Genomic DNA, 280580 nt, shown 5'->3' on the forward strand with positions numbered 1-280580 from the left:
GAATTCTAGGCCTTGTAAATGTTAACTATGCCCCCAGCAGTTCATTGCTTTCTTAAATTTAGACCTATGCTGTCCAATCTGGAACTACTGGACTCTGCCTTCTGAGCACTTGAAATGTGGCTAGTTTCAATTGAGATATGCTTTATACACACCAGAAACTGAAGTTAGTATGAAAAAAGAATGTAAAATATATAATTGATAACTTTATATTGATTACATGTTGAAATACTATTTTGGACATACTGAGTTGAATAAAATACATTATTTAAATTAATTTCACCTGTTTTGAGTTCTTTAAAGAAGTTGTTTTTAGTTGTGCATGTCTAGTGAGGGTTTATGCACATGGGTGCAGGTGCCTAAGGAGGCCAGAAGAGGTAGTTAGAGCCCCTGGGGCTGTTCTGAGAACCATCCAGGCCCTGGTTTCTGTTTTTAGTTTTTTTTTTTAAATATGTATTTATTTACTTATTATGTATACAATATTCTGTTTGTGTGTATGCCTGCAGGCCAGAAGAGGGCACCAGACCTCATTACAGATGGTTGTGAGCCACCATGTGGTTGCTGGGAATTGAACTCAGGACCTTTGGAAGAGCAGGCAATGCTCTTAACCACTGAGCCATCTCTCCAGCCCTAACCAGGCTGTTTGAGTTACTTGTTTGCTGGGTATTACAGAGAAATGGATAGATTGCTAACCTAGCATGTGTTCAATCCCCAACACTGTACACAGACCAAAAAAAAAAAAGAAAAAGGAGATTTTAGAGAACACTGGTGCAGCTAGTGTTCACGTATAATCCCAGCACTCAGAAGCTGAAGCAGGGGGATCATGGGTTCCAGGGGGAAAGAATAGTAAATGTGAATGGAAAATCTTTACTTTTGAATATTAATATCTTAGTTTTTAACATAATTTCAATTTTCTCAATTTTTAAAAGACTTAAGTATATGAATGCTCTATTTGCATGTATGCCTTTATTCCAGAAGAGGGCATCAGATCCCACTATAGATGGTTGTGAGCCACCATTGTGGTTGCTGGGAACTGAACTCAGGATCTCTGGAAGAGCAGCCAGTGTTCTCAACTGATGTGGGTTTTCCCTCTGTATGTTGTGATTACCATTGATAAATAAAGGAACTGCTTTGGGCCTATAGCAGAGCTATAGGGGAACAGAGCTAGGTGGGGAAAACTAAGCTGAATGCTGGGAGAAAGGAAGGTGGAATTAAGGAGAAGCCATGGAGCCGCCGCCCAAGAAAGACATGCTAAAACCTTGCTGGTAGGCCACAACCTCATGGTGATGCACAGATTAATGGAGATGGGTTAATATGTAAGAGTTAGCCAATAAGAAACTAGAACTAATGGGCCCAGCAGTGGTTTAAATAATACAGTTTCTGAGTGATTATTTCAGTTCTGGGCTACAGCTCCCTCCTTATGACACTCAACCACTGAGCCATCACTCCAGCTTTGTAACTTCAATTTTATACAATTTTTTCTTCCATCCTCCCTCAGTGCTGGGGACCAAACCTAGAAAGGGGAATATGCTAGGAAAAAAACAGTAAAACTGAGTCTCAGTCCCCAGTTTTCTTTTGCTGTTTTAACTGGCGCAGGGAGCCTGTGAGAATAAATCTGGCTTATATACACATACTTTACTTATTGGTGCTAGGAATTGAACCAAAGACTTGATATGTACTCGGCAAGTACTCTGTCACTGAGCTACATTCTCTAAAACATGATACTTTGCCAGTTGAGTTTTGCAGTTACTTCCAGATCATAGCAGGGTTCCCATTTGGAGGCTTTTGACGGAATGTGGACTGACTGAGGATTCTATGACTGTTGTGAAGACAATCAAAATTAGTAGGAGCCGGGCGATGGTGGCGCACGCCTTTAATCCCAGCACTTGGGAGGCAGAGGCAGGCGGATCTCTGTGAGTTCGAGACCAGCCTGGTCTACAGAGCTAGTTCAGGACAGGCTCCAAAGCCACAGAGAAACCCTGTCTCGAAAAACCAAAAAAAAAAAAAAAATTAGTAGGAAAGCCACTGCACTGGCAAGCACCGAAGAAGTGTAAAGCCAGCAATCTGAGGACCCCAGATGTGTGGGTGGGTGCTGGAGCCCTGGAACCCTATCGGGTTTGAAGTCTACCAGCCCCACACCAGACATTTCAGACATTTATTGCTGCAGTTCTCCCTATGCCCTTAGTGTGGCAGCAGAGCCCAAGTGATGGTGTTTTACAGCCAGTCCTCCCTCATCTAAACCCAGGTCTAGCTACTCCTCCGGCACCAAGGAATACCAAGTACCCAGAGGTCATATAAACTGTCTGGGCTTGACTATTGCTTCTGTTCTACACAGCCAGAGGCCTTGTGGCTAGTGCTTGTATTATGGTATACAAACCTGGGGACAAGCAGATGTCCCATGAGTTGTGGACAGAACTGTCAAGAATGCTTCCAACATGGGTCCCCCTATCCTAGGGAAGCTGTGTACCTACCGCATCTCTGCTTCAGGAAGCACCGCTCCGGCTCTTTCTCTGGCAGGACCCAGGCTCCTTGGTTACTGGGGAGTGCCTCTTAGTACTGGCTTCCCAGAGTGTGCTGTGCAGCTCCCACGTTCTACCCTTTCCTCTTTTTCACTGTGAGTGAGGTTCCCTCCTTAACTTGTTGTCCCATTCAATTCTCACCACAACTTCTAATATCACACTTAGAGTCAAATCTACAGCTGGGTGGTGGGCAAGTGGCAGCCTCTCTGGCTGCAATGAGTATAGCCTTAGGCAGAGTGGTGGTGGCACATGCCTTTAATTGCAACACTACACAGAAACCCTGTCTCGAAAAAAATAAAAATAAAAATAAAAAAATAAATAATAAACATGAGTATAACCTCAAAGGAATAGTTGCCTGCAGAGAGTAAGTGGTAAGTGTGAAATGGGGGAAATACTGCCCCTCTCCCTCCGTTCTGCAGTGAGAAAATGAAAGTGTGAGGGGGAGACGGCAGGGGTAGTACCTGATTAGAACCTGGATCACAGACAGGAGTGAAGCGTACAGCCCCACTTCCCAGCAGCCCTGTGATAGTACCCAACACCCAGCCCCTGCAGCCTCAAAGCTGCCCTCCCAAGCGATGCATCCCAGTCCGAGGCCTTAGGGCTTGCTCACAGCGTAAGTCAAATAAAGCTCAACTCAGAAGCTAAGAGCACTGATCTGAGTTCGAGCTCCAGAACTCACATACAAAGTAGGAAAGAGCTGACTCCACACAGCTGTCTTTTGGTACCCGAGTCCTGCATTGTAAATATACGCACGCATACACGTGTGCCTACAGGTGCATGCACTAATGATAATAAATGGTCACTAGCCGGTTGTGGTGGCGCATGCCGGTAGGATTTGCTGAAGGAGGCAGAGGCAGGAGGATCACGAGTTCGAGGCGAGCCTGGGCTACACATTTTAGCCGGGCGGTGGTGGCGCACGCCTTTAATCCCAGCACTTGGGAGGCAGAGGCAGGCGGATCTCTCTGAGTTCGAGACCAGCCTGGTCTACAAGAGCTAGTTCCAGGACAGGCTCCAAAACCACAGAGAAACCCTGTCTCGAAAAACCAATAAATAAATAAATAAATAAATAAATAAATAAATAAATAAATAGTCACTATCCAGGCAGTGCCTACGTCAAGCTGAATCCTACCCGAGGAGGATGACTGAATTATCTACCTTTGACCTTTTCTTTGTAGGGGAGTGTGAAATTCAAGACAGAGGCTCAGGATCTATTCCAGTCTGGCCTGGAACTCACCATCCTCCTCGGGAAGGTCCTTCTGAGAACCCGTTTCCCCACCCTGTAAAGTGAGGACAGAAAGGGCGCCCCACCCCAGCCTTTCTTTCCCATACTTCCTCCAGCTGGAGTACGTCATTGTATCAGGCATGCCCTCCTATCTGCATGCCTGGGAGAATGGGGTACTCAACTGCTGCCTTCTGGCTGGCCAGCTGACCCAGTCTGGTGTCCCCCTTGTCCTCTCACACGCAGCCCACCCCACCCTTCCTGGATCGCTTGCAGGAATTCTAGTCCTGCCAGGCCTCCAGACGCCACCTGGAAGAAGCTGCCGGTGTGGGTTAGCCAGCCCCTGTAAGGTTGAGCCAAATAACTGTTAAACATTTTCCCTGTCCCTCTCTGCTCCTTGGAACCTTCTCCTTGCCACTTAGAAATCACCCTCTCCTCTTCCCTTTGCAGGGAAGTAGATCAAGGTAACCTTGGACCAAGTTGTTTCTCTATCCTAGGTCTCCCCCTCTTTGTTTTGTTTTTGTTTTATTTTGTTGTTTTTTGTTTCTTTTGTTTTTGAAGACAGGGTTTCCATGTGTATCTCTGGATATCATGGAATTCACTCTGTAGCCCAGGCTGGTCTTGAACTCAGAGATCCACCTGCCTCTGCCTCCTGAGTGCTGGGATTAAAGTCATGTGCCACCACTACCAGTTCCATTTACTCTCTTTAGAGTGGAGGGGATATTGTTCCTACAAGGACTAAAGTTGAAGTATATGCATTTCCTAAGGTGCCTATCCCTGAGAACTCCATTAGAGTGTGCAAGCTTAGCTGAGGGACATCCCTAGTCACCAGACCCTGGCAGCCCTCACTTCAGTGGGATCAGTTCCTGAGCAGTAGATGGTGATTACGTTTATTATTTTGCAACGTGTGGTCCCAGAGATGACACCCAGCACTTCATGTACAGTAGGCATGTATTTTTACCTTAAACCTGCTCTGTAGGCTTGAATTTTTAAACTTCTAGAGTGCTGAGATTACGAGCATTTATTAGCTCGTACATTTAGCGTTGGGAATTAAATCTAGACCCTCCTGCATACCAGGAAAGTATTCTATCAATTGAGCTGTGAACTGTGCACCCAGCCCTTCTCCTTTCTCTCTCTCTCTCTCTCTCTCTCTCTCTCTCTCTCTCTCTCTCTCTCTCTCTCTCTCTTTCTTTCTTTCTTTTGACTGAGTGTCACTCTGTAGTCCAAACTGACCTGGAACTTATTAAGCAGCTCAGTCTGGCCTTGAACTTGCAGTAATCCTCTTGCCTCGGCTTCCAGGTACCCCCAAACTACCTCACCTGGTTTGTATGTTTTGTCATTTGTTTGATTTAGTTTAGCTGTTATTAAAGAGGGCTGGCGAGATGACACATGGGGAAAGAATACTTCATGCCTGGTGTGGGAACTCACACCTTTTATTCCAGCACTCAGGAGGCAGAAGCTGACAGAATTCTGTTTGAGGCCAGCCAAAGCTGCATAATGAAAATCTATCTCAAAAAATAAAATCAAAAGAAACACAACACAGATAGATGTGAGGCATTGCTCACGTCTATAATCCCAGCACTTAGGAGGAGGCAGAGGCAAGAGAATTACTGCAAGTTCTAAGGTTGTCAGCTTATGTGGCAAGAACCTATCTTAACAAGAAAATATAGGCTGGTTCAGAACATGCAGAAATCCACCTGCCTCAGGGATAGAGATACAGTACAGCAGTTAAGAGCACTGCCTACTCCTCCGGAGGACCGGGGTTCAATTCCCAGCACCCACATTGGCAATCTTGTAGCTATCTGCAACTCTAGTTCTAGGAGATCTGAAGACTCTGGGTTCTGCCAATACCTGCCATCATGTGCACATACCCACCCTGACACACACGCGCACACACACGCACATGCACACATGCACACATGTACACGCACACACGCACATGCACACACACACGCACGCACACACGCACACGCGCACACACATGCACACGTACACACAACTTTAAAGATAAATCTTTAAAAAACTATTAAAGTATGTTGGAGGTTGTGGTGGCTAGTTTTATGCCAACTTGACACGAGCTAAAGTTTATTTATTTATTTATTTTGGTTTTTCGAGACAGGGTTTCTCTGTGGTTTTGGAGCCTGTCCTGGAACTAGCTCTTGTAGACCAGGCTGGTCTCGAACTCAGAGAGATCCGCCTGCCTCTACCTCCCAAGTGCTGGGATTAAAGGCGTGCGCCACCACCGCCCGGCTGACACGAGCTAAAGTTATCTGAAAGGAGGGAAACTCAGTTGAGGAAATGCCTCCCTAAAATCTGACTGTAGGGCATTTTCTTATTAGTAATTGATGAGAGAGGTCTGGTCCATTGTGAATGGTTCCATCCATGGATTGGTGGTCCTGGGTCCTATAAGAAAGCAGATTGAGCAAGCCATGCAGGAGTGAGTAAGCAGCTCTCCTCCATGGCCTCTGCGTCAGCTCCTGCCTCCAGGTTCCTGCCCTCGCAGCTTTGGATGACAAACTGTTCCACGGAACTGTGAGTGAAATAAACCCCTTCCTTTTTAGTCATGGTGTTTCATCACAGCAGCAGTAACCCTGACTAAGACAGGGATGTGGTTCAGATGGTAGGGTGCTTGCTTACCTGGCAGGCACTGAGCTCTGCGTTTGACACGGGGCTCCCGGCTCAGCAGCACACACTGACAACTCTAGCCATAGGGAGGTAGTAGAGAGCAGATCAAGAGGTTACACAGAGAAGCATGTGTTAAAAGACAGTGTTAACACAAAGAAAAGCACGACAAATGCTTTCTGTGAAATGGGTGCACTCTGATGGCCTCTCTGGCTTTCATTCCTAAAGCGAGGGGGAATACAGTCCTTCCTAACAGTCTGCTCTTGAGGGACTAGTCTGGAAAGCTGTGGGAAGGAAATGAAGGGAGTTGGGAAGGGGGTTGACCTCTCAGGCTACCTGACTGTGGGGTGCAGTACACCCGTTGTATAAACAAGAGTTCTTGTGTTCTTGATTGTTGTTGGGTTTTTGTCCCTTCCTAATTTATACAGGATTTCTAGAAAAAACAGCCTGCCTCTGCCTCCCAAGTGCTGGGATTAAAGGCGTGTGCCACCACTGCCCAGCATGGATATTTTTTCTTCTTAATTTTTATGTGCATAGGTATTTTGTCTGTATGCTTATCTATGTACCACATTGTGCCCATGGAGACCAAAAGAGGATGTCAGTCAGATCCCCTGGAATTGGAGTGACACATGGTTATGAGCCTCCGCGTGAGTGCTGGGAATCCAATCCCATCTCTCCAGCCCCAGGAATCAGAATCTTTTCATTGCCTCCACCTGGTAAAATTTTGTTTACACATGAGCTGGAGAGATGGTCCAGTGGTTAAGAGCATTGGTTACTTGCTCGTCCTGAGGACCTGAGTTCAGTTCCCAGCACCCACTTCGGGTGGCAGACACCTGTAACTCCAGTTCCGAAGGATCCCAGGCTGTCTTCTGGCTTTAATGGGCACCCACATATATGTGACAAGCAAATGCACATTCCTGCAAGCAGCTCACAAACATACACAAACATACACATAAATAAAAATAAATCTTAAGCCAGGCAGTGGTAATGCATACCTTTATTTGCAGCACTCAGGAGGTTGAGGCAGGCAGGTCTCTGTGAGTTCGAGGCCAGCCTGGTCTACAGAGGGAGTTCCCAGACAGCCAGGACTACATACAGAGAGAAAAACCCTGGCTCAAAAAGCCCCAAAATATAATTAATTAAATCTTTAAAAAGTTGAATTTCTTTGCATAAAAGTTTTAAAATATGGGGGAGATTTAAGGTATATTAGTCTTGGTAGGCTAGCCAACTTTTTAAAATAATTATTTTTATTCATGTGTCTTTGTGTTTGTGTTTACATGAGATGCTGTCTCATTTTAAAAAGAAAAAGAGAGAGAGTGAAAAAGAAAAAGGAAAGAAAAATGGTGCAAGCCCAGCACTTGGGAGGCAGAAGCAAACTGATCTCAGAGTTCAAGGCCAGCCTGGTCTACAAAGGGAGTTAGTTACAGGATAGCCAGGGCTACACAGAAACCCTGCCTGGAACAACAAGAAAAAAGAAAGGAAGGAAGGAAGAAAGAGAAAGGGAATGGCAGATGGCTCGTGTGTAAACCACCCAAGTTTGAGCCCTGGGACCCAACAGTGGGAGGAGACGACTACCTGCTCCTCCTCCACAGTATCCACCCTGGCACTCGTGAGCTTGCACACAAACCTATCACACACACATTAATAAATACATTTTAAGTTAAAAAGAAAGAACGTTGATGCTGGGCCTGGTGGTAAACCCTGTAACAGCAGAATGTGAGGAGGCTGAGGAAGGAAGTCCATGAGATCAAGGACACATGGGCTATATAATGGGACTAGTCTCAATAACAAAACCGTAGTCAGCTGTGGTGGCATGCGTCTCTGATCCCAGCACTCCAGGGGCCTCTCTGAGTTTAAGGCCAGGCTGGTCTGGGTAGTAAATTCCAGGCCAGTCAGGGCTACCCAATGAGATCCTATCACAAACAAGTAATGAATAGATAAATGGAATTTTTTTTAAATATTTATTTATTATGTATACAATATTCTGTCTGTATGCCTGAAGGCCAGAAGAGGGCACCAGACCTCCTTACAGATGGTTGTGAGCCACCATGTGGTTGCCGGGAATTGAACTCAGGACCTTTGGAAGAGCAGGCAATGCTCTTAACCACTGAGCCATCTCTCCAGCCCCCGATAAATGGAATATTTAAAAAATTCTTATTGGCCATCAAACAACAGGAGTTACTAGTTGTTTTTGTTGTTGCTGGGTTTTTTTTTTTGTTTGTTTGTTTTTTTGTGACTGCGTGTCAAATTCCTGGCTTTTGGTTACTCGGGGAACCTGCTAAACTTTTACCTCAGCATGGAGGGTAGAGGATGCTGCAAGCTGGAAACCTAGCCTGCGGCAGGACAAGGACTAACAGCCATGGCCTCTGAGTTGCTTCTAGTGATGGCTGGTGACCAGTGGGGTCTCGTTTTGATCTGTGCCGGTTGTTCCAGTTTCATTCTCTGTGAATCTAGGGTGATATCGCTGTAAAACGGTGTGATATCTGTGCCTCTCTCAGGGAGCTCTTAAAACCATTAAACCTGTTGAGACCGAGAGAGGCCCTTTGCTGTCAAGACAACCACTTTACCTACAGCAGCAGAAAGATCTGCATGGAGTGAGTCTCACCTCACAGGACTGGCTGAGCAAATCTTGTCGTGGGCAGCTTGGGGGTAGCCAAGTCCTTGCTGCTGAGCAGCTACCGCAGTGTTAGAGGTCAACTCCTCCTCTCTTGACACAGCTGGGGCGGCGGGAGGAGGGAGGGAGGAGGGTGAGCGAAGGTGGGAGAGGTGGGGGGGGCGGGGAGGAGGAAAGGGGAACGGGAGAGGCGGTGATGGATCTCTCTCAGTATTGAGCCCCTCAGCTTGCAGGAAAAGGTTCAGTATAGAGGCCATTGTCCAGATGAGAAAAGTCTTGGGAGGTGGGTGGAACAGGAAGAAAGTGGGGGCGAGCGCAGCTTTGTTCTCGGTGTTTCTCGTTGGGATGGAACGGGGGCAGGAGGGAAAGCCCAGTATCCAGCTCTTGTTGAGCCCCATATGCCACCTCCTGCCGCCCTCCGCCTCTTTTCTTTGCCTCAAGTCCCTCTCAAGGATCTTCTGAGCCTGTGTTAACCGAACCCTTTGTGTTGGGTCATGACGAATGTATAAGAGTTCCTCAAGGGATGAGAGAACTTTTTTTTTTTGACATAGTTTTACTATGTAGCTCTGGTATGTAACTCAGAGATCTGCCTGCTTCTGCCTGCCTCCCAAGTGCTGGAATTAAAGGTGTGCAGCACCACACCCGGTTCCTAGACAGGAGTCTTTACTAATCCATAGTTGAGACAAAAAGCATGGCGTGGGAGACACACTGGAAGAATAGACAAAGTAGTGATCCGTGAAAACTGGCCACACAGACTTGGTAACCTCTGGACAACGGAAAACATAGTGGATGTGGGGCCCGGAGAGGACAGAGAATTGTCCCTGGCATTATGAGAATGTGCACGTAGCTTAGTCGCGAGTGGAAAACAGCCTTCTCCAAACCACAGCCCAGCTTCCCACGCTGGAGACCCACCTCCGGACTACAAGTCCCAGCAGGCCCGCAGAGCTGCGCATGCGTGACTGGGGCCCCCTGGCGAGCCCGGCGAGCCCGGGGGCCCGGTCCTTGCCCATTGTCTGGCGAGCAAGGGGCGGCGCGGTACCGCGGGCACGCTCACGTCGTGGGTCGGGCGGGCGTCCGTGGCGTCCCGCGCCTCCGTGCAGGCCCCGCCCCGCGCCTCAGGACCGGCGGGGCCGGGCGCATCCCGCGGCGGTGGCGGCGGCGGGCACAAGATGATGAAGTTTCGGTTCCGGCGGCAGGGTGCCGACCCGCAACGTGAGAAGCTCAAGCAGGAGCTCTTCGCTTTCCACAAGGTGCGGCGGCGGGGGTGGCGGCGGCCCGGGCGGGCCACGTCGGGCCGCCTCTGCCCTGTGAGCGCCGCGCTGCTCGGGCGTGCCTGGTCGGGGTCTCAGGCTGTGCCCCGCGCTACGCCGTGCGCTTTCTGGCTCCTCTTGTTCCTCTACCTCTAGGTCTCTGAACTCCTGGTGTCTCTCCCGGGTGTCCCTTGGGCTCAGTGGGGTCCCCCAACCTATCTGCCTTTTACTCTTGGCCTTTTTCAGTTTTTGGTGTGTGGCCCGACTCGGCCGAGGGGCATCCAGGGCCAGGTTTTGTTTTTCTTTAACTCCTGGGCGGGCGAGAGTGGGAGAAGTGGGGGGTGGGGCTGGGAAATCTCAGCGCGGAGCCTCCACCCCCTCCCCAGGCTCCTTGCCTTGGGGTCCCTAGTCCAGGGGGTGTGCATGTTTGTGTGCCCAGCTGCATTTCAAACCGTAGTTCCTCAGTTTCCCCCGCCATGAAATGAGGCCAGTTTCCTCCTTGTGGATTCTGGACCTCCCTGCAACCGGGCAGGCCTGACCTTACTAAAGTTGGAAAGACGTGAGGCAGAAGGGGCCCCGGGAAAGGCCTCAGTTCCCACCTTCCTGGCACTGACAGTATAGAGCCCTGCAAGGCTAACTCCGATCTGGAGTGATGGGAGTAAGGGTGGATGTTACTTTTTTCCCAGAGCCCGTGTGTGCTTTTGCCATTGAGGATCCGATTTCTCATTTCCATTATACACATGAAAAAAAATTGAGGTTTAGTAAGGAGCAGACTGCTAATCTTTCTTACCTTGGTGTGTGATGGCAGTGGAGTAGGGGCCCGGAGACTTGAAGCAGCTACTTCCATCCTGAGCAGAGCTTAGGGACCTTGGACTTCACTTAGGAGATGCTTCAGGAGAGGTGCTGCCACTGCTTAACTTTTGCTGTTGAGGTCCCAGGCAGCAATGATGGGGCTGCCAGGACTCACAAACACAGTGACCTGCCAAAGACCTGAGAGGAGAGGTCCCCCATATGTGAGCCTCTGCTTTTGCTGGTGAGCCCCCTGAAGTAGGAAGGAGGACGGGGTCTTAGCCAGTGTGTAGGGGACCTGCAGAGATGGGGTGAGCCTCTGAATCAGCTTGCCTCACCCTGGCTGGTACTACAGTGGCAGGAGTTGAGGGTGAGGCACAATTTGAGTGGGCAGCAGTGATAGGAGCTAAGTCATCTCTGGGCAAAGGGTTTGATTGCCAAAGGGGGTGTTAGGAGATCCCTAGGAAGTAGGCCCCGGATTCTTGAGTTTGGAGTTCTGATCAAGAGTGAACAAGAACTTTTACCGTGGGTGTCGGGTTCAACTCCAGCCTAGACTACAGTTGCCTGTAGGATGTGCATCTCATGCTAGTTCCCCCTTCCTTGGTGCTAGGGACACAGTGGAACCCAAAAGAGACAGCTCTTCGTTGAAGCATGGTTTATTCATTGGGAGGAGAATGGGAACACAAAGCCAAGACAGAGAATTAAAATACATATTAGTTCACAGGGCGGCTAGTGCTGTGGATAAAACACGGTGTGATGAGGATGCACGAGGGTGGCAGGACCCGCTCCAGAGGCCTTTTGGAGCTGGCCATTTGGGAGTTCCAGGTAGAGCAGTGTGGTGGGGGAGGGGGCAAAAAGAGTGTAGTGTCGAAGCCCTGCAAGCGAAGAGCTTTGGGGTAGCAGTCAGGGGAACTGAGATGCCCAGAGGGGCCTACATGGTGAGAACCTGGCTTTGGCTGTGGATCAGCATGGAGCTGCTGGAGGGCCCCAAGAGAAGGAGGTAGGAATGGCTGGCTGGTTTTCCTAGGGATGTAGGGAGCACTGGTCCAGGCAGGCAGTGGGTAGGCCTGGAGCAGGGTGTGAGCAGGGTAACTTCTTTGTGTCTTGAAGGTAAGACAGTAGGGCTCAGGAATTGATCGGACATGAGATGCAAAGGACAGACACTAGATAAGGGATCTAGCCTCTCTTCCATACAGCAAGCCTGATGGTGCCTGCCCAGGGCTTGTGGGGCATTGCCATGGTGACATGCTGCCATGCTAAAGGAGGTCAGACCCAGAGAGGGCATGGCAGTGCTTGTGGGAATGGGAATTCCCTGACCAGCTGGGCTGGTTGGTGGCCCTGCTTTCTTGGATGGGCTCATGCCAAGTGGAAACAGGGTGGATGGAGTACCATGATCAGCCCAAGACGGCATAGTTATGTATTTATTTTGGAGATAGCATCTTGCTGTGTGGCCCATGCTGTCTTCTAGCTCAGGATCTTCCTGCCTTAGTCTTGCAAATACTAAGATAATTGCTATGTGCTACTAGGCCGTATTTGACATCTCTTGAGGGTATTCATGTCCCAGCCATAATTGGGCATGGGTGGGAGCTGCTTGGTTGGTGGGCCAGTGGGAGGAAGGAATAAGTACTGAAGCTTAGTGTGTGAGAAAGGGCACTGGACCTGGCCTCACAGAGAGCGGGGAAGCAGGTCGGGAGCATCAGTAGCGACGCCAACAGTGCTCAGGACCCCAGATGCTGTCACCACTTCCGGTGGCACTGGGATTCTTGTTCTCTGACTCTCTCCATGTGGGGAGGTGGACAGTACCTCCAGGGCCGGTAGAAGCACAAGTCCCAGGGTGTTTTGCCCATGTTGCCCTTTCCTCCTTCACAGACTGTGGAGCATGGCTTCCCCAACCAGCCCAGCGCCTTGGCCTTCGACCCCGAGCTTCGCATCATGGCCATTGGCACCAGGTCTGGGGCTGTCAAGATGTATCCTTTGCTACTGTGGTGCCCAGGGGTCATGAGGACCTCTCATGTCCCACCCACTTCCTGCTGGCATCCTAGCATGGCAGGTGCTTCATGGAGTCATGGATCGTCTGATGAGGTTGACTGTGCATGTGTGCCTGTGATAACTCCTTTCAGAAATGAAAGAGATGGGTGATTAGAGGGGTCAGTTTGCCGTGACCACTGGTGTGCCTTGTTGTCTTTCAGTTTGCCAATCCTTAGGTGACTCTGCTGTCACCTTGGCTACCGTGACTGGGGTAGTTAGGGTGACCGATGGGCCCAGATGCAAGGGTGAGCATGTGCACACACACACACAGATACACACACACACAAATACGAAGATCCATGTGTTCACCCAGGGGGTGAAGGCAGTGCCAGGCTCAGCATGGTGAGTGCAACAGTGCCCCCATCTGGACCCTGATCCTGTACAATAGATTGAGTTAGTGGTACAAAGCATGCATTTTCCTGCATTCTGGGCTGGGGGTGGGGCAGCACTGTGACAGACTGCTTACCCACCCTGGAAATGCCACCCTAACCTGCCTTCAAGAAAACCGAGGGTAGAATCTTACTAAAAAGTTGTTTATTAAAGGTGCCTGCCCTCCCTCTCCTTTCCCGAAGCTTGGGACTCTAGTCAGGTTGGGGTGGGAATGTGGCCCATGGCTTATGAGCTGATAGCCTGTGTTAGGGAATGGGGCTGGACGGGGATGGCCTTCCCTCTATTGTGGGCCACTGGGTGTGTGTTGGGACAGTGACCAGGCCTCTACCCAGCTGACCGCTCCAAGCCCTGTGGGTGCTGTGCTGCCACTACCCTCACATGCTGCCGCTTTGCACCATATTGAACATGTCCACTTCTGAGTCGCCCACGGTCCTCACTGCCTGGTGCTGGAGCTGTCCTTGTGGGAACTGGTTCCTCATGCTAGCGCAGGTGAGGAGGCCAGATCCTAGTTCCCCTTCTCTTCCCTCAGGTTGGGAAACTGAGGCTGGAAAGCGCCACTCTTGGTGTCTGAAGCCTCCCCTCCCCCTGCAGGGCAGGCCCCATCTCCTGGGAGACCCTGCTTCCCGCCAGCTGCCCCTGCCCTCTTTGTCATCCTGGCCAGGCTCTGCACGGAGTCCCAGCTCAATATCCAGGCAACAGCTCTTGGCTTGTCACTAGGACAACATCACTGACCCATCTCGTAGCCCTCTTGGGCCCCTTCAGGCTTTGTTGGCCACCATCAATCCTGGAGTTGCTGGCTCTCAGGGCACTTGTTCAAGCAGGTCACCTGTCTTCTAGTCTGTGGAAGTGTCTGGGCAGTGGAAGCTGTTGGCTGCCTGCTCTGGAGGGAGGTTGGGGTTCTTGCCCACAGCTAGAGTTGGCTTGGTCTGTTGCTGCTGTGTTCTGGCTAGGCCTGTTTAACTTCTACCGCCGGGCACTTGGTCCATGCAGCTGCATCAGAGGCCCTGTGTGCACCATGCTGGAGCCACAGTGCTGAGCAGGTTTTTATTCTCACTCCATCTGCACCAGCGTTTTGCATTTGAGTCGTTAGCCTGCTGTATAGACGAGGGCTAGAATATCTACAACAGCCCCTACTGGGGGGCTGCCTGGAGTCTGGGCAGCCTTGAGGGGACAGGAGCAGAGCTGCTTCAGGAAAGAGCCTCATCCTGAGATGGCTGGACCGGTGGAGAGGTGTTGGGAAAGGCCTGTCGGAGTGTCCTGGCTTAGCCTGCATGTGCATGTCCTTGACAAGTTACCTCAGCTACGGTGCACCTGGAGTGGAGTTTACAGGTCTGCATCGGGATGCAGCCACCATCACCCAGATGCATTTCCTGCCTGGTCAGGTAAACATTTGCCCTCCACCAGGAGCAAGTGGTCCCCATCCCCATGTCCTCCTCCTCTCCAGGCCAATCCCATTTTGGTCTCTGCTCCTCCCCAATCAGGGCCGCCTCCTGACCCTGCTAGATGACAGCAGCCTGCATCTGTGGGAGATCATCCATCATAATGGCTGTGCCCACCTGGAGGAAGGGCTCAGCTTCCAGCCACCCAGCCGGCCGAGTTTTGACAATGCCAGGTACTAGAGGAGCAGCCCGGGGCTAGCCACTGGGCAGGAGTATTGGGAGGGCCTATGAGCCTGCTCTGCTCAGGTTCAGGGTGGGGTGTGTGGAGCCCTGCCTGGGCAGAGCCCTGCTTGACAGTGGTGTCATTGAGTCTGAGGCCTGCCGGTAGGGTCTGTGCTTCCTGCTATGGGAGCCTTTAGTTTGGGGGTCCCAGTGAATAAATATGTTATAACCTATCTCCTTACACCTGCAACCTAGCACTGCTCTCTAGGGGTTTGGGACAGTTTTGTGCCAAGGTGACATGTTGACAGACGTTTCTGTCCCACCAGGTCCCACAGTCGTTCAGTCCCAAAGAAATACACAGAGGTCTATATTAATTATAAACTGATTGGCCCATTAGCTCAGGCTTCTTATTAACTCTTATAACTGATATTAGCCCATAATTCTTGTCTGTGTTAGCCATGTGGCTTGCTACCTTTTTCAGCAAGGCAGTCACATCTCGCTTCCTCTGTGTCTGGGTGACAACTGCAGACTAAAACTTTCCTCTTCCCAGAATTCTTGTTGCCCTGCCTCTACTTCCTGCCTGGTTGTCCCACTTATGCTTCCTGCCTGGCTTCTGGCCAATCAGCGTTTATTTAAAATACAAGTGACAGGGTACAGACCATTGTTCCACAGCAGTGACATTAGCAAAGTCTCAGGCTAGCCCTGAATTTTCAGTGGTCTTCCAACCTCAGTCTCCCAAGTATGGTATTTCAGGTATGCACCACCATGTCTGGCCTTCCTCCTGGCTTCCTGAGTTGGGAGGGGAGATGGGCTACTGGTCCATTGTCGCACGGAGGGTTCCCCAGAATGGACTTGGTGAGGCAGTAGGAGGATGCTCTAGGTATATGCAGCAGGCCGGGCTTCCCAGGTAAAGGGCTTTGCCTACAGGTCAGCTCCTGGGCTGTCCCAGACACTGTAGGCAGGTCCCTGAAGTCTGAGATGCCTGGAAGGCTGGTGTTGGGTACCCTGGCTGGGGCAGGGCTCTGACTCTGCCTGAGAGAGCAGAGCAGTGAGAGGACCTGTGAGTCCTTTGGAACCTGGGGAACGTATTTTTATCCCTTTCTTTGCTGGCATGCTGGGGAATAATTGAGTGGGCTGATTACACTGTACGTTTCCCTCCCAGGGTGCCAGCCTGTGCTATGAACAGGCCCTGTGAGTGCAGAGGGGTACAAGAGAGGCCACAGCAAGGGCTCAGCCATCCTGCCTTCCCCAGCAGGTAGATGGGCTTGGCCTCACTTTCTCCCTCTTTCCTGCAGTGCCCCTGCCAATCTTACCCGTGTCACTGTGGTTCTGCTGGTAGCTGGCAACATAGCAGCCCTGGGAACCGAGAGTGGCAGCGTTTTTTTCCTGGACCTGGCCACCTTGACTCTGCTTGAGGGGCAGACTCTCAGCCCAGATGTGGTTCTGCGCAGGTGAGCAGCAGGCGAGCAGCAGGCAGGGGGAGCTTCCCAGTTCTGGGGCGTTCTCCTGACTCTCTGGGGCACTCTCTGCAGTGTGCCAGATGACTACCGCTGTGGGAAGGCTCTGGGCCCTGTGGAGTCACTCCAGGGACTTCTGCAAGACCCCACCAAAATTCTCATAGGCTACAGTCGGGGCTTACTGGTCATCTGGAGCCAGGCCACACACTGTGTGGACCACATTTTCCTAGGTAACCAGGTAAGCAAGAGAGGCCTGCATGCTCCTCATTCTGGGCCCTTGTACACACCCGTTGGCTCATGCCATCCTATCCTCATCCGTAGCAGCTGGAGAGCCTGTGTTGGGGGCGTGGTGGCAGCACCGTTATCAGCTCACACAGTGATGGCAGCTATGCCATCTGGTCCACAGACACTGACAGCCCCCCAGCGCTGCAACCCACTATAGTGACCACACCCTATGGTGAGCACTGGGGAGACTTGAGCCAAGAGTGGGGACTGAAGGACTGTCTGGTTTTGATGAGGGTACTGGCTAGCCAAACCTACAGGAGACTGGGGGGTATTGCTGGGTCTGGGCCATACCTTGGGGAGAGGCACATGGAAGAGGAATGGGAGGTCTGACACTCTCCCCACCCCCAGGCCCCTTCCCCTGCAAGGCCATCAACAAGATTCTGTGGCGGAGCTGTGAGTCAGGGTAGGTAGAGGGGGCAGTGTGGGAGGGGGCTTGTCTGGCTGGGGCCTAGAGGATTAGGCTCTGGGTATATAGGGGTGAAGCCCTTACTGGGTTATCCAGCGTGCGCCTGGTTCTGTAGGGGCTCCTGGTTCACATGGCATCTCTCCCTTTGCAGAGACCACTTTATCATCTTCAGCGGTGGCATGCCCCGAGCCAGCTATGGTGATCGCCACTGTGTGAGTGTACTGCGAGCAGAGACACTGGTGACCCTGGACTTCACCTCCCGTGTCATTGATTTCTTCACAGTGCACAGCACACAGCCAGAGGATGGTGTGTATTCCATCTCCTCATCCCAGCTGGCCCAGTGTGGCTTCAAGCTGAGCTCACTAGCCCAATTCCACAGAATTTGACAACCCTCAGGCCCTCGCTGTGCTTCTGGAGGAGGAGCTGGTGGTGCTGGACCTGCAGACACCAGGCTGGCCAGCTGTGCCCGCCCCTTACCTGGCCCCACTGCATTCATCGGCTATCACTTGCTCTGCCCATGTTGCCAATGTCCCCAGCAAGCTGTGGGCCCGCATTGTAAGTGCTGGTGAGCGGCAGAGCCCGCAGCCTGCCTCCAGTGCCTTGGTGAGTGTGGATGTTTTATGACCCAGGGGTGGTGGGGTGGGGGCTGTTCCTGGTGGGGGGCAGTGTCTAGCCCAGACTGGAGATGGAAATGTGGTAGGCGTGTGCCAGATTGAGATGGAGACCTTCATCTTAACTTGGAGCTCTCTCATCTTCGTTGTCTTTCTTAGAGCTGGCCCATTACTGGGGGCCGGAACTTGGCCCAGGAACCCTCGCAGCGCGGGCTGCTACTGACTGGGTAGGTGTGGGTGTGGGTGGCAGACAAGGTCCTGCAGCCATGAGGCCTTATTTGCTGTTTGAATGTCCCAGGTTCTTTGGGTGCTGAAGTGCGTGGTGGCTCAGGCCTAGTCCTAGCAGACCCAGGTTGTTCCTGTAAGGAAGCCTCCCTCGATTCTGGCTCAAAGCCTTAGTCCGCACTTCCTCTTTGCCTGGGACTGAATTCCAGCACAGCCCAGGCTCCACCCACCTGACTTGCCTGCCATGGACTGGAAAATCTGGGTTGGCTTATGGTGACTCCTCTAGTCAGGTGCTGGAGAGCCAGGCTAGGTCTGGGCACTGGTGACTCAGGCCTTACTAACTGCCCTGCCCTGCCCTCTTGCCTGTGTTGGGACCCTTAGGCCTCTCAAGACAACTTGCCCCTTCCTGTTGAGAGCCTGTTTTGGCCTCAGGGATGATGGGGAGCCTGAACCACCTCCCTCTCTAGCTCCTTCTCAACTGCCTGGCACCCCACTGGGGCTCTGCAGCTGTGTCCTCTCCCCACCCAGCTTCCCCCTTTTTTGCCACTCAGCCTTCCTGCTTCTTTACCTGGAAGGCCCCCTTGGGCCTCTTGCTCTTCAGGGGTTTCTGCACCTGCTGTGATTCCTGGGTACCCATTTCTCCCCTCTGTCATCTCCTAGTTATTAAGGTGGTCGTTCCTTTACCCTCCAACCTGTTCAGAGGGTTCGGGCATGTGTGAATGTAGCCCTGATGTGCTGTAGGCACTGAGTACCCATTTGTCCTGTGCAGCAGGTGCTTGCTGCTGTATTTAGTACAATTCCAGCTAGTGTTGGACATATGCAGTAGGTCCCTATAGTGACCACTGGAAAAATAACTGAGGGGGTGTGGGTTTCCCAGGGGGGCTCTGACACCCACCCTCTCCACAGCCACGAGGATGGCACTGTGCGGTTCTGGGACGCCTCTGGTGTGGCACTAAGGCCACTCTACAAACTGAGCACAGCTGGCCTCTTCCAGACGGACTGTGAACATGCTGACAGCTTGGCCCAGGCTGTGGAGGATGACTGGCCGCCCTTCCGCAAGGTACCTCTTCCCTCTTCCCCCTGGCTTGGCCTTTGAACTTGACCTAGTTCTGCCTAGTATCATCATTCCATCTTGTCCCCTCAGGTGGGCTGCTTTGACCCCTACAGTGATGATCCCCGGCTAGGAATACAGAAGGTTGCACTTTGCAAGTACACAGCCCAGATGGTGGTGGCTGGCACCGCGGGCCAGGTGGGGTTGGTGTCCCCAGGCGTGGCTATTGGGGTGGCCTTCTGCAGGAGGTGGCCCTTCAGGGTGTGGTGGTGAAGTAGAGAACCCAACACGGGCTGTAGGTCAGAGGGGGAATGGAGCATCAGGTAAGGTTGGCCAGGGCAAGGACAAATGGAAAGCGGGGGCTACCACTTGAGTAAGGGTAGGGGAGCCCACAGAGGCTTGAAAATGGGAGCAGGACTCTGGGCGCAAGATAGGCCCAGCAACAGCAGAGCACAGTGGGTCTTAGTCACAGACCACCGTTAGCACTGAACTGTATGGAGGGCTCAGTGTGCGGAAGACAGAGACTCAGGAAAGAGTCACGAGCTTCAGGAGGGCAGGGGCCAGCATGTTAGGTCACCCGTCTCTTGGCACTCAGGGAAAGCTTTTGTATGTAGTAGGTATTCGAAGGGTACTGGCTGGGTAGGTGAATTCCGGAGCTGCTCTGGCAGTGTCTGGAGAGAGTCCAGAGTGCCCCTCACCTGAGTCCTCTGCCTGTGGTGGTCCAGGTGCTGGTGCTGGAGCTCAGTGATGTGCCGACAGAACAGGCTGTCAGTGTGGCCAGTGTGGATCTCCTCCAGGATCGTGAGGGCTTCACATGGAAGGGCCATGAGCGGCTGAGCCCACACACGGGGCTGTTGTCTTGGCCTGCCGGGTTCCAGCCTCGCATGCTGGTGCAGTGCCTCCCACCCGCTGCCGTCACTGCTGTCACTCTCCATGCCGAGTGGAGCCTTGTGGCCTTTGGTACCAGTCATGGCTTTGGCCTGTTTGACTACCAGCGCAAGAGCCCCGTGCTGGCCAGGTATGTGGTATGAGGTGAGCAACTGGCGGCTGAGCACTAATGAGACAGTCTGGGATTCAGTTTACTTCCAGAGGTTGCTGTGGCCAAGGCAGGCTGATTGGTCTTATTCTTTTTTTTTTAAATATTTATTTATTTATTATGTATACAATATTCTATCTGTGTGTATGTCTGCAGACCAGAAGAGGGCAGCAGACCTTATTACAGATGGTTGTGAGCCACCATGTGGTTGCCGGGAATTGAACTCATGACCTTTGGAAGAGCAGGCAATAAACCACTGAGCCATCTCTCCAGCCCCCTGGCAGGCTGATTGGGAAAGCCTTTATAATCTCTCTCCATCTGTGAGAAAACTGGTCACCCCGTCCAGCTGCTGGGGTCGTAGGTACTAGGACCAAATTGCTCTGCTTCCCTGACCTGGGCTCTGATACCTAGCTTCAGGCTAGCAGGAGTACAAGGTAGTTCCATAGCACAGCTGGCCCTGTCATTCCTAGGTGCACCCTTCACCCCAATGACTCTTTGGCTATGGAGGGGCCACTGTCACGTGTGAAGTCCCTCAAGAAGTCACTGCGACAGTCATTCCGGCGTATCCGCAAGAGCCGTGTCTCAGGCAAAAAACGGGCTACTACTGCCAGTAGCAAGGTGAGCAGGGACTGGCTGCCATGTCTGTGCCCAGCCCAGAGCCCTCAGATTGGCTCGGTTGCCATGCTCCTCCTAGTGAACTGGGAAGCAGGTGCTCAGATGGCGATGCATGCTGGGTACTGGCCAGAAAGGAAGAGCACTTCTAAGATCCTCTGGCCTTCCAGTTGCAGGAGGCCAATGCACAGCTGGCGGAGCAGACCTGCCCCCACGATGTGGAGATAACACCTGTACAGCGCCGCATCGAGCCTCGGTCTGCTGATGACTCCCTTTCTGGTGTTGTACGCTGCCTCTACTTTGCTGACACATTCCTTCGAGATGGTGAGGCCAGGGTAGGGACGGGTTGGAGAGGCTTGAAGGCCTTTGTACTGGTAGGGGAGGTGGTTTTCTGAGCACCTGCTATGCTGAGCTATACTTTGGAACACTTTGGCCACCTGTATAGCCCAAAGGGACATATTTTGAGGGTTTGCTAAGTGGGCTGCACAAGCCTTGTAGAGCTGAACAAGAAGCAAGGGTGCCATGGTGAGGTGGACAGTGAGGGCAGGATGGCCAAGGCCCTGTGGTGGACAGGTCAGTCAGGGACTTGTCACCTCTGGTAGAACGACCCCTCTGTGCCTTAGGTATGTTGTGGCTCTTTTTCTTCATTGTATTATGGTAGCATGAAACACAGAAATAGTGTGCTGTCACCTACAAACTTCAGCTGCCACCCCTGGGGAGCTGCTGCCGTCGTATGCCCTCTCCACACTTCACTTTACTCTTTTAGTTTTTTTTTTTTTTTTTTTTTTGGTTTTTCGAGACAGGGTTTCTCTGTGGTTTTGGAGCTTGTCCTGGAACTAGCTCTTGTAGACCAGGCTGGTCTCGAACTCACAGAGATCCGCCTGCCTCTGCCTCCTGAGTGCTGGGATTAAAGGCGTGCGCCACCACCGCCCGGCTCTTTTAGTTTTTTAAGGCAGAGTTTTTTCTTTTTCTTTTTTAAATATTTATTTATTTATTATGCATACAATATTCTGTCTGTGTGTATGTCTGCAGGCCAGAAGAGGGCACCAGACTTCATTACAGATGGTTGTAAGCCATCATGTGGTTGCTGGGGATTGAACTCATGACCTTAGGAAGAGCAGGCAATGCTCTTAACCACTGAGCCATCTCTCCAGCCCTTTCTTTTCTTTTCTTTTTTTTTTTTTTGAGATAGGACTTCTCTGTGAAACAGTTCTGGCTGTCCTGAAACTCGCTTTGTGGACTAGACTGGCCTTGTGGATTGAGATCCGCCTGCCTCGGCCTCCCGAGTGCTGGGATTAAAGGCGTGCGCCACTCCTGCCCAGCCACTAGACAGGGTTCCCTTGTGTCCTTGCTATCCTTGAGCTTGCTCTGTAGACCCGGATGTGAGCTATCACTGTCCGGCTCATGCATTGCTTGTTTTTTTTTTTTTTTTTGGTTTTTCGAGACAGGGTTTCTCTGTAGCTTTGGGGTCTGTCCTGGAACTCCCTTTGTAGACCAGGCTGGCCTCGAACTCACAGAGATCCGCCTGCCTCTGCCTCCCGAGTGCTGGAACTAAAGGCATGCGCCACCACCGCCCGGCACGTTGCTTGTTTTTTTAGATAGGGTCTCACCACATAGTCCTGGCTGCCTGGAACATGCTATGTAGATCAGGCTAGCCTCAACTCGCAGAGATCTGTTTCTGCTTCCTGAGTGCTGGGATTAATGGAGTGTGCTACCATGCCCAGTCTTGCAGGAGGGAGCTGTGTTTGCTGGAATGAGTTGAGGGTACAGCTTGATGGCTTGATGGTATCAGAGACCAGTTTGTGGCCTGATACCCACCTTGCAGGTGTCTTCAAGGTGGCTTTTGCCTCTGGATCAGAGATGCTCTGGTGTCTCAGACTAGTGGGTTGAAGCCACAGAGCAGGTGCGAGATAGAGGGAGCACGGATTCCTGAGATCTGGGTAGAGGTGAGGGGAAGGCTTTGTGAGGAATGGGGTCCCCAGCCCTTCTCACTTGGCCTGTCCCCCCACAGCAACCCACCATGGACCCACCATGTGGGCGGGGACCAACTCCGGCTCCGTGTTCGCCTATGCGCTGGAGGTTCCAGCAGTCACAGCAGGTGGTGAAAAGCGGCCTGAGCAGGCAGTGGAGGCTGTGCTGGGCAAGGAGGTACAGCTGATGCACCGGGCACCTGTGGTGGCCATTGCTGTGTTGGATGGTCGTGGCCGTCCACTGCCTGAGCCCTATGAGGCTTCCCGGGATCTGGCACAGGCCCCTGACATGCAGGGTGGGCACGCTGTGCTCATTGCATCTGAGGAGCAGTTCAAGGTAAGTGTCCATGGGTGATGGAGATCCATCCAGGTCCCCATCTTGGACCCTTAGAACCTCTGCCCATTTCCCTACCTGCTGAGAGTTAAATCCCTCCTATTCCACCAAAGAGTCTTCAGCCGGTAGAGGTCCTTGAAGGACCTGGGTACACCCTAGGTCTGCCAGGTTCCCCTAAGGCCTTCTACCTCACAGCCATCTCCAAGAGCCCCCAGGGACTTGTGGTTCGGGTGCAGGCATAGAACATATGAATATGTCTAGTTAGTCTGGCTGTGGGTGGAGATGAGGAATACCGTGAAGCCTGGACTGAGCCCATGGGGGGGTGGCTGGTGCAGTGGGTGTCATTTCTACATCACGGGTGGGTTGGGGCATACAGGGCCAGTCGGGGGTCTGTAGCTGAGTGAGGAGTGGGTAGGACAAGGCTGGGCCTAACTCATAGGCTGTCTGTCACCAGGTGTTCACACTACCCAAGGTGAGTGCTAAGACCAAATTCAAGCTGACAGCCCACGAAGGCTGTCGTGTGCGGAAGGTCGCCCTGGCTACATTTGCCAGTGTGATATCTGAGGACTATGCCGAGACCTGCCTTGCCTGCCTCACCAACTTGGGCGATGTCCACGTCTTCTCTGTGCCTGGCCTGAGGCCTCAGGTGCACTACTCCTGTATCCGGAAGGAAGACATCAGTGGCATCGCTTCCTGTGTCTTCACACGCCATGGCCAGGGTGAGGTGGGGCAGGCGCTTGGGAACAGATGCTGGTACAGAAAGCTCAGGCTCAGCCTTCCTTATATGCTCCTTTTCTCTTGGTCACCAGGTTTTTACTTGATTTCTCCATCCGAATTCGAGCGCTTTTCCCTGAGTGCTCGCAACATCACAGAACCACTCTGTTCTCTAGATATCAGCTGGCCTCGAAATGCCACCCAGTCCAGGTGTGTGAGGAGTGGGCCCCTTCACCTCGGGTTCTGCACTCCCTGGGGTTAATGCCCCTTCCTGGTGTGAGGATGGGAGGTAGCACCTGTAATAGCTCCCATCACATTCCCATCTATTTCTGTAGCCACAGGCTTCAAGAGTCACCCAAGCTGAGCCAGGCTAATGGGACCCGAAACATCACCCCGGCCCCAGAGAGCTGTGAAGGAAGCCCTAACTCTGCCCATGGCAAGAGATCTGGTGAGAGGGCACAGGGTTGGAGCAGGCATTGGCTTTGAGGGTACCTGTGTGTGCACGTGCATGTCCGGCTGTGGGTTGGTCTCTAGATGCAGAGAGTAGATACTGAGGAGCACTTGTTCCAACAGACACCACAGAGCCAGCGGAGGCCACACTCTCACCTGTGTCCATTGACTCAGCGACTAGTGGAGATACCACGCTGGACACGACAGGGGATGTCACAGTGGAATATGTGAAGGATTTCTTGGGGTGAGGCCAGCTGCTCTTTCCCAAGCCTCCATCCCCAGGGCAACTAGGGGTCTTCCTACCCCAGCCCCTCTGATTACTGCCCCTCCCCAGCTCTCCTGAGGACTCTGAGAAGAACCTTCGGAACCTGGAAGCAGATGAGGCCCGGGCCTACGCCCTTCTGATTAAATGAGGTGCTGTGAGGCAGCCGAGCCTTACCACGCAGCAGCTGCCATGCCTTGCCCCGGCTGGGACTCTGGCAGGTCTCTATAGTGGTGACACTCCTGGAAGCCTAGCTGCCTTTCCCTAGCGGTCAGAGGCTTAGGGGACCCACAGTCATGATCATCACAGTTCAGTGCTAGAAAGGGGCTGCCCTGTCAGCCTTGAGATCCTGGACATGTAGAAGGCCACCTCTGACTGGGTGTAGGATTCAGGCTCATCTGTTTAGTGAGCCCATTTCACAGGACAGTCACTGAGGCTGATAGGTCCTGCCTGTTGAGCCAGCACATGGAGCTTATGTGCCTACCATATCCTGCTATGGACCCAACCTAGCTGGAGCTATTTGGACCTCGGGAGCTAGTGCCTCTGCATTAGTGCCTACATTGGGCATAGATACTACCCATACCCTCTTCTACTTGGTACCCTCCTAGATCCCTAGCAAGCCCGTCTCAGGCTGCCACTGAAAGGGCCAGGGTTTGCTCCCCCGTGCCATCACCATCTGCTTATCCCAACCCACTGTCTGCCTTGCCTGGCTCCTTAACATTGAAGCCACACCTGTTAACCTGTGGGATCCAGTCTTACTGATGCTGGGCCCTGAAGCCACCCCCAGCTTGAAGGTCAGTTGGATGGAGTGTGCTAGAATTCTCTGTCTTGCACTCCATACTGTCCTTTATTTCTCCCCAAGCAGAGTATTTTTCTAACGCCTGGACTGTGCTGGCCAGTCATTTCTAAAGCAGTTTTAGTACTTGCTCCGGGCCTGTGTGTATGCTCATGTGACTGGAAACTGCTAGGCACCATAACTGGAGTCAGTCGGGTATGCGCATGTGTGTGGGGCCGTGAGGATGGGCTTCCCTGTAGACTCCACCTTGGGCTTTTCTGCCTTTTTTTAAAAACTAGTTTTTAATATTAAAAGTACTGATTTTTAATATTGAAAATAAAAGCATTTAATATCTTTAAAACTACATCTGCTGCACACAAGTGGACACACTGGTGGGGCTTTCGAGATGTGAGCAACACTGCTGGGGAGCTGAAGCAGATGCTTGCTGGGAGGCCTCTTCTTCCTCACTGGAGTCTCAAGTCTAGGCACTGTCTAGGCTGGGGCTTGGCGGAAGGTGCTCCAGGCATGGAAGCAGCGGGTAAAAGCCCGCTGCTCATTGCCTTTGCGGACCAGGCGCAGGCGGCGTGGCCGCTCATTTTCTTTAGAACGTGTGTGCTGGATATATACCTGGTAAGGAAAACAATGGGCCTGAGTAGTCTTCTGCTGGACTACCTACAGTGCCCCTTTCCAGACTTCTGCCCAGGATGATGGAGGGGGCAGGTAGTTCCTGAAGTCATCAGGCTGGCCTTACTATCGTCCCTTTCTTACCTGGCAGGCCTTCAGACTCAGTTTGATCTCCACTTGACTTGTCTGGGTCCCAACCCACATGTAGACCTGAGGACGTAGTGGAGGAAACAGTCACATGGGTGTTTTGTAGTGCTGAAGACTGAACCCAAGTGCATCCCATGGGGCTGGTGGGAATGCTTCCCTTCTGGCCCCACTGTCCATCTACAACAGGCAGGGGCTGAGGTGGGGAATGTCTTACTTCCTGGCCATTGTCTAGCAACATGATGTCATCATCTGCCAGGTCATCTTGGCAAAAGTCAGAGCATTTCTCAGTCACTGCGAAGTAGCCCTTTTCATTGGAACACCTGAAGGGCAATGGTCAAGATGAAGGTAAGGTACTTTGTGTCATTGTCACAGGGCTTGTGTACCCCGATGCCTACACAAGCTAGAGGAGGGGATAGGGCACTCACCGGAAGAGCCTTGTGTGTTTCATGTACTCTGCGTCATCATCATAGGGTTTCTGTGCACCAATGCCTACCCAGAAGAAGTTCTCTGGCTCCTCCCCTTCATTGATGACCTGTGGGAAGGGCCGGTCAGCCAGGGCCCTCATCTGCTCTCACCTCCAGGCCTACCCCCACCTCTGTCACCTGTTTGCTGTAGGAGGCATCAAACATGGTGTTGAGGATGTCTTCTGCCAGCTTGGCTTCATCAGGGTCTGATGCCCGGCCCACCCAGGCATACACAATGCCTTGGTTGTCCTCACTTTCAAAGGGGACCTGTGGTGTGCACAGGGGGCTTGGGTCAGGCCTAGATTCTTGCCCACCACCCTCCTCTGCCATCTTGCCCACAGCCTCACTTTGAGGATGAAGCAGAACTCAGAGTTGAGAAGGCTGGAGTCAGTGTTGATCTGGATGCACCTAGGGGATGGGGAGTGGTCAGCAGTGTGATCCCCACCATGGAATCCTGCCCTTTCCCCAAGCCAGGTACCCACCGGGTGCAGAGGGCACTGCCATTGGTACGGATCTGATAGAGGCTTGGCTGAAGAGTACCCTGGGCCACTTTCCTCTTGCCTCGGTGAATGATGAACTTTCTTTTGAAATGGGACAGGAACTTGGGGTTCTCCTGCTGCTGTGTCATGCGTACTACCTGAGGATCAGAAGTACTGGGTAGTTCCCTAGGTCCTACCTGCCCTTCAAGGGTTAAGCATTCTCAGGTCAGGTGTGATCACCCTATCATCCCAACCCTAGGCTAGAGGGGCAGCTTAGGCTTGTCTGAGGGCACACCTCCAGCTTGCCAGGGAACAGGCTCTCGAATTTCTTCTGAAGGCTGAAGGTGAAGGTGAGCCAGCCCATGTTGGAGGCCTCCCGGCCCTGCCAGAAGTAAACGATGCACTGAAAATCCTCCTCTGGCTGCTTCTCCTCTGCCTCAGCTACTGCTTCCTCTCCTTCAGTGCCCTCTGCCGAGGCCTTCCCCTCCTTGTCTTCCGCCTTCTCTTCCTCTTCATACTCCACAGGTACCCAGTACCTGTGATTTAGACAGTGGTGAGCAGGGGTTGCATAGGGGAGAGGACAAGAGGGTGAAGTATTACTGTAGCACCTGCAGAGGAAGACATAGCAGTCCTGTGTGTAGAAGTGGCCAAATTCCTCCTCCGGCAGCCGCGTGAACTTCCTGCCCTCCAGCACGAACCCTTCCATGCCATCCAGGTCCTCATTCCATTCCTCCATCAGCTGCTCTGCCTGCCATCCCATCGCCAAGTGAGGTCTGAGCACCATGCTGTGCAGAGCCCCACCTCTCACATTCCTCCCCTCACAGGCTTCACCCCACCTCAGCCAGTGCCATGGGTGGCTGCCGTGGCAGGAAGAGTGCAGTGAGGTCAGCCTTCATCTGGTCTTTCTTCTCGGTGTCACGCTTCACCTTCCCAGAGAGCCCTTGGCCCTGCAGCACGGCCTCGGCATTTCGAGTGTAGTCTACTGTCAACACGTCGTCCCAGTTTTTGAACTTGGCCTTGAACACCTGTGGAGAACAGTGCAATGCCATAGCTGGAGAGGTACTGCACAGTTAAGGTTGGGGCTGAGGGATTCAAGCAAGGTTTGGAAAAGCTGGTCAGAGCTCAAGGAGTGGGGTCGAAACAGGAGCTGGAGACAGGGCTTGGGAAGGTGGAGCTTAGCAAACAAGTGGGGACAGGCTACAGAGTGGATGGTTCTGCAAAGGTGGATTTGGGCCCATCCCTGTGGCACAGTAGTGCCAGCACGCCAGAAGAGGGGTTAGGGCACAGTGGGCAGTGGAAAGCAAGTCACTGGGTGTTGGGACATACCTGAGCCTCGGTGCCCTCCAGGCTGCGGCTGACCACTGCATGGCGCGGCCGGTGCAGCATCCCACACAGCTCCTGGCCCAGTTTGAGTGCAGCGGCACGCACTAGTCGTGGGGACTTGCGGCCGAGCCAGATGAATACATCAGACCAGCAGTCCAGGATGTACACGCACCGTGTGTCCAGCAGGCTCTGCAGCTGTCGGACGAGAGGCTGGAGGTCAACACCTGGCCAACATAATGAGACAGGTCCCGTGCCCACCTGCTGCCACCTCACCAGTCTCATTCCTGGCATCAGTTCCACCTTGGGCCGTTTTTTATGTTCCACTGAGAGCTTGTAGTTGATCTGAGGAAGTTCCAAGTAGCCCAGGCCCAGGCCCACCTGGCAGGAGGAAGAGAAGAGTATGGCAGACCCCATCACAGTTGCCCTGATCTGGGGTCAGGCTCCCCAGCTTGCTATTTGGACCTGCTTCCCTTCAAACTAAAGCGCTCCTACCAGTGGAAGGGCCTAGTGTTTGCTGGGCTTTTTTTCTAGTGCAGGGAGTAGCACCAGGGTTTTGTCCGCACCAGATAAGTGCTCTACTACAGAGTCCCGCTCCAAGCCAGGGGAAGACATTCAACGTTTTTACTATTTTTAAGTAGGCATATTTTGCCTGTGTGTGTGCATCACTTATATCCTTGGTGCTTATGGAGGGAAGCCAGAAGGCGGTGTTGGGATCTCCTGTAACCAGAGCTGCCATGTGGGTCCTGGCACTTGGATTCAGGAAGAACAAGGGCTTCTCCCCACCTTTTCTTTTTTTTTCTTTTTCTTTTGTTTGGTTTTTGAGATAGGGTTTCTCTGTGTACCGCCACCACCACATGGCAGAGCAAGTCCTTTTAACCACTTGGCCATCTCTGCAGCCCTGGAAGGACTTACTGGTTTTTTTTTTTTCGAGACAGGGTTTCTCCGTAGTCCTAGCTGTCCTGGAACTTGATTTGTAGACCAGGTTGGCCTTGAACTCACAGAGATCCACTAGGCCTCTGCTTCCCCGAGAACTGTGATTAAAGGTGTGTGCCATCACTGCCCAGCTGGAAAGGCTTTTTTTTTTTTTTTTTTTTTGGTTTTTCGAGACAGGGTTTCTCTGTAGTTTTGGAGCCTGTCCTGGAACTAGCTCTTGTAGACCAGGCTGGTCTCGAACTCACAGAGATCCGCCTGCCTCTGCCTCCTGAGTGCTGGGATTAAAGGCGTGTGCCATCACCGCCCGGCTTGGAAAGGCTTTTAAATACATGTTTTCCTTGCTTTGTACAATCTAGGTCCTTACTGTTGTTTCTGATTTCGTATCTTGTCTCTTTCCTGCTCATAAGAACAATAGTCTCACAAAACTAAGGCTACCTTCTCAGCTCTAGTATCCAGGAGCTCTGGCACCTTTGAGAAGAGCATGCCAGCTCCATCCTCAAACTGGCTTCCAGACTGAGCTCCTTGTCTGGAAGAATGCCCTGTTCTCCCAAAGCCCACAGCACACCCAGTCGACTGAAGTCAGGCTTACTCTGTGCCCTAGCACCATGACTTACCTTGTATAGCTTGGGCTGGGGTGGCCAAAAGTCATCTGGCACATGTTTCTTGATCTCAGAGGGCTCCCCACCCAGCACCTCCCAGAACTCTGGGGGCTCTTGGCCCTGCACCAGGAGTGTGATTTCTGCCTTCCCTTTCCGTTCATTCTTGTTAATTTTCTCTGCAAAGAGCCTGAGGACAGATGCAAAGTTCTCAGCAAGGCCATGTTGTTCTCAGGAACACCTTCCTTTGCCCAGAACATTCCAAAAGACCCACCTACCTGGCCTTGGTGGTATTGCTCAGTGTGGCCTGGACCCCACGCCACACATAGATATCCAGTCCTCGGTCCAGGAGGAACACAAATCTGGATAGGACGTAAAAGCTGTAATGTAACTCCCTGTCCCTGACCCAAAAGGTGGGGCTCTGGCCCTTTTTGAGTAGACCTCAGGCTTTTCTTCCAGGCTCTGAGGAGACAGTTAAGATTGCTTCCTCATAGGTGGGAAGGCAACTAAGGGCAAGCACCGCTACTTCCTCTCTTCTCAGGGTGCTCACCTGGGATCCAGTGAGGCCCCCTTGAGGGGCACAGGCTCCAACTTGATGTTCTTCTTCCCATATACACGGTACATCCTGGGGGCAGGACAAGATTTGATTTGGATACCAAGGGCAACCTGACCTTACCACCCTTGCCTCCACCCATTCCCAATCCAGGCCAATGCCACCCATCCCTATGTGCTTACCTGGTGACATAGTGTGTATCTTCCACAGTATAGAAGCCACTGGCTGTGCCGCCTTCAATGTAGGAGATGTCGTTGTCAAACACCTATTGTGCAAGTATGGTTCTTCATCACTGAGTTGTTCCTTGCCCCCATCAGCTGCCAGACTTGGTAGAGTTTACACAGCTCGAGTGGGTACAAACCCATAGTGACTCTGAGCAGCCTGGGGCACATGCACTGGAGCCCAGGGCAGATGGGACACATTCTGAGAGGGATTTATGGAAGCTCGCAAACCTGGGTAGTGTGGGGTAAACTCCCCAGCTGCATACCATCTCTAAAAGTAATCCAGTTGGCAGTAGGGGGAAGGCCAGTTTGTCAACTGGCTTTGCGTTTTTTCTTTTTTTTTTTTTTTTTGGTTTTTCGAGACAGGGTTTCCCTGTGGTTTTTGGAGCCTGTCCTGGAACTACCTCTTGTAGACCAGGCTGGTCTCGAACTCACAGAGATCCGCCTGCCTCTGCCTCCCAAGTGCTGGGATTAAAGGCGTGCGCCACCACCACCCGGCTTTGCGTTTTTTCTTAAGCTTGGCCCTGCCCTTAGCCCCAGCAGTTAGAGGTGCCACCCCGTCTCTCAGCTACTCTCCTTATCCTGTACCAGTTCCTATGCTGACCTACTGACCCCACTCCCTCAACCATGGATTTCAGGCTCTGACCACAAGGCCTCCTCAGACCTCACCTTGCTGTCTCTCAGCTCCCTGCCCCACCTCTGTACATAACGCCTGCCCAAGTTCCCAGTCTGCTGGCTGCACCTGCAGGAACTCCTCGCTTTCGTCGCCCATCTCCTCTCGAACCGTACGGCACTCAGCACCCAGGTAGTTGCGCAGGTTGACTGCATGAATGGCAGAACAGGCTTTCTTGTCCAGTGTGGCCTCCCCACCAATCCAGTAGTAGATCTCCCAGTTCAGGGAGCCGCTGTCATCCAGGAAGGTCTGAGGAGACCAAGGCATCAGCCACGAGGGCCTTCATGGGCTATTCATGGTTTCCCAGCCCCAGGAAATGTATGTGGCTTTCCAGGCTACATGCATGCTGACCACTGACTGACTACCACACGCAGCCTGCCGACCTGCCCCTGACCTCACTGAGCCACCCATGCAGAACACTAGGGGCTCCAGGAGCCAGCCCACCTTGAGCACAATGTAGCAGTCAGCCTCGTAGAACTTGCCATGGAAGGCTTCCTCCACCAGCACAGGTACAAAGTTCTCAATTTGCCAGATGGTCAAACCAGGCAGCTGGCCCACATCCTCCGTGAAGAACTCTGAGTAGTCAAGGCGTGGCTTCTCTAGGCCTTGGTCCCAGCGCTTCACCTTCCCCCCGGGTGCCCGGGCATCTGTGCTTTCCTGGGGACACAGGAGCAGTACTTGACTACTGAGACACTAGGACTGACCTTTGCTTGCCACCGCCACTCTCTGCTCAGGGTTCCTCTTGCTGACTTACCTCTTGTTTCTTGTTTTTCTCCTGGGCAACATCTGACATGCCCTTTAGTACTTGCTTGGCCTGGTCATCCTGGGCTGAGTCCTTGCGCCTCCGTAACCGCATCTTGCGAGCCAAGGGGTCCTTGGACCCGCTCCCTACTTGTGGGAGGTGCAAGCATATGAGCCCTTGCAAATGGGAAAGCAAAAGTCCAGAGAAGTGCCCTGCTCCCAGGCTAGACCATTCTACTTACCAGCCGCAGCTGCAGCCACTGTGGCAGGGGAGGCGCCGGCCAGTCTCAGCTGGTTCTGTAGTGAGAAGTCAATGTTGTACCACTCAGCAGTTCGGTCAGCAGGCTTGGGTGGCATGACCAGACTGGGGTTCTCTCGCACATCCAGGACCTGTTAGGTGAGCGGAGACGGTGCTGGGCTGGACGCTCATCTTCAAGTCACTCATGCCTGGTCTCCAACTGTGGTCCACAGCTGGAACCAGGAACTAAATCCTTACCCTGGGCAGCTACAGCCGCTGTGGGGCTTCAATGACACTACAGTGTGCTGAGAGAGGGTGCTTTCCCCAGTGGTTCCTGGGCACTGTCCCTACAAGGCTACTACTAGGTCTCACTCCAAGACATAGGCACACCCTCTGCTCCATCTCTTTTGATACCCTGTCCCCACTGCCTGACCTCAATCTCTGTCAGGAAGTGGATGGCCTCTGGGAGGGTCACCAGGCGGTTCTTGTTCAGGACGAGTTTCTTCAACTTAGGGCACCTGTAAAGACAGGACCAGCCAGAGCCTTAGGGGATATGGTGTTGCAATTAGGGTCTTCCCAGTTCTTGTCTCAGAGCAAGGGATCCACAGGATCCACACAAGGGTCAGTGACTTTCAGAAGAGGACAGAAGCCACAAACTTACATGGTGCTGGACCCCTTCTTATCTTGACCCTAATATTAGACTCTAGGAAACCCAAGCTGGGTATGGGATGGGATGGGGCTTCATCCCTGAAGGCTAATCAGTCATTAGCAGGATGCTGGCAGATCACCAAGCTGCAGCATCGGCTCCATCTTGAGCTCCCTCCCTGGCCCAGCCTGCCCAGTACCTGCAGAGGCTCTCAGGAATCAGCTCCAGGTTGTTGTTAGCAGCCATGAATTCCTCCAGGCTGCTGAGTTTGCCAATGCCAGAAGGTAGTCCGTCAAAGTCCAGCTTGTTGGAGTTCAGGTACAGCTTCTTCAGCTTGGTCAGCTTGCAAATGGCTGACTGGAGGGGCAGAGCATCAGTTAGGGTAGAGCCCAGCACTCATGCCCAGCCCACCCTATGTCCCAGGCACAGGCTCACAGGCAGGGAGGTGAGCTGGTTGCGGGACAGATTCAAGGTCTCCAGGTGCACCCACTGGTCGATGCACAGGGACAGCTCTGTAATCTGGTTGCTACTGAGGTTGAGGCGGCGCAGGTTAGGGAGGGTGTACAGGCACTCCGGCACCCTTGTCAAGTCGTTGCATGAGAGGTCCACATCTGGGCATTGGAGGGGACATCAGTTAGGACCACATCTGGGGCATTGGAAGGGACATCAGTTAGGACCACATCTGGGGCATTGGAGGGGACATCAGTTAGGACCACACCTGGGGCATTGGAGGGGATATCAGTTAGGACCACATCTGGGGCATTGGAGGGGACATCAGTTAGGACCACATCTGGGCATTGGAGGGGACATCAGTTAGGACCACATCTGGGGCATTGGAAGGGACATCAGTTAGGACCACATCTGGGGCATTGGAAGGGACATCAGTTAGGACCACATCTGGGGCATTGGAGGGGATATCAGTTAGGACCACATCTGGGGCATTGGAGGGCACATCAATTAGGACCCACACAACAGCCACCAGAAGAAGCAAGCCTCATTGTGAATTCCTATTATTTATTTTACCACCAGGTTGTGTGGCCTTGGGCAAACCTCTGTGACTAAAGGTGTGTTATCTGAGAACCTCAGAGCAGGTTGTGGTCTGGGAGCAGAAACCCAGTGTAAATTGATCATGGTGTGCAAAACTGTAATCCCAGCACATGGAAAGCCAGGGAAGGGGGACTGCTATGATTCAAGGGCAACCTGTCTACACAGTGAGTACTAACCAGGCCAGGCAGCCAGTCACACAGCAAGGCCCTATCTAAAAAGCTTTTAAATAGTAACCTAATGTATCTGTGAGATGTGACTGTAGAGGCAGGACTCCGCCCCTTCATTCCCAAGGAAGCAGACAAGCTCAAAGGAGTGAAAACTTAGGGGCACCCCAGACAGTCCAGACCTGAAAGGTTGCTCAGGCCCTCCAGGCTGGTGGGGAGGTTGCTTTGGGTGCGCTGTGTGTTCCGCAGGTGCAGGGTCTGTAGGGCCGTCATGGCTGGGAGCTGCCTGTGAGGAAAGGACTGGTCACCCTAAGGCAAGTCCATTCAAGGTGTAGCTGGGGACGGGGTGGACAGGCGGGCATGATGTTCAGCAAGCACAAGCCAGAGCTAAGGCCCGAGGCTTGGGAAGAGCCAGGACCTCTGGGATGCAAGGGAAAGCAAGGCACCTACCGGAGCTGTGCGTGCAGCAGTGGGTTTCCACTCAGCACCAGGGTCTGAAGGTGCACAAGGCGGCGCATCTGAGGTGGAAGGCTCTCTAGGCGGTTCTCACTGAGGTCCAAGTACAGCAAGTCCGTAAGATTGATGAAGAGCTGGTTGGGGATGGAGTCGATGCTGCAGAGCAGAGGGGAAAGGCTGAAGTCAGCACTCCATCCCACCTGCTTCGTGCTGCCCACCTGCTGCGCCCGGGGTCTCCCCAGCACCTGTTATGGCTCAGGTTGAGCACCAGCATGTTCTTGGCATTCTCCAGCTCCCGTGGGCATTCTGTCAACTGGTTATGGCTTAAGTCCTAGGGAGCAGGGGCAAGGTCAGGCCAAGGTGGCCCCACCTCATGCCTCTGCCCTACTCAGGAATCTAGCAGAACACTGTACAGGGAGTGATGAGCATTCAGAACAGGGAAACAGAGATCCTGAGCGGAAGGGCATGGTTAGGGAACGGATGCCATGAGTGATGCTGGCCCAGCACTGGCTATTTAAGGGATGATGAGGTCCCAGAGGCTGCTATCATGAGTGAGCACCAAATGCCTGGGCATCCTAGGGGCCAGATGGGCAGGGAACCACTGACCAAAACTGAGAGATCATCCAGTTTGAAGATATCATCAGGGACTCCAGAGTTCTTCAGGCTGTTGGCCCGAGCTACAATGGCCTAAGGGTATAAGGAAAGAATTTATGATTATTACTTTCTGCCCGCAGGGAGAAACGCAGGCCAGGTGGAGAGGTCTTCAGAAATTGGAGGTCATACCTGAGGACTCTCCCACCTCTGACCTTTGCTCACAAAATCCATCTGAGAGCTTCATCCTACCTTCCTGTGAATGCCTATTTAAACTTTAACACCTAATGTGTCCCAGAGCCCAACAGGGGCCCCCAGAACTGTGGTACTGGGATGGAAGCTCAGGGCTTGGCAGGTGACACTGAAGTGCATTCCACCGACTCTTTTTCTTTTTCCCAGAGACAAGGTTTCACTGTCCTGGAACTTGCTATGTAGACCAGGCTGGCTTCAGACTCAGAGATCTACCTGCCTCTACCTCCTGAGTGCTGGGATTAAAGGCGTGAGTCACTACCTTCATCTCCACTTTCTACTTTTTATCCTGAGTCAGTTTCCCTAGCTTGTCCAGTGGAGCTTGAGCTCACTCTGTAGCCCAGGAGAACCCTGAACTTTCCGTTTATCTACTTTAGCCTCTCGTAGCTGGCATTATAGTTTCTATGTCACTGGCTCAGAAAAATACGTGTTCTTTTTTCCTTTTATGTGTATGTATGGATGCCTGCATGTATGTACGTGCACATGTGCAGCTGAATGCAGGCACAGCAGACTAGTCATGGCCTTGACAGACTGAGGCAAGCCAGCTAACTCCCCAGCTACGTGATGGTGATACTAGATAAGACACTTCATCACTGTGTACCCCTGAAACCTCTCTCACCGAGGTGTAGAAATTTGAGCGAAGACTGGGGCTAGGGAACAGTGCTGCTTCACCTGAGTCTGGGTGTCTAATGCAGCAAGAGCCACATCTGCTGTCTCCCTACACACACCCTACCTGCTGGAGGAAAAGGATGACTTGCCGAGAGCTCTTTAGCCAATGTGGAAGTGTGAACGAGAAAGGCCCCCACGGGCTCATATACGGAATGCTTGGTCCCTAGTTGGTGGACTCTGTGGGAAGGGTTAGGAGGTGTAGCCTTGTTGGAGGGGGCGTGTCATTGGGGCAGGCTTTGGGGTTTCAAAAGCCCACACCATTCCAGTTAGCTTTCTCTGCTTTGTGGTTGTTGTCTCAACATGAGCTTTCAGGTATTGCTCAGCACCATGCCTGCCTGCCTGTTGTGCTCCTGGAACCATGAGCTCACGAATAAAACATTTTCTTTTATAAGTTGCCTCAGTCCTATGTCTTTTCACTGTAACAGAAAAGTAACTAAGACAGCTAGGAGGGGGCAAAGCCCTGGTTTACAGTCAGGAAGCCAGGTCCAGAGCCCGGTTCCCAACATCTAGAGGTTGTGGCTCCGCAAGGACAGCGCTGGCTGAAGCCTGTAAAGCTGGCAGGGGTCTATTTCCAGGCAGTCATCCCAGCTACACTGCTGTCTGAGAAGTCACCTGCCTGTGTGGCACACGACAAACACGGACCGGTACCGTGCTCCACCTACCCACAGCCTGGCCGAAGTCCACTCACCCGAAGTGAAGGCAGGCTGGACAGCTCCCCGTGCAGCGTAGTCAGGTTGTTGTGGCTCACAGACAGGTGCTCCTGGACGAGACAAGAGCCAGAGGCTCAGGTGGGTACCTAAGATGTGCAGCTTCTCTGTCCCTGTAACTCTGCCTCATGCCAATAGGTCCCTCTCCTTTACACACCCTCAGTTTCCCTGTTTACCTCCTAGGCCGGGTGTCCACTCCCACTCCAGATCTTTCTGTGTTCTCTCCATGTGACTAAAAGCAGGGTATGCCCACGGGGCCCAGCTGCAGTGACTGGGACCCTCCCTGCTGCCCACTATCCTTACCAGCTTCTGCAGAGCCGCCAGTTCTTCAGGCAGGTAGCAGAGGCCTGTGCGGTTAAGCTTTAGCCATCGCAGGCTGGTCATGGCCTTAACATTCTCAGGGAAGTAGCCACCCTGGTGGGAGCAGGCATGGTGAGGACAGTGAGGGAGAAGGGGAGAGGGATGACCCGTTCCCAACACCTGCTGTGGTTCCCATAGAGTCTAGAGGCCAGAACTGTTTCTTACTCACAAGATTGGAGGAATGTCTCTTCTGCTGCTAGAGTCTGTGTCCCAAGCAGGCCAGAAGAGCCTGCTGTGTTTCAAGGAATACCCAGCAGTCCACTCACTTCCACACAGTTTGGGGCTATCTGGGTAAGATTCCCCCTGACACGACCCAGATTGCACTAAGAGCCCAGCTCCCCACCATTCCTGGTACAATCTCTTCATTCATTCCTTATATGGAATGCTCACTTCATCCCCCCCCCCCCCCGCCATTTTTTTCTTTTTTCTTTTCTTTAAGATTTATTCATTTATATGCCTGCAGGCCAGAAGAGGGCACCAGACGTCATTACAGATGGCTGTGAGCCACCATGTGGTTGTGGGAATTGAACTCAGGACCTCTGGAGGAACAGCCAGTGCTCTTAGCTGCTGAGCTATCTTTTGGTTTTTTTGGGACAAGATTTCTCCCTGGCTGTCCTTGAAGCCAGAGATCCGCCTGCCTCAGCCTCCTGAGTGCTGGAATTGAAGGCATGCACCACCACCGCCCAGAGGCTAACCCTGATCATTTTGCATCTGAGCAGCATGAAGCCTAATTGCCTTCTGTTACTGTCTCCTCCTCCAGCCACATTCCCCAAGGTGACTCAGACATTCCCAGCCCAGAGAGGACACACAGAGACCCCAGGTGGAGATGGTGGGGATGTGGACAGGGCAAAGCAGTGACAACGGTGTGCAGAGTCAAACAAATGTGCATGTCCATGTGCAGGCGAACTCAGGAGGAGCCCACCTCCTCCCCCTTAGCCCCCCAATCTGACATCTAAAGGGATGCCAGGCCTCTGAGCTGCCCCTCCAGTCCAGCTTTCCTCTCCCCTGTGCCCACAATCAGTCTGCCTCATTATTATTATTGTTGTTATTATTTTCAAAGCAGGGTTTCTCCGTGTAGCTATGGCTGTCCTGGAACTCTTTTTGTAGACCAGGCTGGCCTCAACTCAGAGCCACTTGCCTCTGCCTCCCAAGTGCTGGGACTATAAGCGTTTGCCACCACGCCCATAGTCTGCCTCTTTCTTGACTATCAAGAACTTGGGTTGCCGGTGACTAGTGCCCTGGCCCATCAGTCTAGCAGCTGCGCAGACACACAGCGGAGGACCTCGCACACCTGTCAGACACCTACATACTAACAGATCCCTTTCCATTCCATGACTCCAAACAAGCTGGTCCAAAGGGGCAGGTGAGAACCCCGGAGCTGCCAGAGGAGAAGCGACTGGCTCGAAAACACAGGGTGGGGCGGTAGCCTGCTAGGGCGTGCGCCCTCGGTGTCACGGGCTCGGGCGCGAGACCCGCGGGCCCCTCTCCTGGGCCACCCCGGTCCCCCGAGCCCCGGCTCCGGTCTTCCGCCGCGGGCGGGGCAGGCCCGGGAAAACTCGCCGAGGCCCGCCCGCCCGCCCCGCCCGCCGGTCCCGGAAGCGCAGAGGGCGCGGCCCAGAGGGACGGCCTCGGGGTCACCCTCCTACTACCCCCCGCCCCACGCGAACCTTGAAGTCGTTGCCGCTGAGGTCCACGCCGCGCACGAACGGCAGCACCCCGGTGGCCTCCATGGTGGCGCAGCTCTCAGGCGGGCAGGGAGGACGCTGGGCGGCCGGCAGCCGCGGGCTGGGTCAGCGCCGGCCCCGCCCCTTTAACCCGCGCGCGCCTCCTCCCGGCCGCGGCCTCTGCGGGAAGGGCGGCGCGGCGGCTCCGGGAGCTCTAGGCCTCACCCGGCCCAGACTTCTCGCGAGCTCGGGCACCGGAGAGGCCTGCGGGGGTCCGGGACTCCCGCCGGAGGTGTCCGCCACCTCCGCTGTGTCTTGTCGCGGCGTCGAGGGTGGGCTCCAGGCACCGTCGCTTGGGCGGCTGTAGCCTGGGAAGCGGGCCGTGACCCCGGAGAGATCACGGTGCCGACGTCAGGGGCGCAGGCGGCTTGTGGGTGACAGATCGGCGGTAGTGAGACTTCCGGGTCTTTGGGGCTTAGCCCTTGTGTTTCTGGCCTCAACTTTGCTCCTGGGTAACATGCTTCCCAGAGCTGTCAGGAGCAAATGGGCTCTCAACGTGTGGCAGTTTAAAGACCACGGTGCACAAACACTTCAAAATAATAGCGAAGCCACTGCTCTTTAGTGGCTTGTTTCAGGCGCTAGAAGATCCGGCGTCTCTCTGGGGCCAGGCTGTCAGTGCCTGGCTGGCACACGGTAGGTTTCCCATAGGCAGACATGGCTGTCCTATGGCGTTCAAGGGTCTGGCCACCGCTGTTACAGCAGGGGACACGGGGCTGGTAGGGTTCGCACGACAGATGGCACAGCTCTTTAGCCACAGCGTGTCAGGCAAGCCCAGAGGAAATGAGACCACCGGGCCGTGTCGCAGGGGCAAACTTGAGAGAGAGAATGTGGCCCTTTGGGTTAAGAGCGGTTCTGTCTGCCTGGCTCACCAGAGGAGCCTGGGCCCGGACAGCGCTCTCCACACCGAGGCTCCCAGCACAAATACACACAAGGTCAGACCAGAGGCTTAGGCGGAACTGCCGAGAATTCGTGGTCAGCCTTGGCTTCAGTAGGAGGCCCTTTGGCAACAACAACAAAAAGTAAATGAATTCGATCAGGCCCTGAAACTGTCACTCCCTCACACACACCACCCCTCCATTTTGCGCAGACAACTTAACCTTGTCCCTTTAAATCCGGAGAGCGCCCGTGGTTTCCGCCCCCGACGGTCAAGGGGCGTTCCTGGCGATCATTGGCTGAGCTGCGCAGTTTTGAGCACGTGTGCGCACGAGTTGTGCTCTCGGATTGGAGCGAAGGCTTGCTTATCCAGCGTGCCTTTCGGGTCACCTGCCGCCCCGGGGCTCGGCGTTCGGTTCCCGGGCCTTGCACGTTCCATTCTCAGGCAGGTCCTGGGGCTCCAGGATCCTACTCGCTGCGTCCTCGGGTCGGTGTGTTCAGGCCGGGACGCAGGTACGGCTGCCCCGCGCGGGGAGGCCCGGGGTCTCCCAGCCCTGGGCGTGACACGCGTCCCTAGGCAGGTGGAGGCGTGGCTTGTGGTCGCACCGCGGTGGGAGGGAGGATTTAGGGACTTAAGACCTGAGTTCGAATCTTAACGTTGTCCCTTCCCAACTTGGGTATAGCACATGATTTCCATGGCCTCAGTGATGTCCCCCTTGAATAGAGTTTAAGAGCCGTTTATATGTGGTTACACGTTTCTGCTCAGCCCTGATTCATCCAGGACAGTCAGTTTTGGCCCGAGAGGAAGGACAGATAACCAGGCTATTTTGTTATTTTTGTTTGTTTTGAGCAGGTTCTTTATTATGTAGCAGCTCTGGCTGTCCTCCAACTCACGAGGTAGATCAGGCTTGCCTCGAACTCACAGAGATCTGACTGCTTCTGCCTCCTGAGTCCTGTGATTAAGGTCTACACCACCACCCTGGGCCTGAGTTGGTTATTTTTAACCACCTATTTTATTCCCTCCTGCCCGGAGTTCCAATACAAGACCTTTCCACATGCAGGGCTGAGGCCCACTTTAGACAGGTGATGGAACGGAAGCCCCTTTCAGTTCTCAGAGTGGGTTCCTGGTCCGAGGGCAGTGGTAGACAGTAATGGAGGAGGAGAAACGGCTTCTGAGATTCCCATAGCCCCCTGGCTGGCCTTTGACCTTGCCAGGGCCCAGGACAGGGTCTTATTTTTAGTCTGGGAGAGCAGACAGGTGTCCATCCCAGCTGAGTCACAAAGTGCCTCAGGGTTCAGCTACTCCCGGCATCTTGTCACTTGGCAGCTGGGTTCCAAGGCACTCATGGCCCCGAAGGGAGGGCTGAGGTCTTTGGTGTCCCAGCAGGCAATGACCTTCTGGCTTAGTGGACTGGGCCCTGGGAATTTGTTTCCTTTCCCAGGTTCCTGAGCCCGTCCAGCTTTCCTTACTGGTGCTCTCGTGCAGAGAAAACAGAAACCCTGGCCTATAGGCCTCCCTCTCACCTCCCATCCCCAACATTGTTCTGAGTGTGAGGGCCTGGCCAGCTTCTCCTCATTCAGTGGGCTGTTTTGGGTTACTTTGCTCACCACTAGACCATGGGGCCTTTATCCTTGACTTGTACATGCCCTCAGCTTGGCATCTGATGGGGTCGCCCTGCCTCTGGAAGTTTTTCTGTCAAGATTTGGGGGAGGGGCCAGTAACTGGATCCCTAAATTTGCTGAGGATCTATCAAAGGTCCGACAGGTCCCACCCAAATAGGCTTTCTGGAAACTCACAATGCAAATCTTTCTGGGGGCTTTCGGCTCCTCCTGACAGGCTGTCACACAGAGTGGCTGTTCTGGGTGGGTCTGGATTCGGAGTCTAGAGCATGACTAGGAGCCATGGGGAAGTAGAAATACTCAGGCTTTGCAAGTAGATGAGGCTAGAGGTTGTGTTTTGAGCCCCAAGCTGTAACACTCACTCTGTTGGCTTGGCAACTTGTGTCTGTGTAGAGTAAGGGTAGCGATGGGGAGACCTTTTCTCAAGGTCTTGGCAGATGTCAGAGACCTTGGAGGGTGAAGCCAGGAAAGAGGCTTGAAGCCTTCCTGTGTGAGCCCCCTTCCAGAGGTGGGAAGCATGCGGGTTTGAAGTAGGGGCCTGGCAGTTCCCTTATTTCCGTCTAAGGAACCCTTTGAGCAGCCCCTTTCTCGTGAGGCCCCAGGAAACACCGTCTTGATTATTGCTAAGCATTTATGCCTGTTGGCCCTACCGGTCCGGCTGTCCTCTCCCTCAGCTACACACCCCTGCCTCTCTTGCAGGTGACCATGGCAGAGTTCTCACAGAAGCAGAGGAAGCAGCATGGCGACGAAGGCCTGGGCAGTGTGGTGGACTTCCTCCTGGCTAATGCTCGTTTGGTGCTAGGTGTGGGCGGGGCTGCAGTGCTAGGCATTGCCACTCTGGCTGTAAAGCGGGTAAGGCCAGGCTGGCAAAGCCTGCCTGAAACCTCCACAGGAGGAGGTGGGACTGGGGAGCTGGGGGATGGCAGGACTTTTTTGTTGTTTTGTTTTATTTTTCAAGACAGTTTCTCTTTATAGCCCTGGCTGTCCTGGAATTCACTCCAAAGACCAGGCTGGTCTGAAACTCACAGAGATCCGCCTGCCTCTGCCTCCTAAGTGCTGGGATTAAAGGCGTGCGCCACCACCGCCCAGCAGTGGTGGGACTTTTTGAGGCTGGACTAGAACAACACGGCCTCCTTTGTTACTCTAGCTTCCTGGTGTGCTCCCCCCCAGCTTTGCCACCGCCCCCGATGCTCTGATCTGTGTCACTTTGCCTATAGCTCATCGACAGGGCCACTAGCCCTCGGGATGAGGATGACACCAAGGGGGACAGCTGGAAGGAACTGAACCTGCTGAGAGCCACATCACACCAACAGCCCCAACCCCCCCCTGCTGCCCTCAGCCAGCCCATACCTCTTGTATCCCCCTCACCCTCTGTCCCAGGTGAGCGGCACTTCTTCCTAGCCAACGTGGTGAGTCCTGTGCAGGAGATGCAATCTTCACAAGGTTTTGCTCCTCTTTGGGTTGGGTGCTCCTCAGGTGGTCCATAGATATCATAGGTCTCTGTTTCTCTGTTGTGCTAAGGATAAAACCCAGAGCCTCCCAGATGCCAGGCCAGTACTCCACCACTGAGTCGCTCCACAGCCCCGGGGTCCTTGATTTATCTGTCTGCTTTCGACCATAGCAAGCTTGTACCATGTAATGGTGGAGAGCCTCAGATGGGGAAACTGAGGCCTGGAGAGATCAGGATCTGTCTTCCCCATTCTCCGTGAAGTTGTTTTAGTTGTAGGAGCCAAAGTGTTGGGACTCTGGGCCAGTGGGACTTTGTCCTCATGTCCTCACTGTCCTAAGGACCTGAGCTCAGGGCTTTCTCAGGGACTGTCACAGGTGAGGAGGAAGCCCAGTGCGGCCATACAGCTAGTGACCAGGTAGTTTTCCTAACCTTCTGATCTGTCCTGGATGCTTCCCTCTGCAGTGGAGCCCACACCCGCTCATTCTCAGACCACACCGACGCCTCAACCCAGCTCCCTAGCACCCTTGTGCCTGACGTTGCAGGAGAAGCTGCTGGCATTTGAGCGCAACCGCGTGACTATCCCAGAAGCCCATGTGGCTTTGGTGAAACAGCTGGCTGGAGACATTGCCTTGGAGCTGCAGGCCTACTTGAGGAGCAAGTTCCCAGAACTGCCCTTTGGTGCGCTCGTGCCAGGCGGGCCTCTCTACGATGGGCTACAGGCAGGGGCTGCTGAGCGTGTGCGCCTGCTAGCACCCCTGGAGTTAGAACCAGGGCTGTGGAGCTTGGTACCTGGCATGGACACTGTGGCCAGGGAACCTCGATGCTGGGCTGTGCGCAGGACCCAGCTTGAGTTTCATCCCCGTGGGCGCAGCCCATGGGACCGCTTCCTGGTTGGGGGTTATCTTTCCTCCCGTGTCTTGTTGGAGCTGCTACGGAAGGCCCTGGCAGCCTCTGTCAATTGGCCAGCCATTGGTAGCCTACTTGGATGTCTGATCCGGCCCAGTGTGGCTTCTGAGGAGCTGCTGCTGGACGTGCAACATGAGTGTCTGGAGTTCACTTTAGCTGTGCTCGTGGTGGTCCCTGGGGCCAGCGCTGATGGTCGCCTTCTGCTGGCTTGGCCCCTGGAGGGGCTGGCTGCCAATCTCTGGCTGCAGGATCTATATCCTGTAGAGGCTGCCTGTTTGCGGGCCCTGGATGACCAGGATGCTGGCGCTCGCCGGAGGCTGTTGCTGCTGCTATGTGGTGTGTGTCGTGGCCATCCGGCTCTGGTGCGACTGGGCTGGAGCCACCTGACCCAGGTGGTTCTGCATCTGGGTAAAGAGGAAGTAGCCTGGACCGAGGAGGCCTTGGGGGATCGCTTTCTGCAAGCCCTGGAGTTTCTGGTGGGCAGCTTGGAGCAGGCTAACCTGCCCTGTCACTTCAACCCCAGCGTGAACCTCTTGGACAGTTTTCGGGAAGAGGAGATCGATGACATTGGCTATGTACTGTACAGTGGTCTGCAGGTCCCTGAGAGCCTACTCTAGGTAGATGAGGCCCATCATTGACTTGTTCTTCTGATGCTGGAGAGCAGCAGCTACCTCCCTCCAGGGACACTGCAGAGTGTGGTTTGCTTAATTTTAGCCAGAATGGAGGGGAGGATGCATTACCTAAGCCTGTGGGTAGGCATGTGCCTGGGTGATGATGACCAGGATTCCCAAATCCAGAGAGTCTGGGTTCATGTCACCTAATGTGACTAGTCTGTCCTGGCTTTTAGTGCCAGCTGCACTGATGCCCCTTGGCCCTCTGGGGTTATCTTAGGATCTTGGGCTTAGTCTATCATCACCAGCAATGAACTTCCTAAGAATGAGACATGGCTTTTGATTTCCTAGGCTTCACCTACATTTTGCCAAGAAGGACACTTAATGTTCTTGGTTGGGTAACAGCCCCAGGTATCCTGGAGGCACACACAGTTGGTCACTGAGTCTCGTGTTTGTTACTCTCTGGGGCAGGAATCATCTGGCGCCCTGGAAGGTAGCTTCTTAGCTGTTGAAGGATGGCGTTCTCCTGCCGGCCATGCATTTGTTTTTCTGGTTGAGTCCTTGGGCATTGAAAAGGAAGTAGTCTTCCTTGCTGCCTGCCTGCCTTATGCCCTAGGGAAGAAAGGTCCTGTTTCCTCTTGCTAGGTGGGTTTTTCTGTAGGTCACACATTACCTCTGGGAGAGCCCCTTCCTGTTTGGGGGCTGAGCTCTGTGCTGCCTGTGCAAGGCTATCTCATAGTGGCTGCTCCTGGGCCTCACTGCAGGGTAGAGGACATGCCCCTCCCAGAGGCCTGCGTGCAGCCATGGCCTATGCAGCGTGCCAAAATATTCATGATAAATGTGTGTCCTCACCTGGAACCCTGATTAAGGTGGCATAGCTGGAGGAGGGATATTACTTCCCCTGCCAGGGGCCCTTTCTATTTTTAGGTATCCCCCAACCACACACACACACACACACACACACACACACACACACACAGACACACACACAGACACAGACACTGAAACAATGCTATGCCTTGAAGAGTGAATAAAAGAAGGATCATTTTTATACCTGTGTGATTCTTGCTGGCAGAAAATGGTCTTAATACCTTTACAGGTGGCTGCTTGGAGCTTCACAAGTCTTGTAGCTGGCTTGATGTGGAGGCTTGAGGTCATCATGGAGATGGTCAGATTCCATTTTAAAAAGTCCTTTCAGGAGCCGGGCAGTGGTGGCACACACCTTTAATGCCAGCACTCAGGAGGCAGAGGCAGGTGCATCTCTGAGTTTGAGGCCAGCCTGGTCTACAGAGCTAGTTCCAGAACAGCCAAGGCTACACTGAGAAACCCTGTCTCAAAAAACCCCAACAACAAAAAAGTCTTCAGGCTGAAGAGATGGCTCAGCAAGTACACTTTTATCCCCTACTCACCAGGGCTGAGACTTGCTGTCTGCACTATGGGAAAAGAGCTGTTGGGTCCCAGTCTGAGAGACCCTTATGTGTGTGGCCTCAGTAACAACTGAGCATCTGCTTGATATACAGCTGCCTTGCTCAAGTACCAACCATTCAAGGGACACTGTTCAGTCTTTGGTTCAGACCATCCCTGCTTCAACTTAGCCTTCAGTCATGGTTTTATCTGGCCTTGAACTCATGCTATATCCAGTTGCAGATTTCCAGGTCTGAGAGAGATCTGGGGCATAAGTATGCCCCAGTGTCCCATTCTTTTTTTTTTTTTTTTTTTTTGGTTTTTTGAGACAGGGTTTCTCTGTAGCTTTGGTGCCCGTCCCAGAACTAGCTCTTGTAGACCAGGCTGGCCTCGAACTCACAGAGATCCACCTGCCTCTGCCTCCCAAGTGCTGGGATTAAAGGCGTGCGCCACCACCGCCCAGCCCCAGTGTCCCATTCTTTGGAGACAGTGTGGACAAAGGGTGGAAGCCAAAGAGGGGGAAGAGAGCTACTTCACTCCTCAAGTCTCTAAAATAAGCCTTCAATTCCATGCATGACCTTTGACACTTGTACTTCTGTTTGTTTTTCAATTCAGGGACCTCCCTGCCTCTGCCTCCCAGATCCATAAGGCGTGTGTCACCACTGCTCAGCAACATTTGCACTTTGAATGCTACAGTTTTCCTTTATAATCATGTACATGTCTTTAAGAACAGCCTTTATCTGATGAGTCAGCCAGTTGCAGCAGAAAATGCCTGGCAACACCAGTGACTCTGGTGACAAACTCCAGGGCAAGTCTTTTTATTTCACTAAGGCTGGGCCTTCGTGGGTGGATGCCCAATGCCCAGGCCTTTTCCTCATTCGGAGTGCAGGCTCTGAACAAGGATAGCATGAACATTCACTTTTTTGTTTTTGTCTCTTGGGTTACACTCATGTCTGTAAACTCATCTGTGATAGTTTTAGGGAAGGTTTCTGAGGGTGCTGCTGGGGTTTAGAGAACAGGTTGTGCCCGAGACTCAATGGGATACATGACCCTAAGCGAAGGCAAGCCTGCTTACTGCCCTGAGTGTCTTCGGAGTACACACCTTGCCTTCACGAGCAATTTTGGTTTTACCAGTGCTGTCTGAAATAGTTCAGCTGCATTAGCAGGGCCCGCAAGCCTGAAGCGCCTCCCTTCCCACCTCAAGGTGATGGTAGCAGCACCCCAGACCCTGTGGCCAGTAGAGCAGGTATAGTGGTGCATGCCTGAGGCAGGAGGATCAGGGTTCAGGATCATGTTACTGCATACATACTAGCATGGCTGTAAGATCATGAAAAGGGTGGGAGAACAGTAACTTCATGTTGTTCATGTGCAGACACTATAAACCTTTAAAGTTAGCTAAAGGTTTTAACATTTCATTGCTATATATACATCCAAAATGACTGAGATGGCCACCCAGATAGCAGTGATGAATCTCAGGGCAGCATGGCTCACAAGCATGTGACACAGCAGTTCCTCTCATTCGATTTGGTGCCCCGCAATCTACTGTGGGCACAAAACATCTGAGGGAAGGCAAGGGAGCCACCACTTTCCATTTCATCACCATCAGCTTCTCATCTTCACTATGCTTCCATTGTATGCTACTGTGAAAAACATACATAGTTTGGTACCAGCTGGGGCTTCCTGCTCCTTCAGGATGTGGGAGGAGATGGCCCTACATATGAGCAGGACTACTGCCATACCAATTGGAGCTTACTCAGACATAAAGATGAAGTATGGGGACTGGAGAGATGAAGTGTCAGTTCGGAGCGCTTGTCCTAGAGGGCTAGAGTTTGGTTCTGAGCACGACATTGTGAGCTTAACAACTGCTTGTAACTCCAGCTTTAGGGACTCGAGGCCCTCCTCTGGCCTTGGTCGGTACCTGCACACATGTGGCATACATTCCAACACACATAATAAAAATAAATCTTTAAATAAAAATGAAGCAATGCTGGGCAGTGGTGGCACACACCTTTAATCCCAGCAATCGGGAGGCAGAGGTACAGTCTCAACAAATCCTGTGAACGTTATTCTAAAGGAAAGAAGCCAGGCACAGAAGGCACATGAGGTTCTTATGTGAAGTGATCAAACAGGTCAGCCCGGCAGGGACAGATCCTAAATGCAGGCTGCAAACTGTCCTCACTGAGCAAGTCCCTCACTGTTGAAAGCCTGCTGTTGGTCAGGCTGAGAGCTACTGGTCTAAGTGAAGGCTACTGTTCAGACCTGAAATCTCCACTTGCTTCATGAACTAGCAACTTGAGCAATCCACATTTCATTTCTCAACTGTAGGAGATAGCTAGCACAGCTCTTCTAGAAGTTCATGAGGGGGGAAAAGTACACAGCCTCCTCTGGAAAATATGAAGGAAGAAAGTCAGTGTCTCAATCTGCCATCTTCAAGGGACCTGGGACAAGAGGGTGTCGAGGTGGGTGGAGTCCCAGGAAGAAGACCCCGTGGCTTTCAATGGCTCTTGCTGGCATCCCTAGACAGCACACCATCAGAAAAAGTGGATGAAGTATTTTATTAAGGCACATGAGCAATGAGTGTCCTAGATGGAGCAGGAATGGTAGCTTCTGCAGATACATTAGGAGAGCTCCTTCTCAGACAGCTGCACAGAGCCTGTGTTGGCTGGAAGCACTACCCGCTTCTCACTTGGCAGACAGCAGCCACAGTCAGGGCTCGGATGTCAACAAGGTCAGTTTCTGCTTACACAATGACTGGCCATCTTCTCGCGTTTCAGCAGCGCAGCAGCTGGAGTCACTCCTGAGCAGAGCTGGATGGACTCCTCAACCAAGGTCAGCCCCCAAACCCAGCACATCCCTAGGTTTTCAGACACTGGATGGTCACCTGATCCCAGTTAGCTCATTTCCTGGTCTAGGCAACGTCCTCCACCTTGCCTGCCCTCATCTGTTCTGAGGACAAAAAGGGCGGGTGTGTCCAGGCTGGTGGCAAAGGCTACATTTCCGGGGCTTTTTTGCTGTAGATCCTGCATCTGAGGATCCAGCTCTTAGTCTTTTGCTTGCAGCCTCTGGTCTCTGGGCTTTTCCTCTGCCTCCTGGCCATGGTGGGGCTGTAAAGTTCCCTGTGGGAGGAGACAGGAAAAAGCTGAATTCACAACTGATACCCTTAGGTAGCAAGAACAGACGTGCTCCAAGTTGTGGTGGTGTAGACCTGTAATCCTAGTACTTGAGAGGCAGAGGCAGCTCAAGGGCGGCTTGGCCTACATAAGCCCGTCTCTGAAACAAAACCCAAACCAAGGGACAGTGCTGGGTAGAGGTGGCGTCCCTCTAACAAGTCAGCCGAACCCATGTGTTAGACCCCCTTTGCTCTGTGAAGGTCAGCTCCATGTCAAGAATATGGTATATCCTACCCTGTTACCTCCTTTTTAATTTTTAATTATTTTACTTTACCCATCTTTAATCCAAGCATTCAGGAGGCAGAGGTAGAAGGATCTCTGTGCTATGAGTTCAAGACCAGCCTGGTCTACAAAGCGAGTTCCAGGACAGCCAAGGCTGTTACATCAAGAAACCCTGTCTCAAAGAAAAAAATAAAACAAAAACCAAACACAAAAAAAGATCCCCCCAGTTTTTTTTTTAAGCCTATGTGTGTGCGTGTGTGTGTGTATATATAACTTATATGAGTACAGGTGCCTGCAGAAGGGGACTCTGGATTCCCTGGAGCTGGAGTTCCAGGTGGTTGGTTGCGAGCCACTGGATATGGGTGCTAGAACTGAACTCGGGTCTCCTGGAAGAACAGCAAGTGTTTCTAACCACCGAACCATCTTTCTAGCCCGGCTTTCTTATTCTAAAGAAACAGAAGCTCTCAGAAACACTGTCCCGATGAGGAGGCAGTGGTGTAACTTTCTATACACCCTTACGATGTCAGGAGCAGATGGGGAGCCTGCGGTCACCAGACAGCTCCCCACTCCCTGAGCACCTCGCCTGCAAGGAACCTTCTAGCCTATAAATAAGCCTCAGTGCTGGCTGCTCTGTCACTGGAGACATCTGGTTGTCTGGCTTGGAGGTCATATGTCACTTCTGGTGGCTCCAGAAAGGCTCAAGTGTGTACAAGGCTAAGGGCTCTGTAGTTATTTAAAATATTGGCACAGCAGAGGATGCACTGAGTGGGGGCCTGAAGTCCGGTGCTCTTCACCAGACCTTCTGAGCACTTCTTGCATCTGGTGGCCAACATTCATGAATCATCTGAAGTCAGGCATGGTGGCACATGCCTGCTATTCTGGTACTGAGGAGGCTAGGTCAGGTTTGCAAGATTGAGGCCAGCATGGGCTACATATATAACCTGCCTCAAAATGTGTACCCCAGCCACAAATAAATGAAAAAAATGAAAGATCATAGTCTGAGACTAACAGGAGTCCTATGGAAATTAGTGATACCATCTTATTGCTGAAGGGACTAAGGCTGACAGTCAGCTATGTGGAGGTAAACACCTGGGATCGGAAAGATCTGCTTAACTGCAAAGTTGCTGCTTAGCCTTGGTTTACTGCTATGCATTGCAGTGGCAAGGACACATCTGATCCAATGTCTGGATGTCGGTCCTTTAGCAATCATTCCTGAAACACTAGTCAGGCTGCGTAGCTCTGGACAGGTTTCTACAAACTACCACAGTCAGGGTGCCATCAGGGTGCGGCTGACATCAATGACCTAGCAAGGATGACAGTCTGCAGGGGAGGAAGACGCTTATCTTACCTTGGGCCTTGTCACTGTGACACCAAATACAGTCCTTCACTGACCTGCACCTCACCTCATTTGGAAAGCTGTGATCTAATACAGATGAAAGATGCCTGCCTTAGAAGGGGTATTTATCACAGCGCTGGGCACAGAAGCTACTCTTTAATGTGAACACAAGATCCTATGGTTCCTACCTCGCTGACAATGAGAAAACTGAGTCAAAGTAATGGCCCTGCTGATTCTGCACTAGACTCATTTGCCTTCCTTCCTTCTCTGGTCTCTGCAGTGGTAGCTACTGTGAGAACCTACATAGAGACCTGCTGCCCTGCTCCCTCACCTGGGGCCACGTTCTCATCTACCCACTGAAAGAAGCCACACTGCTGCTCTCGTGGCTTGGCACAGGTGTGGAACTGGCGTCCTTTGTTGGGTCCGTCCTTCTGCACAGTCCGTGTGACAACAGGCTGCCCGCACAGGCAGGACGTACTTCCGTCACTGTCACTGCCAAGGCTGCCAAACCCATCCACGTTGCTGTCTGAGGCTGACGGCCATCCCACAGAGTTGCCGGGGAGTCTGGATGCAGAGGTGGGGGGCCCTCCTCCAGTGGGATGGCTGCTGTCAGCCCACAGGAAGAAGTTGCAACCACCACCACTGCACTTATAGAACTGCCGGCCCTGGTTGGGGCCCTGCTTGCGGACAGTGAGCAGCACAGCCTCCTGGCCACAATTGCAGGTCACAGAGTTGCTTTCACCAGCAGCAGTGGGTGGTAGGAAGGTTTGAGCCATTGCCTTTGAAGGTCCAGTATGTCTGTTGACCAGAGGTTGAGAGAGATTATGCTGACTGCTGTCCATCCTGTTGGTGACCTGGCTGGTCTGCAGGTGGCCAGAGGGCTGGGTAGCTCTTGTTGGGGCCTGTGAAAATCGCAGGCTGAAGATTTCCTTCAATGTCTCATCACATCCACCTATGCAGCCAACAAACTCCAGGGGCATGGTTGGGGGAAGGCTACCACGCTTAAACTTCAACTTCAACCTAGTGAGGCCAAGATGAGAAAAGATGTGAATTTTTGCCATGGTGCATGGTCAATCACAGCCTCCCTGCATACCCAGGAAGCCCATTCAGAGTACAAACTCTCAGATGTAACACACCACCCAAATATAGGCACCTCCACAAAGTTCGACTTCTCTACACCACTGGCCCCTCAGGGATCTGGGCTCTTTCAAGGTCAGGAATTCAAGACAGGAAGAACGCATTTAGTCTACTTTCATGCTTTCATGTGTGCACAATACAGGCTTTTCTGGAAATAATGAACCATGATGGTTCAGTGGAGTACAGGGACAGAGATGGACACAAATCCAGTCTTGCCTAAATGAAAAGCAGTATCATCCCTTCAGTAGTGCTGTGTGTCTGCCTTGGAAGGCAAGTATTTTATCCTATACGTCATTTTCAAATGTCAGTAAGAAATGCATGTGTGACTGGGCAGTGGTGGCGCACGCCTTTAATCTCAGCACTTGGGAGGCAGAGGCAGGCGGATCTCTGTGAGTTTCAGGTCAGCCTGGTCTACAAGAGTTAATTCCAGGACAGGCTCTAAAGCTACAGAGAAACCCTGTCTCAAAAACCCCCAAAACAAAACAAAACAAATGCATGTGTGAAGCTGGGCATGGTGGCACATGTCTTTAATCCCAGCACTTGGCAGGCAAAGGCAGGTGGGTCTTGTGACTTCCCCAGAGCACAGCTGAACTAAACCAGTCAGCTGCTGGGGCTGCTGCTCAGACTGCAAGCTGAGAACAGTATTCCCTAGGGCAGTGGTTCTCAACCTTCCTATGCTGAGGCCCTTAACACAGTTCCTCAAGTTGTGGTGACCCCCAACCATAAAATTATTTTCATTGCTACATTATATATTTAATTTTGCTACTGTTATGAATTGTAATGTATTTTTGGAGACAGCGGTGTGTCAAGGGGGTTGTGACCCACAGGTGGAAAACCACTGCCCTAGACACTCCTGCCTGGGTTCCAGTGACAGGACAGGAAAGAGTCCTGCAGCACCCGCCCCAAAGACACCCAGCTCACCTGTACACAGGGGGTGGCTGACAAATGGGACACACACTGCTGTCCCTGCTGGCCTCCAGCACCGAGTCAGGAAACCACACAGCTGACCGACATTCTGGGAACCCTGTGCAGCTAAGGTAGAACCTGGAGAGCAGAGCGGACAGGTCAGATCCAGGAATTCGGAAGGCACACTGCTTACACCCATCTGCCAGGAAGATCCTTCTTTCATTTTCTTGGTTTTCTGAGACAGGATTTCACTGTGTAGCCCTGGCTGGCCTACAACTTGCAATGTAGATCAAGTTAGACTGATCATAGAGATATACACGTCTCTGCCTCCTGAGTGCTGGTGTGTTCCATCATATCCTACCCTAAGAAAACACCTCTTGTATGCTTCTCATGTCCCTAAAAGAATGCAGCTATTGCCAGGCAGTGGTGGCACACACCTTTAATCCCAGCACTTGGGAGGCAGAGGCAAGTTGATCTCTGTGAATTAGAGGCCAGCCTGGTTGTGGTGGTATGAAAGAAAATGGCCCCCAAAGGGAATGGTCCTATTAGGAGGTGTGACCTTGTTGGAGGAAGTGTGTCACTGTGGGGGTGGGCTTTGAGGTCTCTTCTGTTCAAGCGTCCCTCAGTGTGACTGTCAGTCAACTTCCTGTTGCCTGCAAGATGTAGGTCTCTCAGCTATTCCTCCAGCACCATGTCTGGCTGCATGCAGCAGTGCTCCCTGACATAATAATGGACTGGAGCTCTGGAACTGTAAGTGAGCCCCCTCAAGTAAATGTTCCATTTATAAGAGTTGCCATGGTCATGGTGTCTCTTCACAGCAAAAGAAAACTCTAAGACACTGGTCAACAGAGCAAGTTCCAGGACAGCCAAGGCTATACAAAGAAACCCTCGGGAAGTGGGGAGATATGCAGCTATTGCTGAATCTACTTAGACCTACACCACCAGTGACTAGGTTGGTATTTTCTCTAGTAAATAACCCTAGCACCTGGGAAGCCGATGAAGATTTAGCAAATGTGAGGCAGGCCTAGGCTACATACTGAGTTTCAGGTTACCCATGCTACCTAGTGAATGAGACCCTGTTTGAAAAACAAAACAAAACAAAACACTACTGACTAAGGTAAAGCCATGTCAAAGTGCCCTGTGCAAACTTCCATAGTACTGTTTTGTCTTACCTCTTTAAAAATTGCCACTCTTGGGGCTGGAGAGATGGCTCAGTGGTTAAGAGCACTGACTGCTCATCCAGAGGACCTGGGTTTAATTCCAAGCACCCACATGACAGCTAACGACTGTCTGTAACTCCAAGATCTGACACTCTCACAGACAAACATACAGGTAAAACACCAATGCACATAAAATAAAAATAAATAATTTTTAAAAATTAAAAAAAAAATGCCACTCTTAGGTGGATCTCTGTGAGTTTGAGGCCGGCCTGGTCTACAAAGCGAGGTCCAGGACAGCTAGGGCTACACAGAGAAACCCTGTATCAAAAAACAAAACAAAAAAAACAACCAAAAAATTTTGCCACTCTTAGCCCAGTGTGGTAATATATGCACATATTCCAGGCACTTGGTGCGGGGCGGGGGGGGGGGATTTAGAGATCAAGTTTAGCTTAGGCTACATAACAAGACCCTGGCTGAAAGAACCCATTTTGGGTTGGGGTAGGTAGTAGGAAGCTGCCAAATATGAGACCCTGGGTTCTACTCCTACACTTCAAATAACAAAAATGAAAACAGACAAAACAACAACAAAAATCTCTGGGGCTAGAGAGATGGAGCCATGGTTAAGAATACTACCCATTCTTGCAGAGGGCCCAGGCTTGGCTCCCAGCACTCAAACTCTCTTCTGGATCCTTGTGGTGCACATACATAAAAACAACAGCTAAAAAACAAAAACCCACCCTTAAGGCAGCATTGTAAAGTAGACACGACCCTCGTGCAGGGGTGTAGGTGGTGAGAGGTGTTGGCAGCAGGGGTGGATTATCTTATTTCATGTGCCCGTTGCCCACAGAGGTTAGAAGAGGGCATTAGATTCCTTGGAACTAGAGCTATGGATGTTGTAAGATGCCTGTAGGGGCTAGAAACCAAACCTGGGTCCTTTGCAAGAGCATCCAGTGGTTGTAACTGCTGAGCCATCACTCCACCTGCCTCCTTTTAATGGAATATAAATTCCTAAAGCACTCGGCGCCACAATGGTTCCTTGCTACCCTCACAGTTCTATCATCTGGCCCAGTGTCTGCCAACAACAGGCCTGCCTCTAAAGAATGATGGACTGACAGGACCTTTGAGAGCTAGTGGTTAGCCCAGCGAACACTGGGTGAAGAGAGGTAAGAGGGAGCCAGGTACTAACCCACCACTCTTCTTGGTCTTCAGGACCATATCCTTGTTGCACTGAGGACACTTTCGAACAGGCTCTGGCATGGCTGGGTAGAGCTCTTCTTGCTGGGCCACCTCTGTCCCTTCTCCTAAGTATTGAGATAAGGCTTCATCCAATCTGGAGAAAAAGCAGATACACAAACCAGTTTCCCAAAAAAGGCCTTTATTGCACTCTTAGGCATCCATAATACACAGGAGACTAGAACCAGTTGGTCAGGGAGCCATAGGCCAATGCAGAAAACAGAGAGCAGAGAGGAGATGAAGCTCTCCATCCTACTGCCCCTGGATCCAGGCTCCTAGCATGACGCCAGCTCTAGGCAGATACAAATCGTACAAAGTTAGCAATGTCCATCTATATTCCTGCCACAGGGTAGTCTCAAGGATTAAAAACTGGGAGCTGGGCAATGGTGGTGCATACCTTTAACCCCAGCACTCGGGAGGTAGAGACAGGCGGATCTCAGTGAATTCGAGGCCAGCCTGGTCTACAGAGTGAGTTTCAGGACAGGCAGGACTACACAGAGAAACCCTGTCTCAAAACAAGCACACAAACAAACAACAACAACAAAAACACATCTGGGGCTTGCACAAACGATCAGTGAGTAAACACGCAAGCCTGACACTGACAACCCGAATGTGATCCCTGTAACACCCACAGTATAAGAAGAGAACTGTCTTCTTAGAATTGTCCTCTGACCTGCTTACACTTGCCTTGGCATGTATACAGTCGCACAGCACACACACACATACACGCACATGTGCACACATGCACACTCACACTTACATGCAGAAACATACGGAGATTTAAGAAAAAAAGAAAGAAAGAAAAAAAAAAGGTGGTGGTGGTGCACACTTTTAATCCCAGCACATTGGAGGGAGAGGCAAGTGGATCCCTGTGAGTTCAAGACCAGCCTGGTCTACAAAAGCTAGTTCCAGGACAGCTGAAACTGTTACACAGAAAAATCCTGTCTTGAAAAACCAAAAAAGAAAAAAGAAAAAGCCCCAAACTGCCATTCATATAACAGCCATATAGAATATCGTCCCTACACACCAAGCAGTTGTCCAGTGGATACTGGCTGGGTATCCTAATCCAAATCAGTCCTGCACTACCTGGGGTGAGTCAGACCCCAAAGGATGAGAGCTCAGTGACCAACACTGCTCCTCTTTCAGACACTAACTACAAATTTCAGGGTGTGACCATAAAGGGGGCTTCCCATGGTCTGAGTCACTGGGTGGCTAACATAACTCGGGACAGCCGGACAGCTGAGATGCAAAGGATGAAGTACACAAGCAAGACTATTGCTGTGCTTCTCCTGGGTGCATCATTTTCACGTACAGCATGTACTGAGCTACCTGAAAGCACAGGACACACTCGTTATGATGTCGCCAACACTCAAACGCCTCTGGTGAACCATGGCCACTGGTGACCAACCTTCAGTCTCACCCTGGAGCTGCTGGAAGAATTAGCCTCCTAGCCTTATGGAAACTGCCCTGGGAACTAATCCTAGCTTGTGACTCAACAGGTGTTTTCCATCAGCCAGGTGACTGGCAAACAAAGACATTATCACTCTAGAGTCCAAATGTGCCAGAAGATTAAACTAAAAATGTTTCATGCTGGTGAATCATAGCATCGGAGCTAGAAAAAATATTACTTTTCCTTTTTTTTTTGAGACTGCATATTATTTTGTATTCCTGGATCTCCTCGAACTCAGAACAATCTTCCTGCCTCAACCACTCAAGTGATAAGATGACACACAGAAGTCACCATGCTTGACTCGAAAACATCCTTTCTAACAAAACACATACTCTGTTCACTAGCTAGCCACCTCCAAATGCTCCGGAGAAAGGGTGATTTCCACACTAGAACCTGGTTAACTGGTTTAAAGGACTGCTGCCTAACTCAAGCTAAAATAAATAGCAGAGAATGGCACTGCTGAAGCTCAGCACTATTAGAGACAGTTTCCTTAGAAAGACATGAACTGAGCTCAGAGTGTTGTAGCTAGCCCCTCCCACAGGGCAACTGGTAGATATGAGCCAGGAGGGCCTGTATCACCCCACTCTGTTGAACCTCCTCAGGGCTCCCAGTCCTCTCTGGGAAGTGCTATGGCATGGCTGGGAGCTCAGGACCACTTGGACAGGGGAGCAGGGTCTGACACTCACTTCTTTGCCTTAGCCACTGCTTCAATGAAAACCTGCTTGTATTTCTGCACTTGCTGCCTTAGAACCTGAAACTTATCCTTCTTGCCCTCGCAGATCAGCTTAAGATCAGCTTCTAGCTCGGCACGGAGGTCAGGCTTGGACATCTCATAGCCCATGGAATCGTAACCTGCAGAGAAAGAGCAAAGCTGTGAGGTTCTAAATGACACCACCAGGGACTTGGACACCTTGCCCTCTCCCTTGTCCACTGCAACCTCCCTCCTGCTTTACCTTCCACAAGTCCCATGCCCAGGTGCCCAGGAAGGAACCGCTTGTCTGAGGTGAGTCCCACATACATCCGGGCTTTGATGGTTTCAATGTGTTCTGCATGAGTTGCATCAGTACCTAGAAACCATTTCCTTATCATCATCATCATCATCATCATCATCATCATCATCATCATCATCATCGTCCTCACTGACAGGGTCTAGTATCATCCCAGCCGGCCTGAAACTTGCTGTGCAGTCAAGGCTGGCCTTCAACTATGAATCCTCCTCTGCATCCCAACCGCTGGAACTGCAGATGTTTGCCACCATGTCCATCTCATATCTCCATTATTCTGAGGTGACATAGCAGCACCAGCACAGCCTGTGAGTTCCTCATTTATCTCTTTTGCCTGGGCAGCTTTTGCAGATAAGATCTCTTATTCACGTCTGACTTATGCTAGCAACCTCAGAGACCACCTTGACTCTCCTCCCTCCTAACACTTGAAGGCCCATCAGAATTGTCAATCCCATTCTCACAACTTCTCACTTAAATTCTCCTCCTCTGCGGTGTCAGACTGTGGCTGAGTGGCCTCATTTACGTGTGTGACACCCGCCCTTCTCTAAAATCGCTCATTGTCCCCCTCTAGCCAAGCTATTTAAACTGTGCGCTGACGGACCTTTTAAATGGAACCGTGCTGACAGGAGATACAAACTAAAATCTCAGTGAAACCAGCCTGGTCTACAAGAGCTAGTTCCAGGACAGGCTCCAAAACCACAGAGAAACCCTGTCTTGAAAAACCAAAAAAAAAGAAAAAATTAAAAAAAAAATAAAATCTCAGTGAAATGTAAAACCACACTTGGCTTATTTTAACTTTAAGTCTCTGACTGAGTACACACAATGTGGGTGCAGGTGCCCATGAAGGGATATCAGATCCCCTGGAGCTGGAGTTATGGGCAGTTGTGAGCCACCTGAGAATTAGGAAGAGAACTTAAATCCTTTGCAAGAGCAGGACACTCTTCACTGCTGAGCCCTCCCTCCAGCCCCGTATTGTACTTTCACACAAGGATAACCTTGAATTCCTGATCTTCCCCCACCCTCCCGAGTGCTGGGATTCTAGGCCTATGCTACTCCTTTTTAATTTTGAAACAGGGACTTTCGAAATTGTCTAGCCCTGGAACGGGCAATCTTCCTGTCTCAGTTCTTGTCTTAGTTCAAGTTATTTGTTTGTTTGTTTTGTTTTGTTTTCCGAGACAGGGTTTCTCTACGTAGCCCTGGTTAACCTGGAACTCACTTTGTAGACCAGGGTGGCCTTGAACTCAGAGATCCACTGGCCTCTGCCTCCCAAATACTGGGGTTAAAAGCATGTGCCACTGCCACCCAGCTGAGTTATTTGTTTTTAATCAAAATGAACAACCAATCCAAAGGACATGAGGTACCCTCAACTGACTCTTGAGTCATAATAAACACCTGTATCATCCATCACACACATGGTACAGTGTAGAGTTCTGGAACACTGGAAAGACTGGGGTCTCCTGGGCTCAATGTTAGAGTACTTGCCTAGTGTGCACAAGACTCTGCATTCTACGCCTAGCACTATAAAAACAAATTTAAAAAGCACATTAACCCTGGACTTATTTGTAGCAGACTAACAATATACAGATTGCTGAGGTTAGCTAAGTTCTTAACCTTTGCCGGTTTGACTTCACTGGTTTTTCTTTTTGAGTTGGGGTTTGGGGTGGAATCAGGGCTTCATGTATGGTAGGTAAATGGTCTGCCACTTAACTACACTCCAGCCCTTCATTTAACCTATAGAATAGGATAGGAATATAATGCCGTCCCTGAGAGGAGGTCATGCCTAGCCTACAAATAGGCAAGAGCCTTGAGCTCCCCACACAGGATACTGACCGATACCATGCTTCTCCATGAGGGCAATGAGGTCAGCCTCGGTAAGCAGCTGGGGTGGGCTGGTCTCTCCATCCACCATTTCCACAGTGCTGGGCTGAAAGCGGAAGCCTTGCTCATAGACAGGGAGGAGCTACAGGAGGAGCAGGTGTGGAGTTCAGACCATTTTGTCATCACGCCCAGGTTAGCCCTGCTCCATCAGGCAGCACAGCTGGAGCACACCTGCTGCCCTCTCCCTGGGTGGGCCCACCTCCTTATCACCTTGTCACTCCAGTGATCGTATGGATACACATCCAGGTAGTTACGGGCCAGAATTACTAGGCCGTGGGCTACAAAGCGTTCCTGGGCAATGTCAATCTCTACAGTAGTCTCTTGCCCCTGAGCATCCTGGGAGCAGCAAGCCAGGAAATGGCGAACGATGAATTCATATAGTCGCCGTTCATCTCCCTGAAGAAAAGAAAGAATGTGAGACTCCTTTCAGAACAGACTCAAGGAGCACAGTGCTACTGAGTTTCTGCTTGGTTTATGTCACTGCGATCTAGAAGTGTGCACAAAATAGAACACAAGGCTCCTCAAGCCTGCAATATTGTGAGTCCTTGGGAAGCTAAACTCTTGTACTTTTTTTTTTTTTTTTTGGCGATAGTGTCTCTTTATGGAGCTTTTCTTGGCCTAGAACTCACAGAAATCTGCTTGCCTCTGCCTCATGGGTGTCAGGATCAAAGGTGTAAGCCACAAGGAAAAATTCACAAACATAACCAGGCAAAGATAAGCAACTCTCATTCTTTTTTTTTTTTTTTCTTCGAGACAAGGGTTTCTCTGTAGCTTTGGGGCCTATTCTGTATCCTGGAATTAGCTTTGTAGACCAGGCTGGTCTCAAACTTACAGAGATCCGCCTGTCTCTGCCTACTGAGTGCTGGGATTAAAGGCATGTGCCACCACTGCCTGATGCAACACATTCTTTGATATGAGCCGCACAGGAGGTGAAAGTACAGGCAGCACTGGACACGACAGCTACCTGCATGTGTGCACTCAAGCAGTGATTTGTTGGGGGTAACATTTCATCAGTCAGGTAAGCAGGATTTAGTAAGGCTCCCCATACTAAAAAAGCCCAGGAGACACTCATACACATATCTAACAATCCCAACCCATCTTCCCCCTCCTTTTTTTTTTGAGACAGGGTTTCTCTGTGTAGCCCTAGGTATCCTGGAAGTCATACTCTGCAGAGATCCATTGCCTTTGCCTCCCAAGAGCTGGGATTAAAAGTGAGCACCATCATCACCCAGTCACAATTCCCCTCTTAAGGATTCATTTACCCCTTTCATCTCCCCAGCCAAAATGTTATTGTTTATAAACAGTAAACACATAATGTACATATAAATACATAGCTATTTGTGTAGATCTCCAGTTACTTCCTCTGAGTGAATTCTGACCTCCACACGTGCTGTGGCATGTGTGCCCTTCCCGACAACACATAAAATGTAATGAAAACTAAGGCCAGGCATGGTGGCACACACTTTTAATCCCAGCATTTGGGTAGTAGAGATAGACAGATCTCTGAGTTTGAGGTCAGCCTGGTCTACAAAGTGAGACCTTATCTTAACACAAAGGTTGAGAAAATTTAAAACAAAAACAGAGTCACTGACGGCTTCCTTCACCCCTCTCTTGAAATGAGAGACATTTTGGTATCACTGTTCCAGAGCCCAGAGCCAAAGTCCAGTCTTACTCCTCACCCTGTAACTGTGCTGTGCTCCAGCGGAACTCACACTCAGAAACTCACCTGCAGGCCGCTGGTGTATTTGGTGGGGTGAATGGGGGGATGAGCTTGATCAGATTTGTTCCCATTTCGTGGAGTGGGGCCACCTCGCTCTAGAATGTTCTGAGCAAACGCCCCCCAGTGTGGATCCTGGGTCTGCTGTTCCACCAACACAGCCAGGTTTAAGTCTTTAGGGAAGATGTTTGTTTCTGTTCGTGGGTAGCTGATATACCTAAGAGGAAGGTACACCAAAGGACACTGTCAGGCCTTTCCATTGGTCCATAACCACTGGGAGTTGTAGTCTTCTGACACTGCCGATGTGACTGTGAACTACCTAAGCTGTAGCTGGAGATAGGGCCCCTTACTGGGTGAAAAGCAACAGGTTTTCCTGTTAGGTCATTCTGGAAACCTACAGACAAGAAAGCAGAAGTATAATGTAGGATAAAGGTCTTTGACTCTCAGTTCCTTGAGGCCAGGGACACACGACTGGCCCCTCTTAACAGTCTGACAGAGGGCGCTGTGTGCTGTGAACCTCAATGGATTTGACTGTTCTGACAGCATTTTCTTCTAAAACTGTTTGTTTGTTTTTTGAGACAGGGTTTCTCTGTAGCTTTAGAGCCTGTCCTGGAACTAGCTCTTATAGACCAGGCTGGCCTCAAACTCACAGAGATCCGCCTGCCTCTGCCTCCCGAGTGCTGGGATTAAAGGCGTGCGCCATCACTGCCCGGCCTTCTATAACTTTTTTAATTTATTTATTTGTTATATATACAACATTCCTTCCATGTGTGCTTGCAGGTCAGAAGACGGCATCAGATCTCATTTCAGATGGCTGTGAGCCACCATGTGGTTGCTGGGAATTGAACTCTGGAAGAGCAGCCAGTGCTCTTAACCACTGAGCCATCTCTCCAGCCCCTTCTATAACTTTTTAAAAATTAACTTTATTAGTTTACTTATGTGTTTTATTTATATATACACCTATGCACCATCACTGTGCCTGGGCTTCCAGAGGCCAGCATTGGATCCCTGGACTTGGAGTAAGAGATGGTTGGAAGCTACCATGTGGGAGCTGGGAATTGAACCTAGGCCCTCTGTAAGAGCAGCAAGTGCTCTTAACCACTAAGGCATCTCTCCAGCTCCTGAATAGCTTTTCTTTTTTAAAAGTTTTTTTTTAAGGTTTATTTATTTTATGTTTTGTCTGCCAGTATGTATATGTAACAGATGCATGTCTGGGGCCCTTGGAGGTCAGATGAGGGAGTCAGATCCTCTAGAACTGGAGTTACAGATAGTTTGAGCCACCAAGTGGGTGCTGGGAATTGAACCTGAGTTTTCTGTAAGAGCAGTCAGTGTTCTTAACCACCAAGCCACCTCTCCAGCCCTCTATTGCTTTTCTTATAGCATATAAAGAATAGCTGCTCAGGTGCTGGAAAGATGTCTCCAGGCACTTCTTCCAGAAGACCTGGGTTCAATTCCCAGCACCCACAAGGAAGCTCACATCTGTCTGTAATTCCAATTCCAGGGAATCCAACTCCTATTTCTGGCCTCTTCTGGCACCAAGCACACATGGTGCACAGACAAAATATCCTTATGCATAAAATGAAAACAAACAAACAAACAACAACAAAAGAGCAGTACAAGCCAACAGAACTGCTAACGTGGCTCAGTGGTAGTGTCTAGCATTCTAGCATGCATGAGGGATGACCCAGACTTAGTCCTTAGTGCTAAAAAAGGAAAGAAATCCAAATGTTTTATTTCCATAAACATCTTTAAAATATACAATGTGTTTTATCCTTACAGCACTCAATTTGGACAACCCACCCCTCATTTCTCAAGCAGTGGTAAGTGGACAGTAAGGGCACTTAACTGCTAGGGCACTCACTGATCTCAGAGATAGGAGGATTCTAACAGGATCCTAAAGGTGCTGCCTGCTGGCTGACACTTTCCAGGACTCAGGACAATTGCTGAGGGGTCAACAGTGGGATTGGGCGTAATGATAGTATGCTTACCTACTGTGTGCAAGCCCTGGGTTAAATCCCGAGCATGAAGGCAGGGGCGGGGCTGGTTTCAGATTGCTCTGTGAGCTTATACCTACCCTTGTGTGTAGAGTTTTTCTGCAATCCTCATGGTTTCTTTAGCATTTATTCTCAATTTCCGAGAAGCCAGCTTCTCCAGCTCCTGTCAACAGAGACAGGATGAAGTTTGTGAGTCAGAGCACAACACAAGCACCTAATTCATCTTCGGGCACGTCTGACCCTGTCACTTCAGCTACAACCATCATGCCAAGAGGGGAAGACTGTCCAAGGGAAGATTTCTGGATTCAGTCGGCCAGGCAGATCACAACTAGTTGGGGTTTTGTTTGTTTAAAATGTACTTTTAACAAGAACAACAACAAAACCAACCAACTAAACACCAAAGAAGAAAACCCAAATAAGAGCATGGTGATTCTTGGGAAGCAGAGATGGGCAGATCTGTGTGAAATCTAAGTTAGCCTAGTCTATGTGAGTTCCAGACCAACCAGGGCTACATAGTAAAATTTGTTTAAAATAACTACAAAACATAAATAAAAATATTTTTCTTTTTGGCTTGAAACAGTAAACCATAAAGTCCAGGCTGTCCTTGAACTTGTGAGTCTCCTGCCTCTACCTCATAACGCTACAATCACTGATCACTGGTATCCATCATATCTTCCTAAGGAAGCTATCGAGTGATTCTTCAAGATAATGTGCAGCTGACACTTGCCCAAGGAGTTGGCAAGTTTATAGCACCATGCCCAGATAGTGTGTATGTGTGGATTTTTTTTTCTTCCTTCCTTCCTCTTTTTTGGAGACAGGGTTTCTCTGTTTAGCCCAGGCTGTCCTGAAACTCACTCTGTAGACCAGGCTGGCTTAGAACTCACAGAAATCTGCCTGCCTCTGCCTCTCAAGTGCTAGGATTAAAGGCATAGGCCTAGCCCCAATTGGGATTTTTCTTTTTTTAATACAAGAGCTTGGTATGTAGTGCAGGCTAGCCTTAGCTATCATCAGCTTCCTTGATAGCTAGGATCACAGACAAGTGCTACCACTTCTAGCAGAAATCTGTACTTTTATTAAGTAGTCTGACAAGAGAATTAAGCTGATGAAGGCAATATAAGAGCCACACTTAAGAGACCATGACTCAAGTCTCAAAAATTCCCCCTAGACACTGAAAACATCCTCTGAGGCTTTCTAATACTGCAAGCTCTTCTTTTCTATTGACAGTCCGACAAAGGCTGGGCATGGTGGTACAGGATTTGAGCCTCATACTCAGGAGACAGAGGAAGGCAGAGCTCTCAGTTTGAGGCCAGCCTGGTCTACAGAGCTCCAGGACAGTTAGGACCCCGTTAGAGATCCCATCTCAAAAAATCAAAACAAATAAAAACTTTAAAAAGGACCAAAAAGACATCAAAATTATTTGACTATATAAATATTCATATATAAACATGAATGGCTTGCATTTCTCTTTTGGTTTTAAAACCTTATAATTGTATTAAGAGGCTAAGCTAACTCAGGTCTTCTGCGTGCTTTTCTGTATGGTCTTGAGATTTGAATGACATTCTTTCCTTCCACTGGACCACAGTCATGCAGAACGATAGCCCCAACAACAGGAAGTAACTGTTCCTTAGTATCTGGAACATACATACCACAGTGTCCAAAGCTTGAGGCCTCCACTTGCTTTTTGGCTTAGACCTGACCTCTACCACGGTTGCCATGGGATCCTAGAAAATCAAGCACACAAAGCCCACATTAGCCTGGAGTATACCACCTCAAGTCCCCATGATGCAGCCTTTATCAAGGAGCATCCCACATAACATCACGCATTGAAACTGTGGGATGTTATCACTCCTTCCTACTCAAGCCAAGACTTGGAAAGACATTTTCACAAGTTGTTAAGTGGTCTAGATCTCATGAAATTCTCAAGTCTTTGATCTGAGACTTGACTTACATGCTCCCTGTTATTTTTTTTTTCTTTTTCTTTTTTTTTACTTTTTAAATTAAGGATAATGGGGCTGCAGTGTAAGTCAGGGCACTTGCCTAGCATTCATGAGGCCTGGAGTTCCAACCTTAGCATTAAATACCTTCATACTCGAGATATAAACAGTAGAAGTTATACAATAAAAACTGCAAAACTTTCAAAGACACTGTAAATGGACATGAATTTAAATGGTTCACTAAGGAGGAGTTTGTATATCACAATTCAAATTTTTCTTTACAAGAGAGTGGAGACCAGCTGCTCTTTCCAAGAAGCTCAAAATCTGTCACTTGTTCCTGAGTAGCCATTACAGCCTAACAGAAGTACAATAGGTGTTTATGATATGTCTGTGTGTATTGAGGTAACCTGTGCCATAACCTGTGTGCCAAAGCATATGTGACGGTCAGAGGACAACTTGCAGGAGGTGGTTTCTTCCTTCCACTATGTGGGTCCTAGGGATAGAACTCAGTTGCTCAAATGTTACTCTCTTATCATCTGGAATAAACAGTCCCCACGCCACCCCCAGGCCACCTTCTATTACTTTCTCTTGTATTTTTGTCCTGGCATTATCGTTTTCCAAAATTACCTATTTCATTTGTGACCTTTACTTCCTTGTGTGACCAAAGGAAGGAGGTTAGAGCAAATGCTTAAATTCCTTCCCAGATCCTGAGGTCCAGCTCTAAATGGGCTTAGATGACTCATCCTAATCTCGATTCAAAGTATATATTTCAGAGGGGGATTTCAGTGAGCTACTTCTAAAATTTTTGTCTTGATCTAAAAATTCTACTTAAAAAATTTTGAAACTTGGTTTCATGTAGCCCAGGTTAAACTCAAACTCACCAGGGGCTGAGCTGATCCTCCTGCTTCTGCCATCCAAGGGCATACACCGTTATACCCAGCTCTCCTTGCTGTCAGATCAGGACCTACTGCTGCCTCACAAACTTAGGGCAAAGATCTTCCAAGTTCCTGCTGTGACTGTTAGCACACAGGCCTCAGGCTGGGTGTCTATAGGGAAGAAATCCCAGACTCCCCAGGGACCACCTGTGAATTACGACCCCACTTGTGTTACAGACCAGAAAAAACAAAACAAAAAAACAGAACAAAATTTCTGATTCTGTAAGAAATCAGAAATTCCCCTTTGTCTCCAGAATTGAAGGCGTTCCTTTAAGACTCTGTCATGCTACCATGGTATGTTCTTAAATCTCTTCTAATGGTCTCCTGTTTTAAGAGCATCATTATGGCTGGCCATGGTCATAGCCTATAACTTTAATAAAGTTCATTTTAAGGTAATTTCATGTCAGCATCCATCTATGAAGTACCATCAGTTTCTTTATTATTTTTGTTTTGTATTTCGAGACAGGGTTTCTCTGTGTAGCTTTGGAGCCTGTCCTAGAACACACTCTGTAGACCAGGCTGACCTCAAACTCAGAGATCTGCCTGCCTCTGCCTCCTGAGTGCTGGGATTAAAGGAATGCGCCACCATCCTTTAATGCCTGGTACATCATCAATTTCTAACACTTGCACAACCCAGGGTCTCACTACACAGACAATGCTGGCCCTGAACCTGCCTCAGCCTCCTAAAGGCTAGCATTACAAGCATGTCCCATCATGACTGGCCACTTCACACACTTTTAGTGCTGGTTTTCTAATCATGCTGGTTTCCAAAAAAGTGATGTGTGTATGTGTATACATGTAAACACACACACACACACACACACGCACGCTCACATGTAGAACACACAGCAGCCTTCAGGAGTTGGTTTTTTCCTTCCACCATCTGATTCCCAAGGATTTATTCGGGTTTTCAGGACTGGCACAGGCACCATCCTGCAGGCTCTGGGGGTATAAACTCTAAGCCAACAAGCAAGCCTAGTTCCGTGGGAACTAGAGCAGGCAAGAGTTGCTGAGAGCGCATACAATGCTTCTGGAGCCCTAAGATCTCAAAGAACTCCTTACCTCCATACACAACTGATAAAGGACAAGACAAGCTGTGTGGTTAAAGAGACGGTATCTTTTCCAGTTGAACTCTACAGTCCCATCTTTGTGGTCATGAGTTACTGTATCAGAGAGAGACAAACAGAGCTTCCTCAGAGGAGCCACCATATGACAGACAGAAAATGATACATTACAGTGAAAAATCAAAGCTTTTGATACAGGGAGGGGCCCTGGACACATAAGACCCTTTCAGTAGAGTCTGGATGATGACGGGGCAGGGTGAAGGGCAGTAAGGCTGAATGATAACCATACTTTCACTAAGCTCTACAGCCCCCTGTCTTCCCGGAGCCTGCAGATCCCAGAGCAAAGAACCTTGGGGCTTTACCTTTAATTCTGTGGAAGACTTCTGGCACAAAAGCCTGAATGGCTTTGAACCTTTCCACCACAAACCCCAGTGTTGGGAACTGGCAACTGCCATAGCTGATGAGCTGCTCTGCCAGAACCTCAGGGAAAATCCGCTGGAGCCGCAGGGTCTGGAACCTTGTGAAGGCAGCTCCTGCAAGAGGAGGCCGGAGGAGGGGAACCAGATAGCAACGGACCATAAAGTTATTGTTGGCCCCATGAGCCAACACAAGGACCCACTTAGGCAGCGGCAGTCCCTCCGGCTCCTCACCAATCCGCAGATCCAGCTCCTGCCTCACATCCACTGCATCGCTTACTCTCTGGTCAGGCTCAGTCAGGTTTTCACAGGCTGCCCTGACGGCACGTGGTGTGATCTCAGAGAAACGGGCCCGTAAGACCTGTAGATTGGGCTTTACTGAGAGGAGAAGGAAGCACAGATCCAAACTCAATCAGAAGCGCATCAGCACAAAAGCAGGTGCTCTTTTTTTTTATTCTTTTTTAATTAAAATTTCCAACTGCTCCCCGTTTTCCATTCCCCTCCCCCTCCTCCCACACATTGCCCCCTCCCCCCACTCCCCTCCCCCATCCCCACTCCTCTTCCCCTCCCCCCAGTCCATTCCCCCTCCCTCTCGATACTGAAGAGCAGTCCAAATTCCCTGCCCTACAGGAAGACCAAGGTCCTCCCACTTCCATCCAGGCCCAGGAAGGTGAGCATCCAAACAGGCTAAGCTCCCACAAAGCCAGTTCATGTATTAGGATCGAAACCTAGTGCCATTGTCCTTGGCTTCTCATCAGCCTTCATTGTCCGCCATGTTCAGAGAGTCCAGTTTCAACCCATGCTTATTCAGTCCCAGTCCAGCTGGCCTTGAAGAGCTCCCAATAGATCAGTTCCACTGTCACAGTGGGTGGGCGCACGCCTCGTGGTCCTGATTTCCTTGCTCATGTTCTCCCTCCTTCTGCTCCTCATTTGGACCTTAAGAGCTCAGACCGTTGCTCCAAATTGGGTTTTTTTTTTTTTTTAAATATTTCCAAGATAAGGTTACTCTGTGTAGCTCAAGCTGTGCTGGAACTCACAGAGATTCACCTGCCTCTGCTTTCTAAATGCTGGGATAAAGGCACGTGCCATCACTGCCAGGCTTTGTCATTGCTCTTAAACTATCATGACATCCAGGCAAACGAAAACAAGAAGCTGGTTTGCCTTTCACCTCTTAGTTTAAATTAATGGAAAAAAAAAAACAGCAAAGAGGGAAAGGATTTTATAATCCTTTATAACAATTTATTTATTTTACATCTCGACTACAACCACCTCTCCCTGCTCACTCTCCTCCCACCCCCTCCCCACTTCACTTCTCCACCCCCTCCATCTATCCCTCCTCCAAAATCACTCAGAAAGAGACAGGCCTTTCCTAGGCTTCAAGCTGCCATAAGACCAAGCAGCTTCCCCTGTATTCAGGCTGGGCAAGGTATTATAATCTTTAGGTCTTGTCAGAAATAACAGTGGAATCCATTTCAGCTAAGATACTTTAGGTGAACCTTTTTTTTTTTTTTTTTCCGAGACAGGGTTTCTCTGTGGTTTTGGTGCCTGTCCTGGAACTAGTTCTTGTAGACCAGGCTGGTCTCGAACTCACAGAGATCCGCCTGCCTCTGCCTCCCGAGTGCTGGGATTTAAGGCGTGTGCCACCACCGCCCGGCCTAAAATAAAACTTTAAGAGATCTTTTAACTGTTCAAGTTGTTCTTTTTCCTAAATTTAATCCAAAAGATCCAAGTAAGATTTAAATCTCAAAAGGTTCACCTAGGCCGGGCGGTGGTGGCGCAAGCCTTTAATCCCAGCACTCGGGAGGCAGAGGCAGGCGGATCTCTGTGAGTTCGAGGCCAGCCTGGTCTACAAAGGGAGTTCCAGGACAGGCTCCAAAGCTACAGAGAAACCCTGTCTCGAAAAACCAAAAAAAAAAAAAAAAGTTTTATTTTAGGAGGCCAATCAATGGTGATGCACGCTTCTAGGCCAGCCTGGCCTATAAAGTGAGTTTCAGGACTGTGACCCAGAGAATCCCTGTCTAGGGGGAAAAGAAAATTGTAATGATGTGCATGTATATGTGCGTGGTTCTGTGTATGAGTCAGGAGGAACTTGACCACGCCCACTTAACGCCCCCCAAGCAGAGACACTCAGCAGGAGACTCACCAGCCTTGCAGACGTGGATAATCTCAAACCCGATGTTTTCACCTTCTCTGTCACAGTCAGTCCAGATCACCAGTGCCTGACAATGCTGTGCCTCTCGCTCCAGAGTCTTCTAAAATTACAAGGGAGAGTGCAGTGAGCAGGGAAATTACTTGGCTCCTTTATGCTACAGAATCTGATTTAGGAGGCTGCAGAGATGGCTCAGTAGCTGTTCTTTGGAGGGCTACATGGCAGTTCACAACCATCTGTTCCACGGGATCTGACACCCTCTTCTGGCCTATGGGGGCACCAGACATGTATGTGGTACACTGACATGCATGGAGGCAAAATACCTATACACATTAAAAAAATTAAGTTAAATTTAAAAGAAAGAAAGAAATCTAACCTCGCTAGGCAACATAGCTCATGTCTATAACCCCAGCACTGGGGAAACTGAGGGAGATTGCTGTAAGTTCAGGTCAGCCTGGGTCACAGACTGAAACCCTGTTTCAGTAATAAAACAAAAACCCAACCAACCAACCAAACAAACAAACAAAAGCAAAACAATGTCAGAGTCCACTGAGAAATGTGACTGAGGATCAGTGCTGGCTGTGGAGTATTCAGACTTTGGGGGAGGTATGGAAGGACAGAGCAGAGAAAATTGCTCATGGTACGGTGTCTGCTACAATCCTCCAGATCTGTGTTTATAGAAACTGAGGGTTTCACACAGCTCCATCAATATGACGAAACCCAAAACTCAGCTCTAAAACACTTTTGCCATCAGTTCTGATCAAATGTCAGTCACTGAGTAAGTTCCTCCCTATTCCCCTCCCCAGACAGGGTCTCAGGTAGCTTAGACTGGCCCTGAGATTGCTATATAGTTGAGGATGATCCCCAACTCTGGCTCCTTCTGTCTCCATGTCCCCAGTGCTGGGATTGCAGCTGGTTTACGGAGAACGAAGATGAACTGAGGGCTTCATACATACTAGGGAAGCACTCTACAAAGTGTTCAATCCCAGGGCTGTTCCCGGGGGTTCATTCTAACAAACTTTCCCAGGTAAAACTAAGTGCCTTGAACTGGTCATTTACCAGTATTATTATTCTTATTATTGTGTGGGAGGACATGTGGATGCCACAGAACAACTTTGAGGAGTAAGTTCTGTCCTTTCACCTTAAAAAAATATTTAAAAATTTTTATTATTGTTAATTATGTGTATAGTGTGTGTTGGTGTGAGGGTTATGTGTATTTGAAAGCAGGTACCAGAAGGGGCCGGAGGTATTGGATTCCCCAGAGCTGGAGTTCAGGTGGCTGTGTGCTGCCTGGTGCAGAAACACTTTTCAGCACTGAGTTCACTGCTCTTTCCACCTCCACACTGGTCCCGAGCAGTGAACACAGTCACCAGGTCAGGCTGGCCTAACAATTTTCTTTTCTTTTCTTTAAGACATGGTTTCTCTGTGTTCCTTGGCTGTCCTGGAACTAGCTCTGTAGACCAGGCTGGCCTTGAACTCACAGAGATCCACCTGCCTCTGCCTCCCAAGTGCTGGAATTAAAGGTGTGAGCCACCACTGACAGTTTACCTTTTTGAGACAGGGTCTCAGTATGCAGTCCTGGTTGACATGGTACTTGCTATGTAGACCAGGCTGGTCACAAAGTGAGAGATCTACTTCATAATAATTTACCTTTTAAACAACCAATTAAAGTTTGTAATTTTTTTCAAGACAAGATCTTGCTAAGTAGTCCTCACTGGTTTTGAACTTGCAACGATCCTCCTGCCTCTCCCTTGGAAGTAAGAGATATGGGTCCATATTACTCCATCTTACTTTAAAGCTTCTAGAGTTTACCTGAGGGTGAGATGGGGGCTAGAATTAATTATTTAGTAACATTTATTCCTTGAATTTCATTTGAAAAGTTCCTTGGGTACTTACTTAGGTGGCTCATGCCTCTCATCCTAGCAATTTGAGAGGAAGAGACAGGAGTATTTATGCAAGGTGAAATCAACCTGGGCTATATGGCAAGACCATTTCTTCCAAACAAAACAAACACTTCATTTACAATATTCAATATTCATATACAATAGGTGGAAGAAACATTTTAAAGTCATGATACTGGTTGGGCATGGTGATGTACACCTTTAATCCCAGCAGAGGCAGGTGAATCTCTATGAGTTTGGGGCTAGTCTGGTCTACATACTGTATTCAAGGCCAGCCAAGGTTACATAGTAAGATTCTGTCTCAAATAAACAATCAATCAATTATGATACTGAGGTTGGTAGGAAATTCCAGTGCAGTAAAAATACAGGAATCACTCCGTTCAATGACTTCTGGTTGTTTAAGCTCTATGCCTTCCAAAGATCTTACCTTGATGTCTATAAAATTTTCTGGGCAGTACTTTTCAATTTCCGCTTCAAAGAGAACTAGGGGATTGCAGCTCTGCCTAGAATAGAAACAGAAACCAAAGGCCTTTACCTGCATGGACAGAGAGCCCCTCTCCATTAAGAATGTCTAACTACAGCAGACGCACAGGAGACCCTCCCATGGGAAATGGCCTAGAGAGCTGGGGACAGATGCTACTCAGAAGGCCGAAGCAGAAGAATCACTAGATCCCAGGACTTCAGAGCCAGGCTGAGCAACATAGCAGGCCATGGCTCAAAAAAACAAAACCAACCAAAACAAAACAACAACAACAAAAGGCTGGGCAAGGTAGCATGTGCCAAACATCCCGCACTCGGGACTATTAGTTAGTCAGAAAGACTGGAGAGAGACCACCTCTCAAAAGAGAGAAAGGAAAATTGACCAGATGATTATAAGCAAAGCTATGAGTTTGTACATAACACATTGTCCACTCTCCCAAGCAGATGGAAAGATGCAGAGAAGAAATCCAGAAGTCTTTTATGCACATCTGTAATGGAATAAAGACTGCACTGAAGAAAATTTATTTAGGGGAACACCTCAAAGTGGGTATTTATTCTAAAGGGATGATAAAAACTTATAGCGGGGCATATAGCCCTAGGTAATTTTAGTATTATAAATTAGTATTTACGAATTATTATAAATGACATGGTAACAAAAGCATGCTTCAAAATCCCTGTAAGATTTGTCACGGCTTACTTCCCATACTAATTGTACTGACCATTTCCGAAACCTCATCTGGAAATCATGAGCCAGCAAATGTCCAGAGACTGAAGTCATTATCATAGTAACATTCTGAGAAAAAACAAAAGTTAGTCTTTCTGTAGTTATACACTCTGACAAATCATTCAATGAAAGGAAAACAGACATTGAACAGAACAAATGTAACTCATTCACTCATATTCTCTCTCTCCTCTCCTCTCCCCTCCCCTTCCTCCCTCCCCCCCTCAGGGTCTCTCTATTGTCTTCACTGTCCTGGACCTCCCTATGTAGTAAAACAGGCTAGCCTCAAACTTACAGAGATCCACCTGCCTCTGTCTCCTGATTGCTGAGATGAAAGGTGCATGTCACCATACCCCACTACCGTTCTTTATTTTTAAAAAATGTATTTACTTTACTTTATGTGTATTGATTATTTTGCCTGTATGTATGTGACCATGTGCCTGTCTAGTACTCTTGGAGGTTAGAAGAGGGCATCAGGTCCCCTAGAACTAGCGTTTAGGATGGTTGTGAGCCCTGTATTGGTGCTGGGAACAGAACCTGGATTCTCAGCAAGAGCACCAAGTGCTCTTAAGTGCTGAGACATCTCTCCAGCCCCAATAATCACCATTCTAACACCAGTTCCATGATGCCTTTTGGATCATTTAAGATTTGCTCAGGAGGCCAGACATGGTGGCACATGTTTTTGATCTCAGCATTTGGGAGGTAGAGGTAGAGGAAGATATATCTCTGTGTGTTCTAGGCCACTCAGGACTACATAGTAAGACCCTATTTAAGAAAAAAGTCCACAGGGATGAGAGTTATAATAGTTATCGAGTGACTCAGTACTTGGTTTGAGGTCCTATGTTCCTTCCCCAACACAATATTTTGGAATGTGTGTAGTAGAAAGATGAGGGTTTTTGTTTTTGTTTTTTGTTTGTTTGATTTTTTGAAACAGGGTTTCTCTATAGCTTTGGAACCTGTCCTGGAGACCAGGCTGGCCTTGAACTCACAGAAATCAGCCTGCCTCTGCCTCCCGAGTGCTGGGATTAAAGGTGTGTGCACCACCACCAGCTGGACCTTTATAACTTAGGTAAAACACAAGCAATTTAGAGAGGATCTGGGTATCTTTTTCATTTTTATTTATTTTAATTAACTTGTTCATTTACTATGTGGAGATCAAGACAAGTGTCAGCAGTTGGTTTTCTCCTTCCACTAAGTGGGTTCCAGAAGTTAAATTCAGGTCATCAAGCTTGAAAGCAAGAGTCTTTACCTGCTGAGTCATCTTACCTGTCCCTTTTAATTTTTGCAACAATGTCTTATTACACAGCTTTGGTGTCCTGGCTAGTTTTATGTCAATTTGGCACAAGCTAGAGTCATCTGAAAGAAGGGAACCTCAACTGATAGATGCCTTCATAAGATCCGGCTATGACCAGGCTGTGGTAGCAAACACCTTTAATTCTAGCACTTGGGAGGCAGAGGCAGGCAGATCTTTGAGTTGAGGCCAGTCTGGTTCTAGAGTGAGTTCTAGAACAGCCAGAGCTACAAAGAGAAACCCTGTCTTGAAAAACCAGAAGGGAAAAAAAATGATGAGGGAGGGCCAAGTCCATTGTGAGTGGGGACACCCCTGGACTAATGGTCCTAGGTTGTGTAAGAAAGCAGGCTGAGCAAGTCACAGCATCCCTCAGTGGCCTCTGCATCAGCTCCTGCTTCCAGGATCCCGCTCTTACTTCCTTTCACAATAAATCCACAGGGATGTGGATCCTGGAGGTGGTGGCATGCGTCTTTAATCAGATCCCTGTGAGTTTGAGGCCAGCCTGGTTTACAAAGACAGTTAGTTCCTCGACAGTCAAAACTGTTACACCGACAACAACAACAATAAAAACAAACCCAAACAACAACGAAAAACTGTGATGTAGAAACATAACCTGAATAAACCCTTTATCCCCTAGTTGTTTGGTTATGGCGTTTCATTACAGAAATAGTTACCCTAGCTAGGCTGCATCTTAAAAATAACCTTCCTGCCTCAGCTTCCCAAATGCTAGGATTAAACTATGGGCTAGCCACCATGCCTGTCTTATATGTCAGCTTTATGATGGAAACACTTTAGTACCTACTTGCCCATACAGATGATAGTCAAATTCATAAATCTTGTTGAATTTTGAAAGGCCTTCTTTCTGTAAAACAAAAGAAAAATATGTAAAAATTTCAAATCATATTTTAAAAAATGACTCCCCAACAAAAAGAATGAGCAATACCCAGAGGATGGGAGAAAAGGATATGAAAAAAGCAAATGCAACTTAACACTCCAGCATTCGAGAGGCTATGAATATTATAAGCTTGAAGCCTGCCTGGGCTACAGAGAACAAGATCAAACAAACAATTTCCTAAGATACAATTTCCTAAATATAAAGACTAAGCAGGATGGGCTGTAGCTCAATAAAACACAGTTTGCCTAGCGTGCACAAAGCCATAGGTTCGATCTCCAGTTGTGTGTGGTGGCAATGACTTCAATTCCAGCACTTGGGAAACAGAGGTAGGTGGATCTCTGTGAGTTTGAGGCCAGCTAGGCTAAATAATTAGGATCACTTATTAATATTGCTACCAAGCATTAAACCTATGGAGTTTGTATCCAGAAGGTAAATTTTGAATCCAGCTAACAGAATGCAGATGAGGAAGTAGACTTGTCCAAGGTCACATGACAAGTCAACGGGGCACTATCTTGACCACCTGTTCTTTCCTCTCTTCACAGTTTTGCTATTTCAGACATACAACCAATAAACTAATAAACTTCCAATTCATGTCAGTGACTCTTCTGAGCCTCAATTTATGTCTAAATAAAGTCGTTTTTGAGGCTCCTTCTGATTCTCAAACCCATTCTTCACCTATAGTTGGGAAGGAATAAGACCCTCTCAGTACCCACGTTCCCCTCCTCAGCCATTAGGACAGTCTTAGCAGCTCCAACCTGCTACATGTCCATGCAGAATACAACAGTGAGGCTGCCTGGAGACTGAAACACTCAGGGGCCTGAAAGGAATACAACAGAAGATTGTCTCTCAGCCTCAAAAATACAAAATTTCTGCGTGGAACACTAGGTAAATTGGCCTTTATGGCAAAATGGTTTGTATATTTCTTCTTGTTGGTGTGCTGGGAATGGCGCCAGGGCTTGAAGCATACTTGGCTATACTCTAAAACCTGTAAGGGCAAATTTTGAAAGGGAAATTATCAATATCTGATAATTACAAGTACAGTGTTGACTAACTCTAGGAAAAGGCTGGGTAACAGAGGCTTATAATCCCAGATACTTATAAAGCTTAGGTAAAAGGATTGAAAGTTTAAGGCTATCCTGGGCAACCTAGTGAGCCCTGTCTCAAGGTAAAAAGTTTAAAAATGACTGAGCATAGTTCAGTCAGTAAAATATTTGCCACACCAACCATGAGGAACTGTTTGGATCCCCAGCACTAGTGTCCTCAGCCGGGTGCTGGGTGCAGTGGCCCCTGTAATCCTGACCCTGCGGGGGGGGGGGGGAAGCAGAGACAGGAAGATTCCTAGAATTTCTGGCCAGCTAGCCTAATCAAGTGGGTGAGTTCCAGATTCAATGAGAGACATGTCAAAAAAAAAAAAAACAAAGTGGCCGGGCGGTGGTAATCCCAGCACTCGGGAGGCAGAGGCAGGCGGATCTCTGTGAGTTCGAGGCCAGCCTGGTCTTCAAGAGCTAGTTCCAGGACAGGCACCAAAGCTACAGAGAAACCCTGTCTCGAAAAAAAAAAAAAAAAAAAGTGAAGGGTAATACGTGAAAACATCAGACATTATCCTCCAGTCTCCATGAGCACACACATTTGCATATGCAAAATGTAATGGTTTGAGTGAGAATGCCCCCATAGGCACATATATTTTAAGGCATAGTCACCAGGGAGTAAAACGTTTTGAAAAGATTAGAGGGTGTGGCCTTGTCGGAGGAAGTGTGTCACTGGGGGCTTAGAGGGTTTCTGAGACCCAATCTCTTTCTGTCAGCTGCCTATAGAAAAGGATGTAAAGCTCTCGTTCCTGCATTAACATCATACATGCCTGCCTGTGCGCCATCATGCTCCCAATCATAATAATGGACTAACCCTCTGAAACTGTAAGCCGCCCCTGATTAAATGTTCTCTTTTATAAGAGTTACCTTTGTCATGGTGTCTCTTCACAGCAATAGGACAGTGACTATGACATAAATTCACACACACACACACACACAAACGCATGCACATAATGCTCAAATGCAGGCACTCGAACCCCAAACACACACACACACACACACACACACACACACAAATGCTAAGTGCGATGATACACATCTTTAAACCTAAAACTTGAGATGTGGAACTAGAAGAACCATGAATTCAAAGTTATCTTTAACTATTTAATGAGTTCAATGCCAACCTGGTTACATGAAACCTGGGCTTAAAAAAACAAAAAGGGAAACCATGTAATATAACAGCTTCTGATGTAGGAAGGTCATCTGTCTATGTGTTACTTTCATTGGTTAATAAAGAAACTGCCTTGGCCCTTTGATAGGCTAGCCCTTAGGTGGGTGGAATAGACAGAACAGAATGCTGGGAGAAAGAAAGCAGAGTCAGGCAGATGCCATGAAGCTCTGGCCTGAGACGGATGTAAGTTAGAATCTTCCCGGTAAGCCACCACCTTGTAGTGCTACACAGATTATTAGAAATGGGTTAATCAAGATGTGAGAATTAGCCAATAAGAGGCTGGAACTAATGGGCCAGGCAGTGTTTTAAATGAATACAGGCCGGGCGGTGGTGGCGCACGCCTTTAATCCCAGCACTTGGGAGGCAGAGGCAGGCGGATCTCTGCGAGTTCGAGACCAACCTGGTCTACAAGAGCTAGTTCCAGGATAGGCTCCAAAACCACAGAGAAACCCTGTTTCGAAAAACCAAAAAAAAAAAAAAAAAAAAAAAAAGAATACAGTTTCTGTGTAATTATTTTGGGTGTAAACTAGCCAGGGAGCCGGGAGGCAGAAAGTGGCCCGCCACTCCTTCTACAAGCTTCTGACTCCTTTTTATTGTTTTTTTTTTTTAAATATAATAATTTGGTCTCATTCATTTGTGCTTTTTTTCTTTTATGTATGTGAATGAAGAAGGAAGAGGAGGGCTGGGCGGTGGTGGCACACACCTTTAATCCCAGCACTTGGGAGACAGAAGTAGGTAAATCTCTGAGTTCGAGGCCAGCCTGGTCTACAGAGTGAGTTCAAGGACAGTTAGAGATACACAGAGAAACCCACTCCAAAAGCCAAAAACCAAAGAAGAAGAAGAAGAGGAGGAGGAGGAGGAGGAGGAGGAGGAGGAGGAGGAGGAGGAAGAAGAAGAAGAAGAAGGAAGAAGAAGAAGAAGAAGAAGAAGAAGAAGAAGAAGAAGAAGAAGAAGAAGAAGAAGAAGAAGAAGAAGAAGAAGAAGAAGAAGAAGAAGAAATAGTAGTAGTCAGGAGGGCTGGAGAGATGGCTCAATTCCCAGCACCTACACAGCGGTTCACACTGTCTGTAACTTCAGAAACAGGGGATTTGGTGCCCTCTTCTGACCTCCACAGGCACTAGGCACACACATGGTACACTTACATGCAGGCAGAACACCCACCTACACACATCAAAAATTTAAATTAAAACCAAAAAGATGAAAAGCAAAGCCAGGCATGGTGATGACTTTAACCCCATTATTCAGGAGGCAGAGGCAGATGGATCTCTGTGGGGTTGAAGTCAGTCTAGTCATTCAGCCAGAGCTACACAGATAAACCCGCCCTGTCTCAAAAAGAAAAGAAAAGAAAAGAAAAGATCAGTAACACCACTAGTATACCCATTCTTGGTCCTGCTCTTCAACACTATCCTAGAAGTTCCAGCGAGAACACTGGCAAGAAAAAGAAAAAGAGGACAACAAGATTAGAAAAGAAAAATTTACAGACACCATGACTGTTTCGCTATATAGCCCTAGCTAGCCTGGAACTCACAGAGATCCCCTTCCCTCTGCTTCTGAGTGCTAGCATTAAAGACATGCACCACTATGCCCAGCTTAACATGATCCTCTCCGTGAAGGCCTGGCCATCCTAGAACTTGCTCTGCAGACCAGACTGGCCACTAACTCACAGAGTTCCACCTGTCTCTGCCTCCTGAGTGCTGGGTTTAAAGGTGTGTGCCATCACCACCCAGCAACATGATCTTTTTCTTATTTATTTGTTTATTATGTATACAATGTTCTGCCTGCATGTATGCCTGCATGCCAGAAGAGGGTACCAGATCTCATTATAGATGGTTGTGAGGGACCATGTGTTGCTTGCTGAAAATTGAACTCAGGACCTCTGGAAGAATGGCCAGTGCTCTTAACCTCTGAGCCATCTCTCCAGCCCACAATATAATCTTTTTCAAGATTTCAGGGGCTGTCCTCAAACTCATAGATATCTGTTTGTCTCTGCCTCTGAGTACTGGGATTAAAGGCATGAACCACCACATCTGGCTCAACATGATCTTTTTTTTTTTTTTTTGAGACAGGGTTTCTCTGTGGTTTTGGAGCCTGTCCTGGAACTAGCTCTTGTAGACCAGGCTGGTCTCGAACTCACAGAGATCCGCCTGCCTCTGCCTCCCGAGTGCTGGGATTAAAGGCGTGCGCCACCACCGCCCGGCAACATGATCTTTTATAAGTGAAAACTCCAAAGGAAATAACAAAAAACCTGAACAGTGGTAATAAACAAACCCAGCAAAGATGCAGGATACATGTTCAACACAAAAACCATGACTGTGAACTGGCCATGGTACATATTCTCAGCATTCAGAAGACTGAGGCAGGAAGATTGCCACAATTCAAATTCACAGCCAGGCCCAACCCCCTACCCCGCATCAAACTACAGGACCTCACCTATTTTTAGGCTACATATCTCAGGTCACCTCAGTGGAAGGTAGAGACAGGTGGATCTCTGAGAGTTTGAAGTCAGCCTAGTCTATAAAGTGAGTTTCAGGACAGCCAGGGCTGTTATACAGAGAAATATTGCCTCAAAACACAAAACAAAAACAAACAAATAAAAAAAGAGAGAGTAGGGTGGCTGACTGTTGTCCATGCATGCATTTTGGATGCCCCCACTGCCTTGTGGTAAGGCCAATACATTTCCTATATCAGACTAAGGAGGTATACCAGACTTCCATAATGGGCTCTTGGTTTTGGAACACTGTTTTATCTAATGTACTGTTGGGGATTGTGGACCCCCAGACCCTGAATTTCCTGTAAACAACTTGTTTTCCTGTGTTTGCAGCTGCTTTGAGCATGAGACAAGGGAGTGGTTTCTGGTGGGCTTGCAGCTCACTCCCCCCCCACCCAGAGCTAGGGTGTGGCCATTAGTCAGGGAAAGCACTATATAAGCTGCCCTGGAACACAATAAAGTTGGCATTCTTGGGAAATTCAAGGATGACTTGTATCTCTGTCTATGTGTGTTTCAATCTCCAGCCCCTAAATCATACGCTAGGTGTAGAGTGCAGAACAGGCTTAGTGTGTTACAATGTACCAACTGGGTTCTAAAGGAAATTTAAAACAGTTTCCCCTGCACCTCCAAAAGGTTGTGCCACAATAGGCAGCTTTCCCTGCCCCCTGGTTGCTTCTTCATAATATTAACTTGGCAAAATAAAGGTTGCAGGGTATTAAAGTCAGGGAGAATATGTTGGTGGAATGGCTAGTTGGACATAGGCTTCCCTTCCGCATGGCCGCTAGGAAGGGTGGATAGGATTCAGGGAACCCAGGTATCACTGTTGAGTGTGGCCTTTTTGCTTTCCTTGTGGTTGCTCATGGAAGGGGAAGAGAAAGAGGAAAGACACAGGGAAATCTGCAGAGGATGTTCTGGAGAAGAAGACAAAGGAGATATGGAGGATGTTTCAGTGTATCTTCTTTTGTAGAGGGCAATGAGACACTCCTAAACTGTAGTAGTTTAATCTAGACCTTCAAAGGAAGAAAGGCCTGGTACTTTTCTGCACTGATCTTGACCTAAATTTTGACTGGAGGATAATAAAAATGACTTCTAGAGAAAAGTATCTATCCTAGTATTTCCTTATCCTACAAAAACAGCTTTGTAGAAGGAAGGACACTTAGTTTCTTAGATGGCCGGTTCAAAGATACAACCTTTCAAGGTCTGCAAAGGGTATCTGAAAGCCAACACAGATAAAGGCTTCTGTCAGCTTGATCCACCTTGACCAGGAGTGCTGGCTGCCACATGTCCATGACCTTACAAAATCTAAAAGTTCCTTTCTATTGCTGTGATAGACTGCCACGACCAAGACAACTAAGAGAAGAAAGTAAGTTTGGCTTATGGTTCCAGAGGGTTAGGGATCATAATGGTGAGGACAACATGGCAGCAGCAGGCCTGATGGCTGAGGCAGCAAGCAGAGAGCACACATCTGGAACAGCAAACACAAAGCAGAGATGGAGTGTGGCTTTTAAAACCTCAAAATCTGGGCATGGTGGTCCAAGACTTTAATCCCAGTACTTGGGAGGCAGACACAAGCCTACTCTACACAGGGAACTCCAGGACAGCATAAAGAAATCCTGTCTCAAAAAAAAAAAAAACCAAAAACACCCACAATAAAGAAAGAAAAAACCCTACAATAAAAAACCCAACCAATCCCCCAAACCGAAAAGCAAATAAACAAAACCCCAAAACTGATCCCCCAGTGACATATTTCCTCTAAACCTACCTAAATAGCACCACCAACTGGAGACCAAGTATTCAAATATCTGAGCTCAAAGGGGACATTTTCATTCAAACCACCATTTTTTTTTTCTCTTCAAGACAGGGTTTCTCTGTAGCTTTGGAGCCTGTTTAGGAACTAGCTCTTGTAGACCAGGCTGGCCTCAAACTCACAGAGATCCGCCTGCCTCTGCCTCCCGTGAGGCATGCACCACCACCTGACTCAGCCTGCTTTTAAATTTAAGACACAAAGTTTATTAAAGATTTATTTTTATGTGTATGGGTATTTTGCTTGCAAGCATGTCTGTGCATCACATGCATGCAATGTGAGGCCAAAAGAGGGCGTTAGAAGTCCTGGAACTGAAGTTACACGTGGTTGTTAGCTACCATGTGGGTACTGAGAATTAAACACAAGTCCTCCAGAAGAGCAGCCAGTGCTCTATTTTTTATCCCATAATATAAATATGCTTGTAGTAAAAATGGATAACAGGAAGCTTATCAATGGAAAGAGCGGAGAGGACCCTGCCTGTAATCCCCTACCTAACATGTTTCTCCAGGAAGAGTTTAACAGGGCTTCCTCAGCTGACTTCTGCTGAGTGCATAAACATCAGATTTGGTGATGTTTTGCTATAACTGCTGCTTCTCTATTTGCTACTTGCTGCTCATTCAAAAGCAAACCATTATAGATGTATTCTGAACTGTACAAAATACAAAAGGCTTTTGGCTGGTATGTGCTTTCTTTCTTTTCTTCTCCTCCCTCCTGACTTAGGAAAATCTGTTTATTGAGCATACTGAAAAGGGTTACAGGCTAGGAACTGTCTAGAATCCCACTGTAGGCTGGCTTGCGTTTTTTATGAGCTTTGCCTGAGTGCTTACAGAGCCTCATAGTTTAACAATATTTGTACAGGTGATCTTAATCTATTACATGCCTTATATATAGTTTGAACTTAATTGTTCTTTAATAAGACGGCACATTTTCTTAATTGTTCTTTAATAAGAGGGCTAATGTAATATGACTCATGATATTAAGAAAATAAATAAAAGGGGGAAGTAAATAGAAAAAGCAAATGTTCGGAGGATGTAAGAAAAAGACATTTTTAGCAGAAAAGGATTTCTGTATGACGTATGATAAGACTTTGCCCTGGGTTAAGATAAAAACATATTTATAGAATGAGAAAGCTTGCCTGTTGGTGGTGGCGCACATCTTTAATCCCAGCACTCAGGGAGGCATAGGTAAGTGAATCTATGTGAGTTTGAGGCCAGCCTGATCTACAGAGTTCCAGAACAGCCAGGGCTATACAGAGAAATCCTGACTTGAAAAAAACAAAACAAAACAAAAAACTGAGACAAAGCTTGGAAGCCTTAGCAAGTCAGGAAAGTCTGAGTAAGTGACAGAAAATATACAGAAGATGAAACTTAGAAATAATACACAAAATTAAAATTTCTAAAGTCAAAGTTCAATCAACCTCTACTAAAACCAATAGAGCTCTCTTAAGTTATTGTTCTTTGAAGCATTCACAAAGACTGGCTTTTAGAACAAAAATGTATGTTTAATCAGGATTTATGTAAAAGTGTTTGGTTTTTTCCCACTTTTTAATCTAAATGTTACACAAAAGTTAAATGTACCAGACTGGTGTAACTGACCTCAGTATTCAATAGTGCCTAAAGGCCTATATTAATGTCAATAGAGGGACCATTCTCAAAGTCAGCTAGGTTCCAGGAGACTATGGGACATCTCTTAAAGGGTCCTGCAGCCCTTGGTCTCCTGTCCTCTTCATCAGAGAGACCATGGGAACGTCACAGGGCCTCTAAAGAAGGGAACCAGAGAGGAAAGCACCTTCAAGGCGTCCACAGAGAAGCTACCCATCTTTACACAGATGCACCAATACAAAGAAATAAATCATAAAAACTACAATAACTAAAAATATCAGATTTAATTTTACAACAAAAAACCTATAGTAATCATGAGAGCTCAGAATATAACTCAATGGTGAAACTTGCCTCGTTGGCTGAAACCCTCCAGACTATGTGTAAAGGGCAGAGGTCAATGTCAGGCATCCTCCTCTTTGCTCTTCACCTTGATTGAGACAGGGTCTCTCACTGAACTTGGAGCTTCTCCATTTAGCCAGACTGGGTGGCTGGCAAGCTCCAAGGATCATTCTGTCTCTGCCTTCCCAGCCCTAGGGCTACAGGTGCACGTCTGTCATCACACCCAGCTTTTTATGTGGGTGCTTGTGATTGAACTCTTGTTCTCACACTTGTGTAGCATGTGCTTACTGACAATCTCCCTAGCCCATTTTATGTTTTTCCCCCTTAAATTCAAATTTGAAAGAGCATGTGTGCTACATGTACCTGGGTACCTGGAGGCTAGAGGAGAATGCTGGGTCCCCTGGAGCTGGAGTTTCAGATGGTGGTGAGCCATCTGACGTGGGTTCTGTGAAGAGAACTCAGGTCCATACAGGAACAGCCAGTGCTCTTAACCTCTGAGTCAGCTCTCAAAACTCTCATTTTGTGTTTTTTGAAAGAGTCTCACTATATAGCCCAAGTTGACCTCAAACTTGCTTTCCTGATTTGTTTTCTGAATCCTGGGATTAAGGCTTTTCCTTGCTAATTGATCTTTGACAAGGGTACCGAGTCTGTTCAAAGGACAGACTTCATCAAATGATGCTGGGACAATATAGATCTCCATATACCAAAAGAATGAGGTGGGACACATATACAGAAATATGAGCTTAAAAAGTGGGTCAAAGACAACTAAAACAGCAAGATGGTTCAGAGGGTAAGGGTGATTACTGCCAAACTTGATGATCTGAGTTCGATTCCTGAAAACCACATAGTAAAAGAGAGAACTGACTCCCACAAGAGTTCCTCTGACCACTATACACATGCTGTGGAACACGTGCACGACACAGTACATCAATGGATAAAAGTTTAAACTGTGAGGCTCTGAAGGAAAAAGATATGTACATACATTTTTCTGACAATGGATTTGACAATGACATTAAAAGTGAGCTAGGCTACAGTTCAGGATAGAACAGTTGCTATGCAAGGTTTTGAGTTTGTTGCACAGCCAAAGTTCTCCAAAAAACATAACCAAATGGCCAACAAATACATGAAAAGTAACTCAGTATCATTGGTCAATAAGTCATTATGAAAATGTAAATTGAAAACACAGTATCTTTCACACCTGTAAGGATGGTGACAAAGTAAAAACAAGAAAAGCAAGGTTTTTTTTCTTTTGTTTTGTTTTTTTGTTTTCTTGAGGCAGGGTTTCTCTGTGTAACAGTCCTGGCTGTTCTAAATTCACTTTGTAGACCAGGCTTGCCTCAACCTCACTAAGATCCGCCTGCCTCTTCCTTCTGAGTGCTGGGATTAAAGGCGTGCACCACCACCATCTAGCAAAGCAAGTGGAAAAGTTTGGTGGTTTCTGAACAAACTAAAGGTAGCTCCACACACCCCAACAATTCCGCTCTAGGACTCCCAGAGTTCAAGAGAAGAGCATTACCTGCTTTAGGCTGAGGGAGCAGTAAAGACAGAGATCTATTTGGGGCAGAATGAGGAAGTTAGCTGTTTCCCTTAGAGAAGCTGTTTGTCTGTTGCCTCTTTTTTGCCACTACTGGGTGTCTGGAATTGGGCGAGCTGCCTTCTGCAATCCTTAAATACCTGCTTCCTGGAACTTTGAGGTAAGTTTCAAGGCCTTGGCTCTGCCGGGGTGAGGGTGGGGAGGTGGGTGTTGGGGGGTGGAATTCATGTTCAGTTTGGAGGAAATATCTCACAACAAAGCTTAAGTGTGTCAAGTATAAGCAAGTGTAAGTATAAACTCTCTAGTTCCAGAAGGTAAGTTTGTCTCTTTAAAGGTGTGCCGTTGTTTGCTCTGTCATGCTCCCCACCATTAACCTGCTCTGTTGTTACTGAAAGGAGAAGTATTGGCTCAGGACCCCCAAGAGCCATGCTGGCCATGCTCGAGCTGGCCAGAGTCCCTTCAGTTCTGTTTTTGTTAGTGGGGGGTTGAATTTTCTTCTTCTTCCTTTTACCTGACCGCCTTTCTTTCTCTACTCCCTCCACATAATCTGCCAGCTGGAGATGAGATGGAAGACTGTCTTCGCAGATTGCCAGCTTCTGGAATAAAGCACTGATTTAAAGATTCAGTGCCTGGGGAGAGATGGCTCAGCGGTTAAGAGCACCGACTCTTCTTCCGGAGGTCCTGAGTTCAATTCCCAGCAACCACATGGTGGCTCACAACCATCAATAATGAGATCTGGTGCCCTCTTCTGAGGTGCAGGTACACATGCAGGCAGAATACTGTATACATAATAAATAAATTAAAAAAAAAAAAAAGATTCAGTGCCTGTGTACTCATGGGTATCTGCAAGGCAGCAGCATGCTCTGCTATTCCAGATTCAGCCCTGCCCTCTTCTGGCATGCAGGCAGAACACTATATAATAAATAAATAAACAAACAAACAAATAAATAAATGTTAATTTAAAAAGGAGGAGGAGGAGGAAGAGGAGGAGGAGGGGAAGCAACAGCAGCAGCTTGGCCTACATAGTTAGTTCCAGAACAGGGCTACACTACCTGTCTGGAAAAACAAAACAAAACAAAGAAAGGAAAGAGACAAAGACAGAGAGAGACAGAGAGAAAAGTATCCCAGGCCTGGGAGAACAATGTGGGGGGGAAGACATCTTAAAATAAACATTTAAGGGGCTGGAGAGATTGCTCAATGGTTCAGGGCACTTGTTGCTCTTCCAGAGTTACCTATGTTTGATTCCTAGTGGCTCACAACCATTTGTACTTTCAGTTCTAGGGGATCTGATGCCCACTTCTGGCCTCCATGGCATACATATGAAACACATGTATGGCTCCATGGGCATACATGTAGGCAACCCTCCTTCCCCCCCCCCCGCAAAAAAAAAAAAGAAAAAAGAAAAGAAAGAAATAAAAAAGACATTTAGACGTCAACTGTAACCCAGTGCTTGGAAGACAGAGGCAAACAGATCTGTTTGTTCAAGGCCAGACTGGTCTACTTAGCCAGGGCCACACAGTGAGACCCTGTCTCAAAAAAGGAGAAGAAATTACTACTCAGCATTTTTTTTTTTTTTTTTTAACTATTCGACACTTTGAAGAGGTGAAGTTGGGGACCAGCGTCCACTCAACCTTGGCTTCCCTCCCACTGTTTCAGAACTGGAGGAAGAAGTCTAGAGATCCCGCTATTTACAAAGAGAAGGAACGGCTCGTAGAAGGCCCTCCCACTGAGACATAATGCAACAGTTCTTGGGGTTCTGTCTTTCATCTTCCGAGACAGTCCTAGCTCTGTGTATCTTGGAATCAATCTAGGAGTAGTAAATGACTTCCCCTCTAGCTCCCAAACCTTAATATTATCACTGCCACCGAGACCTAAAGTCACCGGGACCGTAGAATGCATAGGAACGATAAATAAAGTTGGGACGCTAAGTAAAAGGAGTTTGGTACGGGTTTCCAACTCAATTGAACTTCAGTCTCACCAAGCGAGAACGCGAAAATACCTGTTTGCTCACAATCGCTTCAGACCCACAGAAGACCCATCGTCCATATGTATTTGAGACGATCAGACAGAGACAACGGGCAAAGATCTATTAAACACCGTTAAAGGGCTACATTTAAAGCGGCCTGAAGTCCGAGGGGAGCCCGAGGCGTGAGGACGGGTGGGAGGGGGAGTCGCTTTCGTCTTCCCTTCGGGTACCCGGAGCCGCTTTGTGGGCGTTCCTCAAGGAAGTCGAACCGAAAAGCTCCTTACCCGCCGCATGCGACCATTGGACAGCAAGTCGGCGATTCCCTTGGCTGCGTCGTTTTTCTCAGCCACACAGAGAACTTTTCGTACTCCTCGGAAGGCCACTTCCATGGCAGCGCGGGACAAGGCACGGCCTCCAGGCCGTCGCTGCCACCGGAACGCTAAGAGGGTGATTGGGAAGATCATTCCCTAGGCCCTGCGCCAGCAGCAACTCCACGGTGCCCCGTACATGTTGGGGAACCCAGAGGAGATGCCACGAGGCACACCTCCGAGAGTCACTTTAACAGTGCACCTTTTCCAGGCCACTGGCTGCCTCAGCGTGGAACCCACGCCTCAGAGATCCGCTTAAACTCGCGCTCACTGACAACTTCCGCTAACCGAGCAGCCTCGAACTACAACTCCCAGAATGCTTCATGCCCCGGCACGCTCACCCTACACCGTTTCTCCTCCTCCCTCCGACCTCACTGTATTCTGTTTTCCCTTTCTTTAGGATAGTAGTTGCTTAATGGGACTTGGCCTCAGGAGGGACTGATTGACAGTGCCTCTTAAAAGGCGCCACTTATTCGGAAGTTAGTGTGAGCGTTTCCGGGTCACGCGACGCTGATGCTTGGGAGTCATGTGATACCAAGATGGTGGTGCCGCGGTAGCTTCCCTGGGACAGTGCAGTCCTAGGAGCCGCCAACAGTTTCTGCCCTTAGGTTTTGGAGAGGCCCATTTAGCTGACCCTGCGGCCGTCCGTGACCAGTATTAAGGACCTGATCAGAGCTGGGGCTGTTGATGTCACTGGTAGGTTCCGGGGAGTGCTAGTGATTTCGGTTCCAGAAGCCTTGTGACAGCCGGGGGGAAAGCGAGAGAGTGGCTAGCCTCCTCCGTCATCTGCGCTTGCAGCTTTGGAGTTCATGAGGCTTCCCAGGGTTTCCCAGGTCCCAAACCTTGATAATCTTCGGGAATTTGAATTCTTGGGTGTGTGAGAGGCATCTTAGGACCCCTGAAAGTCCAAAGAAGGCCGTAAGAGCTTCGCTTCCTCATCCAGAGGCCGGACTTCCCCGCCGATTAACCCCACATTATTTTCCATTTCCTCTCAATGTTCTATCCGTATTTCAGGAAATATGATCAGCGCCCCTGATGTGGTGGCCTTCACCAAGGAAGACGAGTACGAGGAAGAACCTTACAATGAGCCCGCCTTGCCGGAGGAGTACTCAGTACCTCTCTTCCCCTATGCCAGCCAGGGGGCTAACCCCTGGTCTAAACTGTCCGGGGCCAAGTTCTCCAGGGACTTCATCCTTATTTCCGAGTTCTCTGAACAGGTGGGACCTCAGCCCTTGCTGACCATCCCCAATGACGCCAAAGTTTTTGGCACTTTTGATCTCAATTACTTCTCCTTGCGGATCATGTCAGTGGATTACCAGGCTTCATTCGTTGGTCATCCTCCTGGTTCTGCCTACCCCAAGTTGAACTTTGTGGAGGACTCCAAAGTGGTGCTGGGAGACTCTAAGGAAGGGGCCTTTGCATATGTGCACCACCTCACCTTGTATGACCTGGAGGCCCGTGGCTTTGTGAGGCCCTTTTGTATGGCTTATATCTCTGCGGACCAGCATAAAATCATGCAGCAATTCCAGGAGCTTTCGGCTGAATTTTCCAAAGCATCCGAGTGCTTGAAGATGGGTAACAGGAAGGCATTTGCTGGGGAACTTGAAAAAAAGCTGAAAGACTTGGATTATACGAGGACTGTGCTGCACACAGAAACTGAGATCCAAAAGAAAGCCAATGACAAAGGTTTTTATACATCTCAGGCAATTGAGAAAGCCAATGAACTGGCCAATGTGGAGAAGTCCATCATTGAGCATCAAGATTTGCTGAGGCAGATCCGCTCGTACCCTCGCCAGAAGATGAAGATACCTGCTTTGCATCCTGGCGATACGGAGCACACCCACAACCAGGCTGCCCAGGTCTCCACTACCTCTAACCCCGAGGAGTCAGCTAATGCAGACCTCTATACATGCAGACCGGCTTACACTCCGAAACTCATCAAAGCAAAGTCCACCAAGTGTTTTGACAAGAAGTTGAAGACCTTGGAGGAACTCTGTGACACTGAATATTTCACTCAGACCTTGGCCCAGCTTAGCCACATTGAACACATGTTCCGGGGAGACTTATGCTACCTCCTGACCAGTCAGATTGACAGAGCCCTTCGAAAACAACAGCACATAACAAATTTCCTCTTTGAAGACTTTATGGAGGTTGATGACAGGATGGAGAAACAAGAGAATGTGCCCTCTCGGCCCAGTCAGGACAAGCTGCCTTCCAGGCCTGTGGAAGAATGTCCCATTCCTAAAGTGTTAATTAGTGTTGGTTCGTACAAGTCCAGTGTGGAGTCTGTTTTGATCAAGATGGAGCAGGAACTTGGAGATGAAGAATACAAGGAAGTGGAAGCAGCAGAGTCAAGCAATTTTGACCCCCAAGAAAACCTGGACTACCTGGATATGGATATGAAAGGGAGCATCAGCAGTGGGGAAAGCATCGAGGTTCTGGGCACCGAGAAGTCATCCTCTGTGCTGTCTAAATCTGACAGCCAGGCCAGCCTCACGGTGCCATTGAGCCCCCATGTAGTCCGTAGCAAGGCAGTCAGCCACAGGACAATCAGTGAGGACAGTATTGAAGTCTTAAGCACCTGCCCATCTGAGGCCCTCATTCCTGATGACTTTAAGGCCAGCTACCCAAGTGCCATTAATGAGGAAGAAACCTATGCAGATAGTGAGGGGGCCATCCATTTTGAGGCAAGTGTCTGCCCACCAGAACTGGGTGAGACTCAGGAGGGCAGCTTGGAAAATACCCCATCCCAAATAGACTCCAGCTGCTCTATTGGAAAGGCGAGTGAAGGTCAGCTGGTTCCTCTTCCCACCCCGGCTGACACTCTTTCTGATGAGGATGGTGTGGTGAGCATCCCCCCACAGAGCTCCAGGCAGAAGGACCAGGGGTTCCATGTGGACGTCGAGATGGAAAACACTGACCCTTCTCCCCGAGACAACAGCTGTGAAATGTTCCCAGCTTATGAGCTGGATCCAGGCTGCCTTCTGGCTAGCCGAGATGTTAGTAAGACAAGCCTGGATAACTACTCGGACACCGCAAGCTACATGAGCAGTGTGGCCTCTACCAGCTCAGACAGAACCCTCTCTGCTCACTCTGCTGGCCTATCCTCTGAGAGACACAAAAAGAGAGCTGGCCAGAATGCCTTAAAATTCATCCGCCAGTACCCCTTCGCCCACCCAGCCATCTACTCCCTGCTTAGTGGGAGGACGCTTGTGGTCCTGGGCGAAGACGAAACCATAGTCAGGAAGCTTGTCACCGCACTGTCTATCTTTGTTCCCAGCTATGGCTACTATGCCAAGCCAGTGAAGCACTGGATTTCTTCCCCTTTGCATATTATGGATTTTCAGAAGTGGAAGCTTATTGGCCTACAGAGGTAACTGGTTCCAGGTGGTGGGGAAGAACACTAGACATTAGGAGATGAAGCAGGTTGTTCTGTGGACCCCAGGAAAGGGAAGCTTGCTTTTTGGACAATGGATAACCAACGCACTGTTCTTACCTTTGGCAAATTACTCTTGATTTTGTTGCCTTATCTGTCATGGAGAGGGGGTTCACAGTTGCTAAGTGATTGCCAGTGCTGGGGGCTCCTTCCCACTTTCATGTCAGACCGTTTGGTAGAATTATTCTTTGTGTATGTTTGGTGCTAGCGATAGAACCAGGGCCTGTGTATGCTAGGCAGGTATACTACTTCTTGAATTATATTCCCATCTCCTGGGAGAGTTTTTTAAATTGTGAAATCCCGATCAGATTCTGAATCAGTTGGTCTGTCTGAAATAAGAGCTGGAGTCTTGCTTCAGTGAAATCAGAGAGTGGACTTGAAGATGCTATGTTCGTTCTGACTGCAGCTCACATTGGTGTAAAGAATCGTGGCTGTCACTGTGGGAGATGGAGAGCTCCAGTAGCTTGTACTCTGCTGCTGTATCTGCTCCGGAAGTGAGCAGTCACAAGAGCTTGTCTTTTCCCTGTTTGAAGTTATGATGTTACCTTGCTATGGCTCATTCATACAAGTGTTTGGGCAGGTCACTCCTGTGTTCCAAGAAAATTGAATGGTCATTTGCTAAGTATTATGAGGCTAGTGAAGAGCCAGCCTCTGCCCAGTGCCTGAATTCCAAGGTAATCCAGCCATGTTGACTCTAGCTCCCATCCTGCCACCATGCCACCATCTTAACTTCTCCAAGGCTTTTGCCTTCACTGTAGTCAGCCGGTAAAGCCTGTCTTAGGATATAGGTGCCTATCATTGACTCGTCTCTACAAGTGTGCACTCTAAAATGAAGGCAACAGGCAGGGCCCATGCTGTAGCATATGAGATACAGTGTATCCTACTGAGGGGGCACAGATGTTGGGACGCTCCTATAGGAGTGTCAGTGCCTACACAGTGCTCCAAGGGATGATTTCCACGGACAGGAGCCAGAAGTGGCATGGCGATGGGAGGGTCTCAGCTAAGCCAGAGAGGCTCTGGGAAGTGGCCTCTTCTCCTGGCAGAGACAATGCATTTCTTTTAAGCATACTCACTATTGCAGTTGAAAGGGAACTGGCATCTTCCAGAAACCATGAGGCTGGGACACCTGAGGTGAGAGCTGCCAGAGAAGGGCGGTAATGGCAGCGGGAGCGGCAGGGTCTAGGTCAGTGCTGGCGCTGCCCCCCACCGTGGTGGATCTGGACTGCTCGAGTTACATTGTGTGCCTCTGCTCCCAGTGCCACCTTCCAGAGCTGGAAAGGGGCCCGGATTGGGGGATGTCATTTTAGAACAGTTCCTGGCCTTAGTAACTGGTTAGCTACGTGGAGGCCAATATAGACTGTAGTAACAAGACATTGGCTTTAAGAACAAAAGGGATGCAGAGTGAGAGCTTTTGTGAAATGGCGCTCTTGTCCACAGAGCCGTGAGCTACCGCAGAGCTATTTCTGTGAGCAGGGTTTGTCTGAATTCTCCAGTCTTGGCTTCACCTGGAAGTGCTCAAGTAGTTTTCAAAGAATGTCACCTTGAACCACCAGCTCCCCTGGCTGATTCTTTCTCCACACAGGCCTTCTGCCAGACAACAGAAGGTTGGGTCAGCCACTGATGAGCCTCCCATCATTTTAAATGAGCACCAGGGAGAAGTGTGGGACTTGCTGAACAGCAGTGACGAGATCAGGAATGATGGATAAACAGGACCCAGTTCTGGCAGGAGAGTCAGGGGAGTTGGAGGCTTAGGCGGAGTCCTGGCTGGGTGACCTCGCACTCCTCAATCCTGGTGGCTTCCCTAGTTTGGGTGGTGACAGTGACTTGGGGGAATAGGCTGTGTTCACTGTAACGGAGCACAAGGCCTGGGGCCTGACTGTGTATTTGGCTTCCTGAGGAAGAGTTTTATGGGGAACAGAAATGGGAGATGTTGGAAGGAGCCAATGTCTGGGAGGGAGTGCCAAGGCTGAATCTCAGGAAAGGGTCTAGGCTGGGCATTACCACAGAGATGGATGGAGGGTCAGACAGGGAGAGCTGCGCCGAGCCTAATGGAAAGCCAGAGGAGCTGTATGTGCAGAGCTCAGGTGTGCCTGTCCCGTGATAGAGAAGCTGGTGTGGGGTGAGGCACTGGGATTGGCAGAGGGTGAGAATGCTCTCTTCAGATCTTTTACTGTCCTCATAGACTGCTTCTCACCTGTAGGCCCCAGTTCTCCCTTGTGCATGGGGTGTGCTGTCCACACACTGGTTTAGGGCCTGCCGTTTGAATTCTGAGCTGACCTTGTCGTGGTCTTCAGGCCTTCCACAAGCCCCAGGTCCCATTCTCTTTCAAGTCCAACACTCCCATGAAGAGGAACAAGTCAAGACTCTAAGATATCCTTCATTGCAGTCTCAGCTCCCAGGTCAATGCCTGGCTAGGTAATAGATGCTTAGTAAATAATTATGAGATGCACCAAGAAGGAAAAAATAGCTGTGGTCCCAATGGTGTCTCTTTTCATATAGTTAGAGGAGGGTCGTCTGTAAAATCTTGTCTGCTCTGTTTGCTAGGCCTGTGGGGAATGCCTACACTCGTGGTTAGACTGCTTTAAAGGAGAGCTTTTGTTTTCTTGTGCTGGAATGAAAACCCTGACCTGTGCATGGCAGGCAAATCTTCCATCTACTCTACCCCTACCCCACCCCCCTTGAGGAAGACCATTTTTGTTTTGTTTTACTTTTAGAAGTTTATTACAGACTCAAAGGTGGGAGTTTAAAGAGGAGAGACTCAGAGCACCGTGCTGTCTGAGCTAGGCATGGAGGTCAGCCACATGGTGGACAAGAAGCCAGCTGGCAGGGAGGGGAGCCTTGGAGAGTGAAGCTCAGTATTAGGGAAAGCATGCTTATAACAGAGATGGGAAGAAAAGGAACTTATGCCTTTCTGAGAAACTTGAGGATTTTAGGGAACAGCCTCAGAAGGCTGAGCACTTGGCCTGTTCACTTCACCCTGGAACACATGCTGCTGGGCACTGGGGACAGCACTGAGGGAGATGCAGCCCCAAGGGCTCTAGAATGGAGAATTCCCTATCAGCCACCACACTGGGTGGATGTGGGCACAGAGTAGTAACAGTGATAGCAGCACCCACTGAAGGCCAGGTCCCATCCTAGGTGACTTAGTTTGTCACACTGGTGACCCAGATCTCAGAGACGAGACTTGGAAAAGGTAACGGAGATTGCCTAAGCTAATAGCCCAGAGAAGAGGGAGACGTGAAGGTGCTTCCATCTCTGTGAGGGACTCCAGGGACAGCAAATGGCCAGGTGCTCCTGGAGCACCACTGAAAGTTTGGCTCACTCTGTGGAGCAACCATTTAGTCAAGTAATAGATGTTTCAGAGGCCATCAGGGCCTTGGGAACCAAAGCATTTGAACTTCCTCTAGTTGGGTGGGAGTTAGTTTGGGGACAGTAAGCCCTCTTAAATATCTGCCTCCACTTTTCTGACCTTGGCCTATCTTTTTCAGAGTGGCCTCCCCTGCCAGTATGGGTACCCTCCATACCCTGAGCCGTTACAGCCGCTATACGAGCATCCTGGACCTGGACAGCAAGACCCTACGCTGCCCCCTGTACAGGGGAACACTGGTGCCCCGCCTGGCCGACCATCGCACCCAGATCAAGCGAGGCAGCACGTACTACCTGCACGTCCAGAGCATGCTCACCCAGCTCTGCTCCAAGGTATTCCTCTACACCTTCTGCCACCACCTGCATCTGCCTGCCCACAGTGAGGAGACACAAGAAGCCGTGGCCAGCAGACAAACCAGCTTCCTAAAGCTCAACCTGGGACTTGTGAATGAGGACATCAGAGTGGTGCAGTACCTGGCTGAGCTGTTGAAACTACACTACATGCAGGAGTCACCTGAGACCACCCAACCCCTGCTCAGGTTTGACTATGTCCCCAGCTTTTTGTACAAAATCTAAGGGTTCCAGCCACCGTGACCAAGACCTGTGACTTAGTATGGGAAGGGGAAAGGTCGGTGTTACTAAATGGTTGCCTGAGCTGGAGTGTTGAGCTTTCTGGTGTCAGTAGGAAGGAAACAGGTGGCAGCCGTGGTTCCCATCTAGCCCTGGGCAGTGCGTGAAGTGGGCTGAGCAGAGGTGGGGCCTGGCTCTCCAGAGGTGGCTGCTCTTGGTTCCCTGGGGAAGTAGCTATCAAATAGGGGTTGTCCTTAATTTTCCAAGGATCAACAGTCTGGGCAGGAAGAAGAAAGCTCCAGCTCCTTTGGGGCTGAAAAAGATGAGGCTAAGTAGCCAAAGCCCAGATGACACCCTAGTGGCAGAATCAGCCTGGAAACTGGTGTGTGTAGGAACAAGACAACCATCACCTCCGTCTACCTCTACCAAGGCCCTTTACTTGGCTTCCTGGAGCCCAGTAACTGAGGGGAGGCTCCTGAACAAGGACCAGGAGGAAAAGTGCCCTAGTCAGTTGGAGAAAGACACATCTGGGCTTTGGGGGATGCAGAAGTGGCCCCTTGTCCTATCTTCCCTTCTGTCAAGGAAGTGCTTATTGAGTCCCTGGGGGTCCTTCCTTACAGTGGTCCTGGATGTGAAGCAGGTATCAAATAGCTGTAGCCCATATGAGAACCTTGGGAGCAGTAGATGAAGCAGGCCCTAGCCCATTTCCCACTTGTATGGCAGGAGCTGCCCACTGGCTCTTCTCGGCCACAGCATTAACTCGAACGTCCCTGGAAAGGGATGCAGCACTGTTACCTCTCCTGGGGCCTAGGGGCTTGGTGACCATTGAGTTCTGACTGGAACTTAGGAGCAAGGCTATCCCGTTCCAGCTCCTGGATGGCTATCATAGACCCATACCCGAGAGGCAGTGTGCACCTCCATCCTTATAATCATCCCCATGTGCGTCCCTTCCAGTCCCACTGGTGGCCATTGTCATGACCTCCTGGGGACTCCTGTTGCAGCTGCTTCTGCTGGGCCTCATGTGTTACATGGAGCACTCCTGTCTGGAAAATGTGAGACCTGTTTAAAAATGTTTTCTCCCTAAACAGTAGAAGCTCTGGTTGTTAGTGCTCATTTTTAATTTGCTCAAAAAACAAAACTGCAGTAAACTGGACCTGGATCAGCCCTGTGCATGCATCAGTTAGATGCTGTGTCCCCTGCACTCAGGTCTCTCACAAGAAGGAACCCTGTAGAAGCCAAGTAACCAAAGATGGCTTCTTGGCAGCATGTCGCTCCTGCCTTTGACACCAGGTTGGTTCTGGTCCACGGCTTCAGGTCATGGTCCCCATTTCACTTTAGACAGTATGTGGCTTTCTGAAGCTTTGACAGAGATCCAGGATTTTGTCACTGTATTTACAGACACTTTAGCAGCTGTGGTTTCTCCTCATGGGCTCCCTCATCTGCTACTGCTTCTCAGTGTTCTAGACGCGACTTTGGCTGGTTGGTAAGGTGGTGTTTCCTCAGGCCTCCAAGGATGAATGTGTTCTGGAGCTCAGGCTGGGAGGTGGTAAGTTTCTGGTACTACCTCAGCACGGGGACTCGGAGGTGAACACTGTTCCCTACGCTGAGAAAGGCGGATGAGCTGCAGCCACACTTGGCCATCTGGATACTGAAAACACAAACTCCAGTGGTCTGAAGTGGAGCTCCACGTGCAGGTATCTCCTTGGCATTCAGCCACATGGTGACTCAGAAGACAACGCCAGGACTGATATGGAGTGGGCACAACTGTCTTGTGTAGCAGCTGTGGAAATGGCCTCTCTTGAATGGCTCCTCACCAAGTACAGACTGACAAGGGGTCAAACTCTAGGATTTACTTTTTTTTGTTTTGTTTTTGAGATAGGATCTCATGTTAACCCAGGCTGGGTCCAAATTCAGTATGTACCAAGGATAACCCTGAATTCTTGATCCTTCTGCCTCCCCATCCCAATTGCCGAGATGATCAGTGTGTGCCACCAGACCCAGCGACTGGATTTAGGCTTGGTGATTTGGAAGGATTAGTTAGTGCTGAAAGCATGCTTCCTCTCAGGGTCTTAGTCACAAGGACTGAGTTTGGACTGAGGCAGTTAACACTTTTTTCCTCTGCTGTGGAGACCTATGCAGCAGGACTCAACTCCTTGAATTTTCATTTGTCATTGGGCGTGGTGGCACACATCTTTAATCCCAGCATTCAAGAGGTGGATCTCTGTGAGCTAGAGGTTACCCTGACCTACATGATAAGTAGCCAGGGCCACATAATGACACCTTGTCTCAAAGAACAAAAGGTTTCCATCTGAAGTGTTTCTCAGTTACTAGGCTAATAAGGCTTTTGTTTGTTTTGTTCTTTTGAGACAGCCTCATTGGCCAACGATGACTCTGAACTTCTGATCCTCCTGCCTCCGCATGCTTTGCAGGTCTGTCGTGCCTAGATTATACAGTTTTGGGGAATGCACCCAGGGCTTCATACATTCTAGGCAAGCACCTACTAACTGAGCTGCATCCCTAGGCTGGCTAATTTCAACTATCCCACAGCAGGATAACAGAGTCCCTCCTTTGTTCCTATCATTTTGAATTCTGGCAGTAAAACTGGCAAGTCAGGTTTATTTCAGTTTGGCTGCCAAGCAATTATTTGCCTTCAATTATTAGAGCTCTCTAGTTTAAGAACCATCCAATTGAGCTGGCACATTACTTTTACCATTGTACAAGTAATACTTGTATGTTACTGGACATTCACACGCTCCATTGCTGAGGTCAGTCCACGGTCTTCCATACAGTGTTGGGGGACGTGGGAACATACTGGCTTGAGTTGCCTCACCATTTCTCTTCAGTAGAACCTTGAATTAAAAATGTTTTAATTCAGCCAGGTGGTGGTGGCGTATGCCTCTAATCCCAGCACAAAGGAGGCAGAGGCAGGAGAATCTCCGGGTTTGAGACCAGCCTAGTCTACACAGACCCTGTCTCGAAAACAAATGTTTTAACCCCTCCATGATTTGCTACTGAAGTGGCTGAAGTAACTCTTAAACTTGGAACTGGCCTTCAGTCATGACCTGTCATCCCTGATCTGACCTTTAACTCCTTTATTTTAGATCAGTTGCCATATTTAAAGTACAGAGGATTTCAACATAATCCTAGGAAGGTCAGATCTCCCTTCTCCCTTGCCAAGTATCAAAGCCAGCAGTGCTGTGTGGTACTGGATGGAGGCAGAGCTTCTAGGTTATCTTGTGTGCATCTTGGCTACCTGCCTACTTTGCTCAGTCTATGCCACTCCCCAGCCTGAGTGCTACTTATTGGACCAATGTCCTGTGCTAGAGCCACCATGGTTTAGCTCCCAAATGGTTGGGTAGCAGTAGCTCACCCAGTCAGGGATGATGCATCATCAGGTGTGAGGCCTCTGAGGCACCAAATCCTCATGGCAGTAGGCCATCCAGGCTACTTTCTACTTCCCTAGAAAGCTCCTAAGAAAGTGCCTTGGCTTGTACTTTGAAACAAATAGCCAGCTTTCTGGCTTTACCCTAAAACTGTGATCAAACTGGACACACTCATACTTAGGCTGCAGAAAGGAGCGAGGTTTAGATTCCTTTTGCTCTGAAAGCAAAGCCTTGCTTGAGCTTAAACACAGTTTCCCCGAGCCCTTGGCCCAGTAAGGTTTGGTAACGTTAAAGCTTAGGGAAGGAACAGCTGGAACAGATGAGGTGTAGCAGTGGGAAAAAAGCATCCTACGGTGTTGGTGTGTAGGTGGTTTACAGCATAGGTCCCCAAGAGGCACAGCTTGGAGCTGTGTAGCTTTCTTCAGCTAGGCAGGAATTAAGTTCCTGGATTTAAGGTTGCTAAAGTAGTGCAGTGACCCCACAATCAGAGGTGAGGGGACCAGTATGCTACCACAATCCCCGGAAACCGACACAACTGCCTTCACATGGTGGAGGCAGCACCAACAATGGACCAGCTCCCAGGGAGCCTTGGCCAAACTCTTATACTGGCCAGCTGGAGCTGCAGGCTGGACTGAGGCATACAGCAGTTAGCGAGCACCACGGTCTGCAATGAACTCTTGCTATTTTCTAAGAAGCTATTTTATTACTGCATGTCCCACCATGTCTGTGAATATGTGTCCCAACCTGCAAGCTGCAGTCACAGTGCTGGAACCAGAGCACTGCTGATGTGACCGTGTACCACAGGCATTATGCACAGTTTAACCAGAGTAAATGCCAAACAAATAGTATGAGGAGTGTACTTTTAAAAATATTAATTTATTTGAGTTCAGATATTTTTAAAATATAAAAATTGGTTGTATTTTTTAAAGCTATAATTCTTGTAGACATTCTGTGGATAAAAATTTGTGTGTATTAAATTGGTCTGCAATTTAGCCATGTGAAAAATAAAGACTCTTTGGGAAGGTGGCATTTGGGTTCCTAATTACAAGCAGCTGATATAACACAAAGCCTTTGGCCTCTGCTGATTCTCAAACCAGAAAGGGATTTTCTTATCTATAGGGACAACCAGTTCTATAGTTTGTGTCCTAGGCATGAATACATACTGAGTATGTGCATTCCCTCTAAGTGACAGTAACACCATAGCCTTTCTATAAGGTAATTCAAACTGCCCCCGCTATTTTTTTCTTTAAAACAAAATGTTATGTGCATTGCTATTTTGCCTATATGTATGTCTGCAGCTCATGTTTACCTGGTGCCCTCAGAAGCCAGAAGGTGTTGGAACTGGAGTTACAGATGATTGTGATCCATCGTGTGGGTGCTGGGGGTCAAACCAGGGTCCTTGGAAAGAGCAGCCAGTGCTGAGCCATCTTTCCAGCGCCTGATCCTAACTCTTGCTTACAACTGTCTTCATTTATAGTCTCAAGCTCAGAGCAGAAAACTCAGTGCTCCTCTCCATTCTACTGGTCAACAGAACAGGAAGAAGAGAAAACATGAGGGTGAACCTGAACATTTCCTTACCTGCCACAGGGCCACTGAGAAAGGAGAAAGGAGAATTCTGTAATCTTTAATAGCTCGGTGGCGCACGCCTTTAATCCCAGCACTTGGGAGGCAGAGGCAGGCGGATCTCTGTGGGTTCGAGACCAGCCTGGTCTACAAGAGCTAGTTCCAGGACAGGCTCCAAAGCCACAGAGAAACCCTGTCTCGAAAAACCAAAAAAAAAAAAAAAAAATAGCTCTGCCTCACAGTGCAATCAATAAGTGAGATCAAATGACTACACAGTACTTTTTCCAGAATAATTAACTATATACGGCTGTTAAGAAGTGAAGTCTCAAATTTATAGTCCTTGATAACCTGTCCCAGATTTCTGAAATAAGAACAGCCTGCCAGAAACACCCTCCAAAGCACAGGGCAGGCTCAATGGCCTACTACAGGGCAGCTTGGTGGTCTCGAGGGAGCACAGGGTTCAGAGGGTCCCGGAACAGTCCTACCCTCAGAAGTCAGGCAAGCCAGGTAGTAAGAAGTTGGAAGCAAAATTCTCCACGTCTTCCCGGAGAATCCTCAGAGCACTCTGGTACTTCTCATCCCCTGCCAGCTTCTCCTTGAACTCTTTCAGTGTGGCCCTCCCGGCCATGTCGCTCTGAATCTGCACAGTCAGCTCTATCCCTGTGCAAAAGACAATGAGTGCCAACCGGGGCCTCCTTCACTACATATCCTGCTATAACTAGGTGATTCTGGGACGTGTTCTTTGTCAATAGACATTTATAAACCTCATACAAGAGGGATTTGTAGACCAGCTTTCACCCATGGCTGGGTCTTAGCTATTAAAACACATGAGCAACTATACACACAATCAAGACATTTGAACTCCCAATACCTCGCCCTCCCTTACCTCTGTGGATAAAGTGTGCAACTTTTTGGAAGTCTTCCTCCAAAAGTCCACGGGATGTCAATGCTGGGGTCCCCAGTCGCAGTCCACTGGGCCGTAATGCACTCTTGTCACCTTTGAGACAAGCAAGGTCCTGAGCTGCGTCAAACACTACTGTGCCCACTGTATTTTCAAAGGAAAGTTGGATAAAGATCCTACTCTGTGGATCCCAACTTGATCTAGCAAGGAGGCGACTGACTTCAAAACTAGGGTGTAAGGACAAAGAAGCATGTGGGCCAGTGTATTAACCGATGAAAAGCAGTCCTGTGGGGTGGCTCTGGGTCCTTCAGAGGCTAACATCTGTGTGGGCCTGACAGGAGAAATGCTACTTGGTTTAAAAAGTTCCTGTCTCTCTTACAGCTGTGCCACTCAATTGTCCTTTCCTTTCTGCCCTTCCCTACGGTGGTCTGTCGCCTAAGCTGAATACTTTCTGCCCTTCCCTACGGTGGTCTGTCGCCTAAGCTGAATACTTCCGTCAACTCCAACACTGGCTGAACGAAATGCAGATAGGAGGGCCATGGAAGGAATGACCACAGAGGAGTCTCACCTGGGCAGGTATTCTTGTTGCAGGCAATAGAACAGGCTTCTAGTACCTTCTCAGCCCTTCCACCATCGGTACCCTTAGAACGGAGATCCACTAGAATCAAATGATTATCAGAACCACCTGGAAACAAAGTTGGATAAAATGGAATTAGAAGGTTGGCCACACAAGGAAAAGAACTGCGGTTCTGGAGAGATGGGCAAAGATGCTCCACTAGGAACTGGGAAGAGGTGCAGAGCTTCTGACTGAAACATCCAACAGCTACTACAGCCCAGACTGCCTGTGCCATGACATTGGTAGAGACCCACACAGGCTGAGGAGCAGTCAAGTTCTCATATTCTGTGACAAATGACTCGAGGTAAACGCTCTACCACTGAGCCACATCCCCAGCCTTTCTGATGCCCATTTTAAGACTCTTTCTGGGATAGGCATGGCGTTACATGCTCTCAATCAGTCCCACCACTCGGGCAGAGGCAGGTGGATCACATATGAATTCAAGGCCAGCCAAGACTACATAGTGAGACCTTTGTCCCAAAAAAACCAAGATAACAAAAGAGCTCCTTTTGAGTAGTGCCGGCTCAATTAACCATGCAGATGGGGTAATGACCATATATGTTCTGGAGGCTCTGTGCTTTTGTTCTAAACCCCATGGCAAAACAGACTGGATACCCGGCATTCAAAATGTTCAAGACCAAAAGCAGTGTTTTGAGATTTGAGGTTTTTTTTCCCCCCACATTTTGGAATATCTGCTAGACCTTATTAGTTGAACATCCCTAACACAAAAATGCTAATCCAAACTTTTTAAGCATCTGGTTTGTGTTCAAAGCCTTCAGATTCCAAAGAATATCTCCTTTGGAATATATATATTAGTGACATAAATAATGCTAAGATTCAGATCTCAAGGGTTCCCTAAAAGTTCATGGTGTTAAAGGCCTGCTCTCTATTCTAGCGTTACCAAAAAGTGACAGAGCCAGATGCTGGCCACTGTGGTGTATGCCTATATCATACCTAGCATTCTGGAACTGGAGGCCAGCCTGGGCTATGTAATGAAACCGTTTCAAAAAGACACTCACCCTGTCTCCCAAAAGACAGGCTTAGTAGGTCTTTAGGTCACTGAAGGACTGTGGGATCTCTTTTTTCTTTCTTCTTCCCTGGCTAAGGGAAATAAATGGCTGTGGTTCACCACAAGCTCCTACTATGATGTACCTGCCCAAAAGTAAAGGGCCTAACTCGGCTAATCTACTGTGGACTTGATCACACACTCCAAAAATGAGCTAGTCTGTCTTTGTGTTACGCTGATTACCTCAGGCACTTTTTTATAGACACAGCTGGCTAACAGATGAGGAGGACAGCAGTAATAACAGAACTTTCTGGACCAAGCCCAAGGTCATAAAGATCCTGAGCCTCTAGGTCTTTCCACTTTGAACTCTTTTTTTTTTTTGGTTTTTTCGAGACAGGGTTTCTCTGTGGCTTTGGAGCCTGTCCTGGAACTAGCTCTGTAGACCAGGCTGGTCTCGAACTCACAGAGATCCGCCTGCCTCTGCCTCCTGAGTGCTGGGATTAAAGGCGTGCGCCACCATCGCCCGGCTACACTTTGAACTCTTTTTAAACCATGGTGTGGCCTTGGAAGACCATTGTTTACTTCAACCCCAGGCTGTACTGCAGAAATGATTCCAAAGATCCCAGGTCAAAAAAAAATAAAAAAGAAAAAAAAATAAAGAAAAAAAGACTGGCGTGTCACAAGGAACCAGGGAAAGCCTACTGTGCCCTGGCCTCATGGATGGTGTGAGCTATCAGCAAGTGGAAGGATCCTGACTGCCACCTGCAAGTGGGTGGCATCTGTAACCTGACATCTCTGTTACCCAGAATGCGCATTGGGTGTCACATGGCAGTTGCTAAAACACACAGAAGTGAAAGAACTATAGCTGAGGGTATGCTCAGCTGTGTGAGGTGGCAAGAGTCAATGCAGTGGTGGCAAACCATACCCTGACCAGATAAACCAAGAGACAAGACTTCAATATACCCACCCAAGAAAGGTCAGTCCAGTTTTGTGAGCATTTAGTATACCTGTGACTATTTTGTAGCCTAGGTCTGTAAGGGCCTCAGAAAGAGCCCTGCAGTTGGCCACCACTTGGAGCTGGTAGATTTTGAATTCTGTGGTCATGGCTTGCTTCAGGGCCACAGCAACACCTGGACAAGGAGACAGATTTAAATACAGGTATTGACTCAGGAGCAGGCCTTGTTTTCAGGGAACCCAGTATCTGTGAACTATTACATCACCCCCCTCACATGACCAATTATCTATTTCTATTCTTTTACATGGCTAGGGTTAGAACCCAGGATCGTGGTTGTGCTACCCCCCATACCCATTGTTTTAGCCCTATAATTACCCTACCACCCTTGCAGACATCACTAAAGCCACTCCCCAAGGACTGCTTTGGAGGTAAGCTTATCTCTGGGGACAAAAGCCCAGTGTATTCTGATTACCACAAGGATGGATTTTAGTCCTTTTATGCTTGAAATGAATCTCTGGATGAACGAAGTCAGTGACATAATGCAGCATTCTGAGCTGTCCCAGAAGGAACGGCCTGCTTGCCCCCTCACCACCTCGGAGCTCTGACACCCTTGTAATTACTCATGAGCGCTGTCTGACTACAAGGGACGAGAAGCGGAGCACCATGCTCGATGCACACACTGATGTCCTGGTACGGAGCACCTGTCTGCTTGTGGAAACACTAGGACCAGCAAGCCCGGAATCTTCAGTAGCAGGAACCATGAGACCTAAGCAGACCCCGCAATGGGGAGATCTGAAAACCTGCCCAGAGCTCATGCCCCACACCTCAGGCATCTGTTGTGCTCCACCAATGTGCTATGTTAAGCTAAACTAGCTTCCAGCTCAGAGATCTGTCTGCCTCTTCCTCCCCAGTTCTAGGATTCAAGGCATGTGCCACTATGCCCCATTATTGTTTATGGGCGTTTGGCTTGCATGTATGTGTGCATAACTTGCATGCCTGGTCCCTGCAGAGACCAGAAGTAGGTACTGAATTCCCTGAAACTGGAGTTACAGACAGTTGTGAATCCCCTGTAGGTACTGGAAACTGAGTCAGGTCTTCTGGAGGAGCAGCCAGTGCTCTTAACTGCTAAGCCATCTCTCCAGCCCCCATGTGCTGTTCTTTTCGTATCAGTGTACACACTGATGTCCTGCCTGAGAAACCCCATCTTGTCCTGAGTGCTTCAGTACCAGCAAGTGCCACAGTCACTGCCACAATGACAGTGAGATGATTCAGAATGTTAGTAGTTATCTATAAGCCATGTGTCCAAATAGAGGGAAAAAGAAGAGAGCCTATAGGGCTCCCGTGGAAACCAGGAGTCACTGCTGTAGCCAGGGTTCAAGGTGTGAAGGTCATAAGGTATGAGCCTACACCCCCACAGGTGTGGGGTATGGAAGAGAAGCAGCTCGTCCCATAGGATTGGGTCCTAGTCTTCTCTGCTGCTCTACTCATCTTTCAGGTATCTGCCCTGCTGCAGTTTGCCTAAGGATGGCCATCTGAGCGCAACAGTCACTTCTCCCTGTCCTCCCCTGTACCACTTTTAATCATCTCCCCTTTTCCTGTACACACACTCTCTACCAAGTTCCTTCTCCAGTGTGCAAGTCCAGGAACGTCCTCTGGAGGACAGCTAGGCTGGGAAGTATAGACTTCACGGCGCTGTGATGTAGGGTGAGACCCAAGGGCTCTACAGTAGACTTGGTGATGTTACCGGCAATGGCATGGTTGTGGGGCCCCCCCTGGAGGCCTGGGAACACAGCAGAGTTGATGAGTGACTCCAGTTCATAATGAATCTCTTTGCCAGTCTTGGGATCCACACTGCGTACACCTGGTAAGGAAACTAGGATGTTAGCAGACAGACCTGTGACTCACAGCTAAATTGATAGAGTGCAGGCAGCCCCACCGGGACGGGTTTGCAATGGCAGGGCAAAGGCCCTTGCGGATGGAGGACTGACTGGATTGCTGGTTTCAGTTGTACACTTGCTCCCTCCCCCCCCCCCCACTTTTTGAGACAGCCTTGTTATGCAGACCAGGCTGTTCTGGAACTTAAGAGATCTTCCTGCCTCTGCCTCCCAAGTGCCGGGATTAAAGGAATGTAACGCCATGCTTGGTTCACTTTCCCCCTTAATTAAAAAAAAACCACACAACTCTAGCAAGGGCATGAGGTATACACCTTTAATCCCAGCATTCAGGAGGCAGAGGCAGGAGGATCTCTGAGTTTGAGACCAGTCTGGTCTGCAGAGTAAGTTCCAGGACAGCCAGGACTACAAAGAAACCCTGCTTCAAATACAAAACCCACAAAGCTATTATTGTGTACGGACATGATATGCATGTGGATACACATGTGCTATGGCAAATACCATGGCAAAGGTCAGAGGGCAACTTTGTGGATTTGGTTCTCTACTTCATGTAGATTCTGGGGACTGAACTCAGTCACTGGGCTTGTGTGGAAAGTGACAGTGACAGGTTGGCATCAATGCTCAGATGACTATTCATGAGAAAAAGTTAATAACAAAAATAATTCCTATTCAATGGTAAGCATCACTATCACCTACATATTCTTGTAAGCCAAGTTTGGCTACAGAAGCACTTGGTGTCAGCTCACTGAATCCCCCAGTCTAGAGGCATGGATGCTACTGCAGCACTCTCTGCTCTAGATATGAGGAAACGACCCAGAGAAGCCGCCAGTGGCCCGAGAGGCACAGCAGCAAGAGGCCAGATCTACTCTTACTGGCTGAGGGCCAACAAATCCACTGAACACAGCAGACACAACAAAGGTCTCCTCAAATGCCAACCTAGGAACCTAGCCTATTGGTTCACACCTATAATCTGGTCACTTAAGAGGCTGAGACAGGATTGTGCTACAGCATGAGATTCTGTTTCAAAACCAAAACAACCAAAAAAAAAAAAAAAAAAAAACCAACAACTCCAAGCAAGCTGACAAAAGTTCTCAGAGGCTGCAGGACCTTGAAGACTGAGGCAGCACCTGACTAGCACTTGCCCTCAAGATCCCACCAGGGTAAGACACTGAAAGGCTAATTTCCCTGCTGCTGCAAGGCTATGGGCTACATCACTGTTGATATGACTTTCACCATTGTGGGAACTCCAAAATAAGGGGAGTATTTGCAGAGGTGGGGTGTAAGGAAGTAGGAAGAGAAACACCTTACTAAAACGATAAAACTCACACAGAGGTTATTTCTATTTGTTTTATGCATGAAACATGATTCTGAACTCCCTAGCCCTAGCCGGACTAGAACTAGAACTTACTATGATAATCAGGCGGCCCCTAAACTTGCAGCTGCCTCCTGCCTACGCCTTCAAAGTGCGGGATTACAGAGATGTACCACCGCACCGCATGCCAACCTCCTGTGTCAGTGCTTTGTAGTTTAGTTATTATTGGGTGTCAGTGCTGGTCTCAGGCCGGCCTCTGACCTTCCGGTTTCGAGCTGGGATTATAGGTGTGTACTACCACACCAACCCCAGTCTTTCTTTATGAGGTCCATGAAGACAGCTCAGCAGGCAAAGTGCTTGCTGTACAAACCTGTCAGTCTAATCCCTGGATCCCACAATGGAAGGAGAAAACCAGCTTCAAAAGTGGTCCTCTGTCCTCTACAGAGCTGTGACTTGGGGCTTCCTTCAAAGCCCATCACTGCTCTTTCCTGAGACTATTCCAGGTACAAGATCCTGATCTTTTCCAGAAGTCACAGTCCAGAGTTTTCCTGATTTCTTCCATACAGGAAACGTTAGCCCACCCTCTGCCTGTCCCAGCATGTAGGCACTTACCCTTTCTGTAGAATATCATACCAGCACGGCAGCCTCTCAGGGTTTTGTGCGTTGTGGTGGTCACCACATGGCAGTGTTCAAAAGGGGAGGGTACTACGCCAGCCGCCACCAGCCCACTGATGTGTGCCATGTCTGCCATGAGATACGCCCCATTATCATCGGCAATCTTCCGCAGACGTGCGTAGTCCAGGTTCCGAGAGTAGCAGCTGGTCCCTGAGACAGCGATGACATGGTAACATCAAAGGTGTCCAGGGCAGCTGAGCTAACCTCTAATGTACATCTGCAAGAAGATTCCCCCCCTGATCTTTGAGGACAATGTGTAGTGTGCCCTCAAAACCATCTCTGAGCTGGGTGTGGTGGTGCACACCTTTAATCCCAGCCTTTGGAAGGCAGAGGCCATTGGACATCCAAGTTTGAGACCAGCCAGGGCTACACGATGAAACTTGTTTCAAAACAATAAACTAATAAAACAAAACAAAACCACCCCTGTTTTTATACATGATAAGAAAAATTTAAGGCTTGAATCACTGATCCACTAAACACTATTGATGGCAAGCTGTTAAAATTTCTTGTCTGAAAGCCGGGCAGCAGTGGCGCACACCTTAAATCCCAGCACTTGGGAGGCAGACAGGCGGATCTCTGTGAATTCGAGGCCAGCCTGGTTTACCAAAAGCTAGTTCCAAGACAGGCTCCAAAAGCTACAGAGAAACCCTTTCTTGAAAAATAAAAACCAAAAAAACAAACAAACAAAATAAAACTTCTTGTCTGAGAGGGATGTGAACAAGGTCTACTTTTCCCTCATGTGGTTCCAATAATAAACCAAAGTACAAGTTCACCCCGGGAAACCAGAGCTTCCTGGGCTTACTTATGGGTGAGAAATTAGTGACAGAAGTGTAGGTGATCCAAATGCAGTTGCACTGGGAAGTCCTCGCCAGCATGGACGGCTTCCTCACAACAGCATAAAGAAAGCTAGTCTTCCCCAGCCTAGATACTCTAGCCTCCCACAGAGGCCACGTGCACTTGGGGCCGAACTGCACAAATGGCCGGGAAAAGTTGCCTGACATTCGGGTGAGGGTTCAATGACCCTCTGGCTCTCTCCTTTTAATAGGGCAAATGTCAACTGTCCACAGACCCAATCAAGATGGACCCTGGAAAGCAGGCACAGCTGACTTCATGAAGATGGCAGCAGCCTGGCTCAAAAAATAGCCAATCCAAGTCTTAAAAGGACAGAATATGTCTCAAGTCTGATCTCTGCACAGTGAGCTGGAGGACGCGATATCGCGATATCTTTATTCTTCTCTGGAGGAGGCAGAGGCCCTGCCCAGGAACCAGGCTGCTTCCAATTGCCGCTCACCTGCAATGATTAGCTTCGGGTGAAAGAGGCTGGCATTCTCCTCCAGCTGGTCATAGTTGATGTAGCCAGTGTCTGGGTGCACCTGTCGGGAGCACAAAGACACAGGTTTGGCCGCTTCCTCTGCACACAGTACCCCCTGCCCATCCACCTGAGCACATTCAACCTGCCACAACACAGACCTGGGGCACGGCAATGTATTCAGTTTGCACAAGGGTATAAAAGGGTATAAAATGTATTCAGTTCCCACAAAGACTTGGAAGCCCTCACAGGGGTCTCAGGATAAGGGGGAGTCTTAGCCCTGGGTACTACACTATGCTACAGAACAAAAAATCCAGGAAATGAGAAAGGCACAGCCAACCTTATAATCCTAGCTACTAGCTGAGGCAGAAGGATTGTCCTGAGTTCAAAGTCAGCCTGGGATATAGCATAAGACACTAACCAACCAAAATAATAAAGACAAAGGCTGAAGAAATAGCTCAGCAGATAAGAGTATTTGCTGTTCTTGCAAAGGACCCAGATTCAGTTCCCAGCACCACAAGAAGCACACAACTGTCTGTAACTCCAGGAGATCTGACACCCTCTTCTGACCTCTTCAGGCACCAGATACACACGTTTTATATATGTATGTACACACATACACACACAGAGAGAGAGAGAGAGATACTCATACACATAAATTAAATCTTATACACCCAACAACAACCAAAACATACCAGCTGGAAGCACTGACACACTCCCAAGCTAGGAAGCTTCTATCTGGCAGAACAGTGCAGAGGCCCCCACTGGAGATCAGAGAGAGGGACAACCTCCATTTTCAGAAGGGAATGGAAGCAAGTATGAGGTGTGAACTAGAAACAGTAACGGAAGGTCAGTGTTGCAGTCACAGAGGAGAAAGAAAGCACTGGCCCTCACCGGGCAGCTGCTAAGTCCAGGAGAGATGCGCAGGAGCTGACGTGAGAGACAGATGGCCTGAGGAAAGCGGACAGAAGACAGCCCTGGTGAGCTGCTGGCAGAGGCAGCCTGGCCACAGAAGCATTGCCTCCTGGACCCAAGCCAGATCGTCCCATCCACACTTGACAGGCCACCACAGGTACTCTCATGGCCAAGGGCTGCAGCAAGTACAGTGCTTGAGAAAAACGGGGCATTGGAACACAGGAATGGGCTTCATGGAGTAATCAAAGATAGCACGAAGCTGGCCAACACCTCAGCAAAGGGCACAGAGAAAATGTCAGTAGCCACTCCCTACCACAATTCTTTTACTGTCGTAAGAACAGAAATCAGCTTTTATGCTCTAATGTAAGACCAAAGAGAAGACTTGGTTATACTGTCCCATGTTTAAAAATCTGGTTTCCAAATTGGGCCTTTAATCCCGCACTTAAGAAGCAGAGGCAGGTGGATCTCTGAGTTCTAGGCCAGCCTGATTTACATACATGATAGAGAAACCCTATCTTCTTAAAAAAAAAAAAAAAAGCCCAAAAACCAGCTGGGCGGTGGTGGCACACGCCTTTAATCCCAGCACTCGGGAGGCAGAGGCAGGTGGATCTCTGTGAGTTCGAGGCCAGCCTGGTCTACAAGAGCTAGTTCCGGGACGGGCACCAAAGCTACAGAGAAACCCTGTTTTGAAAAACAAAAAAACAAAAACAAAAAAAAAAAAACCAAAACCAAAAAAAATCTAGCCTGGTGGTGGTGGTGCGCGCCTTTAATCCCAGCACTCGGGAGATAGAAACAGGTGGATTTCTTTGAGTTTGAGGCCAGCATGGTCTACAGAGGAAGTTCTAGGGCAAGCTCCAAAGCAACAGAGAAACCCTGTCTCGGGGAAAAAAAATAAGGAAAAAAATAAATACATAAATAAAAAATCTAATTTCTAGACTGACCAGTAAGATCTGTGAAGAAATCCTCAAGCTGTCCAGAAAAACAGTCACTCACACCCACAGTAGCTACTACAACTGAGACGTGGCCGATTTCACAGTAAGATTCCACGAAGATGACAACATCATTTGTGTGTACACGCACATGAGTACCATGGAGCACATGTAGAGGTCAGAAGCAACTTAAGGAATTTGGGTCTCTCATTTTACCATGTAGGTCCTAGGGTTTGAACTCAGGTCACCAGGCTTAGCAGCAAGCACTTTTGCCCACTTAGCCCTATCTTGCCAATCCTCAAATTAATTTTTTTTTTTTTTTTTTTTTTTTGGTTTTTTGAGACAGGGTTTCTCTGTAGCTTTGGAGCCTGTCCTGGAACTAGCTCTGTAGACCAGGCTGGTCTCGAACTCACAGAGATCCGCCTGCCTCTGCCTCCCAAGTGCTGGGATTAAAGGCGTGCGCCACCACCGCCCGGCCTCAAATTTATTAAACAAAGAAAATCACATCTAATATTTAGCTCAGTAGAAAGATTCAGTTATCTTTTTCCTGGTTGCCAAAAGAAAACAACCAGAGATAGTGTACTGAACATCAAATAACCCAAAGAGAGACACCAGGAAGGACACACTACCAGACAATAGACAACATGAATGTTTCCCTCTTCTATCCAGTCACACTTAGCTGTTTTCAGGATTTATTTACTATATGTGTATGGGTGTTTTGCCTGCATATATGTGTGCCTGGTACCAGTGGAGGCCAGAAGGTGTTGGCTCCCCTGGAACTAGAGTTCCAGGTATAAGTTACCAGGTGGGTGCTGGGACCTGAACCTAGGTCCTCTGCAGCTTGTAGACACCTCCAGCTCCCACTGTTGGTCAAATGGACAGATTGTAATGGTACATATGAGCCCTTGGGCCTTTTAGGTTTTAATTTTATTTATTTTTTAAATATTTATTTATTTATTATGTATACAATATCCTTTCTGCGTTATGCCTGAAGGCCAGAAGAGGGCACCAGACCTCATTACAGATGGTTATGAACCACCACATGGTTGCTGGGAATTGAACTCAGGACCTTTGGAAGAGCAGGCAATGCTCTTAACCTCTGAGCCATCTCTCCAGCCCCGGTTTTAATTTAATTTAATTTTATTTTTTTTGAGACAGGGTTTCTCTGTAGCTTTGGTGCCTGTCCTGGAACTAGCTCTTGTAGACCAGGCTGGCCTCGAACTCCCAGAGATCCGCCTGCCTCTGCCTCCCGAGTGCTGGGATTAAAGGCGTGCGCCACCACCGCCCGGCTCCGCCCGGCTAATTTTATTTTTTTTTTTAAACTCAAGGTCTCACTGACTTGAAACTCATGCAGCCTCATCTGGCCTCAAACTTCATAATCCTTCTGTCTTAGCCTCCCCAGTGTTAGACCTATGTGGAGGCCTCAAATCTATCTTTCTTCCCCCCTTCCATTTCTTTAGACAGGACTTTAAGCACCTCAGGTGGCCTTGAACTTGTGAAGCCCCGTGACTACCTTCTAAGGGCTGGGCCTACATTAGGTGGAAGTCCTGCTCTTGCAGGGCTGCGGATCAAATCTAGGGGTTTTGTTTGTTTGTTTGTTTGTGTTTAGTTTTTCGAGACAGGGTTTTTTTTTGTAGCTCTGGAGCCTGTCCTGGAACTAGCTCTGTAGACCAGGCTGGCCTCACTCAGAGATCGCCTGCCTCTGCCTCTCGCATGCTGGGATTGAAGGCGCACGCCACCACTGCCCGGCTGAACCTAGGATTTTGTGCATGATAGGCAAGTATTTTTATCAACTGAACTATACTCCCAACCCCCTATTTGCATTTTGGGGGTTCATCTGATAATACAAAGAGTCACACACCTACACACACCCCACACAAACATTTGCTGTGGGCACTGGCTCTAATGGAACTGATTCCAATGGGGCACATGGTCATAATAATGGCTGAGAACAGTCTGTGAAATAGGGTAGTGGTGGGCTACAGGGCTGGGCTGTAGAGGCCTACGGCTATTAATGGTGAGCTGCTAGTATTGATGCTAGGGGTGGGGACATTGCCATACTTGTACCCGCTGACCTTGGTGAAGGCAGACCTGTGCCACCAGCTGCTGCTAGGGGGCTGGCTATCTGATCCCTTCCTCAGTCATAGCTTCCATCATGTTATAGCCTTGGCCCAAACCTTAACTCCCCCTTCCTTGTTGTCCACAGTGTGCCACGAGTCTGAGGAGTCCTTGGGACACGGAAGTAAGATCCAGTAGAAGGGGCTGCGGCAGTGCTGTGTAAATGCAATGACTTATCCCCACGGGTACCAACTCACAAGGGAAGTTCTAAGGAGACACACACCCCTACCTTATAAGGCATAGATTCAAAGAAGATAGATGTAGCAGAGATCTTCTTCTTGTCTGTCATGAAGCCATGAGTCAAATGACCTCCATCTGGCAGGTCCAAGCCCATGATTCGCCCATGGGGCTCTACCAGGGCAGTATACACAGCGAAGTTTGCAGGGGAGCCTGAAACAGGGAGAGCAGAGAGGCCCTGAGTATTTCTACCCGCGAGGCACAAAGGGACATCCGGGAGCTTGGCTACACAGTCCAACAATCAGTTGGCAGGCTATCACCACGATTTTCTTGAGCCTTAGAAAGTAATGCTGTCCTAATTTCACTGATTGTAAGTTCCAGGGCAGAATGCTACTTGGGAGGGGAGTGCAGAGCTAAGTCCAAGGGCAATGGGGATGAATACACAGATTCCTTGGCTTGTCTCTGTTACTTAGAAGAAGGCTTCTGTGGGACGTAACTTGGTGGCTGTAACCCATCGAGCTATGCCTAAGGAGCTACCCAGAGTCTATGTGCATGCAACAATCACCTGAATAAGGCTGGACATTGACTCCCCAGCACTGAGGATCCAGATGATAGGCCTGCAAAGCACGCTTCTGACACAGTATCTCTAGCTCATCAATGAACTCGGTTCCACCATAATACCTGCGAAGACAAGCAAGGTCCACATACACCCTAGGTCCAGTTTTTGTGCCTAGCAGAGGCCAAAGATGCCAAAGGGTGGGCAGAGTATGGTGGGGAAGTGAGTCCTGCTTTAAGGCTGCTGTGAAGATCCAGTGACATGGTAGTAGCTAGGCCAGGTCTGGTGGGGCACAACTCCCAGCACTTGAGAGGCAGAAGCAGAAGGAAGCTGGTGCTATTTATATACAAAGACCCTGTCCCAAGAAAAAAAAGAAAGGGCGGGAAAAGAAACAAGAGTAGCTCATGACAGAATTGTGGTCTCTACAGGATCCACCCTTTCCCCATTTCCACTGGAACAAATGCATACATGTGCAAAAACCACTGTCAACTTCTGTATTTTGCCTTAAAATGACCAGATAGATAGATAGATAGACAGACAGACAGACAGACAGACAGACACATAGTCTGATGATGGATGTAATAGACAGACACACAGAGGACCACTTGAACTTGGAATCATGAGGCCAGCCTATGCTATGCAGTAAGATTCTGACTTAAGAAATCGGTTTCGGGGGCTGGAGAGATGGCTCAGTGGTTAAGAGCATTGCCTATTTTTCCAAAGGTCCTGAGTTCAAATCCCAGCAACCACATGGTGGCTCACAACCATCTATAATGAGGTCTGGTGACCTCTTCTGGCCTGTAGACAGAATATTGTATACATAATAAATAAATAAAAAAAAAAAAAAAGAAAAGAAAAAGAAATCGGTTTCGGGGCTGGAGACATGGCTCAATGGTTAAGAGCATTGCCTGCTCTTCCAAAGGTCCTGAGTTCAATTCCCGGCAACCACATGGTGGCTTACAACCATCTGTAATGGGGTCTGGTGCCCTCTTCTGGCCTGCAGATATACACACATACAGAATATTGTATACATAATAAATAAATATTTAAAAAAAAAAAAAGAAATCGGTTTCAAGGTGGTGAGTGTGTAAGTCAGTGGAGGAGACTTGCCTGGGCACATAAAGTCCTAAATTCAACTCCAGCAAACACCAGCAAAACCAAAAAAGATCAGGCATAGTGGTGTGTGCCTGCAAAGCTGCCACTTAAAAAACAGGTAGGAGGATCAACACAAGTTTGCAGCCAACCTGGTCCACACACCACATTATATGGCTACATAGTAAGACTCACAAAACAAAACACCCAAAGTTTCAAGTTCTGAAGCACTAGTTTCAGATACAGAATGCTTAACCAAAGAATCAAGTAGATATTTTAATAAAAGCACTTCTGATTGTAAGCATTTCAGAGAAAGGATACAGGCTTTTTACCCCCCTCATATCCCAGATATAAAGGTTCTCAGAACAAAAGCCACTCTGTAGCTTTCTTACAGGACAATGACCCTTCCTAGTGCCTGGACCGCATCTCTCATAGACACGTGAACTCAGAGGGACAAGGACACCCTATGCTACACAGGTTTTACACAGGGACTGCTGAGTGTGACTGCTCTGAGAAGATCACAGAATCCCACCCAGCAGAGAGCTGGAGGAGTTACATCAGAGAACAAGAAGGGAAGACAAGCCTGTAACTGGGGGGTTACAGGTTTTTGAAAGTTACATATTAGTTGAAAGCCAGACACTGTAAATTCCAACTGCAATAGCACTTGGAAGGCTGAGGCAGAATTGTCAGCCTGGGCTATGCAGTGAGTTCAAGGTCAGCCGGAACCACAAACAAGAAATAAAAACTAAATGGTCAGAGCAGGATCTTAGGACGACTCACTCACCTTTGGCCTGGATACCCCTCGGAGTATTTGTTATTTAAGCAAGATCCCAGGGCCTCCAACACAGCTCTGCTGGCAAAATTCTCCGAGGCAATCAGTTCCAATCCAACCCTCTGCCGGTTGCTCTCTTTTTTAATAATGTTGTAAACCTTATCAGAAGGAAACAGGCATGGGGTTGGAGCGTAGCTCAGTTGCTAACATGCTTATCTAGCATGCGTTATCCCTTGGGTTTGATCCTCAGCATTGAATAAATTGGGGAGGGTGACACATGCCTGAAATCTCAGCCCTTGGGTTGTGGAGGAGGATCAGAAGTTTAACTAATTAGGAAAACAGCAACAAAAAATAAATTTAAAACAAATTGAACAAACAGAACTTGCTGGAACAAGTCTGTAATTTCAACATCTGGGAGTGTAGGTGGGATGACCAGAGGTTCAGGGTCACCCTCAGCTAGCTTTAGTACACCTGATTTCTATTGTTTGTTTGCTGAGATGAGGTCTCACTATGTGGCTAGGCTGGCCTGGAATACGGTCCAGGCTGGGTTCTAATTCAGTGATCCACTTGCCTCTCTGCCAGCATTAAAGGCATAACCACCTCCCCCAGTTAATTTTCAATTCTATCCTTACGTGTTACTAAGTTCTTATCTATGCGAACCTTATTCCAAAAAAACGTTTGAGCAAATACAACAGAACAAAAACTCCACTAATGGTTGCCCGGGGTTGAGAAATCTGGGGAGAATGGGGTAGCTGCTCATGGATTCCTGGGTATAAAAACGTCTGCACATCACTGTGAGTGCAGATGCTGATGGACAGACTATTTCTCAGCTTTTGAGAGAGGCAAAGCATGGGGCCCCTGGAAATGCCACTTCCAGCTTTGAACAGTCTCCTTCCCTGGCTAGAGAGATTCTGATCTCCCCTCCTGATGCTGGGCAGGGGCAGCAAGCCGCAGTGCCCAGTGAGCCCACGACAGGACACACTCCTAACCGTCATGCTCCACACCGCCACACCTGGACATGTGACAGGTATGAAGCAGAGTCAGTGCAGCCTGGCCCATTTTCAACTTATGTGGGTTTATTAAAACAAAACTACGGCATAAATCAAGAACAATTATATGCTAAAACACTGAACTGTAGACTGAATGATATAACAATAAAAATGTTATAAAACCAAATTGCTTTAGGGCATTTGAGTGTGTCTGTTCCTGGGCAGTGTAAAGGAAGGGCCAACCTTTTTCCTGTTTTCTAGAGCACCAAGCACTGAGCTCAGAAATACCTACATTTACCCGCAAAGGACTATCAACCACAGCTTCTCCATCTGCTCCCGTGGTGGTGCTGGAGATGTAGTTGGGAAAGAAAATGCTCCGCCACCACACTGCACCCCAGCCCCGTCCCTCACTCTGCAAGGCTGTCTGTACACAGTCCACTCAGGGTCCACGGTAAGGAGCAATTTCGAGGCCAGGAATGCAGCACAGCAGTGGACACCCGCCTAACAGGTAAGGACCTGGTTCCACCCCTCACAGCACAAAACGAAATGAAACAAAACAAAATCCCCACAAAGCAACAACAAAAAAACCCACTGTGATCTAAACAAGGCCGCCAATGTAAAAGCCTGGGAAGGGGCCTGAGTCTCACCTCAGCATCACTGTCCTTGAGAGGTTGTGTCAACATCTTCTCGTGAGATGACCACAGGGTGATGTCCATGTCGGCTGCTGCAGTGGTTCCTGCGTAAAACAAAGGGAAAACACACGTGGGTCCCAATGTCGACTCCAGCGAGCCCCCCCTGAGTGGGGAGTGTGTGTGTGTTTGTGTGTGTGCGGACAAGAGCATAAATCTCTGGAAGCCAGTTGGGACCTGATTCTCCTCATTCCAAAGCTCTGTCCTACAGCCTCCTCCTTCCAAGCCTCCTAGGTGGGGTTCTCCACGGAACCAGCTAAACATGGGTTTTTGTTGTTTTTTTTTTAAAGATTTATTTATTATGTATACAGTGTTCTGTCTGTCTGTATCCTTGCTGGCCAGAAGAGGGCACCAAATCTCATTACAGATGGCTGTGAGCCACCATGTGGTTGCTGGAATTGAACTCAGGAGTTCTGGAAGAGCAGTCAGTGCTCTTAACCTCTGAGCCATCTCTCCAGTCTACCTAAACATGGGTCTTTTCCAAGTTTCTAGCACAGCTACACTGGAAGAAGTAATCTCCATCTAAATGATCAATCAGACCCTTTACTTAAACCAATTCCACTGGCAGAGAACTGGTCAGTTCCTGTGAAACAGTACACATTACCTTATCAACATCTGTCACTGGGTAAACATAAATTAACAGAGAACACAGGCAACCCCACGGCTGCTCCTTCCAAGATGCCCAGCAGCACACTTTATAACTTTGTCCTCACATGGTCCAGGTTGGCTTTAGACTCGGCACGTGGCTAGAAATGACTTTGAACTCCTCTTTCTTCCACCTCCCAAGTGCTAGGATTATGGGCACGTTCCACCATAGGCAGTAAACATTTTATAATTGAGTCCTGTGATCTTCAGTCCTCACAGTTCTCTCAGACTCCGCGGAAGCACACGTGGAGCTTTGCTGCTCTCTGACTAGGCACTGAACACCAAGCTGTGTTGTGCGAAACGTTTAGCCACGCACATAAAATAAAGCACATAAATGTAAAATAAAAACACTGCATTCAGTCTGGGCACGGTCGCGCATGCCTGTGATTTCAGCACTCAGGTCGCAGAGACAGGAGCCATCCTGGGCTACAAAGAGTTCCAAGACAGTCAAGGATATGCAGAAACCCTGTCTCAAAAACACAAGCAACAAAGCAAAACGAACCCACTGCACCCACAGCTCTTCCTTTACACAATGGCTGGCAGCCCTCCTGTCCTTTTCTGTTAACTTGTGCAAACTTTATTTACAGGACAAGTAGTTAAGGACCTTCCACTGCCTACTACTCTTTTGTGCTGTGGTCGATAAATCTAAGGGGGGGGGAGTCGACCTGCCTTTATGGGGCTTCCTCAGGGGGGAATGACCATAGACCAACATAAATACTGAATACCTAAGACCCAAAATAGGTGAAAAATTGAGGTGGCCAAGACAGGAGGTCTGCTGTGCAAAGGACACCCCCAACCGAGAGCAGCCAATCCTGAGCAGAGCCTCTCTCCCAGAGGGCACACTCCCAATCCAGTCCCAAAGTAGGGCTCCTCCTCTCTCTGGAAGAGGTAGACAAAGGAAGTGTCAATCATCTTTAAACAGAAAATTCCTAATTAGGACTTTCAGAGTAGTTATATTCACACCAGCATGGAATCATTAGACAAACATGTGGCCACACATGAGAAAGCACAGACGAGTCAGGTTTGCTTCTGCAGCTGCAGTAGCAACTCCCTGAGAGGGAGAGGTTTACGGGTGACCTCAGCAATGCATGCAAAGCACCGCATGAGTCTCGTCCCCCAACATCAGCACTCAGGAAATCCAGACACCTCTCTGGACCCTTGGTAAGTTAGAACCAGAGTCTACTCTGTGAGTTCGAGACCAGCCTGGTCTACAGAGCTAGTTCCAGGACAGGCTCCAAAACCACAGAGAAACCCTGTCTCGAAAAACCAAAAAAAAAAAAAAAAAAAAAAAAAAAAAAGAACCAGAGTCTATACCAGTCAGGTTGGGACCTTTGCTCCGGGAATCCCAAAGGACAACCTCTTCATTACAGATTAACTGCCGAAGGCCGGAAACGGAGTATCTCCTAACCACCGAGAGCGAAGGCTCAGTGCTCTTCTCTGGAGTGCTGGACTCTTATCCTTTGGCAAGGTGCATTCAGTCCCGTCCTCCTCGGGAAGAACATGTCCCCACCACCTCTATCTAGGTACCACCAGCACCCCCATTCTGGTCCACAGATTCACTTGCTGCCCATTGGCCCACATGCAATGACTTTTCTGATCCAAGACAGCCCTAGGTGGGAACTGCAGGGGTGGCCTCCTTTCCACCCCCCAACTCAGCAGTCTATTCTTGCTTCCACGCCTCTCCCTAGAATCTATCCTGGAACTCACTCTGTAGACCAGGCTAGCCTTGAAAAAGCAGAGATCCGCCTGCCTCTGCCTCCTGAGTGCTAACATTAAAGGCGTGCGCCACACACCACCTGGCTGCTTGTTTTGGGGACAGGATTTCTACGTGGAAATTTAACAGTCCTGGTTGTTCTGTCCTGGAACTCTTTCTGTAGACGAGGCTGGCCTCGGACTCAGAGGTCCGCCTGTCTCAGCCTTCTGAGGGCTGGGATTAAAGGTGTGTGCCTGGAATTGTCATTTTTGGCTAACTAGGGAACAAGCAGCTTTATTTTTTCCAATTAAGGTCTATAGGTTTGCCAAAGTCCATATTAATTTATTACTATTATTGCTTTTAAATTGTAATAGGGACCAGACTTGGTGGTCTTCCTTGTCTTGCACATAAATTTTTGTGTTCTGCGGAGTTACTTTGTCTAACTAGGGTCTACAACAGAGCCAGAATCCGAGCTCTAGTTTATTTCTGGTTCTTCCCAGTACCCTGGGTAACACAGTTACTCACCTCCCTTCGACATTCCCTCAAGGAAAAAATTTAAAATGGATTCCGTAGGGAACCTAAACTGGTGTTTCCAGTCCAGCAACTGCCTAACTCAACGAAACACATTCGTGTTTATTTCAGTTAACCAAGGGTTACCTAACTTCCAGACCTTGAAATAGAGGCACTGAGCTCTAAGATCGCCACAACCCAACCCGTCTCCTAGACCAGGGTAACAACATACTGCAGACAAACAGGGACGTGCTAGTAAACCCAAGGTAGTGCTTACACAACCAGAGCCAAACCTCAGAAGCTTCACGAACACGTATAAATCAAGGGGTTCCATCCCCGGCACCCCATAAATCAGGAGTGGTAGCTCTCGCTGGTGAGTTGGAGGAAGTTCAAGGTCATCCTTGGCTACGCAGCAAGTTCGAGGCTAGCACGTGCTACTTGGTACTCCCCCACCTCAAAAAACAAAACAAAAAGAAACAACCGCAAAGATTAGACATTACATACCTAGTATTAGACGGATGGGTTCTTGTGAGAAGGTCTTAATCTGTGGTCCAGGATGGCCTCCAATTCACTTGGTAGCGGGACCTGGCCTTACACTCCTGGGCCTCCGGCCTTTCGGAAAGGGTTAGGGTGGTGTGGTGGCACAGGCCTTTAATCTCACAGCATTCGGGAGGCAGAGGCAGGTGGATCGCTGAGTTCCTGGAGAGCGCGCGAAGAACGACCCGAGCCCCACCGCCAGCGGGAAAGCCACAGCGCGCTGTCCGGGACAACCCGCCAAGTCCCAACAGCTCAGCACGTGCCCTGGGAACCAGCCCACAGCCCACGTGACACGCCGCGACCGGGGGAACCCAAACTTGGCGCGCAGAGGGCAGAGCTCCACTAGGCTCTCCCTAGCACAGCCTGCCCCGCCCCGCCCCCTCGGCTGTCCAATCAAAGGGCGCATTCAGATAGAGCCCGCCCCCAACCGCCCAGGCGTGATAAGCTGCGACAGGCAAAGAGGGAAGGAGGAAGGGAGCTGGAACTGGAGAGGGTGGGAGGGAGGAGGGGACTGGGCGTCCCTTCACCTCGGGATCTGGGACTTTTGGGCTGTAGAGTGAGGGCTTGTGTGATCCAGAAGACCTGGGTAGGGCTGGGGATCGAGCCTAGCTCGAGTTCAATTCCCAGCAATTTTCACCACTGTAATTCCAGTCCCAGGGAATCTGTCTCCAGAGTTCTGGGGTTAATAGTATGTGCCACCATGCATGGCTTAATAAATAAATCTATTTTAAAAGGAAAAAAGGATAGCTAGGGCCCTGGTGTCTACCCACAAGGTAGTACTACATAGTCCCTGTCACAAAAACCCTTGAGACAAGGGACAACCTGACTAAACACCAAAATTCAGGCCAGGTGGCTGTCTCAAAAATTAAAGTAAGGCCGGCCGTGTGACTCAACGGTAGAGAGCTTGCTAAGCATATACAAGGGTCTGAATTCAATCTGAATTACACACATAAAAGTAAGGAAAACCTAATGGAGCAAATTATAATGCCACGGGGCTGGAGAGATGACTCAGTGGTTAAAAGCATTGGTTGCTGTTGCAGAGGACCTGAATTCAATTCCCAGCACTCACATGGGTGGCTCACAACCATTTATACCTTCAGTTCCTGTGGTGCACGCATATACACACAGGCAAGCAGTTGTACGCATAAATAAAATAAATATTTATATATACACACATATAAATGCCACATATGCATAAAATATAAAAAATACTTTGGTAACAAAATTAATTTAAAATAATAAGATTTCAAAACATTTTAGAGCTGCTGGTGGTGACGCACTTCTTTAATCCCAGCATTCAGGAAGTGGAGACAGGCAGATCTCTGAGTTCAAGAACAGCCTGGTCTACAGAACAAGTTCCAGGACAGCAAGGGCTACACAGAGAAACTTGGTCTCTAAAATTTTTTTTTTAATTTTTATGTGTATAAATGTTTTGTCTCTATATATGTATGTGTACTATGTATGTGCCTGGTGCCCTTTGAGGTCAAAAGAGGGTGTTGGATGCCCTAGGACTGAAGTTATGGATGGTTGTGAACCACCATGTGGGTGCTGGGAACAGAACATTGACCCTCTGCAAAAGCAATAAGTGCTTTTAACCACTAAGCCATCTCTCCAGCACCTAACAGAACAATTTTTAAAAATAATAATTAAAAACCCTACAAGGGCTGAGATTCACACTTCCGCTCTTCCAAGAACTGTGACAGTCACCTCTCAGCCTCATTGCACCCAGAAGTCATATATCTAGCCTTCTGATTCTTGGCAGCCCACACCCCCTCATAGTGCCCAACAAATTCCAAAGTGTGTAAAATATGGCTAATGTGACAGTCCAGAAGCCCAGACATAGGGACTTGGTCCTTGAATCCCAGCTTGCAGGAGGTAGAAACAAAAGGATTATTGTAGGCTCCAGACCAGACTGGTCTACATTAACAGCTCCAGACCAGCAAGTGAGACCCTGTCTCAAAAAAACTAAAAAATAAAACCTGACTCAGAAAAGCTTACAAAAGCCTGTACGGATGGGGAGCGACTCAGAAGAGGTCCCAGAAGGCACTGTTACTTTCACTAGTCACACGTACTTGAATCAGAGGATTTTGCTGAATGCCTTTTTTGCTTAGAGAGAATTCATTGTGCCCCACCCTCCCCAGAGTGGACACCATCCAATAGGAAGCTTACTGGGACAAGCAAAAGGGAAAGAGGTGCAATAATCTAGTGGAAATTAGAGCTCTCCTCCTGTGTGTGACACGGGGATCTACCCATGGGAAAACTTGCTATCGTAATCTCTCCATTCTTTGAAGTCCACATAAACCAAGCTAGCTAGGCTTTCTGTCAGTTTGAGGACACAGAAATATCTTTCCTACAGACTTGAAATGTAGCTAGGGCTGGTGAGGCATGTCTGTAATCCCAGTCCGTAGGAGACAAGAGCAGAAGGATGATAAACTGAAAGCCCAAGCCAGGTGGTAGTCATAACCAGCACTTGGGAGGCAGAGGCAAGAGGATCTCTCAGTTCCAGGCAGAACAGCCAGGGCTACACAGAGAAACTGTCTCAAAAAACAAAAACAAGGGGCTGGAGAGATGGCTGAGTGGTTAAGCACACTGACTGCTTTTTCCAAAGGTCCTAAATTCAATTCCCAGCACCCATATGGTGGCTCACAACCACCTGTAATGAGATTTGGTGCCCTCTTCTTGGTGCCCATATCTGCAGGCAGATATGCAGGCAAAACACTGTATACATAATAAATAAATAAATCTTTTAAAAAAGGAGCCAGGCAGTGGATGCCTTTAATCCCAGCTCTCAGGAGGCAGAGGCAGGCGAATCTCTGTGAGTTTGAGGCCAGCCTGGTCTACAAAGTGAGTTCCAGGCAGTGCTGTTATACAGAGAAACCCTGTCTTGAAAAAATAAGCAACAACAACAAAAGCCTTAGAGTTGTGACCCAAATCTGTAATCCCAAATCTATAATCCCAAAATTTGGGAGGCTAGGGCAGGTTTGGAAATTTGAGACCAGTCTCTGCTACAAAGTAAGACCTAGGCTCAAAAAAACAAACAGCAAAAAACAAAAATCCAGGGCTGGAGAGAGATAGATGGCTCAGCAGTTAAGAGCACTGACTGCTCTTTGAAAGAACCTTAGTTCAATTCCCAGCACCTGAAAAGTGGATTACAACCATCTGTATCTTCAATCCTGGGGATTGCGGACACTGCATGCATGAGTACCATCCTTACACTAAAAATAAAGGAGAAAACCCCACACTAACTAAAAAAAAAATCTACGTCCTTTTCTTCTGGATAGAGGTAAAATGTACTGCAGCATCCAAAGTGCTGAGAACAAAGTATCTTACCAGGCCAGAAATGATACACAGGTTTTTAAAATTGCGTTAATTTATGTATTGGTGGTGGTTTGTGGCAGGACCCATGTGTGGAGGTTAGGAGACAACTTTGGGAACTGAACTCAGGTTGTCAGGCTGAATGGCAAGTGCCTTACCTGCTAAGCCATCTCTCTGGTCACGTTATGAAAGTTTAATAAAGATAAACACCATGGAATTGATAGCTCAGTTGATAGGGTGAAAGCTTGCAGGAAACCCTGAGTTTGATCCCCAACACTGCACAAACTGGCTGTGCTGGTCCAATTCTGTAGTCCCCATACTTGGTAGGTAAAGGAGCAGGAGAGAGTTCTAGTAAACTCTGCTTGTTTTTTGGCTCTTGGTTTTTTTGTTTGTATTGGTTTTAGTTTTGGTTTTCTTTTGTTTGTTTGTTGATACAGGGATTCTCTGGCTGTCCTGGAACTCAATCTGTAGACCAGACTGGTCTTGAACTCAGAGATCTCACTACCTCCAGAGTGCTGGGATTAAAGGGCTACGCCACCACCACCCACCTGGCATTTGCTTGTTTCTTAAAGGACACTGTGAACAAAGAAAACCACACTACTAGGAGTAAAGGGGCCCTTGTATAGCAGTTAACAGAAGCCACTTGGGCTATTTTTGTGTAATATTTGAAAATTAAAGTTCAACATAACTCACTAACTTGAGACCTCCCTGAAACTGGCCATTCAGTGAAGTGACAGGGATTACTTTCTAAATGTCATTTATGACACTAGAAGTCACTATGGCTGGGCGTGGGGTTGCACACCTTTAAACCCAGTACTCAAGAGGCAGAAGCAGATGGATCTCTGTGAGTTCAAGGCCAGCCTGGTCTACAGAGCTAGTGTAGGACAGGCTCCAAAGCCACAGAGAAACCCTGTCTCGAAACAACAGCACACGCCCTCCCTCCCCCGGCAAAAAAAAAAAAAAAAAAGTTCCAGAATAGTCAAGGCTACACAGAGAACCTCTGTCTAGATGAACAAAACAAGCCAAGTCACCATGACTGGGCATGGTGACACACACCTTTAGTCCCAGCTCTCAGGGGGCAGAATTCTCTTTGAGTTCAAGGCCAACTAACTGGTTTACACAGTGAATTCTGGAACAACTGAGGTTACAAAATAATCTTTATAATAAAAGAAGTCACTCTGTCCTCAGGTTTCAAATGGTTGGAATCCCACTGCTAGAATATAAAATTTTGCTTTGTGTTTTTGGCCTCGTCTTTACACAGATGGGCACACCAGTTACTGGGAAGAGGAAGGATCAACTATACAACAGATGGAGCTGTCAAGCAGTTTACTTTAGGACTAATGGTTTCTCTTGGACATGATGTACGTGTTGGGTCATGGCAGTTTGGACATATAATGAAGTGAGATTTCTGTCTTTATAACCATGTGAAGAAGGACTGCTTGATGGACACCACCTTTTTGACTCAATGTTTAATCATTAACAAAACTTTGTTTTCCGCGGCTGCTGTTGACTCAGGTGAGAGTCCACGCACTCTCCCCCTGCTCCCTCTGTGGCGAGCGTCAGCCAACATTTTTTTTTTTTTTTTTTGGTTTTTCGAGACAGGGTTTCTCTGTGGTTTTGGAGCCTGTCCTGGAACTAGCTCTTGTAGACCAGGCTGGTCTCGAACTCACAGAGATCCGCCTGCCTCTGCCTCCCAAGTGCTGGGATTAAAGGCGTGCGCCACCACCGCCCGGCCAGTCTCGAGCTTTTGAGTGGCCACAGCTGTTCTGATGATGGTGAAGGCTGTTACGCTCAGAGACTATCATGTTAGCACAGTGTCCTCGAATCTGCTTCCAGTCACGTGTGTACCACTTATGATGGGCATAGAACGGTGGATATGTGATTTCCCCTAAGAGTTCACTGTGAGGACCCAGTTTACCTGTACATTCCATACTAAATCAGGCCTGATTGACTTCCTCCGCTTATACCTGGACATAAGTGGAGATAACTGAATAAAATCTGTCTAATTTTAGTGATTAAGGAAAAGAGAAACTTCTATTGTTTAGAATGAGATGTGCGTGCAGCCTGACACAGGTGAATTCCCTAGGTTGCTAACAAGTTGCTAGATACATTGTTTGGAGGGTGTGTGTGTGTGTGTGTGTGTGTGTGAGCGTGTGTGAGTGTGAGTGTAGTGCATGCGGCTAAGTGTTCTAGGCTGCCAAGTACATTGTTAGAAGAGGGCATGTATATAGGCCAAATCAGGTGGAGTCCCTGGTGGCTGAACTATTCCCTAAGCTTGTTTGTCTCGATTTCCCCAAGAGCATGCTGAATAGGAGCACAGAGCTATCTAGGGCAAAAATAATCTCTCTTACTCTGTCCCTAAAGCTGTTGCATCTCCTGGGGCTTCGTTGGAGAATGTGATAGCTAATCTTGGTTCTCAACTTGACTATGTCTGAAATTAACTGGGCCCCACCCAATCAGCTAGGCACTCCTTTATTTGAAGACTCGCCCTAAATCAGGGTCACACCTTCTGATAGCAGCCCAGATAAAAGGAGATGTGAGAGGAAGCTTTGCCTTTCTGCCTGCTTGCTTCCACTCTTGCTGGCAAGTTCACCTATCTTGTTGCTGTGGCAGGTTCTAAGTTCAGCTTCTTTGGGTTTTCAATGTAAACTGAAGACCAGCAGCTCTCTAAGAATCCTACAGGACCCCAACACTAGTTAAGATTGCTGAGACATCCAGCCTCACGGACTGAACTACCAGATTCTTGGCTTTTCCATCAGCACAGGTGTTGGGGACTGAAGACCCCCCCCCTCCAGACCCTGAATTTCCTGTTAACTTGTTTTCCTCTGCTCTGAGAAGCCTGCAGCTGCTCTGAGCATGAGACCCTAATGGCAGGGGAGTGGGTTCTGGTGGCTTGCAGCTGAAAGTTCCCAAGAGCTGGGGCATAGCCAGAGTCCTATATAAGGTAACAATAAAGTGAGCATCCTTGTTTTAAGGATGACTCGTGTTCCCCTGTCTTTGTGTGTATGTGTTTAAATCTCCAGCACCTTTCCTGGCTCACAAACCATCTGGTAGTGACAGGTGGAGGCCCCCAGCGAGATCGGGAATAGGGAGAGGCTGAGAGATCATTCTCCGAACGGTGAGGGTGGATGGAAGATGGGCATATACATTTCAATCCCCTGGCTCTTGCCTGATAGCGGTTCCAGTGGTGCAGGCGCCTCAGCAGGAGGCATCACTGAGATGGGGAACTAGAGATTCTCTGAGGGATGCCCTCTGGAAGGCTGGCCAGCAGGAAAGTAATAAAGAGGAGGCGGCAGGGTGAATTGGAGGCCTACAGAAGTATGTTATTGTGGTTTTTTTTTTTTTGGTTTGTTGTTTTTTTTTTTTAAATATTTATTTATTTATTATGAATACAATATTCTGTTTGCATATATGCCTGCAGGCTAGAAGAGGACACCAGACCTCACTACAGATGGTTGTGAGCTACCATGTGGTTGCTGGGAATCGAACTCAGGACCTTTGGAAGAGTACACAATGCTCTTAACCGCTGAGCCATCTCTCCAGCCCTGTTTTTTGTTTTTTAATTATTGTGTTTTCTTTTATGACTAGAGATAATAACAGATCCCTGAAGGTCGCCATGAAGGGCCCGCAAACATACTTCGCCCAATAAACAGCAGGAAGTAGTCTGGAGAGAGAATTAGGCCCAAATTCCCTACTGGAGGTTGTGGGGCTGAGGGGGACGCTGTGGGTGGCCGCTGTGATGAGCGCTGTTGGCAGCCACTGAGGTGGCAGGGCCTCGGTTTGGAGTCCAGCTCTGCTTCCTTGAGCAAGCATGGCTTGGGCCAGAAAAGGCTGGAGCAGAGCTTTGCAAGGGAGGCAGCCAACTGCTGTGAGTGCTGGCGGAGAGGCGGTGGCAGTGCCAGGAGCTACTGCAGTTCCTGGCTCTGCGTGCCCAGAAGTTTGCTAGTAGCAGGCTTTCTCCCAGCGGGAGGCGCATTGCCTCAGACCAGTCGTTGCCCGCCTGGTGGAGCCGACCTGGCTGAGAGAGACATTGGGATCACTGTAGCCTGTAGTGGCTGCTATTGTCACCACTGCGGCCCCGACGGAAGATCATATTTGTGCCACACCAATGCCAGTCCAAAACCTTGGTCTAGTTATATAGAAAAGGGGGATATGTTGGGGACTGCAGACCACCAGACCCTGAATTTCCTGTAAACAACTTGTTTTCCTCTGCTCTGAGTGGATCTCTGAGTTCGAGGCCAGCCTGGTCTACAAGAGCTAGTTCCAGGATAGGCTCTAAAACTACAGCAAAACCCTGTCTTAAAAAAACAAACAAAACAAAACAAAACGATACCAGCCCACTTGGGTGTGGTCTCCTGTACTATATAAATGTAGTCATAGGCGGGTGGTGGTGGCACACGCCTTTAATCCCAGCACTCGGGAGGCAGAGGCAGGCGGATCTCTGTGAGTTCGAGGCCAGCCTGGTCTAGAAGAGCTAGTTCCAGGACAGGAACCAAAAAGCCACGGAGAAGCCCTGTCTCGGAAAAAAAAAAAAAAAAAAAAAAAAAAAAAAAAAAAAAAAAACCTAAATAAATGTAGTCATAAAACTTGTGCAGCCTCTGTCTCCTGGCTGCTGGATTCTGTTCCTGTTTTCCACTCATGCAGAGGACTATGATCTGTGAGTTTTCCCCTGAATAAAGAATCCTTTATTATACTCAATTCTAAGCTAGTGTGGGACAACTTTATAGGGTCCATCTACATCTAAGTATACAGTGTTTTGCCTGCATGTATCCCTGCCCACCAGAAGAGGGCACCAGATCTCATTATGGATGGTTGTGAACCGTGTGGTTGCTGGAAATTGAACTCAGGACCTCTGGAAGAGGAGCCAGTGTTCTTAACCTCTGAACCATCTCTCAAGGGGTTCTTCTAGGTTGTTTTGATTGGGTTTGTCTAGTCTTTCAAGGTACAAAGTATCTCTTTTAAGATCCGACAGGAGTCAAAGGGTTTGTGATTATATTTGATGAAGAGAAAATATCCATTCTTATTAGATTTTTGTAGGAAGGAAGTCTGAGTTGATCTAGAGAGAGGCCTCCTCCAGCAGAAATCTGAGCTGATCTGATTTTAATCAACCAGGGAAAAGCATAGTGGTGCACTCCTTTAATCCCAGCGCTCAGAAGGCAAGGCAAACAGACCATTGTGAGGTTTTTAGGCCAGCTTGATTTTTACAAAGTGAGTTCTAGGTCAGCCAGGGCTACATAGTGAGATTCTGTCTCAAAAAGGAAAAGGGGAGTCCGGGGTGGTGGTGGTGCTGGATCAATAACTCAGAGATTAAGGGTACACACTGCTTTTGTTGAAGACCTGCGTTCAGTTCCCAGTACTCACATCAGGCAACTGTGACTCCAGCTACTGGGGATCTGATGTCCTTTTCTGGTCTCTGATGGCACCACACTCATATACCTATTCCCGCACAGACACTCCAACATGCATGTGATTCAAATAAAATGTATGAAAGGAAAGGAAGGGAGGTAGGTTAGCAATAGCAGCGAATGAAGAAAGGAAAAAGTCTGTGGGTAATCCCACTGTATAATTGCTTTAGGGCTTCCAGCAGACTTCCCACCCAGGGATCTAGCCCTTTTCACAGCATAGACAAAAAGGGAACACTTGAGCTCCAGGTTAGAGGTATGAGTTAGGGCCTTTCATGAATAAAGATGTTGCCATTTGGGCTTAGTCATGAATGGTCTATTGCTGTGGGACGATGGTCTTTTATCCTGTCACTTGTATTAGTTTTAATAAAATGTTGATTGTCTAGTAGCCATGCAGGAAGTAGAGGCGGGGTGATGAGAACAAGAGAATTCTGGGAAGAGGAAAGAATCACCCAGCCACAGAGGAAGCAAGAGAGGGGATGCATGCTTTCAGCTACATTTATGGTATAAGAGACCACATCCAGGGGCTGGAGAGATGGCTCAGTGGTTAAGAGCATTGCCTGCTCTTCCAAAGGTCCTGAGTTCAATTCACAGCAACCACATGGTGGCTCACAACCATCTGTAAAGAGGTCTGGCGCCCTCTTCTGGCCTGCAGGCATACACACAGACAGAATATTGTATACATAATAAATAAATAAATAAATATTAATAATAAAAAAAGGAGACCACATCCAAGTGGGCTGTTATCTTAAAGGCTATTGGCTGAAGGAGTGGAAGAAGCTCCCACAGCAGCAGTGTGTGCATCTTAGCATACCAGTTTGTCCTTCAGGATGAAGCTGTGAAGAAGCTAAGACATCCATTCTGACACACACACACCCCACACACCCTTACCCCTTTAGTTTGAGGATGCAGAAGCAGTGTTAGGCTTCTTCTGTTTTTAATTTACTTTTTCCCAGACAGTTCCTCCTTCTCCTCCTCCTCCTCATTCTTGGGGGCTGCAGATCCCTGACCCCTTGACTTTCTTTGCCTGCCTCAGACCCTTTGTCTGCTGGAGTGAACAGAGTAAACAACTTGTTTTCCTGTGCCTGCCGCTGCTCTGAGCATGAGACCCTCATGAGTTCCTGATGGGGGTGGGTGGGTTCTGGTGGGTTTTACAGATGAAAATTCCAAGAGCTGGGGCGTGGCTGTCAGTTAAGGATCCCTATATAAGCTTCCCTGGAGTACAATAAAGTTCTTGTTTCAAGGATGTCCCATGTCCCCGTGTCTGTGTGTGTATGTGTTTCAATCTCCAGCCCTTTCCCAGCTCGTGGACTGTCCTATAGTGCAGGTGCTACACCTCTTCTTATTTCTTCTTCTATTTTTCTGAGAGGGTTCTCTGTGTAGTTCTGGCTGTCCGGAACTTGCTTTGTCGACCAGTCTGGCCTCAAACTCACAGAGATTTGCCTGCCTCTGCCTCCCAAGTGCCAGAATCACAGTCGTGTGCCTCCACTGCCTATCCTAGTTTTCTTTTGAGGGATTTTGATTCGATGTAAGACCTTATGACCTCATGAGTCTAGGCACATATTCCATTATTTTCTTTTTTATTTATTTATTTATTTATTTATTTATTTTTTTTTTTTTTTTTGGTTTTTCGAGACAGGGTTTCTCTGTGACTTTGGAGCCTGTCCTGGAACTAGCTCTTGTAAACCAGGCTGGTCTCGAACTCACAGAGATCCGCCTGCCTCTGCCTCCCAAGTGCTGGGATTAAAGGCGTGCGCCACCACCGCCCGGCTTATTTTCTTTTTTAAATTCCATGAATTTCCCTATTTGTTTGCTTTTTTTTTTTTTTTTTTTTTTTTGGTTTTTTCGAGGCAGGGTTTCTCTGTAGCTTTGGAGCCTGTCCTGGAACTCCCTTTGTAGACCAGGCTGGTCTCGAACTCACAGAGATCCACCTGCCTCTGCCTCCCGAGTGCTGGGATTAAAGGCGTGCGCCACCACCGCCCGGCCTATTTGTTTGCTTTTGAGACAGGTTCACTCTATAGCCGAGGAGGGCTGAGAACCCATTGTCTAGCTCAGACTGGCATCAAATTCATAGCAATCTTCTTTAGCCTCCCAATGGGCCTGAGACTACACATGTTAACTATTACACTTGGAGAATGTCATTGATTTTTGTCTTTATTTCTTCCTGCTTTCTTCTGATTCTTGTAATATCTAAACTCATTAGATTTGAGACTTCGTAGTAATTCTTTCTTTGGACCACTAGCTCCCAAATAATAACACAGAGACTTCTTATTAATTATAAGAGCTTGGCCTTATCCCGTTTATATTAATCTACATTCTGCATGTGGTTCATTACTTCTCCTCAGCACCACGTGTCCCATTTCCTCAGTGTCTGGCTGGTGAATCTCGGCTCTCTTCTTCCCAGGTTTCCCATCTTTTCCTGGAAGTCCCATCTATCCTCTCCCGATTAGGTACTGGCTGTTTTGCTCTTTATTAAACCAATCAGAAGGTGCCTTGGCAGAGACACATCTTCACAGTGTACAAAAAGATTATCTCACGAGTCTTCTAAGTGTTTGGTGCCATAAACTTCCCTTTTGCACTGTCTTTGCTACATCTAAGAGTTCTGTTTCTTGGGAGTCTAAATAGATGGCTCAGTGGTTAAGAGCACTGGCCGCTCTTCCAGAGGACCCAGGTTCAATTCCCAGCACCCATATGGCAGCTCACACTCATCCGTACCTCCAGTCTCAGGAAATCCGATGCCTTCTTCTGGTGACCCTGGGCACGTGGCACATAAGTGGTGCATAGACATCCAGACCGGTGAGACAACCATACACACAGACATTTGAAAAGAAAAGCGTTCAGTTTCTTGATTTAAAAAAAAAAATGTATACTTTTTAAAATTTTCTTTCTCATGCTGTGGATAAAACTCAGGGCATTGCCCATGCTTACAAGAGCTCTACCATTGTGCCATAACCCTGGCCTAAAGGGAGTGGTTTTTGACAGAAACCTGGCCTTCTGAGTTTATAAATTCCACTTTGCATTTAAGCTGTACATATTACTTTGGCAGGGGAATCCTTTTTTTTAATTTTGTATTATTGCTTATATTTCAGTAATTATAATTGATTAAGACAAACAAGCAGTGTATACTTTTTCTGTTCTGCTACAGTCAAAGATGACAAGAATGAGACTTGAAAGAGCATAAAACAACATTGCACTCAGTGAGTCTCAATGATGTAGGTAGATCTTGCTCCCTCTTCCGAATTGCAGCTATCCTTACACAGACAAGAGCATAGTGTAATACTCATCACAGATCACCAGAGAGGCTTCATCAATCAAGCAACGGAAGTTGATGCAATAACGCTCATAGTCAAACTTTAGGTAGAACTCTGGGAGCACAGTGGTAGAGGGTAGAGGGAAAGACTGTAGGAGCAAGAGGAGTCAAGGACATCACCTGTGTGTCAGGGTCATCTCAGTCGGCAGTTGAGTGAAGTAATTTTCTGAAGGTGTTCACAGCAACCTTTCAGGAGGGCGTGGTCTATCATATCATATTGGGATAGACGTAATCCAGAGTCTCATCCTCAGGAAAGATCTTTTTTTTTTTTAAATATTTATTTATTTATTCATTCATTTATTTATTTATACAATATTCTGTCTGTATGTCTGCAGGCCAGAAGAGGGCACCAGATCTCAACAGATGGTTGTGAGCCACCATGTGGTTGCTGGGAATTGAACTCAGGACCTTTGGAAGAGCAGGCAATGCTCTTAACCACTGAGCCATCTCTCCAGCCCCTCAGGAAAGATCTTAACCTGCGTCTTTCTGGAGTGGGAGAATCATGGCGACTCCTGACGGGAATCTTATGCCTTTTTGCTATTGGCAGAAGGGAGTGGAAGTCTGTATGTTCCACATCACTGACACCTAGAGGAACTCTTTATTACTGTTTTGTACAAATAGAAGTCCAAGCTCCCAATAGGCCTCCACTGACACCCCGTTGGCTGGGAGGGGAGGGGAAAGAGTACTTAGTTATTGCTTCGCGCCTGCCTCTTCCTATACGTGGGAAGTGGGTTTGTTGCCAGTAGGAGTGATGGAAGTCCTGACTCTCTACTTGGCTACTGCTGACGTCACACTGAGAGAAGTGGGAGGGGCGACTACTTACACCTGAGTGGGAATGGAAGCCTAGGTTCCCTTGTTGACTGGTCCACTGACACCGTTGGATAAGAGCCTCCTTACAGTCCACTGGGAATGGAAGTCCCAGCCGGCCACGGTCCTTCCTGAGACTACCTGTGGAAGAGGAAGCAGAGGCATCGGAGGCACTCGAGGATTTCTTCCGAGCAAGCATGGAGGAAGGCTGAGGCTTTTTTCATGGTTTTGGAAAGCATGTCTGCAAGTTGTTTTCCTTTCTAAGTTGCTGCTTTCCTGGACCTTTGCCAGAGAGAACAGGCTTTTTCCTGGGACTTTGTGCTTGCCAGCCTCTCTAGGTGGCCGATTCCTCCAGTATCTTGTCTGGGATACATGAAGCTACCATGTTCTATAGGGGCCTGAGATCATAGTTGGTCTATCTTTTCCCTCCCGTTTAGTTCTGGTGGTGTGCAGGGTGTGATTTATGCACAATGGGATAAATAGAAAAGTGTATTTAGTCCAGCTTCTTGAAAATAAAAGTCCCCTGTCCTGTTTCTACAGAAGGTTATGTTGACCCCTCACCAGTGAGGTCTATTCGTGTAACATCCTGGCTGCAAAGTTGAAGTTCTTATTCTTTTTTTTTTAAATATTTTTAAAAAATATTTATATATTTATTATGTATGGAATATTCTTTCTGTGTGTATGCCTGAAGGCCAGAAGAGGGCACCAGATCTCATTACAGATGGTTGTGAGCCACCATGTGGTTGCTGGGAATTGAACTCAGGACCTTTGGAAGAGCAGGCAATGCTCTTAACCTCTGAGCCATCTCTCCAGCCCCCAAGTTCTTATTCTTGCATGTGATAAATCCAATTCAAATGGGCTGCAAAGTACACTGAAATTTATTGCTTTGCTTCTAGAACAGTCTTTAAGCAGGAATAAAATGTGGGTTCACTAAGGTTTGGTAGACAGAATCAATCTTTCAGAAAGATTATGGATCATTCTGAACTGGCAAACAGGAGTATAGAATTTTCAAAGCTGTGAAGAGAAGCCATGAGGTCACATAAACTTCTGTGGATATGTCAAAGGGAAATATACGAAACATATTTGAAAATGTAGCTAACATATATTTGAAAATAAATTTTTCCAAGTGCTCATGGTGATATAGACATATGTGTGTGTAATATTATATATAAAGTATCTCTATCTTATCTATCTATCTATCTATCTATCTATCTATCTATCTATCTATTTCCAACTATTCAGGAGGCTGAGGCAGGAGGATGGCTTGAGTTCACTAAGTACAGCCTAGGCAACTTGGAAAATCCTATCTCTCAAAATAAAACTAATAAAACAAACAATATCAACATAAGTATTCTACTACATTTCCAGATTTTGTGGATAATTGTAAGGATTTTAATTTAAACATAATTTATTAATTAGAATGATAGCTGTGGAAAGACATACACAGTTAATTGCATTGTGATGGGGAGATAAGGAAGGGCAGGGTACAGAGAATGGAGGGGAATATACTCAAAGCACATTTGTTGGCAACAGGCAAAAGCATTTTGCCCTGAGTCCTGTCTCATTTTGCTTGCAGGGGAAAACAAAGTTCAAGTTTCCCAACCCTGGGGGAGCCAAGGACTCCCCGATGACTAACCAGTCCCCCCTTCAACAGCAGAAATAACCCGTTACATACTCTTTGTTCTCTAGAAACATGATGATGTGTCCTAACAACAAAAAGAACAAATGAATCTGATTGGTTGGACTGAAAAACTTGCATTGTCTGTCAGCTGACAAAGATGAAACACTTAAGGAAAGCCTCTAATCTTTGAATTCTGATTGGTGAAAAATTGTAACCGTAGCTTGGCACTAATGTTTGTGACTTTTTGTGCTTAAGTACTTGCTTCAGCTGGCATTTGGGGGTCATAGTTTGTTGTGATCCAGCTGCCCTCACTCCCCCCTGACCGGCAGGGGAACGTCCTTGTGGTCTGTAATTGACAAGGATGTTTGTGTTCTTTCTGGCTGGTGGGTCTCCAAAGAAGGAGTAGAGGTATAAAAGGTTGCTGGGCAAAATAAAGGTTGCTGTTCTTCCACCTGAAAAGAAGCCTCTGTGTCTCAATCCCGGCAGCCCCCAGCCAGTCGGCTATCCAGGTTGCCCTGGTCGCAGCAATAGTTCAGCTCCTGAGTCTGTTTTGTGCCCCTGATTGATCAATTTTCTTGTTTTGTTTTGCACTGCCCTGTATTAAACCTTTTGGCTGTTGTTATTTTGTTTTTCGAGACAGGGTTTCTCTGTAGCTTTGGGGCATGTCCCGGAACTGTCTCTTGTAGTCCAGGCTGGCCTCGAACTCAGAGATCTGCCTGCCTCTGCCTCCCGAGTGCTGTGATTAAAGGAGTGCGCCACCACTGCACCTGTATTAAATCTTGCCTTGAAGAAACCTCATGTGCCTACTTGTGTTGATTCGGAGCCTTGAACCCACAACACATTATAAACTTTTTTTTTTTTTAAAGATTTCTTTATTATGTATACAACATTCCTTCCTTGTATGCTTGCATGCCAGAAGAGAGCGCCAGATCTCATTGTAGATGGCTGTGAGCCACCATGTGGTTGCTGGGAATTGAACTCAGGACCTCTGGAAGAACAGTCAGTGCTCTTAACCTCTGAGCCATCTCTCCAGCCCACATTATAAACTTTTATGAAAATATCTTCAAGTAGCCGGGTGGTGGTGGCCTGCCTCCCGAGTATTGGGATTGTACCAACATCACATCGCTGTTTATTATGTTTGCAGTCTTCTGTCTGCTTGTATGCCTGCAGGCCAGAAAAGGGCACCAGACCTTATTACAGATGGTTGTGAACCACCATGTGTTTGCTGGGAATTTAACTCAGGATCTTTGGAAGAACAGGCAAAGTTCTTAACCACTGAGCCATCTCTACAGCCCCATCACTGGCTCTTTACGATACTCTTGACAGCTGCAGCATTTACTTTTGTTTTTTGAGAAAGTGTCAAGTAGTTTAGCTCGAAGGTGACCCTAAATTCCTGAGCTTCCTCCCTCCACCTCCCAAGAGCTGGGATAACAGGAATATGCCAAGGACATCCAGCTTTGCAGCGTAAATCAAGTTTTTCTGAAAACCAATGGAACCCAAGTCACTACTCAGAATTTCCCTCCGGAAGACTTAAGGTAAAGGACTTAAGCAGGAAGATTTCATTCAGACCTCAAAGGTTAAATTACCCGCGGCGAATCTCCAAAGCGCATGTGCTCCCCAAACGTTGTGATTGGGCGGAGCCAGCTTCATTACGTCAATTCCGAGGCGGGAGGATGAAGTTGATTAACCATGATCTCTCCGTTCACTAGGTAAAGGCTGGGGATGTAGGAGTCCCTTGATGAGAATGAATGAGGGCAGTGTCCTGTCTATAGCTGAGGCGCGCGGTGCATCCGTTTCGAGTGACTCCTAGGCCGGGCGAGGTGGAGCAAGATACCGGAGGCCGTGGGCCCCGATGGCTTCCGGTTTCCCGCGGCGCCCCACTTTGAAGGAAGCTGGGTTCTGGCGCCGGGACTGGAATGCTGGCCCGGTGTGCTTATCCCGGAGGTTGCTGGGTCTGCGTGTGTGCGTGTCGGGGTCTACGAAGGGCACCTGCGCCTGAAACGTGCCTAGGTAGCGTGCGCACAGCTACTGCGGCTTGTGTGGATGCGTGACCCCGGGCTGGAGCGCTCGGGCTCGTGGCTCCCCAGCCCGGGCAGAGTTAGCATTAGCGAAGAAGATCTGGGTTTTCGGAAGGGCGGGCAAGATACTGACCCTGGAACATCCATGGAATGACTTTCTTAGATTCGACGCTCTTTCAGCCCTAGGTCTGCCGCTTAGCGGGTGCAACTTTGGGCAGATGTCTTAAACATTCAGCGACCGTTTCTTCAGTTAAAACTTTAGGAATACGACAGTAGTGAAGTGTAAATGCGATTTCTCTTGCAAGGGCTTAGCTAGTCGCCGCGCGTAGTAGGTAGTCAGCACATGGTACACATCCACTTCTCTTTAGATCATAAACCTTCAGTATAATGATTTGAAAGTTGATACACATTCCTTTCCACACGAACACGACCTTGCACTATCAGGTGGGTATCTAATTTTGTTATTTTTGTCTTTGTGCAATATTTTATTAAATGGCTTTACAGGGCAACTTCCAGCCTCTAGGTGCAGTTGCCAAGACCCTGTAGGCACTGGCTGGGGCATGGCAGGTGGCTCTGGCTTCCCACTCTTTTGTTCTGAGATGGGGGTGGGGTGTGCAGGATCTCATCTTTAGGTTCTAGGATGGTCAGGCAGAGGCTTCTTTGGTTGATCTTACCTCTTAGGTCCCAGGGCAGCATTATCTTTACTTTGATGTCCAGCACACCCTGTCTGAGCAACACATGGTGCAGGTGGTGTCAGTATAGTAGTTAATAGGGTGGATCTCCACAAGCTTCATGGCCTTGGCCCTCTCTCCTCGGAGCTTCCCAGACACTACACACAACCTGGAAGCCCTTGGCCCCACTCTTCATAATGAAGCCTAGCACACCATAGCAGCCCCTTGGATCAACCAGTCTTCCCAGAAGTTTGTAACCTAGAGATTCCAGGTGGGTGTCTTTGTGCCCCAAATGTACATGTCCATGCTACTTTTTTTTTTGTTTGTTTGGTTTTTTTTTTTTTTTTTTTTTTTTTTTTTTTTTTTTTTTTGAGACAGGGTTTCTCTGTGGCTTTGGAGCCTGTCCTGGAACTAGCTCTTGTAGACCAGGCTGGTCTCGAACTCACAGAGATCTGCCTGCCTCTGCCTCCCGAGTGCTGGGATTAAAGGCGTGCGCCACCATCGCCTGGCTCCATGCTACTTTTGATGGAAATGCCTATAAGGTCTTTTCTGTCTTTTAACTCTGGAGAGGTGGAGGAAAACTCTAGAGAAGTAGCAGATGGGAAGGGGATCCCTCTAGTGATACAGTTGGAGTTGGCCATCAAGGGGAGGGGACCCTACTGGAGTACCCATCGTGGCGGGTGTCATAGACAGATGCCCATGGTCCTCATTGAAACAGTCAAGTCAGTGGTATTGCCTTGTTTGAGAAGACATAGAAGCTAAGCTGCAGCACGCTAGTGAGGGAGACAGGCTCTTAGACACATGCCTCTAGGTGAAAGCTGTGCCCATTCAGGGAAGAAGATGGTCTTTGGGTTGGTGATTGTAAATGAGACCGAAAGATTGTAACAAGTGTGTATCTCAGTGCTGTGCACTGGCTTACTATGGAGGCCAGATTCCTCCTCATACCCAGTGCCAGGCACTTGGGGATGCCTGAAGTTCCAGTTCCTCCAAGGCAGGAGATCACAAGGCCAGGACTGGAGGCCAGACCCCGGTGGAATTACTCTTTTTGGAGACACAAAAGTGACTATTCATTCCAGATAAAGAGCAATGACAGACTAAGAGAATGATCCCATCCACGTCAGGCCTGGGAAACCGGTGAGTCCATGAGGGTGACTTACAGGAGCCTGGGGACCAGGAACACAAACAGTTCAAAGGCAGCATCATTACTGAAATGTCCGTCCTGGAATGGCAGGTACATTATTGGCTTCTGTTCAGTTCTCAGACAGGCAGCTGCACCGCTGAGCAGTCTCCTCTCCCCCCAATTGTTTGCTCAGCGCTTTCAGGACAGGCGTTGCTGAGTCCTGAAAGTTTCACGAACTTTCAGACTTAGAAGTTTTTATTTCATGAGCTGGGCAACCCCTCTTTGCTTGCTTAGTGTTTCCTTTCCAACATTTAGAGCTTGTTTGGGATCATTTATTTTTATTCTAGTACTTTGATTAATAGGATAGGTAGGAATTTCTTTTTATTAGAGAACAGGCTCTGGAAAACTACTTGCTATATTGGAAAGGATCTTCACTCACATCTTTTTCTGAGTTACAGGTTGACTGGGGATTTGGTAAGAGCAGAGAAACAAAAGTTCATGTATGCTAATAACACATCCTCTGCTTATCTAAGAGGAAAATAGCTTAGTTCCTTTTTTTTCCTCCTTATTTGACAGTCTCATTATGGAGCAACCAGATTTCTGAGAAATCCCTCTCCCTTCCTATATATCTGTTCTGTCCCAGGCTTTCTTCCCTCTGTTGTCCATAGTTGTGTAAATTCTCGATGAGGCTCTGGTTTCTCATCCTTGATTAACTGGAAAGAAATATGAGGCGCCTAGTGTTTTGAATGGACAGAAAGTAACTGGAAAATGTATGGATCCAATTTTTATCTTTCAGCTGTCAGTGCAGGAAACACAGTGGGAATAAGAGAGAGTTTATTCTGGAGCCAGATACGATCCAGCGTGGTAACAGTTGCATGGTTTTACAGTAACAACAAAGGAAACCATAATTCCAGTCGCTTTGCAAATCCATTGGTGGAAACATCTGGTAGTTGGGTTCCATAAACTTGGGGAAATCTCAGTTCCAAGCCACAGATGCTATCTGAAGCATTCTTAGCCTTGTGGTTGGTGGAAGCTAGGAGTTTGTACATTCCAAAGCATTTATCTCATGTTCACAAAGACGTTAGGTTCCATACCGAGATGGGGAATAAATGATTACTATGACCCAAGATAATTTAGGCTCTGGACTTGCAACATTCCAACCTTTCCACATCATCGAAGTTCTCACAGTCGGTCAGCCTTTCCAGCCACAGCTTTGTTACAGGGAGTCTGAACTTGTAGACACTTCCTTTAGGTTTTTCAGCAAATACCACTTCCTATTCCTCTGCTGGCTTTACTTTTGCCCTTAGCTGCTCAGCGTCTTATATATGTGAATAATACATTTTATTATCTTTTTCATCTCTCCGACCATTGTGACATTTCTATGAGGACAGTTTGTTTCGTTCTGACACCAGGCAGCACTCGGTAGTTCTTGATGAGTATTGAATGAAGGTCAACTCTAGCGGTCCTGTCTGGGACAGATGTCCAGCAGACATCTTAGAGTTGATTTGCTTTATTTATATCCATTTCTGAAACTGATGTCTGTGTGCAGTTCCTGTCTGGATGCCTGGCCTAATTCCTAATTAAAATGTCTGTCTGTCATATTGCTTTTTTGTTTTTTTGATTTTTGGAGGTAGAGTTTCTCTGTGTAACAGTCCTGGCTGTCCTGGAACTCACTCTGTAGAGCAGGCTGTCCTTGAACTCACAGAGATCCTCCTGCCTTTGCCTTCCTGAGTGCTGGGATCAGGGTGTGCACCACTACTGCCTGGCTTGTGTCATTCTTTTAAAAGTAACTAGCCTCCAGGGGTCACAAAGCACGGTGGCTCCGGGTCAGGCGCGTTAGTCATTGCGACTGAGCAGTTCTGGCAGTCTGCGTCTTTGTCAGCCCAGTCCCAGTGATTTTACACAAGGCTTCTTTAGGCCCAGAAGTCATTACCCATGACTTCTGAAACTGCATCCTGGGAGCTCTCTGAGGAGCCTGCAGGCAGCTGGACACTCAGGACATCTTTCTTTTCACAGTTCGACTAGTCAGAGTCTCGACCACAGCAATTGTGTTTGTACTGCTTGGTAGGGAGTAGCCTTCGAGAGTCATCCAAGTTTCTGTTCTCTTCCTAATGCTCCCGAGTCTCCCGTTCCTTTCTGGCGGAGGAGGGAATGTTTTATTTAGAGGGAGTGTGGTAGTTTCTATGTGCCATATAACACATTGAGATCTCAGTTTTCGCCTATGTTGAAGTGTGTAGTAGGCATAGTCTGCCCTGGATTAAAGGTGACCCACCAGCTGAGAGTTTGGACTGTAATGAATAGTCAGACTCCATGTGGTGCTCGGTCACGATGGACTGTAATGAATAGTCAGACTCCATGTGGTGCTCGGTCACGATGTGGCGCTCTTTCTCCTTGTGCTCTGCCTCCGCGTGGCACTGCCTACTGATCGCTGCTTGATGGCGCCTCCCAGTGGCCACATTGCAGCGGCTGGCGCCGAACCCTCTTTGGACCCTGTTTGCAGGGTTGCTGAGGGTATGTGCTTCCTGGAGAGCAGAGATGTTCAGTGTACTTGCTTTCCAGGACTGGCATGAAGTGCCCTCTAGCCTTGCTTCTCATGTTTGCTGGTACTGATGCGGGTCTGCATTCCTCAGAAGTGGGGCCATCAGGCTGACAGCCCCAAATACAATACACTGTAGTTTGTTCCAGCAAAGTCCTGCTGACCTGAAGGTGTTCCCTGCTCCCTGATCGTAAGCACTGGCACTGGTGTGAGGAGAAGAGATGTCTTGCTGGGTGCTGCTTCTCAGACATGAATTAGGAAAGAGTGGGTGCCTTTATTCCATTTTTAAAGAAAAGATTATACTTTTGAGGGTGTGGGGCCAGAGAGAGGGCTCTTCTGAGTTCAGTTTTAGCACCTTCATTGGCAGCTCACAACTGCCTTAACTGTAACTCTGGGGATCCAGTGTTTAGTTTTTAAGCTCTTTGTATATTCTAGGCCCTAATCTTCTGTCAGATGGATAGATGGCAAAGACATTCTCCCATTCTGTAGGCTGCCTCTTCACACAGTGAACAATTTCCTTTGTAGAACAGATTTTCCATTACGTCTCACTTGCTGCTTGTTGGCCTTTTGCCTGAGTGTCTAGAATCCAAGTAAGAAAGTCCCGTGTGTGCCTATGTCTTTAAGTGTACACCCAATTTTAAATTGAGGTCTTTGATCCATTTGGAATTGATTTTTGTGCAAGGTAAGAGGTGAAGATCAAGTTTCATTTGTCTAAATGTAAACATACAGTTTTTCCAGCACCATTTGTTGAAAATGCTTTCTTTTTCATCTTTTTTTGGGGTGGGGTGGGATAGGGTTTGGGACAGGGTTTCTCTGTATAGCCGTGGGTGTCCTGGAACTTACTTTGTAGACCAGGCTGACCTCGAACTCATAGATCCGCGTGCCTTTGCCTCCTGAGTACTGGGATTAAAGGCGTGCACTACCACCCAGCGATTTACAGGTGTTTTTTAAAGTATTTTATGTGTATATGTGTTGAAGAATATTATTTTAAGGTGTTACTTTTGTTTATGCTGCATTTGATTAACTGTGAAGCTGTGATTCTTTGCCTGTCTAAAACACCTGATGGTCCTAATAAAGAACTTAATGGTCCAGCAGTAACCCATCATGAAAGTGGAGTACCAGTTGTCTGTGAAACAGCCGTTCTCTCCCTTAGCGTTATCTTAGAGTAAAGAGACACCAGCAGTGTAGTATGTTTGTTGTGGTGGTTATGAGTAGAGAAAAAGAAAATAGAAATCACAGTGAGATCAGTGATCGGTAACAGGTTGCCATGTAGAGGAGGGGGCGTATTCACAGGAGGAGTGGTAGATGAAAAGAAAAAAGATGGGGTGGAGATGCCGGAGTTTTGGTTAAAAGGAGACTAAGAAGAGAAGGCTAAAGAAGTGCATGAAAGCAACGGGGCAGCCTTTTCTCTCTGGAGCCGGAGTCACAGAGACGCCAGGGCAGCCGGGATGCTAGGATATAGAGAGAAAAGAAAGAACACTAAACTAACGCCTTTAATTCTAGTACTGAGGAAGCAGAGGTAGGCGAATCTCTGAGTTCGAGGCCAGCCTAGTCTACAAAGAGAGTTCCGGGACAGCCAGGGCTGTTACGCCGAAAAACCCTGTCTCAAAAACAAAACAAAAGAATATTAAGAGGAAGAAAACCAACGTCGAGGAACTATGATGGCTTGCTACATTGGCTGGGTGTATTTTATAAACAAAAAAGAGCTGTAGAAGGAAACAAGAGTTGGGAGGAGCCTGGGTGTGGGGCCAGATACTCTACTGACTCCCTGACCTAGTAGGAGACTTGGGGTTCGGGCCAAAGTCTCAGTGTATTCAAAACCAAAGGTGCCTGGGAGCAGAGAGCAGGCGGGCTCGCTAGCTTCAGGCAGTGATGCAGGACAGGTGGGCTCTCTAATTGCTAGCAGTTCACAGAGCTGGGGCTGAAGACTGGGCAGGCTGTTGTGGTGTCTCTCCCTCCCCACTTCCCTTCTCTGCCTGAAGTCCTGTCGGCTCTGCTCTGCTGTAAGCTGGTGGCTGATCCTCCTGCTTTTGCCTTGAGTTCAAGAACTACAGTGTGCGCCATTAACCTGCCACGGTTCAGACTTTCGGGAAATAGGTAGGAAGTTTCAATTTCTTTAGATAAATTCTTGTCTTCCGTTTGGAACCCTGTCTGCCCTTTGGCCCGGTTTGCTTGTAATGTGGCACAGTATGGCTTGGTTCCCTTCTTACAGACCTGGACCGATTCCCTCCTAAGCTCTGGAGAGTTCGTAGGTCCTGTCTTGTTGTTTTCAGACTTGTTGTTTAATTTCTGTGCGTAGTTTCTGATACAGTTGCCCGTTTTGACTGATGATTTGATGAGAGAATAAAAGGAGTCTTCCGGACAGACTCTATCCCTGACATAAAATGGTGAACTTTGGCCCAAGTGACTGAAAGGAACAATATCATCACGGGTGACATGTTTTCATATCTGAGTTGGTATTCTAGAAGCCATTGCCAAAATACCTTTTGGTAGAAGAGAAAGAGAGCAGCTGACTGTGAGAGCTGGCCCGAGGAAGACCTTAAAGGGGTACCCAGGCACGCTTACCCAGGTCTAGGATTCGCTCCTCTTGTACAAGCAGGTAGCCTTAGCCTGTGAGCCCCCTGGCTCTGTCACTTCCTTGTGCCAGTGTATGTGGCTGGCTCATTAGTGCTTCAGAGTGGCGGTGACTGGAGTGCGCTCTGCCTGGTGGCCTGCACATCCTTCTGGGTGGTCTGTGTGCGGTGCTTTCTGTGGAGGAAGCCTTCCTCTTCTGATGTCTCTCCCTGTTTCCTGCTATGGTCAAATAATCCTGGGAAGACTCGATCCCTTTTTTCTGCCAGTTTTTATCTGGAAAACTTCAACAAAGTAAGTTGTGCCCCCCCCCCCCCCCCCGCCTTTTGGTTTTTGGCTTGTTCTTTCTTTCTTTCTTTCTTTCTTTCTTTCTTTCTTTCTTTCTTTCTTTTTTTAATTAATTAATTTATTTTACGTATATGAGTGCTCTGTCTGTACGCATACCAGCACACAGAAGAGGGCATCTGATCTCACTACAAATGGTTGTGAGCCACAATGTGGTTGCTGGAAATTGAACTCAGGACCTCTGGAAGAGCAGCCAGTACTCTTAACCTCTGAGCTATCTCTCCAGCCCTTGTTTTTCTTTGTGATTTTTTGAAACAGGGTTTCTTTGTGTAGCCCTGGCTGTCCTGGAGCTCACTCTGTAGACCAGGCTGGCCACAAACTCATAGAGCTCCACCTGCCCCTGCGTCCCAATTGCTAGGTTTAAGGTGTACACCACCCCTGCCTGGCAGGTTTTTGTTTTGTTTTGGTTTTTGGTTTTTTGAGATAGGTTTTTCTGTGTAGCTTTGAAACCTCTCCTGGTATTTGCTCACAGCGACCCGCCTGCCTCTGCCTCCCAAATGCAGGAATTAAAGGTGTGCGCCACCACCCACTTCTTTTATTCTGTCACCCTTGCCTTCCTGGTTCATGATCTGGCTACATCTTGAACAGAAGCTAATAAGCATTTGGATGTAAAATGTTCATTTATAAATGTACTAAAGCCCTCTCATGAGCTACTTTGAAAGGAAATAGCCTTGGTTTTGACCTTGCGTTATTGGAAAGATTTATTTCTTAATCTGGGAATATGACTGCCCAAGACAAAAATTCCCTTCTACTTTTTTCAGCGAGGTTTCCCATACTCTCTGGGCCATCTTCGTCTAGCTATTTCAGAGAGACCAGGAAGGCCCAAGCAGCCTGGGGACTCATTACATGCACTGTAGTGTAGAATAGGCTGATGGCTACTTAAATATTTGAAAAACGATCGTGTCTTAGGGTTATCATCACTGTGATAAAACACCGTGACCAAAGCCAAGTTGGGGAGGAAAAGGGTTTATTTGGCTTACCCCTCCACATCATGAAGGAAGTCAGGATGCATGCGTTTAGATGTGGGATGCAAACTTTTTTGTGTATGTGACAAATTTTGTTCTCTTTGTTCATTTATGACTTATGCAGGTAAAAAAGTTAAACTTCATTGAACCCTATTTAGTGAGTTTCTTTGATTTGGAAAGAGCGAGCGTTTCCCAGGTCTCTTTGAGACTCTGCTGTGAAGCGACTTTCTGAGGTCTGAGATTGCTCTGCCTGAGGCTGCCACCTCTCCCGGCAGCTACACCCCATGAACATGCAGCGGCACCATACATGCACAAAGGTAGTTCATCACACCCTTATCACACCCGTTAACAGACCTGAGTGAAGGGGACAGAGGCCTAAGCCGGAGTGACAGTGAGATTGTACCCGCCGGGCTAGGTGGAATATGTGTCTTCAGGGCCCTGTGCTGCTGTGGCTGTACCACGTTTAGTGTCTGTAAGTTGTGGGAGCCTCTAGGTAATTCTTGTTGCTTTGCCCTTGTGGCTTTTGGTGTAGCTGTAGTTCAGTCCATGTTGTGGGTCTGGAATGGAGCTGAAACTCTGCTGGTTGTGGGCGTGAGGGGCCCATGAGAGGGTGTGCAGCGTGGTCTGCAGCTAACAAGCCTACCAAGACTCTGGTCCTTGTCCCAGAGGCTCAGCTCTGCTCTTCTTCCCTGAGTAGGGGTTCCCACCCACCCATCTTCCCGTTATCTGGGTAGTGACCAGCTCCTGGGCCATTTTAGACCAGGCAGGGCCATTCCACACTTGCTTGGTACAAGGAGCTGAGATTGTAGTGAGAAAAAAATTTCTCCAAGTTCTCAATTTCGCTGGGTTGAGCCTCAGTCTCCTCCCACCCTCGTCTGTTACATGGAAAGGCTGGAGTGGGGGCTGCATAGCTTTGACTAATCCCTGGTTCTCCTGCGTTGCCCCTGATTTGGTTTGGTTTGGTTCTTCCAGGAAGAGCATGCTGAAGGAGAGGGTCATGGACTTGGTCACCCAGACGACCATCCTGCCCCTGCTGTTTGGCTGCCTGGGGATTTTCAGCCTCTTCCGGGTACTACAGCGGATCCGCTCAAGGGCTCACCTGAGGGATGCTGTGGTGGTGGTTACAGGTGCCACGTCAGGGCTCGGCAGAGGTAAGCCACGGATCTGTGATGCCAGGAGTGGGATCGGCAGGCTTCCTGGGCATCACAGGACATGCGGAAGGGATCCGCCCTCTGTGGTTCAATTGGAAAAGAAGGGCGTGTGAGCTGTGGAAAAGGCCCGAACCTCAGTGTGTGTGCGAGGGGGGGCGGGGGGAGCGAGCCAAGAAGCTGCTGCTCGAAGCAGTGGCCTCCCTCAGCTCGGCTGCTTATTCAGAGGGATCTTCAGATATGGGGAACTCAGTGGATAGGTGTGTTTACCTTTTCCTGGGTTTGGTGACGCACTGGCCTTGGTTTTGGGGCTTGGTGCTGTCTTTCATGCTTTCCCCTCCTCCCAGTCAGGGACTAAGCAGGATTAGAGGTCAGGTCCATGAGGCCCCTGCTTTCCAAACCCAGGCCTTCCAGCTCAGTGCCCTTGCCCTTCAGCGATACATCTGAGTCTGGGGGAAATGTGCTGGATGAAGCTCTGTCAATGACTCCAGCAGTCCAGGCAGAGGCTTACGACACACTTCACTTGCCACGTAGAGCGGCCGCCTGCCCTCTTTCCCCAGCCCCTGTCCCCCAGTAGCAGCTCCTTGTGGCTCCAGTGCCATTTCAAGGAGGACATTGGGGAGCCCTGGGGTTGGGCTCAACTCTTGCCTCAGTACAGTGCGGCCTCAGCAGCGTGTTCCCAGCAGTTATCCGTGCTCTCACCGTGGAGATTCCAGACACCGTGACCTGAGCTAGGACCTGCAGCCCCAGCTGCAGCGCTAGGAGCCAAACCCAGGTCTGACTCAGAGCTCAATCCTAAAATCTCAGCTCCCTTCAAACAATGTGTGGGTCATAGGGGTCGTCCAGATGCCCCATCGGTGGGAGCAGAGGGTGGGAAAAGGTGTGGATGGAAGGTGGGAGTTACAGGAACACACAGGAGCAGACAGGCCTGCAGTGTGCCAGGGGGCTAGGGAAGGCTCTTGGGCTCACTTGTTCACCCGATGCTATGGCTGGTAGTCTGAGGGTGACCCCTGTGTTTGCCTTTAGATCTTTAGACTTTTTTCTTTCTCCCTGAGTCAGGGTTTCTCTGTGTAACAGCCCTGGTTGTCTTGAAACTAGCTTTGTAGACCAGGCTGGCCTCAGACTCAGAGATTCACCTGCCTCTACCTCCCGAGTGCTGGGATTAAAGGCATGCACCACCACCGCCCGGTGGTCTTTAGACATTGTGGGGTACAGCTGTTCAAGGCCCTATGCCATTGGTCAGGCCACTGACCTTACTCAGCTACTCTAAATAGGGTCAGCAGCTGCTTCTTGGATCTCAGTGAGAAGGAGCAATTTGGGTCTTTTTTTTTTTTGAGACAGGGTCTTACTGTAAAGCCCTAGCTGGCTAAGAATTGGCTATATAGACCAGGTTGGTCTTGAACTTGTGATAGTCTTCTGGCCTCTGCTTCCCTGGTACTGAGACTTCCTATTCCCGTGTTCAGCTTTAGAAGAACCAAAAGCAATCTACAGATTCAACGCAATACCCATCAAAATCCCAGCAAAATTCTTCAAAGACCTCAAAAGAACGACACTCAACTTCATTTGGAAAAACAAAAAACCCAGGAATAGCTAAAACAATCCTGGGCAATAAAAGAACTTCTGGAGGCATCACAATCCCTGACTTCAAACTCTACTACAGAGCTACAGTACTGAAAACAGCCTGGTATTGGCATAAGAACAGACAGAAGGACCAATGGAACTGAATAGAAGACCGGATATCAATCCACACATCTTCAAACACCTGATCCTTGATAAAGAAGCAAAAAATATAAAATGGAAAAAAGAAAGCATATTTAACAAGTGGTACTGGCATAACTGGAAATCAACATGTAGAAGAATGAAAATAGACCCATATCTATCACCATGCACAAAACTCAAGTCCAAATGGATCAAAGACCTCAACATAAAGCCAGCCACACTGAACCTTACAGAAGAGAAAGTGGGAAGTACGGAAGTACATTTGAACGCATTGGCATAGGGAACCACTTCCTAAATATAAACCCAGCAGCACAGACACTGAGAGAAACAATTAATAAATGGGACCTCTTGAAACTGAAAAGCTTCTGTAAAGCAAAGGACACGGTCAACAAGACAAAATGACAGCCCACAGAATGGGTATTATTATTTATATCTTACAGAAGGGGAAATGGAGAAATAAATTGCAACATAGGTGGCTATCACAGAACCTATAAGCAAAGAAAGTCTCGAGTTGTACACAGACCTAACACAAGTCCATTCTCCGGAGCACTGAGCTCCACTCTGTCCAAAATGGCAGATGTTGGGGTACTGAGAGTTAGCTAGGACATGTTTGGGGGAAGGTAAACAAGGAACAAGAAGCATTCTTCTGCTTTCCCGTACTTAATCTTGCTGCCTGAGCCGGGCGGTGGTGGCGCACAACTTTAATCCCAGCACTGGGGAGGCAGAGGCAGGCGGATCTCTGTGAGTTCGAGACCAGCCTGGTCTACAAGAGCTAGTTCCAGGACAGGCTCCAAAAACCACAGAGAAACCCTGTCTCGAAAAACCAAAAAAAAAAAAAAAAAAGAAAAACAGCAACACAGTATTTGCTGCCTGGACCTCTTCTCCACTCCAGTATCACCCTCCATGGCTTCTCAGGTGCTTTAGGTACCAGTTCCCTCTTCCAGCACTTTCTAGGCACCTACCCTGTGGGGTCAGGACTCCCAAAGGGCCCTGGCCTCTCCGCTTTGATTTTCCAAAGAACTGTCCATGTGTATCTGCCAGTTCCATTAGTGGTCTGGGGAGCAGCACTGGTGCTGGAACATGAGGGCTAGCGCTACTTGTGGAAGTGGCTTGAATTTATTGGGACAGGTCTCAAACTCTGATTAGCCTTGCTGGGCTTCATCAATAACAAATGAGTTGATGCCCACAGGGTTACATAAGAACACCGTGGAAAGTTCTGAGCATTATACTCACAAACCCGTCCACCTTCCTGGCTTTTCTCTGCCTTATAAATGTATGTCACAGCCATGCGTTGGTGGCACACACCTTTAATCCCAGCATTCTGGAGGCAGAGACAGGCAGATCTCTGTGAGTTCGAGGCCAGCTGGTCTACAGAGCAAGTTCCACAACAGCTTCTTTTACACAGAGAAACCTTGTCTCGAAAAACAAAACAAAAAATTATGTATGTCACGCCTCTGGCTGGAAGCCTCCACTGGGCCTTAACCTCCAAGCTCCACACTGGTCGGCACATACGTGTCAGTGTGTGAGAAGCAGTCCTTGTGCAGCGCTGGGTGACTTTGAGCTGCCTGGAGGGGAAATGGCACTAGATAATTTCAGTTGTCTTTTCTTTTCCCTTAGAATGTGCCAGAGTCTTCCATGCTGCGGGGGCAAAGCTGGTGCTCTGTGGTCGAAATGTGGAAGCCCTTGAAGCCCTCACCAGTGAACTTGCTGGTTCTCGTACCTCCCAGGTGAGCCTATAGCAAGGGTTCTTTGGGGAAGGAAGTTTGAGACCCGTCCACATTTTACACCCAACATCGCCATCCGATGCCAGCCACCACTGCCTAGTCCCCTGCATACTCATCTAGTAGGGTGTTGACTGGAGAGGTGATGATTTAAAAAAAAAAAAATCTTATGGGCTGGAAAGATGGCTCAGAGGTTAAGAGCTCTGGCTGCTCTTCCAGAGGTCCTGAGTTCAATTCCCAGCAACCACGTGTTGGCTCACAAATGAGATCTGGTGCCCTCTTCTGGCCTGAAGGCATACAATAAAATAACCAAGCTGGCATCAAACTCACAGATACCTGTCTGTCTCTGTCTTCCAAGTGCTGCCACCACCCAGCAGTGCTGATCATTTTAACATAATGGGTTTTATTCTTTGAGAAATTCACACATGCATACAATGTATTTCAGTCTTATTTGCCACCTACTCTCTTCCAGCTCCTCCCAAATGCCCCTACTCCATCCCTCTCCTTCTAAAAATAACCCACCAAGATGGGTAGTGGTGGTGCATGCCTTTAATAACCAGCACTTAGGAGGCAGAGTCAGGCAGATCTCAGTGAGTTCGAGGCCAGCCTGGCCTACAGAGTGATTTCCAGGACAGCCAGAACTTTTACACAGAAAAACCCTGTCTCAAAAAAACCAAAATAAACAAACAAACAAACAAACAAAAATAACCCACCAAGTCCATTTTATGCTTCTCTTTCCTATCAACTGCATGAAGACCCCTTAGGGCTGTCCCCTGTATTCCTTGCAGGGCAGGGCTTATGACCTGGGAATACCTTCATCCCCCTTTCACTTTTGAAGGGCTGTTATGCTATATGCTGACTTAGTGTTTTGTTATAATTTAGATCAATCAGCCTGCTTTCGTTAGCCTTCAGGGTTTCTGGTGAACATGGGCCGTGCTCTATGAAAGACTTTCATGTGAGGAGTCACTTCTGTTATTCTCAAGACTCCCTGTTGACATTTAATGACCTTTTGTCCCATTGTGGGTCACTGGTTAATCTGGTTGGTGTGGAACGTCTGAGGTGGCGTTGAGTCATGTCTTTGGTGGGCCATTTCATGTTTAAATACTCAGAGCTCCACATTTCCTACATTGGCTTGATAGAATACTGTAGATTTCGTAGGCTCTATCTCGCTTTTTTTTTGTTTAGATTTATTAATTTAAATGGTAATGTTTTGAGTTCATAGATTTCTTGTTTCCTCGCCTGCTTGTAGACGCTAGTGTATTCACCTCTTCACTTATTGTACTTAAGCTCTAGAATTTTTTTTTTAGTTTTTGGGTTTTTCAAGACATGGTTTCTCTCTGTAGTCCTGGCTATCCTCAAACTCACTCTGTAGATCAGGTTGTCCTCAAACTTAGAGATCCGCCTGCCTCTGCCTCCTCAGTGCTGGGATTAAAGGTGTACACTACCACTGTGTGACTAGAATTTCTTTTTGTAATTTCCCCTTTATTGAAATACCTTTTTTATTCATCTATATCCTGTTGCTGCCAGTGTTTTCCTTCATTCTCCCAGCATTGCAGAGATAGTCGCTTTAATGCCTTTGTTATTAAATCTAGCATCTCAGCCTCCCGGGGATTCTTTTTGGAGATTTATTTGTAATTTTGATGTTCCAACACAGTCCGCTAGCAGCTGTTTTCAGTGGCGGCTGTGGAAACAGAGCCCCCTGCACCTCAGGCTCGAGCAGTAGGTCAGCCGTGAGTGGAGGCTAAGTTCCTGCTTGCCCGCTCTGGGTGCCCCAGGCTGCACCAGAAATACAGTCTGCCACAGTTGCCCACCAGGTTTTGGTGGCAGCAGCTACCTGGTGACTGCAACCCACCCCTGGTAGCTGTGACTTGCCGGACAGCATTCCCTTGGTAGTTACATTCAGGTACCTGGAGCTTCAGGTCACTTCACAGGGTTTCCGCTAGGACAGCTGTCCAATGGCGATGGGCTCCCCGAACTTCTTCTCTTGCTGAGCTGTGCAGAACCGTGCTGAGCCCCATCCTTAGCACCTGGGACTTACTCTGCAGCAGTTTTGTGACTGTAGAGGTGAACTGCCCTCCCCTTCAGACTGGGTCAGCAGCCATGTCTGACCCCCTTTCTGTGTCCCAGGGCCTTCCGGGAACACATGGATAACATGTCATAAACAGATGAGTAGACATGACAGCCAGGGAAGGACGGCCCCTGTGACAGTTGAGTGTCATAATGTACAGTGTGGAGCAGCAGAGGCAGCTCCTGTTAGTAACTCATGCGGTGAGGAACATGCACACCATACAAGTATGTTCACACCATACATGATCCTGACCTGTGGCTGGATTTCTAAGTTTGGCTGATGAAGGTAAGAGGGGCCCCTGGTCACATCTTGTAGAGTATAGCAGTCACCTTCAATCTAGGAGAAATTTGCCCAGATAGATGTGAACATCCCAGGCTGGAACTGCATAGGCCGCATCTTTGGAAGAGGGTTGCCACAACTTTATAGCATTTGTGCCAAATGGGGCAGTCCCAAAACTGAAAAGCAGAAACATGGCTGCCACTCATAAAGTACATTTTGTGTTTTTTATTTGGCCAGGGACAGACGTACAAACCCTACACAGTGACCTTCGACCTCACAGATCCTGAGGCTATTGCTGCAGCAGCAGCTAAGATCCTCCAGTGCTTTGGCTATGTGGACATCCTCATCAACAATGCTGGGGTCAGCTACCGCGGTGCCATCAGTGACACCATAGTGGACGTGGACAGGAAGGTGATGGAGATAAATTACTTTGGCCCTGTTGCACTAACAAAAGGTAGGGGCATCTTGGGGTAGGACGTGTGAGCACCAGTCATTAGAATGCCTGTTAATCTTGCTTGGTTTCTTTTTAATGAGACACTGTCCCTGTCCATTCTGCCCCTTGCAGTGGGTGTGGTCATTAGAGTCTGGGTGTTTTGCTTTTTCTGGGTTTATATTTGCATTGTATTTGCTTTGCGCCCTCACGTAAGTGTTGGTCTCATTGGTGCCGCTTTGCATTCCTGCTCCACGGTACCTGCATCCCACAATGTTTTGATGTACAGATACAGACTTCAGGTCAGAAGTTAAGCTCCCGGTAGGACGGGGAACTGTGCTGTTTGTATGGTTCTCCGAGGAGAACTCCAGCGTCTCCTCCAGCAGCACCAGGCACGGTGATGAGGAGGCGCTGTTGAACTTTCCACCCTGTCCCCTCAGCACTCCTGCCCTCCATGGTCAAGAGGAAGCAAGGCCACATCGTCGCCATCAGCAGCGTCCAGGGCAAGATCAGCATTCCTTTTCGATCAGCATGTAAGTGCTTTGGCCTTCCTTTCCCAGAGCATTTTATTTTATTTTTTTCTGATTATAAAAATGATGTGTTCATTAGCTAGGTTCATACATTGTAGAAATACCCTACAGATGCATGAGTAACTTCATCAGAATGTTCTTTCTGGGTTTTTGTTTGTTTTGTTTTGAGACACAGTTTTTCTACTTAGCCTTGGCTGTCTGGGAACTCACGCTATAGGTCAGGCTGTCCTTAAACTCAGAGATTTGCCTGCCTCAGCCTCCCAAGCCTCCCACCAATGACCAGAATGTTTTAAGCAGTCACAGACGCCAGTCTAAATCCTAGCCTATTCCTTATCCTTTAGGTGACCTTGGGCAGGTGTCCTTCCCTAAGCTCACCCTTACTCACAGTTGGAGACAGTTCAGCCTGAAGGCTGTTAAGACCTGCAGTGGCCCTGGACTGAAACCCAGTATGTTGGGGCATATGGCTCCAATTTTTTTCTACTTAAAATGAAACATCCAAAATGGGATCACATTTTATATAGCATTTCTGATTTGTTCAGTCCACTAGATAGATAAGCATATAGGTTCTTTTAAGTAGATATAATTCAGTAATGGCTATGACATAATTAATTTAGCCATTTTCATAGACACTGGGGAATCCCCCATCCCCACCTCAGACTTTGGCCCTTAGTAGTGATTTATGACAGAATATTCTTGACTATTAATATCTCTAGTAGCTCACAGAGAGATTAAGCCTTAAGAAGTAGAAACATCAGGTAACATCCCAACATTAAAATCACCCAGATGGCTTAGTTCACATGCTGACTTCGTCCTTCGAGAGTGGACGTGCTCCAGTCTCGGGTGTTGTTTCATTTGTCTGTCCTCTGTTACACACAGAATGTAGCTTCTAGTTTGGGCGGGGACGGGCTGCTTAAAAGATTTGAAAGGTAATCTCACAAACCCTGTAGTTATCTTTTTCCATGTGTCATTCTCCGAAAGGAAACACTGACTTGGTGCCGGCCTTTGCCCGTCCACTTCCAAGGACCAGTGGGGTCTGGCTAGCCTGGCGAAGAAGGGGCTGGGCTGTCTGAGCACTTGGGAAGCACAGTGACAACACTCGTCTCAATAGAGGGTAGCTGACCATGAAAAGCATTTTCTTCCTCCCAAGTCCTGGACCTCAGTTCTGCCTTTTGGCTCTCCATGTGTGTCCTCGGACCTTCACTAACTTCCGACCCTAAGCTTCCTACGCCACTCACGGTTATCCTCGCGTACACGCCTCCCAGGCTGGCTCAGGGATACAGTGAGATGTGCTCTGTAATTGAAGACCGTGCAGCCTTATGTTTCTATGAGGATTTCTCTGTTGTCTCGTCTTTGTTTTAATTCTGACAGCATTGGACAGTTACCTAAGGCTGCTCAGATGACTGCAGAAAGCCAAAACCAAAATGCCATAATCAGGAATGACTAAGCAACTAAGGCCCAGTGTTATAATGGGTAAATTGGAGTAGCGGTTTAGAGAGTATGTAATGAGTTGTTATATTCCACATTTTACTTTGACTTACTTATTCCCACTAGCTTTCTCTGCTTGCCCATTGACTGCAGCAGGTATACACAGTGGTCTGGATACTGTAGGGTTAACCCAGTGATGAACAGTGGAGTGGGAGAATGGCCTTATCCCCTTCTGCTGTTAGACTTCTGAGAAGCTCACAGCAGAGCACATACGTTGGGGAGTGGCACTTGTGTGCCACAGGAGGGGCCAGCTTTTTTTCCTTTCCTTTCCTTTTCTTTTCTTTTTTGAGCTAAGGGCTGAACCTAGGGCCTTGTGAACCTACCACTGAGCTAAATCCCCAGCCCCACGGAGGGGCCAGCTTGAACTGGCAGTATTGTGGGCTTGGTGTGCAAAGCATAGCTGAAAGCCCATGGCCTGGGGGCTCTGGAGTGACCCCAGCTGTCAATATGGGCTTCTGCTCAGAGTCCCTGAACACCTGACCCTGGACTGGGGAGCTTCTGCTGGGGAGCAGAGGGGCGTGTCTCCTAGGCAGAACAGGTTCCTCCATTTGGAAGCAGCCTTGAGTCTGCACAGCCCTCCATGAGGGAGGCTCCCTGGGGCCATCAGCAGACAAAGACTGGAAACAGCTTGCTAAGGCTCCTGTGGGGTCCAGTCTGTCACTGGGGAATCCCCTCCCCACACAGGACTAGATAGACCCACTTGGCAGAGCTGAATGTGTGTGTACACAGAATAAAAATTTTATGTGTGTGTGTGTGTGTGTGTGTGTATATATATATATATATATGGTGTGTGTATACACACATACCCATACATACACCATATGTATATGCATTAGTGTTTTTGCTTTCATATATGTCCGTGTGAGGATGTTGGATCTTGTGGAACTGGATTCACAGACAGTTGAGAGCTGCCATGTGGGTGCTGGGAACCGAACCCTGGTCCTATGGAAGAGCAGTCAGTGCTCTTAACCGCTGAGCCATCTCTCCAGCCCCCCACCATATGTATATTTAAGGATGCTGAAGGGATGGCAGCACTTTATTCCTATAGAATAAATAAGAAGATTCTTTAGTATCTTCTTCTAAGAACCAGGACAAAGCAGACTTGTCAGAATTAGGACATGAATCCCAGCACTCGGGAGGCAGAGGCAGGCGGATCTCTGTGAGTTCGAGACCAGCCTGGTCTACAGAGCTAGTTCCAGGACAGGCTCCAAAGCCACAGAGAAACCCTGTCTCGAAAAACCAAAAAAAAAAAAAAAAAAAGAATTAGGACATGAACATGGCTGTAGTGTTGTAATCACGAGTACCCTTTCTGCCTCTGTCCACACCTACAGATGCAGCCTCCAAGCATGCCACCCAGGCATTCTTTGACTGTCTGCGTGCTGAGATGGAGCAGGATGGCATCAAGGTGACTGTAATAAGCCCTGGATACATCTATACCAATCTCTCTGTAAATGCTGTCACTGCCGATGGCTCCAGATACGGAGGTAGGTCTGGTTTCTCTCCTTCATCAGAAAAGGGACAGACTGACTGTAACACAGCACTCTGCTGGCCTGAGTGTTGGCTGCAGATGTGGACTGCTGTGGACCTGGCATCTCCCTACCCAGACCCCCTTGGTCTTATCACAAATTCAGCTTTTAGAACAAGATCCCCCATAGGTAGAGAATTGGGACATAAAACCCCTCACCAAATTTACACTAACTCATCTGCAGATCCCAAGGCCTAAGGAATATTATAATTAAGACTAAGTAAATTGAACTCAGAGCTAGCAGGAGCGGGGGGAATGGGGTAGGGCCAGAGGAAGAAAGGGATCAGCTCCTGCCCAGGGTGTTGGAGAAATGGCTAGGGAGAGTGTTCAGGTGAGGCTGGATGAGGTGGGGCAGTATCAGTCTCTAACCTACTCAGCCAGAAGCTGTGCTGAGCTGACCTCAGCTGCTGCCCATGGGTTAAGCAGCCTGACCCCTGCTTATACATACAGGAGCAGACAAAGAACAGTTGCCTTCCATCTTGGGTCAACTATTAGAGCCAGCCTTGCCTTCCCGAGCTTGGAGCAGGCCTGTTATCTGTCTCTCTAGCAGACTAACACTAAACCCTGCCACTAGGCTGTGGTCTGTGTTCTGTGGTCTACAATGCTGTTGTCCAGGTCCTGAGGGTCTCGCACCCATCTGAGCAGGCCTGAATCAAGACCACCCCAATCCGGGTGGCTACTTTGCCACACACAGCAGTCTCCTCACAGAAAGCCACAGTGGTAGGAGCCAGACAGCTACAAACCTGTTCATCCTAGGAAATTCAGCTCAAGCTGTTCTCAATTTCCCATTCTCCTGTGGTGAGCACACAGGAGGACAGATCCCTGTGGGAGCTCGGGTTCTGGGTGGCGTGTGCTAATGGCCTCTTCTGTGTCTGTCAACCGGTTCTGCTCCGCTAGTAAGATGGATGAGTCACCAGCAAAGAAGGAACATTAGATGCTGTTACCCTACACCCGCCTAACTGTCCCAGCTGTTCCTCCTCCAGCCCTTGCATGCCACTGGGAACTGGGACAGCTGTTTATTCTCGTCTCAGTGCGCAGGGGTGCACATGGGGTCAGATGGTCTCTACCATTTATCTCCTCTCCTGCTGACAGCCTTGTGAACCAGCCAGGGCAGAGCAGATAATATACCGTCCCCTAGTCACTGCTTTTGCCCAAATGCAGAATATCCAAGATCAAGAAAGCTCTCAGGCCATTAAATGGCTCATGGGTAACACTGCCACCAAGCCTGATCTCTCTCTCTCTCTCTGGTTTTTGTATTTATATGTATACGAATGCTTTGTCTTCATGCAGGCCAGAAGAGGGAATCAGATCCTGTTATAGATGTTGTGAGCCACTATATGGTTGCTGGAAATTGAACTCAGGACCTCTGGAAGAGCAACCAGTGCTCTTAGCTGCTGAGCCACCTCTCTCCAGTCCTGGCGATCTTGAGATGTGGGGTGGGGTCCGCTCTGAGTCCTATCTATGCTGGCTTTTGGCATCTGTCAGAGACCACCAAGCAGGCACACTCTCTAGTTAGTCGGTACCACACACTAACTGGTATACCATCTGCCATCCTGTCTGTATCTCTGCAGCCCCCATTTACCTGCTTTGAACCATAAACAGTTCATTTTCTCAGTGTAATCGTCTACTTCCAGGAGGGGCTCTGGGAAGCTGGCCTCATGACTTTTACTTATCCTCATGTTCTTTCCTTCCGTTTGCTGTAGCTCTAGACAAGAACACAGCCCAGGGCAGAAGCCCTGCAGAGGTGGCCCAGGATGTCCTTGCTGCCGTGGGGAAGAAGAAAAAGGATGTGATCTTGACTGACTTATTGCCATTCTTGGCCGTCTATCTCAGAACTCTGGCTCCTGGGATTTTCTTCAGAATCATGGCCTCTAGGGCCAGAAAAGAGCGGAAATCCAAGAACTCGTGATGTTGGTCAGAGCTGCTAGCCTGGATCAGCCTGATCAGCCTGAGTACCACCCGTTCCTGGGCTGGGATTGTTCTGTAAGGGATTCATGGCTGAGACCTGACGGGCTGTCTTGCACTCTAAGATGGACAGAAGCACTTCTGTTCTCTCTGGGGGTGGGTTAGCCTGTTAGAACTAAAATGTGGAGTTTGGCTGGGACCCTACAGATATAAAATAAATGACTGAACAGTAGGTCAGAGTTCTCGGTAGAAGAGCCACATGTCCTCTGAGGCCTGGACCTGCCAGATTCCAGAAGTTCTTCTGGAGGTTTGGGCACTAGGTCTCCTCACTGCACCAACTCCATATCTGTTTTTTTGGTTTGCTGTTTTTTTCTGAGACAGGATTTCTCTTGTGTAGCCCTGGCTGTCCTGGAACTCCCTCTGTAGGCAAGGCTGGCCTCAAACTCGGAGATCAGCCTGCTTCTGCCTCCAAAGTGCTGGGATTAAAGGTGTGCACCACCACCGTCCAGCCACCTTTGACTTATTGAAAATGGATTCACTGAGCAGGTCAACTTCATTTCCAAGTTTAGAAAGAGATTTTTCCTGTTACAGAGACTGACAGCTGAAATCATAGGAAGTCCATTGGACATTTCCCCAAATCAAAGTAAATCTCCCACATAAAGCTGTCGTCTTCACTCAGCTCTGGGCCTGCCAAACTGCCTTTTAAGATCACTTAATAGATAAAGGTCTGCTCTTAGCTCACTCCCCCTCTCATCCATCAGCCAACGTAGGTCCCCATCCCTTTCACTTCTATTTTAATGCATATCATTTTAAGTGGCCGTATGAAATTTAGGAACAACAAACTAGGAAACATGTGATACTTACTTTCTGAGACTGGTTAATTCATGATATTGTCTCTTGTTGGGTTCATTTTTCCACAAATGTATAAGACTTCATTCTTTGTGGCTGAAGAAAGCCTTATCTCTGTTTCGCATCTGATGCTGGAGACCTAGGCTGGTGGCATAGCTTAGCCGTTGTGAACAGTGCTTCAGTGCACACTGCTGACGGGTGTCACTGACTACGTCCTTGAGGTGAACATCAGGGAGTGGTATAGTATGTGACAGATCTAGAGTGTTGGTTGTTTTTGTTTGCTTGTTTTTTTGAGACCAGGTTTCTCTGTAGCTTTGGAGCCTCTCTTGGAATTAGCTCTTCCATGCTGGCCCCAAACTCAGAGATCCACCTGCCTCCACCTGTGTTGGAACTAAAGGCATGCCACTACCACTACCTGGCCAGATCTATGGTGTTATGAGAAACATTCATACTGGTTTCTGTGAGGTCACAGTAGTTTAGATTCTATTCAGCAGTGCATGAGGGTCCCCTTTTATCTACACCCAAGTCAGCATTTGCTGATTTTTTTCCTGATCTTTTGAGATGGGGTCTCTATATAGCCCCTGGCTGTCCTGGAACTCCCTCTGTAGACCAAGTTGGCCTTGAACCCAGAGATCCACCTGCCTCTGCCTCCCGAGTGCTGGGATTAAAGGTGGCACCACCACTGCCCAGTGCATTTGCTGTTTTGTCGTCCCCCCCCCACTTTTTCTTAACAGTTTGAGTTCCGCATCTTACATGGAAGTATCTCATTTGGAATTGACTTGTGCAGGGTGAGATGAAAATCTGGTTTCATTCTTGACCATGTGGATGCTCAGGCCTCAAAGCACCATTTGTACATTTTTGACATCTTCGTAAAAAATGGTTTTTAATCTGTGTCTTTTATTTTGTTCCATTAATCTATGTCTGTGTTCAATGCCAATACTGTGCCGTTTTTGTTACTATGACTCTGTAATATAACTTTAAGTCGGGGGACTGGAGCGATGGCTCAGAGGTTAAGAGCACTGGCTGTTCTTCCAGAGTCTTGAGTTCAATTCTCAGCAACCACATGGTGGCTCACAACCATCTATAATGAGATCTGGCGCCCTCTTCTGGTGTGCAGGCAGAACAGTGTATACTGAAGTCATTTATGGTGTTAACTGCCCACATTTACTTTTTTAAAATAATTTTTTAACTTTTTATTTTTTTGTATTTATTTATTTATTGTGTATACAATATTCTGTGTGCATACCTGCAGCCAGAAGAGAGCACCAGACCTCATTACATATGGTTGCGAGCCACCATGTGGTTGCTGGGAATTGAACTCAGAACCTTTGGAAGAGCAGGCAATGCTCTTAACCTCTGAGCCATCGCTCCAGCCCTTAACTATTTAACTTCATTTTATGCGCATTGATGTGAAGGTGTCAGATCTCGTGGAACTGCATTTTCAGACAGTTGTGAGCTGCCATGTGGGTGCTGGGAATTGAACCTGGGTCCTCTGGAAGAGCAGTCAGTGCTCTTAACCGCTGAGCCATTTCTCCAGCCCCCCACATTTACTTTTTTAAAGATTACTTTGGCTATCTGGGTTCTCTCTCTCTCTGTGCTTCCAAGGTTAGTTTTTCTAGTTTTTATTTTAGTGCAATTGCATTGACTCTGTAGCTATCATTTGATACGGTGGCCAGTTTCCTTCCTTCCCTCCCAGACTGTATCTCAGTCTGGCCTCAGACTCACTGTCTCACTGTGGTAAGGATGGCTTTTAACTCCCCCCTTTTCAGGACAAGGTTTCTCTGTAGTCTTAGACCCTGTCCTGGAATTAGCTGTGGTAGACCAGGCTGGCCTTGAACTCACAGAGATCCACCTGCCTCTGCCTCCCGAGTGCTGGGATTAAAGGTTCACCACTGCCTGGTGGCTTTTAACTTCCAATCCTCCTACCCTTCCTTCTCAAGTTTCTATGCATGTGTCACTATGCCAATTTATGGAATGGTTAAGATCAGACCTAGGGGCCTCATGCATGCTAGGCAGTCATTTACAAACTGAATTACATCCATAACCCCAAACAGTCATTTTTACATTAATTCTCCTAGCCCATTAAGAATGAAGATCCTAGCTGGGCGGTGGTGGTGCACACCTTTAATTCCAGCACTCGGGAGGCGGAGGCAGAGGCAGGCAGATCTCTGAGTTCGAGGCCAGCCTGGTCTACAAGAGCTAGTTCTAGGACAGGCACCAAAACTAGAGAAACCTTGTCTTGAAAAAGACAAACAAATAAATAAAAATGGAGGTCCTTTCCTCGTTTACTGTCTTCACTTTTTTTTTCCCAAGACAGACTGTGGAACAGTTGTAGACCAGGCGGCCTTGGACTCTCAAAGATCCACTTGCCTCTACCTCCTTAGTGCTGGGCTTAAAGGTGTTCACCACCATCCCACAGTCAGTTTCTTTCTCGAATATTTTAATGTTCTTTGTAGAGGTTTTTAACCTCTTATACCGAGGATGCTTTTCAGTTACTTTTCTGGTGGTGTCTTTAGAGTCACGTAGAAGCCGAATTTGCAGACAAGGATACTTTCCTCCTTTCCTGTTTAATTTGCCTCTTATTGTTGAGCTGTATGGGTGTTTTGTCTGCATGTATATATCTATGTACCATGTGCAATGCCTGCTGCCTGTGGCAGCCAGAGATGGTACATCAGATTTTCTGGGACTGGAGTTACTGCCGGGTTTTAAGCTGCCATGTGGTGCTAGGAATGGCATGGATCCTCTGGAAGAACAGCCAGTACCCTTAACTTCTCAGCCGTCTCTCCAGTGCCTTGTGCTGCTCTCTCAACCCTGATAGGTGATTAAAATGGCTGCAGATAGCTAGGGTCAGTGTTGGAGGCTTTCAAATTCCCTGGGAGGAGGAAGTTGAGTGGACGATTAGATCTGTGGCTTATTTACCCTGGCTCACACATTGTCCTGAATGGCCCAAGAACTATGGATGAAACATGGATACAGATCATAGGTGGCCTCCCATCTTCCACAGGTGCCATCCACCCTCCTGCCAGGGAGGATGCCAGCAGCCAACTGTACCAGGGCTGCAGCCTAGTCCCTGGTAGCATGAAGCTACAAAGCACCCTGCATATTCCTAGTGAACTGCAGCAAGGACATGCCCCAGCATAGAAATAACACTTTCTCTGACACTTGTTGGCTGGCACTTTGAGAAGGGTCACGTCCAGCTACAATTCTTTCCATTAAAGTGGTAAGCCATAGCAACAGCATACTCGGTCATCAGAGGACAGAACATCAACCTGGTTGAGGGAGGTCAGTTTAGGAGACACTGGTAGGTAGCTTAGAACCACTGAGTCCTCACAAGTGAGGGCACAAGGATCCGAGTAATCTGTGCATTCATGGACAATAGCCATGTCCTTTGTTTCCCATGCAAGATGATGATCTAAGTCCTACCTAGGCCCGAGGGCAAGAGAACCACCAGCAGCAAGGTGAGTCCCCTCTTCCTACCTGCTGTCACCCAAGAAACTGGCCGCTTAGAAGCCATACCCCACCTTCAACTCATGCTCTCTTAGACGAACTTTATTCCTGACATTTCCGCCCAGTAGCTGAATGTGAGAGCAGCTGCCACCCAAGGCTGCAGTGCTGCAGCTGTCCTGACTTCCTGTTCTCTGGAAAAGTGTCTCCTATCCTGAAATTCCTTAAGGTGTCCTGGTGGTCGAAGTTCAGTCTTGCTCTTTAAACCCTGTGGTGTCTGGTCACTGGTGCTTCTTGACCCAGCTGCTGACCACCCTACAGGGCAAGTGACGGGGTAATCTCATGCCTCATAGGCTCAAGGGCAGTCACTGAACCAGATGTGTAACCAGGGTGAGACCCAGTGGAAGGAGCGCCCCACGATCTGCCACTCCATGTTTCCTGTTAACTGCTCCTTTATAGAGCTTTTTGCTCCTGAAAGTGGATTAAGTGGGTAGACAGTTAAGACTAGATTGGTTTGTTAGATTCATTCTATGATCCATATCTTAAAAGGGCCCCACAGAACTGCATCCGGTGGGTTTCCAACAGGGTCTAAGTTGTGCAGTTTTTCTTTCTTCTCAACAGAGAAAGCTATTGTGAAAACATTGTGGCTATCACCAGAAATGAGGTTCACAGGCTACCTCTCTCAGAGCCCAGTCCAGGCACACCCAACCCTACCCTGCTAGCTAGGGGCCAAACCAAGATGGCATTTCAGAATCTGGGTTAGTCCGCTCAACAAGAGTCACTTTGTTCAATGCAGCTTGGGAAATAGAAAGGAGCTGTTTGTACCTGGTTTCTATTTTGGGCAAGGGCATCTGCTCAGCTGAAATGAGGTCCCCAGCCCACAGTCACCCCCCCCACACACACACCCCATGCAATCTGATGTGCAGAAAGAACACAGCCAGACCAGGTGATGCTTGTTACAAAAAACCCCTCCCAGGCTGTGCTTGCCCATCAGGCTCAGAGCCAACCTTCAGGCACTTGGGGCTCTCAGAGGCACCAGATACAGCTGGGATTGCTTGTAGCTAAGGCAGCTACCTCTTCACCATCCTGATCCACCACACTGCCACATAACAATACTCTTTGTGTGGATAACATCATCTCATCACTGAGTACTCACTGAGCCTGCAGTATTTCTACAGTACTTGGAATGAAGTCAGTTTTTTGTACTTCTGTGGGCTTTTGAAAATAATGCCCAAACTCTGGATCTCTTCTATCACAAATGTCCCAATCGCCCCTGGGAGTTCTCTAAAACCTCGTTTCCCTCACCTCCAGGTTCGGACCCCTTCCTGATGCTGGGTGTCAGAACTTCCTGTGGAGAAACTAGCTTGGCTGTTTACTAAAGACCACAGAAGCGCTATGCCTCAGCCTTTGTGCAGGGGATCATTTTCCACTTACTGAAAGCCTTAGTAAAAAAGACACAAAGCTGGGCGTGGTGGCACATGCTTTAATCCCAGCACCCAGGAGGCAGACAAAGGATCTGAGTTCCAGGCCCAGCTGGTCTACACAGCAAGTTTTAGGACAGCAAGAAAGACTGCCTCAGAAAAACCAAAACCAACCAACCAAACACACTGTAAGACTCACTGCTCTCAACAGAGGCATCTCCCACAGCCTGGGGCACTGGGGCGAACTCAGGGCTACATAGGAACATCAGAGGTTTGTGCTGTGTTCTCCTAAGTCAGTCTTTGGAGAAGGGCTTCTGGGCTTGGCATCCCCAGGTGAACCAAAGGAAGACCAAGGCCATCTTATCCTACTATGTGTGACAAACAGCCAACTGAAGCCACGACTAGACTAGCAGGCCAGAAGCCGTGGTAGCTAGTCCTACTATGTTGTGCATTCTCTTTTTAGCAGGATGTTAGCTCTAGTGCCACTGTGCTGCAACAAGTTGTAGCAGCAGGGTGTCTGCAGCATGTGCCTGTCCCATATACAGCAGCAGCTGCAGGCACAGGCATATAAAGAGAGAACAGAAGTTGAAATTCTCATAATTTTAATGGTCAATAGCTTCCGGTTGGCTTCTGAATGGTATAGTTAAACAATATACTTAAGACACCCCCACAGCAAGTTCACACCCCTCAGTAAGTTGTGTTGGCTCCATCCATATTCCACTGCCCAGTCAGACTTCCACAGTCTGGGACCCACTCCTGGGTTATGGAAATAGACATCTTATTGTAATGAGCTGAATAAACCCTTGGCATACCCATGATCTGTTATTTTTGTTTAAAAATAACAAGTATTAAACCAAACACTTTCCCAGGTGCTGTTGCCTCACGGAGAAAACCCAAGGTGTTGCTGAAGGGATCTGAGTCCTGTAGGCCCTGTGGTTCTGCTTCGCGTCCCACTCTCCTGCAGTCATACAGCGTAGAGCTCATAAATCTTCTTTACACAGTACACCAGGGCAGCCAGTGCTATTGTGTTGTGCAATCTCTTTCTGTGCAGGTCGTCCTTCCGAACCAGCACCACTGGTGTGGAAGAGGTGAGCGTATGCAGAGGCAGGCGGGACAGTTTATAGGCATCATACTCCACCTGGTACTTGCAGCAAGGGTCAAACTGCCAGGAGATCCCATAGAGGGTACAGCAGGTCAGGCTCAGCACACCAGCGGGCAGGGAGATGTAGTGGGAGTAATCCAGGGGCAGTGCCAATGGGGTGAAGAGGCAGGCAGTGCCAGCCAACACGGCCGTCTTGTGTAGGCAATTGCCCACAGTGATCCAACGTGCTGTCTCATCTCCAATTCGAGTGGGCTCTATCACAATGTATTTGTACTGGGCTTCCAGCGCCTGCTCCAGCTCATACTCAAACTGGTCCTGGGCATTCTCCCCACTGTAGATTTCATGCACTATGTAGCAGTCTGTGGCTGACAGGCTAACCCTTTAGTGGAGGGAAAAAGACAAGGTTAGGTTGAACAGTCTAGCTTATTTGGACAAGTGTTTGCCTCAGCCTCAACCACTTACGGGTTCATTTGCTTCAGAACCCAACCCACAAGACGGCAATCCCCCCCCCCCCCAAAGAAATAGTGAAACAAAAAGGTCACAAAGGTGGCCTGGCATGGTTTTTTGATCCCAATACTTGTGAGGCAGAGGTAGGCAGATCTGAGTTCAAAGCCAGTCTAGTCAACACAATGAGTTCCACACAGCCAGAACTACACAGTTACAAGACCTTGTTTCAAAAATACCTCCCCCTCAGACTGTACTCCCTGTACCGGGTGGGGGAACCCCATGCTCAGACCAGCACCCCTTAATAAAAAAGAGCACTGGCTTGGATTCAGGCAATACAAATGCTTTACCCCAAAACAGTGACTGTAATTAAACTGGGCTCAGGTAAGGATTAATTAAATCATATGCCCCTAGTCAGTTGAGCCCAGGGAGAAAGCTATTCTCTGGGGTGGAACTAGAAGCCTCAGCATGGGGAATGAAGATGGCTCAGAGGCAGAGCTTGCCTAGTCTGTACATGGCCCCTGGCCTCACCTATCACCACAAAAATAAAAAGAAGTCACAGCATGGGACATGGCCAAAGCAGCCCGTCCACTGGCATGCTATGCTGCGTGCTGCCTGATACCTCCCAGGGTGCTGAAGATCCCAACTGGAGAGCAGTATTTCCCCATTAAGGTCCTCTGTGGGATGTCTCCATTTGGAGCACATTCCAAGGGGAGGAAGGTGAGCAGGATGCCTGCAGTTTGTTCACAACAAGACACACTTATTTTCAGACACTTTTAGCCAATAAGTAAGCTTGAGGAAGGTGTCAAAGAGTCGAGACCAGACAAGGTGGCACAAGCTTGCAATACCAACACTCAGGAGCCTGAGTCAGGAGGATAAGAGGTCTAGGTCATCTTGAGCTGCACAGGGAAACCCTGCCTCAAAAAGAACAACAGGTAGGGTTTTTTTGTTTTTTTTTTAAATACAGGGTTTCTCTGTGTAACAGCCGTAGCTGCCTTGGAACTAGTTCTTATAGACCACGCTGGCCTATAAGACATTATCTGCCTGCCTCTGCCTCCTTAGTGCTGGAATTTCAAGGTGTGCGCCAACATCACCCATCTGGGTAAGAGATTCTTTAAGCGGGTGCACTCCTGGTCAAGAGATTCCCTTTGTGATCTCATGGCCATAAGCCAATAAAAGTCAAAGTGCCAATTTATATGTCCATCTGTGAAACCATGACTCTAGGCAGAGCTATGTCCAAGTCATCCGCAAGTCCTGCCCGTTTTCAAAGTGGACATAGGGCACATTCCTGTGCACAGAGAATCTGAGGCAAGCCTTCTCCCCTGTGGAACACTCAAGGCAAAATGTAGGTTCAAGCTGGGATTGCAGTGCCCTTACAATGCCAGCCAACTTTAGTTTCATGGCCTTCTCTACCCTGTAGGCATGTGGCCAGCCTGAACACAGGGAAACAATTTGTGTCAGTAAAGCACACTCAGCACCTCTGACAGATTGCTTGTCTTAAAAACGTATCACTAGGCAGATAACACTTCTGACCTCGGCCTGGCCAGTCCCCAGCACCTTCTGTATGCTTAGCTGGCACCCAGTCTACCCAGGCCAGGCTGAGAGAGCCCAGTTCTTGCTATTTGTCAAGGCAGATGAATGAGCATGTTCATGATTATAGACAGACACGTCTGGAAACACAAGGCCAGTGGTCCATAATATGGGGTGACGTGAAGCAAATGCAGCCAGTGAAGAGCTCCGAGTCAGTGGATCAAGACTCTCACAGGTCCTCACTGCAGGTAGTTCTGTGAACGTCACAGCTTGCAGCAGTTATAGACATAGCTGTGCCCACCCAATCCTCATGTACTGAGCTGATTCTGTAGACATGCTCACCAATGCCCTTTCCCAGCCACTCTAGACTTGGCCCAACTATACAGCATGAAACAAAAGCAAAGCAAGTCAACAGAGGAAGCAGGAGTACCAGCAGGAGTCTCTGGAGTTACCAGAGATATCAATTCTATAGGAACAGTCATTTAAGAAAAGTAGTCCTGGGCATCCTTTGGTATGATAGAATCTTTAGAAAAGTTTTTCCAGGAAGAAAATGGTAACGCCCAAACCAATCATTCATGAAGTTTCAGGGATCCGCTTGCCTCTTCCCTTCCTAGCTGAGGTTACAGGCTGCCACATCCAGTTTTCATCTGGGTGCCCCTCCTGCAGAGCGAGCACTTTATCCACAGAACCATCTCCTCAGCCTCTGTAGGGTGTTATTTTAGTTATCCACCTGTTTACATAAAAGCACCTGAATATCTAGGAGGCAAGGAGGCCTAAGAATAAGGCTATCATTAAGAGGGAACTGGGTGGCCAGGAAAAGGAAAGGGAGTCACTTTTCACTAAATGGCCTTTGATCCTACACCTGGTCCAATCTCTGGAACTTAATTAAGAACACTGGGCCGCCGGGTGGTGGAGGCACACGCCTTTAAAGCCAGCACTCGGGAGGCAGAGGCAGGTGGACCTCTGTGAGTTCGAGGCTAGCCTGGTCTACAAGAGCTAGCTAATTCCAGGACAGGTTCCAAAGCTACAGCAAAATTTTGTCTTAGCCGGGCGGTGGTGGCACACGCCTTTAATCCCAGCACTCGGGAGGCAGAGGCAGGCGGATCTCTGTGAGTGAGGCCAGCCTGGTCTACAGAGCTAGTTCCAGGACAGGCTCCAAAGCCACAGAGAAACCCTGTCTCGAAAAACCAAAAAATAAATAAACAAAATTTTGTCTCAGAAAGAAAGGGGGATGGGGAAAGAACACTGTGCCCATGCACTTTGCTGACACTGGGTGAGAGGTCACTCTGTCCTGAGCCTTCAGTGGAGCAGGTGGCAACCTTGCTCAGGACCTCAGGTCATGGGTCTGCCCAGGTTAACCAGCGTTGGGAAGGGAGAGGAGTCACTTGGAAATGCTGGCACTGCAGCCAGCTATAAGGAAAACTGTCCTCTCTGGGATACAGCTGCCCTGAGAATGTCTGGCAGGCTGGGCGCGGAGGGCTCTGTAATCCCTGTCTCACCCCCACCCAAGGTCAAATCTCAAATGTCAATCTTCCCAAGTCTAAAAACACCTGTTCAAGAGCTGGTGTTTGCTAAGTGAGAAAGAACTAACTGGGCTGCCCACTACCCAGGCAGAGGACAGTACAGCACCCTGTAATGGGGGTGCAAGCAGCAGGCTCCTCTCATGCGTCACTTGGTACAAAACTAATAAGCTCTGTCATTCAAGCCTGTCTTCAATTGTCAACCAGGTAGACTAAGGAAATGAGGCTTCATAAGCAAGGAGCAAGGAGGTCTCCACTTGAGGGGACTATGTGGGGCAAGGCAGTTAAGTGGTAAGTACAAGTTTTTTGGGGGGCCGAGGGGGTCTTGTTGCTGCTGCAAACACAGTATCACTGGCTGGTCTTTAACTCACAGGGATCTGCCTGCCTCTGCCTCCTGAGTTCTGGGATTAAAGATGTGGTGGGTCACCAGGCCTGCTTGGCTTAAGCACAAGTTTTATTATTATCTGTGATAAAATATACATAGCAAAATTTAGTGCCTTGTTAAATACAGCTACATTATTAAACAACTAATTTCCATAAGGTATAAATCCAAAGTCAAACCCACTGAACTAGTACCTAATACCATGGCCCTGGCGCCTTTTTTTGGGGGGAGGGGGGCAGGTTTTTCTTCTTTTGGAGACAGGGTCTCACTTTATAACCCTAGTTGTTCTGGAACTTGCTATATAGACAAGGCTGACCTTGAACTCTGCCTCTTGAATGCTGGGATTAAACGTGTACACCACCAAGTCTGGCTAATACTTCGTTGTTTTGTATAAGTGTACATGCATGGAAGTCACAGGACAACTCACAGATATTTGCTCTCTCCTACCCTTATGTGGTTCTAGGGATAGACCTCTCACCAGGCAAATATTTCTACCTGCTGAGCCATCTATTTGCCCACACCATTTCCTGTTTGCAATTTTTTTTAATTTATTTTTATTTTATGTGCATTGGTATTTTGCACGTACACACATGCACATACAAATGTGAGGGTGTCAGATCTTGGGAATTGAACCCAGGTCCTCTGGAAGAGCAGTCAGTCAGTCAGTCAGTGCTCTTAACCACTGAGCCACTTCTGTAGCCCTGTTTTCAATTCTTCTGGACAAATACCCAGAGTTGCCAGGCACTTGTGGAACTTAAGTAAAATGTGCTGTCTTTTCTGTCAGAGGAGTGAATGAAACAAAGGAAGTTTCCATATTAGCTGCACCAGCTGGGCTTGGCTTTGCTCTTCCCCCCAACGGGGACCTGCCTGTGAGCTTATTCTTTCTAGTTCTAGAGCTGTGGGCTGAGAAGCCCACACCTAACATTTGACTAAAATCAAAGTATGTGCTCAAAGACTGTGCGCCTCCTGTCCTCAAAAATTACACTTTCCTTATCAACAGTGTTGTTTACATTACCAGATGCCGTGAGAATGTGAGGCTCTGCTGCCTATGCTTGCCCGCATATCTGGCTTGATATGCAGCTGGACACCCTTCTGCAGAAGCTTTTTTTTTTTTTTTGTTTCACTGTATGGTCATTTCCCTGAGACCCCAGACCCATTTCTAACACCACCAAACCAGAAGTTTGCAATGTGACTAGGCTGGTTGGCTAACAGGTCTTGAGAATCTACCTATCTCTCTGCTTGCCCCTCCAAATGCTGAGGGAACAGGTATACACAGTCATGCCCAGTCTTTTATGTGAGTGCTAAGAATCTGAACTCAACTACTCATGCTTGCAACACAAGCACTCTTACCCACTCAAGCTAGCTCCCCAGCCCACGCTTCTTTCATAATAGAAAACAAATTTTTCTTAAAAAGAAAAATCTCAACTGGGCATGGTGGAGACATAATTGTAGTACCAGCTATCCAGAAGGCTAAGGCAAGCAGATCTCTTGAGTTTGAGGGCGCCCTGGTCTACAGAGCGAGTTTCAGGACAGCTAGAGCCAAAAGGAGAAACCCTGCTTCAAAACAAAACAAAAACCCAACAAATAAAAAAAAGACAATTATGAGTTCCAAGCCAGTCTGGGATACATAGCAAGACTCCTTTCCCAAAGAGAAACTAAACTAAAGTCAAGCTGGGAATGTGGCATGGTGGAGAGAGAACTTGTGGAAGCCCAGAGTAACTTCTGCTACACGCCAAGTTCAATGCAAGCCTGGTTACAGGAGACCCTGCCTCACAACAAAACAAATTCAACAATCTGTACCCCTTAGCACAGAAGCAAGCTCCCAGGGTCTCCCAGCTATGTTATACTGGCCTCATCCCACAATCCTGCTAAGAAGAGGACAATTTTGTATCCTGGGGGTGGGATGGGGTGGTGGGTGATATCTCTCTAGACCTAGAACCTGATGTTCCACTTCCTAGACTCCAGATTCCCAAGCAGTATTCAGATGGAAAGGTCACACCTAGGCTAACAACTGGTGCTTGTTTCTTTTTTTTAAACAACTGAAGCCATTCCCATCAAAGCATCCCTATCTAGCTCTGCCTGAATGAAGCAGGTGCCCAAGAAATGACTGTAATGAGGGACAGGAGAGAAAAACTATTGTGGCAATTACGGTGTCTGGGGCCTGAAAATGTATAGCAGAGCCAGAGGTCAAGCTGCCTTTTGTTTGTGTTCAGACCTGGCCTCACTATGTAACTGTCTCCCAAACACTGGGATGAGGGGTATGTGCCATCACAACTATGACATCACTTTTAACCACTGAGCCAAAACCAATTTTTAAAAATTATTGTTTATTTGTGTGTATGTGTGTAGTCTGTATATGTGCATGTATCTGAGGTTAGTGCTGTTCCCTGGAGCTGGAGTTACAAACAGTTATAAGCTGCCTGATGTGGGTGCTAGGAATTGAACTCAGGTCCTCTGCAAGAATACATGTTTTTAAAACACTAAGCCATCTCTCCAGTTTCAAGACCGATTTTTAAAAACACACATATATAGGAATACATTTTATCTTGTATGTATGAAAGTTTTGCCTACATGTATGTTGGCACATCATGTGTGCAGTAACCTAAGGATCATGTGTGCAGAAACCATGTGATATGGGATTTCCCTCTGTATGTTGTGATTACCATTAATGAATAAAGAAACTGTCTTGGGGGCTGGAGAGATGGCTCAGTGGTTAAGAGCACTGGCTGCTCTTCCAGAAGTCCTGAGTTTAATTCCCAGCAACTACATGGTAGATCACAACCATCTGCAGTGAGATCTGGTGCCCTCTTCTGGCATGCAGGCATACACGGAGGCAGAACACTATATACATAATAAATAAAAACAAACAACAACAACAACAACAAAAAATGAACTGTCTTTGGCCTGCGTGCAGGGAATAGAGGTGGGAGTGGAGAAGGGGGACGGGATACAACAACTAAACTGAATGCTGGGAAAAAGAAGGATGGGGTCAGAGAGAAGCCACGTAGCCCTGCCGGAGCCAGACAAAACTTTAGCCAGTAAGCCACAGCCACATGGCAATACACAGATTAATAGAAATGGGTTAAATCAACACATAAGAGTTAGCCAATTAGAGAAACCCTGTCTCAAAAACAAACAAACAAACAAACAAAACAAAACAAAAGTTAGCCAATAAGAAGCTAGAGCTAATGAGCCAAGCAGTGACTTAAATAATACAGTTTCTGTGTGATTATTTCAGGGGCTAGGCGGCTGGGAAGAAACAAGCGGCCTCTGCCAACAAACTGGCACACCAACATGGTGGACTAAAATCCACATAAAACCTGAGAAAGCTTGGAAAGGAATCCTAGACACAAAAGAACAGAGTTCTGCGTGATTACTTTGGGGCTAAGCAGCCATGAACCAACAAGCGGCCTCTCTACAATAACTGTAGATGCTCGTAATTAGACATAGGTCCTCACCAGTGCTCATAAATTTAGCCGAGCCATCTCTCCCCTTGGCATGTGTGTCCCCAACACTGAGGCAGAAGAGCTTCTCAGTCACCAGACCATGGGGAGACCTCTCACAGGAGCAAAGTGTTGGCTTCCCTTTGAAATAGGCTAGTCTGGGTCTCCCTGTCGTCTGCAGCAAAGGGTCAATTGTTTGATCTTTCTGCATTCTTGTGGGTTTTTTGGTTTTTTTTGTTTTGTTTTTGGAAGACAGGTTTCTTGTAGACCAGGCTGGCCTCGATACACCTGCCTCTGCCTCCCGAGGGCTGGGATTAAAGGCGTGCAACCACCAGGCCCGGCTCTTTCTGCATTCTTTCATTCCCAGAAAGTCATGTTTGGTTAGCCAGAAATGGGTTTTCTGGACCTGGGGGTGGAGGTGGAATGCAATATCATAAGAAACTACACAAGTGATCATGTTTTCAGAGCAAAAAGTAGTGAATTCCGGGACAGTTTGGGCTACCTTGAGAGACCCTGTCTCAAAAAAAGCAAAACAAAACAGAAAAGCAACCTGACTACTGACTCTATTTTCAGGTCCTAGATACCTTAAATGTCACAAGATTTTCTCTTCCTATCCCTCATTACAAACATTCTTGGGAACCTGTCACTCTCTGGGAGTATTAGATGGGGATGCCTTGATGAAGAAGACATCTTCAGTTGTTTAAAAAACAAAAAATAAAAACCAAACAGAAAAAAAAAAAAAAAAACCCAAACGAACACCAGTTGCTAGTTTAGATGTGGGTTCCCATCTGAACCCTGCCTGGGAATCTGGGGCCTAGGAAGTATACAGTCAGATTGCATTCTTCTGGGTCTGGAGAGACCCTCTCCCCACCAAATAGCACAGCATTTACGTGAATAAAACAAGGAAACAGAACCATCCTCTTCTCAGCAGGACTGTAGGATGAGGAGACCCTCAACTCACAATAGTGCTGCCCTTGCAGAGAACACCAGTTCCCAACACCCACATGAGGTGGCTCAAAACCACCAGCAACTCCAAATTCAAGATCAAATGGTTTCTTCTGGATGCCCCACGCACCCACTCGAACACACCATTAAAACAAATCTTGCCTGGCAGTGGTGCACATCCTTAATCCCAGCACTCCGATGGTAAACTTTGTCTACAGAGTGAGTCCCAGGATGGCCAGGGTTACACAGAGAAACCCTGCCTTGAAAAACAAACCAAACAAAAACATCCAAAACCAAACCCCCCCAAATCTTGTGTTCTTACAAATACTATTATATGAGTATCTCCTGTCCCTCCACCTGCCCCACTTCCCCTAGCCTCCCCCTCTGTTGTCCCTCAAGTTTACTCTCATTTAAGCCCAAGGGCAAAATACTTTGCTATCCTGAGTCAATTTCCCTGGTCTCCCAAAGCACTGAATGATCTGGCTGGGTGCAAAAATCAAAGAGGGCAGTAGTAAAACACCCACAACTGTTTAAATGTAAATTAATTACTCAATAAAGTAAAAACCTCAACTCCTCTGGCACAATAACATTTCAAGCACCGACAGACAGGCAACCAGTGTTAACCCCAATGATCAGCAGAGATGCCAGACTGCACAGCTTTCATCTGAAGAACTGTGGGGAAAATTTGTGGGCTACTGCCTTTTCCCAGGAACTCTGTGCCCATCACAGTTGCTGTCGGCACCCCCCTGTGTATGCCGGCTCCTAAATCACACTTCCCACCCCACCCACAGCTCTTCACACACTCAAGAACAAATCATGCCTAACCCAAGCCAGGCAAGTGCAGCCTCAGCCCTTCCTCCTCTTGGACACTATCAACTCTGCTTTCTCAGAGGTGAGCCTGCAGAACTTGACTTGTCCACAGAAGCAGAAATCAAGGCAAGTGGAACCCAGACTGCTTGAGTAAAACCCAGGACATCGGAAATACAGCCCAAAGGCTGGATCATGGCACAGTGGTTGACTTACATTCAGATCTGTGAGCAGAACATGTGGCTCATCCATAGGCGCTGTCACCTCTCACTAGCCAACAGAGCTAGCAGGGGCTATAGAGCAAGAAACTTTGGTGTATGACGCGGGCCTGCTTATCTCATCCAGACCAGGAGAAAAGAAAACTGCCATATACCTGAGCCAGCATGGGAACCTCTTAAAATATGAAATGCCTCAAATTCCTGGAGCCCCTAGCTCTAAAAGGGAAGATCAGAGCAGAAAGGGGGAGTCTATCACCCCAGAAATGTAAACCAATCTGTTCTCATGGCTTTTTAAGTGGAGTAGGCACTAACTCTACCTGGCCCCTAGGACCTCACAAATATGACATAGTCTTCCAAGAGGAGGAGGGAAGGATGTGGAGGGAACACCGTAATTACTGACTGCCTAACAAATGCACAGAACAGAAGAAAGCTTGGATATCTCAGGCTGTCCTGTATCAGACACAGATCAAGTATCTTCATAAGATCAGCAAAAAAAAAAAAAAAAGGAATTCAGAGTGCAGGGCTATACTCACATTCCAACAATCATGGAGATCTCAGGGATGCTCAGGGGCCCCGAGAGCAGCACCAAGAAGCCCAAGAAAGGATAGGCAGGGCTGTCTGAGAGCCGGTCCAGGCTGGCACACAGGTGGCAGAATACAGATACCTGCTCTGCTTTCCTAGACGGGTAAGTGTGCCTCAAAGAGGCCAGCAGGACAAACGGCAATCTGTTTGCTGTACTCGCTGTCAGTATGCTCAATTTTGGACAAGAATTCAGGTTACAGTTCAGAGTTTGATGTTCTTCATTACAAATACTGTTGTTTCCCTAGATTTAATGGAGTGGAGAGAAAAATCAACACATAAGCAGCTCTCAGTTCGCTCCTTTCCCCCTCCAATTTCAGTCTAGATCAGCACTGTCCCTAGCTACTTACTGAGCTGATGGGAAAGTTTTCGCTATGCTTAGCCATTAGCCCGAAGTGAGTACCAGGCACCCAAAACATGGCCTGTGATTTAAGAGCTAAACTTTTCATTGTGTTTAATTCTAACGTCAGTGTAACCATCATATATGTATGGCTAGCAGCTACTCAACTGCTGCAATGGCTGTCACTCAGCTCTAGTACTAGCCTGTGTTTCTAGAATTAAGAAGCAGGCAAAGCAAGAACCACTGCACACTAAGCTGCCAACCAGCATCAAGCAAGGAATTAAATATAACATATGCTCGAGTATGCAGCCACTGGCAAATACGTCTGTTCAAAGCAATGCCCACTCCAGCCCTTGCCACAAACCACACAGCAGCTCCTTCAGTTTCAGCAGAGGGCAGGCGGCAAGGTGTGTGCAACTCTGAAGTTCTTTTTGTTTCCCAAGACAGGGTTTCTCTGTAGTTTTGGACCCTGTCCTGGAACTAGCTCTTCTAGACCAGGCTGGCCTCGAACTCACAGAGATCTGCCTGCCTCTGCCTCTTGAGTGCTGGGATTAAAGGCGTGCACCACCACCACCGCATGGCTCTGAAGTACTCTTAACATGAAGCTGAAATTTGAGTCCGTCCAAATGTGACGTGGAACAAAGTCACTTAGGAGCCATAAACAGTTTACTTGTGTCATGAGAGCCAATAATACACTCACAATCTATGGTGCTGAGCATACAATTATTCTGGTCTGTTCCACCCAGTCAGGCCACCAAGTGAGCAGGAATGGAGGTATGCCCAGAAGTCAGCTTGCTAGCCAGGGGGAGTTATGTTTCCATACACTGCTCAGAGAGGGAGGGCCTTAAGGAGATGGGATCCTGAGAATAAGTTCTTTGGCAAGGGCCTTCCCACAAAGGGATAAGCCTCCAGTCACTACACATTACCTACCAGGAGGACAGATGGTAGTAACTCTCACATCATAAAATCTGATGCCCCATTCCTGGCAGACACACAACATCTGCATGCATGGGTAGAACCCGCAGTTCCTGGCCAAAGGTCACCACCTGTACACCTACAGGACCCATGCAGATAACCTCAATTAGTCAAGTTCTCAGGTGAGGAACTAAACAGAAGTTGTTCTGAAGAGTCAGCTACTATCTAGTTTAACAGTGAAATCTGTCCGCATTTGATTTAAATCCCCTTAAAAGCTGTTGAAGCTCAATCAAGGACTGGGTGGCTGGCTGACAAACTGGTTAAATTAATACTTGCTTCAAGTCAAAGGAAAAAAAGTTCTCTGTATTTATTTTTTTTAGGTAGGCTATATATAGCATAAGGCTCTTGTCCCATGCTTGAGGTATCCATGTGTGGCCCTTTCAGTCTATATCCCAGAGAAAGAGTATGGTAGGGTGTGGTGACCCACACCTTTAATCCTGCACTTGGAAGGCAGAGGCAGATTTAGTTAGCTCTGTGAGTTCAAGGTCAACCTTGTCTATAAAGTGAGTTGCAGGACAGCTAGAACTACATAGAGAGATCTTGACTCTAAAAAACAAGTAGTAAAAGTATCTTTATCTGACACTAGTTCTTCTGGGAGGGTTCTTTCCTGTTACTAAGGGGCTGAAATTAAATATCCTGAAAGTGTTCCTTAGGGTTTAAGGACATGAAAAACAACAAAATTGTCACTTTTGGTGTTCTTATCTAAGAAATAAGTGAAAGTCAGAAAAACCACTCCTTACCACTGCTTTCCCAAGGAACGGTAAATGCAGACTAGATTCTTTTTCATAAGCAAACTCAAGAATAAAACCAAGGCTATCACTACTGCCAAGCAGGAAGACTCGTGTGGGATGGGAAAGCTCTGTAGGCAACAGCAAGGAACATGGGATGCACCAGTCAAAACGAACAATGCAGATTAGTTGAGACAGAACTTTTATGTTTAACAGTATTCATCGGAAAAGAAAAAGATAGCCAGGTTTACTTTTCAACTGACATTCACAGTAAAATGCGAAGGCTTTTGCAAAACGAACTGGGCAGTTTAGTAGTTCCACCGATATACAGTACCCTTCTCCCCAAACTTCTAGTGGCTGAACAGTTTCTAGTAACCTATTAGCTAAAAATACTCCCCAGGAGGAAAAACCCACATGTTCAACATGAAACACGCCAACTCCTCTCATCTTCGGGCAATCACCGGGAAGAAACAAACCCCTAGCGCCCCCAAACGCCTCCGGTAGAAAAGGTCACTTTAAAGGACTTAGGGCAGAACCGCTTGCAGAGAACCCTCAGGAGTGGCGATGACGGCCCGCTCCGAAGGCGTCCAAGCGCAGGCCCTTGGAGGCGCGCCCGGCACGCGGCTGCTCTCAGCAAACGCCCCTAGCAGCACACCGCCCGGCGAACCTCTGCCCTCCTCCCCTTCCAGGAGCCCCTCCACGCCACGTCGGACGCCCAGGCCCAGACAGCCACGTGCGCGAGCCAGCGGCCCAAAGCCTGCACGCCCGCTCCGTAGAACAGCCTCGCGGCCCTGGGAGTCACTCAACCCCGGTTCACGGATCGCCTATCGCGAGCCGCCACCCCTCCTAGTCGAGCTCCCCGCGCTCCCCGGCCGTCGCGCCGGCCTGCTCCTCCCACACCAGGGTCCCGCGCGCAGCAGGCACACGATTCGGAGTCGCGCGTAGCACAGAAGCTTCGCCTACTCTAAGGTCGGCGGCCGCCCGCAGTCGCGAGCCCAGCTCACCTCTCTCGGGAGCCACCGCCGCCCGGACCCAGACGCCTCCTTCCCCACGCGGCCATCTTGGAGACTCTCGACTTGTCGGGGGCTGGCGCCGACGCGGCTCGGGGCGCGCGCAGGCCGAAGGGAAACGTAGTCCGGTGGGCTGCTCGTACGCAGTGGGAGGCTTCGAAAGGACTACAATGCCCACAGTGCCGCGCGCCGGAAGTCTGCTGCAAACTGCCGCGCGCAAGAGGGCGAAAGGTGGGCTCTGCCTGAGGAAAGAGTCTCTCGGTCGCAGCGTGCCAGTTGCTGCGCCCACCGCCCGGACGTCCTTGGGTGCCCAGAGCGAGTGACCGAAGGAGAGCGGAAAGAAAGCGCCTACTACTCCCAGAGCGCTTCGCGCGGCGACCCCGCCCTCACGGCCCGAGAGGCCCAACCCTTGGCCTCAGCCTTCTTGCCCTTCACTGCGGCCTCGGGCCGCCGGGGGCCTGGGTCTCCCTTATCTCACACTTTACAATGGTTTCTCTCTTCTTATCCGCAGACTAGAACTCGTGCGCCCCCAATTTGAAGATTACCCCTGCTTATGCAGTATCAACTGCCCCCCCTTTCCAGTCTGGCAAATTCGAAGATTTTTGAGGATCTGTAGATGTACTTGACCCAAAATGCCTTTTCCTCCCAGCCAGTTTTTATGCTTGAATCTGTGTGGTTTCTAGCAAGTTCCTGGTTTTTAAATTGGATGCTGCAACCCTGCCGCCAAGTGCCAAACTCTGGCACAGTGCAAGCGTGGCAGAAGATTAGGGATGTGGAGAGAGAGGGAGAGAGATCAGAATAAGGTATGAGGGCCTGCAGAGATGGCTCAGCGGTTAAAGACACTGCATTTCCAGGGGACTCAGGATCAATTCCTGGCACATGGCGGCTAACAATAGTCTGCTACTCCAGTAACGCCCGAGGCCCTCTTCTGGCCTCATGAGCACTGCACACACGTGGTGCACAAAACACAGGCAAAGCACCCAGACACATTAGAAAAAGAAAAAAGAATAAGGCATGAAAAGGCCAGTTGCTAGTGCCTGGAAACCCTTCCCTGCCCGGGCTACTCAACTAACAGCACGTAGGAGAAAAACTTGGCCTAGAGAAGGCGGGTGGTACGGAAATGGCCTTTAAAGGGTTCATGAGATTACGACTAAAGACTGGAATTTCTGCGTTTTCCCACTAGTCTATTCCCAATCTCCCGAGTATCTTTGCAATTTTTTTAAAATAACTTGCCTCTATTGTCAGCTATGTATCTCTGATACAATTCATTGTCCTGAGATTCAAGAACCTAGAAATCTAAGCAGGTGGCCCCTGTGACTCATCCAGGAGGTAAAATCTGTGCTATTTCGTATTTCTCCTTTCTCCCTTCCTTATCTATGCTACTCTTTCACTTTCCCAGGAACATTTTGTTTGTTTTTGTTTTTCTTTTTTTGAGACAGGGTTTCTCTGTAGCTTTGGAGCCTGTCCTGGAACTAGCTCTATAGACCAGGCTGGCCTTGAACTTGTAGAGCTCCCCCTGCCTCTGCCTTCCGAGTGCTGGGATTAAAGGCTTGCGCCACCCAGTGGGAAAGCTCTCAACTGTCGAGGAATCCTGATAATAGTGCAGGGACATGCTCCTTTTCCCATCATCCTTCGCTTTTCTGTGTTTTTGCCACCTACAGTGCCCTATACTCATGGTCTAGGGAAGCCTGGACCCTCTTCTCTGCCTTGCTGTGACATGAGCAAAAAAAAAAAAAAAAGTACATTGACCAGGGACTTCCACACCTACCTTTGAACGGGCAGGCAGCTGGCCAGGAAGGTCTGTCTTCCCTGGGATGCCTGTGAGGTTCTAGTGTCTGAGAAATGGTGGATCCCACTGGGGCTTTATGTCCCTGTCTTAGTTTTATTTCCCATTGCTGTGATAAAAATACCCCGACACAAGCCGCTTAAGGGAGCAAAGGGCTGATTTGGCTCACAGCCTATTCAGGTTACAGTCTGTGGTGGTTTAATGAGAATGGTCCCCATAGGCTCGTATATTTGAATATTTGATTCCCAGTTGTAGTATTTAGGAAGAATTAGGAGGTGTGGCCTTACTGTAGGAGATATGTCACTGGGGCTAGGCTTTGAGGTTTCAGAAGCCCAGGCTAGGCGTGGTCTCTCTGCCTGGTAGTTGTTGTCTCAACACGTAAGCTCTCAGCTACCTGCAGTGCCTGCCTGCCTGCCTGCCTGCCTGCCATCATGTTCCCACCATGATGCTCATAGACTCACCCTCTGAAATTATAAACTAGGCTCGAATTAAATGCTTTCTAAGTTGCGTTGGTCATGGTGTCTCTTCACAGGAATAGAACAGTAGCGAAGACACAATCCATCATGACAGGGAAGCCATAGCAGCAGGAGGAGCTTGAGCGTGCCTTGCCCAGTTCTTTCTCTGCTTGTGTATAGGATCTCTTCCCCCCTGTAGTAAATAGATCTTCCCATCTTAGTTAATTAAGACAATGCCCCATAGACATGCCCACAGTCTACCCTAGTCTCTCTAGGTCCCTCAGACCCTCTTTCCAGGTGAGTCCAGTTTACGTAAAGCTGACACCAGAAACTGACAACTCTACCTCCAATAATATATGTTGACACATAAACATATCTCTCTTTTTTTTTTTTTTTTAAAGATTGATTTATTTATTATGTACACAGTGTTCAGCCTCCATGCCTGCAGGCCAGAAGAGGGCACCAGATCTCATTACAGATGGTTGTGAGCCACCATGTGGTTGCTGGGAATTGAACTCAGGACCTCTGGAAGAGGAGTCAGTGCTCTTAACCTCTGAGCCATCTCTCCAGCCCAACATATCTCTTTTTTTAAACTTTTTATATTTACTTTTATTTTATGTGCATTGGTGTTTTGCCTGCATGTATGTCTGCGTGAGAGTGTCAGACCCTGGAGTCACAGACAATTGTTAGCTGCCATGTGGTAGCTGGGAATTGAACTCCGGTCCTCTGGAAGAGCAGTCAGAGCTCTTAAACGCTGTGCCATCTCTCTGCCCCCCACAAACACAACTCTTAAATCGATAACCTTAAGCTTTTACTCCTTCCCAAAGTCTCATATTTAGCTCATGATATAAAATAACAATTCAGCTCTTAAAATCTCAACACTTTGAAAGTCCAAAGCCTTAACTGTGAGCTCCAATAATAGTAATACTAAAACTTCCATCATATACTGGAAGGGAACAAACATTCCCATTTCAGAATGGAAGGATCAGGGCATAGTAAGGAATGATGAAGGCAAAGCAAATACCCAGCAGAGCAAACACCGAATCCTGAAGCTCCATGTCCAGCATTTGGGACTTGTGAGAAAATTGACTATGGTCTGAAAAGCTAGGGCAGGCCCCCACTTTTCAAGCCCCGCTACTGGTAGCTCACATAGCTTAACTTTCAGGCCAGCTCCACTCCATGCCTGCAGCCATTCTTGCCAGATGTCCCTTGGTCCTGGCACTGCCTTTAATCCTAGCACTCGGGAGGCAGAGGCAGACAGATCTCTGTGAGTTCGAGGCCAGCCTGGTCTACAAGAGCTAGCTCCAGGACAGGGTCCAAATCTACAGAGAAACCCTGTCTTGAAAAACAAAAACCAAAACCAAACAAACAAAAAAAGTTTTGACTTCATAGCTTCACCCAGTGACCATTTAGGGACACTAACTCTGCCACACAGTATCTGGCTTCGTAGTTCTTCATGACCTCCTCAATCTTTGCCTTCAAAACCAGTACTGCATGGGTAGTACTGCCAAACTATGCTTCCAGCTTGAGATACAGCCCAGCCTTCTTGGACCACAGTTGCATCCACTTCTGTGTGCTGACCCTGAAGAAATAATATTTTGTTTACACAGTGCAGAGTGACAGGTTTCTCTTCAATGACTCCATTCAGTCTCTCTAACAGTTATGGCTACTTTGTTATCCACTCTCTTCTCCTCTGAAACTTTAAGCCTGCCTACATACTTTTCTTCTGTCAAGGAAATTAGTCCACTATCTCAAAATTCAGCTTCACTCAGGTTCTTGGGACATGAAGCCAGATGTTTGCCCAAAATATCACAAGAATGGCCCCTAGCATAGGTCCCGGCACAGTCCTTGTTCCCCTTGAGATTCCATGGGGTAGGCCTCCTCCATTGTGTTTCAGCATTGCTATAACCCCAGCTCCCACCAGAATGACTCATTAATCTCTCCTTACAGCTTCCAATGGATTTTCTATAAAGTTCGAACTTCTTCCATCTGCTCCCCACAAAACAGTTCCAAGGCCAAAAAGCCACATGTTCAGGTTTATCACAGCAGCATCTCCACCTCCGGTACCAATTTCTGTCTTCAGTCCATTCCTTGTTGCTGTGATACCTTGATAGAAGCTCTTCTTTGGTTTACAATCCAGGTTATAATCTATCATGGCAGGGAAGTCGCAGTGAAAGGAGTTTGAGAGAACTGGTCACATGACTCCAGTCAAGAAGCAGACAGCAATGCATGCATACTTCTGCTCAGTTCCCTTTCTGCATTTGTACAGTCCAGGATCCCATGCAGGTGTCACCTGCAGTGGGTAGGCCTTCCCACCTGTGCTGACTAGTTTTATGTCAACTTGACATAGGCTAGAAGTCATCTGAAAGGAGAGAATCTCAATTGAGAAAACTCTTCCACATGATACCACTGTGGAGAATTTTCTTAATTAGTGATTCATGGGAGAGGGCCAGCCCATTGTGGGTGCTGCTATCCCTGGGCTGGTGGTCCTGGGGTCTATAAGAAAACAGATTGAGCAAGCCATGTGGAGCAAGCCAGAAAGCAGCACTCCTCTGTGACCTTTGCATCAGCTCCTGCCTCCAGGTTCCTGCCCTGTTTATTTTTTATTTTTGTATTTTTCGAGACAGGGTTTCTCTGTAGCTTTTTGGTTCCTGTCCTGGAACTAGCTCTTCTAGACCAGGCTGGCCTCGAACTCACAGAGATCCGCCTGCCTCTGCCTCCCGAGTGCTGGGATTAAAGGCGTGCACCACCACCGCCCGGCTTTCTTTCCTTCCTTCCTTCCTTCCTTCCTTCCTTCCTTCCTTCCTTCCTTCCTTCCTTCCTTCCTTCCTTTCTTTCCTTTCTTTCTTTTTATTCCTGCCCTGTTTGAGTTCCTGCCCTAACTTCCTTCAGTGATGAACCATGATGTGGAAGTGTAAGCAACAAATCTGTTCATCTTTCATCTCTCTTTCTTTTTTTTTTTTTTTGGATGTTTTGAGACAGGGTTTCTCCGTAGCTTTGGGGGCCTGTCCTGGAACTAGCTCTTGTAGACCAGGCTGGCCTCGAACTCACAGAGATCCGCCTGCCTCTGCCTTCCGAGTGCTGGGATTAAAGGCTGTTCATCTTTCTGATTCCTGCCCCCAAACAGGATTTCTCTTTGTTATAGCTCTGGCTATCCTAGAACTCTCGGCGGATCTGGGTTCTAGGTCAGCCTGATCTACCAAGTGAATTTTAGAACAGACCATTTTCAGATGAGTGTAGATTACATGAAATTGACAATGAAAACTATCATAGCCCTCATTGAGAAATGGGCCTGTGCTGGCACACAACTGACTGCTGACTATATGGGCAATCAGATATGGCATGGCCACAACGGTTCCAGTAACAGCCATGCACACGTGGCAGCTCCAGGCCCTGCCACCCATGACATTCCTCTGATGCAGCCATTTATTTTTGCCCACTTCTATTCTTTTTTCTTCCACCCTTTCTTCTGTCTTCCTAGCTGATGACCCGGGAGTAATGGGAAAGGCAACTCTGGTGCCTTGCAAATGCTGACTGCTTCTTGCATGGTCCAACACCTGTTGGCTTCACATGCTGACCTAGCCAGACTATTTCTGACTGACTCTAACACTATGATTTATTTACTCCTGCTTTATTACACTGTATGTGCTAACTCCTCCCCGTATAATTACAGTAGGCAGTGCTACCCCGTGGGTATGCAGATAATGCCCCAGCTAACGAAATGAAACATCCCTTGAGTATTAGATCCAAAGAAAAAAATCCCACCTATTTGGACTTTTAACCTGAAGAGTGACTTAAAACGAAAAGGGGAATGCTATTCATACAAACATGTCTCTTTTTCTGAATTTAGCAGCTTAATAATTCCATTTATTTTATTTATTTATTTTAGGAGAACAATCTCATTCCACTGAGATAAAAGCCAGTCTCACAGCAGGGAACAACATTACAATTTTTGTGACTGAATCCTGTAAGAAGGACAATGCAGGTATTGGTTTAAAGTCCATTGGGTAAAGAGTAATCCAGAAGCGTTTGGGATACAAACTAGAACTTCTGATTTTCCTATGGCTATTCTCAGACATACCAGCAGATGCTTAGGGGGCAGAAGACAGGATGGTTGATTCCTGTTTGGGGCTGAAGAGATGACTCTGTGGTTAAAAGCACTCGTTGCCCTTGTAGAAGACCCAGGTTCAGTTTTCAGCACCTACAATATGGAGGATTTGACATTCTTTTCTGACCTCAGAGAGCACCAGGCATATGTGTGGGGCACACGCATGCAAAACGCCAATACAAAAAAATCTTTAGAAGAAGATAGAGGAGGAGGAGGAGACAATGACAGAATGGAGAACAGCCTTTTTGTTTGTTTGTTTGTTTGTTTGTTTGTTTCAAGACAGGGTTTCTCTGTAGCTTTGGAGCCTGTCCTGGAACTCCCTTTGTAGACCAGGCTGGCCTCGAACTCACAGAGATCCGCCTGCCTCTGCCTCCCGAGTGCTGGGATTAAAGGCCTGTGCCACCACCGCCCGGCGGAGAACAGCCTTTAAAGGCTCAACATGGGCAAGAGAGATGCTCTCTGTACTCGAGAGTCCTTGGTACTTGGCTCTCCACTTAGCACCTTTTGAACTGCACTGCACCTTCAGGAATTGGAGTAATGTTGTTCTTTTAAGATCTTTAACTTTGGGGGCTGGAGAAATGGCTCAGAGGTTAAGAGCATTGCCTGCTCTTCCAAAGGTCCTGAGTTCAATTCCCAGCAACCACATGATGGCTCACAACCATCTGTAAGGGGGTCTGGTGCCCTCTGCTGGCCTGCAGGCATACACACAGACAAAATATTGCATACATAATAAATAAATAAATTAAAAAAAAAAAGATCTTTAACTTTGTTGCCAGATGGTGATGTTACACGCCTTTAATCCCAGCACTCGGGAGGCAGAGGCAGGTGGACCTCTGTGAGTTCGAGGCCAGCCTGGTCTACAAGAGCTAGTTCCAGGACAGGAACCAAAAGCTATAGAAAAATACGTCTCAAAAATCCCCCCCAGCCGGGCGATGGTGGCGCACACCTTTAATTCCAGCACTCGGGAGGCAGAGGTAGGCGGATCTCTGGGAGTCTGAGGCCAGCCTGGTCTACAAGAGCTAGTTCCAGGACAGGCACCAAAGCTACAGAGAAACCCTGTCTCGAAAAACCAAAAAAAAAAAAAAAAAAAAAAAATCCCCCCCCCAAAAAAAGAAAAAAGAAACAAAACAAAACAACATAAATAAATACATACATACATAAATACATAAATAAATAAATCAGACCAGGAACCATTTGTCATTTGGACACATGGGCTAGATGTATATAAGTCAAACCTGGGAAATAAGAGACCCAAGGGATGCTTTTCTATTAATTCAGTTACCTAACCTAGCCCCACCTCTAATCCAAAGATTCTTAAAGGTGACAAAAGGATTCACATCACAGAAATTAAAGTTTTAGCTAGCCCAGTGGTAATGCACACCTTTAATTCCAGCACTTGGGGGCAGTGACAGGCAGTTCAAGTCTAGCCTGGTCTACAGAGAGAGTATCAGGACACATTTTCTACACAGAGAAACCCTGTCTAGAAAAACCAAAAACAAGAAAGAAAAAAATTATTAAAGATTTAAGACAGACTATAGAGGTTGGAACGGGGTATGAGGAAATGAATACATAGCTGGAATGGATCAATATTCAATCATTGAACTAAATAAGAGTGATTATTATACACGACTAGCAAGCAGGCCAGAAGCTCAAGTGGTCCTATTCTTGCTGCATTGGACCTCAGATGCTCTAGGGCATCCTTGTCTCTTCAGTTCCTGGCCACAAAGACAGGGGCAAAGTCCTCCTCAAACTTTTGATCTCTCTTGATCAGAACCAATTACATGGCCTGCTTCAAAAGATGTGGAGATAGTCGGGCAGCAATGGTGCACACCTTTAGTCCCAGCACTCGGGAGGCAGAGGCAGGCAGATCTCTGTGAGTTTGAGACTAGCCTGATCTACAAAGTGAGTTCTAGGACATCCAGGACTGTTACATAGAGAAACCTTGTCTCAAGAAAAAAAAAAAGTGTGGCGAGGAATTTGAATTCTCGGGCAGTGTGTCCGGATAGAAGAACCTCTGTGCCTTTGAGATATGACATCACTGTAGCCTAAGCATTGCTATAAAAGATGTCTGGTGGCATTGTGTAGACCATTACTCAAAATCTTTCCAGCCAATTGGAGTAGGACCCGTGCTTTAGTCAACTGGCTATCCCTTTCATTATTACATCATCAACACAACCAAGGCCAACTTCAATTGTCACATAGAAAAAGAGCAAGGGAGCTCCTGACTCCAAGAGGGTTATTAGGTCCCCATGTTTACATAGAGTCCACCAGAATGCCCTGCTGAATTGAAGTCAAGGAACCGAATAGCACAGGCTTTAAGTCACCGTATTGTTACCATATGATCTACCTTAAATAAAATGTAGACCAGATAAATTACATACAACCGACACAGTTTTGTGAATTACACCAGGGATGCTATCAAGGGTATAGCAGATCACCTGGATGGCAGCTGCAGAATGGGGGAGGGGAAAAGACATGCTATTACCAGGAAAGGGTGGAGTTAGGTGTGTGATGAGAGATGGCCAGCACTTTCATTGTTAATAACATGGCTCCTGATGGCAGCGTGACAAGGGCTCTTCCAGGACTATTTGTCTAATAAACTGAAAGTTCAGGAATAAATGATCCCCTTTCTCCCTTTTTTTTTTTTTTTTTGGTTTTTCGAGACAGGGTTTCTCTGTGGCTTTGGAGCCTGTCCTGGAACTAGCTCTGTAGACCAGGCTGGTCTCGAACTCACAGAGATCCGCCTGCCTCTGCCTCCCGAGTGCTGGGATTAAAGGCGTGCACCACCATCGCCCGGCTCCTTTCTCCTTTTTCTAATTTTAAGGAACAGTGGTTTGCAATGCGGTAACGAGCCCAGTCCTGGCCTTCGTTGTTATGGTACTAGGAGTAACAGTTGTAGGATGTCGGATGATCCTGTGCATGTCTAGTTCAACAATCAACTGACATCACTACTTGACAAAATTCCTACATCTGATCATGTATGTTACTGATGAGAACCTCAAAGCAAGAAAGTCTGGCAAAATTAATTAAACTAGAAGAAAAGAATAAAATGATATTGTAAAAAGGGGGGAGATTGTGGGAAATAGAAATGCAATGCATTCTTTTCTACCAAAAGGTAGCACCTAAGAGTACCCAAGGCTACATCCTGTTCACCAAAGTTGTCCTTTAGCACCAGCTGTGCCATTTTAAGTTTGCCAACCATATAAGAGTGTGAGGCCAAGTGCTGATCACTCAGACAGAGGCGAAGCAATAAAAATCCCAGTGAGATTCGGAGTGTGGTGACCCACAACTCTAATCCCAGAAGTCAGGAGGCAGAGGCAGGTGGATCTCTGTGAGTTTGAGACCCTGGTCTTCAGAGTGAGTTCCAGTGTAGCCAGGGCTACACAATGAAAACCTGTCTCAAGAAAAATAAAAAAGAGAAAGAAAGAAAAGAAGAAAGAAAGGAAGGAAGGAAGAAGTTAGGAAGGAACGAAAGAAAGGCTAAGCAAGTCACGAGGAGCAAGCCAACGGCAGGATAGCAGTGTTCCTGCCTTGAGTTCTGGCCCCAACTTTCCTCAGTGATGGATTGTGACACAGGATAAATAAATTCTTTCCTCCCTGTCAGGTCCAAAAGAAACTGGAAACAGATGGCTAAATGTGGTGTCTATTGGCAAACCCAAGAGCATGCCGACATGGCTCAGCATCTCAAGCGCCTGTTACAGAGTCTGTGCCGACTCCTCTCGTTCTCCTCACCATGCCCCTACCCTTCTCGTGGTCTCCTTTGCTCTCTCCCTTCTTGTTCACTCTCCGCCCCCCTCTCCTCTCTTGGTCCAGTTCAGTCTATTGGTCATGTTTAGTCTACTACCTTCTCTCCCTGCTCTAGAATCTTCTAGATGCTTCTGGCTGTACTCTCCCTCAGAGCCACAATTGAAAACCCTCTCCTCAGGCATACCCTGGAGCAGCCATGTTCTTATTTCATTCACTTCCAAGTTCATTTTGGCTATGGTGTTTTAGCACAGCCACAGAAACTCTAAGACAAGAGGCGAGTGTGGTGTGGGCTTCAGCCTCAGATATTCTTCAGCTGGAAGACCCACACACCATCACTGTTGAGCCTTTGTCCTCTCATCACAGTGCTAGGGCATTATTTTCCAGTGCTGGGGATGGATCCCAGGGCCTCACACTTTCTAGATAAGCACTCTGTCTGTTTTTAAGCCCAGTTCCCTTGCTGATCACTAACCTATACTTATTTATAAGGAAAAATCAGGCCACCCAAGTGGCACAACTATACAACGGGCTGCTAATCCAGAAAGCAACAATAAGGGGAGCCAAGACAGTGTCTTACGCCCTACCTCTGACAGTTCCTCCCTTTTCTTGGGGCCTAGGCATTTTGGGGCTGACGAGGAGGCAGGTCTGTGGTCTGTGGCCAAAACCCTGCACTCTGTGGCTGGACTGGTTGCTCCATAGAAGGCAGGCACTTCCTGTCAAGGAAGGCCTATACTCTGGCCTTTACTAGTACTGACATACTAAAGAAGGTCAGCTTGAAGACAAATGGTTCTTCACAGCTCCCCGGGGATCCAGGAAACAGTATAGCATTGCAACAGTACAGGCCTGCAGGCCGATGCATCCTGTTGTGAGATGGAGGCTTGCCCTCCATCTACGAAGCCAAGTATGTACCCTCACTTGGATGACTAGAACTCGCAGGAGATTTGGGGGCTGCTTACAAGTCCCTGGAATCTTCTGGAGAGGATCCAGGCAGTCAGTGAAACACAGAGAGATGTCCAAGCTAGGAATAGGGCAAGGAGGCCTGGACTTGAGCCTTGGGTTGAGCACTAACTAGGTCATGTTATTTATATATTAAAAAAATTCTACTTCTGGATGGTGGTGGCATGTGCCTTTAATCTCAGCACTCGGGAGGCAGAGACAGACAGATATCCGTGAGTTCAAGCCCAGCCTGGTCTACAAAGCAAGCTCCAGGACAGGCAAGACTATTACACAGAGAAACCCTGCCTCAGAAAAAAATTTACTGAATCTGGGGCCTAGCTCAGTATGAGAATACTTGTCTAGCATGTACAAGGCCTTGGGTTTCTAGGTTCATCCCTGCTAACATGCACACACTCTTCCTCTCTCTCTCTCTCTCTCTCTCTCTCTCTCTCTCTCTCTCTCTCTCTCTCTCACACACACACACACACACACACACACACACACCACCAGGTATGGACGATGGATGATGCACATTTGTTAACCCATGACTTTGGAGGTAGAGTCAGGAGGATTAGGAGTTCAAGACCATCCTCCGATATACAGTAAGTTCTAGACCAGCCTGGGCTATGTAAGATCCTATCTCACAAACCAAATCAAACAAAAAGGATCAAGACGATGACTAAGCAGTGAATTTGCTAAGCACTGTGCCAAGGCTGTGGGGTTTTGGCAATGACCAAGATGGCTGTGCCTCTACCCTGGAGGACTGGAAGTGCAGTGACCCAACATAGTCAACAAACAAGAAAATTCCAAGTAGTGAAATGAGATCAAAACAAGGAACAATGGCCAGGGGATAAAGACTGCCCATTAGTCAGTGTTAGATCAAGAAGGCATCGTTTGAAATACAAAGGTGAAACTCTTAGTGTCCATACGGGAGACAGAGTTCCACACTGTCACTCTGTCACTGGTGTGGCCTGAGTTCTTTTCGGAGACCAGGCTGAACTGGGATCTGTGGTTTCTACTCAAAAATAACTTTAGGATGAACTAATATGTAGCAGGATTGGAGATATTATAAACAGGGAGAAAGTGGGGACTGGAGAGATGACTCAGCAATTATGATATGAGCACTTGCTGCTCTTCCAGAGAACCTAGATTCAGTTCTTAGTGCCCATGCTGGGCAGCTCATAACCACCTGTAACTCCAGCTCCAGGGTATCTGATACTCTCTTCTGGCCTCTGTGGGGTACCATACTCACACACATACATGTACATATAAGTAAGCAATAATATATATATATATATATATATATATATATATATATATATATATATATATATATTGGTTTTTTGAGACAGGGTTTCTCTGTGGTTTTGGAGCCTGTCCTGAAACTAGCTCTTGTAGACCAGGCTGGTCTCGAACTCAAGAGATCTGCCTGCCTCTGCCTCCCAAGTGCTGGGATTAAAGGCATGCGCCACCACCGCCTGGTTTAAAATAAATATTTTTTTAATGGAAAAAGACGAGGAGGAAAAGATGGTTTAGTTGGTAAGGACCAGAGTTTGGATTCCTAGAATCTACATAGAAAGCCAAGTGAAATCCAGGCATGGTGTGGTGGTGCACACCTTTAATCCCAGCCCTCTAGAGGTAGAGGCAGGCAGATCTCTGTGAGTTCGACACCAGCCTGGTCCAGGACAGGCAGGGCTGCATAGTGAGACTGTGCTTCGAAAACCAAAATAGTCAACGCAACAGTTGCCTGCAATCTCAGTTCTGGGTGGCAGAGATGGGACCCTGGGGATCAATGGCCAGTGTAAGCAAGTCAGTATCTCTAGGTTCAGTGAGAGAACTTGTTTCAAAAAAATGGGGCAGAGAGCAACTGAGAAAGAAACCTAATTTCATATCTGGCCTCTGTACACACATGTACACATATGCATGCATACCGCCAGACACATATACTCACACAGATGTACTGTGCATGAAAATACCCACACTGACACACAAAGATAAAATGAAAATTAAAAAAATAGAAGAAAAGTGTCTACAAAATGGATAAAGTACCTAACGGTGGGGCTGCAGGCTTCCCAAAGAGCAGCTTCACCCATGTCCTAAATGGACCAAGAACCTTGAAAATCCTGGGTTTGGGGCTTTGTTCTCAGAAGGCTGGCACAAGCAAGCAGGCAGCCAAACCTTAATGACATGACTGTAAGTTGGCGCCAGCAAGAGAACAGGCTAGAGAAAGTCACATCAAGGCTAAGGTAGAGAAGAAACCGGGACAGAAAAACTAACCCTCCTCATCCACACTTCCCATAAGAGGAGACTGGAGAGAAGGCGGTGTCACAGAGGCAGGAGAGACAGGTCCTGTGTAAACAACCTACAAAGGGTCCTGGCCTCAGGGCGAGTGCCTTGGGACATTTGTAACTATGTGTTGTTGGTGCACTCCAGACACAAGAATCTGGAATTCGGTGCCACATCTGTAACAAAACTCAAATGTAAGATACTAGCTTAAAAAAAAAAACTTAATAACATAGATGTCTGTTAAAGTTACAGGAAGTGAGCTTACCTATATTCTTCATGTGATGAACTGTTGGGATTGCATATCCTGTAATTTCCATTATGAAAAGGGAATAATTTGGCAAACATAAAGATAAACATACAGAAGTATTTTAAATTGTGTAGCCTTGGTTGTCCTGGAACTAGCTCTGTAGACCAGGCTAGCCTCAAATTCACAGAGGCCCACCTGCCTCTGCCTCCTGAGGGTTGGGACTAGAGACATGTGCCACCACCACCTGGCCGTGTATGGGTGTTTTGCCTGCATATAAGTCTATGCACCATTCGCATGCCTGGTGCTGGGAGGAGGTTAGAAGAGGACATCAGATTCTCTGAGTATAGTTGCAGGTGGTTGTGAGCTAACATGTGGGTTCTGGGACCCAAATCCAGGTCCTCTGCAAGAGCAGCTGGTGCTTTTAACCACTAACTCGTCTTTCTGGCCCCAAGATATATGTGTGTGTGTGTGTGTGTGTGTGTGTGTGTGTGTGTGTGGTCCTAGTTAGTCTGGAATTGACTATGTAGAATAGGCTGGCCTCAAACTCAGAGATCTGCCTGCCTCTACCTCCTGGGTGCTGGGATTACAGGCAAGCACCACCACTGCCCAGCTAAGATTTTTAAAATGTAAAAATGAAGTGGCCAGAGGTTTTATTAACATGTTTATTATTACCATTCTTTGAAATTCCATATTGTTTCTAGACATAAAACAGTGACCACGAACACACATGACACAGCTTCATGAAACCTGAGTGCACGTAGTGAAAACACCAGACCGTCTCCTAGAGATGGAGCACAGGTTCAGTGACACGGAAGGTAGAGAGCAGCCTGACATAGAGTTAGCACACGCAACCCAGGGGCATGCCCTCGCAGACGGAAAGAAATTTCTTCATGGATGTCATTGGAAGGCAAAGGTTTTTTTGTTTGTTTGTTTGTTTTTGTTTTTTTTTTGAGACAGAGTTTATGTATCACTGACTGTACCAGAACTCACTCAGTAGACCAGGCTGGCCTTGAACTCACAGAGATCCACCTGCCTCTGCCTCTGAGTGCTGGGCTTGAAGGTGTGTGACATGGGAATCCCCTCTGTATGCTGTGAATACCATTGGTTAATAAATAAGCTGTTTGGGGCCTGTGATAGGGTAGACAGAGCTAGGCGGGGGTGGGGGGTGGGGAGGTGGGGGGATGGGGGTGGGAACTAAACTGAATGCTGGGAGTCGGAGTAAGGAGAAGCCAGGGAGCCACCAGAGACAGACATGTTGGAACCTTGCCGGTAGGCCACGACCCTGTGGTAAAATATAAAATAATGGAAATGGGTTAAATTAAGATGTAAAAGCTAGCCAATAAGAAGTTAGATTAGAGCTGATAGGCTAAGCAGTGATTTAGTCAATACAGTTTCTATGTGGTTATTTCAGGAGTGGGGGCAGCCGGGAAATGAACAAGCGGCTTCATACAACAGGCATGCACTACCAATGTCCAGTTTAAGCCAAAAGTTTTAATTAAAATTTTTTCATTGTTTTATTTTGTGTGTATATGTGTTTTGCCTGCATCTATGTCTATGAACCATGATCAAGTAATTCTCCCAGAGACCAGAAGAGGGCTCCCTGGAACTGGAGCTTCAGGCAGTTGTGAGCCAACACGCGGGTGCTGGAATGGTAGCTCTGAAGGAGCAGCCCTTGCTCTGAACTGCTGAGCCATCATTGCTCCATTCCTCCAACTGTTAAACCAATTGTTTTAAGGATAGGATCTTACTATAAAGCTGTCGATTTTTTTTTAAATGTTTGAGACAGGGTTTCTCTGTAGCTTTGGAGCCTGTCCTGGAACTAGCTCTTGTAGACCAGGCTGACTTCGAACTCACAAAGATCCCCCTGCCTCTGCCTCCTGAGTGCTGGAATTAAAGGCGTGAGCCACCACCGTCTGACTTCAATTTTTTTTTTTTTTTTTTAATTTGTAGCAAAACCAGCCTGGTCTTCAGAGTGAGGTCCAGGGCAGCCAGGACTACACAGCAAAACCCTATCTCAAAAAAACTGAGAGAGAGAGAGAGAGAGACAGAGAGAGAGACAGAGAGAGAGACAGAGAGAGAGACAGAGAGAGACAGAGAGAGACAGAGAGAGACAGAGAAGAGAGAGAGAGAGAGAGAGAGAGAGACAGAGAGAGACAGAGAGAGGAAGGAAGGAGAGGAAGAAGAAAAGAGCCAAAGACACCTCCCTGCCAACACACACACACTTGAACCAGGCAGCATTAATCTGACTTGAGTTCCCTGAACTAGACATCACAGGCCTCTTCAACATAGCCATTTTCCTGTCACCTGAGTGTCCCCAAAGTCAGGGTAGCTAATTTCCTTCTAGGTGGCTTTCCTTCCCAACCTGGATCAGACATCATTAGGCAATCCAGTGTGGAGTGTAAAGACATATGCACAAAGAGGCTGGGCTTCCAAGCACTTATGAAATAGGATCTCCCTGAGTTTACATTTACTCCTTTTGGCCTTGAAAGTAATATAAGAAACGTCAGAATTAGAGAAGGGGAAATCAGAGCCCCACAAGGAGACAACAAGCTGGTACAGAACTGGGAAGAGGCCAGCAAAACATCCTTTGAGGCTGTCAGCTTCAGGAAGGGCAGTTTGAGTAACAGCTAGTGTGTCCTTATGTAGCAGATGGGAAAAGCAACACGAAGTTCTGTTGGAAAGCAGAGAGGTGGGAACAGCAGAGATCGCCTATCAAGAGAGAGCATGGGGGTGGGGAGATGGAGAGATGGCTCAGTGCTTAAGAGTACATACTTCTCCTCTTGAGGACCTGAGTTCTGTTCCCAGCACCCAACTGTCTGTAACCGCAGCTGGAGATGGGGCGGGGATCTGACCCCTCTCTAGGCACTTGTATTCACGGGCATATACACACATCCATGCACATAATTAAAATAATAAAAACAAATCTTTAAAAAGAGTGAGAAGCATAGAAATACCCATGCCATGTGTTTCCAGGGAATGCTGCTTGGGGCAACTTCTTCAGCTTCAACCCCAAGCAAGGTTGGTCTTTCCCTGGCAAATCATATATTATTACCATTTCAATCAGGAACAAGGTATGGAGTTCTACCTTTGGTGTCTGCAACTATCATCAAGGGAGTAAGTGGGTCCTTGGCTAGAAAATGAAAGTAAAGAAACCAATCAGGCAGGTCTCTGTGAGTTTGAGGCCAGCCTGGTCTACAGAGTGAGTTCCAGGACAGCTAGGGAGGGTTGTTGCACAGAGAAACCCTGTCTCGAAAAACAAAACAAAACCAACGTAAAAAAACAACAAAAAGGAAGCTTTTCTTTTATTAATCTCTAAGTGTGCAGAGTGATTTCTTATAGTGAAGGTGTGTGAATTCTAAACCAATTGCTCTATAGATCTTCAGCACAGGGGCTCCTAGAGAGGTGCTCTGGGGAAGCGTGAGGCACGTGGGCATGGGCTCCGCTGAGATGGCTTTACTTACAGGATCCTGGTGGCTTTCAAGTTAGACCTCTAATAGTTGCTAAGAACGCACCACCCCTTAAACATTGCTGAGTGTAACTCACAAGGTTAAAAGGTTATGAGGGAGTTGTGGAAGATGACAGGACCCTAAGTAAACACCGGAGGCTTTAGTCGTCTTCTTTGTGCCTGGAGGCACCCTTCCCTGTCACAGTGTTTGAAGGTTCCTGGCTCTGTGATAGCTCCAAGGAAAGGCAAGTACATTCCAGAGGAAAGGGCGCCCTTCCCTCCATGCTGTCCTACTGTCTTACTGTAGGTTTTCCAGCCTCAGTATCTGGAGATGCTGCAGTTGCCTTGTGACCGTGAGGTAGGAAGCACAGAGACAAATGACAGCACAGCAAGGCTGACGCTGGACTTCGGTACAATGCAGGAAATGCACTTGTAGGTTCGATTGGTTTTGAAATTTTTTTTTTTTAAATTATGGTTTATTTAGCTTCATTTTATGTGCATTGGTGTGAAGGTGTCAGATCCCCTGGAACTGGATTTTCAGACAGTTGTGAGCTGCCATGTGGGTGCTGGGAATTGAACCTGGGTCCTCGGGAAGAGCAGTCAGTGCTCTTAACCGCTGAGCCGTCTCTCCAGCCCTGGTTTTGAAAATTTATGTGTATGAGTGTTTTTGTCTGCATATATGTATGTGGGCTACACACATGTCTAATGCCCTTGGAAGCTAGTGGTGTGAACTGAGCTTGGGACAAGCACTGTTTTTTTTTTTTTTGTGTGTGTATTTGTTTATTTTTGGTTTTTGTTTTTCAAGACATTTTTTTTTTCTGTTTAGCCCTGGCTGTCCTGGAACTCACTCTGTAGACCAGGCTGGTCTGGAACTCACAGAGATCCAATCCACCTACCTCTGCCTCCTGAGTGCTGCCACTAAAGGCATGGGCCACCACTGCCAGGCTCAGAGAAAGTGTTTTTAGTGTTTTTAACTGCTGAGACATCTTTCCAATCCCACGACTTGTTTGTTGTTGTTGTTTAGCTGAACATCTCCAATAGTGGTGGTTCACGGTTCATGCCTTTAATCCCAGCACCTCCAGCACTTGGGAGGCAGAGGCAGGCAGATTTCTGTGAGTTCAAAGTCAGCCTGTTCTAGAAAGTGATTGCCAGGACAACCAGAGCTACAAAAAGAAACACTGTCTCAAAAAACAAAAACAAAACAAAACAAAAACCAGTTGAACACACCTCATGAGCACAGACCTAAGTGATGAAGATCCTTGATTCCTCTTTCGCTTCGTTTCATTTTCATTTTCTAAGCTGGGTCTAGTAGCACATGCTTTTTTGTTTTAAGATTAATTTATTTTTATTTTATGTGTATGAGTATTTTTACCTCTATGTGTATCTGTGTACCAGGTAAGTGACTGGTGTCCTCAGAGGTTAAAAGAGGGTGTCAGATCCCCTAGAACTGCCATGTCGGGGCTGGGCATTGAACTCAGGTCCTCTGGAAGAGCAGCTAGTACTCATAACCTACTGAGTCAGGACAGCCCTTGCTCACCTGTCTCTCCCCCAGTTTCTTATTAATTTATTTAGTGTTGTATGTGTGGTGTGGTGTTTTTGTGTACTTGCTGATGGGTATATGCATGTATGCATGCCAGCGCACATGTACATGTGTGCTTACGTATGTAAAGGCTAGAGGTTGATGCCAAGTGTCTTCCTCAATTGCTTTCCACCTTTAGTTTTGAGACAGGGTCTCTTTCTTCTTGAACCCGAAGGTGATTGGTTGGGCAGGATTGGTGGGCACATGAGCTTCAGCTATTGGCCTGTCTCTTGTCTCCCTCCTGCAGCACTTGGATTATGTGCACAAACCACCATACCAAACTTTTTAAAAAATATATTTTTAATTGTGTATTTGTATCTCTGTGTGGGCAGGTGCTGCAGAGGCCAGAGCAGATGCCCCTGGAACTGGGGTTATAGGTGCTTGTGAGCCACCCGCTGTGGATTCTGGAAATTGAGTTCGGGTACCCTGGAAAAACAGTGTGTGCTCTTAACTGCTGAGCCAGTGCAGTTTTTAAAAGGTGGGCTCTGGGTAGAAGGGTTTTGGTTTGAGATTCAATGAAGACACTGGGATGGGCTGTCCACTGGGTAAGAGGTTTATTTTTAGAGTTATTAATGCCATGGGCAGATAGAGGGACAGAAGCATGGCATGGACTCTGAGACTGGGGGTCCCTTCTGATAGGTCTCAGAGGAAGAGGGAGGTTTCGTGCCATGTGGTTGGTGAGTAGGCCACAGGACAGGTCTGCAGTCAGGCTGTGCCTGCTTCTGGGGGCAAGGAAAGGGGCAAGAATCTGAATCTGGAGACAAGACTGTGCTCCAGGGATGGGAAAGGCCGTGTGCTGCCATTGGTCGGCTGCTGATGCACTGGAGTCAGCAGCCTGAACCTGTAAACGTCCTTAAAGATGTGAGAAGGGCACCTGCCACCCTCCTGGGACCTGGGAACCTGAAGAGTATTTTTTTTTTTTTTTGGTTTTTCGAGACAGGGTTTCTCTGTAGTTTTGGAGCCTGTCCTGGACCTAGCTCTTGTAGACCAGGCTGGTCTCGAACTCACAGAGATCCACCTGCCTCTGCCTCCTGAGTGCTGGGATTAAAGGCGTGCGCCACCACCGCCCGGCCTGAAGAGTATTTGTTAAAGGGCCACAGACAGATAGGCTTTTGGTGGGAGTTTGGAATTTCCAACACAGTGACTCAGAGAGAGGTTGCTCCAGGTGGGTGTGGCTTACGTAGCCCCTAGCTCCAAACCTAACACTGAGGATGGGAACACTAGAAGTCGTAGTTCTCCTGGTTTTAAGTCAGAGGTTGGGATTATGTATGAGTCGAAGCAGAGGTCTTCATAGTCTTGATGCTTATGTAGCCTGCATCTTAACCACTGATCCATTATCCCAGTCCCATAAAGAGATTTTTTTTTCAAATATTTATTTATTTATTATGTATACAATATTCTGTCTGTGTGTATGTCTGCAGGCCAGAAGAGGGCATCAGACCTCATTACAGATGGTTGTGACCCACCATGTGGTTGCTGGGAATTGAACTCAGGACCTTTGGAAGAGCAAGCAATGCTCTTAACCACTGAGCCATCTCTCCAGCCCCCATAAAGAGATTTCTAAAACCTCAAGCAGATCACGTTTTCCCTGCTCAGAAACCCTTGGTGCGCTTCTGCACTAGGGCTGAAATTCAAGGAAGTCAGCACAGCCCTTGCTCACCTGTCTCTCTGTGCACCAAGTGTTCTGTTCTTCTGATCACACCAGCGTGCTGTCTCAGCCTTTGTACTTCCTGCTCTACCTCCGGGCCATGCCACTTTTCTAGATCATTTCAGTTTACTCTTCCTACATTCCATCCTGTGTTCTCTAGTAAAACCCAAGCTCTTTCCCCCAATTCAAAGAAAGGGTGAAGCATGAATGGAATGCTCACCATTACGTTCATATTAGGAGAAAGGGAGGACGTGCAACAGCGGAGGCCTCAGCAATGATGCAATCCCAAGAGCATGCATTTCCGAGGCCCCTTCCCTGCCCCTTCCCAATGGAACTGGATCTGCCTTTCAGGAGGATGCTCCCCCATTCGGTTTTCCTCAGGATCAAATCTGCTGAGAGAGCACAGGTTTTTGGAGTTCCTCTGCCCAAACAGGTTTGGAACTCACAGCCATAGGCTCTGGAGTCCTTAGCAACAAAGTCCCCTCAGGAATTTGAGGAGTGTTCTTTCCAGTAAGTTCTGCTTGTGACCACACCTTTCCTAATATGGATCGCAGCAGCTTCACTGCTTTGTGTCCTGTCTCTGTCTCAATGGACTACACTGAGAGAGAGGCTGTGGACTGCATTTGATCCCTGCTGGTGTGGGGGTGGGGTAGAAGCGTCTGTCCACAGCCCCTGGGAACTGTCCTGGGGTCTTTGCAGCCGAATCCTTAGCAATCTTATTGAGTGTTCTTCGAAGTTTGCTAAAGTTGGATTGGAATATGGAGTATCTCCCAAAGGCTGTGGTGTGGAAGACATGATCTCCAGTTGATGGTGCTCTTGGCAGTGGTAGGACCTTTAAGTAGTGGAGCCTAGTGAAGTTAGGTCACTGATGCTGTGACATTGAAAGCAATGTCTCCAACCATTCCATATTGTTATTTTCTGGCCTTGAAGAGAATGTCACATTAACACGTTCCCTGCCATTGCCACGCAGGACCCCAGCAGAGGCCTGAAAGCAAACGAGTCTACATCATGATTTTGGACTTCTAAAACCATGAGCTAAAATTAGCCATGATTTACAAGTTAATTTATCTCAGTGGAAATCAAACACGGAGGCTGTTAGTGATTCACTTTTCCAACACTGGTAGGCCAAATGCTCCCTACCCTCTTTTCTTGTTTACACACTGTAACTTGCACGAGTTGCACACCCACTCACTCTTCCATCCACTCATTTATCCACCTCTCAATCTAGCCATCCTTTTGCCCATTTATCTACCTGTCCATTCCCTCACCCATCCATTTGCCCTTCTGTTCATCACCCAGCTATTCCCCATCTGTCAACCTATCTACTCACTTGTCCATCCATCCATTCATCTATCTGTCCAGCCATCTATACATCACTTAATCTAACAGGTATTTTGTGCTTTCTGTATATGCTGGGCACTGGTCTAGATGCTGTGATGTCTCAGTTAAGAGAAAGAGAAACAATCAGTGAGTTGTGTAGTGCTTGCCTGCAATCAAAGCACTTGGGAGGCTGAGGCAGAAGGACCAGGAATTAAAAGGCCCCAACAACAAAGCAATTTTGAGGCCCCCCCCCCCAAAATTGCAAGACTGTCACAAAACATGAAACAAAACAAAAGGAAAACAAAACACAGAAGACAGAATACAGGCTTCCACTGCTGGGGGCGGGGGCTTGCATCCTAGCAGAAAGAGACAATGGATTGGATAACAAAGAAGACAAAAGAAATTATACATTGTATAAGAAGAAATTAAGACTTGGGAAACACAGAGCAGGGTAAGGGAGTCAGGAGAGGAGGCTGTAGGGACTTAAATGAGGGTGGAAAGATGGCAAGCAAGTCTCATTGAGAAGGAAACAGCTAGGCACAGGCCTGAAGGTGTGGATGGAACTACCGCCATACACGGCTCTTTCTACACCACAGACAGAGGAAACAGCATGAACAAAGACCCCAAGGCAAAACAGGAGGTGGTTTCTGGGAATGGGAAACTGAGATGGAACAGCAATGGGAGAGAAGGTCAGAGACAGTGGAAGGCCTCTAGGTTACTTAGGCACATTATGTATGTGCGGGGACAAAGCATCCTTTAGACTCTACCCGCTCCCCACGCGCGACCCTCCCTTAGACAGGGTATCATTACGTCTGTCATCAAACTCACACAGATCTACCTGTCTCTGCCTCCTGAATGCTGGGACTAAAATTGTGTGCCACCACACCCCAGACTCCTGTAGGTCCTCAGATGGGAGCCGTGCTCACGTGTACACATGGACAGTCTCTCTACAGAGTTTCAGTGTGTGCACCTTCTCGGGACTTTCCCCAGGCACTAGCAGGGCCCAGGAAGATGGAGTCTCATCTGTCTTAGGTATCTGGCTATTCACTGGTACTCCTTAGACCTCAGAGGGAAGTGAAGGATCCCCACAGCTTGCAGGAGGCTGATGGACGGTTATGGGTTGAATTTGAAATGACTCAGTGTCCCATTTTGAAAACTTGGAACCTTGGTGGTATCATCATTTTTTGCAGACTGTGGGTGTGACTTGGTTGGTGGAAGCTGGGCACTGGGAGTCAAGGAGCACAAGCAGGGCAGTAAACATGGAGCTGGTGGGAGACCGCGCTGGTGAAATTTGGAGAAGGGCATGGGATCTGAGTGCTCAGCCCCTTGCCGTGCGGATGAGGAGGCTCCCTGGCGTTCACACTGTTATGAGCATCTCCATCACATCATGCTGCCATGAGCTGCTGCCATGGCTTCTTCACCATGGTGGGCTGAACCCTGTGAAACTGTGAGTCAAAAGAAATCTATCTTCTTTTGTTTCTTTAAGGTATTATGGTCATAGTGATCAAAAAAGCTGCTATCCATGTGATGACCTGCTTTCCTGAGTTCACACTTATTTCCCATTGCCAACAGATAATACATCAAAACTCTTATTCTCCAAGAGGATCTCAAGTTTGAGGCCAGTCTGGGCAACATGGTGTGATCCTATTTCCTTTCTGTGGGAGACTCATTCCTCCTCTCATCAGTTCCACGGCATGCCTAGCTGGAATTCTCTCGTTTTTCATGCAGGAGACTGATCCCCCTTTTGGGGCCTGCCTTGGAGGCCCATTAGTCCTGGTTTTCTGTTAAGCAGGAAGGATGCTAGGGATGGAACCAAGAGCCTTATGTATGCTGAGAAAATGTTCTACCCATCAGGCTTTGCGGTACCAGCAGACGGGCATCACTGCCCACATTGTGTCCTGCTTAACGTGATTATCTGGGCTGCCCACTCTCCTCTCTGCACATCAGAAGGGGCTGCAGGCCGGTAACCCACGCTTGCCAGAGCCTTAGCCAGTAAATTCTCAATTAGTTCCTGTTAGTGGGGCAGGGAGGCAAAAGGAGTCTCTGCTCTGAGGTGTTTTGGTGGGGACAACAGTGATGCATTCTTGGAATCTGTTCAGCAGGGAAACCCCTTAGCAGCTGTGTGACTATGGCTGGAGGACTCTACCTGCCAGCCTCAGTGGAACAACCTGACTAGTTCTGAGATTTTTTTTTTTGAGACAGAGTTTCTGTGTAGCTTTGGCTGTTCTGCAACTCTATAGACCAGGCTGGCCTTGAACTCAGAGATCTGTCTGTTCTGCCTCCCAAGTGCTGGGATTAAAGGCCTGCACCACCACTTCCCAGCTGCGAGTTTTAATGTTTTTCTAAGTTCTCTGCCCTAAATCCTACATTGACTTGTTTTCCTGTGCTGGCTGACATCTTTGCCGGCAGCCGGACTGACTTCCTAGAAGTAGTTGCCTAAAGCTGTGAACATGGGATTGCCGATCTGTCTCCAAGCTGGAGTTCAGGGATGATCCCATTGCTGGGAAAAACAGACCCCTGAAAACCCACGAGCATGCACTGATGCTCAACCCCCAGTAGAGGTGAAGGGTTGCAGCCCTTAGGCATGGGCTAATCATCACTGCACAGCTACTGTAAAGCCTGTCTGCTCCCTTGCTCTTCTGCTGCCTGCCACAAACGGTGCAGCAAGAAGCCAGGTGTGACCCTGACCTTAGACTCTCTAGCCTGGGGAATCCTAGAAGCAAACAAGTTCTTTATAGAACGTCCAGCCTTGGTTCTGCTGTGATATCACACAGCAGACTAATATACAAGTGCTGCAACGATCACTTGCTTTGCCTCAAAGACCTCCCAGCTGAGCCGGGCGGTGGTGGCGCACGCCTTTAATCCCAGGATTTGGGAGGCAGAGGCAGGCGGATCTCTGTGAGTTCAAGACCAACCTGGTCTACAAGAGCTAGTTCCAGGACAAGCTCCAAAGCCACAGAGAAACTCTGTCTTGAAAAACCAAAAAAAAAAAAGAAAAAGACCTCCCAGCTGGCTTGGGGTATAGTAACTGGGGACTGAACTGAAGACTGACAGAAAGACCATCAACTGTTTATCCCAAGGCACTGAAAGAGAACCAGAGAACACAATTTGACAACCAGAAAAGCATCTTTAATATCTTGAAGCCATAGGACACAGTTGAAATCCCTAAATGTGATCCTGGAGGTTGCAGTTAAAAGCTCAGCCCACAGCTGCACAGGATCTCATTGTACGAAATGTAGGACAATGAGCTGGAAGTAGGACCCTGAGTAGAAGGACTTGTGGGAGGTCTTGACCAACCCAAGTCCTGATCTGAGGAACAATAGGTGAGTGGCCTGGTGCTCCAGGGGAGTGTTCCTGTTCTCAAGCCAGACTTCTGGATGTTGGCCATGTACCTTATAATTCAAGACAGAGTCCTATCTCAGTCCTTCAAAGGAATAAGGGAACTGCTAAAAACTTTACGTATTGTTTCCCAAAGTAGACATCTGATCACAACACATGAGCTGGGAACCATCTAGAGGACAGGGATTAGTTTTGGATCCTGGGCTGTCTAGCTGTATGGGTTACAGGCTGGTGACTCCCTCAATCTGACCCTGTCCCTTCATCTGCAGGACAGGTCCAATAACTGGTGTCTCTTGGGCTTTTCATGAGAATTAAAGGTAAAATCACTTTAGGGCCCACAATGTATACTAGCTACCCAAGCCCTGGTGGGTTAGGTCCCATTTAAGAGGAGCTGGCATGAGCAGATTCTGTGTTCTTGTTTTGGAAAACTTGCACTGCTCCTGTGTTTACCAATGTTGGGCCAAGAATCCCCAAATGACCAACTTCAGGGCAAAGAGCAGCTCATGTATGAGAGGCTAGTGTGGGACCATGACCTCTTCTAGGAATCCCTATAAAGCTGTTGCCCAGGTAATGAGGAGTAGGGATCCCGATGCTAATTACCACTATTGTGCTGGGAGACCCATCGGCCCAGGGTAGCCTTCAGAGCGTAGGCTCCCCTGAAGTGGCGGGTCCCACTACGCAGGTAGTGCTGAGGACCAAGAAACAGGTTGGACACCAGGGAGGACCGCTTCCTACACAATCTATCTCTTCCCCATTCCTTCACTCTGGGGCTCCCTGACCTTGCCTATGCCTTAGTCTTTTATGAGTTACCAACAGGATCATTCAATCTGTTCAAAAGTCAGAAAAATGAGGGGGATGTAGGTCCCAAGACCAGCCTTGGCCCAGATACTACTGGTGGCAGATTGAGTAGGAAAGGCACATGAGTTACTGCCTGTGTAGACTGGGCAAGGAAGAGAAACCCCAGGGTAAAAACTGACCACAGCACAGACCTACTGAAGGAACATGAAGCCGAGCGACCAGTGGCTAACCATGGACTCTTGGAGTGAGCCGGGACATGGAGCAGGTGGGATGGAGAGGCAGAGGGGTAGCACCAGAGTGGCCCAGTTGGGCAGTATTGGTTGGCCAAGAGGAAGAGGCAGAGATATGGTTATTGCTACACCGCAAGGCTGGGAAGCCTTCGGGACGTGGGCAGTGGGATTTTAAGGCTGCCAAGGCAGTGAGGATGCTCAGGCCACCCTGTAGCGACTTGAAACAAGTTCACCGAGGAAGCCTAGCCACTCTTCTTGGGTCCACGAGTCAGGGACCCTCATTCAAGTACTGTGCTGTAGACACACTGCCATCACAGCTGGCAAAATACTGTCAGCAATGTCTTCCTAGAGGCCCAGGGTTTGTCCGGACCCGGAAAAGAGTTCCTGGCAGACAGAGAAGGGCAGGGGAGGTATGTTGGGTCATCCCAGAGTTCTAGGAGGCTGGAAAAGGAGCATCAAGAACAGGTAAGAGTCAGGGGCGCAAGAGGTAGGGAAATGCCAAGGGTGGGGACCATGAAGACCCATGCCATGACTGCAGTGGTGAGTGAGGCTCAAGGGTTCTGAGCTTAAGGATTCCCAGTCAGGATACATGGTCTCCTGCTACAGATTTCAGTACTCCTGCAGAGTGGGAAGGTATCTGGAGTGGCTAAGCAGCAGTGGAGACGACCAGAAGCCAGGAACACAAGAGAGGATACAAAATGGATTTTGTGTGTTACCTTCCCACCCATCTCCAAGGTGACCTTCAAGAAAGGCCTGGTAGTGTTGCTGGAAGGTCAGAGAGGGCCAAGGATACCGCACTGCTCAGCAGACCAACACTGTCCTTTGAACTGACTCCAGCAGTTGAATCCATGGGAAAGCAGACCCTCAGCCAAGGATCGTGCTTCTTTACAGAACCCACATGATAAGCCAGACAGTGTGAGTAACCAAGGAGAGGAAGGCATTCACTGTCACCTTCCCTGTTTCTGTGCTCATGTGCCGGTGTGCATGCCCACACATGGGCCAGGGCCACAGCTCTCACACACCAGGAACGTGTTCTCTGCTGCCACTCCACCGCCTGTGCCAGGGCACACAAGTCTGAGAAAGAGAAAGGGTTACACTGGCAGTGGCTAAGGCTTGGCACCCCCTCCTTGGGAAGCTGGCACATAGGGTTCCTGTTGTTCTTCTTGGCTCCAGGAACACCCTCCTCATTTGCAGGAAGGACACAGCTCCAGGACGTGGTGGCGGGGACTCTACCTCACCCTCTTGCTGATCTGAGCAGGGACCCAGTAGCCAGGCTAGACGGGATGTGTGGCTGGTGAAAGAAGAACCTCAGCAAAGCCAGACCTCTGTGGGAAGAGGGTCTTGGCCACTTGGCCTGCCCTTCATTCCATTCTGGATATCCACACATCCTCAGCCAGCAGCTGGTCCCCAGAATTCTGGATGAGGGCTGCAGATGAGTGTCCTTGCAAAAATAACTCTGAGCCTGTCCCCATGGGAACAGGTTCCTGAGAGCACATGAGCTGGCTGAGGCCCACGTGGAAGGCCCACAGGGTGCACTTCTGCACACAGTGGCCAGGGTCATGGCTGTAGGTGCTCCAGGTACTGTGGCAGGGGGTTTTCCTTGACGTATTTCTGGATATACCAGCAGGTGAGGTGAGCCTTGAGGTCTTCCTCCACCACGAAGTCCAGGGCGGCCTGGACCAGCAGAGGGAGAACAGTTGTTAAGAGTTGCAGCTTACTGGGGACTGAGGCCCATTGTGGTCCATGACTGGGGGCCATCAGCGCTCTGTTATTTTCCCAAGTTCCCCACGTGGCTATCTTCCCATTCTGCCTAGCTCAGTGTCTCAAGTTCTTTCCCTGGTAACTGGATTAATTCACAGACCAGCTTGTGACCAGGTCCTGTATGTAAGGGCACGAGGCCTAGGAAACCCCACAGGAAGGGAAAAGAGGCCTCCAATCTAGGAGAATAAGGGAGTAAGGGAGCAGGGAGGGGAAGAGAGGGACACAGGATTGGGAAACCAGCAGAGGGCTTCACTAGAAACACAGGGGTGGGGGCTGCACCCAAAAAGGATTCTTTGTCTCACCTGTACTTTGTTCCCAGGCAGCCTGGGATTTTGAAGTGCTTGGGAGAGGCAGGTGGAGGTGGATGACCAGGGCATGAGCCTACAGACTCGGACATTCATTTACTTTGCATTATCAGGACTTACTAAACAAATCCTGAGTGCCAAGTCCTGGTCTCAAGGTGGAATCAGGCTATAGGGACCCTATGCTCAAAAGAGTTGTCACCTGCCACAGCAGGCCTAGGGGCACAATAAGCAATCTCCAGAGTTCTCCCACTGCTGACTGCAAACTCTTGGCCAGATGGGCCTGTGCAGCTGTGGCCTAGACACAAACTAGAGTTAGCCACCAGTCGATCTTCCCTGCAAGGGGAGAGTGACAGTTGTGTCCTGGTCTGCTGCCCATCATACCTTGGCCAGGTGCTTGGCAATGCCACGCCCACGGTAAGCATCTGGAACCTCTGTGTGCTGCAGGTCTACGATCCGCTTGCCCACATACTCATAGAGCAGGACAGCCCGGTCATGACATCCTGGAGCAGGGAATAGAAAGAGCTGAGGCATGGACTCCAGGGGTCCTCGGAGCTTCCCAGGTGTGGAGGATACGGTAAAGGATGGTATCTGAAGCCAGACTACCAGTGCGCTACAAGAGCTAAATTTTGAATAACCCCTGTACCTTGGTTTCCATATCCCCAGAGTAAGGGGCATGATGGCATTCCTCAGAGGGCTGTGTGTAGAGTTCAATGGGGCATTCTCTGCTCAATGTGGTGTCCAAAACACCCAACTACCCACAAGACCTTGCTACTGTCATTCCAGGGACCCTAACCCTGTGTTCTCAGCTAACCCCCACTTTCAGGTCCAGCATGGGGCACAATAGAGCCTAATAAACCCATGACTTCAGTGGAGGGAGGATACAGGAGGCACTATCAGTCAGAGCATAAGCCCTGCCCATCACCCAGCCAAGACTCAGGCTGAATCAGAGTCCACAAGGCATCAACATTAGACACAGGAAGCAGGAACAAATCATTACCCACCCTCCCTGCCCTGCCAGGACAAGAGTTCACCAGTCTGCTAAAATCCTGCTGGAAATGTTCCTGGGGAAGCTGCTTCAAATCACAATGTGTAGTTCTCTGACTGCCTAGCCACTCATCCACCCAATGTTTATCAAGTCGCAAACACTTCTCAGGTGCTGGGCATACAGAAAGAAACAAGGATCTGCCCTCATGACTAAGGGGAGCAAAGGTAAGCAAGAAAAGCAAGTAGCGTGTAACGCATCAGTCGATGGGGAATGGGCTCGGGGAGATGCTCCAGCAGGAACAGTGAGGACGCTGGTGTGGCTAGCGAGAGTAGACCAAGGGAGCGGGAAGTGACAGGGGTAGGTCCTGCAGTGCCTTCTTGGCCATCATGGACTAGGTCCTTAGTAGAGGGAAGGAAGGTAATTTGTAGCTTCACAGAATCTTCTGGCTGCTGTGTGACAATCTAGGGCAAAAGAGTTCAATGCAGCAGCCGCCTTAGTCCTGGCGGGAAGAGGAGGCCAGACTACTCCAGAGGTGTCCACTCTGGAGGACTTGATGGCAGTTGAGGTATGCTCAATGACAAAAGAAACCAAAGGCAAACCCAACAATTTTTATTCGAAGGGACTGCCTGTGTGTGAAAAAAGTGCTCAAGCTGGCTCTGGGGAGAGGCAGAGCCATTATGGCAGGGGTTGCCAGGGGGCTCTCAGGACAAAGCCTGTCATCTGGGAAGGGCACAGTTGTTAGAAAGAGGGTATCTGGCTTTTGTGCAAATGTCCTGAAGGGATGGGGGACACAAGGCCCACTGGTGTGAGAAGTCCAGGTGGTCCTCATGATGCTCAGAACAAGGAGGCCAGAGTGGCTGCTCTGAGTGTGTCAGGGATCCTAGGGCCACCAAAAGACTAGCTTATGCGCCCAAGCAGTCTTGGGAGGCAGGGGCTGAGCTCTTGCAAACTTGCTAGTGTCTTCAGACTCTTCCTGTTCTCAATCCCATAGAGCCTACTTAGCCTATGGGCAACCCTGGAATATCGCAGTGATTCTCTGCCTAGGCCTTTGGTTTTTTTTTTTTTTTCTTTTTCGAGACAGGGTTTCTCTGTAGCTTTTGGAGCCTGTTCTGGAACTAGCTCTTGTAGACCAGGCTGGCCTCGAACTCACAAGATCCACCTGCCTCTGCCTCCCGAGTGCTGGGATTAAAGGTGTGTGCCACTACAGCCCGGTGGCCTTTGGTGTCTTGTGGTCAGGACAATCAACACCTTGTCCCCATAGCCCCCAGGAAAAGTCTGTCAAAAACCTGCTTCTTCCCACCAGATGCATGAGACTAGAGGTGGACTAGTTGCATATGGGAGCCCCGAGGCCTGGCCCCTGCGCCTTTAGTGGGATCCCCAGAGAACAGCCAAGTCCCCAGCAGGTGTCTGCTTGGGCTTGCTTTCAGATATGCCAGCAGGCTCCAGCCACACCCTAACTGCAGCCCCTCCCTACAGCAGCCACTTTTTTGATTAGCTGCTTGCTGGTCTTCCCACTTGCCACATCTGTACCCAGAGCCTCCCAGGTGGGCACCGCCTTCTCATTCCAGGTATTTCCTCACTAGGGGCTTCTCCTGACTGCCCACCATCACGGGACACAATGCTCACGTGACACTGTCAGCTACAACAATCCCCAACACCATGCAATGGATGAACCACCTGGACTCAGTCTAGGCGACCCAGACCTCTGATGACAAGCATGTTGGGGACGGTGATGGGCACCCAGGAACTGGAGGAATGAGCTGGGCTCAGTTCTGGTTCTGTCTTCCTACTTGCAAAGTAGAGGGCAGAAAGATTCTGGGAGGGATCTAAGTGAGCCTTCTTGCCACCAGTAGCTGTCCCAGAGGTGGAGAGCTAGCTCAGCAGTGAAGAGGGCTTTCTGCTTTTACAGGGAACCCTCAGTTCTTAGCACCCATGCCTGGCAGCTCACACCTGCCTATAACACCAGCTGCAGGATCTGACGCCCTCGTTTGACCTCTACAGGCACTGGAATACATGTCATGAGTATGTGCGTGCACACACACACACACCAAATCTTTAAACCACACACACAGACCTAAGTGGCTCACCCTGGCTGAGGTAAGGAAAGAGAAGGCAAGGAAGCAGCTGGAGGCAGGGGCCTTATCTAACTTCGTCCAACCTTTAGATGACAAGACTGAGGTTCATTCTGGACTACCTGTTCACCAGCCTCCTGTCTTGGTATCTCACCTAGGAAACAGTGGCCACACATCCTGTATTTCAGAACTCATATATACCTGAGTTCTAGTCTCCTCTCACATTCCGCATCAGCAAGCTCTTGCTATTTCCTGCCACTTCTGCTCAGGACTTAGGCATTTCTTCCACCCCTGCTTACACTGCTCTATCATGCACCATAGTATGTTCCCCACTAGCCCAGCCTTAGGGTTCCTGATCCATGTCATCTGTTCTCTTTTCAGGGTCAAGGCCAAACTCATATAAGCCAACATTTTTCAGGCCCTATACTATTCGCCGCCTATGAGCTCAGTCTCACCATACCCGCCCATACCCGCCAAGCTCCCCTATCCAGGCACTGCTCCTGGCTGCTCTGAACACACACACAATGGGGACTGCAGGACCTCTGCTCTCAACTGCTTCTTTTGTCCAGTGTCACTTCTCCCAAGGGCCTTTGTTTTATAAGACATTATGTAATTTATTTGAGACCCACCTCTCCCTAATAGACTGTCCGTCTCACAAGCCCTGGGCACCTTGAAGAGTGCTGGTAAACAGTAGGTACTCAGTAAATACTAGTTGAATGAACCCTAGTTGGCCTAGGCTGTGCAGGAGGAGTGGAGGAGGGGCTGTCAGCCTCTAGGCACCCTGTTTCCCTAGGGCACCATTTGTGGTTAGGACAGGGCAGCAGGTTCCACAAGGCTCAAGTTTAAAGCTGTAGTCTGCTCACAGGCAGCATTCGAGTGCTGTCCCTTTGACTGGACCCATTTGAAGAGAAAGGGAAAAAGAAGCCCAAGGGATCCCTGTTTTTTCTCTTTGTGGATCTAATGGGTCTCCGGAGTCACCTGGAGAATCATACACAGCCTCCCTGGAACTCAGAAAACTTCAGAAAAGAGATTCTGAGAAAACAACAAACAAATCAACAAACAAAACCCAGACAAGGCGCCAAGTGTCACCGCCAGCTGAGCCACCACCAGCATGACGACAGGACTTGTTTCTCTATGGAAAGAGCGTGACAGCATAGGGGCAGCTGGACCCAGATTTGAATATGACTCTGGTCTTGTTAAGGCTGGGCAAGTCACTTCCTGAGCCCCAGCCTCAGTTTACTCATGTGTAATGTGGGGCGGTATGTTACAACAAGGAAGCGACAGGCACAAATGGGAGGCCAGGTCTCTTCTGCTTGTGACCAAGTGCTGGTCACAGAAGACTGGCTCAGAAACTCAGGACAGGCCGATCCGTACCTTCTCTGCTGCTCAACTCACTGGCAGACCTCAAGCAAGTGTGTCCTTTGATTGGCGCAGTGGCCTCTAAGTTAGGTCACAGACGAGCCCAGAGAGATGGGAGGGGTAGGCTACAAAGAATTCAAGGTCCCCTATTTCATATTCGTTTCCAGTCCCTAGGATCAACGGGAGTTTCGGCCTCTGGGACAAATGCTACAGAAGAGGCCTTGACCTAGCTCTCCGGTTTGAAAAGTAGCCATTTTACCTATGTTTATCAGCACTCGCTGTGCACCGAATGTGTTATTCTGAACCTTTACTGTCACAGTATCTCATCTTCACTGCCAGCCAAAGCGGTGTTCACTAGAACTATCCCCACTGCAGATTCTGGGAGGCCGAGGCACACATCGACTGGGCAAGTTGGCCTAACATCTCAGGGCCACCTACCCGCCTCCTCCAGGCCACAAGTTCCCGGGGTTATGCCCCAGGCCCGCGCAGGCTCCTCCAGGGCGGCAGGAAGCAACCGAACACCCGGGAGGGATGACAGGCCACCAGCGACCTGCTCTCTAGGATCCAGGGTGGCAGCCCTCCGTCCGCGATGCCGGAAGCCGGCAGCGCTAGCAGGTGCGGCTGCCCGGGCGGGCGCGCTCCGGCGGTGCCTATCGGGGTTCGGGAGCCCTCCCGCCCCGGGATCCGTCCGCCCGCAGGTCCCGCCCCGTCCCGCCCGCGCGCGCGCAAACAAAGGCAGCGCGGTACCGTTGAGGCGCACGGAGAACTGGCGGCGTTGGCGGTCGTGTTCCACGCGGATGGGGCCGCCTTGTTCCAGCGCGCTCGGTGGGGTCGCGTGTGCCATCGCGCGCGCCGAGGTTGGGGACCGCGGGCCGCAGCGAACTGACTCTCGGGCGGCGCGGGCCGGAGAGGGGGGCGGGGCCGGAAATCAGCTGTGAGTCACGTGCGCCGCGCGCACGGTCTGTTTGGATACATTCCTCGCGTCTCTTAAAGAGGCCGCGGCCGCAACAATGACGGGTTGGCCCCTCAAGGATGCCGATTGTTCTCGGGTTTGCCCCAGATGCATCTGTAGGACCCACCTGGACCTATCTGAAAAACACGTAACTTCGACCCGTGGGGCAATTCTGATCCTCTCTAAGACAGTCATCTAATATTAGGCACTGGCTTCACCGTCAGGCACAGATACCCAGACCCCGTTTTACTGGGACCGGGCATCAAAAGGCATACCTAGTCTCCAGCTGGAACTCTGCTGGGACTGGCGCTGTGCAGCTCATCCACCTGGGGCTGTTGAAGCTACTGTTGAGAGATTACCCCCAGGCGTGTTTGGTAGTGGGTGAAAAGTCACCTTTCCCAAAAGAAAGGCAGATTTACGAGCTCCCCAGGAACCAGTGTCTCCCTAGAAACCACGGTTTTTGAACTACTCCTCAGCAAATAGTATTTGGAAAGCTTGCCATGGAAGTTCACAGAATCACATTCTGTTAATTAAGGTGCAAATTTGATGTCCACATCTATAAGACCACCATATAAGTGGACATACGGAAGGCTTGGGTGTACCTCAGTGGTAGAGTGCTTGAAGTTGTGTGTTCAAACCGTCACAAAGTGTACGTCGGTGGTGGTGGTGGTGGTGGTGACGATAAGGAAGCACTTGGCAGCTAAAAAGAGATCCCCGTGGGTCCGCTGCCAATTGGTGTCTTCCTTTGGATGAACTATGCTCCCTGATTTTTAGCACTATTGACTAAACATTTCTCCAAGAACGTCCTATATAATGGAACTGCACAATATTGACCTTTTAGTATCTAGTTCCTTTCTTTTTGTTTGAGACCAGATTCCTCTGTGTAGCCCTGAACGTCAGGGAAACTCCTACGTAGACCAGGCTGGCCTTGAACTCAGAGACCCGCCTGCCTCTGCCTCCCGAGTTCTGGGATTAAAGGCGTGTGCCACCACTCCCTAGCTTAGCATTTAGTTTCTTTCCTTGGCATCCACCTGTGATCAGCCATGTTGTTGCTGCTATCACGTTCACCGCTGTGTCAGGTATTCCATGGTGAGCACGTACCAGTTTATCCGTCACATGTTAATGGGTTGTTGTTTTGGTTTGGGGCTGCTATGAGTAACATGTTGTGGATATCCTCTGGCCAGTACTCCCCTGGGGTAGTTCCAAGGAATGTGTGGCTGGGTTGTATAGCCGGTGTATGTTTAGTGTTGTGAAAAACTACAGGATTCTTTTCTTTTTTTTTTTTTTAAAAAAATTTATTTATTTATTTATTTATTTATTATGTATACAGTGTTCTGCCTGCGCATATCCCTGCAGGCCAGAAGAGGGCACAAGACCCTATTACAGATGGTTGTGAGCCACCATGTGGTTGCCGGGAATTGAACTCAGGACCTTTGGAAGAGCAGGCAATGCGCTTAACCTCTGAGCCATCTCTCCAGCCCCTACAGGATCCTTTTCTAAATGCGCAGTTTTACATTGCTACTGATAATTTTGGAAGTTGCAGTGGACATTTCATTATTAGTGGCAGCAATTGGCTCTTGAACCCTTCCCCAGGCTGCCAGGCCACTTACACATCCATTAATTAACACTCTGGTCTGGTTCTGTTTTCATTTCGATTTCTTCTGACCCTTCTTATTGTTTGGTTAGAGGTCAGATGCACTATTGAGAGTGTCTTTTCTGAGCAAATAATTTCCTTTTCTTAACGAGTGTGTGCTGTAGCCGGGCGGTGGTGGCGCACGCCTTTAATCCCAGCACTTGGGAGGCAGAGGCAGGCGGATCTCTGTGAGTTCGAGACCAGCCTGGTCTACAGAGCTAGTTCCAGGACAGGCTCCAAAACCACAGAGAAACCCTGTCTCGAAAAACCAAAAAAAAAAAAAAAAACAAAAACGAGTGTGTGCTGTACCACAGCATTTGTAAACAAAAGCGGGCTGAGGTGGGTCATGATATGCAAAGTGCGGAAAGGGATCACGTGATCAGAGAGGGCTAGGGCTTGGCTGAGTCAGGGCTGGAGGCAACTGTGAACTTGGAAGATAAGACCTGTGAGTCTCAGGTGACCTCACTCCCCAAGAATGTGAGTGGAGGCGGCCAGAGCACGTTCCTGGACAGTGTCTGAGCAGGCCACTCATCTGCACACCACTGTGCCTTTGCATGACGGCCCTAGTGCACTTCCTGGAGAAGCCTTCATCTGCTCTTATGCCTACTGACAAGGTGTCCCACCTGCCAGTCTGAACTAGGGGAGAGTCTGGCCTGATGCGGGTCAGACAAGGGCACATGACAAGCTCACTTCTCTTAGACTCTTTCTTCCCTACATGCTGGGGTCTGTGAGCCCTGCAGAAATCCATCTTGGAAGCTAGGCGTAGTGTTGGCCTGTACTCCTCGCACTTGGGAGGTGGAGGTGGGCTTTCAAGGCAAGTCTCAGGTACATCCTCAGCTTGAGCTATGGGCAGCCCTGCCCACCCAAACCAAAGAAGTAAAGTCCTTTCCAGAAAACAAAAGAATAAAATGAGTGCTGGGCGGTGGTGGCCCAAGCCTTTAATCCCAGCACTCAAGCCGCAGAGGCAGGCGGATCTCTGAGTTCAAGGCCAGGCTGGTCTTACAAGAGCTAGTTCCAGGACAGGAACCAAAACCCTGTCTCAGAAAACAAAACAAAACACAAAACAGAGCAATGAATGTTTGTTGGACTGAAGATCTGGATGACTCAGTACTGGAAGCTGCTCATGCATGAGGACTAGAGTAGGGGTGTGGATCTGACTTATCTGGGTGCTCTTTAATCTGCCAAGCATGTACTGAAAATCTCCTGGGGGGCAGGGAATGTTGAGAGGACAAAAATGAGCAAATCAGATGACCCCCCCATCCCCACAGCACAGCTCCACAGGGGTGCACTGAAATCAAAGAAGGAAGGAATGGGTTGATGGTGCCAATGCTTCCCAATCCAGCTGGTTCTGGGTCAGTGCACTCCTGGAGGCAGTCTGGCTTCAGGCAGACTTCAGCTGAGATAGAGGCAGAGGCATTGGGTTAAGATAAAGAGCCCTGGTGGGGCCAGGCGGTGGAGGTGCGTACGGCTAATTCTAGTACTAAGAGAGCAAGGGGCAGGTGGATCTCTGTGAGTTTGTGGCCAGTCTGGTCTACAGAGTTGCAGGATAGCCAGAGCCACATAGAGAAGACCTATCTTGAAAAACAAAACAAAGCACTATTGGGAAGCCACTGACTACCACTGGGTCCCTACAGCAAGGGCCCCTGACATGAGCTGGGAAGGAGCCTGAGGGAGGGGATGGGGGAGGGCTTGGACATGATTTTATTTGTTGTTTTGAAATTTTTCCACATTTGTAGATAGAATAGTAAGTAAAATACAGTCCTACTTGCCTGCCCAATTGCTGTTTATCTTCATTTAACAAAATTTAAAGGGTGTTTACATTCAGTAAGGACCCCTTCTTTGAGCAGGCATTCTACAAGCCAATGAGCCGCCACCACCTCTCAGTCCAAAACAATGTCCTGCCGTGACACTTCTTTCAAGCCCTGACCCACCCACCTGGCCAGTTTCCAGTCCTTGTCCTTTTGCCTTTGCTAGAGTGTCATCCACCAGGAACCTTGCAGCTTGTGACCTTTTGGCCTGCCCCTCATCATTCTGATGTCCTTGCAATTGACTGATACACTGAACCACTCAGCATCCTGTCCCTTCACGGCTACATAAGATCTGAGAAATGGTGTTAAGTGCCCCTCTGCTAACTGCATGAGGGTGGCCCAGAAGTGAAACAGGGATTAGGGACTCTGCAATGCTCCCAAGGACAACATAGCTGCTGTTCACAGTCTCCGTGCTCTGCCATCTTAGTGAAAGGAAGGAAAGTTGCAGCCTCCACCCTGTCTGTTGCCATGAATAGGAGGTCTTCTCAGCCCCTGAACATTATGGATACTTTGTCTCTTTGCTGTGGTACTGTAACTGTCTGGGAAGGAATGAAGAATTCTAAAGACACTATTGTGACTATCAGACTGTTGAAACAATGGGCCCCAAAGAAATAGGAATTTCCCCAGAAATCTCCTGCTGGGAGAAGGAAAGGCACTAGCTACAGGGGAACCTGTCTCCCTGAAAGATTTCACACAGGTCACAAGCTGTCAGAGCACCTTACGGGATGAGGCTGAGGTCCTGACAGTGACAGTCAAGGATGTGCAGGACCCCCTTGACTGACACCTTGGCCGCACTGCTTAGATGTGCTTATTCTCCGCCCTCAATTTAAACCTTGCTCTCACTTCAGGATTCCAAAACTTGGGGGTTTTCTGGAACTGTTTCTCCCTCTCTCCCCAATGTGACCATATTATTATTTTTCCCCCAAGACAGGATTTCTCTGTGTAACCACTCTGGCTGTCCTGGAACTCTCTCTATAGACCAGGGTGACCTTGAACTCACAGAGCTCTGTCTGCCTCTGCCTTCTGAGTGCTGGGACTAAAGGTGTGCAGCATCACCACTGGACCATGGCCACACTGAATATATATTTTTTTCTTTTCTGATTTCTATTTTTAATTTGGCTCCTTTGGTTGACTTTTTGAGGAGGAGTGGCCAGACCTGCCTTGGAGCACAGGTTGTGACCCCCAAGTTTGATAACAGTAAACAGAGGACACAACCCCAGGGAGGTAGACCTGATGTTGGGGTCTGAACGAGCTGGAAACCTCCTTGTCTTGCACAAGTCACTTGACTTGATGTGGGTATCTTCACCCAGCCATAGGAGGGAGCTGAAGTTCCACCAGGAGAGGTGCCCACCGGAGTTGAGTACCGGGTCTTGGAAGGACTCCTGGGTCTATTCGTCTCTGGAGTCCCCAGTTCTGTACTCACAGGGCTTCAGTTTTCCTTCATTTGTGAAACAGGGCTGGGGCACATAAGCTTGTCTGGTGTCCAGGCATCTTGATGTTGGAGAGTAAGGGTTGAACAAGACTGGCTCATCTGTCCCTGGCCTGCTGTATGGTCTCAGGCCAGTCACAGGCAATCTCCTTCACCAGGCTCCTGCAGACCTGGCTGTCTGCATTCTCCAGCTCTTGTCCTCGATCTCCCACCCACCTTTCCTCCTAGGGCACACATCTTTGGTCCTGAGTGACACGGGCATGCCTGGGATGGCAGAGGCCCGTCTGTTCAGCAGCTTGATATTTTTCCAATGAGCCCCTCACCCCCACTGCACCTCTCAATTCTACAACTATTTTCATTTTCTGATTAGAAGCATGGGGGATGCTCATTTTAAAAGCTCAGGAAAAAAGTAGGAAAATATTAAGAAGAAAGAAGTGTCTCATATGCACTAGCAAGCCCCATGTGGCTCCATGTCCTTAGCGGCCTAGCCTTGTCACCCATCGCTTCACTTGACCTGCTCCCACTTGTGCTTTCTGAGCTGCAACTGCACGTCTGGACCAGGGGTACGGTACTCTGGGGTGCAATTGCATGCAGGAATGCAGTCATCTGAGCTGCAACTGCATGCAGGGATGTGGTCCTCTGAGCTGCAACTGCGTGTTCTGGACCAGAGATGCAGTCAAAAACGAGGCAAAGTACTTGCTCACACAGAGACTTTGTCACGAATATTTTTTCCAAAAATGTAATCAAGTCCTATTGGTTTTGCTGAGTTTTCTGTTTTTGTTACTTTGGCTTGGTTTTTGAGATAGGCTCTCTATAAAACCCAGGCAGGCCTTAAACTTGCAACCCTGCCTCAGCCCTCAAGTGCTCAGATCAAAGGTATGAGCTACCATGCCCGGCTCATATTTGCTGTTTTACACCCTGCTGTTTTTCCATTTAACAATATATTGTGAGCATGTAACTTTATTATTTATTTATTGAGTTTCTCTGTATAGCCTTGGCTGTCCTGGAACTCACTTTGTAGACCAGGCTGGCCTTGAACTCACAGAGATCCACCGGCTTCTGTCTCCCAGATGCTGGGATCAAAGGCGTGTGCTACCACACCTCACTTTCTTTCTTTCTTTTTTTTTTTTTTTTTAAAGATTTTATTTATTTATAAAGTATACAGTGTTCTGCCAGAAGAGAGCACCAGATCCCATTATAGATGGTTGTGAGCCACCATGTGGTTGCTGGGAATTGAACTCAGGACCTCTGGAAGAGCAGCCAGTGCTCTTAACCTCTGAGCCATCTCTCCAGCCCCCACACCTCACTTTCAATACCATTTTAAGGAGGTCATTGCTATAGTTTAAATCTGAAGTGTTCCCTCCAAGGCCCACAGGCTGGAAGTCAGTCACCAGCTCAACACCATTGGGAGTTGGTGGACCTTTCAGGAGGCAGGGCCTATTAAAAGAAGGTTAAGTCACTGGGATGTACCCTTGAAGAAGGCTGTGAAGCCCTGGCTCTTTCTTGTCTTCTATTACTTTTTGGCCATAAGATGAGTGACAAATCACCACGGTATACTGCCACAGGCCCCAGATGAGAGGCCTCCACACCCAACCTCTTCTCTTCATATGTTGATTATACCAGGGATTCTGTTACACCAGCAGAAAGCTGGCTAACAGAGTAACAAAGTCATATTTATTTTTTAAAAAAATCTTTATTGTTTTTATTTTATGTGTATGAGTGTTTTGCCTGCACGTATGTCTGTGCACCGTGTCGGAGCCTGTTTGATGTTTGTGGAAGGCAGGAGAGTGCTTTGGACCCCTTTGGAACATGGTCCAAGAATGGAGTTGTGTGGGATTTCTGAGTGCTTGTGAGGAAATTCCAAAACACCAAGGCAGGACTCTTGTGACTTCAGTTTCTTCAAAACCACGGAATTGTTATTAGATTCTGCTTTCACGTCCGCCATGTGAAGCTTGCCCTTGTGATCGACCTTTAACTCATGGGACTCTTTAACCCTCAGAGTGTAAATTACCTGATGCTCTGAATAAAGCTGACTGCTGTACGAGACTTTAGTCCACCTCGCTCATTGGCCCCACATTCCTCGATCTCAGAACCTCTAGAGCAGTAAACAGATCCCCTGGTACTGGAGGTAAAATGGGTGTGAGCCACCATGTGGCGCCGGGAATCAAACCCAGGTTCTCTGCAAGAACAGCCAGTGCTCTTAATCGCTGAGCCATCTCTCCAGCCCCCACAAAGTCATATTCAAAAAATAAAACATTGCCGTTTCTTATCTGTGAGGCATTGGCACAAATACTCCCTTGCAGACACCATGCCTACAAAGCCAATCTAATTGAGGCAGTACCTCTCAGAGGACTTTAGGCTTTGTCAAACTGACAGTCAATGCTAACTATGATAGACCTCATATTTGCATAAAAATCTATCTTATAATAGAGATGACTTGTAATCCCTGGCATAGTGTAAATGTTTCAGAAATAGCTGCTGTGTTGTCCTTTTAGGAAAGAATATCAGGGAAAAATCTCTGTACATGCTCAGCACAGATGTAATGTCTTTGTGATGTGTGTGTGTGTGGGGGGGTTGGGGCTGGAACCTAGGGCCCTATGGGCACTAACCAGGGCTCTACTACTGAACTACAGTCAGTCCCTGAATATCTCTGGCCCATGGTTGGCTAGAAACACAGATTTGTGTGCATAACAGCTTCCTGCAAAGTTCAGAACTGAGGAAAACCTGCCTCCCGTTTTGTCTATCATCTGCTTAGCTCTCCCTAAACACAGGCAATGGAATTTTTTTTTTAACCTTTCCCTTACATGTTCTTCCAGAATGTTATACCCATAAATACAAGTTAGTACAAACCTATATTTGTTCCTCATTTTTCAACTTAACATTTAGTATATAATCATAAAGTGAAACCCACCCCTTAGCAGTCTTTCGTGGAGCTGCCTGAAGCGCCACTGCCTTCATGTCCCCATTCTTCCATTGCTGTGAAGTGCTCCACAATGATGGGCTGTGACCATCAGAGGCTGGCAAGGCTCCAGTCATTCATTTGAACAGGCTCCAATGGACAGCAGCTTGGGTCATGTCTAAATACAGCATCTCGCTGGGTCTGGTGGGGCAGGCCTGTCATCCTAGCAACTTGGGAGGCTGAGGTAAGAGAATCACAAGCTCAAGGCTGGCATCAAATTAAAGAAGTTAAAGAGGGTTGGAGACGTGGTTCGGTTACAGAGCATGTGCCCGGCCCACAGGAAGGCCTAGGTTCAAGTCTCCAGTATTACAACAACACGTACATAAATAAACACATTTAAACATTATAAAGTGGAACATCTTTGTCTTAGCTGTGAATCCTAGGTCACCTCCTAATTCTCACATCTCTGAGTGACTATGTTGCTATATTTCTTTTCCTCTCTTCCCCAGGAATCCTCTCTTGAGAAGGAGGCAGACCTCTCTTCCCCAGGCATCTCCTCCTGAGAAGGAGGTAGACCTCTCTTCCCCAGGCATCCTCTCTTGAGAAGGTCGTAGAAACAGCATTGAGTCAGCGCTTCTCATGTTTAGCTTCCTGGTGCTACCTGATCAGCTCTGTTTGCCTACTGCAGAGTTTGGGGTCACGAGAGGAGGGTCATGGCCTGAGAGCAACTGACAACTTCCCATAGGCCTCTTGGTGGCAGTGGGGACATGACCCCAGCAAGACTGAGTCCAGAATCTGACACCTTGAACAAGCATTGACATCAAGCAGCTGGCCTGTCCCAACATTCCTTGGCAAGAGCAGCATCTAAGGATATAGAAGGACCTGGGCCCTCAGGAGGTGGTAAAGGTGAGGTGCTGCTCAGAGGAGGGCAACATCTGAGGATCCAACAAGAAGAGCCACGTGGTCCTGGAAGGCTGCCAGCCTTGAGTGGGATCTGGTCACTGAGCTGATTGTCCCACGCAGACTGTTCCAGTTCTTCACTGCCAACAGGAACTGGAAAGCAAGCTTTGGTATGGGCTTTCTGTGCATACATAGTGGCAATAACAACACAGCATGGTCCATACTGTGGTAGCTGAAGGAGGGGCAATGCCTGCTGGTACCTCAAGCAACAAGGAGGCTATTCATTTGCCACCCACACAAACCTTCTTTGGAGGATGTATCTGTTCAAATCCTTCATGCATTTTCATTGGCTGGATATGTTCTCACTCTCCAGTTGTAGGAGGTTTTTCACATATTCTTCTCTTTCAATAATTTTTTATTTTATGTGCATTGGTGTTTTGCTTGCATGTACTCTAGATCTTGGAATTACAGACAGCACTGCCATGAGGGTGCTGGGGATTGAACTTGGGTCCTCCAGAGGAGCCGTTAGTGCTCTTAACCACTGAACCATCTCTCCAGCCCCATTTTTCACATATTCTAACACAAGTCCTGCATCTGAAATGTTTTGTGAAGATTTTTTTTCTCAGCTTGCTTTGAATATTAAACGAGGTCATTAGCACTTACTTAGTAAGTGGGTGCTATTATCACAGTCAATATTGCCACAATTAGTTCATTGCTCCATTAAGACACTGTGGCTAGGGGCATGAGCCCTGAGCTCGAGCTGCCAGCGGCATCGGCCCACCAGTTCTTCTTGGCACCCCCCCCAAACCTGTCACTCACATCCCTCCAGCTAGACCTTCTTGAGGAAGCCAAGGCCATGGTTGTTTAAGATACTCATTTATCAAAACCTGTCAGCTGGCCCAGGCTGATGGCAGGAGCTGCTCATGTGAGGAAAGGGAGGTCCTGGAATATCACCCTCCCACTCTCCCCGCCCTGCCTGAGACATACAGTCACAGTCTTCTCCAACCTTTTGCCCACACTGGCAGCCTGCCTTTGCTGGGTGCCCGAAGATAGGTCTTCTCATCAGAGCCCTGTCTTGCTCATTTCTGATTCCTGTTTGGTACAGGAGTTCACTGAGGCTCAATGATGTGGCTATACAAATTCCTAAAGCCCAGCGGTACGGGACCAAGATCCTCTCAGACACTATCACTGGTGCCATCATTCTCATTACTCCCACCCCTACATACTCCAGCCTAGTCATAGGGAGACCCATTGTGGGTGAACACAACTGCAGGACACCCGGCAGGCACCACACAGCAGACTCTTCCAGAACAATCACACACCAGGGAAGTTCCTGCCCTAGTGGGATTCTTCTGTCTGACAGACTAAAAGGTGGAGGGCTAGAGACCCAGAGCTTGACTGCTGGTTCAAATGGGACCTGCCACGTACAACCCACAGTCTCAGAGGCGCCAGGCAGGGTATGGGTGCATCTTTAGTCATCATCACAACTGTCCTCAGAGTCCCACTGTCCCCAAGCTTCCATGACGGCCCCCATTATCAGTGCTGTATGCTGTCCTCCCGTCCTGAAGCTGGCATCACTGTTATCTACCCAAATCTCCCAGGGGAACAGGATGGGTGCTTGTGTGGAGGGCAGTTTGCCCTGACCTGTCTCTGTTGTGATGCAAAGGAGCTTTGCCCTAACCAGCCCCTTTCTAGGGTTGTCTTCCTGGGATGCACTCCCGCGTGTGAGGAGGGAATGTCTTCACAAGGACAGTCACTGTCACTGCGAGTTACTGGAGCCATCCAGATGCTGGCTAAACACACCACAGAGACCCATCTGTTACAGTGATGGGGCTAACGGTGGGGCCCCTGGGATTCTTGCTGGATGTTCAGGTGATGGGGCCTTTGGGTAAATCCCAGTGGTACTTTGGACTCTGGGGGACAGAGTAGACCCACCCTATTATACTAGCTGTTTTTGTTTGTTTTCTTTGAGACAGAGTCTCCCTGTGTAAAACTGGCTGGCCTCAAACTCAAACTCACAGGTCTGCCTGCCTCTGTTTCCTGAATGCTGGCACTAAGTGTGTGCACAGCCATGCCTGGCTTTACTAGCTGTTTTGTGTTATCAAATGTAGGCTTTTTTTAAAAAGCAAAAACACTTTATTTAACGCAAACGGATAAATGATACATAGCAAAATAAGCATTTAACACACATATAGAATCATAGCACTAAGGAGGCCAAAGTATGACCTGAACCCAGGGCCTACCTAGGCTACATATGTAAATACTAGGTCAATATATGGATATATTTATGCAATTATTTAGTATATCACAAAAACTTAGGCAATTAAATGAGGGAAGTACCTGAGGAATTGGTAATTGCTGCCCAAATTCCAGTCAACACATCAATTTCTAGCCTTCAAGGGACAAAGGAGAGTCACAGAAAATGTTTGGCCATCATGGTAACAAGAGTTGGAACCACTGTCAAAGAAAGCAAACTGATCCAGATGGGCTGATGGCGAGCACCTGTAACCCTACACTCTGGAAATAGGACTGAGAAGTTCCAGGAGTCTCAGGACAGCAATTTTCATATAAAAAAAAAAACTAAAGAAATAATAGCTCAGCCAGGGCACATTAACTTGGCAGTGGAACTAACGCTATTGCTCCAGTGAGCTGCTGAACTCTGCAAACCAACCCCAGGATATGACCTGCAGTCCTTAGGAAACAGGAGCAACCATTACCTCACCCCCCACATTTAGAAATGCATGGCTCTTGTCTGAAAGGCCACTTCTTCCTTGAGATCAAAATTCCCTGGCCGAATGTAGAAAGGAGCTGTGGGCAGGCCTGCTTTTCATCCCACCCGGCTCCTGCTCGGCTAGCTTAGCCTCAGGAATAACAACACACAAATTGTATTCATTTAAACACTGTTTGGCCCATTAGCTCTAGTCTCTTACTGGCTAACTCTCATATCTTGCTTAACCCATATCTAATAATCTGTGTAGCACCACGAGGTGGTGGCTTACCAGGAAGATTCTAGTGTACGTCCATCTTGGGCTGGAGCTTCATCGCGTCTGACCCAGAGAGGAGAGGCATGGCAATTGCCTCACTTCCTCCCAGCATTCTGTTCTGTTTATTCCGCCTACCTAATTTTCTGTCCTATTAAAGGCCAGGCAGTTTCTTTACTAATTAACCAATGAAAGCAACAGATAGACAAATGACCCTCCTCCATCAGCCGAGACCAAGGGTTCTTGGTACAGGTGTGTAGACTCAGGTGTAACTCCAAGTCCTCAAATGCATCCAAGTCCTCAGAAGATGCATCAGAACTTGAACATCCTCTGTCTCTTGGGCTGCAGCTACCATGGAAAGTGAGCTTCAGCTGAGGATGAACCTTCAGCAACTGCTGAGTCAGTTAGGGCTTCTTTTGCTTTGGGTTGGCCAGGGCTGGCAGCTGCATCTAGGGATTCAAAATGAAGCAGGTTCTTTTTTTTTTTATTTTTTATTTTTTTATTTTTTTAAAAATATTTATTTACAATATCCTGTCTGTGTGTATGTCTGCAGGCCAGAAGAGGGCACCAGACTTCATTCCAGATGGTTGTGAGCCACCGTGTGGTTGCTGGGAATTGAACTCAGGACCTTTGGAAGAGCAGGCAATGCTCTTAACCGCTGAGCCATCTCTCCAGCCCCTGAAGCAGGTTCTTTTTGGAACAAATGTAGGCTTTTTTGTACCAGGAAAGAGCATAAGCTAGGCAGTGACTTGAGAAACTCTCCCTCCTCATCATTATTCCTTAACTAACAGACAGACACCTGCTGTGACCTGCCAGAGACCAAAGTTGTTGAGGCAGCAGTGGTTTAGAAACTGGTTTGGGTCAAGCCCTAGCCTACAGTTCACCCTGCACAACAAGGGCAACACTAAAATCAGGAAGGATTTGCTTTGATCCCATCTTCTTCCTCCATATCCAATAGATACCATTTGTGTCTCGGGTTTTGAATCACTAAAAGAGATCTTTAAAGTCCCTTTTGGGTCCAACCTGCCTTTGAAGATCTTGGGTTGGTGATTCAGGAAGGCTACATGGAAGGAATAGATTTGACCTATACAGAACAGGCAGACTTAATTTATATTTCATCTATTTATGTTAAAGCACTATTAACATTATTTATATTAATTGGTTATGTTGATATTTAAATCCCAAATACCTAAAATATTCTGAAAATATTACATATTTCTTGCAGAAATATTTGATGGATAAAGTTGAAAGAGAAATCGCCAGGATGTGGCTTAGGGCTGGTTGGTGCTACACAGTGAGACTTTATCTTTAAACGAAAGGAAAAAAAAAAGTAGGGAGCTATAAAGGAAGATAGCCAATGCTGACCTCTGACCTCCACATGTGTGTACACATGCATACATGCACACATGTACACGCATAGACACAGCTGTCACGGCTGAGCTGTAACTTTTTCCTGTTTCTACCAGGCACCTCACTTTCCACGGTTTGTGGCAAACTCCTCCGGCTTTAGTGGAGAAGACACTAGCTGGTGAAAGGGAGAGACCAATCATCCACCAAAGAACTTCTGGCTACGCCGGGCGGTGGTGGCACACGCCTTTAATCCCAGCACTCGGGAGGCAGAGGCAGGCGGATCTCTGTGAGTTCGAGACCAGCCTGGTCTACAAGAGCTAGTTCGAGGACATGCTCCAAAACCACAGAGAAACCCTGTCTTGAAAAACCAAAAAAACAAAAAAAAAAACAAAAAAAAAAAAAGAAAGAAAAAGAAAAAAAAGAACTTCTGGCTAGTCGGTGAGGTGGCACACACCTTTAGTCCCAGCACTTGGGAGACAGATTCAAGGCCAATCAGGTCTACATACTGAGTTCCAGGACAGCTAGGGCTCTGTAGAGAGACCTTGTCTTTTAAAAAAAAATAGATAAAAAGGACTTCATGGGTATAATTTTTGTCCGCTATCAACTCCCCTGCCTCTGAAGGACCCCTCCCTGCCTCCCTGTTATCACAGTGGCCCTTCTGTTCCTACGGTACCAGCCCCTCCCTGGAGGTGTGGCTCTACCAGAGGGGTGGTGACAGCATTTGTTCCTAAAACCTGTCAGTTCTTAGCTCTCAAAATCCTCAAACAAATAAACTCAGACTCGGGACAGCCCTCAGAACAACAGATAAACAGTGGAAATCGGGAGGGCAAGGTGGGGCCTGCTCTCAGTATACCTGAGTCCTCTTGGCTACTCGGCTGATGAACATCTCCACTCATCTGAGCCCTGTGCCCAGGAGAGAAAATTCATTTCCATAGGGACTCCCACCAGCCCCCAATCCAGAGGAGTTCTTCTCTCAGACCCGTATGCATCCAAAGGCCAAACATGAGAACACGCTTCTTCCCTGACACAAGAAAGAGCAACTCCACACTGGAAATATGAAGAGGGTACACAGGGTGTTGCCTGAGACCTGGATCCCAGGCAAGAGGAACGCTCAGGGCTGGTGCACTGGACAAAGAGATGGGGGTTTCAAGATCTCCTCTCTGCACAGGCAGTAGAAGATGCTTAGAGAAACCCCAGGAACTGATATCACTTCTCCTTTAGTGTTTTCCTGGGCCATCAGGTACTCACTCCCAAGACAGATCTGTGACTTGACCTGGGGGGTGTGTCTAGCTAGCTCTCTGACTTGATATCCCTGTGAGATCCACCCCCCAAGACCTCCAAGGCCTGGCTAGCAAGGCTGACTCTCTACAATTTAGGTCTAGGGCCATGTTCCCAGTTAAAGTTGAGGGGTGTAACTGGAACCCTTTGGGCAGCTCCTTCTGACTGCCCAGCTCAGATTCCTCTTAGAGGGATGTTCTGCTGGGGAGGCTGGGTACCACGGATACAGTGTTTCCTAGCCAACCTTGCTACTGGGATGCAGCCAATGATATGCTTGGGATGGCCCCCTGGCTAGAAGTGTGACTAGGTGGGTACAGCTAGTCACTGTGGCTCCAAGTGCAGAGCCCAAAGTAGTGATGGCATCTTCACCCATGTGGCTCTGCTGACAAGCTTGTGGCTCTTCTGTGGGCATGCAGTTTACAGGTGGGGTTCCAGCATGGCGCTAGATTCTCGAAGTTTTTTTCCCCATCATCTACTCCTTGGCATCTCTTCCTTCCACTTTCTTTCTTTATCCACATTTGTCTTGTATCTCATGCATGGTGGCCTTTTATTTCCCTTGAAGTATTTTTTGTTTGTTTGTTCTTACTAAAGCTTTGCAGACACGTGTCCATAGCAAACAGCACTATAAGAGCAACATAATAACAAGCAGCCACTGGCTCCGCAGTCTGCTGCTACTGCCAAGAGAGAGTCCTCATCAATCACTGCCAAGTTTCTTACCTAGGAGATGAAGCAGGGAGCCAAACTGAACAAATTTCTACCTTCGAACTGTTTGAACTGCTCCTTCATTCTCTATTATACATGAATACTGCTTTTGCTTTCCTGCCGCTCTTCCAGCTCAGACAGCATCCAGCAGCTTCCTACCATAGACAGTAAGGACTCAGTTCTGTTGCAAAGGGATCTGTATATATGACTTTTAAAAAATGATTTATTTATTTTTACTTTGTGTGCATTGGTGTTTTGCCTGCATGTATGTCTGTGTGAGGGTGTTGGATCCTGGAGTTACAGACAGTTGTGAGCTGCCACATGGGTGCTGGAAATTGAACCTGGGTCCTCTGGAAGAGCAGTCAGTGCTCTTAATTGCTGAGCCATCTCTCTAGCCCCCTATATTTGACTTCTTGCGAGTTAGATAGACCAATGGACTCCTTGACCTCCTGGAGTTAACAGCTTGACCACCAAGCTGTTAAGTTATTCTCTCAATGACTGTTAAGACATTTTGTTAAAGTTGCTTCTTAGTGTTAATACACTCGAAGCTCTATTTGTGCCAGCTAGTTTTTATGTCCACTTGATACAAGCCAGAGTCATTGAGAGAGAACCTCAGTTGAGAAAATGCCCCCATAAGTTCGGGCTGTAAGCAGTTAAGTATGTAGGGCATTTTTAAAATTAGTGATTGATGGGAGAGAGCCCAGCCTACGGTGAGTGGTGCCATCCCTGGGCTGGTGGTTCTGGGTTCTATATGAAATTAGGCTGAACAAGCCAGAAAGCAGCATTCCTCCATGGCTTCTGCATTAGCTCCTGCCTCCAGTTTCCTGCCCTGACTTTCTTCAGTAATGAACAGTGATGTGGAACTGTAAGCAAAATAAACTTTTTCCTCCCTAACTTAGCTTTGGTCATCGTGTTTCATCACAGCAATAGTAATCCCAACTAAGAAAATGTTGTAAGCATTTTTCCTATGTTTTTTTTTTTTTTTTTTTTTTTTTGACAGAGTTTTTCTGTGTAGCCCTGGTTGTCCTGGAACTCACTCTGTAGACCAGAGACCAGGCTGGCCTCACACTCACAGAGATCTCCCTGCCTCTGCCTTGAGTGTGGGGATTAAAGGCGCATACCCCCACCCCCAAGCCTGATGCTCACTTTTGTAAATGAAAAAGCACTGGGTTGGGCAATGATGTTCCCTGAGTAGCAGCAGACAGGATTTCCCTTGATGCCCTGAGCAAAAGGACTGCTAGTCTAACAGCCAAGCAGGCTACCCTATGCCAGTATCAGCCATCTTGAATACTTCACAGACACCCAGAGCAAACTATATAGAGAGCATGGGTACACCTTGGCTTCTGAAGGTGCGGCCACAGTCAGGGATGTTTGGAACAGTCTGTGTCAGACCTCCCCTTATTATATTATATTATATTATTTTTATTTTATATGCATTTGTATCCCCTGGAATTGGAGTCACAGACAGTTGTGAACTGCCATATGGGTGCTAGGAATCGAACCCCGATATAGTGCTCTTAAGTGCTGAACCATCTCTCCAGCCTCATCCAGACCCTGTTTTGAGACACGGTCTCTAAGCTCAGAATGGCCTCAAACTTCCTACACAGCATATGATCTTGAATTTCTGCTCTTCCTTGCCTCCACCTCCTAATCACTGGAATTACAGGCCTATGCCACCACCCCTCGTGCTGGGGACCGAACCTAGGGCTTCCTGCATGACAGGCAAGCTCCACCGAACTACAACTGTAGTCACTGTACAGACTGCTATCCTTAGTGCTGCCAAGCGCTCTGTGACTCTTCAGCTATTCTCACTCTGGCCAGAAGGGGCGCAAAGTCCTCGGTTTTCTCCTGGGGGACTGCGGAGGCTGGTAAAATCGGTTCAAACAAGCGGCCCTGATTGGCTCAACTACCGGCAGGCTGCTTAGGCTCTCCAGTCTCCTGTGCAACCATCCCAGGCGTTAAAATCGGGCCCAAGAAAAGGTTTCTTTCACATGATCTTTCTAGACTTGCTTTCAGTAGTGTGGGCTGAGCTGGTTGTTACCTAAAGAGGTAAGAAGCAGGGACAGTAGCAAGCGGTGATTACCGCACCAGAAGCCAGCAGAAGAGAGGCAACAAGAGGTAGCAGAACAGCAGTGGCAGTAACAGCTGAGCAGGTGGCGAGCTAAACTGTGAAAGCAACAAGGCAGCTGACTATCACCGAAAAAAAAAAACAGTGGCAGTCCTGGTGATGATCTCAGTGGGGGTGGCAGTGGCCCTATGAGATGGCCTGCTAGGTGTTCTGGCCTCCCCCTCGCCAGCTGCCACAACTTCCCAGCAGCAGCTAAGTTGTGGAAGGAGTCAAGCGCCTTGGGGATGGCTGAGGGGGCCCGGCAGAAGCAATAATGCCTGTGGCTGGGAAAGAAAGCCCCATTCACACACTAGAGAGGCTAAGGCATGAAGATCAAGAATTTAAGGCTAGCCTGGCCTACATCTTGAGATGTTATCTCCCAAGACACAGACAGACAGATACACAGACACACAGACACACACGAAGCACATGTGCACATGGGGCAGAGACAAATGATTCACTCCAGGTTAGTCTGCTGCATTGTGGCTTAGTGGAGGACAGCCCTGTGCAGGTGGACCCTGTGATTACCCACATGGTAACGTTGATGCAGGGCTAATATACTTCTGCCTCTCTTTTCTTGGCTCTGTGACTATGGGCAAGTTACTGGTCTCTGTTTTTGATGCTTCTCACCAAACCATGGCAATAAGAACATCCTGGCAGTCCTGGGTTGCAGACAGCAGGACAAACAGGCACTCTGGTACATGATACTTTGAGCCAACCTCAATCGTTTGGGTTAGGATCTGGTCTCCTCCCTTCCAGCCATGAGACCTGGGCAAGATGCTTGGATCTTAGTTCCCTCATCTGCAAGGAGAATTTCCAACTATGCCAGCTTTACCAAGGTATGAACTTATGAGGCCTGCCATGGGGTGAGTGACAATAAATGCTTGTGTTCTGTGTCCTAGGCAGGAAGAGCCTTGTTGGATATTTCTCAGCCTGGAACTCTTCCTTGCTGCAGCCAGAGGGCTCCACACGACCCTGCAAGGACCTGGGTAGTTCAGATCCAAGAGCAAAGAGCTACTATCTGTCTAGAAAGCCAAGGAAGAAACTCAGGGAAACCTGTGCAGCTCAGAAGAGCACTGTGAAGCATTTTAATAAGAGCATAGGCAGAAAAAAGCAGGGGAATATATCAAGATCTGCCAGACGGGAGTTCAACAATAGCCTGCCACTGCAGTAGTCGTGTGTGTGTGTGTGTGTGTGTGTTTGTGTACAGGTCTTTATCCTCTGCTTTCTATTGTGCTCTGTGTCTATGAAAATGCACACCTCCTTGGAAGGGGTGTGCTCAAGTGTCCAGTGAGTGCCTGCTGTGCACCGTGGAGGCCAGTAGCCAAGTATGGCACTTCTCCTCACAGCTTGCCTCGTAAGGAGTCCTCATGAGGGATGGGCACACACTAGGGCTGTGAAAATGGCACTTGCTCTTGCACCAGTGGCCATTTAAATACAGCAAGTAAAAAACAAAAAATAAAACATATTTGGCAGGTATGCCTTGTTGTGGGGTATTTGTACACTGTGTGAAGATGAATTGCTGTGATTGGTGGAATAAAGCTAGGCAGGAGAGGAAGACAGGATTTCCGGGGAGAGAGAGGAAGAGGAAGAGGAATTTAGGCACACGCGTTTTGCCAGTAGACTTGGAGAAGTGACATGTCATACTGAGGAAAGGTAGAGGCCATGTAGCAAAACGTAGATTAATAGGAACAGGTTAATTTGAGTCATAGGAGCCCAAGCTCAGGGCCAAGCTTTCATACTGAGTAGTAAGTCTCTGTCATTATTTTCAGGCTGATGGTCCTGACGAGGAAGTACTACTACAAAAATCTCCCCTGTGGTTTTTCACACAGCAGAAGTAGTACAGGAATGGCAGAAGAAGTGCGGGAAGCTTCAGATGAAGGCAGCGAGGGGCATTCCTGACTGAGGGAACAGCCTTTGCAAAGACAGGATCAAAAAGGAAAGCTTAGTCTGGAAGTATCTAGAGATGTCAACAGGGCCAGAGTGTTGGAAATTCCCTACCTAGGGAACCAGGAAGTGTCTGGAGCTTGGCCAGCCCTGTTCCTGAAAGCTTCCTCTGAAGCGCTGGGGAGACTCTGCAGCAGCTAGCACAGAAGTGAGACGGCTGGATGGTTTATTCTGTGCAGGGCCCCGACAGAGCACAGCCACACTAGGTCTGGTCGTGAGAAGGAACCCACCCCAGGTCAGCAAGCCCTGGAGGCATTGCAGGTGGCAGGTACTGAACACACAAACAGAGCTGTGCATGACTGCTGTTTCTGTGCAGCCATGTTACATGCATACAAACACTTGTGCCCCTCGCGAGTATTCAGGTGTGCTGGGGGTGTATGATCAGCACATGGGGATGACATGTAACAGCATGTGCAAGGGCGAAGAGGGCCTCTCACCTCTGACTAAACCCAGTGACACAACCGCCCTGGGGCTTTTGCACTAATATTCTCTCCCTCTGTTGGGAATGATCGCCCTTTCTCTTGCCTCCTCAAGTCTCTGCTTCCATCCCACCTACAGGGAGGCCTTTTCTGACTACCCTCATTAAAACGACACCACCACCTCTCTACACACTCGTCTCGCTCCTGTTTTTTTTTCTGACAGGGTTTGTCAACCTGAGACATCCTATCAAATTAACTTAGACCAGAAGTTCATTTCCTCCCGAAAGCAGAGTTACACCTGTTTTGTTCAGTGTTGACCCCACAACGTTAGTTAGGCACACAGTATGTGCTCAGTGAATGAGGTTCCCCCGTTGGGTTTGGAACACCCTCTTTCTACAACTATCACTCCAGGTCCTACGTACTTCAAGCTACATGCTAATACAGGCTGAACCCTTCCTACCCTAAGCCTCGGTTTCTCTGAGTTTGCAGAGGGGTCTGCTCCCCTAGGAGCCAGAGTAAGAGGCTGGGGGCTGGCTCCAATGCTCTGGTCAGTTTCTGAGTGGCCATGTACTTCCCTTAGAGACCGGAGGGCAATGGATGCTGTTGCCAGAGGTGGTCCGAGAGAAAAAACCTAGTGGCCTTCCGTCATGCCCCTTACCCCAGCAGCCGACTGGCTTGCAGGTGCAGCCTAGCTTTGTGAGCAGCTCCCCACTGCCTGAACTGGCTTTCCTGTTCTTCCAAGGAGGGTCTCTTATCTGTCTGTCTGGTTACTGGTCCATGAAGGTCACCTTCCTTGACCCCACCCAGGTGAGGTAGGGCCTCCGCTTAGGACTTTTGAATCTATTTATAGCATCCCACATGGAGTTTGTGATTCCTGGGCTGTTTGTCAAGTTCTCTGACTAACCCATTAAACTCCTCCGGTTTGAGGACTTGGTCTGAGTCACCCTGGTGTCTGGGAGACTGGCACGGGACTAGAATCACTTTACCCGTGTCTATGGCATGCTTTCCTACTTCCTCTGTTCATTCCTGAAATAGTTCTTAGGTACCTACTATGTGTGTGGCTCTGGGCTAAGCCTTGGGATACGACAGAAGATGAGACAGTCAGGATTCCTAATGGGGAGGGGCAGGTAGCAACCAACTAAGCAAGCAAGGCATTGGTGGCCTGAGTGCTGGCCAGAGAGCTAAGACTCACCCGGGCTGTGACAGTCTCTTTGACCTTGTGCTTCTAGCCCTCACTACGCCTGGCTTTCCATCCGATCCCAGAGACTCCTGGCTAGTGTGAGGACAGAGGCTCAGCGACCGACCGACGGCTGAGATGGAACCCCACTCAAGGCTGGCCAAAGGTATTTCAATGTTTGGAATGACATCTTACTATCTTAGACTACCCCCAGCCCTCTGAGTAGAGCGGCTATAATGCTACAACCCAAACAGTTACTTTGTCAGTAGGCACCACCAGGTTAGCCACTGAATTCCCGCGCTCCCTAAGTGCCGGCGTGTCAGGTGCTCGTGGCTGCTGCCGCTACTCGGACTTAAACGCGTGTGCGCTCAGCAAGGCGCAGTAAACTATTTCCCACAGTCGGTCAACACTCACCTGGCACGCGCCGCGGCGGGATCTCGTTTTCCCTCGCTGCCCTAGGAGGCAGGTCTGAGGTCGCTGCTCTCTACAGGGGAGCACATGGAAGCTCACCCTCAGAAAGGCACAGTCACTTAGGAGTCCAGTGTCACTGAAGGAGCACTTTTAACCCCACCAGCCGCATCAGCCCGGCCATGCCACCCTAGAGAGCTTCAGCTTTTTCAGATTACGACCCGCACACGCTGCATCGTAGGGGGCCACAGGTTGGGGCACCCAGGACCACGCTAGCACAATCCTGCGAGTGGGTAGGGCTGTCATCTTGATAGGCAAGAGGGCGGAGCCGGGCTGGACAGGGGGAAAGCAGGGTTGGATTCCGGCTTCTGGAGGGTGGGACTTGTGCGTGACAGTCCGGTCGGTGTCTGATAGGCAAGGGCCTTTTCAGGCGGGCCAATCAGCGCGGGGGGCGGGGTCTGCGTGGCGCCGTCGGCCCGCGTCCGGCGCTGCCCAGTGTGGCTGTGGCGCCGCCCGCCTCGGACGCCTGCTACCGCCGCCTCTTTGCTCTCCGTCGCCTGTCGTCCGCCGCCCGCCGCCAGCAGCCATGAGCGCGCCCGGCCCCGGTGTAGTCTGCTGTCCTCTAGATTAGTGCTCTCCGCTGCGACCGTCCACAGTATGGAGTCGCCCGCCGCGAGCCCGCCGGCCAGCTTGCCTCAGACCAAAGGTAGGCGCTCCCGCCCTACCGCGCGGCCCGAACCATACTCAGTTCGAGCCCGTCCGGGACACTGAACTCCTTTCCGGGCCGGGCATGGGCACCGGCACTCCAGCCCAGGGCTGGATCCAGCCCAAGTCCGGGACCTCACGGGACCTCATTGGAATTCGGATCTAAGGCCGTGGGATTGCACCCAGGCAGGACCTCATTCTCTTTACCCCGCTCCAAGTCTGGAGCCTCCACCGGGAGCTCCTTGTTTAGGCTTCTGGGCTGCATCCTGGACCCAAACGGGATTTCACTGATCCCTGCTAGAGGGTCCTTGGGCTGCACAAGCCCCTCAGGCCAGGCTCCTGGGTTGTGTCCAGGCTGGAATTTACTCTCCTCTGGGCCCTAGGGCTGTGTTCCCAATGCCGGAAACCTGCCTAGTCTTGAACTCAGAACTCCTCCTCTCCTCCAACTCCATCCTTTTGAGTCCTCCTTGGCCCATGACTTTCTGGCCTGCACACTGGCCGCCTGCGCTCCTCCCTGGGGCTGTCTCTGTAGAACTTCCTGGCGTCTCCGCCTCGCCGCTCAGCCCATGCTACCTGCTGCTCGTTGACTCAGTTGCAGTCTTCTGACTGCGCTTTTAGGAGCCGACCTTCTCCTGCACTTAGTGTTTCTTGGTTGGCTGCTTTCAGAGCTGCTCTTTGATACTTGGGTTAGCTGCTGAGCCGGGGGCTAACTGTACAAGTCTGGGACTTGTCTTCTCCAAGTAACTAACTGGCTTTCCTGGAAATTTCTGTGAGGTGGCAGTGGTGCTGCGTGGGTTGCAGCAGCAGCAGCAGCATTTGTCATGGGAAGTGAGGGGGACCAGACTTGGAAGGCAATGAGTGCTTTTTTTTTTCCAGGAAGGGAGAAAGACTTTTTTTTTTTTTGACTTGTCAGAGACTAAGTAGGTTGGGCTGCAGAAAAGAGAGTTCCAAACTGCACCTACAGCATTCTGAACCTGCCCCTGCCTCACGTGGCCAGTCTCTTGACATGTCTGGGCCCTATTAATGAATCGGATATCAGGGGTGTGAGGTGAAATTGAATGGAGAATGGTTTGAAGCAAGCATGGGCAAGATGATCAGAAGCCCAGCCCAGCACCCGACACACAGTAGGCACAAGGGGAAAAAGTTGCTGCACATCCTTGACTGTTTCCAGCTTTTCTTGTTGGAAAGACTTAGCCCTGTGGGGTCAGGGCCCCGCTTTGGATTGCAGCTGCAGAGTGCAGATGACAGGAATGGTGGGCACTTAGAGGGTGCTTGGGCAGTGGTGGCCTTCTCTCCTTCTGACCTAGGAAACCTCGACCTCAGAAGTCCTGGTGCTGGGCAGGCTGTCCTGGGCAGGCGGGGGCCTTTTCAGTCCCCTGCAGCTGGCTTCCATGGCTGTGCAGGAGCCCAGTGGGCGGGGTAATTGCATCTTACATAAGTGGGAGGCCAGATCTCTGACCATTGCCCAACTTCTGTGAGTAACTAGGGAGGCACTTGTTGGGGGAGGAGGCTGGGGAGGGACTTGCTGTGCAGACCTCGTGGAACTTGAGAACCAGGAAGTTAGATGCTGCTCCACTCAGGAAGGGTTTGGAAGCAGTATTTGTTTTGGAGGCGGTTCAGCTCTTCCAGGCGAGAGATGCCTCCTCAAAATAGAGGTTGCAGTTGTAGATTACGAGGAGAGAGATTGTGGGTGACATAGCAAAGCACTGATTGGCGGTACTGTTGACCCTCATGTGCTGGGTGACTTGAGTCCTGGCACCGGACTCTCTGGGCCTTTTTTCTGAGAGGGCCAGTATAAATTTGCAGATTGTAGGTTAGATAACATGATATTGGGTGGGTGGGTGGAGGTCAGACTCTCTCCAGTGCCAAGATCCCTGTAGCCTTTTAGCGGTTTGGAGACATCTTGGTGGCAGAGTGACAATATCCATGCACCAAAACTCTCAAGTTGTCACTTACCAGGCTTTTTGCCACATGCTATACATTGTCTTGTTTATTCCCCATAGCCCCATTTGCCCATTAACAGAGGCTCAGGGACACTAACCATTTACAGAAGCTACACAGTGATGGACAGAGTGTGGCTACAGCAGGATTCTAAGATGATCTCCCCAGTGCTCCCTCCATCCTAATCCTATCTGAGGTGCTTAGGGGGACAGTGGGACACTGGCATCCTGGCCATCACCCTCCTGGCCACCTGACCTGGAGGCCTGTTGAAGCAGAGGACTACCTATTATGCATGCATTCTTTAGCAGTGGATGCTTCCTCCAGTGTAACCCTGCAACAGATGCAAAGGTGCAGGTGGAGGCCCAGGTGAGTCTGTACCAGTATGGACTGTGGCAGGAACTTTTTGCAGAAGACTTAAAAAAAAAATTACACTTATATATGTAGGTATAGATATATGTATGCCACAGCATAGCACATGTATGGGGTTTCTCTGGAAGTCAGAATACACTTTGTGGGAGTCAGTTCTGTTGATTAGCCATGTGGATCAACCTTCCGCCATGTGGGTTCGGGCATGGAACTTAGGTCATCAGGTTTGATAGTAAGTACCCTTACCTGCTGAGCCATCTTGCCAGCCTGTTTGCTGAGGACTTTGAACAGAGCAGGGAGTGGTAGCACCTGACCTTTGGTGGGGAATTTTATCTGTGAACTTCCCACTGGACAGTTGACAGCCTGTCCTTTGTGCCCAAGCCTGGGAAGTTTTCCCCAAATGTGACAGGCCCGTAGTTCCCTCAGCTTTGTTGACTCCTGCCTCCTTGCTCAGTGGTGGGCCACTGGCTGCGGTCAGAGGCCAAGGGCAGTTGATACAGGGCACATGTATTCAGGGTGGTCTGGGGAACGCTGTATGTATTGTTAGGGATGGCCTTTGGTACTCTGTTGGGATGTTATCGCTGGAGTTCATTGGTGGCTGATGCATCTGGCGGCCCAGCGAGTTAAATGGAGCCCTGAATGTCTTGTCCTGGCCCTGCCTGCTATAGTTACAGCTTTCCTCCTGTCCTGGGAGTTGGAGAGACTAGAGGGTGGCACCTTGGGGACTTCCCCCAGTCCTAGTGTGACGCACAGGAAACTCTCTATCAGCCAGCCTGTGGCTCAGGGCCTGAAGGCAGTAAAGTTCCCAGTCAGCCTGTGTGGGGAGAGGCAGCCAGGCTTCCGGTGGGTGAGTCAGCATCCAGCGCCTGCTGACTACCACAGGCATGCCAGTCACTGCTATAGCTTAAAGGGGCAATGCCCAGCTGGCAATGGTCGGGGTTACATACCTGGCCCTGTAGGCTGCCCCTGGCCCTGAACTGGACATTACAGGTGGTCTGTTCTTGGGCTGGGCTGGGATTCTGGGCAGGTCATCTTGTCCCGTCCAGAAACTTCCTCTGTTAGGTAAACGGCTCTTGCTTCCTCTTGCTCACCGCTTAGGAGTAGGTGGCAGCTGCTGGTGTGTGCCCCTGGCCCAGGGAACAGGGCCTGGGGAAAGCCAGGAGCAGTGGCCTTGCAGGGTCAGCCAGTTTGAACTGCCTGTGGTCAGATCGCCATTCTGCCCATTTTGCAATGTGACATTAAACAAATTGTATCTGGTACATTCACGATACTTTGTATAGGTTTCAGTTTCGTGGGTCTGGCCCTTCTTTCAGAGAAGCCGAAGGTCTTCCCCCTCCCCTCCAGCAAAATGAGCTTGCAAGTCCCACCTATATGGATGCAGATAACCTTATCCAGTGGCCAGGTGTCAGGTTCTGGTCATTGCAGCTATAATAGACCTGGGATCTAGTCCTGACTCCATTCCTCACCTGGGCAAATGGCATATTCTCTTTGACTCTCTGTCTTCTTCAGTAGAGGGAGGAAGCATCTCTCCCCTCCAGGGTGGTAGTAAAGATGGGAGATAGTGTTTCCCAAACAGATGGCATCTGTTATTATTTAATTGGTGGGATTGTGGCTGCTTTTCATTGGGAGGTGAACCAATAGCCTTTGATGATGTACTCATGGGATCTGTGACACAGACTTGCTATGCTCTAGGACAGTGGTTCTCAACCTTCCTAATGCTGTGTCCCTTTAATACAGTTCCTCGTGATGTGGTGACCCCAGCCATAAAATTATTTTTATTACTATTTCATAATCATAATTTTGCTGCTGTTATTAATCATAACATAAATATCTGTGTTTTCTGATGCTTTTAGGGGACCCCATGAAAGCGTCATTTGACCCCTGAAGGGGTGTTGGCCCGCAGGTTGAGAACCTCTGCTCTAGTCTGTCTTTCTCCTCTTCTTCCTAAGCTGAAACTGTAGGCTGCTATTTCTGCCTGGGCATCCTGAGGAAGTTAAGAAGGGATTACAGAACCGAGGTGCTTGGGTCTTTCTGTAGTCTGTCCCTGTCACTCAGCTTTGTTGTCCAGTGTCATTGAAAGGATAAGTGGGGGAAACTTGGGAAGTGTGGGACTGACCTCAGGGTAGAAGCTTCTGGGCTAGTTTCTTAGGGCTTAGGATTTCAGGTGTCAGCCTGGGGAGTGCAGGGCTCATTCTGAATTCCCTTGTACCTCCCCTTGATTGTCTTTCCATGTTGCACATATCCGTCAGACCTGTGTGCCCAGCAGCCCCTGTAGACTTCTTCCCAATTTCACTTAAAGAACAGAGACAATGTTCTTTCTTACTTGGGCACAGAGACAAGCCTAGCCATCCTTGGTCCTGGGAGAGTCAACAGCTTCCTACCCTGACCTTTCTTCCTGCCTGCTGGATTGCGTGTCTTTGCTTAGCTGCAGTTCTAGGGCTGCGCTGACTTCTCAGGGATGCTGTGTCCAGCAGCACCCACAGCTAGTCCCCATCCCTGAGTGACTCTGCTGGACCCTCCTTCCATGGACAGGCCCAGGGTGAAGCCTATTCTGTGGACCCTCTTGGTTAAGTTTCCTTTTCCCCCCTCCCTCTTCCCCACTTTCCCTTTACTCCCCATCTCCCCAGAACTGCTCATTTTTCTTTTCTTTTCTTCTTCCTCCTTTTTTTTTTTTTGATGTAATTAAGTTTCATAAAACCATTCCTGGTTTTATGTGGTGTTGGGGATCAAACTCAGGGTCTCTGGGGATTCAGTCCAGGATCTCATGCATGCTAGGAAAGCACTCTACGAATTAAGCTACATCTCCAGCTCCTTCAATTGTTTTTAAAATTTGAGTTTGCTAGCTTTCCATTGGTGGAAGCAAGAGGATCAGAAGTTCAATGTTGCAGGTAGGCATGGTGGTACATACCTTTAATTTTAGCTCTTAGGAGTCAGAGGACCCTGTCTCAAAAAGAAAAATTTAGTGCTATTCTCAGCTGTATAATATCAGTGAGTTCTTATATGGGACTGCCTCAAAATACATAGATAAATAAAATTGAGCTTTGGCGTGCCCAAGGTGTGCTTAGCTCTCTGTCCTATTAAGGCGAGGCTGCATCCACACAGGATACAGGGCAGCCTGGACTACAGGGCTGTGCACTACAGGAAAGCCCTGATGAGAATGGGAGGAAGCTGAAGTCAGCTGGCTAGGATCACAATACTTCACTCTTGGCTTTGGCTTCATTTGTTCTGGGACCTCAGTGGAAGGGAAGTTCAGTGTGCTGGATGATGAGGGTGCTGGTTTACGACAGCTCAGAGTCTATAGTGGTGAGTGTTTTTCTGGCTGCCCCAACTTGTGTTGCTACATGGACAACCTTGGCATTGGTTACCTGCATCACTGTAAATGTCACCAAGTTCAGGAGCTTGTCTTGAGTCAGCAAGTGTGCAGTGACAGGCTAGGCCCCTTGGGGACAGGGCCACAAAGGGCCCTGTATATTATAGCCTTAGGATTGGGCATAATCAAGAGGTTGGTTGTGTTGGGGGGAACCAAGGGCCAGTACTTTGGCCTGGCTCATGATAACTCAATGAATTGCCATGGGAATGGGAGTAGGATTGGGTGGATTGCCAGAGGCATGATTTCTAGCCGAAGAGAAATGGGGCATTTTGATAACCCCCAGGATGATGGGTCCCACATAGAACAGTGCGGTTAGAGAAGGACTCTTGCTCATGCTGACCTGTGAAGCCAGTACTGGGCCCTGGAATTGGTAGGGACTGTACCCTTGGCAGCCGTAGTCTCTTCCCTTTCCTATCTGTGCTTGACCCTGCTGCCATGCCCAGAGGTTCTGGCTCAGTCATTCTATGTTTACCGCAACCAATATCAGGTTCTCAGCTGACCTCCAGGCACTTGAAGCTGGCACAGTTTAGCTACCAAGGGGAAGCTGCTTACCAAAGAGTTCACCCTTCTTTTTGGACCTCAGTTTTCCCTGTTCAGTTGTGGATGGCCTTATTTATTCTCTAAAACGTTGCTGGATGAAGATGGCCAGCTGAGTGGGAAGGTGGGACACCTTGCCTCTGACATTTAAGCATCAATATTAGGTCCCAGTTTGGTTGGCTTAGTTGCCCAGGCCCAGGACTTCTCCTGGAAACCAGATGCCATATTAAGCACTGGTGGTAGGGGAGGGGAAAGTTAAGGCATAAATGTCACTTTTATCATTGAAAATGATGGGTGGGCCTTACTGTCTTATGGTGCAGGGCTCTCTCCAAGTGGCATGCTCTCAGGCTATCCCTGCTGATAGTTGGATGTTGGAGCAAGTCAGCCTGGTCAGGATCATATCCATACCCCACCAGATGCTACAATGCCCTTTGTCAAGCCATCTCTCCTCGTCACCTGACTTGTATAGTGGATCAGTGAAAAACTTTCCTTCATGGAGCCATGTAAGAGGGGGTGTAACGTGGGTGGTAGCCTCAGATAGCTCCCTCTTATCCTCTGTTGGGCACTTCAGGGTCCTGGGAGGTCTGCCAGTCCTCTACCCATCGTACTGAGAGGGCATAATCATTTGCCTAAGAGTGCATGGCAGAGAAATGACAGAATGACAGGTGAACCCAGCCTCTTGGCTCCAGAGTGACCTGTCTGGGAAAGTGTCTGTGACACATGGCAGTAGAGGCTGGGAGTTCTCATGGATGGCAAGGGGACTAAGCTGCAGCCATCAGCTGGCAGGTTCAGGTACCAGACTGGATGGGGTGGAAGACAGAGAGAATAGTATATGCAAAGAGAATAATGGAAAGCAAGGTGCGAGGGGGACAGTGGGTCATGTGGGAGGAGATGGGGCCAGAAATCACCCTCATCTGTGGGTGTGATGTCAGTGGTAGAATCTCGGGTTAGCGGCTGAATCCTTCTCCCTTCAGTTTCTTCACTTTTTCCCCCGAGGAGCTGCCGTGAGGTTGGAGTGAGCTACGTAGAAGCCTGGCACTAGGCTGACCTCACAAAGGACCCTGCGATCCTGGCAGACTTGTGGTTTGCGCATGGTGGCCAAGAGCCTCTGTTTGTTGTGGTGACAGTCACCACCTTGGGCCACACCTGGGTAGCCCCAGGCTGCCTGACCATCTGGGCCCAGCCCTGACTTTGGCATTGGATATTGCCACTGGTGTCTGGTGGCTTGAGGCCTGTTTCTGGGCTGTCTCCATGGTGGCCTTGCCATTCCCTCTGACAGCTGGCATAGCTGCTCCAGTAGCTCAGATCACTCCTAACATAGGCTGCTGGTCCTGTAGGGTAGTTGGCTGTGTGCTGCCCAACCTGGGAAGTTAAGAGGAGTTCACCACCATACCCAACAGCAGGTGTGGACATGACCTTGGCAGATGGGGCAGTTGAGGCCTGGCAGAGGGCACATCTCATAATACCTCCCAGTCCGCTGCAGGAGACACAGGAGAACAGAAGGTGGAGATGACATGGGCGGGTAGGACTATGAGCTCCGCTTAGGCAGGTTTGCCAGGGCTGCGGGTCAGGCTGTGGCTCTGTATGTTCCAAGCAGACTTGTGCATTTTATTACAGAACACTTTATATTTTGGTTGCAAAGATCCTCATATCAGGAATGAAAACTAGATAGTACAGGCCAAAGTGTAAAGAGAAACTTGCACACATGCCCATCTGGGTACTTGCAGGGTGAGCTACGTAGCAGCTGCCTAACTCTGCCCCTAGCACATGTAGCCAGAGGTCATACCTGGCAGAGATTTGGACCCACAGGTGCATGAGACCCAGGGCCTGTTCCCCCAGCACAGGGAGACACCCCCTCCCCAAGGAGTCTGCAGTGAGCCCAGCTGCCCATCTTGTCCTGGTCAGTGCTTTCGAGAGTCACCCTAGACTGCCCTGAACACCAGGCCTTACTGCCCGAGTCACATCCCAAGCTCTGGATTGTGTGTGGCTACGACCGGCTCTGCCAGAATCTGACTTAGACATGACTTCAGAGTCTGGGGTCTCCTGGGCAGGTGGTGGCAGTTTGCAGGAAGCTCTGTGAAGGGCAGACATTCTGTCCTGTGTGACATTGAGGAGATTGTTGCATCTTCCTTTCTTATCCTGCTTTTCCCTGGAGTTTTCTCCCTGTTTGGGGTTCAGTGCCTCCACTGTCTGGAGAAGCTGAGGCCGAGAGAGTTAGTGCTTGCTGTTAGTGGAGGGCGCTGAGCCCTGCGTGGGAGATGGAGATCCTGGGGTAGTCCATTCAGGCTGTGCACCAGGCCAAGCCCTCACTGCCCCAGTGGGGGTCTATTCTGGTGTGAGGCTCAGAGAGTGGAAGTACAGTGAGCGGGGCCTGGATGGAGCTCAGTCTCAGTCACTCCCTCACCGAGGTTGGTCCTAGTGGAAGGAGGAAGGGCACCGTGTGGCAAGGGCTGTTGTTACAAAATCCCACTGAGCAGGCAGCTTCTGCAACAGGAATCTGAGAGGACGGTGCATTCCCCAGAGGCCGTGCAGGAAGGCTCCACCTGTGCTTTCTTTCAAACCTCCCTCTGACTTAGAGGTGGCATCTCCTGTGCCCCATTTGGCTTCTCTTTTTGTACCCAGTTTCCTCTATTATAAGGATACCAGTTGTCCTGGGAGAGCACTTACAGACCTGGCAGGCACAACGCTCTAGATGTCACCCCCCACATACTTCTGTGTATGCACATGTGCACACACAGACACACTCACCAGTCCTGCCACACTGGATTAGGGCCAACTCTAATGACTTCATTTTGATTTAATTAACTCTGTAAAAAAAACTATTCTCCAAATAAGGTCACATTCTTGGGTTCTGGGTGTCAAGACTTCAACATCTAAGTTTTGAAAGACACAGCTCAGCCCATAACAGAGACCTAGGACATGAGCTTTTGTGTGGTTGGGAACATTGGTACTGGGCAGACTACATTCCATTCCTGGTGGTAAGAGGCCTGGAAACTCATGCATAATTGAGTATTTGAGTGTGTGTGTCTTATAGGCACAGCTGTCTGGTGCCTCCCAGCTGCAGGGCAACTCCTAGGAGGGTGGGACTTGGTTTTGCCATTGTGGTAGGGAGAAAGCCTGAGCCTGACCCACAGCCTGAGTGAGACCATGTTCTGTATACCTCAAGGCTCTCAGGCTCCTCTTGGCCTGTCTCTTGGGTATCTATGTCTGGAGGGACAGGTAGTGAAGACCAGGGGCCCGAGTCACCTCCCTCCCCAGCTTTGCCCAGCCCAGGACTAAGAGTTGACTAGATCCTTGTTTTCTCTCCACTTCAGGAAAATCAAAGAGGAAAAAGGATTTACGGATAGCCTGTGTGTGCAAGCCACCTGTGCCCAACCCCACGTGAGTCTACGTTAAGTTTCTCACTCTGTTCAGACTTGGAGAGACTTCTGAAGGAGGTCAGGAGTGTAAGAAGCAGGGATGTGGGGGTCGGAAATGGGTGAGAGAGCTGTTTCTTCTCATCCAGTGGAGACTTGGGAACATTGGCTGTTTGCTCTGTGCCTTCCTTCCCAGTCCTTTTCTTGGGGGCTCTGTCAGGGCCACCTGGCAACACCATTGCACGTACACCTAGTAGACATTCAGTAATCAGTGAAAGAGGCGACTGTGTAAGCGGCCTCCATGGCCAGGCTGCATTCCACCCTCATACCCCATTGTTTCTTCTCTCAGAGAAGCTTATGGATCTGCTTTCTCCACAGACCCCCCCGGAACCTGGACTCCCGGACCTTCATCACTATTGGAGACAGAGTAGGTGACTGGACCCTGGGAGGCCTCCTGTTTTATCTCACAGTGCCAGTGAGAGGTGGCCATGGGTGGTAGACATTGCTGGGCTCTGGGGAAGAACTTCTTTGCTGTCTTACTGGTTGTGGCCCTGGGCCACCTGCCCTTAGACCTCCCATCTGGGTGGAGTACATTCCACCTGCCTTCTAGGGCTGTGGGGAGCCCTGAACTGCCTACCCCAGAGGGTGGGTTATGAGTCTTCCACTTCTGTATCACCTGCAAACAGCATTTGGGCATGCAGGCATCCGGGCCCCCAGACCTCAGGTCAGACCCTAGCCTCTGTATTGTTCATTCCTCCGAGTGCCTCAGAGAACCGCCTGCCATTGAGAAGCCTGACTTGGGGATATGCACCAGGGCAAAGCATGCTGGGAGCCTCTTCTTGGCAGATCCTACCTACCCAACCCCTGTCAGTGCCCAGTGTCCTGTTAGTCTGATTGCATAATCCCGCGTGTCTCATTTAGGGGAGGGAACTCACCGAAAGGTTCAGTAGATGATTGACTGATGTCTCCCTCTGCCGAGATGTGTCTGAAAGAGGGAAGGGCTTCTCTCAGTCTCTGAGTCTTTGGTTTTGAACCCTTTTTGTAGAGGCCAGCGGCAGGCTCCGATTGGCTAGGTGATTTCCACAGGGTTGCACAGCATGACGCAGAGCAGCTTCAGGCTCAGATCTGATTAGCTTGTCCTCTGCTCCTTTCTTCTGGGTGAGGGAGAAGAGCCAGTCTCCAACCTGATGCTCACTAATCACCCTTTCTCTTTGCCTCTTAAGAACTTTGAGGTGGAGGCTGATGACTTGGTGACCATCTCAGAGCTGGGCCGTGGAGCCTACGGGGTGGTGGAGAAGGTGCGGCATGCTCAGAGCGGCACCATCATGGCTGTAAAGGTAAACAGGGCTTCCTTACCTGGAGTAGCACTTAAGGAGGCATGGACTGAGCTGCAGGTTGACTACCTACCTTGTGGCCCTGTCCCTTGCTGTCATCACCAGCGTTGAGGCAGAACTTCTCAGACCAGGCCAAGCCATGAATCCCCAAGGCTCCGGGACCTCATGGACTAGGTAAGGGGTGCAGCCTACACATGACCCTGACATGCTTCCCTCCCGCAGCGCATCCGGGCCACTGTGAACTCACAGGAGCAGAAACGCCTGCTCATGGACCTAGACATCAACATGCGCACGGTCGACTGCTTCTACACTGTCACCTTCTATGGCGCCCTCTTCAGAGAGGTAAGAGCCTCCCTCTGCCCAACTCTTGCCAGGCACTGCTGCTCTGCCACTCCTGCTGTGTGCTGAGAGGAGAGCCACACTGAGCTCCCTGCCACTGGAGGCAGGCTTGGGAGCCGGGCTTCCCTGTTCCTGGCTAACTCTGTGCCTCAGTTTCCTTGTCTGAAGATGAAGCAGGTGTTTGAGCAGGTCTCTTCAGGTTGTGGTCAGGGTCTTGGTCTGGGGCCTGGCACTCGGTAGCAGCTGAGACTTATGCTTGTGGCTGTTTTCTGCTAGCACCTGAGTGGGCATGCAGGGTGAGCCCCAAGGGGGAAGCACTGTGGAGGGATGAGGATCTGGGCTAGATTCTAGATTGGAGGACTGGAGGCTGAGGCAAGGTATAAGATCTAGACCATAGAGCTTATCATGAGCATGGAGCTGCCCCCTGAGCCAGCTGGAGGCATATAGTGTTGGGAAAAGTGTGAGCTGAGCTGCTAGGATGGATCAGAGCTTCCCGTGGTAACCTACTATCTTGGAGCTCTTGAGTGGTCTGTGATGTTTCTTCTCCCTGGCTTTCCTTCTGGATCTCTTTCAAGTCCCAGTGGTGGCTCAGACCCCACTTTGTGCATCTCGTGTGGTGGGCTGACACCCCCCCCCCCCCCCCCGACGTGCAAGCGTCAGCCAGCTCTGTGCTCAGGAGGTCCTGGACTGGAGGCCTGAACCTCCCCTGGAGACTGTCCCAAGGCTATGCACGTTTTCTGGGAAGAAGAAAAGTCATTTGCCAGTGAAGAAATTTGGTTCTTGTCCCTTTGTGTCCTGACTTGAAAGTCTCAATACATACTAGGCTCCTTCTCTGGGAACACTATTGCAATAGGGCACAGGTGGAAGAGACTAGGGCTGTATGGCAGACTGCATGGTGCGGGGCCAGGAAGGCAGGCAGGGGTGGTGAGGGAGGGGCTCAGGAACATCTCAGGTGTGTGTGCGAGTGAGGGGTTTATCATGTCCCTTCTAGGTGGAGGCTAGACCTGGTGCTCAAAGCCATGCTGTTCAGGGCTGGGGAGGCCACTGGGAGCCTGTAGATTGTCCAGGGCTGGGTAGCATTGGTGGACCAGCTAAGCCCTGGGTGTTCTCTTAGGGAGATGTGTGGATCTGCATGGAGCTCATGGACACTTCCCTGGACAAGTTCTACCGGAAGGTGCTGGACAAGAATATGACAATTCCAGAGGACATCCTAGGCGAGATCGCCGTGTCCGTGAGTGACTTGGCTCTGCCCAGCATGCACAGAACCTTCTGTCTGACTGAGTCTTGGCAGAACAGCCATCCCTGAAGGTTCAGTACTTCTGAAGCCTTGGACCATTACCTTACCTGAGAGGCCCCAGGCTGGAACTCCTTAGGCTTGGCCACTCCCTGCCTCCAAGACTGAATGCAGTCCTCAGGTTCCTGCCCATTTTGAAGAAAGGAGTTTCGGACTGCCTCATGCTAAGACACCTTATGGTAGCCCTCAGAGGTCCAGGCTGCCTTAGAAATGTTGCCTTCTGAGTCTACTCTTTCTAGATGAGGGCAACAACTCTTATTTGAGCATTGCTACAGCTGGGGAGGGGGCACTAGAATCAAGAATGCCTTTTAATCCTGTTTGCACCTGGAAGTGTTTAAATCATTCTGTGCCTCCAGCCCCTCTCTTTCCTTGTTGCCAGAGGTAGCTCTACTAGGGGAGTGAGAGGAACCTGAGGACCTGATAGGTCTTAGTGATGGCCCTTGGGTAGCACTACTTGGAATTTGTGGAGTAAGAGGAAGAGTAGGAAGCTGTCAAGTCTGTTCTAGGACAACCAGGATGATGGGCACATCTGGGGTGTGGGCAGGAGCTGGGTGAAGGGGCTGGGGCGTGTTTAGAGGGGATGAGGTTTGCTGCTTTGTTTTCATTGGTGTTACCTGGAATAACGGCGTTCCTGCCTCTCCCACCCCAATTCAGATCGTGCGGGCCCTGGAGCACCTGCACAGCAAACTGTCTGTGATCCACAGAGGTCAGTGTCCTCCACCTGCACTGAGGCTCAGGGAGGGGCAGACTGAGATTATATCTGGTGGGGCATGGGCCACTTTTACATTTGGGTCTGCTGTGCTCAACAGGAGGAACTAACTGGATCCCCACTCTTCCTGGGCTCCATTGTCCACTTCTCATTTATATGTACAGTTCATGTGCTGTGAAACACGTAGATTGTGGCATGTCACACTGTCTGATACAAGCTCTTTCTTATTAACCCTCCCCCACCACCATCTTGAGGTTTTCTGGGCTCTTTTTGCCCTTGTGGCCACTAGTCTGGTTTTTCCCCTTCGGGGCTATAGTTATTAAAATCAGTCTCCTGCCTGGTAGTGGTTGCGCACGCCTTTAATCCCAGCTCTTGGGAGGCCGAGGCAGGTGGAACTCTGTGAGTTCAAGGTCAGTCTGGTCTACAGAGTAAGTTCCAGAACAGCAAAGACTGTTACAGAAAGAAACCCTTTCTCCAAAAACCAAACCCAAACCCAAACAAAGCAAAACCAAAAACATAATCTCCCATTAACTTGGTTGCATTGCACTTAGAAAGTGAAGGAGGCCATATAGACTTTGCTGCCCAGTGCCCATCCCAGTTCTATCCTCAAGTTATCATTGTTGGTCCTTTGGCATGGAACCTTCCTGTCCTTTTCTGTGCATCTTTGTCTTTACACATCCACAATGACCTTTGCTTGGAGGGTCTTGCTTCCTATGAGGCAGGGATGGGGCTCCTCATTTGCACACAGACCCATCCTCACACCTTCACCTGCCCTATTGATCACTGTCTTCTGCCTGCTAGATTTGTGTCTAGAAGGTGATGTGCATGAGTAGCCCCCAGGTGGTGTCTCCAGAGCTCTTATGTTTTTCTTTGGTGGGAACAGACTGAAGTACATTCTGATCCCTTGTTTAGCTTGATGGGGCCTAGAGCTGCACATCTCCCTGCCTCTGTTTCCTTGTCCTATCCTTGGGGCATTGGGTGACCTGCCGCTGGACCACAGGGCACTAAAGGGGCAGCATCTCACTTGGCATAGGACTGAGAAAAGTATGCTCCACTTGTAGATGTGAAGCCATCCAACGTCCTCATCAACAAGGAGGGGCATGTGAAGATGTGCGATTTTGGCATTAGTGGCTACCTGGTGGACTCTGTGGCAAAGACAATGGATGCTGGCTGCAAGCCTTACATGGCTGTAAGTGGGGATATCCTGGCTAGGTGGAGGACAGAACAAGATTCTGCTTCTATGTAGTGGGCAGAATTTTTCCAGCTGTACCTGCCATAGGATTCCTGCCATAGGGACCCTGCCACCATTTACCTGCACTCCAAGATCCTTGTTTGGATGATCCCTGTTGTGAGGAAGATAGGTTCCTTAGGACTGGGGGCCTGCTGGGAAGGCAGGGATTGGGTCTGGCTCTTGCTGCTTGTATCATGTGGGCAGGGGAACTAATTTTATGTTTAGTAGAAGAGGAAAGGTCTAACGGAGGGGGCCTTGGCTAGTTGGGTGTTCAAGCCCTCTAGTTTCTCTTGCAGCCTGAGAGGATCAACCCTGAGCTGAATCAGAAGGGCTACAATGTCAAGTCTGATGTCTGGAGCCTTGGCATCACTATGGTACTGTCTGGGCTGGGTACAGCACTTGCTGCTCCAGTGGGGTGGGGTGTGTCTGTGTTGGGGTCCCTGGGCTCAGCATCACCGCGGTACTGTTTGGACTGGGCATAGCACTTGCTGGTCCAGTGGGGTGGGGTGTGTCTGTGTTGGGGTCCCTGGGCTCCAAGTCGTTTAAATCCCAGAAGAAAGAGTTGTTTTTAGTGTCCAAGAGGGGAAAAAGGGGCCATCAAACTTTCCTGTTTGGGTAAGAGGATATTTGGAAGTTATAGTACCCCTTTCCTGATGGCTCAGTTTAACCATCACGACCATTCTCTGTATTCTGTGATGTCAGCCTTTTACTTAGAGCTATTGGTAGATCACGAAATCCCAGCTGATGCTAAGTTTAGTTCTTGCCATGCAAGTGATTTCCAAGTCACAAAGGTAAACTCTTAGCTGGGCATGGTAGCACCCTCCTCAGATGTGATTCCTGTGGTAGCAGCACCCTTTTGTAATGTGATTCTTTGGAAGGCACAGGCAGGAGGTTATCCTCAACTTCATAGTGAATTTGAGGGACCCTGTCTCAATACCCTTCCCAACCCTAAAAAAGAAAAAAAAAAAAAAGTAATTGAGGTTCCCCTCCCCTCTTAATACACACACACCTGTTGCTATAGGTTCGGTTGTATTTCTCTAGGCTCAGTAGGGTGGGTGAGGCTCTGGATCCTGGCTTTGTGGAGATTGAAAGGATCCTTGGCTTGGAAGGGAGGGGCAGAGGCCAGCCCATTAGGATGGAGTTGAACCAGATAATTCTGAGTCCAGGTGTAGGGATGGACCTCTGCCTTCTTGACCTGCCTGGCAGAGAGCTCTAATTGACCTATTGATGCGATAAAACACAATGACTAAAATGCAACTTGGGGAGGAAAGGGTTTATTTTGGCTTATAGCTTTCAGGTTATATCCCTTCACTGAGGGAAGTCAGGGCAGGAACCTGGAGGCAGGAACTGAATGAAGCAGAAGCCATGGAGGAACACTGCTTACTGGCTTGCTGCTCTAGGCTCGCTGAGCCTGTTTTGTTACATCAGCTAGGACCACCAGCCCAGAGGTTGAGCTGAATCCCTACAGTGAGTGGGGCCTCCCCCATCAATCATCAGTCAAGAAAATGCACAGACTTGCTCACAGGCCAGTCTGGCAGGGGCCTTTTCTCAAGTGAGGTTCCCCTCTTCCCAAATGACTCCAGCTTGTACCGAGCTGACATAAAACTAGCCAGCACAGTGTTACAGTGAAGCCGAATTCTTTGAAGATGGGCACACTTCTCTGCTGCACATGTGTGGAAAATGCCCTGGTACCTTAGCTCTTGATACAGCAAGAACAACTATCTGCCGTTGCAATGACCTTTAGCAAAGAGACCTTATGACTGTCAGGAGTCACAGGTACCAAGATATGCTGCCCGTGTTCTTGGTTCCCTCCTGCCTAATTGTTTTGAGATGTCCCAGATTGAGCTCGTGACTTTTGGATGAGACATTTTGTCATTTTTAAAGAGGCTTTATGTTGACAGCCGGGATCAGTTTCACAGTAGCTTTTCAGGCTGCAGAAATAGGAGCAAGGCTTGGGCTGTCTTCTAGGTTTTCTAGAACTTCTTCCTCCAGGGTCACCACTCACATTTATCTTCGGCCCAACATTTCCACTTAAAATTCTGCTGTCCTTGGAACAGTCACCCCCCCTCAGTGGGCTCTGGCCTCGGGAGCTCTGTGCACACACATCTATGTTTCAAAGCACACGTTTTCTGTGTATGTTACCAGACATTCAGCTGTTACAGGGGGCTCCCTCCTGGGGGTGGTGGGTCTTTTTCTAAGTAATTTGCTGTGATAGGTGATTGCCTTATGCATCTTTGTGCTGAGGTAGTTTTATTATTTTCTAAGCTCTTTAAAAAAGAAGATCATCAGACCTTTTCTAAAGATGGTTGAGGCCCAGGTTCTGGTGCTTTGGTTTGGTATGTGGGTGCCACCAAACTTTCTTTTGTAGTCTGCAGAAAGGCCACTGTAGATTCTGGAAACGCTGAGGCAGTTTTGAGTCTGCATGACTCTGTCCTGTGGACAGACATACAGGTGACACACTCCCCTCCTACCATGGTCTTCTCATGTTGGCCGGAAAGGCCTGGAGATGGACAGGAAAGTTCCTTCCTGGTTTAGTTTTTAGTGCTCCACTTGGTGCCAGTTATGTTTGTTTGAGTGGTGTCTCTTCGATTTCTTATGGTGGCTACAGCCTGCCGTACCAATCAGGAGGTATTCATGCAGGAGAGTCTGCTATACTCTGTTGTCCCCTCTAGTAAAAACAACACTGATTGGTGTCCCTGAATACTCAAACATCTGTGTTGGGGAAGTGTTGGAGAGGGAGTAGCTGGGCCAGCAGGCCTTGGACTTGACACAGTGAGGTACTCTGCTGACTGCTGCCTTGTGGGAAGGTGTCTGTGGCTGCCACTCCTCATGTCTGGCACACTATCTGGAACCCGAGTTGTTAGATAAAATCTAACAATTTTAGATTGTTTGAAAAGACAGTGGTAGTCAAACCTAGTCTAGCCCAGGGTTAGACTTAGTCTGAGCTAGCTCTGCTAACCTGGTCAGAGGAGCTTAGTACTGGCATCCCAGTACTTGACCTACTGCTAGATGTGAGGGCAGTCAGGGACAGCACCACTGGCCTGGGGTCCCTTCCACTTCATGCTTCTGGATACAAAGTTTGGGTCATCTGATGTCTGGAGCCCGTTGTCTCTGCTATCCCTACTGCAGATTGAGATGGCCATTCTGCGATTCCCTTATGAGTCTTGGGGGACACCGTTTCAGCAGCTGAAGCAGGTAGTGGAGGAACCATCCCCACAGCTCCCAGCTGACCAGTTCTCCCCTGAGTTTGTGGACTTCACTAGCCAGTGGTGAGTGTCTGGGCTCTGTCCTCTCCTCCTGTGTGAAGTAAACCCTTGAACCACATGGTTTCAAAAGTTAGGAAGTGGTGACAGCCCCAGCGTGAGCAAAACCTGAGTCCCAGCAGGAGGTTTCATTTAGACTTCCCTGAGAAGGATGAATCCGGAATAGTGTGTATGTGATTATATATTATGGAAGATTACAATGCATAATGAAGTTTGCATTTATTGGTGCCTAGAAGTTTTTATCAAATTACAGAATGTTCGTGGAAGCTTTATAAAAATCATGTTTAAAGTTATAAAAGAATTTTAAAAAGCAATTATACAGACCATGTTCTCTAACCATAATTAAATGACCACATGGAAAGTAAAAGTAGATTCTTGTAAATGACTCTGGGAATACTAAAGAGCTTTAGAAAATGCATTTTTAAGAAGAAACTAGTGAGGGCAAACCAATGTTTGTGTGTTGTGGGCCAGGAGGTGCTCAGAGAACAAGACAAAGCCTCTCACTAGAAAAGAAAAACTGAAAGCAGATGAGTCCAGTAGCAAGGCTCATTGACTGGTCTGACCCTTTCTGATTGGACCTTCATGCTCCAGAACCATCGATTGACGTCTTCCCTTCTGATAAAGGATAATTTAGTGTGTGGTCATTAGGCAGAACATGTCAGGGTTGGTATCTTGGACATAGTCTGGATCAGTATGGAGACAACTGCACTCCCAAGAGGCAGAGAAAGTTGCTGCCAAGACTGTAGTTTGGACCCATGGACCCTAAGCCACTTTGCGAGACCCCCAGACAGTCTCGCTCCTTCTCTGAGCCCCAGGAGTGTGCCGCTTTAATGGGGGCAAGCCCAGCCTGTCTAGATTCGCTTCCTCCGTGTGAGCCTGGCTTCACTGCCCTCTTTCCTAGCCTAAGGAAGAACCCTGCGGAGCGCATGAGCTACCTGGAGCTGATGGTGAGTGTGCATGGGAAGTGCTTGCCCTGCCCGCTGGGCTTTGCAGTAGCTGGGTGGCGCTGTCTGGAAGAGGGCTGAGTCTGAGGGTGGAGGGGTAGCGCTTGTCTTCTGCATACACTTGTGTAGTTTTGCCTTGGTTCACGCGCACAGCGCACAACCCAGACCTTGTAGAAAGGTGCTTTGCGCTGTGACAGTAGGGCAGAGGAGTCAGTGTGGCCTCGGAGAACTGAGCCTGGAAGGGCAGATATGTGCTTTTGCTGGTGAAGGAAGGGTGGAGGGTCTGGTAGAGCAGAGGCCCCGTACCCTTGAGGAAAGAGATGCTTGTGTGGTGGGAGCTACTGCAGGAGCTGGCCAGGCAGGAGAAGCATGCCAGGGTGGATCAGGCTTGCATGGGGGATCTCCCTTTATACCTCCTCCTGTACCCCTTCATCCCCAAAATTGTGCCTCTGTTTCCTACCAGGAACACCCTTTCTTCACCTTGCACAAAACGAAGAAGACGGACATTGCTGCCTTTGTGAAGGAGATCCTGGGAGAGGATTCATAGAGACTGGCCCAGGCCCAGGACCCCATTGGCCTGCCAGCATCCCATATCCCTCTGCTGGGGCAGCACTTCCCTACAGCCATAAGCTACTGCCATTCTGGTCCTGGGCATTCCAGGAGGAATTGAGGGGGTTGTTCCTGTCTGGCTCGGCAACTAGCTCTTCCAAGTGCCAAAGAATCAGACCTCAGGGGGGCTCCTAGCCAGGCCCATATGGGCCCCACAGTGCCTCTGCTGTCGCTGCTCCCAGAGTCTCAGGCCTCCAATCAAAGGATGAATTTGGAGAGGTCCGTGTACCCATCTCCCCACCTGCAGATGCTACTGCCTCTTGAAGAGGAGGCAGCTGGTGCTTCTGTGGACAGGCCATAGCCTTGGTTCTGTCCTGGATGCTACCCAGGTTGTATATATATTTTAAATCACAACTGAATGGACTGTGTACACTGACCTGGATCAGGGACATCTCTATCCTGTCTCGGGTGCTGATGACACACTATGGGGATGAGCCATGTGGATCCCCTAAAGACTTTCCTGGCCTTCACCCAGCACTGGCCAGTGGTCTCTTGGGGGGTCCACTGACCTAGCCCCTAGCCTCCACCTCTAATGGTATCTGCCTTTATTTTTAAACTGTTATCCTCGTTGCCTTCTGCTTTATGGGTGTCGCTGGTTTTTCTTGCATGGTTTGAAGCTGGTCACTTAACCCTAGGTACCAGCAATATCACAGCTACCCCTGTGCTCAGACTGGAGTCTACAGGATGGCTCAAGCTCTTTGCACAAGGCCACCGGGGGAGCCATACCAACTCTCCAAGTGTGACCAGCTCATTGGAGCTAATAGGTTTACTTTGGTGGTGTTTTTTAAAAAAAAAAAGGAAGAAAATATATTTTTGTGAAGAAAGGCCTGCCTATCCCAGCCTTTCCCTGGGCAGGAACCTATTGCTGTTTTAATTAAAAAAAACAAACCAAAAATACTGACTTTGGCAAGCCTGCTCTTTCTTGGGGAGTTGTGGGGCCCTAGGCAGAATCCTTATTCTGGGAGTGTGGCAGCACAGCGTGCCTGGAGGCTGCCAACCCACCGGGATCTTACACTTTCCTGGCCACAAGCCACAGGAGGACACAGGTTCCTACGGCACTGTGGTGAGGTGCTTCATGCCATGGCCACCCAGGCTATATCCCGTAGAGGCCACCTGACCACTACCAACAAAGTCTGCAGATAGCCAGAGGTAGAGAGAGGCTGGGTAGGAAGTGGCAGGTTTTACATTGATTGCACTATGTTGTCTCAGTTTACAGATGAGAAAATGTGCCCAGAGCCCCCACACTTACTCAAAGCCAGCTGAGGCTCAGGCAGATAGTGGTGCCCAGAGGAAGACTGTGAGAATGCTGCTTGGCATAAAGCCCTTCCTAGGGCAGTGTAACCCTGTCCTCGAAATATGGACTAGGACAGAGGCCACCCACAGGCCCTGTCCTCCCGTAAGGAGGGATGTGTGTGGTCTTAGGCACTGGGTATTCAGGTGCTTGGCTAAAGGACTTGTGTCCATGCACTATTCTTTGGGGGGGGTCACCAGAACCTGGTGGCTTCTCCCAGCTTGACAAACCTAGGTCCTTACGGTCCTCTGGAGGGTTAGTGCTGGCTGGGATGGAGGCGAATGCTCATGCCCAGGCCAGAAGACTGGAGTGTGGCTTCAGGCATAGGTGGACCCTGGGGAGAGTTGGCACATCGCAAAGGTGAGGGCAGGGCCTTGGTGTCCCTGGGAGAGCACAGGATCTCATGGGAACCTCCACTACCATTCTTCACTGGCCTCTGCAGTGACTTTCCTGGTTCAGCCTTCATAGCTTCATGGAGCCTCCTGCCTTTAGACATAAGGTTATTTCTCATCCCAGAGGTCTGCATGGGTCACCCTGTCTCATTTTCCTGTCACTGCCTTAGGGAGGCCTAACAGGATGGCCATGACTTAAAAGAGTGGCCTACCAGGCTCAGCGTCATCAGCACAGATGTGACCCGCCACTGTGAGAGGAAACTGCCAACCCCTAAGGGGACTTTGTTAACTTTTGTTGTATAACGAATGAGAATATCATGGCCGTGTGTAGTGAAGTAGTGAGCACCCACAGGATAAAGCAGGCGTGCATTTGGGCTCGCGCATGCGCAGGTCCTTCCTTGCTGTATTCAGTGTAGGGCGCGGCCGAATCGCATTTCCCTGGCCGCCAGGAGGCGGCAGAGCCTCGACCTAGTCCAGTCCGTCTAGGCTCTGTAGGTTCTGCAGGGTGCTTGCCAAGCTCCGCGTAACTGATGGAGGGCAATCTGCAGGCGCCGGGTTAGAGGGCAGCGCTTTACAGAGTTCTCAGCGGCCGACCAAACAGGCTCTGCAAAGCAGATAAAAATTTGCAAGCCTTTGTGGGCTTCCAGGGGATTTACTAGTTTACTAAGCACTTAACAGTTTGCTTGCTGAAATCTGGCTAGCACCTCATAGTATATTCCTCTAGAGCATATTGTACTGCAAATAGTGGTTTTGGTTTTACATTTGGAGACCTTTAGTCTGCCATCCAGTATGCAAATCACATTGACTTTGCAAAGCCCCCATGGCTACAGTGACGTCCCACACCAGGCTCCCTGCTTAGTGGCAGGCTCCTCTTGTCTGCATTTCCACTCCTTGAGTCAGGGTGTGTGTGGGGGGGGACTAGGAACCTATTAGGGCCCTACAGAGGCCCATTGTCTCTGTTTCTCATCAGGCAGCTGGCGGGACCAGCGGGCATCTTTAGGTCTGGGGTTAATGTCTCTGGACTGATGGACATAGAGGCTTTTCTGTTTCAGTCACACCACAAGGGCCACCAAACGACTCAAACACGACACTACAGTGGTTAGGCCTGTTCTAGAACTGCTTCTGAAGACACGTGGTTCTTGGCCACTGCTTACTGGAGGCCAGGGCGGGCAGCGCTGTTAAACACCAGCTGTCTCTCCTCCCTCAGAATCATACTGTAGCTCCTGCTCAGATCTTCGTGGTAATAGTTACTACTGACTGTTGACTTCTTGAGTCACCCAGGAGACAAACCAACGGGCATGACTGTGACAGTTTCTGGACAGTTAACTGAAGTGGGTGAGCCCTACCCTCCATCAATGTGGGTGGCACCATTCTATGGTGTAGCCTCTGGGACCAAAGGGAAAAGAGAAAGCAAGAGGAACCAGCATCCATCTCCCTCTGCCTCTTGACTGTGGGTGATGCACTGTGGCCAAATGCTTCACACTCCTACCACCATGGCTTCCCCACCACAATGGATTGACTGTACCCTCAAACTGAGCCAAAAGTCACCCCCCGAAACTGCTTTTGTCAGGCATTTTGTCCCAGTAACAAGAAAAATAGCTCGTCTCTTCAGGTGTCCCCGCTGGTTCCTCTGGCACTCTGCTTCTTGTTTCTCTCTTTGTTTCCACAGATGCAAACACACTCTTCTCCATCTCCCCCAATCCTTTCCCTGGAGAGCTGCTCAGAGACACCCTCCCCAGAAAATCTGACTGACAACCTGTGGCTTGCTTCATTTCCTTCCTGTCCCTTCTCTGCCTCTGGGACTGGACCAGGAGGGGCTGATTGCTCAGAGCCTGGTTCAGTGTGTGTGTGTGAGATGGAGGGGGCGGGGCACAGACCTAAATGAAGGTCCTGACAGAGCTGTGTGAAGTCTGAACAGCCCTCATTTGGAGCCAGCCCCACCATGGCTGTCTTCTGTGGGGTCTTCCTGCACACTCAGGGTGATCCAATTCTGTGTTGGAGGCTGGGCCAGGAGAAGCCTTTTACTCACCTGGCTATGTGGTTGCCAGTATCAAAGGCCCAGAACCTGGCAGCTCCTCTCCCCTCCAGTCATGAAAACCTGCACAGGCTGCCAGGAGCTTGCTCTCCTCATTCTCAACCTGTTTTCTGGTTTTGTTTTGTGGGCAACAGGATCCAAGTTGCCCCGTCTCCCAGCAGAAAGGTAGAAGTGGGTACCTAAGGCTCTGCCCAGTCACTCTCACACCCATGGAGACTTGAGCATCAATTTTCACCTCTATACCCCTCACCCCTGCCAAAGAGGTCACTCCATGAAGACAAGCTTTCAGAAGGTCCTGGTCTGTCTTCTGGCCCCATTCTGCTTCCTGAAGCCTGCAACATGTGGGCTGTGTACACGCTCTGGCATGTGAAGCGATTGCTTCTCTAGCCCCGCCCACGAAGCACATGGGAGGGTGTATACACTAGCTGCCTACATAGAGCCCCCTCTGTCTTCACTCCCTGGGCAGCTGGTTGTAGGGCTCTCTAGAAGCTCAGAAGCTCACAGAGGCTCAAACAGGTTCCAGCCACTCAGAGAGAGCAGAATCAGAGAGGACTCAGAAACCAGATGTCCTCATGATCCAAGCTCTGCACCATTGCAACTGGGCTACCAAGCAAGCCAGCGTTAGCTGGTCACAGTCACCTCCTGTGGTTCAGCAGGAGCCATGAACTGCTCTGTTTCTTTTGAATACCGAAAGGGACACAGGGGACTTGACGTGGGAGACTTGACTTGGGGAGGTAGCAGAGCTGCCATCTTTGGTTAGGGATGGAGCAATTGCCGTGTTCATTCATCTCCCAAACCTTCCTTCCATGGTGCTCTACTGCCCACAGCACCTAAAGATAACAAAATCTCTACAGCAGGGGCGTCTGTGTGCTCCGTGGGGCTGGGCACATGGTAGATGCTATCTGAGCACCTACCGTGCAGCCGGCAGCCTTCTTTCCCTGGAGAGCCAAGCCGGACTGCGAGTCCTGAGCCTGCTCTCAGCCAACTCAGCCAGCATCTCAGATGTCACTGTCCCACCTTTCTTGTCATTGGTCCCCAGGGAGAAACATCTGGTTCCATTCAATTAATTATTGCGGTCGTTACAACTAATGAAGCTCAGTTACAATTCAGGCATTCCATTTGATTAATTGAATTATTTAAATTGAATTTAAACGCTCCCAGGTGGGAGGGCTCTCACTGGCACTGAGGGGACACGGAGTTGAAAGACAGGTGGCACTGGCCCCTGTGGACTACACAGAGGGTAGACTTGATTTCCAAGGAAGGGTTTTAGAGAAAGAGACATGTGACAGCATTGCTTTGTGCTATGTCCCTGCCTCAGCCGGGTGACACCGTTTTGCCTTCAGAACTCCACTCAGTGTCTCTTACTCTCCACCCCCAGGGCAGAGAGCCCTGTGTCCCATGCTGACCTTGAAGATGTCCTAGCATCTTTCTGAAATATCACTTTCTCTGCTCCAAACCGACCTCTCCTCCAAATATTGATCCTCTAGGACCGTGGTAGCTTCCAGCAATATCTGCAAAGTGCAAAGACCCACTAAAGGCAGCCAGCTGGGCACTACATTCCTCTGCTTGTTCCTCTAGTTCATGCTCAGACCCCAGTTCACTATCCCTTTCCACAGCTGCTGCTGACTGAAGCCTTCTGTGTGGAGCCAGGTTTGCCCTTTGAGTCTTGCTCTCAGTGTCTGCTGGGTCAAGTAGGACAGGCCTTCAGCAGTGTGGGGACAAGGACAGAAGCTTGATCAGGTCCCCAAACTCTGCTGGGGCTCACTGAGTGTGGTGACTGTTAGGAAACTTTAGTGAGTTGCCATGCATCTCAGGGCTCAGGATTACTGGCAGAGAGGCCTTGTGCAGCTTGCCTCAAAGGTGGCCTCAATCTGGGGAAGTACCTTCACAGGACACAGGCCAAGAATCATTTGGGCCATCACATCCTTCATCACTTCTCACCTAACCTTCCTGTCAAGCCTTCAGGGTGTTTGGGTAGAGAGCTGTTATCCAGACTAAGACGAAAAGACTGTCTTGGCTTTCAGGGGTTCGAGTATCTGCTGGCCTGTGCTCCAGATCTGAAGCCTCAGAATCCCAGATATGAGCCTGGTCCTTTCAGTTCTTGCAGTGGGAGAGAGGACATTGCCCACCCAGGACCACACACAGGAGGGTGCCTTCCCCAGGCAGGCTTTGGATGCTGGGCAGCCAGCCTGCCCAACTCTGATTCACCTGCCTCTGCCTGCCAGTGGAAACCCACTCATCCTTCCCTTCCCATGGCTCTGCTGCCCCTTCCAGGAGCAGCACCCTGCATCAGGCACTGCGGTGCTCTCCTGCCCTATGACCCGTGCCTCTTGAAGATGTGGCTGCTCAGCTTCCTAGCCACTCTCTCCAGGGCTGTCTCTGGGCCGGCGCTGCTTGCGAGAGTGGGAAGCAGGTCAGCCAGGAATTGATGTTTCTCAGAAGCATCCACAGGCAACGAGAGAGGCCTTGGTGGCTGTGTTCTGTGCTGTCCCTTCAGTTTTCTGAGCGGCAGGAGCTCCATTCATCACAAGAATGACTGTGCTGGTCACGTGCCTCTCGCCAGCTTCTCACCTCTCGGTCCTGATACTCTATGTCCTCTTATTCTTGAATTCACAGCAGTGTCCTAGCGTAGCGGGGACCACGTGAGACAGTACCTCTAGGGACTGATAGAGCAGCCACTGGGACCCTGACCTAGGCACCAGCCCTAGAGAATTTGGGGTCTTTCCCCCTGGGGTTTCCTCACAGCTTAACCCACTTTGTAGCTTTGTTTCACCCTCTTCCTGTGCACCCCGCTCCTCCATGCTAGCTGAGTTGGGGAAGTCCTTGTACCTCTGTGGTTCTGGGTTGGGATGTACTGCCAGCACAGGCTACCCAGCAGCTGAATCCCAGGCCCTATGGTGTAGTGTAGCTGTCTCCTGAGGGGTCCAGTGGAATGTTCACCTTTGGGGGCCAAGGTGAACAGGAATCAAAAAGGACCCAGCTATGAGGCTTCTGGGTTCCTTGTGTGTAGCACCCCACTGAGACCTTATTTCTGGGATCCCACACCTAATCCCAAACCCTGAATCTCAAACCAACTTTAGAGGGGTGGCTTGCCACAGGATGAGCCCCAAGCTTCTTTAGGGTTCAGCTTCAGCAGGATAGAACCATTCCTCACCCCAAGCCCTCACTCTATACTTGATTCCCACTGGGGGATGGCCCTCAGTGAGGTCCCTCTGTGCATGAAGAAACTGCCTCCGGCTCTGCTTCTGGGAACCCAGTCGAAGGTAATCTGTGGGCCTGGGTACCAGGATGGGTCAGTAAAACTAGAGAACTTGGTATGGTCTAGGCTTGGCTGCTTACTGGAAAGCAAAGCAAACCCATCCGAGTGGTGGTTTAAACAAAAGGCACTTATTCTGTCTCACTAGTTAGAGGATCAGAGGTTTGCAGCACTGGGGGTTGTATAGGGCTATTGCCCTCTTCCCTTCTGTTGGGTTGCTCAGCCTTTCCTTGAGTGTTTGACTCCCGAATCCACACATCCCAGGTGATTGCAAGAGCAAGCCTGCCTTGTGTGTGGCCGTTGGGAGAGAAAGAAACCAGTGTTCCCTTCTCTTTGAAGTGGGACACGTCATGGGGCTTACAGCCCCTTGGTCATCTTTTAGCCACATGGCTAAGGGAGGGTAGGAATTATAGTCTTTCTATTTGTTGCTATCTTCTGGCTATCCTCTTGGGGCTCTGTGGCCACAAGAGAGGGGCCCAGACATAGGAGCTACCTTTCCATGGAGGACACAAGAACCTTACTTTAGAGCATGAAGATTTGTTTTCCATAGAGAGACTATCTTTGTTTAAGGAAACATGCTGAGGACTCTGTGGGTGGTTATGCAGGAAGACACCTCCCAGGGGACATTCTGGGAGGTGTCTCAAGTCCCAGTCAGCATACTGGAGGAGGAAGCACAAGGCATGGCCAGTGAGGAGTTCCTGGGCAGAGACCCTCACTTGGAAACCTAACCTTGTAAGTCTGGAGTGGAGGTTAGGGAGTCTACAGGCCTTCGTGTGTGGGTGTGGCCATGTATGCGGGGTAGAGGCTGGAAGCCAACACGGACTGTCTTCCTCAGTCACTCTCCACTTTATTTTTTGAGACAGAGTCCCTTCCTGAATCTGGACTGGCTGACCAGTGGGCTCCAGGGATCCTCCAACTTTTCCTCGTTAGCACCTGGGCTGCAGGATTATGCTGCCAGGTGTAGCTTTTTACATGGGTGTTGAGGATTCAAAGTTGGCAAGCACTTTATCAACCAAGCCATCTTTTTAGCTCCCCAGAAGCTTTTTGAGAATGGAGGAGGCACAGTGAGCATACATCAGCTTCCCTAACTGCTCAGCTTCTATCTGACCCCCGAATGCTGCCCTGTGAGGCTGGGACCGGTTTCCACTCACGCTTCTGGGGTTGACAGAACTAGAGTCATGTGGGGTTTACAGCTATGCCTCCTCACCTCACAGGAAGTTTGAAACATTCTGTTCACTAATTACTGTCTTAGGTATCTTCTCATCAACCCGTTGTACACCATACCTGGGCTGGTTGTGTTCCCTGCCTCCAGGTTTCCCAGCATAGACATCCTGTGCACGCAGGACTCAAACGTGTCACAGAAAAGACACATGTTAGTGGAATCACATCTGCCTGTGAGGGTCACAGCTTGTGTGAGCACATGGCTTCAGGGCCAGGTTGAGCCAATTCTTCCACGTCCTACAGGGTCAGAGAAGTTTGTGCGTGGTTGAAAAGTGGATTTTTAAAGAACTGTAGAATAGCCGGGTGGTGGTGGCACATGTCTTTAATCCCAGCACTCAGGAGAAAGAGGCAAGAGGATCTCTGTGAGTTTGAGGTCAACTTGGTCTACAAGAGCTAGACTCCATCACACCCTGTCCTGACTCCATCACACCCTGTCCTGGCTCCATCACCCCCTGTCCTGGCTCCATCACCCCCTGTCCAGGCTCCATCACACCCTGTCCTGGCTCCATCACCCCCTGTCCTGACTCCATCACACCCTGTCCTGGCTCCATCACACCCTGTCCTGACTCCATCACACCCTGTCCAGGCTCCATCACACCCTGTCCTGGCTCCATCACCCCCTGTCTTGACTCCATCACACCCTGTCCTGGCTCCATCACACCCTGTCCTGGCTCCATCACACCCTGTCCTGGCTCCATCACACCATGTCCTGGCTCCATCACACCCTATCCTGACTCCATCACACCTTGTCCTGGCTCCATCACACCCACTTTCTCCTCAAATTATCTGGACATCCATGACACTCATCTCAGACATGATAATTTAATTTTCAAATATTCCAGTATATTTCTGGAAGATTAGGGTTTTAAAAATAACAATAGCATTATTTAGTATTCATACATGTAACAACAATCCCTCACTGTTGGCAAATACCTAGCTTCTGTTCAAACTTCTAATCGTCTCATTAATGTCAAAATCAGTAAAAGAAGTGAAATAAGGCCCCTGATATGGCTCACAGCGCAGCTGGCTGGCACATCTGCTCAGTGTTTTCCAGACATGTCTCTGAATGTTCTTCCTTAGAACTGATCTGTTGAAGAAACCAAGGTGTTAGATACCCACACCCTGTGTCTCCTGGAAGTTGTTAGCAGCATCTGCAGAGTGACCAGATTCAGAGCCAGGTGTGGTGTCCCATGCCTCTAACTGCAGTGCTTGGGGGACAGATGCAGGAAGATCAGAAGTCCATGGTCATCCTCAGTTACAGAGCTAGTTTGAGGCCAGCCTGGGAGGCATGAAACTGCTTTTAAAAACAAAACAACTAAGATTCTGAACCCTACTTGAGTTGTACTTCATTATAACATGATATAAAAATGTAACAAAGTAATTATTTTACCATTAAGCAAATCATTAATAGCTGTTTTGTTAAATATATCCTTATTTGACACATTGTGCACACATCTGTGGGTGTGTTTTTTTAAACCGGGTACACGCATGCAATGTGTAGTGTGAGCGTTTCCATCTCCTCGCCTGGCTTCTATGTGTGAGAGCCTCCAAGCTCTCCTCCAGCCATGCTTGCTCCACAACATCGAATGCTTCCTCCAGTAGTGCCTTGATGTTCATTGTATACTCTGCATCCCTCATCCCATCTTGCAGAGCGTCCCGGATCTGTATTCTATTCTCTACTATGTAGCAATGCTCTTAGTCCCCTTATGCAAATGAACGGGGATGTGTGGTTTGCCTTTTTGTGTCTGGGTTATTTCAGTAACGAAATAACACCCAGTTCCATCCACGTTGCTGGCTGCCTTCGACAGACATCTCTTTAGTGGGTGATGATCTTCCACTGGGTTCATGGACCACATTCTTTATTTTTCAAATACGTTTTTGAAGGCTTATTTTGTTTTTCTAAACTCTCTCTGTGTGTGCATACACACACGAATGAGTACCGATACCCATGGGAGCTAGAAGAGGTCATTGGAACTGGAATTACAAGCGGTTGTGAGCTGCCTGATGTCGGTGCTGAAAACTGGATGGGGTCCTCTGCAAGAGCAGGACATGCTCTCAACGACTGAGCTGTCTCTCCAGCCCATCACCCCAGACCACATCTTTAAACCCACTTATCCACCAATGGATATCTTGGTAGATTTCATTCCCTGGTCGCTGTGAGTAATTCTGCAATCCCAATGGCCGTGCGGGTGCTCCTTTTGTGGTGTGACCTCCTTTGGCTTACTCAGTGGTGGGACTGCTGGACCATGTGGTAATTGTCTTTTCAGGTTTGAAAAGTCTCTGTGCTGTTTTCCTCAGTGGCTGAGCTAACACCATTCTGCCGGCATCCCTGTCGGCATTTATTGTTGTCTTTTATCTCTTTGGTAATACCTGTGCTAACTGGGATGAGGTGATGTCTCCCTGTGACTACTTCCGTTTATGTTTCCCTGGTGGTCAGCCAGGCTGAACATTTTTAAAACAGTTGTTGACCATTTGTCTTATCTTCACCTGAGAAAGGGCTAGTCCCCATTCAAAAACCGATTTTTTTTCTATTAGTTCTTTTCCAGATGAATAGTTTAAGACACGCTCCGTCATTCTGCAGACTCCCCCTTCACCCAGCTGATTGTTTCCTTCGCCATTCACAGCTTCGGAGAATGACACAATCCCATCTGTCTATTTTTGCTGTTGTTGTCTGCGCATTTGAGGTTTTCTCCAAAATACTGTCTTTGCCAGTGTCTCGAAGTATTCCCACTCCGCTTTCATCGGCTTCCTTCTGGCTTCTGACTTGGTCCTCACTTGGTTTGGATTCATGACCTGTTCTGAGTCGATGTCTGGGTTTCACACTGTCTGTCTGTCTGTCGTCTGTCTCTGTATTCCATTTCCCCAGCACCATTTAAGGGAGAAAATATTCTTTCTCCACCGTGTATTCATGGCGCCTTTGCTGAAATCAGTTGCTATAAAAGCCTGAATTAATTTCTGGATTTTATACTCCTTCCATTGATCTGTATATTCCTTTATTCAGGCCAGCATCCCGCTGCTTTGCTTTGTAGGGCTTTGTATTGTATTCTGACATTAGTCATTGCGATGCCTCCAGCTCTACCTTCATGCTTCAGTTTGGGTTGGTTTTGTGTGTGTACAAAAGGTGATGCCTTATTTAGTCTTAGAATCTGTAGTCCACAGAGGCTTGCAGTCGTCTTTGAGGACCAGTCATTTGTATCCCTGTGGTATTTGTTGACTCATTTTTCATCTCTGAATTTATTTATATGAGTATCCCCTCCCTCTTCTGCCCTTACGAGCCTGGCTAATGGTTATTCGATTTTATTCATCTTTTCAAAAAACTTGCTATTGATCTTTTGTATTTACTTTATTTTTTATTTTTTTTTAAAGATTTATTTATTTAGTATGTGCACAATGTTTTGTCTGCATGTAGGCCCGCATGCCAGAAAAGGGCACCAGATCTCATTATAGATGGCTGTGAGCCACCATGTGGTTGCTGGGATTCTCTTATTAGTCTTGGACTTTTGACATTTGGGCTGTCCATACTTTGCAGAGGAGCTGGCTTGGGACAAGTTCTCTTTAGAATCCTTTGAGCCTGCTGGTCTCTGATGTTTATACCCTCCAAAGGCTGAGGAAGCTTCTAGTCATTCGCTCTCGGAATAGCTTCCCATGCTTTCCTCTTCTGTAACACCCATAGAATGAACATTTGTTTGCTTAATGGTGTTCCACAAGTCTCATAGGCTTTCTTCATTCCTTTTATTCTTTATCACTATTTTTTGTTGTTGTTGAGTTATTCCAAAAGACCTGTCTTCAAGTTCAGAAACTTTTTCTGCTTGGTTTACTCTGTGTCAAGATTCTCCATTGTACTTTTTATTTTATCGATTGAATTTTTCAGTTCTGGATTTCTGTTTGGCTCTTACAATGTCTGTCCTGCTCTTGAGTTACTTTTTCCCCCTAGGTCATCAGTTGCTTTCTTCAGTTTCTTGAATCCTCCTTCTGCACTCTCTTATGTTTCCCTGCATTTCCTAGGGTCATTAGGTCCTAGGGTCTGTTTTAGAAACGCCCTGAATTTTTTCTCTGTTTCTTGGGGCCTCTCTGTTCCTTTGCTGTTGTTTCCTTGACTCTGTCCCTTACGACTTAGTGGAGCAAGCACCCATCACTGGGCCTGGCTGGGACTCTTCAGGTGACAGGGTCACTCTGGCAGTGGGGTACATGTCCTCAGGCCTAGCAGAACCAAGTACTACTGCCAGTAGGGACACTCTAAAGTGGGGGTGATGGCTCCGGGAATATGGAAACAGTGTGTGTGTGCCCCACGGTCCTGGGAAACCCCCATCTGATTCTCTTCCTCTCTAAGAACTTTATCTCGACAGTTGGAGCTGAAAACTGGGCTTCACGTGATACTTCCATGCATACATTTAGTTTCTGCCCACCCCTCCTCCACTCCTACTGCTTCCTCTCCATTCTGCTCTCACGTCACATAGGTTTAAGTCTGACTTCTAAATGTGACAAAAACAGTATTTGTCCTTATGCATCTGACTTACTTCATATTACATGATGGTCCCAGTGCCACTTATTGTCCTATGGATATCATGGCTCATTTTTCTTTACCACTAGAGGACGTCCATATTTCTACATGTGCATGTACCACGTTCTCTTTATCCGTTCATGTGCTGGGGCCTGAGCCGTTCTGTTGTCAGTGTTTTTAAAGAACATCTACCCTGATTTCCACAGTGGCGGCACCTACCAGTTTAACTCGCACTAGCAATACACAGGAACTCCAATTTAACCACACCCTGATCAGCACTTGTTTGTTTGTTTGCTTGTTTCTTTTGTTCTTTTTCTGTTTCTGGTTTTTTGAGATGGGGGTTTCTCTGTGTAGCAGTCCTGGCTGCCCTGGAACCCAATTTGTAGACAAGGTTGGCCTCGAACTCCCAGAGATCCTCCTGCCTCTGCCTCCCAAGTGCTGGGATTAAAGGCGTGTGCCACCAATGCCCAGCTCTTCGTTTCTCAATGAGAACCTTTTTGTCTGGGATGGGATTTGCATTTTCTGATGGCTCAGGATGTTGATCCTTTTATGTGCTTATTAGCCAGTTGCATTTATTCTTTTGAGAACTGTAAATAGATAGTTTGCCCATTTATTGGTTGGGGGGCTGGGGTTATTTGATTTTTGGAGTACTTTGTAAATTCTGGACACTAACCCTGTCTGATCTAGAGCTGCCAGGGACCTTCCTGAGTCTGGAGTTGTGTCCTTCTGCAGTCTTCACTTTAGGGGGTGTCTCTGCTGGGGGAACTGTAGTGTCAAAGCCTGGAGCATGCTGGATATGTCTGGAGGTCCCCCAGGAGTGAGCCTCACTGTTTGGAGCAATGGCAATGGCAGGAATGTAGCAATAAGGGAATGTCTCCAGTACCTGCCACGTCGAGCATTACTGGAGATGGCAGCTTACTACAGCAGCAGTGGTGCTGAGGGCCTGGACCGATGGAGGTGGTCTTCAGGCGGCACAGTGGCCAAACTCATGAGAATTCTAGGGGACCAGTGCCCTGAGTTCCAGAGAGCAAATATTTTAACCAAGTCTGGTCAAATAACCTTCATTATCCCCCATTAGTAGGATTCTGTTGTGCAGAGGAGCTGGGATGTGAGGGCACAGACTGGTCTTGTTCTGAGGCTGCAGCCTTTTTGTGAGTGTGAGGAACTTCGAGCTTTTTTTTTTCTTTTTTTTCTCCCTAGAGCTTTTCTTGTTCTGACGGTCAGAACTTGGCTTCATTAATTCATTAGTGGTTTGCAAATAAATCTCAAATTCGTTAGTAGATGCACAATGATGGTTCAGACGCTATCATTCCCTTTGTGCTTGTGGTTGAAATAATCCTCTAGGGAGCAGCCACCCCTCAGTCAGTTGTGCTCCTTGGCTCCCCATGTGTGTGGCTGGTGAAGGAAAGGCAGAATTCGTGCTTCCCTGTCCCACCCCACAGTTCTCTAGATAAAACCGCTCTCCCAGGAGCCTAAGAAGGTTAAGAAATAACTGAACTCATGAATTCAGAGATTCTTTGTGTGTTTTAAATGGTTGAAGTAATTGCTGCTATTGAGGCTCAAATTATCCCATCTTTCCAGTCAATCATGGAGTCTTTGGCCTTGACTCTGGTGCTTTTTCAGAGCCTGCCTGCTATCAGGTTGGGAAAAGTGCTGGAGCAGGCTCATCTAGAATCCTTCTTATTGGCTGGGACTCGGCCGTATCTTTGTGTGAAGGCGAAGGCGTAAGTCACAAACACCAGTTTGAAATTATGATTAATAAAATGGTTATTTATTTAAAAGGGAAAAAACTTACAGATCACCGTCACAGACAACAGCCCTCTGTGCAATCAGGAAGGGAGTCTAGTCGCTGGAAGCGGAGCAGAAAGTAAGAGAGCGTGAGGAGGGAAGTGGCCACTTTTTTAAAGGGAGAGAGACCACGCCCCAATGGGCTGGTATCTCAGCGGCTATTAGCTGGAGGAGCGGAAGGACCTCCCGCAACATTTGTGGAGCCCAGGGCCTTGATAGTGGGAATTTGTTCTTAGAAACCATAGTCTGGGTACCAGCAGTACAGAAAGCTACTGCACAGGGCATAGGTCATGGGTTTTATGTCATTGGTTCAACTTTGGATCCACATTCACTACCTTTTTTTTTTTTTTTTTAAGCCTCCGGGTTTTTATTTAACCTCCGGGACAATAAGGAGATGTGATGGAGAACCTGTAAATGATTGTTTTCTGCTTCTTTTTATTATTGCATTAATTAATTTAGTTGATTATGGAGGGGCAGTGAATGTGCACGTGAGGGCAGAGGGCAGAGGGCAGAGGACGACCACTGTGAGCTGTTTCTCTCCTTCCACGTGGGTCCTGTGGACTGGATGCAGGTCCTCAGTCTTGGCAGCACACACCCTGACTCACCGAGCCATCTTGTCAGACATTGGGATTCCTTTTCAGTGTTAGGGTGCCTGGCAGCAGAGATGTATTGTCAGGCTACGGCTCACAGAAGTCTCTATTCTTCGTGCTGACAAAACTGGGGTGCACAGGCCCATTTGTTTCCTTCTGTGTTTTTGGTGTTTGCACTTTATAAATATGTGTTGTGAGGGCCTATTCTTTTCTGAAGGGAAGCAGGAGCAGTGGGTTTGGTGGAGAAGGGAGGTTTGGGGTGAAGGGGACTGGGAGAAGTGGAGAGAGGGAAAGCTGTGGTTGGAATGTATTGCAAATTATAAAATTAAAAGAAAAATAAATTACTCAGAGCTAAAAAAATAAAAATAAATATGTATTGTGATTACATTATTTTGAAATAAGATCTAGCAAACGAAGCATTGAGTTTACAATAAAAACTGCCCAGCGTCCTTACTTTCTCGGGTGTCCGCTGGAAGGCTCACAGGACAAGGGGCCTGGAGTTCCCATGAGGCTCTGCACACAGCCTTTCAGTTGGCACTTTGGCTGAATGCTAGCATCCCTGCCTCCCACTTGGTCCCTTTACAGAAGATGCTATTCTGCTGTGGGTGGGGCGGAGGTGAGCCTGATGAGCTGCTCTTCCTGCTCAGGACGTGGTCTTTCCCTGACTCAGTGACGTCATTGACTGTCTCTGCCTATCATCCTTCTGTGGGATGTTCTAGGTCAGATTTTCCTTTGCCTTCTCTCTTGTGTTCCTTCATTCTTTGAGGCAGGGTATCTTAGTTAGGATCACTATTGCTGTGATGAGACACCATGGCCAAGCGGTTTGGGGAGGACAGGGTTCATTCAGCTTATTCTTCCATGTCATAGTTCATCATTAAGGAAGTCAGGATAGTCCCTCAAACAGGGCAGGAAGCTGGAGGCAGGAGATGATGTAGAGGCCATGGAGGGTGCTGCTTACTGAGTTGTTTTCAAGGCTTGCTCAGCCTGCTGTCTTATAGAACCCAGGACCACCAGCCCAGGGATGGCCCCATCCATAATGGGCTGGGCCCTCCCCAAATGAGTCACTAATTAAGAAAATGTCCTACAGGCTTGCCTACAGCCTGATCTTATGGAGACATTTTCTTTTTCTTTCTTTTTTTTTTTTTTTTTCTCAAGAGAGGGTTTTTCTGTGTTACAGTCCTGGCTGTCCTGGAACTTGATTTGTAGATCAGGTTGGCCTTGAAACTCACAGAGATCTACCTGCCTCTGCCTCCCAAGGGCTGGGATTAAAGGTGTGCACCACCACCACCTGGCTGGAGGCATCTTCTTAATTGAGGTTCCCTCCTCTCAAATGGCTTTAACTTGTATCAAGTTGACATAAAACTATCCGGTACCCAGGGTCTCCCTACACAGTTTTGGATAGGTTGGAGTTCTGTATGTAGGCCAGGATAGCCTTGAAATCACAGAGATCTGCATGCCTCTGTCTCCTGAGTGCTGGCTGAAATTTTCTTGATAGGAGGCTATTAAATGTCCTTATGATCTTAGCATTATAATTGAGAGATTATGCTACCTGAAGCTGAGTACTTCTTGACTGATAAACTATGGAACAGCTGATAATCCTGGAGTAAATGTATGATAGTGAATATAATTGGCCCCCATAAGCTCATAGGGAGGGGAATTATTAGGAGGTGTGATTTTGTTGGGGTATGGCCTTGGAGGAAGTGTGTCATTGTGGAGGCAGGCTTTGAGGTCTCACATGCTCAAGTCACGCCAGTGTTTCAGTTCACTTTCTGTTGCCTAAAGATAAAAAGATGTAGACTTCTCAGCTTCTTCTCCAGCACCATGTCTTCTGGCACGCTGTCATGTCCCATCGTGATGATAATGGAATAAACCTCTGAAACTGTTAGCCACCCAATTAAATATTTTCCTTTATAAGAGTTGCCGTGGTTGTGGTATGTCTTCACAGTACTAGAAGTCATAACTAAACAAATTTAAGTATCTATTTCCCATTACTACAATCTTCCTGTTGGTGCTGTATACAGGATAGGTTATTTGGTTAACAGTTTTGGAGATCCAAGAGCATGGTGTCAATATATGCTTGAGCCCATTGAGGGCCCTTATCTGTCATACGGCAGACGGCCAGAAGCCAGAGTGGGAAGTGTCAGTCTGCCCCTTTAGTCCCACCCTCTCACAAAGCTACACAGCACTCATGAGAACTACATGGCTTTCACAGCCCCCTCAATGATCAACAGCCTATTGTTTCAAGGTCTTATCTCCTAACATAACCACACCGAGGACCAAACCTCTAATAAATGAAGCCAGGGTGGGTAGGCGGGGATAAATACCATCCAAATCATAGTGAAGCCTGCTCCCACTCAGTGCTCCCACTCACCCTGTCCAGGTTCTATGCTCATTAGGTCTCAGAACAACGAGTGACTTCTCCAGAAGGTCTATTCTAAGCACACCCCAGAAAGCTGGGGTGGTGACTCCCTCCTTTGACAAACAATTTGCCCTGTCTCCCTGGCCCTGGCCCTGGCCCTGTTACCAGTCCCTGGCAGAGCAAGAAGGGTCCTTATCTCTCCTTTGTAGAGCTGTACCCAAGTCCTAGAGATGTGCCAGGAGAGTAGTAGTTGTTCAATTAATATCTGGGGATAATGCAAATGTTATTTTATCACCCGCACCATGCCCTACCCAATATAGGTTTCCTAATAATAAAAAATTATTTATTTTTATTTTATGTGCATTGGTTTTGCCTGTGTATATGTCTGTGTGAGGGTGTCAGATCTTAGAGTTACAGATAGCTTTTAGCTCCCATGTGGGTGCTGGAAATTGAACCCTGGTCCTCTGGAGGAGCAGTCAGTGTTTTTAACTGCTGAGCCATTTCTCTAGCACTCCCAGTATAGGTTTAAAGAAAAAAGAAAAAAAAAACACTTTTGCAGTGGAGTAAAGGTCTCACAACACTCAGAAGTGGAGAAATTCAAAGTAGACTGCCAACCCCTGCTCACACCACACACCATATACCTTCCTGTCAAATTAAAGAGACATACGGGGAAGCAAGACGATGTAGGATGTCTCTCTGTATGCTGTGAATATGTTTTATTATCATTGGTTAATCTAAGAAGCTGATTTGACCAATAGTCAGGCATAATAGAGCCAGGTAGGAAATCCAAACAGATACAGGGAGATAAAAGGTGGAGTCAGGGAGACACTAGCAGCTGTCAGAGAAGCAAGATGGGAGGCAACAAGCCATGAGCCTTGTTGTAAAATATATAGAATAATAGAAATGGGTTAATTTAAGTTGGAAGAGCTAGTTATTAATAAACCTGAGCTAATAGGTCAAACAGTTTGTAATTAATATAAGGCCTCAGAGTGGTTATTCAGGAACTGGTAGGTGGGTGAGATACCTCCAGTTACAGCAAGAAGGTAATTTTTAAAACTTTCTCTAAAATTCTAATGGAGTTTTTGGATCAATAGAAAGATAAAAATATGATTTATACAGTCAATAAGATGTTACTTAGCCTTTAAAAGAATGGGAATTCTGACACAAGCCCACTGTAAAAACATAAACACAACCCAATTCCACTCATAGGATGGACAGATGCATAAAACTTGTGGAGGCAAAGAGAAGGGTGGAGTTGGGGCTGGAGGAACTATTGGAGATGTGTTTAATACGTCTGGAATTTCAGGTTAGGGAGAGCAGAGAGTTCTAGAGGTGAAGGTAGGGATGGCCACACAGCATTGTGAATATATCCAATACCACAGAACCACATACTTAAACCAGTTAAGATGATGGGCTGACTGTCATGTAAATTTTATCATCGCTCAATCTTTATATGCCACACACAACATGTATCCATCCAAAGAGTGTAGGGAATCAATCAAAGTCTGGTTTAAACCAAGCTCTAAGATGAATCCCTCAGGGTCCATCTCTTGCCTAAAGAAATAATGTTACAGTGGTCCCGTTGAAGCCCTAAATGCATCATCAACTTTCTCCCCACCCTGCTCTCAAAGGCTCCCCTTTTGGAGGTCAGGTGATCGTTTCTGCCTCTACATTCTTCAGGCAGGGGATGATGTGAATCCACATCCCCCGTGGCTCCTGTCCTCCATGGATATTTTGGGAATATTTTTCTCTTTTCTTTTTTTTGTTATTATCTGTTAAACTTGGGCACATGTCATATTCTCCTTGCTAAGCTCTCCTGTATTTTACAGTTAGATATAAATATGTAAAGTGCTAAATATTAAAGCTGACACCTTGAAAAAAAAAACCGGACTGCTTTTATAGCCTCTGGGTAGAGAAGCATAACACCAAAGACAGAGGTCACAGCGCACAGACTGACACGCTGGATGGTGAAACAGCTTAATGTGCTTGAGGATAAAATGTGCCTGAAGCAGGAATGTGACTCTAAAACTAGAAAGAAAGCGAGAGAAAATGTGTGTCCTGCAAATCGGGCTGTCGGAACCCTCTGCCGCCAACGTTCTCATATAACATGCCGGCATGCTTGGGAAGGCTTATAAGCAAACAAATCAGTCCTTTGCCAAGGAATCCTACTTTTAGGAAACAGCCAGAGATATGCACTGTAATTCATATACAAGACATCTTCCTGGTCACATCTGTGATCAGGAACAAAATGGAAGTGACCCAAATGTTAGGCAGCAGGGGACAGTTCTAAACATCAAAGTTTCAGAAATGCTGTCCAGAGACCTGTCTGTGTGAGCAGGGAACGGGTTAGAGTTTAGTTTCCAGACAAAAGCAGGCAATAGCGGATAGATTGCTGTCTGGAGTGTAGAATGGTGCAGATGCTTTGAAGAGCGTTCTGACACCCTCTTTTCAAGGCAAACACACTTAGGTTGCACAACTAGAAAACTTAATCTCAGCCCCTAACCCGCTAGAGAGCCAAGCTTGTGACAGCATGCAGCTGAGACTAAGAGTTCATGGAGCTTTGTTTACAATAAACAAACCAGGAAGCAGCCTAAGTATCAGCAGCTGAGCGAGTGGTGAGCACGCTGGGGTGTGCCACGCTGTGGTGTGCCACGCTGGGTGTACCATGCTGGGGTGTGCCACGCGGTGGTGTGCCATGCTGTGGTGTGCCACGCGGTGGAATAGGATTCAGCACTGAAAAGGAGATGGCTCAGAGGTTAAGAGCACTGGTTGTTCTTCCAGCAGACCTGAGTTCAATTCCCAGCAACCACATGGTGGCTCAGAACCATCTAAAATGAGCTCTGGTGCCCTCTCCTGTCATGTAGGCATACACGCAGGTAGAATGATAAATAAATCTTAAAAAAAAAAGGAAAGAAATGGAGGGGGCTTCTGAATCTGTCTCCGAAGTGTTGAGACGAAACTCTTGATGGAATAGTGTTCCCATTATCACACATGCTGTTCTGAAAAAGGCAAACTAGAGTGACAGGAAACGAGTTTGCCAGGGTTAGGGATCATCTACAAACAGGTAGACGGAGCCTCTGGGGTAAAGGAAGCGCTCTTTTCTTCATGATGTGGTGACGGCCCCAAGGCTGCCTGCTAGTGACCCTTCAAGCTGCCGAGTCTTCTCAATAAGGTGCAGCGGGAGCACTCGTGTGCAAACGTCCTTGGGTTTAATTCCCACCACTGCCAAAAAAGAAAAAAAAATGCCCCAACTAAGCTCAATTTTAAAGTTTCTTTTAAAAATATTATTCCATTTATCCAACTATGAATAAGGACTTCTTAAATTTAAAGTCAGTTACAAAATAGCATAGTTAATGGTGCTTCAATTTTTGTGTGTGTGTGTGTGTGTGTGTGCGCGCGCGCGTGTGTGTGCATGTTTGGGCTGAACTAAGTTAAGTTTTGCTTTCCGGTCTTATCCTGATGGAACTGACTGCCTGAGGTGACACTTTCTTCCCTCTTGGGACTCAACGAAGGCTTTCCTAGTGACCATCACCAAGTGGGGCAATAGTGGGGGCAGCAGTCTGAACACTCAACTGGCCCTGCGTGGAGTGTTCACTAAGAATTGAGTCGTGTGCCTCCATCTCAACAGCAGGGAGGCTGGGAGGTGGCCGGGGAGATAGATAAACAGCAAACGCAGGCACTTCCCCAGCTCACTTCTTTTGCTTATGTGTAGGTCCTAGTCCTCCCTCCTAAAACCTGTCCCCGACAGCCTTTAGCCACAGGCTAGCATATGGCCTCCCTGGGTGTTAAGCACTGTCGGTCCATTCATAAGACTCCTCTCTGCCCCCATAGCCTTCTGGGCTAAGAAAACCCGCTCCTCAAATCAGAGGTGGTGGCGCGTGCCTTCAATCCCAGCACTCAGGAGGCAGAGGCAGAGGGATCTCTATGAGTTCGAGGCCAGCCTGGTCTACTGAGTTCTAGGACAGTCAAGGCTACACCAAGAAACAAAACCAAACAACAACAACAACAAAACCCAAAGGAAAACAGGCTCTCTAATTCTCCACATAGCCCAGGAACCAGAGAGGCATGAGAATCACCCCCGTCAGAAACCATTTAGACATTCCAAATCCCAAGCCATTTTGGGACTCCCCATTCCAGGCAGTCTGGCCACCCAGGGAATCTCCCATGAGGCCTATTGTCACTCTCTGGTGAGGAGCCCACCTGCCCTGGGTCTTTCAGAGCACCCCCCCCCAACTCCTTTCTCTTGTTTTATCTTCTTGTCTTGGCCCCCTGGGGAGAAAAGATTTCCTGCCTTTCCCAGCTGATATCTTATCTCTTAGAAGGGTGATGGTTTATTTAGTCCTATTTTAAATTTCAAATCTTCAAGGGCTTTGATAAGCCTAAGGGCAAGTAGGAGGCCACACCCTTAGTCCAACCTTTAGCCGGAGACACTTTCACCCACTGAGAAGGTCTGCAGGGTTTTAAAGTTTCCAAGTGTTTGAACTGCTGAGCTATCCCTCCCTGGGAGGAGCCTAGAAGCTGCGGGAATGGTCCCTTTCCCCACCCCCATATATATATATATATATATGTATATATATATTGATGATTCATGTAGCCATGTACTTTTTTAGGTAATGGCTTAGAATATCCAGACCATGCAGGGAGAAGAATATGTATATATTGCTATTAGCATAAACAATACAAATATTTTAATTTTTAAAACGTAAACTAAGGAAGATCAGGCCGTAACACTGATTTATAAAAAGTCATTATTAGCATTTAGAAGAAATACTTTATTAGAAGTTACAGGGATTGTGAGTCAGGTCCTCGGCAAGAGACCACACTGGTTCTTAAGCCACAGAGACATCGCTCCAGCTCCATGAATGACATTTCTTTGCTGACATTATGTACCTCCTAACAATGACCGTGCAGTGGAGAGATGTAATTGAGCGGTGTCATACCAAATTTGCCAACTATAAAGGCTTTTTTTTTTCAATACAGGGTCTTAATTCACACAGTCCTGGTGCCTCAGCCTCTGAGTGCTGAGGTTACAGGGACCCATCACTATTTGGAGCTAGAAAATATTAATAACAAATACTGACAATTTGTCAACCCATAAATCTAGAGGACAATTGTTCACTAGTAAATCGAACTGCTTTTTCTGATGTGAAATGATTTTTCTTGAATTCTTTTCTTTTTAATCCAAACTAGGAATGTGTAACTGTTCTCCTAAAAATTAAGTTACCTTTTAACAAATTGCATTCTCTGACTTTATCCTCAGCTTGCTCTAAAGATATCCACATGGTCAATATGTTTGCTTGAAGTTTGGCCCACACCAAATGGTTGTTTAACCTAAACATGGGCCAGTCCTTCTGGAGAGATTAGATAGGTGCACAGCCAAGACCACTGGGCAATCGAGAGATGACCACACATGCTGAGCTCCCAGTCTTCTGTGATGCAGGGGGGACCACTGGTAACTGGATGTGCAATACTACCAGACATCACCAGCAACCATTGCTTCTGCCCGCCACTGTGACAAACATGGCAGCTTTGCCGTCCCCTTCACACTGTGCTTGAGTCCTCTGTTTTCACCCAGTCCGTTGTGGGCCAATGTTACTTGGAATTCACATGGAATCCCAGAATTTCCACAAGCCTGCCTTGATTTTCTCACAGTTACCAAGGTTGGAAGCTGCGCCCATCAGCACTCCAGCCCTGCACTCACGGCTGATTCAGAAGCACTTCCACGCATCTGCAAGCCGCTCAGAGACTTTCTTTACCACCTGGAGTCTTCCATGGCTTCTGCTCTGAGGCCACAGTAAGACTGTCCTTCTTCTGACCCTGATCTCCGGATGGCCAGAGTCTCCAGGAATCATTGTCAATAGCATCAGCGAAACCAATCTCTTTCCCACCCCATCTCTGTGGATTTCTGACTTACCTGGTCCCTTTTTGATTCCTTTCAAATTCTCATCCTCCTTAGAGTCTCACTCAATGCAGTTGAGAGCCGTAGGCACACTTTCACTCAGCTCTCTCTGCACTAGAGTTAGGAACTCAGGACCAAGTTGGTGGTTTTCTAGGTAATCACCGGACACAGTGTCATTGTGGGATGGGTCTCAGCCATGTTGGGTTATTGTCCTGGCTGTCTCCACCAGAACTAGGCAAAGGCTGCTATTGTGAGAATCTTGATGGCAGTATTTCTTTCCTTATGTCAGCTTTGCATATTCTCTTGGCTCTGTTTGTTTGTTTTGTGTTGTCTCTTGTAGTGCTGGGGTGGTACCCAGAGCCTTGCCACTGAAGGCGGGCACTCTGCCACTGAGCCACATCTCTAGGGCTCTGTGTCAGCAACACGAGAACAGGCTGCCTTAACAAAGTACCCTCACGGCTCATATTAGAGCTTATTCTGCCTCTGCACAGCCCCCTGCAGCGGGATGGAGATCTAGGCCTGAGGATCAGGCTCCTTCCTCTTACACTGATATTGTCTTCCAAGAAACCCAGAGCAGTGGAAGAAAGAAGTAGAGGAGGGGCACCAGGCCAAAAGCGCTTCAGGTCAGTGGCCTGCACTACTGCCATTAGGGGAAACTGCATGTGAGGTCATCAGAGTCCACTCAAGGCAGGGAGGGCTGGGTCAGTGCAGGCCCCAGGCACTCAGTGATGCTGGAGCAAAAGCCCCCAGGGCAGCCATACACAGAGACAGATGAAAGCGAGATCCTAACTGGACACAGTGAGGCAGTAAGAGCTAAACTAGAAAGGAAAGAGACACAGATGGGAAAGCAGGAAGAAGAGAAGGTGGTGTGTGTGAAAGAAAAGACGAGAATAAAACCACAAAATGCCAGAAAACTGGAGTGTAGGTGATTCCGACTCGACCTTCCCCGAGAGTCCAGAAAACTGGAGTGGAGGTGATTCCGACTCGACCTTCCCCGAGAGTCCAGAAAACTGGAGTGGAGGTGATTCCGACTCGACCTTCCCCGAGAGTCCAGAAAACCCATTTCCACAAAGACAATCCGCAAGGCTCACAGTTCAACCCCATGCAAAATGAAAATAGTGGGGGGTGGGGGTGCACACCTGTAATCTCAGCGCTTGAGGGGGCTGTTGAGGCAGGAGGATGGAGTTGGAAGCCAGCCTGAGTCCTTCTAGAAAGAGGGAGGGACAGAGAAGGTGTTGTAACAACACATGCCACAAAACCCAAAAAACCATTTAAAAGGAGCCAACCAAAGCTCAGAAATCCATTACAGATAGAAGAGAAGAATGGACGGAAGTGAGAAGAGCAGAAAAGATGTGCTAGAAGTTTGGAAAGGCTGTCAATCAGAGAGCATGGAGGCAGCACCTGCACACACTCGGGAGGAGGACTCCCAGCTGAGGGCCTGGGAGCTAGAGTGCAGTGAAATGGGGGAGACAGTCAGACTGAAGGGGAAACCTTCATGCAGGACTCAGGTAACGAAGTCCCAGTCAGAGTGAATACCAGAGCCATGGGCATAGCCTGAACTACGTGAAAATTTGAAATAGCATTGGATAAGCACTAAAACCGAGCTGAGTGCTGGGATTAAAAATGTGTGCCACCCAAACGATCTGGAGGCAGAGACTAACCTGGAATTTATACAGAGTTCTAAGTCAGCCAGGGCTACATAGGGAGACTGTCTCGAAAGAAAGAAAAGGAAAGGAGCAAGGATAGAGACAGCTCCACAGCTTAAGGGAGAGCCAGGTTGCTTCCATCTTGTGTTTCGACATTTTTTGCCTGACTACCTCAGTTCCAGCCATCGTGTCCTTCCACAGACTTCAATATCCCTTTCTTGTTTCTCTTGTTTCTACATCCTCACCAGCTGCCCCTGTGTGCCTGAAGGTAACCATACACTAGCCACTGGCATCGGAGGATGTAATTCCTGCAGTATGGAGGTTCTGGCAGGGTTGCAGGTATTCAGGTATCTTTGATGGAAGAACAGTCCTCTTGTATTGGGGGAGATTGTCCTCTTTAACAAGGTAAGCAAGTTATAGAGAGGTACACATGCAGGGGACAGGGGAGGGACACTCTCTGAGCCAGCCAGATCAGCAGAATCAACCAGTCCGTGGGGAGAGAAATGCAGCGTCCGGATTGCCCTCACGTCCGAGAGTGCAATCCTCTAAATGCCTCGGGTTAGTCAGGATTCGTCCTCCAGATCTGTCGAACAGAACTCTCTGTAGTGATGGAGAAGTTCTCAATCTCCTCCCCACGGCATCTACCAGCCCCATAGCTGTCCTGCAAGTGCACCTGAGGCACCGACTCTGCGATGAGGGGGTGTGGCTTAATATGAATTCGAGCAGCCGGGGTGTGAGGCTCTGAGAGCAATACCACCTGGAGGCTGGACACTCAGGGAATCTGGATGTGTTAGCGGCAATAGCAGTGGAGGGAAGCTCTCACACCCAGGATCCCACGAGGAAGAGGCAGGGGAGGATACTGGAGGCCTAGTGTATCCTCCTTGCAATAGGAAGTTAAAGAGAGTAAGCCTGTAGGCTTTGGTGGACCTTTTTGGACCAGGCTACAGCTCTTGGGTGGGGGGTAGACGAGGAGGACCCTGATGCTCAGGGTCCCCTGATGAGGAGCTGTCTGAAAGTCCACTAAATGTCCTTCTCTCCTATGAGGTCCCAGACTGCTATCACCAGTCCTGTGTTGGGTCGGTGACTCTAACCACCACAGAGGAAGAATAGCTGCAACTTTCAGGTGGGGTCACCCTGTGCCCTGAAAGTCGCAGGCCTCAGAGTGGAAGGGCTGTTTCTGGGCCATGGCTCAGGGGGGTCAGTGGGAGCCTACCACTGTCTTTTTGTCTCAGGGACAGTGATTCCCTATGAGGGAATCAGCCATGAGCCAGGACTTCAGCATGAGAGATCAAAGCTCAAGGGTGGCTATGTGACCAAGGATGGCAGCTAAGATTGCCTCATGAGCTGGGCGCAGAGCTAAGAAATAGCAGCCTGTGGTACCACAGTGTCCCTCTTGCTGGTCAGGGAAATCCTCAGGTTTTAGAGGACACCATTTCAACCTTCATGCCTCTGCAACTAGGTTCTGCTTAGCCAGTTACTTTATACCTTGTGCCTCAGTTTCTTCATCTGCAAAACAGATGTCTTAACACAATCTCACGGGATGGAGGGACAAGCTGTTCCGCCCTGGGCTTCTAGCTCTGAGCGATATGGCCCTGGAAGTCTCTCAAAGGAGCTGATTCAGCCTGGGGCTAAAGAACAAAGAGCAGGACTAGAAAGAAATTACCTTGGCTAGGCTTTGAGGGTTGTATGAGCGTGTAGTGAGCTATCAAAGAGTGGGTCACCTGCCTGAAGGCGTTGCTGCTGCAGAGGTGTGTACGGTGACAGCAGCCAGTGGAACTGCAGGTGCACTATGGGGCCAGATGTGGGAGCTGAGTTTCCTGTCGCCAACCCCCTTCTACCCTTGGAGTAGGAACACAGCTGCCTTCCTAAACAGCTGGATCAGCAAGGCTGACAGAGAGAAGTTGGTGTCTCTTCCTTCCTCTCTCTGGGGCCAATGTGCTGGTTTGACCCCATGAGCAGCTATTGCAAAATTAGAAGGTGCCTTTGACCTGAGCATCTCTACAACAGTATGTCTACATTAGAATATGTGTGTGTGTGTGTGTGCACGCGCATGTGCACGTGCGTGTGTGATCCCTGAGTGTATGCGTGTGTACCACATGTTTACTGATGCCTGTGGAGACCAGAAGCAGGTAGGATTCCCTGTAACAGTAGTTATTGGTGGTTGTTGGAGCTGGGAACAAAACCCTAATCTTTTGCAAGAGCAGCAAGCATCCCTAACTGCTGCACAAACTCTCCAGCCCCTTGCTGGTATTTTTGATGGTGTAACCCAGGGCTGGAGATTGTCCTCTTACTCCTAGTCCTGGGTGTGTACGTTCCAGATGGAGATGAAACCTAGGGTTCCCCCCACTAAACTGTCAACTTACTAACTTACAAAATGGGGACATGTGGACATAGTGGTGTCAGTTAGGTATCCCATGATCACTAACATTCTTTAAACTTAACCTGCAGCAGTTTGGCATAGGCTGGCTCCTGAGACGGCAGAGGAAGTCCCAGGGCCGGGGTAGAAGATGTCAGGTATCTTGAGTCCTGATCTTAAGACATGCAGAACTTCATCTCCCCTCCTCCCCCAGGCTGCATGCTCAGGATCTGGGAAGACAGAGCCCTTGTTTAATGCAAACACCGCCTTTGCAGCCATACTGCAGTTTACCCGTGCTGAACGCAATCATTATCCCACAGCTATGCATGTTCTGAGCTCTTCTGCTCATTCCACTGTCATCACAGAGAAAAGCAGAACCACAGTTTCTGCTCCTTGGGAGGTCTCTGGTTTGATGGAAGAGACAGTCAGTCAGACACCAGTCATCCGAGGTGCCCAGAGTTAGTGGAAGGTTTGTTTGCTCCATCAGAAAGAAGGCTCATAAAGTGGGATATGGATGGAGAACAAATTCCAGCAGACCTTATAGATGCCAGTGGCTGGGGGTGACTGGGCTTCTCTCTCAGGGAGCACCCATTGTTCCCCAGAGAGGCCTATCAACCCCGTTCCTAACATCCATGTCACAGAGTGCGTACAACTGTATTTTTGAGGTGGGTTTGGGATTGGAACCCAACTATGTTTGGCTTTTTGCACCTGTCCCAGGCCAGCTGGCCTTGATTCCCAAGTGTGAGACATTCCCAGGTGAGCTGTGACCTCAGGCTCCCACACCTAGATGTCTGGGCTATAGGCTTGGGAGGCGGATGGGGAGCAGAGGACTGAAAGCTGAGGTGGACCTGCTCTAAGCCTTCAACACACAGAAAGAAAAAGGCCTCTAGACAGCACATCAGAGACCTCAGTCCAGACTTATGCGCAGGACCTTGCTGCCAGCCTCTCCCTGTCCACTCTATGGGTGAGTGGGTGTGGTCTTGGGTGTGGTCTCTAAGCCTTGCCTTTCTTCCTGATGTGTCTGTTGCACATCAGCTGTGGCGGATGAAGGTACCCCCAATGTCAGCCCGTGTGGTAGCTTGAGGGAGAAGTGTCCCCTACAGGCTCAGGCATTTGAATACTTGGTTCCCCGATGGTGGTGGTGTTTGGGGAGGTTATGGGAGGTGCAGCCTTGATGGAGGAGCTATGTCCATGGGAGTGGGTTTTGAGAGTTCATGGCCTTACCCCACTTCCAGTCCACTCTTTCTCTGCTGTGTTTGTGGCTGAAGGTGGGAGCTCTCAGTTTCCTGCTCATGCTGACAGAGCCGCCACTTGGCGCTACACCTTTCTGCCATTATGAGCCCTCATCTCTTTGGAACTCCAGATCTAAACGAACTCTTCCTTCTGTAGGTTGTCTTGGTCGTGGCGTTTGATCACAGCTGCGGAGAGGTATTTGATATGCCTGGAGAGGAAAGTTTCCACCTGAGCTGAGTGGCTGGGGTCTGCCTTAGAGGGAGGCACAGGAGTGGGAAGTAATGGTGGTGTCCCCAACGATAGGGCCACGACTGTCTGTTGAGCACGTTTCTCAGTTTCTGTCCTTTTAAGTTTCATGGTGAGATCCTAGGATTAGATATGTATTGGGATTGTCTGGAAGGTGAGGGAACTGAGGCAGAGCAAGGCGAGGTGGCCTGTTGAAGCTCACGGAATGAGTCAAGGTGTAGCCCTGGGAACCAAGTGTGGTAGTGCACAACTCCCAGCATCGTAGGCTGAGGCAGAATCAGCAGTTCTCAGGCAGCCTAGGCTACACAACGAGACTCTGTCTCAAAGCAAAAATACAGAAAAAAGTATGTGGCTTTTGGAAGGGCCCTAATACCAGCAACCCACCTCACACCCACCAAGTTGACCAGATTTGGAGGCTGGGACATGAGACTGTGTACCCATAGTCACATAGCTTGTGTCAGGGCCAGGAAGTGGCTGTAGTAGAACCCTGAAGACCAACATGCC

At 48.6% G+C, this 280580-nt stretch overlaps 10 protein-coding genes and 1 pseudogene across 20 annotated transcripts; 5 read left to right on the top strand and 6 right to left on the bottom strand.

Annotated features, from left to right (window-relative positions):
* Nucleotides 1-9946: 9946 nt before the first annotated feature.
* Nucleotides 9947-25504, top strand: Llgl1 (LLGL scribble cell polarity complex component 1). 2 transcript variants are annotated; one of them, XM_057776001.1, is made up of 22 exons: nucleotides 9947-10221; nucleotides 12880-12977; nucleotides 14729-14810; nucleotides 14910-15040; nucleotides 16325-16480; nucleotides 16562-16724; nucleotides 16811-16943; nucleotides 17120-17174; nucleotides 17329-17483; nucleotides 17557-17780; nucleotides 17948-18015; nucleotides 18920-19073; nucleotides 19158-19262; nucleotides 19790-20082; nucleotides 20571-20718; nucleotides 20883-21036; nucleotides 22724-23019; nucleotides 23471-23735; nucleotides 23826-23940; nucleotides 24066-24178; nucleotides 24304-24424; nucleotides 24515-25504. In XM_057776001.1, exons 1-22 carry the CDS (start codon nucleotides 10141-10143, stop codon nucleotides 24591-24593), a joined length of 3189 nt encoding a protein of 1062 aa, XP_057631984.1. In that variant the 5' UTR covers nucleotides 9947-10140; the 3' UTR covers nucleotides 24594-25504. The 2 variants fall into 2 exon arrangements, with proteins under 2 accessions (XP_057631984.1, XP_057631983.1); XM_057776000.1 differs by having other exon boundaries at nucleotides 16808-16943; nucleotides 24515-25503.
* Nucleotides 25505-25559: 55 nt separating this feature from the next.
* Nucleotides 25560-39057, bottom strand: Flii (FLII actin remodeling protein). 2 transcript variants are annotated; one of them, XM_057775999.1, is made up of 30 exons: nucleotides 38766-39057; nucleotides 37042-37152; nucleotides 36720-36791; nucleotides 35129-35209; nucleotides 34768-34853; nucleotides 34517-34678; nucleotides 34249-34352; nucleotides 33291-33466; nucleotides 33055-33212; nucleotides 32643-32727; nucleotides 32214-32361; nucleotides 31985-32118; nucleotides 31675-31887; nucleotides 31300-31479; nucleotides 30519-30601; nucleotides 30334-30408; nucleotides 30062-30145; nucleotides 29802-29973; nucleotides 28528-28632; nucleotides 28258-28449; nucleotides 27768-27956; nucleotides 27540-27679; nucleotides 27227-27467; nucleotides 26935-27089; nucleotides 26800-26860; nucleotides 26591-26719; nucleotides 26414-26520; nucleotides 26203-26308; nucleotides 25986-26051; nucleotides 25560-25844 (listed from the first exon to the last, which is right to left on the bottom strand). In XM_057775999.1, the coding sequence occupies exons 1-30, from the start codon at nucleotides 38826-38828 to the stop codon at nucleotides 25710-25712; spliced, it is 3813 nt and encodes a 1270-aa protein (XP_057631982.1). In that variant the 5' UTR covers nucleotides 38829-39057; the 3' UTR covers nucleotides 25560-25709. The 2 variants fall into 2 exon arrangements, with proteins under 2 accessions (XP_057631982.1, XP_057631981.1); XM_057775998.1 differs by having other exon boundaries at nucleotides 31985-32121.
* Nucleotides 39058-39262: 205 nt separating this feature from the next.
* Mief2 (mitochondrial elongation factor 2) lies at nucleotides 39263-45333 on the top strand. Of its 2 annotated transcripts, none has more exons than XM_057776003.1 (4): nucleotides 39263-39455; nucleotides 42015-42167; nucleotides 42533-42695; nucleotides 43228-45333. In XM_057776003.1, exons 2-4 carry the CDS (start codon nucleotides 42021-42023, stop codon nucleotides 44286-44288), a joined length of 1371 nt encoding a protein of 456 aa, XP_057631986.1. In that variant the 5' UTR covers nucleotides 39263-39455; nucleotides 42015-42020; the 3' UTR covers nucleotides 44289-45333. The 2 variants fall into 2 exon arrangements, with proteins under 2 accessions (XP_057631986.1, XP_057631985.1); XM_057776002.1 differs by lacking the exon at nucleotides 39263-39455 and adding an exon at nucleotides 40066-40208.
* A 2036-nt stretch (nucleotides 45334-47369) lies between these two features.
* On the bottom strand, nucleotides 47370-87314 carry Top3a (DNA topoisomerase III alpha). The gene is made up of 19 exons (XM_057776727.1): nucleotides 86955-87314; nucleotides 74587-74646; nucleotides 72492-72565; nucleotides 71720-71795; nucleotides 69386-69494; nucleotides 67477-67620; nucleotides 67189-67359; nucleotides 66825-66925; nucleotides 64540-64614; nucleotides 62974-63056; nucleotides 60909-61116; nucleotides 59393-59578; nucleotides 59135-59264; nucleotides 57254-57367; nucleotides 56987-57152; nucleotides 54804-54947; nucleotides 52473-52595; nucleotides 50746-51434; nucleotides 47370-48802 (listed from the first exon to the last, which is right to left on the bottom strand). Exons 1-19 carry the CDS (start codon nucleotides 87132-87134, stop codon nucleotides 48624-48626), a joined length of 3012 nt encoding a protein of 1003 aa, XP_057632710.1. The 5' UTR covers nucleotides 87135-87314; the 3' UTR covers nucleotides 47370-48623.
* A 271-nt stretch (nucleotides 87315-87585) lies between these two features.
* Nucleotides 87586-98819, top strand: Smcr8 (SMCR8-C9orf72 complex subunit). Its single transcript, XM_057773764.1, has 3 exons — nucleotides 87586-87734; nucleotides 88053-90411; nucleotides 93963-98819. The coding sequence occupies exons 2-3, from the start codon at nucleotides 88058-88060 to the stop codon at nucleotides 94414-94416; spliced, it is 2808 nt and encodes a 935-aa protein (XP_057629747.1). The 5' UTR covers nucleotides 87586-87734; nucleotides 88053-88057; the 3' UTR covers nucleotides 94417-98819.
* Nucleotides 98820-98821: 2 nt separating this feature from the next.
* On the bottom strand, nucleotides 98822-119915 carry Shmt1 (serine hydroxymethyltransferase 1). Its single transcript, XM_057773766.1, has 12 exons — nucleotides 119612-119915; nucleotides 116218-116306; nucleotides 114594-114739; nucleotides 112727-112842; nucleotides 112214-112374; nucleotides 108005-108086; nucleotides 106651-106863; nucleotides 104579-104695; nucleotides 102887-103009; nucleotides 100826-100942; nucleotides 100243-100353; nucleotides 98822-100016 (listed from the first exon to the last, which is right to left on the bottom strand). The coding sequence occupies exons 2-12, from the start codon at nucleotides 116284-116286 to the stop codon at nucleotides 99844-99846; spliced, it is 1428 nt and encodes a 475-aa protein (XP_057629749.1). The 5' UTR covers nucleotides 116287-116306; nucleotides 119612-119915; the 3' UTR covers nucleotides 98822-99843.
* Nucleotides 119916-135698: 15783 nt separating this feature from the next.
* Nucleotides 135699-160254, top strand: Dhrs7b (dehydrogenase/reductase 7B). Of its 7 annotated transcripts, none has more exons than XM_057776361.1 (7): nucleotides 135699-135808; nucleotides 145298-145476; nucleotides 148810-148919; nucleotides 151498-151714; nucleotides 152131-152223; nucleotides 155037-155189; nucleotides 156934-160254. In XM_057776361.1, exons 1-7 carry the CDS (start codon nucleotides 135789-135791, stop codon nucleotides 157137-157139), a joined length of 978 nt encoding a protein of 325 aa, XP_057632344.1. In that variant the 5' UTR covers nucleotides 135699-135788; the 3' UTR covers nucleotides 157140-160254. The 7 variants fall into 7 exon arrangements, with proteins under 7 accessions (XP_057632344.1, XP_057632346.1, XP_057632348.1 ...); XM_057776363.1 differs by lacking the exon at nucleotides 135699-135808 and adding an exon at nucleotides 135859-136109; XM_057776365.1 differs by lacking the exon at nucleotides 135699-135808 and adding an exon at nucleotides 136301-136561.
* Nucleotides 135906-137002, bottom strand: LOC130878577 (40S ribosomal protein S3-like; annotated as a pseudogene).
* A 3180-nt stretch (nucleotides 160255-163434) lies between the features above and the next one.
* On the bottom strand, nucleotides 163435-176948 carry Tmem11 (transmembrane protein 11). 2 transcript variants are annotated; one of them, XM_057775023.1, is made up of 3 exons: nucleotides 176867-176923; nucleotides 173774-174063; nucleotides 163435-164330 (listed from the first exon to the last, which is right to left on the bottom strand). In XM_057775023.1, exons 2-3 carry the CDS (start codon nucleotides 173785-173787, stop codon nucleotides 163814-163816), a joined length of 531 nt encoding a protein of 176 aa, XP_057631006.1. In that variant the 5' UTR covers nucleotides 173788-174063; nucleotides 176867-176923; the 3' UTR covers nucleotides 163435-163813. The 2 variants fall into 2 exon arrangements, with proteins under 2 accessions (XP_057631006.1, XP_057631005.1); XM_057775022.1 differs by lacking the exon at nucleotides 173774-174063 and having other exon boundaries at nucleotides 176867-176948.
* Nucleotides 176949-201533: 24585 nt separating this feature from the next.
* On the bottom strand, nucleotides 201534-210176 carry Natd1 (N-acetyltransferase domain containing 1). Its single transcript, XM_057776767.1, has 3 exons — nucleotides 210023-210176; nucleotides 205241-205359; nucleotides 201534-204467 (listed from the first exon to the last, which is right to left on the bottom strand). Exons 1-3 carry the CDS (start codon nucleotides 210117-210119, stop codon nucleotides 204351-204353), a joined length of 333 nt encoding a protein of 110 aa, XP_057632750.1. The 5' UTR covers nucleotides 210120-210176; the 3' UTR covers nucleotides 201534-204350.
* A 21575-nt stretch (nucleotides 210177-231751) lies between these two features.
* On the top strand, nucleotides 231752-252148 carry Map2k3 (mitogen-activated protein kinase kinase 3). The gene is made up of 12 exons (XM_057775943.1): nucleotides 231752-231971; nucleotides 241499-241565; nucleotides 241919-241967; nucleotides 242764-242877; nucleotides 243097-243216; nucleotides 244328-244444; nucleotides 245162-245213; nucleotides 246278-246405; nucleotides 246744-246821; nucleotides 249577-249716; nucleotides 250612-250657; nucleotides 251118-252148. Exons 1-12 carry the CDS (start codon nucleotides 231923-231925, stop codon nucleotides 251199-251201), a joined length of 1044 nt encoding a protein of 347 aa, XP_057631926.1. The 5' UTR covers nucleotides 231752-231922; the 3' UTR covers nucleotides 251202-252148.
* Nucleotides 252149-280580: the final 28432 nt, after the last annotated feature.

This window comes from Chionomys nivalis, chromosome 7, assembly GCF_950005125.1.
Source record: "Chionomys nivalis chromosome 7, mChiNiv1.1, whole genome shotgun sequence".
In the NCBI taxonomy this organism is placed as follows: domain Eukaryota; kingdom Metazoa; phylum Chordata; class Mammalia; order Rodentia; family Cricetidae; genus Chionomys; species Chionomys nivalis.

What these genes read in the sequence shown, in the direction of transcription:
- Llgl1 (XM_057776000.1), top strand. Translation starts at nt 10,141, where the DNA reads ATGATGAAGTTTCGGTTCCGGCGGCAGGGTGCCGACCCGCAACGTGAG. An exon ending in CAGCACACAGCCAGAGGATG is followed by an intron (nt 17,484 to 17,556) that starts GTGTGTATTCCA and finishes CCAATTCCACAG; the next exon opens with AATTTGACAACCCTCAGGCC. An exon ending in TGGCTGGCACCGCGGGCCAG is followed by an intron (nt 19,263 to 19,789) that starts GTGGGGTTGGTG and finishes GTGGTGGTCCAG; the next exon opens with GTGCTGGTGCTGGAGCTCAG.
- Flii (XM_057775998.1), bottom strand. Translation starts at nt 38,828, where the DNA reads ATGGAGGCCACCGGGGTGCTGCCGTTCGTGCGCGGCGTGGACCTCAGC. An exon ending in CCAGCCTGCCTTCACTTCGG is followed by an intron (nt 35,210 to 36,719) that starts GTGAGTGGACTT and finishes TTATACCCTTAG; the next exon opens with GCCATTGTAGCTCGGGCCAA. An exon ending in TGGAGGGCACCGAGGCTCAG is followed by an intron (nt 27,957 to 28,257) that starts GTATGTCCCAAC and finishes TGTTCTCCACAG; the next exon opens with GTGTTCAAGGCCAAGTTCAA.
- Mief2 (XM_057776003.1), top strand. Translation starts at nt 42,021, where the DNA reads ATGGCAGAGTTCTCACAGAAGCAGAGGAAGCAGCATGGCGACGAAGGC. An exon ending in CCACTCTGGCTGTAAAGCGG is followed by an intron (nt 42,168 to 42,532) that starts GTAAGGCCAGGC and finishes CTTTGCCTATAG; the next exon opens with CTCATCGACAGGGCCACTAG. An exon ending in CCCCTCACCCTCTGTCCCAG is followed by an intron (nt 42,696 to 43,227) that starts GTGAGCGGCACT and finishes TTCCCTCTGCAG; the next exon opens with TGGAGCCCACACCCGCTCAT.
- Top3a (XM_057776727.1), bottom strand. Translation starts at nt 87,134, where the DNA reads ATGATCTTCCCAATCACCCTCTTAGCGTTCCGGTGGCAGCGACGGCCT. An exon ending in ACTATCATCTGTATGGGCAA is followed by an intron (nt 72,566 to 74,586) that starts GTAGGTACTAAA and finishes GTTTTTTCTCAG; the next exon opens with AATGTTACTATGATAATGAC. An exon ending in AAAATTTTATAGACATCAAG is followed by an intron (nt 69,495 to 71,719) that starts GTAAGATCTTTG and finishes TTGTAATTTTAG; the next exon opens with AAGACTCTGGAGCGAGAGGC.
- Smcr8 (XM_057773764.1), top strand. Translation starts at nt 88,058, where the DNA reads ATGATCAGCGCCCCTGATGTGGTGGCCTTCACCAAGGAAGACGAGTAC. An exon ending in AAGCTTATTGGCCTACAGAG is followed by an intron (nt 90,412 to 93,962) that starts GTAACTGGTTCC and finishes TATCTTTTTCAG; the next exon opens with AGTGGCCTCCCCTGCCAGTA.
- Shmt1 (XM_057773766.1), bottom strand. Translation starts at nt 116,286, where the DNA reads ATGGACATCACCCTGTGGTCATCTCACGAGAAGATGTTGACACAACCT. An exon ending in TCAAGGACAGTGATGCTGAG is followed by an intron (nt 114,740 to 116,217) that starts GTGAGACTCAGG and finishes CCTTCTGATAAG; the next exon opens with GTTTACAACATTATTAAAAA. An exon ending in TGCACACTTTATCCACAGAG is followed by an intron (nt 100,017 to 100,242) that starts GTAAGGGAGGGC and finishes TCTTTTGCACAG; the next exon opens with GGATAGAGCTGACTGTGCAG.
- Dhrs7b (XM_057776361.1), top strand. Translation starts at nt 135,789, where the DNA reads ATGATCTCTCCGTTCACTAG. An exon ending in CCCTGTTGCACTAACAAAAG is followed by an intron (nt 151,715 to 152,130) that starts GTAGGGGCATCT and finishes CTGTCCCCTCAG; the next exon opens with CACTCCTGCCCTCCATGGTC. An exon ending in CGATGGCTCCAGATACGGAG is followed by an intron (nt 155,190 to 156,933) that starts GTAGGTCTGGTT and finishes CGTTTGCTGTAG; the next exon opens with CTCTAGACAAGAACACAGCC.
- Tmem11 (XM_057775022.1), bottom strand. Translation starts at nt 176,922, where the DNA reads ATGGCCGCGTGGGGAAGGAGGCGTCTGGGTCCGGGCGGCGGTGGCTCC. An exon ending in GGCGGTGGCTCCCGAGAGAG is followed by an intron (nt 164,331 to 176,866) that starts GTGAGCTGGGCT and finishes CCTCCACTAAAG; the next exon opens with GGTTAGCCTGTCAGCCACAG.
- Natd1 (XM_057776767.1), bottom strand. Translation starts at nt 210,119, where the DNA reads ATGGCACACGCGACCCCACCGAGCGCGCTGGAACAAGGCGGCCCCATC. An exon ending in GTTCTCCGTGCGCCTCAACG is followed by an intron (nt 205,360 to 210,022) that starts GTACCGCGCTGC and finishes TCCCTGCTCCAG; the next exon opens with GATGTCATGACCGGGCTGTC. An exon ending in TTGCCAAGCACCTGGCCAAG is followed by an intron (nt 204,468 to 205,240) that starts GTATGATGGGCA and finishes CTGCTGGTCCAG; the next exon opens with GCCGCCCTGGACTTCGTGGT.
- Map2k3 (XM_057775943.1), top strand. Translation starts at nt 231,923, where the DNA reads ATGGAGTCGCCCGCCGCGAGCCCGCCGGCCAGCTTGCCTCAGACCAAA. An exon ending in TAGGCGAGATCGCCGTGTCC is followed by an intron (nt 244,445 to 245,161) that starts GTGAGTGACTTG and finishes ACCCCAATTCAG; the next exon opens with ATCGTGCGGGCCCTGGAGCA. An exon ending in GCTGCAAGCCTTACATGGCT is followed by an intron (nt 246,406 to 246,743) that starts GTAAGTGGGGAT and finishes TTTCTCTTGCAG; the next exon opens with CCTGAGAGGATCAACCCTGA.